General features: G+C 45.8%; 4 protein-coding genes, 1 non-coding gene and 1 pseudogene across 24 annotated transcripts; 4 read left to right on the top strand and 2 right to left on the bottom strand.

Annotated features, from left to right (window-relative positions):
- Window positions 1–12549: 12549 nt before the first annotated feature.
- Window positions 12550–29841, top strand: LPIN3 (lipin 3). 20 transcript variants are annotated; one of them, XM_032605882.1, is made up of 21 exons: window positions 12550–12719; window positions 13414–13466; window positions 16913–17100; window positions 18194–18289; window positions 19233–19498; window positions 19704–19787; window positions 20315–20435; window positions 20603–20945; window positions 21846–21945; window positions 22086–22246; window positions 22648–22741; window positions 22813–22882; window positions 24504–24596; window positions 24673–24719; window positions 25454–25592; window positions 26567–26715; window positions 26893–26979; window positions 27318–27569; window positions 27787–27901; window positions 27990–28093; window positions 28282–29841. In XM_032605882.1, the coding sequence occupies exons 3-21, from the start codon at window positions 16915–16917 to the stop codon at window positions 28424–28426; spliced, it is 2652 nt and encodes an 883-aa protein (XP_032461773.1). In that variant the 5' UTR covers window positions 12550–12719; window positions 13414–13466; window positions 16913–16914; the 3' UTR covers window positions 28427–29841. The 20 variants fall into 20 exon arrangements, with proteins under 20 accessions (XP_032461773.1, XP_032461772.1, XP_032461776.1 ...); XM_032605881.1 differs by having other exon boundaries at window positions 16908–17100; XM_032605885.1 differs by lacking the exon at window positions 13414–13466.
- A 94-nt stretch (window positions 29842–29935) lies between these two features.
- EMILIN3 (elastin microfibril interfacer 3) lies at window positions 29936–35554 on the bottom strand. Its single transcript, XM_032605895.1, has 4 exons — window positions 35236–35554; window positions 33847–33969; window positions 32444–32667; window positions 29936–32181 (listed from the first exon to the last, which is right to left on the bottom strand). Exons 1-4 carry the CDS (start codon window positions 35400–35402, stop codon window positions 30395–30397), a joined length of 2301 nt encoding a protein of 766 aa, XP_032461786.1. The 5' UTR covers window positions 35403–35554; the 3' UTR covers window positions 29936–30394.
- Window positions 35555–66967: 31413 nt separating this feature from the next.
- CHD6 (chromodomain helicase DNA binding protein 6) lies at window positions 66968–280793 on the bottom strand. Its single transcript, XM_032605037.1, is given in 38 exon segments — window positions 66968–70165; window positions 75160–75279; window positions 76236–76430; window positions 78057–78509; window positions 79521–79727; window positions 80110–80261; window positions 83046–84629; window positions 85741–85949; window positions 87515–87731; window positions 88454–88514; window positions 101412–101472; window positions 102996–103125; window positions 108593–108608; window positions 108610–108697; window positions 110977–111066; window positions 116591–116750; window positions 117679–117878; window positions 118890–119092; window positions 120725–120835; window positions 121864–122043; window positions 123310–123474; window positions 137452–137647; window positions 147787–147997; window positions 148786–149041; window positions 152308–152451; window positions 153125–153301; window positions 154495–154738; window positions 156211–156332; window positions 159977–160111; window positions 160314–160400; window positions 164369–164486; window positions 165375–165433; window positions 166251–166313; window positions 179223–179372; window positions 181173–181320; window positions 196242–196762; window positions 214624–214680; window positions 280687–280793. Coding segments are annotated over 37 exon segments (8163 nt in total). The 5' UTR covers window positions 214657–214680; window positions 280687–280793; the 3' UTR covers window positions 66968–69268.
- Window positions 71394–80424, top strand: LOC116739994. Its single transcript, XM_032605038.1, has 2 exons — window positions 71394–72756; window positions 80412–80424. Exon 1 carries the CDS (start codon window positions 71963–71965, stop codon window positions 72602–72604), a length of 642 nt encoding a protein of 213 aa, XP_032460929.1. The 5' UTR covers window positions 71394–71962; the 3' UTR covers window positions 72605–72756; window positions 80412–80424.
- On the top strand, window positions 207362–208487 carry LOC116739995 (annotated as a pseudogene).
- Window positions 256063–256169, top strand: LOC116741055. The gene has a single exon (XR_004346030.1). It is a non-coding gene; the product is annotated as a U6 spliceosomal RNA (small nuclear RNA).
- Window positions 280794–284841: the final 4048 nt, after the last annotated feature.

Genomic DNA, 284841 nt, shown 5'->3' with positions numbered 1-284841 from the left:
AAAGTCAAAGCAATCCCAGTTGATTTTCATATGGAACACGACAAGATGATTCTAATGTAAAATTTATGTGAAACTGCAGAAAGCCAAGAACAGCTAAGATACTCTTGAAGAAGTACAAGGTGGGAAGATTTACTCTATCAGCTAATAAGACTTATAATAAAGCTCTAATAGTTACAACAGTATGGTATTGGCACAAGAGTAGACAAAAACTAATGGACAGAGAGAGACACCCCCCCACAAAAAAAACCCAGGTTAATAATAAAGATAGCACTGCAGAACAGTGTGGGGTAATGATCTTTTAAACAAATAGTGTTGAGTCAGTTTAATATCCATATGGGAAAAATGACATTGGAACCCTATCTCACACCATACTCAAAAGCCAATTTCTGATGGATTGTGGACCTAAATATGAAAAGTAAAACAATAAACATGGCCTGACACACAGAAGAAACTCAGTAAATGAATGGGTGTATATAGGGGATGCGTTATTCCAATTTAACTTAATTTAGTCAATAAACAAAAAACCAATTTCTGTTGGATTATGGACTTAAATATGTAAGGTAAAACAACACAGATTTAGAAGATAACATACAATAATATTTTCATGACCTCAAGGTAGAAAAGGTTTTCTTAAGCAAGACAGAAAAAGCACTAATCACAAAGGAAAGACTGATAAATTGGACTTTTTTTTTTTACAGTTAAGAGCTTCTTTCATCAAGAAACATTATTAGCAGAGTGAAGAGGGAAGCTACAGAGGAGAAAGATTTGCAATGCATATAACTGACAAAGGGTTTATATCCAGAATATACAAAAAAAAAAAAAAAACCTACTATAAATAACTAATTAAAAGATAGCCCAATAGAAAAGTGGGCAAGAACAGGCTCTTCACTTCACATCAAGAAAATCCAAATGGCCAATAACATGAAAGGTGTTTAGCCTCTTTAGTAATCAAGAAAATGAACCACAGTGAGCAACTACTACAGACCCACCAGATGGCTAAAAGTACAAACTCTGACAGTACCAACAGCTGGTGAGAACTGTTGGTGAATGTACAAGGCGAACTCGTATATATTGCTGGGGCAGACTGTACGTGTATAATCATTTTGGAAAACAGTTTGGCATCATTTTTCAGAATTAAGCATAAGGCATACTTATAACCCAGCAATTCTGCTCCAAAGTGTATACCTAAGAGAAAAACATGCTCAGGTAGAGCAGTAGACACGTACCAAAATGGTCGCAGCAGCATTATTTATAATAGTCCCAAGTTGGAAACAACCCAAATGTCAATTAGTAGTTGACGGCATAAATAAATTATGGTATATTCACCCAATGGAATGCTATATGCTGCACTAAAAGTGAATAAACTACAGCTGCACACAACAACCTGGAAGACTCTGACAAATAATGTGGAGTGAAAGAAGCCAGACAGAAAAGAACACACACTTAATGATGGCCTTTATATAAAACCCATAATCAGACAAAACTAAATATGCCCCTGCCCCCACAGACTTCCTCCACTCCTGTACTTATGAGCTATGAGAAGAGCAGTAACAAAAGACGGATCTGAAAACAAGTTGAGGAATCATTCTTTTGTCCTCAGCCACAGTCAGCCCACTGCTGGAATACCTCCTGTTTGGAGGGGTGATAAGAGAAAATGACTGGGAGGTGAACTGAAGGAAATTATTGACACAGCTCTCTGATGTCGGGGTGGAGAATGATAAAGTCAGGTACCCTTCTGTCAGGGTCCATTGTGATGGCCTCAGTGACATTTTAATAAAGTCACTCAAAGTTAGGGGACCATAATGACAAATTTCTAGTGTGTTAAACCTTCACTGGAAACCTGGAGACCACGATATGGGCTAACAGGTATGGATAGTTTCTGAGGTGCAGGGTGCAATGGGGCCATGCAGCTTTTGCAAGATTCCCGACAACAAATACAATTTAGTTTGGTATACGTGCTTCCAGATTTTTTCAGGGTACCTAAACATTTTTTGTTATTATAACTATGGGATTATATTACACACACTGCTGAACTTTTTTTTTTTTCTAACTTAATAGGTGTTCAACATCTGTTGAACTTCATACTTTGTGGGGAGATGGATGTATTCAGTAGCTTGATAGCGGTGATGGTTTCATGGGTATCTACACACGTCAAAACTCAAATCGTATGCTTAAAATATATGGGGTTTATTGTATATCAGTCATAACTCAGTAAAACTGGAAAAGCATTGTCCTTTAAATCTTTTACTGTCTTCCCCACTTAACACCTTACGTTTCATCCATGCTGTAGGATGTACATCTAACTCATCATTTCTCAGTGCTGTATAGAATTCCAAGGTCTGCCTCCACCATGGTTTACTAACTCACTTCTGCCTCCTGCTCACCTATCTTGTCTTCTTATGTATCTGAGCAAACTTTCTTTAAAACATACTTCAAGGAGTAAGATTGCTGAATTCTCTGCCCCATGCATACTTACTTTTGCTGAAAACTGCCTGTTTATTTTGCTTATTTTATGGGAGGACTGAGCAAGTTTCCATTTCTGCCAGCCGAGCATGAGAGTTCCCAGTCTCTTCACCTGGATTTCTGACCCTTCATGCAGCAACAGGACAGAAGGCATGGATGTCATTCTTGGTGCCCGGCCCCCCGCCCCTCCCCACACTCAATTTGGTATAGACTTCATGGTTGCTGACAAATAATTGTTCAGTGTGTGACACATGGCTTTGGCCATTCCTTAGTGTTTAACAGATGGAATTTCTATTTTCACTTGTTTTTTAAATCCTGTTTTTGGGGAGAGGTGCAGGTGAGAGACGGGAGCTCTGTAGCCTGTCTTTCCAAGGCACTCCCTGGCAGCCTTCAAAGGTCCCACCTACATGAAGGAACTGGGCCCCTGTGCTTAGGCCAGTGTTTTAAGCTGCAAGGAATGTGGTGACTCAGCTGGTCGTCCAGGGACACCTCGGTGAACAAGGCAGAGGAAAGGAAGTCATTACACAGACAGCTGGGTTGTAAAAAACAAAAATACTCCACACACCAAGCTTTACAAAGCAGTGTGGCTGTGTGTCCCGTGACTTAACGGGACTGCTTCTGCCACGTGGCCCTCCAGCCCACGATATGTGGCACCCAGCTCATGACACGTGGCACCCAGCTCAGAATATGTGGCACGCAGCCCTTACTCAGTGCTGGCTGCTCCTCAAGCCGCTTGGAAAGCTGACTGGGTGGGGACCCCAGGAAAATCCGTGACTGTCTTCTCCCTTCCACCCTCTCCTACTGCTTCCTGCATCATCTCTTTTCTCCTCGCTCCTTCCTCTTGAATTCTCTTGCCCTTAAAGAAATTTAAAAACATGGAATTTAGTATTCAGTGGGAGACTTGGCAGAGATACAGCAAGATCCAAACACTGACCCCCTAGGAAGGCCCTGCTGTGTCAGGCAGATACTGGCAACAAGTCATATCACCTGCACAAGGTCCAGAGCACGGTGAGAGAGGCCAGGGGGAGACAGGCCAGAAGTACGGGATGGAGACTCCAAGGTGGAGGCAAGACCATCGAAGATGTGGACTCTCACCCAGGCTTCTTTATTGGATACCTACTATGTGCCAGACCCCATTCTTGGGATGTATCAGTGAAGACACATCCAGAGTCTTATCTTCATAGGGCCTGCATTCTCAAAGGGGGAGACAGATAAACATCAAATATCAGAAATAAGTCAATTATATAGCATGTGCATGGGTGGTTAGTGCTACTTTAAAAGGTCAGAACAGGGAAAGATGCATGGGAGTGGTCCCGGTAGAAAGGTGACATCTGAGTGCTCCTAAGCGGGTGAGGGAGTGAGTCATGTGGATATGTGGGGAAAGAGCCTTCTGAACAGAGGAAACCTCCAGGGCAAGGGGGAGTGTGCCTGTGTGCTTAAACATCCATGAGGTGGTAACCCTGGTGGCTGCAGAGTAAGTGCTTGGGGGGAGTGTAGTGGGAGGGCACAGCAGAGAGGTGGCAGGTGTGAGGGTGGGAGCCATTGGAGGGTCCTGAGCAGAGCTCTAACCCCGACTGACATCCCGCTGTCAGATGGCTTTGACCACTGAGAGTCCAACGCAAGCAGAGTGCAAAGTGAAAGTGCCAATCTTGCCGAAGATGTGGAGTTCATGAAGTTGATGCGAATGACGTTGAATGCAGGTAGAATCATACAAAGCTTTAGAAGATGACGGCCTGTCGTTGTTAACAGGGCAGGAATTTCAGAAGAATAAGTAAGGGTTATGAGAAGGCTTTGGGGAAACCAAAGGAGCCCAGAAGCAATTTTTGATAGCTGTGCTTTTTCAGCAAATGCAATGCTCCATGAAGGATGTCATACCATGTAATCTATACCCTGCTCCCAAATCATTTATTCTTCAGTCATACTAAAAATTAGGCTACAGTGGTATGCACAACCAGATCTTATTAAGTATAAGATAATAACATTTTGTTCAGCATACTTTTGAGTACATATTAATAACTGGTTTCCTTTTCTTCATATGTAACAATGCTTCCCACTTTACTAGATGGAGTAAAGATTAAATAAGAGCATTCACTCACTAACACATGCAACTAATACTTATTACGGGTCTTATTCTAAGTGACAGGCACCAAGTGAGGCTCTAGGGTACAGTGATGAACAGAAAGTACCCTCATGAAGACATAGCATTCATCAAATGGTATATATAAATAAAGTTCACATAAAAGAGTAAGATGAAAAAGCACATGATGTTATGAGAGCCTATGTAAGGGAAATTTAACCTAGCCAGAAGGTGTACTAGTTAGCTATTGCTGCAACAAATCACTACCACCTTAGGGCTTTAAACAACATACATTTATTATCTCAGTTTCTGTGAGAGTCGGGAATCTGAGCATGGCTTAGCTGAGTCTCTGCCTTAGGGACTCACAAGGCTGTAATCAAGGTGACAGCTTGGCTGCATTCTCATCTGGAGACTCGGCTGGGGAGGAGTTGCTTCCAAGCCCCCTCAGGCTGTTGGCAGGATTCATTTCCCTGTGGCTGTAGAACCGAGGACCCTGGCTTCTCGCTGACTGTCAGCTTCTAGACGCCACCCAGAGCTCCTTGACATGTTTGTTTCCTCTACATGGCTGTTTACTTCATCAAGTGAGCAAGGAGAGTCTCCAGCGCTAGTCTGCTAGCAAGACTCTTTTTTTTTTTTTAGTAAATTTATTTATTTATTTATTTTGGGCTGCACTGGGCCTTCGTTGCTGCACGTGGGCTTTCTCTAGTTGAGGCAAGCGGGGGCTATTCTTCGTTGTGGTGCATGGGCTTCTCATTGCGGTGGCTTCTCTTGTTGTGGAGCAAGGGCTCTAGGCGCATGGGCTTCAGTAGTTGTGCCACGCGGGCTTAGTTGCTCCACAGCATGTGGGATCATCCTGGACCAGGGCTCAAACCCACGTCCCCTGCATTGGCAGGTGGATTCTTAACCACTGTGCCACCAGGGAAGTCCAAGACTCTTATATGATGTAATGTACTATGGGAGGTGACATCCCATTACCTTTGCTATATTCTATTAGTTAAAAGCAAGTCACAGCATATATACACCACCAAACATAAGGTAGATAGCTAGTGGGAAGCAGCCGCATAGCACAGGGAGATCAGCTCAGTGCTTTGTGACCACCTAGAGGGGTGGGATAGGGAGGGTGGGAGGGAGGGAGACGCAACAGGGAAGAGATGTGGGAACATATGTATATATATAACTGATTCATTTTGTTGTAAAGCAGAAACTAACACACCATTGTAAAGCAATTATACTCCAGTAAAGATGTTAAAAAAAAAAAAGAAAAGCAAGTCACAGGCCCCACTCACACTCAAGAGGAAGGGGTTACACAAAGGCATGAACACCAGGAGGTGGGAATACAGGGGGTGACCTTAGAGTCTCTCTGCTACTGAAAGCTTTCCTGAGGAAGGAACAATGGAGCCAGAATCTAAAAAATGAGTTAACTATATGGACAGGAGAGGGAACCACTGCCCAGGTAGAGAGAACAATGTGGGCAGAACAGTGCATATAACACTTACAAAGGATCTAGCACAGTGGCTACCAATACTGTGTCACTCTCCTGCTCAGCGACCATCAATGGCTCCTCAATGCCGATGGTTTTGCCCCATATTCAAGGTCAGACAGGCCATCTCCTTGCACTCACTTTCATGGTTTCACTCACCGCTTCCACAGCTTCACTCACCACTTACACTAAGCCTGACCCTCCTGTACATACTCCATCTACATATAGGTCAAGGCCCAGCATCAACTGATCTCTAAACAATATTTCTGAACATCTATTATCATTCTATTTATGAACAAAATTTAAATCTTTTGAACATCCATGCTAGACCCTCCTTGAATTGAAAAGCATACCAAGACATGATTCTGGATCCCAGATGGAAGGGAATGGGGCCAGAAAGTATATCTAAATAAAAAGAGGAAAAATAAGAGGTCCCCTTGCTGAAGGTCCACCGCATGGGACAGCTGGTAAGTCCTGCAGGGATGTTAGAACACACAGAAAGCTCCACTTCATAGAATGGTTAATGATCTTTTAGTTTTCTTCCCTAGGCTGGAAATCACAAATGGATTACAAAAGAGTTCGCTCAAACTGACGTTTTTCCGGGAAGGACAGTTGGAGCGGGGAACTGCCCAGCCGCAGCCCACACTGCCAGGCAACCTGGCCAGGTCGGGCCAGTCCTCGACTGGCACCAACGGCTTGGTTGGCAGGAGTAGAGGACAGCAACGGAAGTCCCCTGCCCTCCAGCCTAGGGATCCCTGATCCAGAGCCTGTCCCTGGAGGGCCTGGGAGAAGAGGCCCCAGTAGCACCGCAGCCTTAGCCACATCAGCAGGGAAAGAGAGCAAGGAGAGGAAAAGCAACCCAGATCGCAGCCCAGAATCTGGCTTCCTCCAGCCAACAGCTGCAGGAGGGGCTGAGTCTGGGGGCGAGGCCGGCGGTGGGGGCGGACCATGGGGGGCGGGCCGGTAGTGGTGGGCGGGGTCTGGTGGGGCTGCTTCCCCAGCCCCACCCCTGAGCCCCGGAAGGAGCAGGCCTTGGTTGCTGCAACTCCACCTGCCCAAAGCTGTTATTGGGGGCTGAGTCTCTGCAGCTGCCTTGGAGGTCAGAAGCAGGCTGGATCTAGGGGCGACGGAAGGCCTGACACCCTCTGGGTCTCTCCTCGCCGCCCTCCCCTCCCGTGCTATCTTCCCTAGTGCCCGCTCCACATGGAAGCCGGAGGGCTTTTTCTCAATACCCATTAAAGCTTCTTCCTTTGCTTTGAGGGCAGAGGACCCCGCACTCCCTCCCCCAACAAACACACTATCTGATTCCTCCCCCCGCCCCCTACTCACACTGTCACAGCTTCCATCATGAACTATCAGACTTCCCTGGTGGTCCAGTGGTTAAGAATCCGCCTGCCAATGCAGGGGACACGGTTTGATCCCTGGTCCGAGAAGATCCCACATGCCGCGGAGCAACTAAGCCCGTGTGCCACAACTACTGAGCCTGCGCTCTAGAGCCCGCGAGCCACAACTACTGAGCCCATGTGCCACAACTACTGAAGCCCGTGGGCCTAGAGCCCGTGCTCTGCAACAAGAGAAGCCACCGCAATGAGAAGCCTGTGCACGGCACCAAAGAGCAGCCCCCGCTCACCGCAACTAGAGAAAGCCTACGCGCAGCAACGAAGACCCAATGCAGCCAAAAAATAAATAAATAATAATTTAAAAAAAAAGACTGAACTATCCCCAGGTAGTTCTGCCCAGCCTCTGTACAAACTAGTCAGTACACTTGTAACACCGTTCCCACCCTTCTTCATCTAACTAATTCCAATTTATTTTTCAGGCTTAGATAGATATCTACTCGGGAAAGCTTTCCTGGACCCTCCCATCCTGCTACCTTACATCACAATTGCCTGACTGCCTGTCTGTTCTTCTTCTTTCCCTTCTCCCTCCCCCCACCAAGACTGTGCCGTCACTGCAGCGTCTCCAGTGCCTCACCCAGGCACGTGGCTCAGAATGATCGTAAATGCCCTGCCTGGCAGCCCTCTACACCTCTATCCTCTATACCTCTGCCTGGATGGGAGGTTCCTGCAGTTACTACATGTCTTAGAACAACAGGTCACAAACTAGAAACCCTTTGGTGTGGGGGAAGGGAGTTTATTCAAATACAGATTGCTGGGCCCCACGCTCAGAGTTTCTGATTCAGTAGGTCTGGAGTAGGGCCTGAGAGTGTGCATTTCTAACAAGTTCCCAGGTGATGTTGCAGCTGCTGGCCCAGGGACCACACTTTAAGAATCACGTCTGGGACTTCCCTGGTGGTACCGTGGTTAAGAATCTGCTTGCCAATGCAGGGGTCACAGGTTTGAGCCCTGGTCTGGGAAGATCCCACATGCTGTGGAGCAACTAAGCCTGTGCGCTACAACTACTGAGCCTGCGCTCTAGAGCCCACGAGCCACAACTACTGAGCCTACGCACCTCAGCTACCGAGCCCACGTGCCTAGAGCCCATGCTCCGCAACAAGAGAAGCCACCACAATGAGAACCCTGCGCACTGCAACGAAGAGTAGCCCCTGCTCGCCACAACTAGAGAAAGCCCGCACGCAACAACAAACACCCAACACAGCCAGAAATAAAATAAATAAATTTATTTAAAAAAAAAGAATCATGTCTTACGACCTACAGACTAGGAGAAGGCATTTGCAAATGACACAGGGCTTAATTTCCAAAGTATAGAAACAGCTCGTACAACTCAATATCAAAAAAACAAACAACCCAATCAAAAAATGGGCCAAAGACCTAAATAGACATTTCTTCAAAGAATCATACAGATGGCCAAATAAATGCTGGTGAGGGTTGGAGAAAAGGAAACCCTCCTACACTGTTAGTGGGAATGTAAATGCATGCAGCCACTATGAAAAACAGTATAGAGGTTCCTCAAAAAACTAAAAATAGAGCTACCATATGATCCTGCAATTCCACTCCTGTGCATATATCTAGAAAAGATGAAAACTCTAATTCAAAAAGATACATGCACCCCAATGTTCACAGCAGCACTATTTACAATAGCCAAGACATGGAAGCAACCTAAATGTCCATCAACAGATGAATGGATAAAGATGTGGTATACTCAGCCATAAAAAAGAATGAAATATTGCCAATTGCAGCAACATGGATGGACCTAGAGATTATCATGCTAAGTGAGGTTAGTCAGACAGAGAAGGACAAATATTATATATCACTTATATGTGGAATCTAAAAAATAATACAAATGAAGTTATTTACAAAACAGAAACAGACTCACAGACATAGAAAACAAACTTATGATTACCAAAGGGGAAAGGGGGAGAGGGATAAATTAGGCGTATAGGATTAACAGATACACACTACTACATATAAAATAGATAAACAGCAAGGATTACTGTATAGCACATGGAACTATATTCAATATCTTGTAATAACTTGTAATGGAAAAGAATCTGAAAAATAATATATATATATATATATAAAACCAAACCACTTTGCTGTACACTTGAAACTAACACAATATTGTAAATCAACTATACTTCAACTTAAAAAATAAGAATCACATTTTAGAGCATCAGTTTCTTCACTGGCAAAAGAGGATAACTACTGTCCCTCCTGTACGAGGTTATGTGACAATCAAATGAGACAATGCAGATGAAAAACTCAGCATGTTGTCTGCACCCAGTAGGTGCTCAGTAAGTGTCTGCAATTACTGCAGGGAATGGGCAGGAGAAACGCCAGGCAGGGAAAACATGAGAAGGGGCAGAGGTGGGAAAGGGCCCAAGCAGGGCAGCTGGCCTGGCAGAAGAGCACGGCCCAGCATAGCAGCCAGGGAGTCCTAGTTGCTCTATGGAAGCAGCTGGGAGCCACACATAGTTCTGGAGCAGGGCAGTGACAGGTGGAAGCTGTATGTGGCAACATTAAGCAGGAGGCCGTTGCAAACCCCATGTGCTGAGTACTCCTTGGCTGTTTGACCAGTTATAGGGGTGCCAGATTCAACCAGTAAAAATAAAGGATATCCCATGAAATTTGAATTTCAGATGCCAATGAATATTTTTTTTAGTATAAGTATGTCCCAAATATTGCATGGGACATACTTACACTAAAAAATCTTTTGTTATTTATCTGAAATTGAAAGTTAACTGGGCATCCTTTATTTTTATTTGCTAAATTTGACCATCCTGGCCAGACCTCAACTGCCTGCCGCCCAACCTACGAGTCTGCCTCCTGCAGGGAGCCCGTGCAGGTTCCTTTGCTTCCCTTCCCACCTTCAACGGGGCCACCAGGAGTGGTTGAGGAGACACTCCTGCAGCCAATCTTGCTACCCATGACAAGTGGCCACAGCTGCAGGCCTGGGTGAATGTGTCCTCCCACTTCATGCCAGGTTCACCCAGCAAGAAAGCAGTGGGGAGCAATAAACAATCATTGGGTCTGAGACTTAAAGAACATATGGCCACCAAGTTCTATGAAGAAGGCAGTGCCCCCTACACTGATGGGTTACTCAAAAAACAAACAGTGGTGTAAGCCCCACCACCCTGCCCACAACCGGTGAGGGAGAGGAGAAAATTGGCTCTATCCTTAACACCAGAAATGGGCATACACAAGCGCTCATGCTGCTTGCACGCTCCAAGGACGCCTCGGAAATGGTGATGTAAACCGCAGGGTGGTCCCTGCCTCGTACATTCCAGTTGGGTGTTAGGACAAGACATACTAGAGGCTGCCTGTCTTCCCCACCGCCGTAAGCATCAAATCCCAGATGATTCATTGTTCTGGAAACAAGCCTGTCGGAAATCCAATTTCTGCAACAACCTTTATGTCAACTTTTTTTTTTTTCTCTAAGAAGGAACAATGAAAACAATGTGTACTCCATTTTTTTTTTTTAATGTGATAAACATTGTTGAACACCTAGTGTTTGCCCTGCGCTGTGTGCAGCGTTTTATTTAGCTCTGTAGTTCTCAGCCTTGGGTGCACATTACAATCACCTGGAGAGTCTTTTGTTTTTTTGTTTTAATTTCCACACCCCAGGCATCAGTATTTGCCAAGGGCATAGTAACTTCAGTGTGCAGCCAAGGTTGAGAACCACTGATTTACTTCATCCTGTTTAATCCCCACAATACAATCCTGCAAGGTAGATTTTGTCTCCATTTGCAGATGAGGAAATTGAGGCTCAAAGAGGTAGCATTACTGTGGCATCTGTAGCCATAACCCCTGATCTGTCCTTCCTTCCCTCCCAACCTCCCTTGAAGGATTCCTGATGTTTACAGTTTTTCATTGCTGAATATAGTAGCTATATACAATGCTTCCACAGACATGTCTGTGGCATGGCTCTGCCCTCTGGCCACCTTAAAATAGCTTTGCTCCCATCAGAGCTCTTCTGAGATACCAGCCAGACAGCCTGGTTTCAGGACTGACACCAAATGACTTTTGCTAAAGCAAGGACAACTGAGGCCAGTCACTTCCAGACAGGTCGTGTTATCTTGAGTCAGAACAATAGCGGACACTTCTCACTCCCCACCGCCCAGTACTTTCTAAGCCTGACTCTTTGCCATTGTGCCCCACCCCTCCGAGCTTTTCCTGGGTTCCCGCTCTCTTTATAGCAAACTCCCTCACCTCCTGACCTTTCTCGGAGCATCTTCTTAGCAGGGGCCATCCTCACAGGTTGTGGGAGACGTCTTTGGTACAGGACAAGCCACCAACCACAGATCCAAAGGATAAAACCATTCCCTGGCCCAAGCCTCGATCCTTCAAATCTTCGCGCAACCCGGGCTTACCTGCTTCCCTCGTGGCGCCTGCCGGCGGAGAGGATGCGCAACTGGGCGAGAAGGCTGGTCATCGCCTGTCCTCTGCTGGCCAGTGGAGGTATTGACCCTGCTTCCGCTCCACCAGAGCATCAACTGGATGGAATGGAGAGTGGGCATTTATTGAGCTCCTGCTGTATGTCAGGACTGAACTGGACACTGGGGTGTAAGGATGAACGAGACCTGTTCTCACGGAATTCAAATTCAGAGAGGCTGACAATAATCAAATAGTTATTCAAGCGAATATGAAATTACAGCTGTGGGCTCTGTGAGTGTATAATACGAGGGTCCGGTCCAGCCTTGGGGGTGGGAGTCAAAGCTGCCCCCGAGAGGGGACTTTCGAGCGCCAGGTGCCTCACAAAGTCATTTCAGGTAATCTCGAAAATCCTGCAAGGTGGCTACCCCCTTTGACAAAGTAGAAAAGTGGGATCAGATTGGGGAAAGAATTTACCAAAGTCACACAGCGAGCTAGGAGCAAAGCCAGGAAGGTTTAGGTCGGCTCGATTGGAAAGTCTATGCTTTTCCGCCGCTCCTGGAGGTGGGGCTGGTGGCGGGCAACTGGGACTTTCCTTCGAGGAACGCTAGAGCGCGGGGCAGGACGGGCTGGAGCTGGAGTGGGCGGAGCCTGGAGCCTGGCCTCGCCCCGCACTCTATAAGGTGAAAGGACGCCCTTGGGCGTGGGGACTGGGCGGGGGCGGGGTCTCTTTGGGAGGTGGAGTCTAGACGGATTGGGACTTGCAGAGGCCGCCCTTGGCTCGTGGCAGGGGCGGAACCGGGATCTCACCCACTCCTAGAGGAGCCGGAAGTGCCTAGTGAGTGCGGGGCCGAAGACACCTGCTGATCTGTGCACTCAGGTAGAAGCGGCAGCTCCGGGGCCCGGAGTCCAGTGGGCAGCTCCTCAGGTAGGGCCCAACTAGAGCCAGAGATGAGGTATCCCTCCCCTGCCCCACCCTGCCCCGCCCATCTGTCCTGCCATCTGACCCTCATTCCTTCCCGTTCCCGGGCCTGAGGGGTCGGCTTCACTTCATCCCTCTCCCCGATCCAGGGGCTGCGGGGCTCCCCCGGACATCCAGAATGTGGGATCGGGAGAGAATGAGATGTAAAAACCTCTCAGGGGAAAAGTTTCACCCCAACTTCACTCCAGACTAAGTGTGTCATCTTGGGGAAGACACCCACCCTCTCTGGTACTGAGTGTCCTCAGTTGCAAAACAGGGTCTGACCCTTGCCCACCTGCCCTGAGACTGGGCAGGTCAGATGAAGTAGTTGTGAAGGCTACTGGGGATCCTGGGTGGAGCTGCCTCCCTTCCAGGGCAATAGCAGTGCTGATTCTCCTGCTGCGTCTGGTCCTACACGGAGAGCCACATCCCCACCCCTCCCTGAATCTGGGAGCCCAGAAAGGCTGAGGGCTGACAACCAGGGCAGCTTGTTCTGGCTTTCCTGTGGTGGGATTGTGTGCAGGCCTGGGAGGCATGTGGATGTTCCCAGAGTAGGCTCTGAGGCCAGGGCACCTCTTGAGGCCCTCTTGGAGCAAAGAGCGGGGCCACCATCATGCAGGGCCTTGAATGCCAAGTTAAGAAGTCTAAACTCTCAACTCAGGGCAGGGGCAGTGCATTGGAGTCTGACCTGTCGTGCCCTCAGGACCAGCCCGGGTGAGTGGGGCTGTCACGATTCCAAAAACAATGCTGCTGCTGCTAGGTGGCGTGGGTGGGCATTTACTACATGCTACTGCTTTACACGAATTATGTCATGAATTCCTCATGCATCCCCTATGTTATCCCCATTCCAGAGGCCGAAAATGAGGCTCAGAGAGGTGAAGTGATTTGCACAGGGTCACAACTAGTAAGTGTCAGGGAGGGGATTAGAATCCAGACAGTCTCATGCCTTAACCACAGTGCCTGCTATCACCCAGGATCTGGGCATTGGTCAGAAAGCCTTGACCTAGGCACCTGGAGGAGAAAGGAGGGGCCTGATGAGCAGGAAATTGGGGAATAGGACTCAGAGGGCTTGGGAGGGAGGGGTACCCATGAGTCCTGAGAGGAATTCAGCTGACCAGGTTCCCCAGGGGAAGATGAAGTGTTTGATTTTAGCCGTGTTAGTTTGGGGGTGAAGGGTGGTATAGGGGAGCCAAGAGGAGCTCTCCTCCATCGCGAGCCGACCAAGGAGGCAGAGCTGGTCCTGGGGGCAGGAGATGCCTTCAGGGATGGGTGCAGGTAGCGGAGAGGAGGCCGGGGCCTGGCTCACAGGAGTCCCCCTCCCTTTCCACAATGCTAAGCAGGCAGAGATGGGGGCATCCACTCGTGGGGCGGGAGGAACAAGGAGAGGAATGACTTCTAGGCTCCCATGACATTAGAGCTGAGAAGGTCTAAGAAATCCAGGTCTCGTTTCATAGAAGGGCAAACTGAGGCCAGCAAGTTACTTGCCCTAGAGTACTCCATGGGTGGATCAGAGTAGGACCCAGGTGCCCCCAGGTGCCCCCTTTGCCACTCAGCTCTTTCTGCTATTTCAGTGGCTCTCAACTGCAGGCAATTTTGTCCAGCAGGGGACATTTGACAAAGTTTAGAGACAATTTGGTTGTCACAGCTGGAGGTAGGGTGCTACCTGGCATCTAGTGGGTAGACTAGGAATGCTGCTAAACATCTTACAACACTCCCGGCAGCCCTGCAACAAAGAATGATCCAGGGCTTCCCTGGTGGCGCAGTGGTCGAGAGTCTGCCTGCCGATGCAGGGGACACCGGTTCGTGCCCCGGTCCGGGAGGATCCCACATGCCGCGGAGCGGCTGGGCCCGTGAGCCATGGCCGCTGAGCCTGCGTGTCCGGAGCCTGTGCTCCGCAACGGGAGAGGCCACAGCAGTGAGAGGCCTGCGTACCACACACACAAAAAAGAATGATCCAGTCCCAAGCAGCAGGGGTGGCGAAGTTGAGAAGCTCAGTAGTAGGTGGAGCCGAGCCTGTTTCCTCTGCCCCCTCCCCATCCACCCACCCACTGCCTGCTCTTTGGCTCTCCGCAGAGCAGATAGCTCAGACTTGGGCTGCCAGCTGGGCAGAACTTTGCCCCCACTCCCGGTGTGCCCCTCCCATGCGTGCTTCTTCATATTCCTGGAAGCTTCTGGAGTCTTCTCTGCTTTTCCTGGGCACAGTGGTCTAGAGCCCTGCCTACCACATGTCTCTCCTTGTCAGTCGGTCTGTCTCCCCAGACCCATATTCAGACTTTGGTGTTAGGGACAGAGAAACCAAAGTGGGAGTTTTCACCTATCACATAGCAGGTGCCTTGCAGATAAAAGATGTATTCAATTTGAGTGACGTTTTCGGGGTCCAAAGAGTTTCATTTTTTATCCCAAATTTTCACTTTAGCAAATCTCACAGGACCTTATGTTTGTGAAGCTCTCCGTTTCTAACCAGCTCCCAGGTGATGCTGGGCCCTGGACCACATTTTGAGTGGCGAGGCATTACAGAGCTGTGCAGAAGTGGGCTGGGGGCTGGGCAGCCCTCTCTGCAGACAATGGTGGTGTGGTTTGGGGACCATGGAGGGGAAGGAACCATGGTATGGAATCAGGAAACCAGGATATGAGTCATCACTCCCTCCCTCCATCTATGGCCTATTAGCTTCATAAGGTTTGGACAAGTCACTTGACTTTCGGACGCGCAGGCTCAGCGGCCATGGCTCACGGGCCCAGCCGCTCCGCGGCATGTGGGATCTTCCCGGACCGGGGCACGAACCCGTGTCCCCTGCATGGGCAGGCGGACTCTCAACCACTGCGCCACCAGGGGAGCCCCCACTTGACTTTTTTGAAGGGTGATCTTGCATGGCAGGCGGAGCTCCAGGGGTTCTGATGCAAGGTCAGAGGGAAGTGCCCCGTGGAGCTGGGATGGTTTGGGGTCCTGGCAGCCAGAAGGGCCTAGGCCACTGGCGAGGCCAGCAGGGAAGGGGCGACGAGCTGAAGCTGGCAGGGCGGGCACCATGCCAGGGTAGAGGTGGCTCTCATTATGTCCCTGGCTCTTCTCTGCGGCTGCTAAAGCTCCTGCCTCTGGCTCACCCAGCTCTACCTGTTGTGGGAGAGCTGGAGGGACCGGTCTGGCTGGGGGAAGAAGGAACAGCTTTGGTGGGCCAGGAGCCAGCCCAAGGCCTGAATGTGGGTCTGAGGAGTAGGGGTCGGGGGCTGAGAACTATGTCCTAGAGACACTGGGGTCAGGTTGTGGCCATGGACGGGCTTCCCACATATCCCAGGGAGACTAAGAAGAATTTTGGAGTTTGAGCCTTAAATTCTGTAGTTTGGGCCCAGCTATAGGGGGTGCCCTACTGCAAGCATCTGAGAACTGGGCAGAACCTTAGGTACCTGAGGTACCCCCACCCCTGGCCCCCCACAAATTAGCCACAATAGCCCAGCAAGGTCCCTTCCAACTTCTAGGACCAGGAGGCAGCAAGACAGCTGAACCCATTTCTCAGATGGAAAAACTGAGGCTCCCTCCTCCCCACTTCCTGGAAAGAGATCAGCCTTCAGGACTGTCACCTGTTACCCAGCAGGGCCCTGGTCCTGATCTATCATGAGGCTGCCCCTTACTGCACCTCAGGGAGGGGTGCCTGTCCCCACAGTTGGGCCATCCCAGTGGTTCACACCAAGGGCTCTGCAATCACACAGGCCTGTATGTGAACCCTGGCTCCTGACTAGTGGCCGTGGGCAAGTCACTCCACCTCTCTGAGCCTGGGCTGGCTTGTCTGTAAACAGGCATAATGAAACCTGCTCGGCCAGCCTGGCAGGTTGTTGTAAAGATGAAAGGAGCTGCGGTCATTTTCATTACTCGTGGCATTTAGAGGCTCACAGTGCCCCGGATGGCCTTACCCGGTGCCCTGATTTGACAGATGTGGGCAGCAGCCCTTGGAGAAGGGAGATGGCCGTCCAAGAGCCCCACGGCCGGTGGGGATTAGAGCCCACGTCTTCAGGCGCACCTCCCACCCCATCACTGCTGCCCATCTGCAGAGGTGCCCCGAGGGCCACACGCTGTAAGCCTGGGGTCCCAGGGGTCAGGCTGCGGAGCCCCGTACGGAGGCCGGTGGGCCAGGCCTTGGTCCCAGCACCACCTCCCTTTACCAGCACAGCCATGAACTACGTGGGGCAGCTGGCAGAGACTGTGTTTGGGAAGGGGCTGTACCGGGGCCTGAACCCGGCCACGCTGAGCGGGGGCATCGATGTGCTGGTGGTGAGACAGGCGGACGGCTCCTTCCGGTGCTCGCCCTTCCACGTGCGCTTCGGCAAGCTGGGCGTCCTGTGCTCGCGGGAGAAGGTGGTGAGTGATGGCGGTAGAGGGACCTCTGCAGGGCACACTCAGGAAGCCGGGGTAGTCACTACAGTCCAAGGACACGAACCAAACCTCCCTGGGGCAGGGATGTGTCCTCTGGACAGGCTTCCCTTCTTTTGTATTTTCTTGGAAGGTTTTGGGTTGGTTTGGGGGTTTGGGTCCAGGAGGGCCCTTATTTTCCCCTGGAAGCAGCACAGCGGGGCAGCCTTCTGTACTGGGGCCATCAGACCTGGCTCCAGCTTCCTGAGACCTTACCTGTGTATTCCTGGTAAGTCACCTCACCTGAACAAATTGATACACTCTCATTACCTGGTGATTAAATAAGAGGTGATCACGCTGTCCCAGGGTGAGGCATGGGGCTGATACTCAAAAATTACCTCCTCACTCTTCGGAAACCGGCACCGTCTTCATGGGGCTCAGGTGAACGTGACAGATTTTTGTTAGCACTGAGTTCTGGTTCTGGTTTGGTGGGCCCAAACCCCCTTCACACTGGGGCGACTGTGAATCTTCCAGAATCCTAATGGGAGAGTGTAACCTTGCGGGAGACAGTATAGCTAAGTGGTTAAGAGCTTGCGTTGTGGATTCAGACCTTCTGGGTTCATAGTAATTCCCAGAGAATTACTTAACCCCTCTGAGCCTCAGTTTCCTCATCTATAGAGTGGGGATAATGATGGGAGGTACTGCCAGGGGTTGCTGTGAAGATTAAATAAGATGGTCTGTGTAACACACTGGACGAAGTGCCCAGGAAAGGGTCATTCTTACTGTTGTTCATGTTACCCACAAATGTTCGGACACTCTTCTGCGGGTTGGGGACACACAGTGACAAGATTGGATCGTGTTCTTGTTCTTATGGGCTGTGGGAGAGAGAGGAACACAGAAACCAAGGCATAAACAAGAATACTGAGATGGTGAGCAGAGACCCTCAGAGTGGGGAGCAGGGGGCTCCCCGAGTTCCAGAAAGTGCAGTGCTCTGGGGCAGCAGGGAGCCTGTGTCTCCGGGACCCGCTGGGAGTCCAGAGGACTGAAGCATGGGAGTAAGATCCGACGGTGGGGAGCCCCATCCCACCACGCCCCATTACAGGTAGACATCGAGATCAATGGGGAGCCAGTAGACTTGCACATGAAGCTGGGGGACAGCGGGGAGGCCTTCTTCATCCAGGAGCTGGAGAGCGATGTGGTAAGTGCCTCTGGGCCTGCCTGGCCCTGTCTCTTCACTAGTGTTCCCTCCCGGCGGGGCCTGGGGATTTGTCACCGTCCCCACCGTGGGGAGGACCCCATCGGCGAGGGTCTGAGGCAGGGGCATCAGGATGTGCTGGTGGACCCTGGGGAGGGATGGGGGCAGGAAGGGCTGGCGCTTCTTTGGGGGAAGTTTTCTCAGAAGAGGACACTTGAGCTGGGCCCCTGAAAGGGGAAAAGGAGGCCCTCCCTGGGCAGCTTGGAGAGGAGGAGGGTGCCGAGCAATGGCCGGGACTGGAAAGCATAAGATGGCTTGTTGTAGATCTGGTGCCGGCTCGGGGCAGCTGGAACATGGAAGTGTGGGAGCGGGGGAGGACCAGAGGGGTGTTTGCAGAAGGGAGGCAGGGCCCAGCAGAAGCCAGTAGAGGTGTTTAAAGTTTTGACAAACTTAATAATTGAGCCCCTACTCTACTGTAGGCCAGAAACAGCAGTAGACCTGGATGAGGGGTGACCCCTGCCAAAAAAGAAGGTTCCCAGACTAACCTGGGAGACAGACCTGTAAACAACAGATGAAAGAACTATTTGGTTATTGCAGCGAAGGGGGTTGGAACTGAGGCTGAAGAAAGTCAGGGCAAGCTTCCTGGAGGAGGTGACACCTGGCTGAGTCTTAAAAGGGGAAGTAGGTGTCTGCTGTGGTAGGTGTGGGCAGGGGAGATGAGAGGCTGATGCCCAGGTTTCTGTCTGGACTGTGTGGTTGCCGTGGGCTGCCAGAGGTGTAGGCACCCCTGGGATTGGGGCCGCTTTATCTCTGTTAGGGAACGTTGAGGCCAGCAACAGTTACAAGGCCATGCTACCACTGGCTCTGTCCAGCGTCCAGGCCTGTTTTCCTGCCCCCTGCCCCCAAGCTGCAGACCCCTCAGCCCTGCCCCCGATCTGCTCCACAGGAAGACATGCCTCCCCACCTGTGCACATCACCCATCCCTTGGGGGGGCCTGTCTGGGTTACCTTCGGACTCCCACCTGGGCACAGCCAGAGAGCCTGAGGCCAGCATCGCGGGCACAGCCTCCACGGGGTGGAAGAAGAAGCGTCGCAGGAGGAAACCCAGGCGGAAGGAGGACACGGTGGCAGCCGATTCTAGTTCGGAGGAGCTGGAGGCAGGCACTGGGAGTGAGCTATCCCTGCTGGAAAAGCCAAGGCCGGAGCCCCCGGGGTATGTAGGGGGTTGAGGGTGTAGGAATGCCACTTGGGGTTCAAGCACAGTGTCCTCTGCTGATGCTGTGTGACCCTGGGCTAGGTCCTTGACCTCTCTGGCCTTTAGTTGCTTTGCTTCATCAAGCCCCTGATATCCAGGCTTCCATGCCCTGCCCAGGTTGCCTGTCCTATCACTGACCATTTATTTCCCTGTGGTCCCGCAGCAGTGTCCAGCCAGAAGGAGAGGCCTCACCACAGGCGAAAGACATCTACCCCTACTCCGATGGGGAGCAGCCCTCCCAGGCCAGGTGAGAGTCCAGGTGGGCTACAGGCAGAGACTCAAAGCCAAGGTCTCAGAGGGCTCTCCATTTACATTTTTCTGATGAATAATGACATAGAACATATTTATTGTGTTTACCAGCCATTTGTGCGTCTTTTCAGTAAAGTGTTGACATTCAAGTCTTTTGCCCATTTTTTTTGTTGTGGTAGAACACACACAACATAAAGTTTACCATTTGAAAGGGCATAATTCAGTGGCATTTAGTATATTCACAATGTTGTACAACCATCACCCCTTATCCAATTCCACAACTTCTTCATCACCCTTAGTGGACACCCTACACCCGTTGAGAAGTCACAGCCTTGCCCATTGTTTCGTTTTGTTTTGGTTTTTCTACTGGATTGCCTTCTTATTGTTGATTTATAGGAGTTCCTTATACATTCTGGATCCAACACAGGCATAAATACGTGTTGCAGAAAAAATCTTCCCAGGCCAAGGAGGGCAGCAGGGGGTGGCAGGCTGGCTTGGGGGCCTCTGAGTTCTTGCTTCCTGCAGCCTCTCAACGGGTGGGCTAACATCCCCCAAGAGTGACTCGGAGCTGGAGCTGCGGACCCCCGAACCCATTCCCCTGAGAGCTGAGTCCCACATGCAGTGGGCCTGGGGGAGGCTGCCTAAGGTGAGTTCCCCTGTGTCAACCCTCCATCCTTACCTTTCAGCGGCTCCGTGGCCCCTGCGGGTCAGGACTGGAGTGACTTGAGACTCGGGCCACCTCCCTGAGGCCTTTTGGGGTGTGGGGGGCAGGCCCTGCACCGCCTCTGTCTTCCCCCATTTGTTTGATCGAAGGTGGGCAAAGCTGAGTGGCCCGCGTCCTCAGTGGTCCCTGATGGCAGCTCCAAGACAGCCTCTCCACCTCAGGGGGCGCCCAGCACCCCTTCTGCCTCTGTGGTTGGCGTGGACCCTTCGGGAATTCCAATCCTGCAAACAGGGCCTGGCACCCACCTTCTTCACCCTGACACGGAGGTGCCTGCTCTGGTGGGTCCCCCTCTCCAGCCCCCTGAGAGAGAGGAAACCAAGACTCAGAGTTCCGGGGATGTGGGCCTCCCTCCTCCCTCTAAGTCATGGAGCTGGGCTGCTTTGGAGGCCCCCGCTTGCACAGGGCAGCCGGAGGGGATCTCCAGGAGGAAAGGTGAGTGATAGCTGGACCCCTCCCACTGCTTCCCCCGCCTCACGTTATCCCCTGGGTGGACTCTGGAATTTCAAGCATGTTTGAGCACCTACTGTGTTCCGAGCACTGTTTCTGGCCCCGGCCCTCATGGGACTCACAGTCCAGAGGGGCAGACAGATGACAGACGCATAACAGGAGAAGCATGATGTGGGGGGGGGGCGGGACGCAGGACAGAATCATTGGTTGGGACGGGGGCTATTTAAATCACGTGGCCAGGGATGGCCTCTCTGCGCGGGTGATGCCTGGGCTGAGACGTGGGCCGTAAAGATCCAGCCGAGTGAGGACCAGGGGAAGAGAATTCTAGGCAGAGAGAACATCAAGGCCATGAGGAGGGAGAGAGGTTTCATGTCTAGGAACTGAGGCAGCTGGTGTGTCCTGAGCGAGGCCAGGGAGAGGGTTGGGAGGGGAAGGTGGCACCTGTGCTATCCAGATGGGTAGTTACTGGCTATATGTGGCTATTTAAAATTAAATTTAAATTAATTAAAATTAAATAACACTTGCAGGACTTCCCTGGCGGTCCACTGGTTAAGACTCCGTACCTCCACCGCAAGGGGTGCCGTGCGATCCCTTGCTGGGGAACGAAGATCCCATGTGCCACACGGCATGGCGAAAAGAAAAAAAAGAATTAAATAACACTTAAAATTCTATTTTTCCATCACACCATATTTTAAGTATGCCCAGTAGCCTTCTGTGGCCAGCAGCTACCCTACTGGACAGTGCAGACATAGGACTTTTCTAGCATTGCAGAAAGTTCTACTGGACAGTGCCACCTTAAGGCGTTCAAAGGTAGGGGGACGCACACTGATCACAGTAGTAGTCCTCACGGGTTAGGTCTACAGATGTCCCCTCCTCTGCTCTCAGGCTCCCTGAAGAGAAGCCAGCACCTGGGCCCCAGTGAAATCTACCTGGATGACTTGCCCTCCCTGGACTCTGAGAACGCAGCCCTTTACTTCCCCCAGAGGTGCCTGGGTTCTGGACGCCAGGGTGTCCTGGGATTGGGGCCTGTGGGGCTAGGAGTCGGCTATCAGGGGCCTGGGAGGGCTCCAGCCCCTCCTCCCAGCCTCCTTGTATTCATGTCACCATTGGCCCCTTTGTCCCCAGCGACTGTGGGCTGGGGGCCAGGAAGTGGAGTGAAGCCGGAAGCCAAAAGTCTCTGGGGGACTGCAACCCTGAGCGGGAGCCAGAGCCCACTCGGGACACAGCGGACACAGTAGTGCTGTCCCTCTCGGGGGGGCTGGCTGACAGCGGAGACGTCTCTGTGGGTATGCTCAACTGTGGCCCCCCCACCCCTCCAAGGACTGTCACTGAGCCCAGGGGTCGGGAGAAGAGAGGGAAGACCCCGGGGTGGGGGCGTAGCAGAGGTGTGCATGACTCGGGTTTGTGGAGCCCACCCTCGGCCAGCAAGCGCTGGGCATCTCCAAGACCCCGTGAAGCAAATGCTAAGTCATGCTAGGCTGTGACTTATCCTGTGAATCCAGGATGGCAAGTGCCTGGGGCGGGACCATCAGGTGCCAAAACCCCAGGTAGCAAGGAGCCCTGCTAGGTCGAAGACCCAAGTTGCAGGAGGCCAGAGCAGCAGAGGTGGGGCAGCCGGGAGGGGCGGGGGCAACGGGTCACGTGGGGTGTGCTGGCCTCACCCCTCGCTCTCTGCCTCTGTGCCTAGAGAAGTTCAACCAGCACATCGTCTCCTACCAGGACCTCGCCCAAAACCCCGGCCTCCTGGACGACCCGAACCTGGTGGTGAAGATCAACGAGAAGTGGGTATCCGGGACTGGGCCGCTGGATCGCCCCGCCCTCCACGGTCCTAACACCCTATCTGTCTCTCCAGGCATTATAACTGGGCTGTAGCTGCCTCTATGATCCTCTCCCTGCAAGCTTTCCAGAAAAACTTGCCCAAGGTAATGGTTATAGCATCCCTGGGCCTCCTGGGGGACGTGGCCATAGCCTTGGGGTCAGGGGCCCTTGGCAAGGAAGTGGAGGGTGGGCAGAGATGGGCCTGGGGCTGCAGGACCCACTCTGAGAGAAGAGACCCAGGTCCTCTGAAGCCTTGCCCCAGGCTGTGTGGATGAAGAACCCCCCGCTGCCCTGGTTTCCTGGCATGGCTGAATCCATTTGGATTGGATTTAGGCTTGACTTCAAAGGAATTCAGGACAAACCAGAGGCGACAGGGACATGCCTTCAACGGGAGGTTTCGGGATCTGCGAGACAGTCTCGGGAGATGGAGGTCCTACCCCTCACTTTCCTCTGAGACCCTCTCCAGGCTGGGCTGCAGGGGCTTGCTTTATCAGCACACAGTTGTTGAGTACCTACTGTGTGCCGGGCCCAGGCTGGGGACAGTCATGCCCTCATAGGAAGACAGTTAATCAAAGACTCAGCCAAATGAATATAAAATTCAACTGTGAGTACTGGGAAGGAGAGGTCTGGGGTGCTTTGAGAGCCTCCAACAGGGCGTTTGCTGGGCAAGTGCCCACCGGGTAGAGGTCTGAAGGATGAGTAGGCAAGGGGTGGGGAACAGCATGTGCAGTTGCTCAGAGGTGGGAAGGACCAGCCTCTACAGTCCCTCCCAGAACCTCTATCCTGTGCAGGGCTGGCCTGCACCTGCCCCTTCTGCCCCTCTGGGAGCCATCCAGTGCCCCACCCTGGTCTGGCCCATCATTACTGGCTTGGCTTGCCCAAAGAACCTCACTCACCTGATGTTGACAGCTGGTGCCTCCCTTTGGTGAAGCTCAGCTCTATCCTCTGGCTGGTTCTGGGTTTGAGCAAGGACCCAGAGCTTGTGGGAAGAGAGAGGGTCCCCCCATGCTTGGCTTTCCTCACCTTACCCAGAGAGACCCACCACCTAGGGGAAATCTCCCAGCCTGTTCCCAGCCCCAGTGGACACCCTGGCTGTTTTCCTCGACTTGGGTTCTCCATTCTGTGTTTGCAGGAAGCTGATATGTCTCCTAGGTGGGCCTGGGCCCTCCCTGGATTTATCTAGCACAAATCTAATCAGAATTTTTCGCAGGGTCATGTTGTCCCCACCAGACAATGACGGTAACAAGCAGAGAGGGAGGCTGTTCACGGGATAGATCACTGACCTTAGGAATTACCCATGTTGGTCTTGGAGGTTGAGGGTGGTACTGACTAGAGACTGTCCCTGCCACCAGTTGGTGGCATCATGCAGGGAGACCCAGATCTTGAGAATCTCCCAAAGCGCTGCCTTTAGCTACTGGAATAGGGAGACTGAGCCACAAGGTCTGGAGGCCAGGCCAAGGCTGGGCTAGAGCTGGGGGCGGGGGGGTCAGGGCTGGGGTGGAGTGGAGGCGGGCAGAAGTGGCCCTTGTTCTCCCATGCTTATCTCCTTGAACCAGTGCTCAGAATCCCAAGATGGGGGTGAGTATACTTCTTTAGCCTCCAGATGTTGGTAGCACCTTGCTGTAGGGTCAGCCCCAGACTCTGGGCCCATGGGGGCCCCAAGGGCAACGTAAGGTGGGTTTTTGTGGTACAGGAAAAAATGCCATGGCCTTCATCTGCCCGCAGAGCACCGTGGACAAGCTGAAGAAGGAAAAGATGCCCCGGAAGGGAGGGCGGTGGTGGTTTTCCTGGCGATGCAGGGACCTTCCGGCCAAGGAGGTGGGTGGTCATGTCCACAAGGCGGGGCCGGCACAGGCATGAGGCGGGGTTCACTAGATGGATATTCTCCCCACAGTGCAGAGGCCGGAGGGAGAAAACCACAGCGCGGCAGCAGCAGCTGGGGTGAGCTGGATCTCCTGCCTGGGGCTCTGCAGCTGGAGCTCAGCCTGGGAAAGATCACTGTGGGAGCGGCAGTGGAGCCAGAACCCCTCCCCTGCCGTGGCATGTCTTTGTCACTCTGCAATCACTTCTACACCTCTTCTTTCTCCTGGGACATGTCCCCGTGTCACAGATGGGAAAGCCTAGATACACCAAAGTTCTCGCAGCCGGGAAGCGGCAGGGCTGGAATGGGTACCCAGACTCCCGGCCCAGACAAAGGGCTACCATACGAAGGCGGAGAAGGGCTTCCTCTCTCCACCAGGGGCCAGCTGGCCCCAGCTGACCTTGCTTCCTTTTTTCATGTCTGAAGTGACCCAGAATGTCCAAGGCTGGGTGGGAGGTGATCAAGGACGGGCTGACTGCCTCCCACAGCAGGTGGGATTGGCCACGATGCAATTCTAGATTTTTCTGGTGCACATCCCCAAAGCAGGTACCAGCATCCTAGCTATGGAGAGCGGCCTGGGGCCTGGGCGCCCCGGGTCTCTGCTCCAGCTCTGCAGTCACCGTTCTGGGTGTAGACTACTGGCCTGTATCCTGATGTCTGCTGCCACCCCCAAAACGGGTGGCACCTAAAGGGAGGGGTCCTTAGAGGGACAGAGACCAGCGGCAGGCTCCTTGCGGCCTGGGTGAGGGGTGGGCATCTCCAGGAGTGAAGGCCTTGGCTGGGGGAAGTGGCTCAAGCACCGGGCGGCCCGCAGGGAGAAGACCGAAGCCCCGAGCAGTGAGGACGATGCCCCCGACAGCCCCATCCTTCTGGAGGCCCCCTCCCCGCCCCTCTCGCCTCCAGCCCACACTCCTACCTACAAGAAGTCCCTCCGCCTCTCCTCCAATCAGATTGTAAGTGTGTGCAGGTGTGGGAGTGGCGGGCCTGAGAAGACAGTGTTCCCTGAGGCCCTCAGGGCCCAGCTGAGGAACGGCTGGTGTTCCGCAAAGCCCAGAATCCATCCCTGTGGCAGCCGCCTGCCGGCCTCTGCTTGCATCATCCAGGGACAGCTTTCTGTGCCGCTTCTTCACGTGCCAGCCCATTCTCTGTTGGATGTTCTCGCTAGAAAAGCCCCCTCTTATGTCATCTTAAAATACCTACCTGCGGTGGGTTGGCTGGCTCTGGGCCTGCCTTTGGGAGCTACAGGAACCAAACGGCCCATGACAGCCTCTCAGATCCTGGCAACCCTAGGCTCCCAACTCACACCTCGGAGTAACTGTGGCTCCTGTCATGTCTTCTTCCTGAGTGGAACTCTGTGGTCAGAGAGGTGCCCAAGAGAGTCTGGTGCACCTGGTACAGAGTGGCTGCCCTGTGTGGTTCCCTGGGGCTCACACCCAACTCGGGGTCAGCCAGGTCACAGGCTGTGGCTAAGAGCTGCCCTGATCCTTATCTTTGGACCAAGGACAGGGCTAGGTCTCTCTTTGGCGGGGATGTCCCAGGTACCCTAGCCCCAGGCAGGAGGCTGCCTGTGAAGATCCCCACAGGGGCCCCTCTGTGGAGTGGGGTGTCCCTCTGCCCAGAGCAGTGCTGGCCCCAAGGCTGACCTGAGAAACCTGGACGGGGTCATGGGCCAGGCTTGGCCCGTGAGCCTCATCTCAAAGCTCCTGTACCTGGAGCTTTGCAGGCCCCCCAGCACCCCTCACTTCCTCCTTGAGCCACCTTCTGTCTACATGGCTGTCTCTGATGATCTCAGCAAGGTTCTTGAGTTGGGAGGAACAGGAGGAAGAGAGGCCCATGGAGATGGAAGGCCACAGTTCTGGGGGGGTTGGCGGTGGGCGGACAGCGTCCAGCTGCGGCAGCCACAGTTCCCCCCCTTGCCTGGCCTCAGCGGCGCCTGAACCTGCAAGAAGTTGCCAACAAGGTGGTCTTCAGCGTGACCACCCAGTACCAGGGCACCTGCCGCTGTAGGGCCACCATCTACCTGTGGAAATGGGACGACAGGGTGATCATCTCAGACATTGATGGCACCATCACCAAGTGAGACCCGGTCGGCTGTAGAGGGGGAGACTCGCCTCCCTCTGTGCTGGGGGAGGGGGGACAGGGAGAGAGGCCCTCCCCTCCCGATGGGCCATCCTGGGATGGGGGCGGGGCCACACCCACAGAGCAGGAGGGCCACGTGGGGCTGCCTTGGCCTGACCATCACTCTGGGCCTAGGTCGGATGTCCTGGGCCACATTCTGCCCCAGCTGGGGAAAGACTGGACACATCAGGGCATCACTAGTCTCTACCACAAAATCCACCTGTGAGTGCCTGGACTGGGCTGGGGTGGGACCCCAGGGAGGGAGGAATGGCCTGGCCTCAGCCCCGGGAAGCCAGGCTTGGGGACCCACAGGGAAGGAGGCCAGGGCAGGTCCCTGGAGTGCTGAGACCTACTGGTCCTCAGTTCTCCTGTGAAAGACTTGTCTCTTGGGGCTGCGGTCGGGCTCTGAGTCTAGCTGCTGGCCTTCCTGCCGTAAGCAAAGCCTACAGACTTGCCCAAGTCCTCACCTATCCTGGTCCACCTGGGCCTCAGGACTCTGTGCACGCTTCTTCTACCTCTCAGCCCTGGCTCAGCTCTTCTCTTAAGTCCCCTCCTTGCAGAGGCTCCAGGGTTGGACTGAGCTGGCCGAAGCCCAGAAGGCGAGATGGGGATGGCTGGTCTCTTGACGGCTCTGTGCTACCCCTTTGTCCCGCCCCCAGAAATGGGTACAAGTTCCTGTACTGCTCGGCACGGGCCATCGGCATGGCTGACCTCACCAAGGGGTACCTGCAGTGGGTGAGCGAGCGGGGCTGTGGCCTCCCTGAGGGCCCCATCCTGCTGTCTCCCAACAGGCTCTTCTCTGCCCTGCACAGGTAACCACCCTGCACAGGTAACCTCCCCATGGGACGTGAGCCCACAGCCCAGCAGGGGGTTGCACAGGCCCACTGCCAGCCCTGCACAGCCCAGGCCGGGCCAGCATCAGACCTCGCTCAGGTGTCCACTGGGTCAGACCGTCACCAGCACTGTCACCTCACCCTGCCATCCTCTGGTCGCTAACCCCTTCCCTGCCCATGGCCCCGACTGCCGCAGGGAGGTGATTGAGAAGAAGCCGGAGGTGTTCAAGATTGCCTGCCTGAGTGACATCCAGCAGCTCTTTCTGCCCCAGAAACAGCCCTTCTATGCCGCCTTTGGGAACAGGCCCAATGTGAGTGTCCCCTCCACGGTGGGGGCGGGGGGCCTGAGCCACTTTCTCCACACCTCTCAGCCCACCGACCCCTCCTTGTCTCCTGTAGGATGTCACTGCCTACCGGCAGGTCGGCCTGCCTACATCCCGCATCTTCACAGTCAACCCCCGAGGAGAGCTCAGCCAGGAGCTCATGAAGAATCACAAGTCCACGTGAGGCCAAACCCTGCCACGTGCCTCCACAGCCCAGCCTCTCCCTGGGACCCAGTGCCACGCCACCCCGCCCCCGCCAGGGACCCCCTCCCCGGTCCAGGGCTCCCGGGAAGGACCCCCTCCACCTGCTGTGATGGGGCTGAAGCCCGGCAGTGGCTGAGGCTCACTCCAGCGCCTCCTGCCCGTAGGTACGAACGGCTCGGTGAGGTGGCTGAACTCTTCTTCCCACCTGTGGCCCGTGGCCCCAGCACAGACTTGGCCAGCCCCGAATACAGCAACTTCTGCTACTGGCGGGAGCCACTGGCCCCTGTGGACCTCGACACCTTGGCCTGAACGAGCCCTGGCTGCTCCCCAGGACTGTGTGTCCCAGGGCATGGGGGTTGGAAGTTGGATGCTGCAGGGCCAACCCACTGAAGGGGAGGAGGGGGCTGCGGGCTAGTTGTGGCCTCTCCTGTCCCCTGCCTTTGCCAGCTGAGCCATGCTACAGGCCTCAGCATGGCCCTGCCCTGTAGCCATTAAGTGACTGGGTCCTTGCAGCGTTCTCCATACCCTTTGATATCTGTCCCTGTCACCCTGGGACCCTGCCTCAACTCCTGATAGGACAGAGACAAGAAGGAAGCCCCTATGAGGTTTGAGACCTGTAAGCCCAGGAAAGGGTTGGTGGCAGCCAACAATCAGGGAAGAAATTTTCCCCCGACCCACTTTGGGGAGTCTGGACCATACCCTCTGAAGCTAGACCCTACATAGCCCTGGCCCCTTCCCATAGCTCTGGAGCCAGACATCACTGCTCTCCCACGCTGGTGCCCTGATTATCTCAGCACATCCCAACCCCAGATACTCTAGGGCCCCTCCAACATCTGGGAAGGGGGGATCCCAGGGCAGTGCCAGGGCTGAGGGGGTGTGGCTCCCACTTGGCTTAGTACATACCCAGCTGCCATCCCTGCCCCTCCCCACACCTCTGCTGAGGACACAGCCCCAAACCCTGCCAGGGCAGGTGCCTGGCCTCCCCCAGCCTTTGCCAGTCATTTCACTGCCCGCACAGCTGCTGAGTGAGCTTCTGCCCAAGGAGCAGGGCTGACACCCCACTGCAGCCTTCCCGCCTACTGCCTTTGGGGAAGAAATTTCCTTTAGACAGGCTAAAAGCTTTAATCCAGGCCTGCCCTCCCCCAACGGCACCAAAGTGGGGGGCAGAACACCAAATGTCAGGAACCCAGAAGGTGGGGCTGCAGGGACCTGCAAAACACCATGGAAGGGCCCGAGCTGCTGTGGGGAAACTGAGGCTGGGAACCTCAGCAGGGATGGGCCTCTGGGGCGTATGCAGGCCAGACGAACGCTTGTGTCCTCATATTTTCATACCTGAATTTCTCACCACCTTGTGAACATCCGGGCAGGGCTGGGGTTTTCCAAGGATGTTGGAAACTAGGCCTGGAGCCCTTTTCCTCCAGCTGTGGCCTCCTGCCCAGGGTCTGGCCTCATTCAGGCCATGATGTACATGAGGGCCGCCCTTTGGAGAGAGGCCCTAACCTGGGGTGGAGGGAGATCCTCCTCCAAGTGGGAAGGAGAGGCTCAGATGGGGACCAGAGTACCCCAAAAACATCTTTGGGGAGGGGAACGAAAAGGATAAATTACAGTGGGAGGCGTCTCCAAACAGATCACTTGGACCCCATCCTTTCCTCCGGAAATCCATGGCTGCCTAAGCCCTCGCCTTGGGAGAGAATCAAAAGGAATAAAGAGAACTCTCCACTGAGTCCTTGTGTTTCCGTTCTGTCCTGAAGGACCTGTAGGGTGGTGGAAACCTCTGGCCCTTGGTTCAGGAACAGCATCCTTGAAGCTGCCAGGTGGGAGGACAGTGCCAGTGGGCACGACCTTCCTGAAGAAACCAAGCCCAGGTGGCTGAGAAGCCTCTAAGGGCTTGGAGCTGCTGTCCACGGGCGAAGGGAGATGCGGAGAGACTGCTGTCTGAGAACGGACCTGAAGGTCTGCGCAGATGCTAACTGGTGTGTCTGCGGAAGAGCGATTTGCAGACCGTGGATGGTGCGGTCTCTTGGGGCCACCCCGGCCTTCAGGCATGACGTACTGGCCTGGACCGCAGTCCCGAATTGCCCAGCTGGTGCAGCACCAAGCGTGGATGTTGGTGCCTGGGCAGTCAGGTGGAGCCGGACCCACACTGTTCCTTCAAGGCCCTCTGAAATGGCATGCGCGCTGGCCGGGGGAGGCTGGGAGGCACTGCTAGGCAAGGCTGGGCTCTGGGGGAGGGTCCCCAGGGTTGGCGGGATCTGGGGGTTGGCCTGTCCAGCCCACCTAGTCGGCCTGCCCTGCCCGGACCTGCTCGGCCAGCTGGGCCCGGCAGTCCAGCAGGTCATCCCGGAGGCGGGTAATGTCCTTTGCGTGCTGGGCCAGCGTGCGGTTCAGCTGGTCCACGTGGTCCCACAGGCCCTCCCTGGGCCCAAGGGACTCAGCCGCCAAGCTGTCCAGGCCCGCAGCCAGCAGGCCCAGCCTCCCACAGGTACCTTCCACTTGCGCCACCCTCTGGTCAAAGTGACCCACCGCAAGCTGCAGTTCCTGGGCTGTGTCCTGGCAGCGGCTCAGCCTGCCAGCCACACTGGCCACGCTGGCCTTGAGTTGCTCCAGCTGCCCCCGCAGGCTCAGGACCTGCCTGTGTCCGGCCCGAAGCCACGAGCCTTGGCTGCTGACCTGCTCCTGGATGGCGTGGACCTCAGCCTCCACCTTGCGTTCCCGCTCATCCAGGGATGTGTTGGCGGCCAAGAGGGCATCAGAATACTGGCTGACAGAGTCACTGAGGCCCGTGAGCGACTTGCTCACAGAGTTCAGATTGACCTTGAGCAGGGTGATCTCGCCTTGGAGGGAGCTGCCCGCTGCTTCTGCCAGCTGCCCCTGGACCTCAGCCACGGTGCCATTGAGCTTCTGGAGCAGGGCCGCATGGCTGGCCACCTGGCGTAGGAGGGCCTCGCTCCGGCTCTGCCAGGCCTTCACTTCGGCCACGAGATTGTCCAGGATGGCTAGGGTGGTCCTAGGGGTACACGAGGCCTCCAGTGAAACCAGCCGTTGTTCCAGCACTGCCAGCTCCGTCTGCACGAGGGGCCGAGCCGATCTGCCTGCAGGAGCGCTATCGTGGCTCGGCTCCCCAGCCAGCGTCAGCAGGCGTTCCTCCAGCCTCTGCACGCGCTCTTCCAGCGTGGTGTGGAAGCCACGCACACCCCAGCCCCCCTCCTGCATCCCCAGACAGCAGCCCCTGGCTCCACCCTCTGTGCTGTTGACGGTCTCCAAGCCCTCCAGCAGCCCATCCACGCCCCCCTCGAGCATGGCAGCAGAGAGCCGTGTGAGGTCATTCCCGTCGGGGGGGCTGTGGCCCCTTTGGGCCTCGGTCACTGCCTGCAGCTTCCTCTCGAGGCTGTCCACGCGGGTACTGATCAAGGCCAGCTGGCCACAGCAGCTGCCCCTGCCAGCCACGCCCAAGCCCTGCAGCCGGGTACCCAGCTGTGAGAGCTCCCGGCGCAGGGCCAGCTCCCGGCCATCCAGGCTCTGGTGCAGCCTCCGGCTGGCCGCCTGGCCCTCCTCGAACTGCTGCCGCACCTCCTGCACCTGTAGGTCGCACGCATTCTGGACACCCTGCAGCTTCTGCTCGAAGCCATCCAGCAGGTTCCCCCAGAGTCGGTGCAGCCGTCGGTCCACATACTCGTCCAGCAGCGCCAGGGAGGTGAGCGGAGATGGGGGGCTCTCCCGCAGCCGCTGCAGGTGAGCCTCATGGCCGAGGGCCAGTCCATGCACCTCGTCCAGCAGTTGCACCTTGGTCCGGAGTGTGTTGCTCACCTCTGTCACCTTGCTCAGGATCTCATCCAGAGGAGGAGTGAGTGGTCCTCCAGCTCTGTCTCTGGGGTTCACAAACCCCTCGGGGATGACCCCAAAGCCCACAGGGGCAGCAGGAGCGTTGGGGCCACCAGTCACCCTGTTGGGGTCTTCGTGGCTGGCCACCAGGCCACTGAGGGTACCATATGCTTGTGCCAGGCGCTGGACATCACCCTCCAGGCGTTCCAGCCGTTCACCAAACAGCCCTGGGCCTTTCCTTCCTGGGAAAGAGGAGGAGAGAACCCCAGGGTCATCACTGGCCTGGCTCTCTCAGCTTGTCCTGTTGCCGGGCCACCCGAGAGGTTTTCTGGTCTGAGCCAACCTTGCTGGGTATGGTCCCCCCAGCTGTGGGAGGGGGCTCTAGGGGCTCACCCTCACGTCCAACACGAGATGCACCCTCCCCAGCCCTGATCGGGCTCAGCCAGCTTGTGTCAGTCCCCAGAAACCGATCACCTTGGCGAGGGTCTCCATGGGCAGACTCACCGTGGGGGCTGGAGGCTGCTCTGCTAGAAGGAAGGGGCCTGGGGCCTGGGCCCACCTGCCCCGAGGGAACCTGGGGCTCAGGCTCCGGCTGAGGTGGGGTGGCCGCGTGGTCCGTGAGATGCTCGGGGCAGCCTTCTCCAGCGAGGCCAGGGCAGCAGCGCCAGGCGAGGTCAGTCACTGTCTTGTAGCCCACCTTGTATTTGGGTCTGAGCACTGTGCGGTACCTGGGCCAGGGGCGGGCAGAGGGCAGGGCTCTGTACCTGTGGGCTGAGGCTCCTGCCTCCTGGCGAGTGACCTTGCCCCCTGGCTGGGGTCCAGGGCCACTCCAGACACTGGCAGAAGGTCTAGATGTCTCCCAGCTTCACTACACCACCAGCATTTTTCCTTCTTCTGTGCTTAAGGCGACAGGCGGTGGGGTGGAAGCAGGCCTTGCAGAGGCTCAGAGATGCGTTAGGGGAGGGGGCAGGTAGAAGCCCTACCCCATCTTGTTTGCTTGGGGAAAGGCTAGTGGGAATTTAGCCTCAAGACTCCCAAGACCACTTGGACGCCCTGTGGCTCATACTGCCATCAGAAATTCCACTCTGGCTTTGGGGGTACCTTGAAAACTTTTGACAAAACCCCAGCCCCTCCCTCTGGGTGGATGAGGGGTACAGCACTGGAGCTGGGGCAGGCAGCCCTTCACACTGCCTGGGGGCCACTCCCTACCTGGGGGCCACTTAGTTCTTTCCCCTCCTTCCTGGCCTACTCTGGGAATTCAGCTCTGGTCCTGGAAGCTGGCGGAATGGCACCTCTGATTTTGAGCACAGCGGGGAAGGCCCAGGGGTGCAGGGCAGAGCTCACCATGTGTACTCTCCCCTGTTCAGCCGTGTACCTGTTTACCCACTGACACATGGGAATAAACAGGTCTGTTTTCAGACACATGTTTGAACATCTCCAAGTACATCACACCTGCATGCAACACATCCTCACAGCCCACCTGTCTGGCTGAAGCCCCAGAAGTCTGGCTTCCCTCCTCTCACCCTTGGCCTGCCTTCTCCACGGTCACCACAACCCTCCCTGGGTCTACCCAGGGATCAACCATTGCTGGTGTTGATCCTCTGCTCTCCCCTGTCCCCAGCCCTCCCCCCCCCCCGCCCCCCCCCCACCCGTGCCTCTGCTGCTTCTTCCTTGCCTTGCACTGCTTCTCCCCTGGGAGCCCTCCCCTGGGTCCCCTTGGGGGCTCCAACCAAGCCTGACCTGGCCCCCCGCCGGCCCCCTCCAAATGGCCTGTGTTGGGGCAGGGGTAGGCTCTTTGGAGTCCAAGGAGTTATAACTCTTGTGGAGCTGGCTGCTACCCTCAGCTGAAGGCAGGCCTGGGGCTTATGCCCATGGATCCTGAGTCGGTGGGATGGGGGTGCACTCACGTGACTGTCCCGGGGCACTTGGGCCCCCATCCACACTGCCGGTATTCAGCCTTTATGTAGTTATCCGCTCCCTCCTGTAGGACACAGGTCACATTCCTGTGTACAATGTAGGCACAGAGGGCCCTGCAGGGGGAAATGGCATCCTTGGAATATCTGGCCTGTGCCAGGCCCACTGAGGCTTCTACTCTTCCCCTCCCCCAGCTGTGGGCCTAGGAAGGAGACCAGACTCCCATCTCTCCTCTGCCCCTTATTCTTGTTCCTGGGATCCAGGGCCCTTGGCCTGGGGTCCTGCCCCACTGCTGGTCTCTCCAATCCCAGCCACGCCAGTGGGCTGGTCACTGGGCTAAGTAAGTGCTGTACTGAACCGGGCGCCCAGTGCAGCTGCCTCCCTGCCTGGGGAAGAGGCCCACCCTGGATCCCCCTCAAGAGCCTTGCCACACTCCCCACCCTCCTCCAACTCCTTCACTGGCTCTCAACTCCTCATCTCGGCATTGAAGCTTCTGAGATCCCAACATACTGCCTTTGAGACCACACTTCTCATCTTTCCTCCCGACTGACTCCCACCCTGTAGTTTTCCCACTCCTGCCTTTGCTTCTGGTTCCTCCCTCTCAGATCACTTTTTATACCACCTCCTCCAGGAAGCCTGCTCTGATGTGCCCAGGCCTACTAAGTGTCAGCCATGGGCTGGGTACACTCCTCCTATAATACCTCTCAAACTCAGCTAGAGCTCACATTCAGCTAGCACCCCAGGCAGAGGCCCTAACTCACCTGAAGCTACTAAAGACCAGAAGCTGAGGCAGGGGAGGACACAAGGGCTAGGGAGGCTGCTGCCTGGCATAAGCTGACCACCTGTGGACTGCTATTGGGCTCTGGAGCCACAACACGGGCCCAGGACCCAGGAGCCCCCACCAGCTCTGCCGCCCAGCCACGTTGGGCCTCCCAAAGGGTCGCAGGGGTCCAGGCTGAGCACGGGAGGGGTCGAGCCGCCGGATGCACGGCCTCCATCTCCTACCTGGCGGGGCAGGGGAGAGATGAGAGGCCCTGGCACGGGATGGGGGTGGCCCCGCGTGCTCCGCGTCGCGGACCGCCCGCCCTCCCTCCTCTCCCTCCACCTGGTCCACTGCGCCCGGAGTCTGCACACAGAGCAGCTGGAAAATGTTACTTCGCTGGAAAGGTTTCCGCGGGCACTGCCAGTACCCCAGCCGCCGCGCCAGGCCCCCTCGGCTTCTTTTCCTTCGCCAGCCTCGCAGGCCCCCGGAGCGTGGGGCGCCCGCCCGGGCGGGGGCTCGTCCTGGTGTGCCCGGGGCCCCCGCGCGCACCCGGGGCAGGTGGGAGCCTCGCCCGGGCCCATCCCTCCTGCTTCCCGCCCGCGGAGCGGCCCGCTCTTACTTGTGCGGCCCCGGGCGCAGCCGCGGGCGCCATCCCGTCGTGTAGAGGCTGTAGCGGGAGGCACCGGGCGGCGCGGGCCGCGCGAGGAGCGGGGTGCCCTTGGCCTGCGCCCCCGAGAGAAGCGCCGCGACGGCGCACAGCCAGACCGGCAGGCGGCGGCGACCCATCGCGGCCCCCGGGTCTCCACCTGGCCCCGCGCGGGTGCCCGCCGGGTGTGCGCCCGCCGCCCCGCCGCTCGCCCGCCCGGGTCCCGCCGCCGGTCGCGGCCCCCGGAGCTCGCTGGCCCGGCCGCCTGGCGCTTCGCGGCGGCTGCGTCCCGCCGAGTGGCCGGCGCTGCTCGCGCCTGGGGCCGCCGAGGGGAGGCGGGAGGCGGGCTCTGCGCTGATTAGCATAAACTTGGGGCCGCGTCGCTCTCCTCCGCCGGCCCCCTCTCCGCCGCCGGCCCCCCGCCCCAGCTCGGAGCTGACGCCCGAGGGGCCGCCCGCGAGCGAGAGGTTAAGAAGAGAGCAACCCCGAAGTGGCAGGGGCGCAGGCTGTCGCACCCCGGGAGGCCCCCCAAACACACCCATCACCCATCCGCCACTGTCTCCCGCGTGCACCCGGGCGAGAAGCAGAGCCAGAACCCTGGGGCCGGCCTGGACGCGGGGCCGTCTAAGAACGCCCACCCACTGGACACACTGCTCTTAAAAACCCGTGTGCTCCCGGGAACCGCGGTCCAGGGCTCTGAAGCTGAGATGACCGTGTTTGGGGACGGGCCAGCAACACCTTCGCAGCCACTTCCTTGGAATAGGCCCCAGATCATCCCTGTTGGCTAGCTCTGCCTCCCCGCAGCGTCATTGTCCCAGGGTGCCCAGGACATCTGATAACTCTGCCTACCCCTCCCCGGACAACTTAACCCCTCTGTGCTCGAGAACCCTCCACAATCCGTCTGGTGGCCAGGCTGTCCTTCTGGTTTCCTGGTGGAGTGCATCTTATCTCTGTCTCTCTCAGGTCTCTGGCTGCACGGAGTCCTGAACGCCTGTCACCCCTCCAGCCCCGCCAAAGGTGCTCTGCTTCTCCTTGTGCAACTAAAGCTCTTAGCAGGCTGGACTGCAGCACTGGCCCATTTTCAGCGTCTGGTCAAAGAAAACCTTTAGGTCTTTCTCACAAGGAGTTGCTGTTAAGTCAGGCTTCCTCCATATTTCCCTTGTGAAACTGACTCTTGGAACCCAAGAGTTGACCTTTACAGCCATCCTCATTCAATGTCATCTTGTTGGCTTTCTAAGCTGCAAAAAGCCTTTCGAATCCTGCTTCTGTCCTCCAACAGACTGCCGCTTCTTCCTGGCTTGATCTTATCCACACAGATGATCACAGCCACCTGGGTCTTTCCCCAAGTAAAGACAGGTGTGCAGAAAGCACAGATCTCTGAGGCACACCTGGAGAGGCCTCTCTCCAACCGGACTTTGAGATGTGAATTCACACCCTTTGGGGAAAGCGATGCTATCAGGGGTGCTGGACTAGGGCCGGTGTGAAGCCCACATCTGCACTCCTGCCCTCTCCCAGCCATGCTGGCTTGCGGGTCTTGGAGCAGGGGTGAGGCCGGCGCACACCTGAGCCAAGCAGGCCAATTGTTCTCTCTCCTGGGTTTTGAAATTGAAACGCAGAGGCTGAGGGCGATCCGGCTTCCAGGTGGAGACTCTATTTGTTTCCTAGGGCTGCTGTAACAAATTACTACAAATATAGTGGCTTCAAACAACAGAAATTTATTCTTCCACAATCCTAGAGGCTAGAAGTCTGAAATCAAGGTGTCAGCAGGGCCACAGGGAAGATTCCTTCCTGGTCTCTTGTAGCTTCTGGTGGTTTCTGGCATCCTTGGCACTCTTTGGCTTGTAGCTGCATCTCCCAATATCTGTTTCTGTCTTTACGTGGCCTTCTCTCTTGTCTCCGCATGGCCTTCTTCACAAGGCCCTCGTCTCTCTGTGTCTCTGGGTCCTCTCCTCCTACGAGGTCACCTGTCATTGAATTTAGGTCCCAGTCTAATCCAGTCTGACCTCATCTTAAGTAATTACATCTTCAGAGACCCTATTTCCAAATAAGGTCCTATTCTAAGGTTCTAGGTGGACATGAATTTTGCGGGAACGCCATTCAACCCACTACAGGGTCCCTGAAGGGTAGTGAGAGGACAGGCCAGGGCACCCTGTAGCCATAGCTCCGCGGGAGTTATGGGGAAGCTGAGGAAGAGAGCTTGCAGGAGGAGAATGGGGCAGAGTGGAGGGGCTATGTACTCAGGGAGAAGTACGGTGAGTTGCCATTTGGTGACTGGCTTCCTCTGTCTGCCTCCAATAACCCACTTCACTTGAGCTCCAGTGGGTTTCTGATCCCAGCAAATGATGCCTAAGACAGTCTTCATCCTCCACCACAAATCCACCACCCAATGTGCTCCAGACTTTAACAAAGACGTCCATCTCACTGGGCAAGATACACAGGATGCATAACATGATCTTGATCTTGGAGCCACTGAATTTCTGCTTCTCAGAAAGTGAGAGACATCTGAGTGGAAGATGAGCGGAGCCCGGCTCTTCCCCCTAGGCTGGGTTCTGACCGCCTGGCAGCACTGCCCATCCGGCTCTGGAAAAAACTCCCCACCTCCCTGCCCCAGAGCTCTGATCCTTTTCCAAGGGGTCCCACCCCTTCCTCTCACTCCCTTCCTCAACCCAGATGTGGGACCCACAACTCAGAGGGAGGAGGCTGGGCCTTGTCTGAACTTGGAAAAGCCCACATAACAAAGGGCCGAAAGGACAGATGGACCCCCTCTTCCCCCTTCCCCAGGTGGTTGACATCAAACACCATGCTCCCTCTCTAATTGGAACAGTTTCGGGAGCCAGCACTGGGGCCACATCCTGGTAGGGGAGGAGGACATGGGTGGAGGAGATGCTTGGGTTCTTGGCTGTATCCAGCCAGCGGCTGAGGTTCCCCCCCTCCTCCCCCCGCAGATGATGAGGCTACTTTGCATCTGCCAGACAGGAAGCCTAGGGAGGCCAGAGGCAAGGGAGGAAGACAGATGGTCGTGTCCTCCCCCCGCTCGGGCTGGAGTTTCCACACCTGGATGGAGGTGGGCTGAGGGGCCACACACAGGATCAGGCTTTCTGTTCCCAGGGACGTGCACAGCCATATCCAGACACATCCTGTCTACCCCAGTCCACTTCCAGACACGTGCAGAAGCAGATTTTCCCAACTTTCATTAGCCACTGGTGACAGATGTGCCACCTCTCTCTTCAGGAAAAAAATGGAGGATGCCATCAGGATGACAAGATAAACCTGGACAGGAATGAGTGTAGTCTTGCATTGAGGGTTCAGGGGGGCGAGCGTAAGTGGGCACCTCTGCCAGACTCTGGAGCTTCCTTCCTTCTTCCACAGCCTCCCTGGGGCAGAAGGAAGAACTGTGTCCTAAGGGCAGAGAAGACGAGAGACTGGATCCCAGGAAGCTGCAGTGAGACAGATGGTGAGTTCACACATAGCTCCTGTGGAGCCTGGCATCCCATTGCCTGCCTCCATGCACTTCTCAGAATCCGAGGCGGTTCCTCTCCCCTCTCCGGGCTCCATCCACCTGCCTCAGGATGTGCTCTCCTTTTTCATTGAGGCCCCACCACATAAGATCACTGAGAGCCTCACAAAATTTTCTGGAATGTAGCTCCCCTGAAAGAGACAGAAATAGCACTGAAACTGCTGACTTTCTGGCACAAGCCCTTCCCATCGCAGATGAGCCCCTGCCACTGGGAGAAGCACGCCTCCCCCTTCCCCAAGCCACCTGTGCAGCTCAGCCTTCCTGCACGTGAGGCACCTTTGGAAGTGCTGTGTAGCAAGGCTCTACCCGGGCCCACTCTCTCCTCAACATAAACATTAGCATGCTCAAAGCCCAGCTGCCATTTTGATTACACCCACACCTTCAAAAGAGGTCACTGTCAAATAAATCCACATGCGTTTCAGAGCAGGAGTTTGGAGTGACCCCTTCCAGCTGGGCAGAAGCATGGCCTCTCTGGGACCTGGAGTGGGTAGTTATGCAGCCCCAAGGTGAGGGCCTGAGAGAGAGTCCAGAAATCAGGGAAATTGGACTCAGTAACGCCCGGGTGATGGACTTATTAGAGTTGCTTAGAAGCAACTTAAAAATTGTGCAGCTGGGCTTCCCTGGTGGTGCAGTGGTTGAGAATCTGCCTGCTAATGCAGGGGACACGGGTTCGAGCCCTGGTCTGGGAGGATCCCATATGCCGCGGAGCAACTAGGCCCGTGAGCCACAACTACTGAGCCTGTGTGTCTGGAGCCTGTGCTCCGCAACAAGAGAGGCCGCGATAGTCAGAGGCCCGCGCACGGCGATGAAGAGCGGTCCCCGCTTGCCACAACAAGAGAAAGCCCTCGCACAGAAACGAAGGCCCAACACAGCAAAAATAAATAAATAAATGACTAAATTCCTACCCCCAACATCTTCTTTTAAAAAAAAATTGTGCAGTGCTGACGGGTCTTCAGCATGGACACATGCAAACCAGATGCGATCATTATGCAAATAATATGCAAAATACATGTGTGGGCCTCCCGACCATTGCAAATGCCAGATGTGGCCCTTGGGGATCCTGGGTTTAGCTGAGCCAGGCTGTGGGGCTGAGAGATGACCCGGGACTAGCCTCTGTGGTGGGCAGGAGGGGCTCAGCTCTGAGGCCTTTCACACACTGATGGAAGGAACCAGACGGGGAGTCAATCAGACCTCCAATCACAAGTCCCGTGACCTTCATGGAGGCACTTCACCCCTCTGAGCCTCTGTCTTCTCATCTGTAAAATGGTCGACTACGGGGACTAATTGAGAACATTGGCTAAAGGCCCCATCGGCACAGCCAGGCACATAAGAGACACCTTTCACTCACTGAAATGCAGGACCTCCAAGGACAACATCACAGCTGTGGGCTTGGGGAAGGTCAGGGTTGGATGGGTCAAGAATCCACATACTCCTCGTTCATTCAGAATCTGTGAGAGGTCCCACTTGACAGGGGGTGTGGTGGATGCTGGTGGTACCCTGCCAGACCCCCTGTCCCTGGCCATAGCACTCACAATCCCCACCCCCCACGCCCATTGCTAATGCCTAATGCCCACAGCTGCCCCTCCTGCAGATTGCTATTGGCTAATGAGCACCGCCTCCCCTGGGAAGTTCCAAACCCTCCCATCCCACAGCCAGTGACTGTCTGATACAGGGATATGACGGGCTGGCCTCCTCACCTCAAGGGGACAGTCCAGCCGTGTGGTTATATCCCAGAGCACCCCTGCCCCCCCAATCAGGCCACATCTAGACTCCACCTGGGATCCCCTTCTTGCTCTGCCCCTTCCCTCTCCTGCTTCCCTCCCTCCCTCCCTCCCTCCCATATGCATTTCTCCTGGGAGGCCTCCCTTCATAAATCTCATGTTCCTGAATCCCTATTTCCAGCTGTGCTTCTGGGAAACCCAACCCAACACAGGGAGACAGCCCTGCAATCAGAGAGGGATAGGAATGTGATACTCATTATGTCAAGCACCACAGGGAGGTATGGGATCGCAGAGGAAGAAGTGACCAGAGTTGGGAGAAAGGATCAGAGACATCTCCACAGACAACCACCACCAGAGATCAACTGTGGGGAGAAAGCATCCAGGTGGCGGGCGCAGCATGTGCAAGGCCTGGGGGCAGGAGACGGCCTGTGGGTTTGGGGAGCCCAGCAGAGCTCCAGTGGGGGGCCCGGCCCCAAGAGAGACTGGCAGGCGCCAGAAAAGAGGGGCCTTGAATCCCCCCCAAAGAGTCTGGACTTTACGGCAGGGGAACGACACATACAGAACTGCCTCCAAAAATGTCCCTTGGCTACCACTGCTCTGAGCAGGCAGGGTGCCAGGGAGGCAGCGCCTGCAACATTCAACCACCAGGCTGACAGGGATGGGGAGGGGGATTGGGTGGGGGGAGTGGGGGGAACGGGGTGAATCCCAAAGGCTTTCAGGACAGAGAGCTGACAGGCCTTGTTGCAGTCTGCGGGTGTGGGGAGGATTCTGGAAGGCGCCAGGCAGACCAAACGTCAGACGGCACGTTAGGGTGGGGCTGGGTGACCACGTGTGGTCAAGCGTGGGGAGAGAGGAGGGTGTCATGAGCCGTACGGGGCAGGGGTCTGCATTCCGCGTGCGGCCACAGGGCAGCCACAGCCAGGCTGTCCTGAGCAGGAGGCCTCGGTGAAGGTGGGCGCCAATGGGAGTGGATGGCAAGCTGGCCTGCTTCCAGCAGGCGGCCCGGGAGCTGCTCCCGCTGGCGGGGCGGATGCAAGGCCCTGAGAAGACTGGCCTGCTTTCCTCTCTCTCCTATTCATGGACACCAGAGTAAAAACCACATGGGATTACCACTGCGTACAGAGGAGGCAGGCATGGGATGGGCGGGTGCAGAGCAGCTGAGCCAGGCCGGGGGAGGAAGGGGTGGTCGTTGCCATGGAAAACTCACGCTTGGGTAGGCAGAACCTGACCTCTACCCAGACACTGCCCTGACCTCAGACCTGCTCTGTCTTAATTCCTAACGCAGGGACCTCTGCTGTGCACCGGCTCCCTGCTGCAAGCACAGACAGGTGGGCCCCAGGCTCTGTGCTCAAGGCACCTGGGACTGGGAGGCAGAGGTGGCTGAGAGTCGGGAGAAGCCTGGGGTTGGTGGGGAGGTCAGGAGAGGGACCTGGGGAGGGGGAGGGGCAAGAGAATCCCTGGTGGGGCGTGAGCTCCAATGAGAGTGGGGCTCTCTGGAGGGGATGTTTCTGGGATGGGGAGGGCCGTTTTCAGGCTGAGGACTTGGGGGTGGTGCACAGAGATGCTTGGTCTTCACCCCGTGAATCCAACTCACCTGCCACTTCCCATGTGCCACGGTCATTGTCTTTCTGCATCAAGCTGCCCTCCCAAGAGATAGTCCGTGATGCAGGCGCCACCTCCTGCCTGTGTTTGCTGAGTGGATGAACTGTGGGTCCCTCTGTAGCCATAAGGGTACAGTGGGGAAGGTGGTGGTCCAGGCAAGAGATGCTGAGGATAAGAGAGGACAGGCATTTGGAGGGAGAGTTACCAGGCTTCCAAGAGCTGGGTCAGGGCCAAGGTCAGAGTCATGGGCCAGCACCACTGTGAGGTCCCAGGCTCTGTCTCCCTGCCCGTTTCATACTTAGTGCTAGACAGTACATCTGGCAACCATTCAAAGGGCTTCCAGCCAGGGTCTGACCTCTCTGACCCCCAGCCAGAGCGGCCCACACACCTGCTCTTGCCACCCACCATGTGACCAATGGGGCCTTCCCCAGGTTGAGCCTCCGCAGCCAGGGGCTCCCACATTCCTGGCTGCACTGATGTTGGCCGGCAGCCCCAGTTCCTTTGGGAAAGGCCAGGCAGAAGGCTCCCACGGTGGGACTTTATCCCTCCCTCCCCTCCGCCGTCCGGGGGCTGTGCTGGGATTAGGGCACCCTCCTCCCCTGCTGCGTCTCATCACTGCCCATGTGGTCCAACCACGACTGAGTGCGTCTGCAATTGCAGGCCCCTTCCCTCACACCTCCTCCTCCCATGCCTCCCTCTGTCCCCCTCAGCTGCCGGCCATGGAGTCCCCGGGTGGGTGATGGAAGGGGGACAGGGCAGCAGGCTGTGCTGGCACCAAGGGCGCAGAGGCCAGAACCGCTGCATGCAGTCAAGGTGGAAGGGAGGGACCTCCCTGGTGGCGCAGTGGTTGAGAGTCCGCCTGCCGATGCAGGGGATGTGGGTTCGTGCCACGGTCCAGGAAGATCCCACATGCCGCGGAGCAGCTGGGCCCATGAGCCATGGCCGCTGAGCCTGCGCGTCCGGAGCCTGTGCTCCGCAACGGGAGAGGCCACAACAGTGAGAGGCTCGCGTACCGCAAAAAAAAAAAAGAATCCGCCTGCCAATGCAGGGGACACGGGTTCAATCCTTGGTCCGGGAATATCCCACATGCCGCGGAGCAACTAAGCCCGTGAGCCACAACTACTGAGCCCGCGTGCCTAAAGCCCGTGCTCTGTAAGGAGAAGCCACTGCAATGAGAAGCCCGCGCACCTCAATGAAGAGTCGCCCCCGCTCGCCACAACTAGAGAAAGCCCGCGCGCAGCAATGAAGACCCAACGCAGACAAAAATAAATTTTAAAATAAATGGATGGAAGAGCGTGGAAAGCGTCCGGGAGGGTTAGGAGAACAGGGAGCCTCAGTGACTTTTGAGGGGCTCCAGGAGGACTCCAGTTTTCTGGCTTGGGGGTCTTTTTTGCTGTGACAAGGGCAGAGAGGAGACAAAAGTGTGGAGGGCAGTCACCTTGACTTGGAGGTGCCTGCAGGTGCCCTGGAGGAGTTAGGTGTCCTGTTTGTCCATTGCTCCTTCCCAGCTGAGGTGGGGGGCTGTGTGCCCCTAGGGCAAGATCAGAGCCCCCCCATACACACCATCCCACATGGATGGTGGCCAATTAGTGGTCCTGGGGACCTCACTCCTCCCAGATACTGGGGGGGAGGGCACCAGGTCAGAGGTCGTGAGGGTTCCTTCTACCTGGGCAGCTGGCTGAGGCCCCGAGCCGCCCTTTGTTCCACAGAGCTGGCACCTCCCAGGCAAGTGCTCTACCACCACCCACCCTTTCTGCTTCGGGTCACTGTGTCCCCATCCTTTCCCCTCTCCCCACTCTCCCCCCGAGTCTCTCCCTCCCTCTCTCCTCCCCAGACTTCCTTCTCCTTTTCCCATAATAAGGAAGAGCCATGATTGCCCATCATATCCAGAACCCAAATCGTCAGCAACAGAAAAAGTGGTTTCCCCCACCTGGAGGGCTCTGACTTTAGACACCCAAGGTCCAGGCGGGTGGCATTCCCAGGAGGAGGTAGGAGATGGCTACACTCTGTCCTGGGGAGGGGCACCCTCCCCGGAAGGGGCTGATGGCTCCTAATACAGGGGGAAATGAAGACTTCCCTCCAACCCCCACAAAAAAGTTTTCATAACAAAAACAAATTGAAGGTTCATAACCTGCCTGATCTGGTTGGTCCAAAATTGGAGAAAAGTTAACTATTGGCAAAAGTTAAGACCATGGGAATGAAGAGATCCCTCTCCAAAGGAGTCTGTGTGGTGTGAAAAGAAAGCTGGGACGTTTAAGGTAAAAACCGAGGAACAAGAGTCAGTGAAGGAGATAAGAAAGATGAGGTCAGGGCTTCCCTGGTGGCGCAGTGGTTGACAGTCCGCCTGCCGATGCGGGGGACACGGGTTCGTGCCCTGGTCCGGGAAGATCCCACATGCCGCGGAGCAGCTGGGCCCGTGAGCCACGGCCCCTGAGCCTGCGCGTCCGGAGCCTGTGCTCCGCAACGGGAGGGGCCACAACAGTGAGAGGCCTGCGTACCACAAAAAAAAAAAAAAAAAAAAAAAGGAAAGATGAGGTCAGAGGAGCAGAAGGAACTTGAAAGTGGGGAGTGGGGAGAGATGCCAGCTGAGACCAGGAGGGGAGACATTTTCAGAAGGAGACTCAGAATAGCAACAAGTGAGGGCTTGGATTTCCTGACCAAACGAGAGGGCAGTGGGGCCCTTGGCCTGGACCAAGCTGGGCTGAAACAGGATGAAGGGGTGAGGAGTGGAGACGGTGCCTGTGGGGGAAGGAGCCAGGTAGAGGGAGAGGTTGGAGGCCCAGAGGAAGGGGAGCGAGGCCCCCAAAGGGACAGGACCCAGGCCCAAGGAAGAGGATGGAAGAGGAGGGCCAGGGGGGTGCGGGAAGCAGGGCACCTGCAGGTGCAGCGGGGAGAGGCGGAGGGGCTCCCTGTGCTAAATGGCAGCTGAGGTTCTCCCCCTGGATTTGGGGTGAGGATGGAGGAATGTTTAGGCAGGGCCAACGAGAAGTGCAGGTTTGAGGAAGGGTGGCAAAGAAAGGGCCCTGGAGAGTCTGGATCACAGGGTGTGCAGTGGCCGCCAGGCCCCAGTGACTTTCCACCGATCTCAGCCCTCCACAGCTGGAGGGCGGGGCCCAAACCGAGGCTCATAGGGCTTATCCCGGGCTGTGAGTGCAGATCTGGGGAGGAGGGACCTGAGGGCCTAAAGGTTGGGTGCTCCCTCACCCAGGTTCCCAGAGGAAAACAAATTTAGAATCAGCAGAAACATGACAGGGCCTTCAAAAAGTACCTGAAACCAGGTGTGTAAATTAGTAAACACGGCTTTGCTATATGTTTTGTGGCAATGTTAAAAAAAACCCCAAAAAACCCCACAGGTTTTCAACTTGAAAGAAAAGAAAAAACAAAGGAAAATAGGAATGTTTGGGAACAACCCAACTGGTGCTGGCATTTCCGGGGCCCTTCCTACCTGGCTGGTGTCATCAGCCTGCCCACCCGCCTGGCCTGCCTAGCTCTGTGCTTGCAAACATTTTTCATTCTTCTTCACTTTTTGACAGCTTAACCAACGTTGGCTGTGGTTTCTTTCTTGGTAATTGTGATTATTTTAAGTGCAGTCTGTTGTCATTTTCCACCAAGGATCTAGAGGCTATCCAGGGAGTTAAGTGATGGTACAGAGTTTTCCAGAATCCTGAACACCTAGCACCCAAATCGAGTGATTGATACCATTCCAAGCTAAGTGTCACTTACTTAGTGAAGGTAAACACGGGTTAATATAGCCTGTCAAAAAAATCCACAAGTTTTGTGCAAACTTCAGGATTTTTAAATCTTGGAAATCGGAAAGATTTAGCATTTTGTGTTTGCCAGTTTTCTGTCATAAAAAAGTCAATCTTGAAGAAGCTAAAATATTTACCAGGAAAAGACCGTGCCTTGTCTTTTTCTGACGGTGTACTTTTGGAGTTCTTGGAGATCAGAATAAGAACTAAAGGAGAAGAAATGTTTTGATCATTGAGGAGGAGTGCCAGTTTCTACAAAAGTGTGTAAATTCTAAATAAACTGCTGGGAAAACTAAAAACTGAAATGGTACAGGGTTTGTGATAATCAAATTTCCCCAGCTTAAAAAAAAATGAGTATTGAACCCTGGAGTGGGTCCATGGAGAGTCCTTGTCTTATTCTCTCTCTTGTAGTGTGTGTTTAGAAGTTTCCATAATAAAATATATTTTTTTTAATTAAAAAAAAAGGAACAACTGACAATAGATGCGGGTCTTTCCTCTTTTGCTTTCTCATTTTGGAAGCTTTACTGTATGTTGCCTTCCACGGTCCTGACCTTTCCTTTTCTGGTTTTCATAAAATACAAACCAACCAACCAACAAAAAAACCCACTTTCTATTATATGTCAACAAAGCACCAATCAATTCCTCCCACCCAGGGTCTCTTTTTTCCTTCTTCCTTCTCCCCCACCCAATAAGAAATATTTTAAATGCTTTTGCTGGCCCTTTCCCGCCTCCTCAACTCCTACCTTTTGCCAAGGTAATCCAGCACTTTCAGTTGTAGGTTAGCAATGGGTCTTATTGCATCTCTCTTCTGTTTTGTTTTGTTTCGTTTTTTAACTTATTTAGTGCTTATATTACAAAGTCCATCTCATCTGTCATTATCCATTTGGAGCTAGCTATACATAAATTGGTAGCTTCTCAGCTACCATGGATGGCTTCCTCTTTTCTTCACCTCATCTCCAAACTGACTCTTTTATTACCTGATTAGATTCCTTTGTCAGGCATTTTCCGCGGGGTCCAGGGAGAGTCTCTGGACCTTTGAGCATCTTCCATCCCAGGTATGTAAAGGGCACCTTGGCTGGTGCAGGATGCTTTTCTCTTTTCTAACTTTAAAAATGTGTGGTTCCAGGGCGATTCTCTTAACTTGTCCTCTCATTCGGGAAGCTCATAGAGTTTTCCCTTTAATCATGGAATTCAGGAATCTTCCCAGGCTATGCCTAGATGTCTGATTTTTTCCATCATTCCTGCCTGGAACTCCACGAGCCCTTTCAAACCCAAGTCTGTCTTCAAACCACGGAAAAATTTCTTCCTCGTTTTAAAATTATGGTTTCTCCTCCATGTGTTGCTTTTTTCCTTCTAGGCTTTGTATTATTCCCATATGATGTCTCTTGGGTCTCTCTCCTCCTAGGCTCTGGGTTTTTCCCTGCATGCTTTCTGTTTGCTATTTTTGCTTTGTGTTTTGCATTCTCTCTTCCACTTGGTTTCCCAGGTCTTCATCCTCTCCTCCAACTTGTTTTAAATTTAAAATCATGTTTCCTACTTCAAGAAAGTATTTTCTTTCACATCTGATTTTTTTTTAATGCTCTTATTGTTTTTTCTTTTCCATGTTGCTGTGCAGGTTGTGGTTTGACTCCTGTGATTCTGAGCAAATTGCAGGCTCTTACTCCCGGCTGTTGGTTTCCTTCGGGTGCCTATTTTCCCTTTGTCTTTGTTTTTCTCCCCAAACTTCAATATAAAATTTATTAAGTTCCACATTTTCCCCAGCTTTACTGAGATAGAATTGACAGATAGAAACTGTATATACTTAAGGTATACAGCGTGACGTTTTGATGTATGTATACACTGTAAAATGATTACCACAGTCAAGCTAATTAATCCATCCATCACCTCACACAGTTTTTTTGGTGGTGGTGAGAACACTTACGAGCAACTCTCTTAGTGAATTTCAAGTACGGAATACAGTATTATTCATTATAGTCATACACTGTCATTCGATCTCCAGAACTGATTCATCCTGTGTAACCGAAACTTTGCACCCCTCCACCAACATCTCCCCCCTACCCCCCAGCCCATGGCAACCACCATTCTATTCTCTGCTTTACTGAGTTCAATATTTTTAGATTCCACATGTAAGTGAGATCACACTGTATTTGTCCTTCTCTGTCTGGCTCGTGTCACTTAGCGTCATACCCACCAGGTTCAGCCAAGTCTCAAACGGCAGGATTTCCTTCTTCTTAAAGGCTGAGTAATATTCCATGGTATGAACAGACCTCATTTTCTTTATCCATTCATCTGAAATGATCCCAAGCATCTTTTCTGACCATAATGGAATGAAACTAGAAATCAGTAACAGTAAGACAACAAAAATTCACTTATACGTGGAAACTGAACAACACACTCTTGAACAACTATTGGGTCAAGCAGGGAATTTTAAAAAAATATCCTGAGACAAACAAAACTGAAAACACAACATACCAAAACGTACGAGACGCTGCAAATGCAGTACCAAGAGGGAAGTTTATCCCCTTGCCTTGTTGCAGCTCTAATCACCCCCAGGGCTCAGGTCCAACAGACAGGCTGGCTGTGCCTTGTGATGCCCCAGAAGGGACTGCTCTGTGTCCCCAGGGACAGGGAGGGATTCCGCAGGTCCTCCCAGGAGCACCCAAAGCTGCCGGCCCTGGCTCTCTGGTGGATCCAAGCCCTCTCCCGGAACCAAGCAGACCTGATTCTCACCCAAGGCTGTCTCTGCTGTGGGTCCCTACTGTCCAGCCCGCAGGGAGCCAGCCCTCTTGGCCAGGCCTGGCTGCTGACTGACCTTGAGCTCTGCTGTAGTAGCACTTTTGGAGTTGGGAAGGAGGGCGGTCCTAATCCAGGAGGTTTAATTAAAGAGAGGTTCTCAAAAAAAAAAAAAAAGAGAGGTTCTCGGGTTTCATGGCTGTTGAAGAGATGACTGGGATCAATCATCTCGTGCAGCGTTATAAAAATATATCAGAAAAAGAAAAAGCAACCAAATGGAATTGACTTGAATAAAATGCACTACTAGGTCTATGAGAGGACATCTGAATGTGTGGATACTGAGTGGTATGGAAATGCGACAGGCTGGGACCTGGGACCCTTTGCTGGGACGTGGGCCCCTTTGCAGCAGTGCTTGCACCTGGACACACCTCTCCTCCAGCAACAAAATACAAAGAAGCTGTTCGGGACTAAAAATAACTGCGTGCATGAGCAGTTGGGGCAAATTCTGGACCTAAAAGATACAAAGAGACCAAAAAACCCAACTGCCAATTTTGAAGAGCCCGGGAGCAAAAACAGCATGTCAGGAGCAAAAGCAGGGTACTGCGCATGCCCTCTGCACACACCACCCTCTAAGGGGTGGGCAAAACACCTAAGCCACCCCTCTGGCCCGACCCCTGGATACACCCCTACCCTCACCCCGTATAAGAAATAAGCTTGCCTCCCCTCAGGAGGAGAACAAGCAAGGGAACCTGTTGATTGCTCTCCCATCTGCTGCAGCAGGGGCCCCAACAAAGCCTTGCATGAATTTCTTGTCTGGCCTCTAGTCAATTTCTATCGATTGGGGAAGGCCAAGAAACCTGGCTGGTAGCAGAAAGTCTGTGGGGTTTCTGTACATCTTTGGGGTCTGGTGATAGTGAAGTTTTGTGAGGAAAGGAAAGGCTGTCAGATGCTCTCAGTTCTGTTTTTGGCATAGCATGATGTACCTACCAAAAGAGTTTTGCAAACCTTTGGAAGCAGGGTGCTCATGAAACGTGCAGGAGGAATGGGATTTCTTAAACACACCTGCAGCGGTGATGGGTGACGGACAACGCTGAGATCCCATGAGGACGTAGGAAGTTGTAGTAAATGATCTTTCTCATCCTGCAGGTAATCGGTGGGTCCAATTGACAGCCCTGTTTCCAAATCCGAATGTATCTTTTTTATTTTAAATTCCTTTACCACATGGTAAGCTCCCAGGAATTTTTTCTCAAGAGCTTCAAAGTGAAACTATAGATATTTTCTTTGTCTTTAAAAGCCAGAAAAGATCATCTGAGAGGAATTACGAACATTTCAAAACCACTTGGGGCAGAGTGGATAAATTACACCAAAAAAATAATTCCTAAGGACTTTAAAGTTGAAAAATAAATTTTTTTTCAGGAGGAAAAAGAACTTCAGAAATAAAATAAAATGACAGCCATTTGGATTATGTATTTCTCCTGCTGGGTCAGAAGGAAAATATTCAATTAAAATCTATTATAAAAGATGGGTTTCTAGATTATCAGATTTAAACTTGCACTTCCCTAGAAAAAATCATGACCAAGTGAAACAAATTTTTGAACTGCCCCATTCAGACAGAACAAAATAAGAAATAGAAATGGCCAAACATGTGTAAGACTTGCGCATACTGGAAGCACTTTTTGGATCCCAGAATTCAGAGTGCGTTTTATGAAACTCTGAAAGCTTCACTTCTGTGGTGATTGCATCAGCCTAATCGACCTCAGCAGCTTGTTGATTTGACATTGATATGGTCTTCACCACCCTGCTCCTGGGTCTCAGCTATTATATGTGTCAGTGCAGGAAGCTCATTGTCTACCCTTTGTGGCCCAGAAATCTACTTTTGCTGCCCTATCACGAGAGAGTTCTGGCTCTGACGGCTGCTGAGTGGGACAAATCACAACAGGGAAACACTTCCTAAGTCCTTAGTCTTTCCAGCCACTGGGAACACCCTGAACTCATTAGTTCATTCAGTCTTCAAGCAACCCTTAGGGATGGGATCATTGGCCTCTTTTCTTGGGTGAGTAAAATGAGGCTCAGTGATTTGCCCAAGGTCACACAGCAAGTAAGACTCAAACCCGAAGCTCCCGACACCAAAACCAGTGTCATTAACCAAACAGGTAAACTGCATTCTGGATGGGCTCATCCGCACTCACTGAGATAAAAATGATGCACTACTTCTTTAATCTCATCTCTAAGAACTTTTCACTTCAGGAAGTATAATGTGTTTTATATACATTTCAGGATGATTAGACTTTAGAACTATTCTAAAGCTCCCTTCTGAGTAGGGCTAGCTGTGGAACGTCTTCTCTGTTGCTGGGATGACATAAAGAACATACAATAGGGCTTCCCTGGTGGTTGAGAGTCCGCCTGCCGATGCAGGGGACACGGGTTCGTGCCCCGGTCCGGGAAGATCCCACATGCCGCAGAGCGGCTGGGCCCGTGAGCCATGGCCGCTGAGCCTGCGCGTCCGGAGCCTGTGCTCTGCAACGGGAGAGGCCACAATAGTGGGAGGCCTGCGTACAGCAAAACAAAACAAAAAAACATACAATAGAGAGAAACGTTATAAAACAATTCTTCTGTCATTAAAAAATAAATTGCCCTGGCTAAACGAACTAGAATGTTTATATAATGGAATACTACTCAGCAACGAAAAGGAAAACAGTACTTACTCATGTAGCAACATAGATGAATCCCAAAGGCCTTATGCTGGGTAAAATGAGGCAGACACAAAAGAATACATAGTGCATGAAATTCTAGAAAAGGCAAAGCTGATGTATTAGCTTGCTAGGACTGCCACAGGCTAGGAGGCTTAAACAACAGAAATTTATTTTCTTACAGTTCTGGAGGCTAGAAGTCCAAGATCAAGGTTTGGGCAGGGTTGGTTCCCTCTGAGGCCTCTCTCCTTGGCTTGTAGATGGCCATCTTCTCCCTGTGTCCTCATGTGGTCTTTCTTCCGTTCATGTGCATACGTGTGTCTTGATATCTTCTTCTAAGGACACCAGTTATACTGGATCAGGGCCCACCCATATGACCTCATTTTACCTTCATCACCTCTTTAAAGGTCCTACCTCCAAATACAGCCACATTCTGAGGTCCTGAGGCTAGGGCTTCAACATATGAATTTTGGGAAAACACAGTTCAGCCCACAACACCTAATCTACGGTGAGAATAACCTGCACAGTGGTTGTCTCTGGGAGGAGTGACGCATGGGGCTTGACTGGGCAGGGCCATGGTGAACGTTCTGGGGCTGATGGTGAATTATCTATGGTAATAGGGGTTTGGGTCACACAGGTATTTGCGTTTGTCAGACTTGCTGGAATCTTACACTTCAGACTTGTTCATTTCATTGAATGTCAGTTTCACCTCAAAGAAAACCAAAAACAAATATTGATTTCTAGTTAATGATATGCAAGCATAGTGTTTAGAGGAATAGTATAGTGGTACCTGTAGATTGCTTTTGAATTGACTGATGAGTAAATAGATGGAAAGATACAGCAGTGTGTTAACAACTGCAGGATCTAGGTGGTGGTTTCATGTGGGTGTTCATGTACAGTTCTTTCAACTTTTCTGTATGTTTGAAATTTTTCATCACAAAATATTGGGGAAAAAATATTAAAAGAATAAAATTTCCACTTGAAAATATTAGCCAGACGTTTCTCATAAAGCATCCTCATTGCTAGATCAAGGTCCACTCATAGAGGGACCTACCACAGCCCCATGCCATCATTTGTGGATGAATGCCCCCTCAATATTTTAGCCCCAGCCCACCTGGTCCAAGGAGGAAGGGGAGGACGACAATCCAGGGAGAGGCCTGAGGGTGCTCGGGAGTTCCGGAGACTAGCTTAGGTGTTCAGGCTCCGTGTCCAAGGAAACAGAGGTGCAGAGTTGTTAAAGCATGGCTGTTTAGCACCCAGGGCAGTCCATGATCTGTTTTCTTGAGCCATCATGGAGAAATCAGGCTTGGGGCGGGGTGTTAGGGTGGGCATGTGAATGATACGGAGTTAGCAGCACATAGTAGGTACACAAGTGCTGAATAAATATTTGAATGAAATTGGAAAGAAGCATTCCAAGGCCGCAGCCCTCAGGAGATGGTGAAGCTGCCGGGCCGGTGGGGCGGAGTCTGTCCCCGCCTCTTCCCCGGGCCCACCCCTGGCCTGGCCTGAGATACCTTGAGAAACGGGCCCAGGAGGAGCCGCCTGGCCGGTAGGTTCCTGGACAGCCAGGGTGAGGGCTCCTTGCCACATTCTTAGGAGAGAGCACATCCAAAACAATTTCTTTTTCTAAAAGCTCGGCGTTAACGGGTTCCAGATGTCTGTTTGTTATATAATGGGGTTTGTTTTAATAGCATCAACTTCCAGATGTGCAGCCTGGAATCAAGAAGCCCATTGGCCCCCGGAGGACACTGAGAGCCAAGCGGAGAGCTGCCCGGGGGAGAGAGGCAGACGTACGTGCAGGACCAGGCATGGGAGAGGAGCTGGCGGTGCCTCCCGCTGCCCACTGGGCCACTCACCTGCCCGGCAGCTGTGCCCCGACTGAGGGTGGGGTGGGGAGCATGATCCAGCCTCCTACTGGTCAGCCCTGACTCTGAAGAGGGGCCCCCGGGGAACAGTCACAGAAAGGCGGCCTGTGGGAGCATGTGCTCGGGAATCCGAGTCACACCAGTGCTGCCGGGTGACCTTGGTTATGTCTCTTGGCCTTGCTTAGCCTCACTGTCCGCGGAGGTGAAGTTGATTAACACCATCCCATCATGAGGGGTCACTGTGGAGACTGAAGCAAGGTGAGGGGCACAGAGGGGGTGCTGGGAAGCCTTGGACCTTCCTGCTTGGTCAGCGTGGAAGGGCTGGGCCCTGTGACCCAGCGCCCCTCCCCCCCCACTCCCCCCACCCAACCAGCAAGCCCTTGGGCAGCACAGGAGACATTTTCCCTGGAACACTGGAAAAGTGCCATCCGTGAAGCGCTCCCCACTTCCCCTGGTGGCTTGTTCCTCGTTCCGTGGCCCTGCAGCTCCAACAGACAGAACATTCTTCCTTTCGTGGAGCCAAAGGCAGTCTCTGTGTGACCCCCAGAGGTCCAAGGTCCATCCCTGGAGCCCTGCCGAGCATGTCTACTCCCTCTTCTACCTGAGGGCCCTCGGGTGCCAGAGGACAGTGACCAAGCCCCCCAAGTCCTCTTGCTCTCAGGGGGCGGCAGCTATAGCATCCCGTGGATGAAGATTAAGGTGCCCTGAGGAGGGATGTTCAAGATCCTGAACAAGAAATATCAGGGAACCTGAATGTAGTCCCAGGAGACAGTCATGCCCTTACTCACGACAGGAACATTCAGTCCCTCAAAGAAGATAACCAGCCCCAGATTAACCCATAAAAATAATGCAAGTCCAACAAATTTTCAATCAAATGGGGGAGGTTTACAATATAAAGTTGACATGGAAAATAAGAGTAGAATAGCTATTGTTATGGACTGAATGTCGGTGTCTCCTCATCCCAAATTCATGTATTGAAATCCTACCCCCAATGTAATGGCATGAGGAGGCGGGGACTTTGGGAGATAATTGTAACAGAAGTTAGAGCCCTCATGAATGGGATCAGTGCCCTCACGGAAGGGACCCCAGAGAGCTCCTTTGCCCCTTTTCTGCATCATGAGGACATAGTGAGAAGTTGGCAGACTGCCTGCCCAGAAGAGGGGCCTCACCAGAACCCGATCATGCTACCACCCTGATCTCAGACTTCCGGCATCCAGATCCATGAGAAATAAATGTCTGCTGTTTGAGCCACCCCGTCTACGGTACTTCGTTAGAGCAGCCAGAACGGACCAAGACAATCATGATGTCCCTGTATATGAAGATCAGTAAGGGAGGCCTTACCCTCCCAGCTGTTAAAACATATGGTGAAACTCTAATACCTTAAACAGTATGGTACCAGCACCAGAATAGCAAAGAGATAAACGGCAGGGAAAATTGGAAGTCCAGAAATAGACCCATCCACAAATGAACACAGAGTGTGGTAAAGAAATGCATTTCAAACTAAAGCAAATAGGAAATGTAGCTGGTTACCTTTGGGGCAAGGGACTTGGTGTGGGAGGATAGTGAGTGAGAGAGGTGCTGGGTTTTTTTTTTTTTGGCCATGCTGTGAGGCTTGCGGGATCTTAGTTCCCCACCAGGGATTGAACCCGGGCCCTCGGCAGTGAAAGCACAGAGTCCTAACCACTGGACCGCCAGGGAATTCCCTGATTTTTCATTTTGTATCTTTCAGGATGGCTTGACTTTTCCAACCCTATTATGTATTATTCTTTTTTTTTAATGTCAGTATAATTTTATGTCAGTATATGTTATCTAGAGATTTTGATTCCTCTTGGGTTTTCTCCTTTGTACTTCTCTGTTTAAAGGGAAATCTAATAAGTGTTATCAAACTAATAATAAAATGATACATAACAAACTGTTGAGCCCAGGGGAGGGCTCTCACCTTTTATGTCATACATTTCCATGACATTTGGACTACTCTGCTTCATCCTACTCCTCTTTTTTTAAAATTACAAAAAAAATTTTTTTTAATTTTTAGACTACAAGTATGACTTTCAAAATCAAGAAGAGAGGAAATGAATTTTGAACAAAATAAACAAACCAGTGCAGAAGTGATGGATTACTCACTAAACAGGACTGGACAACTGGCTCACAATTTGGAAAAAATAAAGTTAGATTCCTACCTTACACCAAAATAAACCTCAGATGGCTTAAAGATTTAAATGTTGGAAGTTAAACCAGAAAAGAATCCTAATCCATATACAATTTTAGGATAGGCAATAATTTTCTAAGACAATGTCAAATGAACAGATTGATGAATATGACAACAAAAATATGTCAGGTTTCTTTCCATCAAAACAAAATAAAGGTCAAACTGCTGCAAAAACAAAAACAAACAAACAAAAAAAACCAAGATAGCTATGTAACAAAGAATCAAGGGTTTCAATATATAAAGAGCTCTTACAAAAATTCCCACCCATAATTTTTTTTTTTTTTTTTTTTTTTAACCTAAGCCAAGAATAGAGGGAATCTGACCACAGCGAAACCTGAGTTTCCTAGGGCAGGTTGGAGGTGGGGACGGCAAGGCTGAGCCAGAGGGCTCCTTCTGATGGGAACAGGGAGAGCTCAGTGGAGCAGCTCTGGGGCCAGGTTGGGTGCCCTCCATGTGGCAGGGGTTCCCTGCGCTCCCTGGCATCCACAGTCCTATCTGGTGCCAGCTTCTTCTCCAGCCCAGCCTGCCACACACCTGCCCCGCCCAGCACATCTAACATTTCCCCATTCCTTCACACACATCAGGCACTTCCCATTTCCATGACTTTTGCAAATGCTGGCGCCTTTGTCTGGATCATCCCTCTCTCATCTGTATCGGAAAAATACACCCAACGGCTCTCTGAAGTCTCAACTCAATGTCCCCGGTCCTGCATAATTATCTTTGATCCACCCAGCCTCCCAGGGGTCTCGCTTCAGGCTCCTGCAGCACCAGCCCATCGTTCCATCCACCTAATTGCACTTTTCTGCTTACCTGTCCTGGTCCCCTGCTAGATGACAGGGGTCTCCCTGGGCTCCCGCTCCGCGACTCCGGGTCTGCCGTGGGGCAGGTGTTCAGCTAACACTGCATGAACAGATGAATCATACCACGGGTACAGAGCAGAGCACTTGACCTGACACGCCCCCACGCTAGGTTAGCTGAGCTTCAGGGTAAGTCATTTCCTAAAACAGAACAACTTTATTAACAATAGGGACACAGATCCTTTGACTATTATGTAATTATACACAATTACATAACACATTAAAAATACATTGAAAGAGAGGTGCCTAGTTACAGTCAGAGCAAAAGAAAGACACCCACCAAGGGGCAGTGGTAGCTGAATGCACTTGAACTACTGAAAACCATTGCCGAGTCCAACAATCATGGCTTCATACCAGATCTGTGCCAGGCTCCCCCTTCCCCTTGAGATACCCATGGTCTCGGGGCAGGGTGGCCGAGGGGAGAGAAAGAGCTATGATAGCGACATGCCCACGTTTTGTGGCATCACAGGAAGGAAGTGCTGTCTGTGCGCCTAGGATGATCACAGCTCTCAGGGTAGACGTGGGGACCGTGTGACGCTCAAGGCCCCCAACAGTGTGCGTTATGGAAGTGGTACTGGGACGTGAGCCCACAAGGGCGGAGGTTTTTGTCTATTTGTCCACTGCTGAATGTCTAGCATCTGGAACACCATCTGGCGCAGACTAGACCTTCAGTAAATACCTGTTGACTGAATGACTGGAGGTAGTCCCGGCACAGTGTCTGGAGATGGTGCCGAAGTCACCTCCGGGTCTCCCTCTGCTGAAACCTACTGCGCTAGATCACAGGGCTGTTTTTGCTGGAGGCTCAGCCTGCAGAGAACCCAGCTCGGAGGGAGCAGGGGGCAGGCTGGATCTGGGGCGGGGGAGCAGGGAGGAGGCGGAGGCACCTTCAGAGTTTGACAAGGAGGCTCACAGGAGGCCCGGGTGTCTGCAGCTGGGGGCAAGGACCACAAAGGCAGGAGGGCAAAGGGAAGAAGGAGTTCAGAGGGGGCAGCTCCAGGGACTGGGCCTGGGCTCTGCCCTCCTCCCTGGGCCTGGGCAACAGAAGCTGGCAGGACGCTCTACCAGCCCGATGGCCCGGGCCCGGAGAGGATGTGCCTCCAGGCTCTGAGCACGGTAACAAGAACTTGAACTTAGGGCTCACAAAAATCAGGTTCATCCTATTGGCGAGCAACAGAGCCAGGACTCAACCTCACGTCTTTATAATTCAAGAGCCTGACCTTTTTTCACTCTGCTAAAAAAAAAAAAGCAAGGCCACTGGCACAAGGCGAGCGTGGAGCCTGAGGCCAGAGCCAGCCTTTGGTCTGGGTCAGCATCGCACCAGACCTGGGGGCAGAGCCACGGGGTGTTCTGGGGACAGGGCCAGACCAGGGCTGGGGGTCGGAGTGGCTTTCTGGGCTCTGAGACAGTAACCCAGGGTTGGTGCAGGGCCTGCTGGCACTCCCACTCCGCCCTCCATCCCTGGCCCCGCCTGACCTTCCTCCCCTGGGGTGAGGAACAGAACGGAGTGGGTCTGGCCCTTATCCTGGAAGAGCTGCAGCTGCTCCTGCCGCCCCATCCCAGCACACAAAGGCGCCTTCTTTCCCAGCATGAGGTCTTGATTGCATGTTGCCCTGAGTCCAAAAGCTCCTCTGAAGGAAGTGGTTCCCTCCCAAGGGGTGTGTATGTGTGCGCGCGCGCATGTGTGTGTGTGTGCGTGTGTGTGCGCGTGCGTGTGTGTGTGTGTGCTGGGTGTGAGGGAGCTGGGTCATCAGGGTGGTCAGACCCTCTCCCTCCTCCTAGGTGTGGCCTGGAACTTCTCAATCTGCATCCTTTGTGTGTATGCCCGTGCATGTGTGTGTGTGCGGGTCTGTATGTGTGAACACGTTTGAGCACGTCTCTGCAGTGTCTGTACATGTGCCTGTGCATATTTCTGTATACACAGCACATGCCTGTCCATGTCTGCATGCCTATGGAGCTGTGTAACCAAGTCCGTAACCAAGTACTTTTGGGTGTGTGTGTGTGTGTTTCATGTGTGTCTACACAAGACACCTGGGAGCAGGCCCCCATCTCTGCTGCCCCTGGCCATGCCTCCCCACCCTCACCTCCGCCCTGAACGTGTGCAAGCCTCCTCCCCACCCGCAGCCCGCCTCTGCATTTGTCTGGGAACCACCTGGCCCCTTTCAGCTCCAGGAGGAAGACAGGTTAGTACAGCTTGGCTTGTCCCATACATACTTTCCCAAAGTTCCCTGGATCCCAGCCGAACTCTATAAAAAGGCTCTTGGGGAATAGCTGAACAGGAAGGTAGAGACCCTGCCGAGGGGGCTCAGGACCCCTGCTCCAAGCTCCAGGAGGAAATGGAAGCATCAGTTAACGGAGCTTCAGCCAGAGAGAGGGCCTCGAGTCCTGAGGCTGAGCCTAGACTGAGGACCCTCCATCCGCAGGGAGGGGGACACATCATCTCAGGGCAGCAGAGCTGGCAGGGACCCCAGGAACCCCACTGAGCACAGGGAAGGAGAGACCCAGAGAGGTGCCCTGGGCCATTCAGAAACTGAGTCCCTTCCGAGAATCCTGCTGCCCCCGGAGACCCTTCTGTGGATAAACTCTGGGCCCTCCCACCCTCAGGGAGGTGGGCACTGCTCCCGCTCTCTCTCGGCCTTGCAGGGAGGCTCTGAGGCCTGGCTGTGCTCTCTGCTCTTGGCCTGCAGAGAGCTCACAGCTGCCGGGCTCCAAGTCGGTTAGTGGGCGTTCGAGCAGCCCCCGCATCACAGGGCGGGGTTTACTCAGCACCCACTTGACTTGGGGTGCAGGGCCCTTGGGCTGCTTCCTCCCAGCCCCTCAGAGCACAGTGGGCGGGTGGGCTTTCTGCACTGCTCTCCCCCAACTGATACCCGGGCCCCATCCTCTATCGGCGCAGGGCTCCGGCTGGTGTCCTGGATGTTGGGAGGAGGGGTGTCCAATGGGAGCAAGAAGGTCTGACCCCAAGTGAAGCCCGGGGCACAGGCGACAACCACTCTCACTGTCAGTGCATGGGGACGTGTTGCTGCTGCTGGGGGTGCCACAGCCACGCGGGAAGGGCAGCCCCACGGGCCCCCAGGGAGGAGGCCAGAGGTCTGCGGGGCTGACATCGCGTCCTGCTGCAGAGAGCCAGCTGGGCTCCAGGAGCTTCCCCGCCGGTCCCCACTGACAGACCCTCCTCTTGCCCTCAGGAGTCTTTTTCTAGATGGGGCAAGGGGCGGTATGGGATGCTTTGCTCTTACCTGTCCCATTGTGTCCAGGCCAGGGGCTGCTTTTGAAAGTCAAAAGACAAGAGGAGATTCTTTTCTTTCCTTTCCTTTTCTTTTTCTTTTTTTTTCTTTCCTTTCCTTTTTTCTTTTTTCTTTTTCTTTTCTTTCTTTTCTTTTCTTTTTCTGCTCATTGTCATATCAAATCCCTGAGAAATGAGCACAGACCCGCTGACTGACTTAGCACGAAAGGGAGGGGAGCCAGAGGGCGCAAAGAATCATCGAGAACCCAAAATCACAAGGTCAGATTTGAAGAACATTGCACCCCCATAGTCGAATGGGCAGAGACAGTGCCACTTTGGATGGATGTCTTCTCTCTCAACTCCTGCTGCTTACGAGGCTGGGGTGCCGGGGCCAGCGGGGCCAGGGGGCGGGCAGTGGACCATGGCTGCTCCCTGGGCCTGTTCGGGATGGTGGGTCGTGTACTGAGAGCGCAGCTCCAAACCCTCCCATACCCCAGTCCACGGTAGGGGGCTGCGTCTGCATCCCCACCCTGAATGGAGGCTAATCATCTCCAACTTGTCTAGGGAAAGGAAGGAAGTGGCCACAGGAGCTCAGCTGGCGGGAACTCCTCACCAGGCCCCCCGCCCTCCAGCTCTGTCTCTCAGATGCACAGCACGCCAGGAGTACAAGTTGATGGCCCTTTCCCTACGGACACACAGCTTGCTTGCAGATGGGGAGATTTGACAAGGGACCGCGGTGAGAGTTGGAGGGTCTCCCAACTGTGGGCCTGGGGACTGGGGTTGGGGGCTTTCCTCAGGCCCCTATGATCCACCTGAGAGGCCTGCACATCCCCCCACCCCACTCCCCCCGAAGGCATTCACTGGGGATTTGGCAGCCCCCCTGGCTCTTTGCCAGCCTGGAACGTTTGAGATCTGTGAACGGAAAAGCCTGGATCAGAGCTGGAGTGGGGATGGGGGAAGGGGTGGGCCGTGGGACCGGGATCTTGCTCTCCTGGTCGGGCCTCCTCTCGGTCAGAGCCAGGACTGAGGCTTAACACCTCTCCAGTCTCCTCTCATCACTGCCTGCAAGCTCGGCTTGGACCCCTCCCCCATCCTGCTCTCCTCCCCCACTCACACCTTCAAGGTGGCCGCAGGTGAGATCACTCACTCTTTCTAAGACCCTGAGGATTCTCAGGAACCTGCATGCGCTGGGGGACGGAGAAGGGTGAGGCCCAAGTATCAACACGACAGGCACACGCACCCAGCCAGGACCCCTAGCTCCAGGGGCCCAGTGATGAGATTGAGGAGATTTCGCATGGCTGCTTCAGTCCAGGGGGTGGGGAGTGGGTCCCATCAGATGTTGGCAGGTCCCCAGGGTCGCCCCCATGTGCGACTGCAGTGCCTTCCTGGACATTCGGGGTGGGGGGAGCTCAGTCCTCCGGGGGCTGCTAGCTGCCAGCACTGCACCGACGTGAACTCCGGAGCCTCTCCTCGTGTCCTGCTTCTGAGAGCCAGCTGAACACCCCAGTGGGGGACAGGATAGTCACCTCCCTTAAAACACATCCTGATTCTGCTTTCTCATATGTCACCTGGGGGCTGTATCGGAAGCCTGACAACGCCCATGGCTCTGCCATCGCTCAAGTAGCAGACTTGTTCCCAGTGCCCTGGATCCAGCCCATCAACAGACATTTGTCTGCCCCTGGAGTTTCTGAAAATCTGAACTTATTGCATACACTTAAAAATCTGGGGATTCTATACAAATATCTGAATTTCCATCCTCTGTTGAAAAACAATCACGGTATCGGGCAACACAGAGCCCAGATTCCTCTATGGCACCAACTGGCTGCAGCTGGTAGCCGCTGCCCCTTAGTCAGGGCAAGGTTTCCAGTTGCCATCGGTCTTACGTTTAAGTCTTAAATCTTAAATTTATTGCCTTAACTCTGGCCTGTGTCACTCACGTATGTCACCTGCCTCACCCGGGAGGCATGCGAGCTTACGAACACTGCAATATATTGAATAAAAGGGCCCATGAGCCACTGAGGTCTCCCCAGAGGGACACATACCTGTTTCTTAGTTCTCCTTGGGCATGGCCATTCAGGTCGGGACACATACATGCCTGCCCACAGCTCTCTGTTTTTTCCATCACTGTGAAAAACACCCAGCACGGCTCTCTTCACCCAAGAGTCATCCCCCCAAAAAAGGATGGAGGTGGATGGGGCTTGATTTATTCTAGGTAAACCCTTGGCACAGATTTAAAACTCCTTTCTACACTTTTGCCCACTTGCGTTGATGTCAAATTTACTAGGAAGTCATTCGCCGAATCGCCCATCTTCCTCCCCTGAAAACTGCGGCACTTCCTCCCTCCCGAGCCCTCCCCCTTGTCATCGCCCACGTCTGCGCCCCGGCAGATGCTCCCCATGCACAATCCATGCTGGCCGGCAGGAGCCTTGGATCCATTCAGTGTCTCACGTCCCTCTGCCTGGTGCTGAGTCAGGAGACGGCAACGTCCGGCAGATTCGGTAGTTCTGTGGGTCAGTCCTGTCCCCCAACCAGACTCTGAGGCCCCCAGCAGCAGGGTGGTGCCTGATCTGATCTGTGTCCGGAGCACAGCCCAGCCTGCTGCACGGCAGGACGGGCCGGAAGTCCCCAGGCAGTGTCCTAGGGCCCCATGCCTTTGGGAGGCCAGTTCATCAGCTCTCTGTCACAAGAGGGTCGAGCTGGCCACGGGCTGGGGCCCTTTGAGGTGTGCTGGCTGCCCTTAGTCACAATGTGGGAGGGTGTGTGACGGGAACTCACTTGTCCCTGCAGAGACTTGGTCCCAGCTGCTCTTTCCTGTTTCCTCTGAACTCGGCTTCCAGGATGTGGCTGCCAGTAAGCCTTGGCTAGGGCACCTGCCAGTGGCTCCCAGCCACTGCTGCCTTGCACTCAGCTCCCCGCATCTGGCCTTCCTGTTGCCTGAGCTCCAGGTGGGACCACGACCCAAGCTGGCTCGTCTGCCAGGCCCATCTTCAGCCCACACTGCAGATAGTCAGCCCACAGCCCCTGACGGAGGACCGTCTTGGGGGCCCCTTCCCACGGCGTGGGTGGTTTTGCATTCTGGTCCTTAACCCATGTCATGTGTCTCCCTCTGCCTGTGTCCTCCGAACACACGTCTTCCTGCCCTTGTTGGGTCCTTTCTCTAAAAATTGCTTCTCTATCGCTGGCAGCTTCACATCTGTCCTCTGGCTTCCTTCTTCTTCGCCCCAAATAGGGCATGGCGTGGAGGAGAGAGAGGGCAGGACAGGCGGTTCTGAATTTTCCTCTGAAGTGAAAGGATGCCCTGGGGGTTTGGAGGCGGAAACTCGAGACAGGCCCAAAGTCCAGCACTTCTTTGAAGTCTGTTTTATCTCAGAAGTAGATGTCACTCTTCCATACTAGTGTATGGTTCATATTTATACAAAACCACATTTGAATTAATATAAAAATACTTTAAATGACTTAGTTTTTGCACTGAATCTGTGAATACAATGGATGCTCTAGAACAGGAGTCTGCAAGCTTTTTCTGTAAAGGGCCACAGAGCAAATATTTTCAGCTTTACAGGCCATGTGGCTCTGGAACAGCCACTCAAGCCCGCTGTGCGGGGTGGAGCCAGCCCTGGACAGTACGTAAAGGAACGTGGCTGTGCTCTAAGAAAACCTCGTGGTCTCTGAAACCTGAATTTGGTATGTTTTTCATGGGTCGTGAAATAGTATTCTTTCGACTTTTCCATTATTAAAAAACATAAAAGCCCATTCTTGGCGTGTGGGCTGTACCAAACCAGGCGATGGGCTGTGTGCTCTAGGAAGACTGGGAGGGGCCTGCGCTTTTGGATTCAGACGCCCCTCTAGGCTGCTGTCCTTTCACTCACGGTGCCACTGGAGGAGGTGACAACCACCTGGGCCTCGTCCTCATCTGGGGAACACGTTTCGGATGAGATCATGGGCGTCGAGGCCTGGCACAGTGGGCCGCAGAGCAGGCAGCGGGAGGTGGTGCTGGGGACCCTTAGCGGACGTGAGGCTGGGCCTTGCGGGGGAGGGGAAGAAGGTCACCAGGGCCTGGTGGGTGCAGACGGCACCCTAGGGCGAGAAGCGACCAGTTTTCACACTAAAAAGCCAGACCGAAGCTCTCGCAGTTGGGGTTTCTGGTCCTGCTTTCCAGGTCCTTACTCAAAGCTTGGGCTGAAATGAGGCTCTGGCCTTTGGAGATGGTCTGTTTGCAAGTTGCCTCAGCAAAAAAAAAAAAAAAAAAAAAAAAAATACAGTTTGGGAATTCCCTGGCGGTCCAGTGGTCAGGACTCCTCGCTTTCACTGCCGAGGGCATGGGTTCAATCCCTGGTTGCGGAACTACCCGCAAGCCAAGTTGCCTCTCTCCTCTTAGCCTCAGAGGACTCCTCCCCTCCCCCCAGGCCCTTCTGGCCGAGCAGTTACACAACACCCTGCCAGCCTTCTTTTCCACCTTCTAAGGCTGGATGCCTCCCCTTGGACCCAGGCTGGGAAGTCCAAGCACCCAGACGCCATGACCGCCCCCAGGCTCGCACAGCAGGAGGGGAAGGAAATGCCTTCTTTCCTGGGTGACATGGCTCCTCTGGCCTCAGGGCTGGCCACTGTAGCCAGGGGGCCGCACGGGCCAGATCAGCCCCTCTCCCCTTGCTCATCATCCCTGTGTACTGCTGTTTTACAAAGTTGCACTGAGGGTTAGCCTCCTCCACGCCTCAGACCAGATGCCCAACCTGACTCCATTATTGGCCAGTTTATGGCTCTGGAATTGGTTTCTCTGTGTCCCCAAATCCCTTGCCATTTATCAGCTGGGTGATTGGGTGTTACTTAGCCTCTCTGGACCTCAGTTCTCTCATCTGTAAAATGGGTGTAACCTCAGTGTTACTGTGGGGATTGGGAATATGTCCATAAAGCACAAGCCCCACTCAAAGAAGTTCCTAGTAAATGTGCGTCATTACATTAAGGGACCGGAGAAAACAGGATGCCTGGTCCCTTAATGGTTTGAAATCTAGATAAACCAAAAACACCTTAGCATAATTACCTACCAGATATTGCATGGGATATACGTGTACCAAGAATACTAGTTTATCTGAAATTAAAATGTAACTGGGTGTCTTTTTTCCCCTAAATCTGGCAACCCTACCCCAACGGAGGCTACACAGACCCGGGAGCTGCCCTGTCCCCCAGCCCCACAATAGTCTCCTCACCCCTTTAGTTCACTCTGATCAACGGGCTTGCGTGAAAAGGCCCCTTCTTGGGCTTCCCTGGTGGTGCAGTGGTTGAGAGTCCGCCTGCCGATGCAGGGGACACGGGTTCGTGTCCTGGTCCGGGAAGATCCCATGTGCCGCGGAGCGGCTGGGCCCGTGAGCCATGGCCGCTGAGCCTGCGTGTCCGGAGCCTGTGCTCTGCAACGGGAGAGGCCACAACAGTGAGAGGCCCGCGTACCACACACACACACAAAAAAAGGCCACTTCTTTCCTGTGTGTAGGGACAGAGACAGTCAGAAAACCTGTTTCCTACAGGTGCTTTGAGTCCAACCACAGATCTACTCTGTACTTGCCTCGGGGCTTGGAGCAAGATTCTCCTCACCCTTGATTCCCCTGCTACACCCCTAATTTAACTATCTTATCATTCCGGGACTGGCAATCCTCACCTCCCCAGCTATTTAAAAGGAGTAAAGGTACACGACTCAAATGTAACAAGCAGTTGTACGCACTTGACATTTATCATTTCCATCAACCCCATCAACAACCCCATAGGTTCAAGTTATAATTAGCCCTGTTCTACAGAGGAAACTGAAGCTTAGAGAAGGTGGGAATGCTGCTCCTGCCTCCGCCAGGGGAACCACAGCTCTTCCAGGGCCTCCACTCTCCTCCCCCCGCCCCCATCCTAGTTGCTCCCTTTGTCCTTTTGACCTTGGGAGCTCGGGACACCAGGATGCGCTTCCACAGCACCAACTTCAGTCATTTCCAAACACATCGCGGGGAACACCTTCCTCATAGGAGCCGGTACTTTATTCATCCCTTTCCCTTATTTCCTATCTTACCCCACGGATACCCCGCTGAGCGTGGATTATGAGGGTGGTCATGATGCCGGCCACTTGGTAGCACAAGCCGTGTGTCCTGAGGACCTGCCCTCACGCTCCTGTCCCTCGGAGACTGGGTTTTGAGTAGCCACGGTCCAGAACCAAGGTGATAGTCACTGAGCTGGGTGAACCCCACTGCTGACCTGAGAAAGAGGTCCATTTGTGGTTTCTAGACCCGGCAAATGAATCAGTAATTCTTGCAAGAAACCATTTTAAGATATAAATGAATAGAGCATAAGGTTTTCCAGAGGGTATGACACAACTGTTCCATGTTTCCCGGTGCCAATTTTCCCAAGCGTAATTCAGTCAGAGCTGGTCTCTGAGGCTGAGGGGTCCCAGACTAAGTATCACAAAGGTTGGAGCGTCCTGGCCTCAGGCTGGTGGGGTTGGGGGGTTGTCTATCCCAGCTCTGTTCTCTGTGGTTGAGATAGCTTTGCAGCCTCTCCGTTGGCTTTCGTGAGGCAGACTGGACGCCAGCATCCCTCTACCCAGCAACCAAGATGCTCTGAGGACAAATGAGGTCACTTATGGTAAACACGCACGAAACATTAAAACACTAGCCCAACGTACATGACTAGTTGTACTCCCCCGCCCTCAGACGAGGAGGTAGAATCTACTGGGGCAGGCTTGGAGGTCAAGAGTGAAACCAAGACTCTTGACAACTTCTACCCAGGAGGGCTCCACAAATCTAAAGATCTACAAAGCAGACTGTAGCAGAGGTCCGTCAGGCCTTCTGGAACCATGGCCCACCCATGCTCCAGGCTGTCCATCCACCACCTGTTGGTACCAGCAAGAGACCCAGCAAGGGTGAGGCTGGTGGGGCTCCTCAGGCTCAGCCTCACCGAGACTTTGGCACTTCCCTGCCAGCCTCACTGATAACTTCTGACACAGCTACCCAACGCTAAGGATCACGAAGTTCTTAACAAGCCGCAAGAACTTCAGCTACTGAGAGGCATTTCTGTGTTTTGGGGCCTGTTCCAGCCCACAGAGGTTCCCTCTTGAAGCCCCAGGTGTGTGACCTGAGGTGGGGCCCATGAAATGGGGCTTAAGAGAGTGGAGGCATCAGCTGCGAGCGTTCAGGCCCCAAGTCTGGGTAGCAGGTGCGGTGCTGCACCCCCTTCTACGGCATCTGTTTTAACTGGGTGTTCTGGTAGCTCAAGAGATAAATCAAGCCAACCCTCATGAATGATATTTAACAAGCCCCCAACAGGGTGCCCGGCATAAACTGGCACCTAGGAAAGACAGTGGATTCCTGTGTGCATACGATGCATTCATAAAAATGCCCAGGCAGCAAGAGACATCCAAGTGCCACTGAAGTCCTCAAATACAAATTTGACTTTTAAACTTTTTTTTTTTAAATCCAGGATCAAGACCACAGACAATTTATTATGTAAGACATGGGGTGAAGAATGATCCAGGAAGGTTATGGCTGTGAGTGACATGGAATTAGATGAAAAGGCTCAAGTTTGCTGAAGAGAGTTTAAATTTGGCTTTTGCTCTTGGAAACGTCAAAATAATCATAAGAAGCACTTATGCCTTACAGAGCAAATAATCCACAGAGTGTCATTTTCATTTTGCAAACAGGGACACAATAACAGTCAAAGAGAAGCCTAAACACCCAGAGAGTTAACATACAGGTTCAATAAGATATAACACGGGATTTAGCATGCTGGTGGGTTTTTAAATCAAATCCATATTGAACCCTGTGACCTACTGTAGGCTCTAAGTGGAACCTGGGGAAAGCAGCTTTTCCATACAAAACAACGACAACAAAGAAAACCCAGGCTCTGCTGGATGTCTATAATACTCATTTGCAGTAAGGCTTTCAAGATACATGAATTTTTATAGCATTTGTATTTTAAGGATTTAGGGCAAATACAGTTTTTTTTCTACTTGATAAAAAGAAAATTAGTACTTAAAAGGTTCAAAAAATATATCAATTGAGTGATTTTTTTTTTACATAAATAAATTATATTGATTTTCAGGATTTAACAGCTGAAAAAACCTCTTCTGCTTCCACTGGAGGCAAAACTGAACAAAATGTTAGTTAAATAGAGAGAGCAGCATTTCTAAGAAATCTGTTGTCAGCATTAGAGATCATCTATGCTACAAAGATGTCATTAAATAGAATTTGTTCAATTACTGGATTCTTCTTATATGATCAGTTTATAGAATTTCTGATTTATAACTCTGATTCATAAAACTGGGACTCCAATTTTTGAAAATACAGCTGATTGATTTTTTTTTTTTTCCGGCCGCGATTTAACAGACTTCTTTGAGATGCTCATTTTGACATTTACATAATTTATAATCCCAAATGTATAAAAGACAATGACAAAAGCATCATAAATAAATAATGCAAACTGAAATAGTTATGTCAAATTTTTGGACCTTCTGATAAATTATAGCAAAACTGTAACAGAAAAAGTAAAAAATACAGTAAATTGTGACAACAAAAGGTGAAACTGGTACTAGTAACACTTCCAACATTTCTGACGGTCCTGCACAGCCCTGTGCCCCTGGGGATTGAACCATGAGCTTCTTTCAAGTCTCAAGAGTGTGAACTGTGGGTGAAAAGTGACACCATCAGAAGGGAGGGACCACGTGGGAGGGCGAAGGAAAGCAGGTGAGGGTTGCTGGGGCCGGCGGGTTCTTCCGGGCCTGGCCTGGGCAGCTGAGGAAGAAGGGGGAATAATGTTAATTTGCAACACGGTCTCCACTGAATTGATGCTTTGGGATCTGGGTCCGACTGTAAAATATAAACCGAGTAGAGAAAAATCTGGAGAGAAGAAAAAAACTTTTCACAGTCGCATTCCAAGAGGTGGTACAAACCTCAAACCCTGGCGAGTCTAAGAGTGTTGAGGGACTGTTTGCTTTGCAGGCTCCAGAAAGAGCCTGATTCTTGGCGAAGGGGAGCGTGAAGTTAGGAGCCAGGAGGCCTGGCAGTGGCCAGAGCAGTCCCTAAGAGGCCTCGGCGGGGTCACAGCCAGTCGTGCAGTCCTCCACCCCCATCGTCGCCGGCAACGGCTCAAGGTGTGTACAGCTCTCTCGTACTGAGAACCCCCTGTTAACTTGGGAGAGGGGGGATGCGTGTGTATCAAGTAATGCCCCATCGGTATTTCTTCTTGCTGCAGGTGCCTGAAAACCCACAAAGGTGTTACTACCAGTAAGGTTTCTGTTTTAGAAAGAAATGAACATACGTGGTTTCAACCATTAATTATATACTTCTGCCTATCCTACTCGTTTAGTAATCATGATAAAACTGGGAAATATTTTAACTAAAAAATATGCACCAGCACTTCTTCCTCTGTGCTTTTTGGTTCCCCAACACATTCTTCCCATTCAGCACAGCTCATGGAAAAAAGAGCTGCTCTCTGCCTCTCCTTCGGCCCTTCTTCACTGGTAAATCCCTAGACGGTTTTCCTTTGCCATTTTTCCTCCTCAAATAAGTGGGAAACTTGGAAGAGAAGGGGGCAGGGCGTGTCCCCACGTCTGCACTAACTACGATTGCTGGAATGAACGACTGGGTAACGGAGTGAGGATTCTGCGCCTCCTACACTAGGTCAACGACACTTAGCTGATGACGTGGCAAGACCCTGTGACTATTAACATCTGTTACCATACTTCTCAGACAGGAAATCAGGTAGGTAATAGTACTTATGGAAACACAGGTTCTTATGACAGTGAAGTGTGAGGGAAGTAACAAACCTTGATGGGATAAGAAACTTACAAGTCATAAGAATTTCTTCAATGAAAAAGTTCTAATTGGTGACACTGTTAGAGTCTTGGGGGCCCCCTTCGCCGGCCTGTGCTACGTGTCCTCTCTCTGGAGGCGCGGGGGCCCTGGATTCGGGGCAGCTCTGGGCACCGCCCGGCTCCCTCTCCAACCCGGGTGCAGGCTCTGGGCTGGGGTCCGGGTTGTCCCCTTTTGTTTTCTTCCTCATCCTCTTCTGGCTCTCCAGACCTACTATTTCTGAGTGTCTGGCCTGCTGCATGGCCGGCAGAGCCATGCCCATGCCGGGGGAGACAAACATGGATGGGTAAATGAGTCCGGGGGACACTCCTGGGATGAGAAACGGGTTAAAAGCCACAGGACTACTCGTAGTTATTGGAGGTTCGGCCTGATTGGAAAATGGACTAGGACCGGGCTTGTCTTCGGCTGACGTGTCCGTTTTGACATCACGGCCGCTGGGCTGGTCTTCTGCAGTCTTTTCAGCCGCCGACGTGCCACTCTTCGTTGTGCTTGACAAAGGCGCTGGCACAGCCGAGGCGCAGGTGGTGGTCATGGGGGCATTGAGGAGCCCCCCGACCCCAAACATCTGGGGCACGGCGGCCATCCCCGGCAGCACCATGGGCAGCATGCTCAACGTGCTCTTGACCTCTTCGCCCGTGGGCATTGCTGCAAAGCTGGCCGGGAACCCCACCAGCCCCGTGAGGGGGATGCTGGGCATGTTTCTCATGTTCTGAAGTCCGACCAGGTCCATCCCGGCGATCAGGCCGTTCATGAAGAGAGGCCCCATCCCGGAGGGGGAGTCCGCCACGAGGGCGGGAGCCTTCAGGAGCTCGCTCCGGGGCCGCCTGCCCCTCCGGCGGGGGCCTGAGTCTCGGAGAACAGGCTCAGGAAGGGTGTGATTGAACTTGTTTTCCGGGAGAAACCCCTGAAAAAGGACGAAGAGACACAAGACGCTGAAGGTTACTGGATGGCGGGTGAGCAGCTGGGGGCTCCTCACCAGCCTTTCCTGTCCGCCTGCCCACCCTGAGCTGCACAGCTCTGTGCCTCCCTTGAGGCTGAGAGCCTGAAACCACCGAGCCGCTTCCACTGTGCTCACGGTAGAGGGGCACCCGCCCTGCGGAGTGGCTGCCGGAGCACTGGGAGCTGGAACCAGCCAGGGACCTCAAGTTTTAGTCGAGACTTTTTTTTTATCGAGGGATAACTGACATAATATTACAGTAGTTTCATGTGTAAAATACAAAAAAGGACAACTTCATGAGTTTCCGTGTCATCCTTGCACAGGGCTGTGCCAGTCTTCTCTGCTTCACCCTGATCTGAGCGTGTGTGCTGCCGAGGCTGGCAGTCGGGACCTGCGGCTGAGACCCCTCGGCCAGACCCCACATTCGGCTCCCTCCTGACACAGGGCGGTTTTTAACTGAAGCCACAAAGCAGGGCAGGAGGATGGGGCTTGGGAGCAGGAAGATCTCAGTCCTGACCTAAGCCCCCAGCTGTGGGGGGAGAGAGGACAATGGCACCTAAGTCAGATCCTCAGAAGACGCCACAGGTCTCTGCTTAAAAGGCAGTCACAGCAGTGAGGGAAACTGGCCGTCGGAGGTGCTAACGAAGGGGGTGGTGATACGGAAGAGCGGCAGGGCTCTCGGCTCTCTGCTCTTTTTGGCGGTAACACGAAACAAGCATCTGCCCTGGGGCTCTGTGTGTAGGATCTCAATTCATCACCATGCCCACCCTACGAGCCGCTACTACTGTTACAGCCATTTTATAGGGAGTTCAGAGGTTCATACACACGTGAAAAATGTGCACTTGAATGTTCCCAAGTCCCCAGGAAAAATGCTGTTTTTGAGGTCTTGTATTTGTCCTTCGAAGAATTTCCCAAAGAATATTAAAGAAAAACCAGGTCATCATGGACAAAAAGCTTTATGATGGTTTGTTTGAGGAGAAAAGTCTTCTCAAAAGGCCTTGGTTTAGAAAAGCAGAAGAGGGAATTCCCTGGCAATCCAGTGGTTGGGACTCTGCACTTTCACTGCCGAGGGCCTGGGTTTGATCCCTGGTTGAGAAGGAATGAAGATTCCACAAGCCGCACAGCGTGGCCAAAAAAAAAAAAAAGAAAAGTAGAAGAGGGAGAAACCTCTGGAACCGCTGTGTTCAGTCACCTTTCTTTCTCACAAATCAAGAAGGGCAGGATTTGCCCCCAGGGCACAGTTGGTGAGTGACAGAGGCAGCAAGAACCCAGGCCCTGTGGCCCTAGCCCACCTGATTCTCACACGTGACCAGCCACCGGCACTTTGAAAGCTGGTTTGTCCTCAGCTGCTGCTTGGGTCTGGGGATGATGCCTGGGGAGCTATTCCTGCTGGTTCCTGTCTCTAAAGAGAGACGGTTGGATGTGATGGACGGAGCCAGGCTAAAAGTATCATTTCTCACTGGTCTATCTTGAGCCCATCAGTGCAGATTGCCTCATTCTGGAGAGACCACAGCCTCAGGCCCCTGCTGGGAAGCCCATCTCAGCCCAGGGCCTGGCCACAGTAACCACCACTCGACTAACAGGCTTTCCAAGACCTGTTCCCTGTAGCCCAGCCACAGCCGAGAGACAGGGGAAAGTCCCAGCTGTGTCTTTTCCCTTTATACTCCCAAATGCTCATCCTCACCCTCCTCATTACTCTCCAGTGGGAGGGCCTGTTCAATCTTAGAAGCCTTTCTGTTGGGAAGAAAAGGAACCTCGAACTTGATGAATAACGCTCCCACCTTCTTTTCAAACAATCTGCTGTATGTAAAGCAGACGTTCTTCAACATGCTTTACTTTGAGCTCATCAGGGCATCTGGGGCTGGAGAGCTCACTTCGGGCGACCTGCATCCTGCAGGACCTTTGGACCCCGTGGCCTTGCTCACCAAGTTCAAGTCGCACTCCTCAGGTACCAGGATGTCCCCACCCTTGCTGGGAACCACTGGTATAGACAACGCTGGGCCCTTTCAGAACCGGGAACCTGCCCAGAAGGCCCAGGCTGGCTGCCTGCCCACCTTCAGAGCGGGGGAGCAGCCGCAGGGGGAGCAGCCGCAGGAAGGCCCGGCTGAGGAGGACAATGCTTCATCCCCTGCACGGCGAGGCGAGCCGGCAGAGGGAGTCGGCCCCGCCTCTTCCTGCGGTGCAAGCATCACCCTAGCCAGCCCGTGGCTGCCCACCCAGGGCCGACACCCCTCCCAACAGCTTGGCGACCACACACCGTGGGCAAGGCGGGCTTTGGCAGCTCTCCTTCTTGGTAATTACAGCCTGGGAACTGACCTGCTTCCTCTTCCTGGGGAGGCTGTGGGGAGGGCAAGGAGAGGCAGACAAGAAGGGGCAGACGCTCAGCAACGCTGCAGGCGTGGATGACCGCACAGGCGCTCCGACCCTAGAACATCTTTCTTCACCAATACACAGCAGCATTTATTCCAAAGCCTGCGTGTTCCAGCTCTATAACTTAACTCCTGGGCGGAGGCAGAGAAGGGGGTGGTGACCAAAACCTACTTACTCCTCCCAGGAAGGTGAGTAGGCTCGGCCGACAGACATTCCCTGAGTGGAAAGAGGCCTAACAACCAAACGCAGTATGAGGACCCTGGTTTAAAAGTCCTAAAAACAAAACAAAGCAAAACAGAAACTAGCCCTGAAAGACATTTCTGGGACAAGTGGGGTAATCAGAATATGGGCTAGCTACAACATATTACTAATAATAACGTGTGTGATGGTGGTAATAGTGATGGGGGAAAACATTCTCAGGAGACACATGCTTAAGTATTTAGGGGTGACACGGCATCTCTGCAATTTACTGTCAAATGGCTCAGCGAGAAACAAGCAAAAAGAACCCCCACTACACACACGTATGTCAAACAAACACAGCTTCACATATAAAAGAAGAGGCATGTGCGTGTGCGCACACATTTAATGATGAGCGACCACTATGTGCCGGGCGGGCATCCTGTTTTTTTTTTGGCTGTATCGGATCTTTAGTTGCAGCACGTGAGATCTTCGTTGCGGTGCTCGGGTTTCTCCCTAGTTGCAGCGCTCGGGCTTCTCTCTAGTTGTGGCATGTGGGTTTTCTCTAATTGTGGTGCATGGGCTCCAGGGCACATGGGTTCTATAGTTTGAGGCACGTGGCCTCAGTAGTTGTAGCGCATGGGCTTAGTTGCCCTGTGGCACGTGGGATCTTAGTTCCCCGACCAGGGATCGAACCCGGTCCCCTGCATTGCAGGACAGATTCTTTACCACTGGGCCACCACGGAAGTCCCCCAGGGGGCATTCTTAAAGCTGAGTTCCGCGGCCTGACCGCAGCCTGTGTGATGCTGTCTGTGGGGCTTGGCTGCACACTCGGCAGAAAAGGCTAAAGGCAGGAAGAAGTTCCTTGCAGGATCTGAATGTGTTTCTAGGAGAAATGGTAAGGTGTCTAGGGGACGGACACAGAGTGCAGCATACCCCAGAGGCTCCGGTCCCGAGGACCAGGCAGACGCGTGCTTTCTGTTCAGGCCTTACTGCAGGCAAAGGACCCCGAGGCAGGGCCTGAGTTCATTTAACAAAGGAGGGAAAGCACACCTCTGGTAAGAGGCTGGCTCCTAAAGACAGCTCAGAAATGAGTTTTCTGGCAGGGGGTCAGCGCCTGCAGGGGGAATGATGAACGTTAATTTCCAGAGAACGTGAGGGAAATTGTTAGACATGTAGAAAGAAATGAGAAAGTCAAGGGGGAAACCACGTCCTTAAACCAAGAGGTCAGAGACTCCACCAAGTAAGGACTGGGGTTGTCTCCTGACAAAAGGAGAGCGAGGGGCCGAGCGAGACAGAGGGATGAGAACCGATGTGGAATCAGTCTGTACAGCACGAGCGGGTCTAAGGTGTGGGTTCCCCAGGATAAAGCAAGAGAGGGGAGCAAAGGGCAGCTTTTCCAACGCGACAAACCTTCTAACAAGCAGTGGGCCCCAGCCTTCCTCCCCGGTGGCCACGGCAGCCTGTGGGGATGAGCGAGGGCAGTGTTTGTCGGGCTGCTGGAGGAGTGACCCTCCAGGCGACCAAATCAGGAACAAGCTCCTTGGGAACATTAACGAGCAGGAAATGACTAGGGTGGGTGGTCTCTTGGAATTAAAAAAAGAAACGGCATCCAGGAAATCCCCCTAAGAAGGGAATTCATACCCAGGAAAGCCGTAGCTGGCAGAGCACTAAGGAAGGCGTTCAGGAGAGCCTGCCAGTTCAGAGGACAACCCAGGGAGGGCAGAGCCCCACGAGGAGGTTAAAAGCACATTTGTGTATCATTTGCCCAAGCTCAACACATTTTCAGGTTGAAATGTTATCGCCCCCTGGAGGTTACGAGTTTTCTATTCCAAATTTGTACTCATCTGTAAACGATAATTAACTCAGACTCATTCCACTACAAGCATCTGCAGATGGCTTTGAAGTCGCTTCCAGGCTCATGATTCTATAATAGGAAGAGGGCAATGCTTGGAGTCAGCTGTTTTTCATTGCCAGCCAGGACGGAATAGGAGGAAATGTCTTAAATGGTAGCCAGAAAAACTTTGATTGGAAAATGAAAATTTCCAGTAATGAAGTTCGTTAAACACTGGAAACAGACTCCTGATAAGGGTTAACAGGTATTTTTCCCTGAACTGTCTAAAATGGGGGTGGTGGGGGGAGCACGGGACAGGGGGAGCGGGTTGGGAATCAGGCTTTGGGAATGGTTTAAGTACAGACTTAAGCCAAAAGTTTCGGAGGTCAAGGTTGAAAACAAACGACCACGGAGGCCATGCTGCTGGTGAAAACACCCCAACACCACTTATCACTGCTTAGCAACCTCCCGTGGAGCTCCTGGTCCCCTGGTAAGGTCGCCTGGCTACCGCCTTCCGCTGCTGGAGCTTTCTCTCTGAGTCTGTAAGGCCGGGCTCCACCGCGAGGTCCGTATTCCTTACCCTCAGGCCTGGCTCCTTGGGGACGGCAGGAACCCTCTCTTCCCCACTCAGGGAGTTGATGTCTAATTTTCCAGTATCCTTACAGCGTGGCCTCCTCTGCTTGGGTTTGTCTGAAAAATTCTAGGAGGTAAATGGAAACCAACATTACAAAACATTCTGCCACAGATTCTTCTGATGAGGGTGGTGCCTCTCAGCTGGTTTTGCTATTTTCTCGCTCATGGCCCTCTGCACAGGACCCGTCAGGTTAGGCTGAAGGAACAGCCCCTTGGCCCTCAGCCAGGCTCTGTCCTCGAAGCCACAGTGTTCCTGCAGCAAAGCCGGAAGACAAGTCTCCTGTGGGCGCCTCCTGGCCCTCCAGACCAGAGCACCTGGCTGACCCACCAGTTTCCCAGGGCTCCGCTTTCCCCCTGATCACTGTCTCGGATTCTCTCTTCACTGCTCCCTACTTGGCGGGCTTTGTCTGTCTCTGGAGGGTGTGCATCTGTGAATGCATCCTTCTCCTTTCCTTGGGAGCTTTCTCCTGCCGCGTCTTACTAATGAGATGTACCCAGGACAAAGGTGGTGGTGGGGTTGACGAGCAAATGAGAAACAGAAAAACCAAGAGAAGATTCCGGCACTCAGGAGCCCTCTCCTCCAGATTCTTAGTGTGGAGGACTGAGGGCAGAGGCAGTAAGAGGAACTGAGGAAAAGTTCCCGAGCAGTAACTGCAACTAACCCATCACCTCAAAGTGGCGATGCAGTAACTTGAAAAGAATACACAGGAACATTTCCACAAAGTGGCAGCGCTTATGCAACCGAAAGGATTCTCTGTGAGCTCATGAATGTGATCATTTGGGGGAAGGGAGGGCTGAGCTTGGGCAAGTTCTGTCCTCGTAAGATTTTCACGTCTACTTTCCGGCATGGCATTCTGATCTGGGCTGTAATTTCTGTTACTGGAAAACGTAACCAGAATTTAAACTGTTTTTCTCCACTTTACAATGATGTCCTCAGTGGACACCGACTTCTCTCAGGCTTCCTGGTCCTCCTGGCCCCCCCCCAGCATCTTCGCGTCAGAGACGGCACCGACACACACTCACCGCGCCAAAGCCAGGGACCTCGAGGGGGCAGTCTGCCTGCTGCCGCAGCCAGTCCAGCAGGCTCTTGCTGGGAATGGCTTTCTCGGGCTGGCTGCCGGCTACCGGGGCCGGCTCCGGGGTCGAAGTGGCAGGCACTGGCCCTTCAGAAGGGTGTGAGGTGCTCAGGGGGGCCGGCCCTGGGTCTTCGTGGACCTCCTGGACAAAGGGAAGACAAGTACGTGCAGTTCATCACGACAGAATGAAAACTAGTTTCTCAAAGGAAAACACATATGGTGCTGTTTGCATCTTCCCACCAGAACATGACTCTGCCTGTGCCTGACTACGAAGCCCCCACAGAAGCTCTGACGTGTTGGGCGTTCCCTCCACCCGACAGCTCCTCTCCCCTCTCGTCTCCGCGGTAGACTTCCGTACCGTCCTGTCTGCTCAGGTTCCCTCTTGCCGCCTTTGTCACCATCACTGACAGTCCCGGCGACACTGGCCACCCCGCTCCTCTCCCCCGTAGCACTCGTCACAGGTTTTCCCACAACGGAAAGTACCACGCTGCAGCTGCCTTACCTAGTTCTCTCTCAGCACTGCCAAAGCCTGTCTTACTCATCTCTGTATCCCCAATGCCTATGTGGGGTCTGCTGATAAAGTACAATGTCAGTGCTGAATAAATATCTGCATAATAAATTTTTCAAAATACTCTGAGGCCAAGGAAAAAGGTTTCACTTCTTCCATTGGAATTCTACAATCATTATAGGAAAACTGGCTTTGCACCTCTAAAAAATGAGACAACCTTCTGATAGACTTGGAGGATTGGACAGGGCGAGAACCTGCCATTTCAGCTTCCCAAATTACATAGAAAGTCTAAGAGGGAAACATATACCAAGCGATACAGCGGAGCTCTCTGGCTCTAGAGAACCAAGTCCTTGGTTTGGTTCCCTGATCTGCCATTTACCACCTGGATAATCTTGGGCAAATTATTTAACGCTTGTAAGCCTCAGTTTGCTCATCTCCAAAATGGGAATAGTAACGACACCTTCACAGGGTTTTTGTGAAAATCACACAGAACAATCATGTAAAACCCTGAATGCAGTGCCTGGCAAAGGCACTCAATAAGTACTGTTCATTATTACTCCTTTTCAAGTAAGAAAACATGAAACGTGATTCCTGTTTCGGAGCTCAAAATTCAATAAATGGGAAAAATCAGAATACAAAGAGAGAAGTCAGTGGTCTTCAACACACTAAACAAAGTCTGAGGGGACTCCTCTGGACCAGGTGTGCAGTTTCTGCCCTCTTCTGTTGTTTACAAGGATCTCTGAGCTGAGAACACCTTAGTGTGACCTCAGGAAGCCTCACAGCGACCCTCTGTGGTAGAAGCTGCAGCCCCCTCTTTACAGAGGAGCAAAGGGGGGAGGCTCAAGGTGGCCAGCAGGTCAAGCAGCAGAGCCAGGATTAATGTTCAGGACGTCCTGACTCCCAAACCCCAGCTCCTGGAAAGCCCACTGACCTGGAACAACGTTGTTGCAAACACAGCCCTGCTTCTGCTTTACTCTTTGGATCACCAGTGGCTCCGAGACACTGGAGGCTGGGCTGTTACTGTGTGAAATGGTGAGACCTCCTGGTTCGTTTTTCCAGGTTGCATGCAGGTTAAGGGCCCTCGATGGACTAATACCTATTTCTAAAAGAGACTGGGAGCAACTGATGACGAGAAGATAAGCAGGACAATTGAAATAGGGATAAAAGATCCATAATCAAAAAGTGTTGTGTCTGAGGAAGAAGGGTTTGTTGCTCAGTGTACAGAGGTCAATGTTTGTACTTAGTGGCTCATATACCCACCAAGATCCCCGCCTGGAGTGTCGGCTCCTTCAGAAAGATGAGGTCCACGCCTCCGTCTACATGCTTCCGCCTCCCTCTCCGCCTCCTGGTGGCAGCGTCATCTCTCCTGAGGCTTCCGTTGACGATCTGTCCAGTCACTGGATGGATCAGGCCGGCTTGCAGAATCCCAGACAAGTCCATGCCAAGGGCTCCTTGAAGTGAACCGATAGCCCCAATCTTAGGGGTGCTGGCGCTCACTGGGAAAGGGGATGTGGCCCCCGGGGACCCCTCCGATGGGCAGGAGAGGTCTATCGCTGACTCTCCATGCCAGCCGTTGAGGACGATAGGGGGGTGCCCGTGGGTGGCGGGGAACTGCTCCAGGCCCCGGGTCTTTGCGTCCCTCTCCACCTCGAACTCATAAGGACGCCTGTGCTTCTGTTCCTCCTTTGTGAATACCGAAGCCAAGAAGCTCTCCTGCGAACACACACATGTGGCAAGAGAGGTTTGAACGCCACCTCTGTGGCTGAATGCCAGCTCTTTCTAGGCCCCATTTCCTTGGGGCTAGTAATCACCTTCTCAGAACTACTTCTAACTCAAACCTTCTCAAACTTTACTACTAAATCACCTGGACAGCTTGTTAGAATGCCGATTCAACCTCAGCGGGCCTGAGATTCTCTGCATTTCTAACAAGTTCCCAGATGCTGTGAAAGCTGCTAGTCCATGAACTATACACCTGGAATTGCAAGATCATAGTTTAGGGAATCTCAGCCTCAGCTGTACATCAGAATCAACTGGGAAGTAAAAAAAAAAAAAAAAAAAAAAAAAAAAAGCCAATATCGAGTCTACACCCCGGACCAATTCAGTCAGAATCTGGAGCTTCTCAAGGTCCCCAGCGGAGTCCAGTGTGCAGCTGAGTGAGAGCTAGTGTGCTAATAACCACGTGTCCTTAAACTTGACCTCTGAGTTTATAAACCACAAATAAAACTCATGCCTGCTTTGACTCCCCTCCTTTCTACCTGCTGCCACCGTTCTCAGTCCTCAAGTGTTGAATATCCCGATCTGTTCACGCCTCCCCTTCCTCATATAGTCATCAGTCATCACGACCTGCCAGCCAACTCCCCCCCTTTCTTCGGAGCCACTCTGCCACTAAGCTGGTCTAGAACTTATCTCTTCCTCAGATGCCCACCTGCCTCCCAGCCCTGGAGGCACAGCCCCTCCCTGACCCCCATCTCCCATGAAGCTGCACACCACTCCCGTTGAGCCTCAAACACACTTTCCTCACGCACTTCCCGGCTCCAAAACTACAGCCTCTGCTGCCTACAGGATAAAATCCAGATTCCTCAATGAACACTAATGGCTTGACCCCCAAAAAAAGAAAGAAAAAAATTCCTATCCACTCAGTATTTGTTGAATAAATGACTCAATTAAGAAGTGCAAAGCGTCCTCCTCCTTTGTTTCAAGGTCAAGGACATTCTTACAGCTCACCTTCTGCATCTGGGCCACCAACGCTGCGCCACTGCTGAAGACATGTTCTGATGCCTCTGGCTCTGAAAGGCTGCTGCGGGGACCAGCGCCGCTGGTTAACACGGGGGTGGGCAGCGCGGCCGAGGGCTCATACTGCTGGTTGGAGGGCCACTTCCCCTTTAACACCACATGGCAGATGTTATCCAGGCGGTTAATTATCACGCGATCCTATAAAAAAGAACAAAAGCTCTGAGGAATAAGTACCAAGTTACCCAAATTCACAGAATCCCCTGAAATCAAGTGGCAAGTTTTTTAACCAGAAGGAACTGATTAGAAAAGGGCACACACAAATGGACTCACAAGTCTTAAAAGAAATGGTATCGTCCAGACAACAAAGATCAAAAGCCACAGCGCTGTAAATACGAAGATAAGCTGACACTTCTGTCTTATGGTCTAATTAGGTGCATGTATCTTTAATGTCACATAACTAGTATCTTTTAAAGATACTAAACATTTGTCTGAGTCTGTTTCTCAGAAATATTCTAAAAGGTTTAAAGGAAAGGAGTCAAAGCTGAGGATGCTCTGGGTGGAGTGTGCAAGCTCTGGGTACCTTTGGCCACTCGGAGAAGGAATAGAGGGTTTTCTCCTGGAGCAGCTGTGCAATGGTGGGAGCCCGTGCCTCCTGCAGGTTGTCCCTGAGGTCCCCTACGATGCCCGAGGTCGAGTTCTTGCTCTCCTCCTCAGAGTATTTCCCTGGATAATCTAGGAAGGAAGGTTAAAAAAATGAATTAGACGCTTGGGAGATACTAGTGATCTGAAAGATGAGGAAGTCTGATCTTGTTTTTTAATTAGCCCAGTGTGTGCTCATTTATTTTTAATTGAATTATTAATTACCATACTTTCTATTTCCAGAAGCACTCTATCGGATAAGCCATAAAGGCACGACCTGCTCTAGGGCTACCCATGCAAGTCACCCAATAAGAGTTTGCATCCACAACCAAACAACGACGACGATGAAGGACCGTAAAAGAGGCTTTCCCATTTGGTGCAGTGGATGAGAGGAAAGTGAACGTTATGCTCTGATACAGAAGTGGGGATAGTGTAGGAAATGTAACACAGCAAGAGACTGGTATTTATGATGAAGGAAGAAAAGTCCTGAAACTTACAACAAAGGTAAAATAGACCTGATTTATATAAAAAATGATGCAAAGAAACCTAGAACGTTTAAAGTACTTCACTGATGGAAAGGAATGGAAATGCCACTCATTCTTTCAGTCTTCAGTGGTGAATGTTTACTATCACGTTTGAAATGGATCTTCAAAGATCCACTTAATGGAGATGACAGGGAATGAACTGTGTGTAGCATAACGTCCAGGAAAAGTTGTGAACCTCTTTCGTGGTGAAATGACACGGAACGTCTATCCTCTGAAACGTGATGGACTCACTTCTGACTGTGCAACAAGTCTCCCAGGGGGCCGTAGAGACCCCCCCCACCCCCACCACCAGGAGCAGGGCCTTGCTAGGCCAGGGGATTCAAGGATAAACAAGACAGATGTGACCCTGGCTTTCTAGGCTCTTACAGCTCCATGAGGGAAAGACAGTTGGGAAAATGCACTAATTCTAAACGAATAGTTACAATTATAAACCAGGGTGAGGGCCATAAAGGGAAAGAGACAAGGTGTCATGATAGGGAATAAGAGGGAAAACCGACTGGGAGGAGGGAAGGCTGGCAGAGAGGACCTGTCAAAGAAGAGACCACCAGGAAGATGAGGAGGCAGTGGGGAAAAGTACAAAGATGAGGCGGAGGGGCAGGATCATCGGGAACATGCTGGGCTCTGCAGGCCAGGATGGAAAATTTGAATTTTATTCTAGATCCAATGGGGAGCACCGCTGAAAGGCTTTAAGCAGAAAAGCTGAACTTAAATTTTAAGAAAAAAGCGGAATGCTGTGTGAGGGAAAACCCTGGAGAAGGAGCCACGAGCCCGGGCGCTGGCCCTGACAGCTGTGCCAGTTACTGCTCCTTCAGCGGCCGAGCTCCATCCTCAGAAATAGGGCAACCCCCTCTGCCTCACCTCTCCCACATCTCGTGTGGAGGAGACCCCTGGGGTCTGTCAAAGCGTCTCTAAAAGCACTGGTGCTAGGGACACCCCCCCCCCCCCCGGCCGAGTGTGCGCGATGCTCACCAAAGCCTATCAAGTTCACTGCTGTCTCCCAGCCCAGCCCAGCCCAGCCCAGCCCAGCCCAGCCGGAAGCCACGGCCACCAGAGGAAGTCCAGGCCAGCACAGCTCTCCTCTAGCCCATCCTCACTGGACTGTCTACATTGCCCAGGACTCGCTGATTTCCCCCACAACAGAGTTCCAAGAGCAATGTATACATGTCATTCCACACGTGGCAGGGACCCTTCATGGCCTGGGGCAAGGTCTGGGCTGGCTCCTTCTCGGTTGGCTGGGGCCACAGGCCGATGAAGCTCCTTTCAGTTCAGTTTCTATGTCCTCAGCTTGGCTGGTGTGTACATTTTAATTTGGGTTCAAAACCTTTCCCAAGTTATCACGAGGCTAAAACCAAAGGTGGGAGTTCAGAAATAAAAAGGAAGTGGGACAACCCAGGGCAGGGTTTCCCTCTTCAGATGAAGTCACTGTCCTGGGGGGAGGGGCCGGCCTGCCTGAATCCCTGAACATCACTCGGCCCCTGGCACCAGGCCAGGCACCTACAGGGTATTTTTTGTTTTTCTGACAAGGATAAACAGAACCATCTTTTGTTCACCTAATATGTCCTCTTGGGTCTGATGACATAAAGACAACAGTGACAAAGTTAAGACCCATTTGTTGTTGCTCAGGATCTCTAATCACTGTATTCACGTCCCTGCAAAGCATATACAAATCTCAGGGTCACCTAGATTAACACTTTAAAATCCCTTCAGTACCTAAGACTTCCCTAGTTAAAAAGATCAAATATATCTGCATTTTTTATTGAGTGGCATGTAATTTGGCTATTCTTATTTCTGTTGAGTTACTTAAAGGAATCTCAACCCAATGCACCGACATTACAACACAGGGTTTTGACATACACGTGAACAAACGGCACAGTCTTTGCTCACCTTAATAAAGATCATGGTTATTTGTATTTTTGTGGCGTTCCTGAAAAATTACCTGCACCTCCGTTAAACTGCAGGTTCTTGGCGTTCCCTGGCTGTTCTACTTTAACCCAGTTTGTAGCACTTTACCTGGTGGAAGAATGAATTCCTTTCCCTCAACACTGTGTCTGGCATCTATCATATAACAGCACACAGCCCCTGCCCAAATCACACAGCTGACACAGCCAAGGTGCTACGATTATCTACAATCATCCTCAGTTTCCTGGAATGATCAGAGTTAAGCTACTCCGCCTCATTTTCAGACCAAGGCCTGTGACCTTCGCTTTTAAACAACACGGTGAGTGTGAGCAGGTCCCTTCCAGAAGCTGTAAAACCCTTAACACCCCCCCACGCGCCCTTCCTGCCTTGCGAGAACTGGCTTATCCAAAATACAAGATCCCACACACTGTACCTTGACTCTGGCAGTTCCCGTCTCTATCATAATCATCTTTACTCTCAAAATCCACGTCTTCTGCCTTGAGTTCACTCCCTTCCAGATATGTAGGGAAACCTTGTTTCCCTTCTGCACTTTCTTTCCAGGGTTCTTTCAAAAGTTCATGCTTCACCTGAAACAGCTCTGGCGGAACAGCAGTGAGCTCGCCCCCCATTGTGACATTATTGGCTTTGCTTTTGTACGGGTCTGGGTTGTAACCCTGGGGTTTCTCCACTTCAAACTGGTCATTCTCGAGGCCGTGCGTCCACCTCTCCATGTGTTTGCAGTGACACTGACAGGCTGCGGGAAGAAAAGCGCCCTGCGGTCCAGGATGCTGGCTTCTGGCCGCCAGGCTTCCTTTCTTGGCTTCGTCCACAAGAAAGCCGCTGCGGCTCTTCTCCCCTGCCATACGAGCAGTGGGCTCGGTAAGAGGCGACACCTCTGGCCTTTCCCGCGTGCCTGCGGCCAGGTCTAGGTTTTCCTCCTCATTTTCCTCCTCTTCGTCCTCCTCATCACTGTGGTTCTGACCCAAAATCAATTTACTTTCTAAACTTTTGCATTCTAATAAATCAATTAACTGCTGATCTGATGACAGGTTTCTTTTGGAGTCATAGACACTCAGATTGCACATGTCAACAAACCCGCTCTCATTTCCTTGGTCCAAGGAAGGGGAGGCTATGCATTTGGTTTCCAGCTGCCCAAGGCTTTCAGGTCTCTGCCCTGCCTCGCTGCAGCAGAGTTCCCCTTCCTGTGAAAGAGACACCAGCAAATGTTTTCCATTTTTAATGTTCATTTGAGCTACTCCTGCTTCTAATGTATCCATAAAAGAGGGGCCTGAGGCTATTTCTGCCTCGTGGCCACCAGGCTGGAAGCTGCCATCTCTGCTTGTTGCGAGAGCCACGGCATCTTGTCTGGACTTGGTATTGGTACCTGGGCTCTCCTGAAAAGAGACTGGCTCCTGGCTTAGTGCTTTCTTACCATACATCATGCTCTCCAAGGACTCAGGCAGCAGACTCTCATCATGCGTGATGGAAATGACATCCTGCACTTTAGAAATAAAGTTTTCACAAGTCATGTCAGATAAGCTGCCCCGAGGTGGACCAAGATGATCATCCCTACCTTCTATTTTCACTAGATTCTCAGGTTCATTTTCAAGGGACTCGGAAGTCCTGCTCATCTGAGTGTATGCAAGAGACTCATACAGTTTGGAGTTGGTCTGGTAAAGGCAACAGAGACTCCCTGGAGCCTGGGGGTCGGTTCTTTTGTGTTGGGCATAGTTTCTGTAGGCGTCCAGGAAGGACAGCTGGGGGTCGGTCATGATGTAGTAGTCGGTGCGGTTCAGCCCGTGCTTGGCAGTGCCGACCAACAGGTCCCGATCGTGCTTTCCACACTCCCACCAGACGGGGAGGGAGAGGCTGGGCCTGCAGAGCTGAAGGCGCTCGTGCAGCTGAGGACACTGCAGCACTTGCTCCCGGACCTTCCGCAACAGTTCAATGCGGTACAGGGTTCTCGCGGCCCGCTCTTCAGTGATGGGTTCAACGCAGATGCTGGGATCTGGGGGGCCTGCAAAGGGGAACACAGAGCCTGTCACTTAAGGTGGCCCTTGGACACTTCCTGCCCACCTGAGCACCTGCATCTTTGATCTTATAATTTGAGTCCCTGGGTCCTCAGCAAGGCAGGGCCTTAGTGGCCCCACTAAACTGAAAAGCTGAAAGAGAAGGGAAGGTTTTTATGAAACACGGACAGACCACTGAAGGTGAAAGAAGAGCCTGAAAACTCCAGTTCGGGAAATATTAGTTCCCGGTCAATAAGGAGGACTAGGTACCTTCTAACTAGGTACTTTATGGCTGTTATTTAGTTCTTCCAAGAACTCTATGCTATACCATCGTTATCCTCATGTAAGGATGAGGAAGGAGGCTCAGATAAGCTAACTTGCTCAAGGTGGCAGAACCAGGACTCCAGTCCAAGTCTTATCAGCATGACTCCAAGGTCCAGATCCTTCCGATCTGTGCAGCTCCCTGGCTTTAAAGAAAACAGCCTAAGTGTGCCACACGCGGGCAGAACGTGGGGTGTCTGTACATGCTGCCGCCAGCCCAGAACCCACACTGAATAGGCTCAACATTTGTTTCAGTTTTCCCAGAATACAGTCATACGGTCCAGAGCAAGTTAATCTATGAGTACGAGACTGCAGAGGGACAAGGAGGAAGCTGCTGCAAATTCCAACCAGGAAGAAATTTCTTAGAAAAGGTCTCTAGTGGAGCCTAGGGAGTTTAAATGACGGCCACTAGTTTTCCACAGCTACAAGTCAACGCATGAGAAAACATTTAAGATTTAATCTAAGGAAAGTGCAAAGCTCATAGTAGGATAATTCTCTATGAGACTTGAAAAAAAAAGCATACTTTGGAAAAGGTAATTAATAGTAGTTTCTTAATATTTCTGTGACATTTTAATCCGAATTTCAATTTTCGTTGGAATCACATCATTTTGGGAGAGAGATTTTATTTTATGAGGGTGGACCCGATTAGAAGTCCATGGATTTGTGAAAACCCACTGGTCTTTACCTGAATTCTTCACGTCGGCTCTGCGTCTATAGTTATACCTAACTCTGTACCTTGAAAATAAGCACGTTCTCTCCTTGTCCCACCTGGGATATAGTGACAGAGAGTGTCCTCACCACCATCCTTCCAGGCTGGCAGACGACAGACGTGGCGGCACATGGCCACGAAGCTATGGAAATAGTGCTCCAGGCTCTCGTCCGACTTCTTGTCCAAACGGGAAATGATGCGAAACTGCGTCCAGTCAAAGGTTTTCTTTTCTTGATCATAAACGACACCAAAGGAAGACACTGTTCTGTAGAAGTCGGCTTGCTCTCTCCTAGTCCACCTAGAGAGGGAATCAGAAGGAGAGTAAGCTGTTTTCTTTCTTGGTTTTTTTTTTTCAGTTAAAAAAGGCCAACAACTATTTACTGAGCACCTACTTGGGAGAGCCCAGGAAGTCAAGAGAGCAGGCAGAGCGGGTCTATTTTACTGTTTATTTTTATTCAGGTTGACTTGGGTGGAGGGGCTTATAACACAGCAGCCCCTCAGCCTCTACCACCACCTTCAAATCATGTGTGCGTACTTGAGATCTTACTTCACCAATTTTATTTTATTCTCATTATTATTTTTGGCCGTACTGCACAGCATTTTTGGCCATCCTGAGCAGCGGGATCTTAGTTCCCTGACCAGGGATTGAACCTGAGCCCCCTGCAGTGGAAGCATGGAGTCCTAACCACTGGACCACCAGGGAAGTCCCCTTGATTCATTAATTTTACAAACTACCTAGTTCATTTCCTCTTGTGGGAGATAAAGATTTTAATTTAAAAGCACTCTATATGCTTAAACATTCTGCCGTACGACAACAGAGAATCACAGAATCCTAGAGGGACCTTTCAAGCCCTTAAATTCACTTCCTTCATTTTACAGAGGGAGAAACTGGTCCACAGCAGGGAGGAGACTCCCTCAGCCACCCACCTCCCTGACTCCCATCTCACACTGGCTTCCTTCCTGGTCTTACGTAGGCAGGTTGCCCACAACGATAATCTTTCCTAGGACACGAAGGTTCTCTAGATTTTATATCCTGCAGGATTAAGATAATGACTTAAGGAAAATGGATTATTATATACCACTGTAGTCTTCACCAGGGGCTCTTGGGCACGGTACGCAGCTAGGAGAGGGGTGAGAGGGTCAGTGGAAGAGTGAGAAGCAGGGAAGAAGGGGCTCTGGTTCTCTCTTAGGAGCTAGATGGGAGAAATCTACTCCCTGAATTACCAAATTTCATAAAGCCAGGAGTATACAGAAGTATCAATAATTGAATTCACTATGTGGCATTCTTTCAATTCACTGGATGTTACATCAAAAGGACGGAGAGATATAAAGACTCAAAGAACAGCAGCTCTGTTGATTTGCTCTCCTGGCATCGTTCTTAGCCTGTGCTGGCCTTGGGCAGCCATTTTTACCTTAATTCTCAGATGGGCAAGTAACTCCTTCCTTCTGGGCTGGCATTTTATGGTACTTATTGTTCTCAAAGGCTTGATAAGGACTGTTGGCTACAATAAGACAACTTCAGTGCACACTATTCACTTTGCTGCTGAACGAATATCATCTGATACATGCTAGTGTGGTGTTTAAATCACATCCCCAGAGACCGGGGTCCAACTTAGGGAAGAGGGTAAGGTTGGAAAATCACACAAGTCTGGGAACTGTGAACAGAGGGTGTCCTAGATATCACCAGACTCCCCAGTCAGCACGAAAACACCACTGCAGTTGGAGGCTGGATTTAATTCACTCTAGAGACAACCTGACTCCATATGAGAACACTGGACACACCTGCCCTCCAGCTGTTGGGTTCCCTTTGTCACCTTTACCCATTGGGCAGCTCAGTACGCCCTTTTGGCCACTGGCTTTTACCTCTTTTGGGCTTCCTTGTTGATGAGATCCATCTCTGAGGACCTCCGGAACATCTCTTCCTGGACCCAGTATCCCTGGTTTCCTGGTCCCAGGATTTCAGGTCGGCAGAGCTCCTTGCGGTTACAGCGCTGGTAAATGGTGACCAGGCGTCGGAGACGAGCTGTGAGTGCAGACGAAACTGGCCAGGGTGATTTGTCTGGGTCGGAGCCATCCTGGGCTTCAAACATCAGTGAGGATATTAGTATTTACAAACAGAACTAAAACAAAGGCCACTGGGTTTTTTGGTGGTTGTCCTTCCCTTTCGTTTAAAGAAAACTAAAGCTGACTTAGTAACTTAGTGGAAGTAGCTGCTGTTCAGCAGTCAGCTCGGGAGCTAGGCACAGTGGGAAGGGCTGCAACTGCACTTCAGAAGCAGCTTTAGGTACGGTGGGTTCTGCTCTCTCTTCAGTACAAACGTGCCTGTCTGTGGGGGCAGAACCGACTCAAGGGCCTTGCTCTAAGGCATTGGCTTAAGAGGATGCTCTGTGGCCGTCTCCATTTAGAACTAAGGGCTTCTGTGTAGCTGGGCCTTCCAAACATCAAAGCCTCCGTTAAGTTTGAATTCAGAAAAACAAACAAAAGAACAAACCAAATACCCCTAACTTTTCTCAAAAGAAAAAAAAAAAAAATCACTGAAACCACGATTCCTTTTTATCTCTCAGACTCCACCCTGACTTCATTTCACTGCTGAATTCAGTGCCAGGTGGAGAAAGCTGGCCAGAACCACATTAACGCTCCCTGTGTGACTCCCGCAGAGTTTGACGAAGGTCAACTTAATTGGCTTTTAAAAAGAGCCTCCTTAAAAAACAGCATTTTTTTCCTTTTTATTACACATGAACTCCAGGATAACTACAAACAGGGACCTTACTTTTCTTTGCCTTCAGAAGGACACAGTCTCACCTGCCCGGCTGTCATCCTTCTTTTCACCAAAAATGCCATCACCTCCATCACTGGAACTCTCCTAGGGATAAATGAAGTCATGCCGTCAGCACAACTGCAGCTCTGAAGAGACCAACTCAGAAACCCAGTCCCTACACAGAAGGAGTAAAGATGCACAAGAGACATCCCCTGCCCAAGAGCATCTCAAAGATCAAGGTGGTCCCTGATGAATGAAGCTTACTTATGCACAGAGTCTTAAAAGAGCCAGAAAGCAGTTTATTTAAAATAAGCATTTTCCCCCCTGGAATTGTGTGGAATGATTCTGCCCGTAGAGAATTAGCTTTAAGAATGATGAACTGGCATGCTCCCCTGGCAACTACATTTTACACGCACTCTTTTAGTTGAGAATTAAATATTTGCTTTAGTATCATCACTTGCAGTCTAATACTGTCATTTCACAAAGCATGTGCCTGCATTTTTGGATTTCTGCTGTGAAAAACTGTCATGCTCATGTTCATTATGCTTCATTTACTTCACAGCAATAGACGCTATTTTCCTAAAACATGACTGCTCCAGACAGGAGACCTGATGGCACAAACCTCCAGGAATTTAAAATTAAAATCATGATCTGAGGCTCAGAATCTGAAGTAATATCACAGGCACAGAGCTTATCCAAGTTGGAGTATATGTCAACCTGGCTCTAATGGATTCCTTTACGAAGCCTTTCTTGGTCCCAGGAATGGAACTTCAGAGGCTCCTTATACACAAAGCATGTGGGAGTTTGGGTGTGGGCGAAGAGACAGTGCGAGTCTTCAACTTACTCCATTTTTAACACAAAAACTTACTTTTTTTTTTTTTTTAACTGAAGTAAAGTTGACTTGCGACATCATATTAGTTTCAGGTGTAAAACAGTGATTCGGTATCTTTATACAGTAAGAAATGATCACCACCATGGGTGTACTTTCTGTCACCACACAAAGTTATCCTAATATTATTGACTACATTCCCGATGCAGTACATCACATCCCTGTGACTTATTTATTTTGTAACTGGAAGTCTGTACTTCTTAATCCCCTTCACCCATTTTCCCACCTATCTTATTGTTTTTCTTTTATTTTTTTTAAAAACTAACTTTACTTTTTTATTTATTTTTTTTTACAAACTTATGTATTTTATTTATTTATTTTTGGCTGCTTTGGTTCTTCGTTGCTGTGCATGGCTTTCTCTAGTTGCGGTGAGCAGGGGCTACTTTTTGTTGCCGTGAGTGGAATTCTCATTGTGGTGGCTTCTCTTGTTGCGAAGCACGGGTTCTAGGCACGCGGGCTTCAGGAGTTGCGGCACATGGGCTCAGTAGTTGTGGCGCACGGGCTTAGTTGCTCCGCAGCACGTGGGACCTTCCCGGACCAGGGCTCGAACCCGTGTCCCCTGCATTGGCAGGCAGACTCTCAACCACTGTGCCACCAGGGAAGCCCTCTTACTGTTTTTCTGACTTGCGTCTTTTGACGTGAATGACAGGCGAGAATAACCCCAGGATTCATGACTTCGGCCATGGTGGAGCACAGGGTCAGATTCTGTCAGAATAAGGGTCAGCAATCTGCAGCCTGTAGATTGTTTTTGTGTGGCCCTTAAGCTAAGAATGGTTTTTAAGGGAAGAAGAAGAGGAGGAGGAGGAAGGAAGGGAGGGGCAGGAGGGGGAGAAAGAGAAGGAGGTGAAGAAGATGTGACTCTACTGGCCCCCAGGCCTAAGATATTTACTGTCTGGTCCTTTACAGAAAACAGGGACACAGCCCAGGAGAGCAGCACCTCGGTTCAGGAGGGATGGACACACACCTATGACTGGCAATAGTTAAAATTCAAACCGCTCTCTTAGGCCCCTAATACCGGGGAAGGACCTGAGAAAGGCAGAGGGGCAGGGGTTCATTTCCTGAATGCATTTCTTTCTTACTAGAGTAGTGGTAATAGCTGACGTTCCGAGAACTACGTGTTACTGTGCAAAACCCTTTCCACGGCTTATCTCCTTTGGTCATCAGCACTGCTTCCCCAGGTAGAAAGTATTACTATCCTTATTTTACAGAGGCAGAAAACAAGCCCTAGAAAGTTCTTTAAGTTGCCAAGGGGCAGAGCTGGGTTTCAAACACGGTAGTCTGATGAGAACCTATACTGTAACCAATGAGCTGCCCAAAACAGAACAAAGAGAGAGTCCCGGCTGAAAATCTGATTTAGAGAGTGCAACATATTGAGAATTGGAGAACACTAGTTTAATCTCTCTTCTTTGCACCTGTAATACCAGTGAAGAGAAGGAACTTCAAGCTGATCTACTGCACCATTCTGGAGTGACACTTAAATATGCCAAAGCAGCCTTTCCCACTAGTTAGGTAGTTAAAAAGCAAGCAAAAACCAACAACCAGGCCTTCCATCCTTCCTGCCATAGAGAACATTTTTGGGTATTCTTAGAGCACCCGTGAAGACCCTTAGAATGCTGAAAGTTGTAATTATAGACACTTCTAGACTGAGAAGTGCCGTACAGACTATGAGATGTGGGGTCAGGCGCCAGGGCTACCACGCTCCTTATTACGACGGATGTGTGGCTGCCGTGGGCACCAACTCCACAGGGGTAGCTCCGGGCTTGGTGTGAGGCAGGCACACCTGCCATGCAGGCTTCCTTTCCACCCTCCCTAACAGTTTCTGTTGGCCTTAGGCAAACCCTCAAGTAAGGAAAGATTCTGGAAGCCGTAAGTGCCTTTCTGTCTCCTGCCCTCTCTTGATGGCAGGTCCCCTCCCTATCACTGACAGAAAGGAGAAGACCTGGCTTAGCAGCAGCCGAAGTGAAAAAGATGTCATAATCTTGTGGTCACATAACCAATTTAATGTGAGTGTGACAGACCGGTATCGCAGGGAGCACATGGAAAGCCCTGCCTCTGAAGTCTGCATGTGAACATGTAGTATCCTAGTTTCTGCCTCTGTGAATCAATCTGAAAGAAATATTCATCTCAGAAAAAGTATGAATCAATCATTTCCAGGGGCAGGGTCCCAGAGAGTGCTGACAAGTAAGACTGTCAAAGTAAGGGCAACAGGTTAGTTCCAACCTGCAGTTTCTCCATCTCGAGCACGCCTGCGTTTGGAGTCCGACAGTCCACTGCTCTCTGGCCTTGGGCAAGGTGTTTCGACCTCTCTCAACCTCATTTCTTCATTTGCAAAATGGAGACAACAGTACTTTACGGGTGATCGTGGGGCACATATGAGTTGATTATGCAAAGCGTTTAACCAAATGCTGGCACAAAGCAAATGCCCGACGTACGGCAGCCGGCACCGAGGAGATACCCACGTACAGGCCCAACTGCTAGAGGATCCTTCAGCGTTTCTATCTTTCAGTTGAAGTGTGCTCTCTAAGGATAGCTTCATGACACAGTGGCAAACAGCAGCAATAACAACAGCAGTCTACAGGTAAGTAAATGGCCAGATACTATACTGAGTACTTCATGTGCGTTTTTCATTTATTCATTCTAAATGACTAAATGACCCTTTTTAGACAGAAGGAAATTGTAGAATGAGAGGTTGATAATCTTATCTAATACTACATATAGTTATTAAGTGGTGAAGATGGAATTCAAACCTAGAAGGCCTGACCCCAGACGAGGAGCTCTAACCGCTCGGGTGTATTGCCTCCGGTGGCTGAAGACACACCTGGTTGAATCAAATGCACTGTCAGTCACTAAGAGTAACTTAGTTTCCCGCGTGACACTTCTCCGCCGAGGATGCAGGGCTGTTTCCTGATCTGAGAACAGCAGATCCCCCTTGCCTGTGGCTGCTCCTCCAGGCCCGGCTGCGTCCCCTCTTTGGTCTGGGTGTGGGTGCAGGCAGTGGCGCGGCAGCACAGACCTGCAGACCCAGGGAATTTCCTCTAAGCCCTTACAAAACTCCAGGGCCAAAAGAGCGGCGATGAGCTGCCTTCCTACATTTGTTTGCCAGGAACTGCGCTGGGTTCAGGAGCTCTGACAGTGGGAAGGATGCAGTCCTTATCCTTCTAGAGCCCACATTCTGGCCATTACAAGAGACATAAAATACTGGCCATGTAGTGTGATGAGTGCTCCTAAACACAGTGGGAAAACCAGAAAGGGTCACCAACTCTGCATGGCCCAAATCAGGTAAGGGAAGGACATCTGAGAGGTGACTTTTGAGCACAGGAGTTCGCCAGGAGAATATAAGAACTCTTTGTGTCGAGGTAACAGGATGCGTGAAGGCGCAGTTAAAAAAAAATCCCACAACAGTTTTCATTTTGCAGAAAAATCAAGCATCCTACTACCTTCATAAATTTCATGTAGAAAGTAGATACACATCAAATGTCATTAACACAAAATTCAAGGATTTTATAATGGAAAGACTGCAGGATTTAGAAAAAGATGTGAGCAGGCAGACACTGCTCTTGAGGAGTATGACTTTTTTTTGCAGCTCATTAAAACTATTTGAGCTTCCCCCGTCTAGAATGGGGATAAGAACAACGCCTAACTGAAGGGGAAACGTGCTTTGTAAGCGTGGAAGTAAGTGTGGAAGTACTCCATCTACATTCAAATATCTCTATTTGAGTTCAGAGACCCCTCGAACTCTCAACTCATAAGAATAGAGTCATTGTTCAGTTCCTCATTGAACTTTTCTTATAGTGGGATTTGACCATTTTAGGCATTAAGTTTCCCTGCAGGAGTTTCTTCCTAGTTCACTGCGCATATGAACTCACCCTCCTTTTACAGAGAGCACCTGCTGTAGGAAGTGCTGCAGAGCGAGGACAAGACTGCTGGTTAGAACACAAGGGCTACACCAGGTAGAGCTGGGCCGCTACTTATTACTATCTCAGTTAAAGGAGATGGTAACCTCCCTGCATACTAGGTTTGATAGAGAACGATTTCCTTTACCATTCTAGGCTCTAGACCATCCCAAACACAAGTAAACTTTTTGACTCAGTGCTTTAGAAGGCATGTCCACTGACTCTAGCTGCAACTGTTTACCAATCAAAAGCTCTACTGGTATTAAAGAGAAAGGGTGGGGGAAGGGAGTAGACTAATCATCTCACATGTCCCTCTAACATTCTGTGGTTCTCCAACTGCCACGTTTGAAGAGGACAACAGCACAGTGAGCTCTGGAAGGCACAAGAGTAGCGAGGGGTCTGGAGACATCATGATAAGAAGAAAGAGGAATTAAGGATACTTCACCTGAAAAGAGACTTAAAGAGATTACGGTAGCTAGGTTGGTCTCAAAATTTTTTAGTCTTATCAGAGAGGAAAGTAAGAACAGTTTTGCTCTTTGCAGGACCAGAAGAAAACTAGACAGAGTCCATGGAACCAACTGGGAGTCAGATTTCTGGGTCAGAATAAGGAAATACCACCCAACAATGAAATGGGCTTCCTTGGAAGATAGCACATTCCCCCGTTCCCTTCACGGATTCCTGGAAGCACCTACACCTGCCTGGTATGACCCCACAGCGATGTCGTAGAAGGGATGGAACACTGAGACCATGCAGACATGCGTTAGGGTCCTTGCAATGCTGAGATTCTCCCATCTACCAACCAGGCCCCCTCCTATGCCCAGGTCTGTTTAATTCAGATGAATTAACTTAGTGATGGATGATACGCTCTTTGGGCTTCCTTAACCTGCTGATCTGCCTGAGAACAGAACTGGGAGAAGGAAACACCCAACCAGTGTCTTCAGTACAAGGGCCGGGGTGTGGGGAGCAGGCTTGGTTCAGATGTTGGCTGTTCCTCTACGTTTGTCATTCTAGCACATGGACTAGAAGTCAATCTTAATCTGTTTATAATCTGTTCACCTCAAAATCTGGGAAAGGCACTTCCCATTCCTTCTGCTTTTGGTTATATTCTATAGCCCAGGTTTTAGGGATCTGAAGAGCAAAATAAATAATACAGGCATTACTTTCATAAATGAATTAAAAAAAAAGGAGTCCCAGAGGAGTTTAACCATACTATAAGGAAACTTGAGTTATTTTACCAATTCTGCCACAACTCCCACGTCAGTGCCCAGATCTCTCCAAGACTGAAGTAAGCATGAGTTAAGCATAATTCACTTTACCATGAACAGCTTTCAGAGCTGGGTCTGGCCTGCGGTTGGTCTGGGGGCTGCCTCTTCATAGAGGATGCTGCTGGGAGAAGGGGTGTGTACGTACAGCTAAAACACTTCCTACTCTCTTGACTATGAAAAGAATATTTGATCAGAAAAAAAAAAAAGCCAGAATATCTAGAGAATATCTAGTTTGAACGCTATCATCTAGTAGCTGTGAGAATCTGGCAACGTCCTTTAACTTCCTGAGCCTGAATTTCCCCAGCTCTCACATGAGGGCAACAACACCTGAAGCTCTTACTTCACATGGCTGAGGTGAGGATCAACTGAAACAGATGGGAAAAGTGCTTTGGAAAGAGTAAACTTCCATATGAATTTAAGGTACTATTTTCATTTCTTTGGTACTCAAGTTATTTCCATGGGAAAACACATCCTACATTCCAGACAAAGGAAGTAACTGTAGAAGCTAGGCAGAGCTTCTACCAGAATGGCAGAGCTCAGATTTTAATTGTCAAGACCAAACCCAACTTCCTTCAGGTCCAGGGTCTGAAGCTTCATGCTGATTTGCTTCAATCTACTGCTTCGCAAACCTCAAGGAGATATGGAAACATATCTTCAAAAAATAATTATTTCTTACTTTGGGAAAGTGATGTCATTGTTACTCTTACAGTAATCAGAGCTGATGGAAACCAAGGTAAATACCATTCTCCAAACTAGAACCAAAAGAAGAGAATTGAAAACTTTTGGTTGGTGATCAGGAGGAGAAGAAAGATTATTCTGGTAATGGAGTCAGGCGAGGACGATGCTACAGTAACCTCTGGGATACGGAACCCATGAAATTCTAACAGATTTATTTGCTCCACTGAAAGCCAGAGAAAATGTGATCAAATAGTGCTGAGGCCCTAGTAAGGTTTTGGTCTGCTTATGCAAAGCCCTAGAAACTCATCTGTAAAATGCAATATAGACTTCTGCTTCTGGGAATATGCATATTTCCCTATTCCACACAATATTTACAACTAAAACCCCTGGACATTATATATGAAACAAACCTAAGAAAACTCTGAAAAGGGAAGAGAAGGCAGACCAACCAGGGACTTTGGGACACATGGGATGACACAGTGGTGAGTTTCCTGGGTTTTCTTTTTTGCCTTATATATCCTAGATCTGGAGGTAAAGAAGCTGGCTATCTGGAAATGACAAAGGGTACAGACAAAAAAAGCCCCAACAAAAGCCTGCTCTCTCTAGTGAAGGACTAGGAAAAGGGCAAGCTAGGAATGGACAAAATGTTAAGACAAGATGTGCTACACTTCAGCTCAGCATCACAGAAAACACTTCTGCTCACCACATCCATGCCGGCAAAGGCTGAGTGGGCCTCTAGAGTCTAAAGGTGGACTCTAGACTTCCACCTTTGCCAGGCTGTAACAGAGCTCCCCATTCCCCTGCTGGGTGGTGTCAAAAAGCCAAGAAGGGAGCTGGGACTTTTATCCCTGTTAGGTGGTAATAAGGTCCTCAACACCCATGGTGTCAGCAAAGACCATGTGGAGATCTAAACTTCCATTCCTGCCCAACAGTAATGAGAAACACCCCTGCCTTGGGTATCTTCAGGGGCTGACTGGGAACATTAACTTCTACTCCCACCAAGCAGTAAAAAGGTGGTGTACTCTGCTACCCACCCCGCCCCGTTCCCCTGCAAAGAGGTGTCAGAGGCAATCAGTTACAACAGAAATTTTAAATAAGATCCCGAGTTTCACAATGTAATACCCCAAATGTTCAGGTTTCAATCAAAAATCACTTATCACATCAAGAACCAGGAAGATCTCCAACTGAATGGGAAAAGACAATCAACAGACGCTAACACTGAAATGACAGATATCTTAGAATTATCTGACATAATAATTTAAAGTAGTCCTCAATGAGGAATTCTGAACATACTTGCCACAAATGATAACGCAAAATCTCAGCAAAGAAAAAGAAGATCTCAGCAAAGAAAGAGAGATCCAAAGAAGAACCAAAGGGAAATTTTGGATTTGAAAAATACAATAATAAAATGAACCAGACCAAACAAAAACAAAAACACAATGGACAGGCTCAACAGCGAATGGAGGAGAAAGAGAAAAGAATCAGTGAGCTCTAAGAGAGAAAAATATAAAGTACCCAGTGTGACCAACAGAGAGAAACAGATTAAAAAAAAAACATTAAACAGGGAATTCCCTGGTGGTCCAGTGGTTAGGACTTGGTGCTTCCACTGCTGTGGCCCAGGTCCGATCCCCAGGTGGGGAACTAGGATCCTGCAAGCCATGAGGCACAGCCAAAATAAAACAAAACAAAACAAAACAAAAACAGAACCTCAGGGACCAGTGGGACTATAACAAAAGATTTAACATTCATACCATCAGAGTTCCAGAAGGGGAGGAAAAAGGAATTCAAGAAATAATGGTTGAAAACTCCCCAAATCTGGTGAAAGACACAAACCTACAGATTCAAGAAGATGATAAACACCAAACAGGATAAACTCAAAGAAATCCACACACACAAAAATCACAGTTAAGCTTCTGAAAACTAAAGAAAGAAAAAAAAAATCCTGAAAGTAGCAACAGAGAAAAGACACCTTACCTAAGGGGAAAAACAACTTGAGTGACAGAAGATTTCTCATCAGAAACCAGGGAGGCCAGAAGGAAGTGGCACAACATTTTTCAAGAGCTGAAAGAAAAGAACTGTCAACCCAGAATCCTATATCCAGTGAAAATATCCTTCAGGAATGAAGGGGATATTAAGATATTCTCAGATGAAGGAAAAATAAAAGAACTGTCAACAGTAGACCTATCCTAAAAGAACAGCTAATGGAATTTCTCTCAACAGAAAGAAGAAATCTTGGGACACCAGGAAGAACAAAGTAAATAAAAATACAGTAGATGTTCCTTATCCTCTTTTATCTTCTCAATTATATTTCAGAATTGCAGCAAAAATTATAACATTGTCTGATATGATTCTAAATGTATGTAGAAGAAATATTTAAGACAATTATATTATAAAGGGACAAAACTAGAAGTAAGGACACTATACTTCACTTGAACTGGTAAAATGATGATACCAGTGGACTGTGATATATTATGTATATGTAATGAAATATCTAGAATAACCACTAAGAAACTTAAAAAAAAAACACAACAAAACATACCCAACATAGATAAATCAAAAAAGGGATCAGAAAAAAGTTTCAAATAACCCACAAGAAGTCAGGAAAAAGAAAACAGAGAATAAAAAAACAGAGAAAACAAAATGTCAGACTTAAGGCTTAATGCATCAATAATTACATTAAATGTAAGTGGCTGAATACACCAACTATAAGACAGGGTGCATTAAAAAATATAACCCGACTAAATACTGTCTACAGAAAACTCATTTCACATAGGCAGGTTGAAAGTAAAAGGATGGAAAAAGTTATATCATGCAAACGTTTATCAAAGGAAACCAGGAGTGGCTATATTAATATCAGATAAAGTACACTTCAGAGCAAAAAAAAACTATCAGACACAAGCAGGTACATTATATATTGACAGCAGAGTCAACCCACCAAGAAGACATATCCTAAACGTGTATACACCAGACAACAGAGTTGCAAAACACGTGAGGCAAAAACTGATAGAATTGAAAGGAGAAATACACAAATCCATAGTTATAGTTGGAGACTTCAATACTCCTCTCTCAACAACTAGACAGAAAATCAGCAAGAATACAGAAGAACTCAACACTATCAACTAACAGTACTGCGTTGACATTTATGCAGCGCTCTGCCCAACAAGAGCACAATACACATATTTTTCAAGTGCCCATACAACACATACCAAGAGAGACCATATCCTGGGTCACAAAAATAACTTAACAAATTTAAAACCACTGAAATAATAGAGTGTATTCTCTGAGCACAATGGAATCAAACTAGAAATAAAAACCAGAAAGATTATAGGACAATCTCCAAATACTTGGAAATTAAATAACACACGTCTGATAATCCATGGGCCAAAGAAAAAGTCTCAAGGGGAAAAAAATTAATTGAATGAAAATGAAAATACAACAAATTTTACTATTTATAATAAATAGTAAAAATCGTGGGGCCTAGCTAAAGTAATGCTGAGAGGGAAATTTATAGCACTGAATGCATACATTAAATAAGCCCAAAAGTCTCAAATCAGTAATCTAAGCTCCCACCCCAAATATCCAGAAAAAGAGGAAAATAGAGGGGCTTCCCTGGTGGCACAGTGGTTAAGAATCCGCCTGCCAATGCGGGGGACACAGGTTCGAGCCCTGGTCTGGGAAGATCCCACATGCCGCGGAGCAACTAAGCCTGTGTGCCACAACTACTGGGCCCGTATGCCACAACTACTGAAGCCTGTGTGCCTAGAGTCTGTGCTCTGCAACAAGAGAAGCCACCACAATAAGAAGCCACACACCGCAACAAAGAGTAGCCCCCGCTCACTGCAACTAGAGAAAGCCCGTGTGCAGCAACGAAGACCCAACGCAGCCAAAAAAAACCACAACACAAAACCGGAAGGAAAAGAATAATAAGGAGCAGAAATCAATGAAATTTAAAATAGAAAAGAGAAAAATCAATGAAACAAAGTTCCAATTCTTTAAAAAGATAAAGCAGACAAATTTCTAGCAAGAATAATAAGAAAAAAAGAAGACACAAATTATTAATATAAGGAATGAAACAGGGAATAGCATTATAAATTCTGCAGACATCAAAAGGATAACAAGATGATACCTCACTGTAGTTTTGATTTGCTTTTCTCTAATAATTAGTGATGTTGAGCATCTCACACCAGTCAGAATGGCCATCATCAAAAAATCTACAAACAGTAAATGCTGGAGAGGGTGTGGTGAAAGGGAACCCTCCTAAACTGTTGCTGGGAATGTAAATTGATACAGCCACTATGGAGAACAGTATGGAGATTCCTCAAAAAACTAAAAACAGAACTACCATATGACCCAGAAATCCCACACCTGGGCATATACCCAGAGAAAATTATAATTAAAAAAGATACACGCACCCCAATGTTCCTTGCAACACTATTTAAAACAGCCAGGACATGGAAGCAACCTAAATGTCCATCTACAGAGGAATGGATAAAGAAGATGTGGTACATATATACAATGGAATATTACTCAGCCATAAAAAGGAATGAAATAGTGCCATTTGCAGAGGTGTGGATAGACCTAGAGACTGTCATACAAAAGGAAGTAAGTCAGAAAGAGAAAAACAAACATTGTATATTAATGCTTATATGCGGAATCTAGAAAAATGGTACAGATTAACTTATCTGCAAAGCAGAAATAGAGACACACATGTAGAGAACAAACTTATGGATACCAAGGGTGGAGAAGGGAGGGGTAGGATGAATTGGGAGGTTGGGATTGACACATATACACTACTATGTATATAACAGATAACTAATGAGAACGAACTGTATAACACAGGGAACTCTACTCATTGCTCTGTGGTGACCTAAATGTGAAGGAAATCTAAATAAGAGGGGATACATGTATATGTATGAATTTTTCATAGTTTTCCTCCGTTCCATATTTGACTGAATCATGTCAAAAGAACTCAGAAGCCAACTTGAGGAGTTTTCCATAGGCCATATTTTAGCAGCATTAAGAAACAGGGACTTCCCTGGCAGCGCAGTGGTTTAGAATCTGCCTGCCAATGCAGGGGACATGGGTTTGAGCCCTGGTCCGGGACGATCCCACATGCTGTGGAGCAACTAAGCCTGTGCACCACAACTACTGAGCCTGCGCTCTAGAGCCCACGAGCCACAACTACTGAGCCTGTGTGCCACAACTACTTAAGCCCACGTGCCTAGAGCCCGTGCTCTGCAACAAAGAGAAGCTACCACAACGAGAAGCCCGTGCACTGCAACGAAGAGTAGCCCCCGCTCGCCGCAACTAGAGAAAGCCCGCGCACAGCGATGAAGACCTAATGCAGCCAATAAATAATAAATAAATAAATAAAAATTAGTGACAACACCAAAAGCCAGTGAAGATGAGGAGAAAGTGGATCATTCATACCTCACTGGTGGGAATGTAAAATGGTACAGCCACTGTAGAAAACAGTTTGTCAGTTTCTTGAAAATACTAAACATATAACTACTACATGACTCAGCAATTATATTCTTGGACATTTACCCCAGAGAAATGGAAATGTAAGTTCACACAAAATCTGTATGCAGATGTTTACAGAGGTACTTGCAATAGTGAAAAACTGGAAACAACCCAGATGTTTTCAATGGATGAAGGGAGAAATACTACTCGGTGATAAAAAGGAATGAATTATCATTACACACAACAATCTGGATCAATCTACAGGGAATTATGTTGAGTGACAAAAGCCAAGCCCCAAAGGTTACATACTGTATGACTCCATTTATATAATATTCTTAACATGACAGAACTACAAAAGTGGAGAATAGGTTAGTGGTTGCTAGGGATTAAAAAGGAGGTGAAGGTAGGAGGGATGCAGATGTGGCTATAAAAGGGCAACATGATGGATCTCTGTGGTGGTGGAAATGTCCTGTATCTTGATTCTGTCAATGTCAGCATCCTGCCTGTGATATTGTATCATAGTTTTGCAAGATGTCCCCCTGATGGGAAACTGGATAAAAGGTACATGGGATCACCCTATATTGTATCTTACAATTCCATCTAAAATCTACAGTCACCTCAAAAGCAAAAGTTTCATCAGAATAAAAGGGCAACGTAGTCTGTGAGTTGACAATTTTTACAATAAACTGTTGGGGAAAATGCAATGCAACTGCAGCAATGCAATCAAGTTCCCAAAGACCAATATAAAAAGATGGGGATTTCTCTCTTGATATTAAAGATAGTGTGGATTACAAACACAGCACATTTGACTCACCATTTGTTTCTGGAGGCCATCTACTTTGTCTTCCGTATTGTCTTCTTTATCTGTGTTGCCTCTAAATAAAATTTAAAAAAAAATAAAAAGCATCACACACCATCTAGAAGCTATTTTGCAACTAGGATGCTTGCATGAAAATCCCCCAGAATCACTGACCAAAGAGAATATTAGTAGATCCCTTTCCCCACAGGCCACAAAATCTCAGTTTGTCCAGTGTTACAACTTCTACGAGCAATGACTTCCACTCAAATGAGACAGCCATGCAAACTAAGAGTCCTGATGTGCTGACCCCTAGATCCCACAGTAGGATGCCATGGATGCAGAATCGCTCCTCACATTTAGCGGCCGTCACTTCCTTGAAAGGGAGCTCTGCTGCGCCTGCTGAGGAAGGACACTGCCCTCCGGACCATCAGCTGCTCGTCCCTAGATTAGCTGCCTAACATCTTCTCCCTTGTGAGCTTAACTACTGCTGATGCCTACCTGTTTTTCACGATCCCTGGTAAAATCAACTTTGAAGGATTCCTGTCTCAAATATTCTTCTCTCTGTTGTTCAGGCCCTGGGGGCAGAAGGAGCCTCCTACCTTCATTGCTTAACCACAGAAAGAACAGCCACCCCCAAAGATACCAGCTGTAAGCCACATTCGGGTACCTCCCCCAGGTGGTGTTTTCCCTGACCCCGTGTGCCCAACATTAACACCACTGGTCCTTCGGGCATTTGTTAGTATCCCTCTGAATGCGTCTTTATTATCCTCGGGGCAGAGAACGTTACGATAGCTAGGGCGTTCACCAGGAGCTAAGGACGGATGGAAAATGCATTTCATCCTTTTCTCAGCCTTAGCACATGGTTAGGGGGCCTGGCGTTGTGCACCCTCATGTCCAGGCTTGCCCATGGCCCCAGGAAATGCTACTTTTGGGGGGAAGATCAGGCCAAAAGCTTACCAAACACAAGCTAAGAGATATATGCGATGTTTTCCAAATATATACATATATGAAAACCACAGCTTTTCGCTATTTAGCTTTCCTATGAAGTTACACATTTTGGAGTTATGCCCAAAGTAATTAAAACTCGACAAAGGGGATGCTTCCATACTTTTTTGCGCACAACCCAGTGACAAGACCTGAATGCCATGGCCATCAAGCAGTGGCTCCTAAGTCCACCTTACTCATGGACCATGAAATCTTTAAATAACACTGGAATTTCATCTGAGGCACTTCAAGGTCAGGAAGCCTGAACTTGCTGTACCGCTTCTTTCTGCCAAGTATGAGAAGTTATGAGGGGTCTGAATTCTTCCTTGAGAATCCTCTGACCAGACGAGCCTGATTAAGGAGTAGGCAGGATGGTGGGCAGCTTGGGGAACTCAGGAAGGACAGGAACTGGTATTTGGTTCAAAGTGTTTGGGATTCAAGGGAAAAGCCTGAGGCATCGTAGGATGTAACCAAAGCAGCAATCCTGGAAGGCAGTTCAGGTTTAAGGGAGATGTCAGACCGTGAAGAAGAGACTATTATAGAGTGCTGGATGTATGCGGTCAGAGATTCGTGGCGCGACAAGTCACACTGTGGTTGGCCCATGAAGCGTCTCACCTTTCGGGAATGTCTGAGGTTCCATCTGTAACACCCTGCTCTGCAGAAAGGGACTTCTCGTCTGGCATCCCAACCTTCTCCAGGAAGCAAAGTGCTGGGTCTGCTCTCATGGCATTGTACCTCTCGTAACCTGATCGGGGGTAATGAGGAACAAGGAGGTCATGTCAGAACTCACAAGATCTGCCTTGCGCCCTAGACAGTCATTTTGTTTCCCTTATTAAATAAAACAAACCAAAAAAATACTGATTTAAAAATGACCGGATCCTGTAAGATTTCCTGTCAGGGGAAGATCCTTGCGCTAAAGTGGACACCTTTGAGGAAGTAGTGCTTGCCCCAAAATGAAAGCTGATGTAAATATTCTGTGCCCGTGAAGACACACAAGATACAGATACAATTCCCACTTGTTTGCATCTTTTGGAACAGCAAGGGAATCAGGCAAGCTGGTTTTGCAATGTCTTCCCCTCACCAACCCCCCAACTCTGGACACCCTATTATCTTGTCATCTCATGAACAGGCCTAGTTTTCTTATGGTCCAATTTTGTCCCATGTGTTAGAAAGGGAAGCTGAGCAAAGTAATGGATGCAAAGGATGAAATATAAAGAGGACTACTGTGATTGTCGATTGGATTAAAACAGACCCGTTCCCTCTATATTCACGAACTCAGTATGAAATCCTAATCTACTGGCCAGGGCTTTGGAACTGCCTCTCACCATATCCCCAGAGTCAAAAACAGATGGAGGATTTCTGATCCAGAACAGAGACCTCAGACAGAAGGCAAAATGATGAAAATATATCCCTTTTAATTTGATGATGCCATGCACGACAATTTGTTATTTTATTGAATCTAATGTAATCCTATAATGAGACAGGAATATTTGGTCACAGCTATTGTCATATTGAACTATTTTGGGGGAAAACTCCTTCATGATCATCAAAACCCTTTCCATGTTGCCCCTAACTAAGTCAATTTCTAACTCTGTAGTAGGTACAGAGAGACCCCATCACAGGTGATGTAAGGTGCTGTACCTAAAATGAGTACCGGCTTGGCTGCTAGTAACAGACTTGATTTTACTCTGTTGGGTATTTCCCTTCTATATTGGTTTTTGTTCTGGTATCACTGTTGATGCTATTCTAGCCCTCATGTGTAGGCAGCACCTGGTACTTTTTATCTGAGGAGCTGCAGGTGCTTTATCTTTTAATTCAAAGTGACATTTCTGCCATCTCCATGACAGGTGCTGCCTGCACGAGGCATATGGCAGGAGAAACTGGTGCCTTGTGTTCTTCTTTATTCACTTATTCCTTAGGGCAATTGTTTGATTACTGTCAGCCTCTCTCATGAGACTGCGGGCTCCCCAGCAACAGAATCTGTATCTGTTTTTACTCATCATTATACATTCAGTACCCAGCACAGGGCCTGGCACTGTACACACTCAACAAACCGCTGACTGGATGTGTCAGTTTGGCCCAGACTCTCTTCCAATAATCACTGTAGGAAGAACCATTCTCACCCTCTCCCCATGGTCTGCCTCAGCTCACATCACAACAGAAATGCCCACCATGCTCCTGCTGTCTTGAGGACGTGCCTGCCATCGTCTCTACCTGCCCCCTCCCCAGGAAAAGAGGGATGCTTTATCTCATGGCTGAGATGGTGAAACCTTCCTCCTCTGACCCTTTATCATGGAGGGAGGTTAACTGTCCATGAGGGTCCTGCCCGCACGCATGCTGTGCTGGACAGGGCCTGAAGCAGGCCGGTCCCTCCAGGTGCCTACTACCTGGGTGAGCCTCTGCTCTGCAGACTTCTTGTCATGTGCAGGCCTGAAGTCTAGACAAATTCGGCATTTCTATTTCTCAACCAGCTATGAAGCTGGAGGCGAGGAAGAGTGATTGACCCAGTTCCCTAGAAAACCCTAACAACTGTCCTGAACAGACAGTAGTAGGAGCTGTAATAGCAACATAAAGACATAAATAGAGCAACAGGTGGCGTAGGCTGCTTGCCTCTCTCCACTTAGTCTAGAAGTTCCTCTATAAGAATATGAACAGAAACACTGAAATCCATAGCTTGGCGAGTATTTCATAAATCCAGGCTGCCCGAGAGGGGCGGCCGCCATTTCTTAACGTGATCAAGAGCGGTCAACAGCATCATTCAGCACAGATTTGCTGCAGGGTCCTTCTTGCTGTAAGTGGAAGCTCCAGCCAGTTCTTCCACGGTGGTCAGCTCGGGGGTGGAACCGGGGCTTTGGTCTTCCGATCTAAGCAGGGTCGTAGCAGGCTATGTCTGGGATGGAGTAGAAGATCCACAAAACCTTGGACGATGAACAGCTGTGTATTTCTTAACAAAGAAAATGGCTGCAGCTCTACAGCTCATACTATGTCTCCAGGGCATGGAGGCAAGGCAGAGAGAGCTCCTGATAGAACCCTGAAAAGTAAACGCCAGACAGCTTGGCTCTCTGAAAATATCACATCTCCATCGGCTGCTGGGTATCTGGGAGTTTGTCACCTGGTAAGACACGCTGTGTGGGTTTGGTTATCCTGTGGAGAGGGCTGTTTCGTGGGGTGATGAGGTGTGTTACCCAGGTGAGGACAGGTCTAAGCCTAGGCGCACAGAATGTCTGCTGGGTGCTGAGCAGCCCCCCGCCAGGAGCAGGATCTGATCTGGACTACGCAAGACACCAAGGAGGATGGGCCCACGGAGCCAAGCATCGGCATTGGTCCAACCCAGCCTAGGTTTGACTCCAGTGTCACTGTCCAACTACACGGGTCTGGTCCCATCCAAGAGTGAGCCAGTCTGCATGTGTGGCTTAACACCGGTCCCCCAGCATTGGGTACAGAGGCTAAGTCTTCCCCATGTTTACAGCGTGTCTGCTAAGCTCATCACATTACACCAGGTACTTCAGGCACTGCATGCATCACCTCCCCGGCACCTGCCCCCAAGCTCTGACCCTGAATATCAGAGCTCACTCAACTGCGAGAACCTGAACGGAGTGGCTGATGCACCAACTTCAAGTCTCACAGGCGTGCTCGGGAAACACTTAGGGATTATTAACTTGCAACCCTGCGAGCTGCTTCACTGAGCAGAAGAATTTTAGATGTGGAAGTAACCTTAGATATCATCAGATTGACTCTACCATTTCTGATAAGAGACTGGTTCGTTGTGCTTCATGGAGAGGTCACATGGTTCCTCTTCTCATTTCAGAGCTGAGTTCTAGCCCTGCACTGTCCAGCAGAGGAGCCACACATGGCTAATTAAATGTGAACTAATTAAAATTACATAAAATTAAAAATACAGCTGCTCAGTTGCATTAGTGACATTTCAAGTGCTCAGCAGCCACACGCGGCGAGCGGCATCCGTAGAGGACGGCGCAGAAACGGGACACTTCCGTCACCAGTAGTAGTTCTAGTGGATAGCACTGCTTTAGCCTAACCTCAGTGATTTGAAGATTTTTCATTGAATTATAGCTGATGTACAATATTATGTTAGTTTCAGGTGTACAACAGAATAACTGGACATTTAAATACATTATGAAATGATCATCACATTTAAATACATTATGAAATGATCATCACTAAGTCTAGTAACTATCTGTCCCCACACACAAAGCTAATACAGGATTACTGACCATATTCTTTGTGACTTATTTTATAAATAGAAGTTTGTATCTCTTAATCCCCTTTACCTATTTTGCCCACCAACCCACCTCCCTCCCTTCTGGCAACCACCATGTTGCTCTCCGTATCTGTAAGCACCTGTTTTGTTTGTTCATTTGTTTTGATTTTTAGTTTCCACATATAAAGTGAGGTCATGTAGCATTTGGCTTTCTCTGCCTGACTTATTTTACTTGGCATATTACTCTCTAGGTCCATCCGTGTTGTTGCATATGGTGAGATTTCATTCTTTTTTATGCTCAAATAATATTTCATTGTATATATACACCACATCTTCTTTATCCATTCATCCATTGATGGACACTTAGGCTGCTTCCATATCTTGCCTACTGTAAATAATGATGCAATGAACATATCTTTTTGGATTAGTGTATTTGTTTTCTTTGGGTAAGTATACAGAAGTGGAGTTGCTGGACCGGATGGTAATTCCATTTTTAATTTTTTGAGGAACCTCCATACTGTTTTCATAGTGGCTGCACAATTTACAATCCTGTCAAAGTACTCAAAGGTTCCTTTTCTCCACATCCCCGTCCACACTCGTTCTTTGTTGTCCTCTGATGCTTGTGGGTCACCAACCCGGGGGTGTGGGTCCCAGGCTAGACTGCACCTCCGCCTCTCCTACGAATCTTGTTGTGGCTCCTTCTTTACGTCTCCATTTGGGGAACGTCTTTCCTGCTAGTCCTCAGGTCATTCTCAGAGACAGCTACTCTGTGAGCAGGTGTAATTTCCACGTGCCCGTGGGAGGACGTGAGCTCAGGACGTTCCTACTCTGCCATCTTGATTCTGACTCCCTTACCCCAGTGGTTTGATAAAGGGCTCTCAACAGCACCAGACCCTCCCAAAGCCTGCATCTGTAACACCAGAATCTACGTTTTGAAGGGATTCTTCATTAAAATAGGTACACGCGTGGTTGTTACCTGTAAATATTGCAGGTTGGCCTGCAAATGTTGAAGAATTCTACTCACAGGGCATGTGTTAGAAAGAGAGTTAACCTTCCAAAGGCAGAGGAATACATGACAGTGGATAGCACCAAGCACCGGTTATGCACTAAGCACTGTTCTAGGCCGCCCACATATACTGTCTCATTTAATCTTCAAACAGCTCTCCAGGTAGGTTGTCTTGATACTCTCCTCAGTGTACAGGTGAGGAACTAGGTCAGAGAAGTTTATGACTTGCCCAAGGTCACACATTTAGTCATTGGCAGAGCTGGCAGTGAAAGCCAAGTACACCTAACTCTTCCCACTTTAACCCCTGCTCTCCAGTTCAAAATTTGGCTAATTCACCTGGCAGGGAAGGTGTGTATTAGGCACACTACAGTGGACTTTCATTATTCATTTTAACAGTTGGCTGAAAGCAAGGGCAGGTAGTTAGAACAAAGCCAGAAATGAAGAAACAGGACATTTATTTGTTTTTCCAAGCTATTCAAAAACCTATCTCAGTCCCCTTTAGTCTCTAGGTTACCACATTAAAAAAGGAAAGATGTCTATGCCATCTACTATTCTTGAATTTTTATACCAATAGGGCAAAAATACATACTAGGAATATGTAGATTAGCTAGAGCGACCTTAGAATTCTGCATACATGTGACATGCTAAAACCTAACATTTCCCCATTTATTTACTGCTTTACTCAAGAAAACCCTGGGGCCTACCACGTGACAGGCACTAGGCCGGAGGCTGGGACTGTAAGAGTGAACAATCCCCACGTACAATGGTGCGGTGAGGCTGGTGAGGAAGATACACACTGAACAAAGCCTTGTGGCCACCCTTTCAAAGTGCCTCACTGATACTTGTATTTGCTATATTTTCATGACTCACACATTCATCTGGCCAAATTTCTGAGAGGACAGAGGTGAGGCTCTACTTTCTAAGAGAGACATGCAATAGGCCTATGGAATTTTTCAGGAAAGAGAAACCGTTCACTGAAATATTCACCATGTTTGAACACGCCCAATCAGAAGTGACTTGTCGGCCTCGGCATCCCACCAATCCACTGGGATCTCCACGCAGTCGATGTCGGGCAGAGGCACGTCCAGCTCCCTGTGGAAGGAAGGGCGTGGACTCAGAGTGCCGTCAACACAGACAGAAAACACACAAGAGCTCCCGGCCTGAACCCTCATAGTAAGCCACATCCCGGGCTGCATGCTTAGAAGCTGAAGTAACAACAAATGAGAGGATTCAGATAGCTGGGGGCCAAGACATCTAAACCAGGGCTCTGCCCCTGGTTTACAGAGGGAGCTACATCAGCAGATGTCCTTGGTGTTTCAGGCTCCACTCAGACTGAATGACGCAGAATCTGAAAGCACCTCGTGGAGAACGCACAGTCAGCCAGCCTGAGGGCTCTACCCGTGTCAGGTGGCTCTAATGTGCCTCTTCGGCTGACAGCCACGGCAGAAGCCAGCAATACGTTGGTTATGTCAAGGCAGAATACCCCTTCTGACTTCATACATGATACATGCATTCAGGTGTCTGAATTCATACAGGATCAAATGCTGCAAAGTGCCCAAATCATCTGGATTCAACTTTGGAGACCCCAAGCACCATTCGAGAACAAGCTAGTCTGCACTGCTACACGCGGGTATGAAGAGAGCCTTTCAGAGGCTAGCAGCCACAGTAGGAGGCACTTCCTGGTAAGGGTCTGCTAACGGTCTGCTGGGTAAAACTTCTGGCCAAAGGGATGAACACAGCTCACCCCAGGGAGCTGACATGGAGCGATCAGCCCCTCTCTGAGTTTCTGTCCATGTTCTGAGAGCCCACACGGACCCTTAGCTGATTGGCTTTATTTGTCTGAGCACCGTCCTACTCTTTTGAAGGCCTCTGGGGTTTTCGGGAGAACATCCATCTGGATGGCTCTTCCCTCCCACCTCCCCAGCTGCCTGGGATGGTGCCTCTTGCAATGCTGAAGCTTCTTCTTCCATCAGGTTCTTCTTGCTGTGACACAGGGCTGCCTGCCCCTTGCCAGGCCCAGCTCTCCTTGTGGGGACGGGGCTCCCTGGCCCCCACCTCTCCAGGCAGTGCTCCCTAGCTGGCTCCACTTCAGGGTCCACTGCTCTGCCTGCGTGGTGCCATGGGCTGAACAAATTTTGGGGGATGAGCTGTGATTCATTCCTCATGGCCCTTTCTGCACAATAAGGCATTTAACCTGCACGGGACCAGTGAGAGCTAAGACTGAGGAAAGCAGAGGGAAGGAGGGAAGGGGGGCGGGGGATGGGGGGGGCAATGGACCTACTCGTTTCACGTTTCTACTAACTTCCCTCCATCTACGCATCTAAGAAAGCACATGACGGGGAGGAGTAAGTCAGATACATTACTTCTGCCGGTTAACACTGGATATAAATAAGCAAGTTGAATTCTGCGGCATATACATGACTGACAAATGAACTTTTTAGCAACACACCCAACCTCCCTATCCTTACTAGAAATGCCCATAGTAACTACCAAGTAGTAACAGTCAATGAGATGACTGGTCCTGATTATAAAATGCCTCAGGGGTAGGACTGTCATTGCCTTTCACCTCTCTCCTTCTTTAGTGCTCCTGTGACCACTGAAGTCATTAGCACTGCCCAGTGGAAAGTAGAAGAAACCAGGGCCCCAGGGAATCTCAAAGCACAGTTCAAATACCAAACACTTGCTATGTCCCCTGGGAACAAGCGGCGTTGTGGGGGCCAGGGCAAACTGCCAATCTGGGAAGGTGAAGGAGGCCCGTCCTGGGGATCCCACTTATACACTGTGACTTCTGACAGTCCAATCAAGTAGTAGGCTGGGGGCTCAGCAGCCTCATTCCCCCAAATCCTGGGATATTCCCACAGGATTCTACGGCTTTGGAAACACTAGCTTACAAAACTAAGGCACAACACATCAAATGGTGACAAAGTATTAGTAATACGACTAGCAAATAAAGGAGAACCACTCAAAGGTAGAAGAGGACTAAGGCCAAGAGTGGGATTCCAAGTAGAGCTTTTAGTCTACACCTGTTGGATCAAATATCAAAGTCACTAATATCTAATCGAACAATGATTAGTTAAGGTAGAGAAATGACTGCTTTAAAAGCAATTTTACAAACACTACTGGGAGAAAAAAAACCCAACTAAGAACCTCACCAAGAGCTGTGTTTTTTAAGCAGCTGTTTTCTCCTTTATTTCACTCGTGGATGACCTGGCTGAATCATCCCTCATTCTGCCTGCCTGCTTCTACCAGAACTGGTCCTGGGTTGGGAGGGAACACGGGCCTCTTGAAACACAGGCAGGTTTGTCCATTTCCATCAACAGGCACTTTATGGCAATTCTTTAATACTGGGAGCTAAGGTTGACCTGTTTTACCTGGCCGGAGTTCTTCAAATGCTTATCCGCTGCTTTCTCCCAGTATTTCAGCTTTTTAGGTAGTACAGCATCCGGACTCGCAATAGTACCCTATGATACGTGAACACAGTAATGAAAACAATTAGAAACCATAAGTGCCTGTGAACTGCCATCCCCAAGCTGACCTGGGGGAATCCAGGCGCTCCCAGGTTGTTAGGGCTATGAAGTTATATATGAGAAAGGACTAGAAAAAGAAAACACTAGGTATCAATGGCAGAAATTATGGTGATATCTCCATTTCACTCAAGAAAACGTATCTCATCAGTCATCTGTTAAGGTCATCCTGTGGGCGTGGGAGGTGAGGGAGGGGAGGTGAGGGCAGCAGAAACAGCATCCCACCTGGTCCTTAACAGCAGCGGTCCCCAACTTTTTAAAAAAAAAAAACAATAAATTTATTTATTTTTTGGCTGTGTTGGGTCCTCATTGCTGCGGCGGGCTTTCTCTAGTTGTGGCGAGCAGGGGCTACTCTTCATTGTGGTGTGCGGGCTTCTCATTGCGGTGGCTTCTCTTGTAGCGGAGCACGGGCTCTAGGCGGGTGGGCTTCAGCAGTTATGGCACACGGGCTCAGTAGTTGTGGCTCACAGGCTTAGTTGCTCTGCGGCATGTGGGATCTTCCTGGACCAGGGATCGAACCCGCGTCCCCTGCATTGGCAGGCAGATTTTTAACCACTGCACCACCAGGGAAGCCCAGTCCCCAACCGATCCCTGGCACCGGGACCGGTTTCGTGGAAGACAATTTTTCCATGGACCCGGGGGCTGGGGGGTGGGATGGTTCAGGCGGTAATGCGAGCGATGGGGAGTAGCAGATGAAGCTTCCCTTGCTCGCTCGCCCGCCGCTCACCTCCTGCTGTGCGGCCTGGACCACTACCAGTCCATGGCCTGGGCGTTGGGGACCCCTGCTTAAGAGGTCTCACCCTGTCCACGGCCACAATGATCTCTCAGGCAAAGCTGCCTTCCAAGAGGCTCGTTATTAGTTTCCTAGTTTAGTGGCGGGTGAGGTTACGTCGAATGGTGCTGTTCTCAAATAGTTTCACTTGCACATAGTTACACGTTACATGAATATTTTAAAGTCTTTTTCATGGCGATACTGCCAGAAAGCAATCCCGTCTTCTCTCCTGTGATTCGGCATGGACCACACTCAGGCTTCATGCAACTGCCCCAGCATGTTTGAGATGAGGCAATTAAGTATTTGTTGGGCAACTGGTGTGTCCTGCACCGTGCTGGTACCGTGAGTACGTAACACAAGTAAACGTTAGTTTAACCTTGTTCTTGAGGAGCCTACAACAGTCCAGTTGTGAAATAAGGCCAGCCACAAGAGAATCAGAGCACAGCAGACGGCCGTGGGGGTTAGGGGCGGGCAGCTGAAGGTATGCAAAACACAGAGTGAAAGCCAAGGACAGGCACAGAGAAGCCCACCACATCTGAGGAGATGCTGCAGTGAGGGTTACAAGAGTACGTGCCGCTGTGTCGACACCAGGCAAGAGCGAAGGCGAGCTACTAAATCAGAAGCCCGTTTACACGTACTTCTGTGGAACTGATCTCCATGTAAGTTGTTTAAAAAGAGCAACGAGGGCTTCCCTGGTGGCGCAGTGGTTGAGAGTCTGCCTGCCGATGCAGGGGACATGGGTTCGTGCCCCGGTCCAGGAGGATCCCACATGCCGCGGAGCGGCTGGGCCCGTGAGCCATGGCCGCTGAGCCTGCGCTCCGCAACGGGAGAGGCCACAGCAGTGAGAGGCCTGTGTGCCGCCAAAAAAAAAAAAAAGAAAAGAGCGAGGAGAACACAAACAGCATGTAAAGTAAATACTACTTTAGAGAAGGTAAGAGGAGGCTGTGTGTTCCCACTGCTGGGCCCTGCACAGAGCATCTCTGGAAGAACCCAGTTAACAGTGGTCGCCTCTGGAGAGGGAAACAGGGGCGCTGGAGTGGGAGGAAAACTTACTTTTGACAAAAAATATTGGTTAACACGTGTATGTATTACCTATTCAAAAGGTGTTTAAATAACGAGGGGTTGAGGCCTCTAAAAAAACACAGTTTCTTAGATCTGGGTTGCAAGTGCCACTGTGGGCTTAAGTTGTAGGTGGCAACATAAAAGCTCAAACTTTTAGATGGGAAAGAACCCTTACTTTTCTGCCATACCATTCCTTACCTCAGCTGTCAATCAACTCAATTTTGAGATGTTTTTTCAAAGCTCAGAGAATGAGAACTCTAAGAACTGGCAATCGTCCCTGATCCTTCTGCCTAGCTGGCAGCAGCTGACGGCCTCCTTAGCAAGAACTGGAAAGAGGCTGTCTTAGGTATAGGATTCCTGCCTGCTTGGATCTACCTCAATCAGAGGAAGGCTTCCAGAAGATGTAAGATACAGCTGTTTTTATATCGCCAAAAAGAGGCAAAGGTGCTACCATCGGGCAGTATCTGCAGCACAGGAGAACAGAACTGAAAGCCAGCAGTATTCACCTATACTGCAAATGAGAAGTAAATCAACTCAGAGGACAGACAGACAACTCCTCTTAGACAGCCACTTCCTCGCGGGCTGAGATGATAACCCCAGGTGGCATCTGACCTCACAGGGAAGGAGAGCTGGAGCTGGTCTGTGACACCCTTCACTTCAGCCAAACAAAACCTATTAAAACTTTTGGCTGGCGGTATTCCCTTTTCTTTCATTTCTTTCTTCTTCTAGAAAACTATTCTCTTGGTATGAAATATACTTCCAGAAAGTGCATTTTGCATAAATGTACAGCTCGATGAATTTCCACATACCAAACGCACATGTGTATCCAATATCCAGATCAGGAAGCAGAACATTTCCCCGGAAGGCCCCCTGGTCGTCCCTTCTGGTCACTATACCCACTCTGAACACACAGTCACTGTCCTGACTTCTTAGAGCTTAGATTCGAAGCAGCAGCTGTTTAACCTTTTGAAGTTCTTTTGATAACAACTTCACGCCCCTAAGTACTACATGGATTACTAATTACGCAAATGCTTTGAGTACTCACTATCTGACAGCATGTATTAGCTCACTTAATCTTCATAACGATGCTGAGGTAGGAACTATTATCCTCATTTTAAAAATAATTCACCTGCAGGTAAGTAATGGGGCCAGGATTCAAATCCAGGCAGTCCTGACCCCAGAGCCTTTCTTTTTTTTTTTTTTTTTTTTTTTTGCGGTATGCGGGCCTCTCACTGTTGTGGCCTCTCCCGTTGCGGAGCGCAGGCTCAGCGGCCATGGCTCACGGGCCCATCCGCTCCGTGGCATGTGGGATCTTCCCGGACCGGGGCAGGAACCAGTGTCCCCTGCATTGGCAGGCGGACTCTCAACCACTGCGCCACCAGGGAAGCCCCCCAGAGCCTTTCTTGACCCACATCTGATATTGGGGTGGCAGTAGATTTGCTAATTAACAGAGCCCACAATTCTAGAAGCTCACAGTCCAGTTATGCTAAAGAAACTCTGCCTGTTCTCTGGTGCACCTCAGGACAGAACCAGGACCCAAGATCAAAGGGTGGAAGATTCAAGGAAGCGGATTTTAGATTCAATATACAGAAGGACAATTAGTTAGAATCATCTGGTAATTAAATGAGTATTGCTGAGAAGTGGTAAACTCCCATCACTAGGAAGGCTCGAGCAGAGGCTGGAGGAGTCCCTGTTGGGACACTGCCCACAGCATTCCCACGCTGCGGGAGGAGAGCTGCAAGGCCCCTGCCGGCTCTGAATCTCTTGGTCGCTGAGCCAGAACTAAAGAGGACAATACTCTCCATCAGATTCAGATGAATAAACAGCAGTCAGCTTCTTCAAACCCAGAGAAGTGCTTTACTGCATTATTCTTTGATTCTCGGGGTAAGGCCCGCACTCAGGAAAGATCTTGGGGCTGGTGGTTAGAAATGTTAAGGAATTCCTCAAAGGTCACAATTAGTTCGGCTCAACATCTGTGATCTGTGCGGGTGTCAAGCGAAGTTCTATGTTAATCTCTCCAGCTGGGGACGGGAGAGCCAAATGTTGCTGCTATGACTTAATGAGGCAAAACCTGAGTCCTTCATGCTGCTCTTCAACGTTTACTGAATATAACAATTCTGATTCTGTCATGGCTGCAAGCACCGCCATTCTCCAGCCTATGAGGCTAACGGCCACAGACTTACATGCTTTCTGTATTCCTCGTCACACACGATGGATTCTTCTTTAGCCACAGCTCTCGTATTTGACCCTTTCTCCCCAATTCTACAGTCAGCACCCTAATCTAGGTCATCACGATCAATACTTAGTATTATGACAGAACTCTCCTAGTTGGCCATTCAGCTCCAGGTAAACACCTACTCCATCTTGCAAGTTGTTACCGGATTAATTTTTTCCCCCAGTATCACTCTTTATCATGTCTCACTTGTTCAAGAAATATGGTTGCTTAGTACTTAAAACAGACTCCTCGGTGAGCCTGCCATACCAGGTCTCCCATCAAGGAGCCCTTGTCCCTGCCAGCTTCCTTTCTGCTCCCTCACAGTGACTCTGATCCAGTCAGTGAACATGCCGTCGGGTCGTGCCCCAGCCAGGCTCTGCTATCAACAGCGAGTGCCCTTTAAGTCTTGGCTTGAGATCTACTGCCCCAGAGAGCTTGTACCTTTGTGTGCGGTAGTTTTTATTACAGTATTGGGCATGAGACCTACCTTCAAATATTTGGAGGGATCAAAGGACAGGGTTAGACTTCAGCAGTAAAGGAAAAATAACCACAACCCAACAACTACAGAACCATTAGGTTGATGCTACAGGGAGGAAGAAAAGACCTGGCAAAACATCTTGATTTACAGGATAATAAACTCTTTATAACCAGAGGTATGCAAGCTGAGGCCTTCTCACTGCCTACCAGGAATGCTGAGGAGGTAAGTCTTGCCTGGCCTAGGAAGCTGGGCTGCTGGGCTAGATGGTTGCCAAGGGTCCTTTTACTTCTAACAGATACACTGTACAGCGATGCAAGTACCCACATGCAAACCTGTCATTGTTTCGTGGCTGGGTGCCCTAACTCCCCCAAACTAAACTTCACAAGAACAGTTTCATTTTCTCACTTTTTCCTTTATTTCCCCCTGCCCCACCCCAGCTCTTAGCCTCGGGATATAAAGAATACTATCTCAAATGAATGTCCACCAAACACCGGGAGGCCATGAATGTCAAAGCAAATCTGAAGAGGAAGCAACCTGGCAATCGGGTATGGCTGAGAGCAGTGGCCACCAAGGCCAGTCTTCTGCTCTCCCTGATGTGCCCTCAGGGGTGGAGGGAGGGAAAGGAAAAGGAGAGTGAGCAGTGAAATCACCAGCGTCCTTCGTGGATTTTGAGAGTCAGGTCAGAAGATCCTGTACGAACTGCTCTGGTAAGAGAGGCCGGGTTGCGGGGGAGAAGAGGGATGATTAAAGGAGGTAGAGAGGCTTCAATGCGACTGAACCCTGACCCAGTTTCGAGCACACAGCCTATCCGCCTTTCCAGACCTTGCACGGTGGTACAGGGGCATCAAGTGGCCTCCTACAGCCCCGTGGGGGGTCCCAGGAAGCCGCGCTGTCAGAGCGGAGCTGCCACCAGGGGTGAGGGGGGCACACTCACTTGTTGCAGTGCTGTTTGAGGTGCTTCTTGTAGCCATCATCGTGCAAGACCACCTCGGGGTTGCAGGTGGCCAGCCAGTCTGCGTTCTTTAACTCTGGGAGCAGCAGCTGGTTCTTCGTTTTCTTCCCCTTCCTCCCTCTGGGGACTGGAGCGGACAACCCTGAGACAGAAAGGTACGGAACATGAGCCGAGACGGCTTAAACACAGCTGTCGGAACAGAGCTGGGCTAGGGTGGCAAAGAGGCAGCCGGGCTACGCACGGTGGCCCTGGACGACAGGCCCCACTCCTCTGTCCCCCAGGCAGGGATGGCGAGGAGACAGCCGGTCCCCTACTTAGTAACCCCCAGGACCATTCAGTCGGGCAGCAAGAATCTACCGAGTGCCCTGCAGGATCAAGAAAGGTGTAGCAGGGCTTCCCTGGTGGCGCAGTGGTTGAGAGTCCGCCTGCTGATGCAGGGGACGCGGGTTCGTGCCCCGGTCTGGGAAGATCCCACATGCTGCGGAGAGGCTGGGCCCGTGAGCCATGGCCGCTGAGCCTGAGCGTCTGGAGCCTGTGCTCCGCAGCGGGAGAGGCCACAACAGTGACAGGCCCGCGTACCGCAAAAAAACAAACAAAAAAAAAAACAAAAAAAGAAAGGTGTAGCAGAACCTGTGCCCGTGGGGACCTCACAGGCTAGCCGGGGAAAAGGAATGCTCGGTCTGAGACGTGAAGGTGAGCTGTGTCTCAGCACAGGGAAGGAGCAGTACAACAAAACGCACAGACAGAGGTGGAACTGAGGCAGGGCACGCTGTGTGAGTCCCCATATCAGAGAAGGAACCCCTGTGACACCCAGGTTAGTGGGCAGGGCCAGCACGTGGGGAACTTCAAGAGGGCATACCTGCACTTAAACGAAACATCACAGCTAACACTGGATGATTCTGAGGGAGAATGCACATGGAAAACACCAGCATCCTTTCCCACAGGGAGCCTTCTGGAAATACACCTGAGGAAGCGATGTGCCCAAAGCACGGCAACATGGGCCCACATGGGAGGAGAGAGGGAACCACAGGGGTTTGCGCTTCTCGGCTACGGCCCGTGCCACCCCTCACCTGAGTGGTTCTGGAGGGTCTGGGCCTGCCCATCTTTGGTAGGCGTGATCAGTTCCCAAATGAAACTCTTGATCTTCTCGTCCCCCTTGTAGTGCTTGACACAGTACACCAGCAGGGCCCGGCAAATCATCTCCATGTCCTTCTCGTTCAGATGCCACTTGAATCGTCCATGGGTCAGAATGTCCTTCCACCGGCCCCAGCTGAGAGTGGAAATACAGAATGGTGTTAGAGGGCAGAAGGGCCACGCACGCCTTCAACACTGCAGGACAAACAGAAGCCAAGTGCTTCTCAGCCCCTGCTGGGCTTACTGATCACCCTGAGGGCTTTGTCCTGAAAGACCTTAGAGGATCGCATACTGTAGCACACCAAATGTCACTGAGGTGACCTGGACACTGGACACAGAGAGCTTCATACGGCCACTAGAATGTTAAGAAGGGAGGGATGAAAATATCTGGAGCGAGGAGTAAGTCTGGAATTAAAACAGAGTCCAGGACTTCCCTGGTGGCACAGTGGTTAAGAATCCACCTGCCAATGCAGGGGACATGGGTTCAATCCCCGGTCCCGGAAGATCCCACATGCTGCGGAGCAACTAAACGCGTGCGCCACAACTACAGAGCCTGCGCTCTAGAGCCCGCAAGCCACAACTACTGAGCCCACGTGCCACACTACTGAAGTCCGTGCGCCTACAGCCCGCGCTCCACAACAAGAGAAGCCACCGCAATGAGAAGCCCGCGCACGGCAAGGAAGACCCAATGCAGCCAAAAACAAATAAAAATAAATAAATCTATAAAAAAAATTATTAAAAAACCCAACTGACTCCAGCTGCAGTATTTGAAAGCAATGGTGAGCTCCCAGAAGCTAAACCCTCTACTTCTACCAGAGCCAGAGCCCTGCATGAATCATGCCTTAACTCTAACATCTGCTACACTGATTCCTTATATGTCCTTGGGGGAAAGAGGCAGGAAATCAGTACCAGGCAGAGATCTGCCGCGACAAGCATATGAGAAAATCACGGCCCGCCCACAACATGGCAGCAGAGTGCAGTGACTGAGGGGGCTGCGGGCAGAAGGCACAGCTCCCTCTTCTGCCAACAGACCCTCCATCAGCCCAGACCCCAGAGGTGAGTGGAGAGACACACTGGACAAATCTCAGGGACTGAACCAAAGAGGGGAAAACAACAACAAGAACAAACAGGTGAAGCCAATACCCACCCAAAGATGAGCAGGTTCTTCTCCACCCGGAAGCACTCGGCTCGGAGGTAGCGTCTGGTTTTGTCATTGAGGCGCCTGGACCTCGTGGGCCTCTCATCAGAGTCACTGTCCAACTCTGAAAACTCCATGAGCTCATCCTCCTCAAAAGAGTTGTAGTGTTTGGTCTGCTTCCTCACGCGTGGGCGGTCAATCACTAAGCTTTCCTGGAAACAAGAGAGGACTGCTGGGGAGAAAGTCCCCTTCACTCTCCCTGCATCACAATGCAGATCCTGCTGCTGTTCCTCAGGACACATTTGGAAAAGAACCAGCCCCATCTCGTCCTCCAGCAGGAAAGCCTCTTCCCAGCACACCTGCCGTGTCCACGACAAGCAGAGGGGACACTCTGGGACTTGATGAAGTTGGTGTGTCCCTCCGCCCCCAGTGCCGGCCGCCCCCATCTACTGGTTTTGCAGTCTAACAGGGGCCTGGGCAGGCGAGTCCCCCCAGCGCCAGAATGGCCTCCTGTTCTTGCCAAGAAGGATGGGAGTGGTGCACCCCAGCTGTTGTGCCTGGCATGCGGAGGCCGCCTGTGCTCTGGAGACAGGAGGAGTCAGAGAATTCCATCTGCTCAGCAACTTTTGGAAGACGAACACAAGTTACTGCCACTTCATTTGGCCTTCCACTGGTGCCACTAACCTTTTGTCTTTCATGGAAAAGATAACCTCTAGCTCAGGAAACTCACCCATTCTGGCGGCTCCCTTGGCCAAGACCATCACTTCTCTGGTCTCCATCACTTTATGCTTCTCGCCCCTCCCCCCATGCCTCTTCCCAAAGCTCAGCTAAGCTCCTGCCTACTGTCTCAGGGCAAGAGCTTTTTCTTCCCCCTCTTGCCCACTGTCCTGCACACAGAGTAACTCCCTGACTGTGACATTGTTAAACACTAGAAACAGGTTATTAAGGGGACTGCAGAATCCTCCTACCAGGAGAAAAGAGGTTGGATTAAGCAACCTCTGGCGATCCTACGGAAGAATAGTTAAGGCTGGACGCTGGTTACTGAATCAGCTAGATGTAAGCAGGGACAGTCTCCTGGGTCTGTGAGTCCATGAGAGTTCAACACTCACCCAAGAAGACAGGCAGAAAGTGATGTGTGCTCATCCCTGAGGAAGGTAACTGGGTCAGAGATGGAGGGAGGGGAAACTAACACGTATGGGCTGCCTCACATGGGCTGGGCAGCCACCTTCACAATGTTATCTCTAACTCTGCCAAGTGGGCGTCACCACCTCCTTTGTTCACATGTCTTTTTTCACTCTCTCAGTGAGGTCAGCTCCCTTGCCCAAAGACATACAGCTAGTCAGTGGCAGAGCCAGTATCCAAACTCTGGTTTTATTCCAAGGCCATTCTCTTTCTCATGTTCAGAAATAGGAAAATTCAAGATACTGAAAAGAATGGAGGTGAACCCAACAAACTTTTCTTCACCACGCTTTTTTCCTCTAATGTTCGTCAGAGGTAAAGTTCCTTGCATACGAAGTGTCGAAATAGAGGAAAACGGTCACATGCCAAGGATAGGATTTTGGCTTGGGTCAGAGGGCTGATCTTGACCTGTCTGGCCAGTTCCAGTTCTAATTGTTTTTATCGAATCTCCTGGACACCCAGCAGACTGTATGCCCCATTAGGTCACTTTAAAGATAACATTTCTCAAGCTCTATGTGCCAGGCATGTTTTAAGTGGGTTACATACAGCACCTTACTTAAGAACTAAGGCTTAGGAGTAAATAATGATTTGAGCTGGTAGGAATTTACGGTCCCATAAGACACCAGTGAAATGTTCAATGAAATAAAATATTCTCAGTGCTGTACCTTCTCACTCTTTGCTTCAGTGTCCAGTTCAGCTATTTTAGCCCATTTCTGCCAAAAGTTTGGGTCATCTAAGGAAATATCCGTTCTGTTTCCTGAAGCCACAAAGCTAGCCTGTGAAGAAGAAAGAGCCAATAAACTATACTTGAACACCAATTGTAAAACACCTGTGTGATCTCAAATGCACCAGAGACTCAAGAATATTCTCCATCCGCATTCAAAATCAAAACCCCTAACAGAGCTGCCAAAATGAAAGTGAAAATCTTGAAGCTATTGTTTTAAAATTTTATTTTAAAGGTGGGGTGAGGATATTACAATTTCAACCTACAGGATCATTTTTTATAACTTAAACTTGGAAGCAGGAGGACAACCCCTGGGAGATGATGGCAACGTATGTCCAGTTGCCCGTGAAACGGCTGATTCTTAAAACTTCCCTGGATATAGATTTTCTTTCAGGTCACCAATCCCCAAGTTTCCACTCTGGGAAAGGCCCTGGCTGGGCCATATGAGGTGTACAGAGATGAGCTATGCCTCTAAAGCACAAAATGTCCCCGAAAAAGCCCTTCCCCCATAAGCCATCAAACAGGTGATTTGATCACACAGGTCATGAAGCTCACAGAACCTATGGCGAGAGAACCTTAGAGTGATCTAACAAGTGGTCTGGTTAGTTGAATTCTAAATCCAGCGACCTGACGGGCAGAGGAAAAAGGCACCTAGACTAGAAGCTGGGAATCTTGAATAAAATCTCTTGTCTCATGAAATGAACAAAATACGTGTTCACTGGAATTTCAACTCCCTGATCAAGGAGTGCTCTCCAAGGGACTCGGGATGACCATTCGAGGGTTTTGGAGCAGTCTCCGTGAATAGTGAAGGCGGCAAACTGCAAACCCAACTGTCTATCCTGCCCACGGAAGATCAGCTCCAAGGATTCAGCGTGATTTTTTTTCTAGCTTGTGACCCATTATTCAAAGCCTCTCTAAGAACCTGCATCTCCAGGGTGGCACACAGAACAGCTGTGTAGCCAGAGACCATTTCAACGGTTTGCATTTAGACAAATAGCAGCCGGGCTAATGAGGGTCAAAGAATAAAGACTTTTCTTTCCACTGCCACCCCACGTGGACTCTGCGGAGAGGGCCTTATACCTTGGCAAAAGTGGATCCTTTCCCTTCAGACTGGATGGTGATGGTGTGGGTTCTCCTCTGCAGAATCTGGTCTATGTCTTCTTCACAGAACTTGGAGCCTTCGTCTTCCTCATCCATTAAGGCACCATAAGCACCTTTCCGGAGCAAGTCCTCTACCTCCATTTTTGAAAGCTGCTGTACCTGGACAGGTCACCAAAGGCTACTCACAAAGTGGGAAATGCACAGGAGAAAAACAGCCTCAAATCTGACCTTCATGATTCAGTACCCAGTTCCTCCACTGACTGCACATGTCAGAAGACTAAAGACACAAGATTTAGAAAATGAAAACCCAGATAGACACTCAAGAGAATGATGGGGAGGGCAGGCAGACAATCCTCCAGGGAGCTCTGGAATAAAACCCAGCACACGACCCAGTGGCCCTAACATTCCTCAGGATGCTGGTTATTATCAAGTGTCACAAACCATTAAAACTATGCACCACTGAAGAGAATATATTTAATGTTTATTTTATGTTTCAGTTTGAGTCTGTATCTTTAAAAACCTCCAGATGTACCAAATGAGCTAAAGAATAATGAGTTATTCATTATTAAATAAATACAACAGTATTGGAAATGATGTCATTTCTTAACTAAAGAAAGGATCCCATGCCAAGTGTTATCTTCTCAACTGCTTGTTGAAAACAGGAAATGGGAGTTCAAAACACCCTTTCCTGGTTCTAATTAAGAATCTGGTTCTCTTTATATCAATCACAGGAGGGAATTCCATGACTCCCAGCACTGGTAACTTGAAGTATTAAACTTAGCAACATACGCATAGCTAAGAGGATGTAGAACATCTGGACTAAAGACAACTCAGAAGGGCCAGAGATTAAGGAGATATTCTGCTTTGTTTGCCTAGACTTTAATACAATTCAAGAATCTTAGCAGCAATTTTTATCCCCTCTAGAGGGGGAAAAGAAGATTGTATTAACTGCCATATTTCAAGCTGACCGTTCATTCATTCATTTTTTCGTTGATCATCACGCACTGCATGTCTTTAACGTGCCAAGTACTGTTAGGGGTGCCGGGTGAGATAAAATAGCTCACCTTCAGGGAGCTCGAAGTCTGTAGTATGAGATAAAAAGCATGGTGATAATTTAGAGTTAAGTGTTAAGATCTACTGATTTCCAACAGGCAATGTGTAAAACTCTATTTACTGAAATGTTACTGCATGTTGGGCAATCCTACCACCCAACTGCTCCTACGGATTCCTTTACTCATCTATAAAATGCAGAGACCTGAACCTGAACTACCCTCTACTGCAGGGAATTACCCATTAAAGATGTGCGGCCTGGCTCAATTTAGTGAAAGGGAACCTTAAAACGGCTGTAGGAAGAAAGAATTCAGAGGCCCTGGGCCGCATGATAAGTTCTTCTCTAGGTTCGAAAGCAGGTACCGGCATACTCACTCCATTCGTGCTGCCCTTTCGGTTGATGTCCTGAAGGACAGCTTTGTCCAGACCCAGCTTCAGGCTGGCCTTGTCAAACATTTCCCGCTCGTAGGAGTTCCGTGTAATGAGGCGATACACCTTCACGGCTTTACTCTGGCCTATCCGGTGACATCGGGCCTGAGCCTGGGAAGGAAGGAGGGTCACACACATTGTGTCACCAGACAGAACGGAAGCAGCCCAAGGAACGGGGAAATGCTTATATTCCACGTGGGGCGAGTGGCTGGCTCTCACAGTTACGAGTCATGGGACTGATTCTGGAATAGAATTCACCCAAATGCCAGCTACCCCTTCAAGAGCACCCATTTCATTGCCCGTTATTTACTGAGTGACTGCTGTATGCTGGGACAAAGTGATGAGAAGGACCTGGCTTCCTACCCTCCCTAGCCTGTGGTCTGAGTGCAGGCACTCATTCCCAGGATGCTGTCTCGCTCTCTGGGGAAATGTCTCACCCAGAGCAAGCAGCACCACTTTTTAAGTTTTCTCATTTTAATACAGAAATTTTCATAGACGAAAGTAGAGAAAAGTATAAGGACCTCTTATGGTCAACTCTTGCTTCATCTCTGCTATGCCTCTACCCTCCAAGATTACTATGAAGCAAACCCTTGGCATCGTACTGATTCATCCTCACATGTTCCAATATGTATTTCTAAACGTTAAGGACTCTAGGAAAATGTATTACCATCGCTATGCTTCAAAAAATTAATACTAAGTACTAACTATCTAGTGTTCCAATTTCCCTGCTCATCTCATAATATTTCTTTAAGTTTGATTGTTTGGATCAGGATCCCAGTAAAGCCCATGCACTGTAACTGGTTGATATATCTCTGCCTTTGATCTCTCCTTTTCTTCCAAATGCCAATTACTTGTTGAAGAGACCAGGTATCTGTCCTACAGTTTCTCACAGTCTATATTCTGCCGTCTGCACTTTGGCTGTGTCACTGAATGGATTCCTCCGTCCCCTTTATTTCCTCTAAACTGGAGTTATACCTTGAGACTTGATCAGGTTAAGATTTTACCTTTGGCAAGTGTAATCTATAGTTGGTGTATAAATTTCCATCAAAAGGTACATGATGTCTGGTTGTCTTTCTTTTGAATTGATGATCATTGCCTAGAGCCATGATTTCATTAGCGGTTACAATTCCCCTCAGCAATTTTTTGGTTACCCTGATGTACAGTTCATATAGGAGAGACAAGCTAAATGTCTGATTCTTTCTCTTTATTTAATCAGCTTCCAAATGAACACCCTCCAAAAGTGACTAATGAAGATTTTTATAATTAGTTTCTTAAGGAATACAATGCAAGTATGCATTTAAGTAATATCTGTGCTACTTTTTACTGCATTGCTGTTTTATTTTTTTTAAATAAAATTTATTTGTTTGTTTATTTATTTATTTATGGCTGCGTTGGGTCTTAGTTGCTGTGTGCAGGCTTTCTCTAGTTGCGGCGAGCGGGGCTACTCTTCATTGCAGTGTGGAGGCTTCTCATTGTGGTGGCTTCTCTTTGTTGCAGAGCACGGGCTCTAGGCACACAGGCTTCAGTAGTCGTGGCATGCAGGCTCAGTAGTTGTGGCTCTCGGGCTCTAGAGCACAGGCTCAGTAGCTGTGGCGCACGGGTTTAGTTGCTCCACGGCATGTGGTATCTTCCCAGACCAGGGCTCAAACCCATGTCTCCTGCATTGGCAGGTGGATTCTTAACCACTGCACAACCAGGGAAGTCCCAGTTTCTTAATGCTATTCAAATATGGCCTATGGAAAACTCCTCAAGTTGGCTCCTGAGTTCTTTTTTTTTGTGGTACGCGGGCCTCTCACTGTTGTGGCCTCTCCCGTTGTGGAGCGCAGGCTCAGCAGCCATGGCTCACGGGCCCAGCCGCTTCGCGGCATGTGGGATCTTCCTGGACTGGGGCACGAACCTGTGTCCCCTGCATCGGCAGGTGGACTCTCAACCACTGTGCCACCAGGGAAGCCTGCTCCTGAGTTCTTTTGACATGATTCAGTCAAATATGGAAAGGAGGAAAACTATAAAAAATTCTGGTATTATATTTGGAGGTGTCAGTATGAACTCACAGGGGGGTGTGTGTGTGTGTGTGTGTGTGTGTGTGTGTGTGTGAATATACACATAGATAAAGAAAAAGATATGGATATGTCTGTATTTATGTTTGTATGTTATATCAAAGACCAGCAGTATCTAACAGCTCCCTTGCTTTCTGGTATGACATGTTCCATGCTCCCATTATATTTCCTGCCCAAACCTGGATTCAGCCATTTTTTCAAGTAGTCCAAGAGCTTCTTTCAGTGGGAAGTGGCAGTAGAGACAACAGTCTGGATGCTCTAGGGATGCTCCCTGCCACTAGGTTGGTCATTGTTCCTGGGCCTACTCAGTGGGTAAAAGCAGAAGCGTTTGTGTGTGTGTAGTGTATACGATCATGGGCACACATAAGACAAATTACATCGTGAAATCATACTGATATTTTAATTCAAATTTGGGACTATGGGGTTTTAACTTCATTAACTATACATCTGTATTGCTTTTTAACCATGTTGAAAAGCTCAGTTCTTAACCATGCCAATATCATTACTCATCTGATTTATCCCGCAAATACAGGAAATATCAGAAAAACAGTATCATCATGATCACCACCGAAACATAACTACTGAAAACAATGTAAGGTTTACTGCCCTCCCACCCTGGGATATATCCCACCAAGAATGTACGAACTCCAGTGTTTTAAATTTTAAATACACACTGGGGCTTCCCTGGTGGCAAAGTGGATAAGAATCTGCCTGCCAATGCAGGAGACACAGGTTCGATCCCTGGTCCGGGAAGATCCCACATGCTGCGGAGCAACTAAGCCCGTGCAACACAACTACTGAGCCTGCGCTCTAGAGCCTGTGAGCCACAACTACTGAAGCCCGTGTACTTAGAGCCCGTGCACCGCAATGAAGAGAAGCCCCCGCTCGCCACAACTAGAGAAAGCCCATGCACAGCAACTAAGAACCAACACAGCCAAAAATAAATAAATTTATTAAAAAAATAAAAAATAAATACACACTGGCAGATAAGTTTCTTTTTCACAGTGGCAGGATCAGCAATTCTAGCACACTTTCTGTGTAATCTAGGATTGAGCAAATGTGTAAATATACTGAGGGTAACAGGAGCCAGGGTTTTCACTGCTGAGGAAAGAAGTTACAAATATGGAAAGAAGAAAAACTAGAACAACTCTGTGGCATCAGAATGGATTTGGAGGTATCAGTATTAATTCATGGTTAGATGTGCACGTATGTGTATAAAACCACACGAAGACATGAATGCGTGTGCATGTTTATGTAGACACATGCATGTATATACACATATACATATGAATGCATGTTATGTATATATATTCCCTGTGTGTGTATGTATGTAGTCTAGCTGTGTCCACTGAGAGGGCCTAGAAGAAATGGCATCCCACTAGCAAAGAACATAACGAACCCTCAGATCTTGGTTTCTAAACTCCATTCTCCATAACAAGAGAGAACAAGGCATGTTAGAGAAATGATTAATTCCAGGGCCAGGGTAGTCAAAGTACAGGATGAGCCTGAAACATGTAAGGAAGTACTCAAAGAATGATGGAGACGCATCAAAATAACACCTGAAACCTAAGAGGCTTCCGCTGGTTAGGTCCAGGACTATCTGAACATCAAAATAAATACCGTATGGAATATAACCCACTGAATAAAAGAAGAACCCATGAGTACATACTGACATAAATACACTAATGGGAGAAAAGGGAAAACTCTTCCTCAGAGTAGAAAGTAACTAAAAAATGTAGAATGACTGCTAGAAAATCACCACTTTGCAACCGTAACAGTCATGACTGATCCAGGCAAAAATAATCAAAGGAAACTAAAACCAGTGGGTGAAACTTTGATGAGGAACAGGATATTTACATAGTCTCAAAGCTTCTCTCCAAAGCTACTTAGTAATTTCAAAGGGAAAAATAGCAACTTTATAGTAGAGAAATCCGGCAGATGCCACTAACTAAGCTCAAAGTACTTATTATCAACAAATGGACATCATGTTCCTCTCAACATGACACACTGAGAAGACATATCACTTCGAGGTATCACTAAACCTGAACTCAATCCTGAGGAAACACAGACACAAAATAAGGGCCTATCTATAAAATATCTAGCCTGTACCCTTCAAAGACATCAAGGTCGTGAAAGGAAAAGAAAGATCAAGGCACTGACCCATTAAAGGAGACGTGAGAACTAAACGAAGTGGGTGATCCTAGTTTGGATCCTGGGGGAATAACAACTATAAAGAATGTTGAAAGAAATGATAAAATTTGAACATGGACTATGGATTAGAGATACTATTCTCATTTCTTTATTCTGAGAACTGAACCCTGGTTATATAAGAGAATGTCCTTGCACTTAGGAAACACACACTAAAGCACTCAGGGGACAACTTACTCTCAGATGGTTCAGACAAAAAGTGGTGTGTGTGTGCGTGCACACATGTGTGTAGGTCTCTGTATGTACTCAGAGAGACAGGAGAGAGGGCAGAAATGATAAAGTAAATGAGGCAAAATGTTAGCAGTTGGTGAATCTGGATAAAGGGTATATTGGAGTTGCAAACTGAAATTATAACACAATGAAGATACTGAAAAATGAAATACAAACATTTGAGCATAACTCTTGGGGTTATGCTGTCCACATCATATAGAGCTAGGTTCAACTGTTTCATTTCGCTTTTGAATTTTGGGGATTGATTTTTCCCACATTAATTTAACCACAATGAAGGGGGTGGGAAAGAAAAAAACTAAACCAAGTAACCTTGGAAATTGGTATTTTGATTATATACTTTAAGACCAATGACCTAAAAAACACTTTAGTCCAATATTACGCACAAGTAAATTTTTTTGTAGAATATGGGTTAGTAATTCTGAAACTACTTTAGGCATATACGAAGATTGAACAAATGAGTAAAGATGTACTGTGTTATGACAATGAGACCAGGCTTCTCACAGCCAGAGAAAGGAGTTACGAATTCGGAAGAGTGCAGAAGGCTAGAAGGAATCCTGTGATGTTGGACTGGAATCAGAAATCTCACTACAGATGGACAGACAGGGAATGAATACAGAGGTGTGGTACCAGTGCTCGTGTCAGTACGCACATCTGTTATTTCCTAGCTCTGTCTGCTCAGAGTCTAGAACCAGTAACACTCCGGTGGCAATGGGCATACCTAGTAGCCAGACCTTGGTTTCTAAATGCCATTCTCAACTAAAAGGAACCAGGGAGCCTTGGAGGAACAGTCAGTTCCATGGATATGGCACGAAAAATGTAACATGAACCCGAGTGTCTTGTGGTGCCAGAAAATAAGAAGTGCTCACAAACTGACAGGAGCATGTCTAAAGGACAGAGGAGCCAACCTGAAGGGCCTCCTAATGGCCAAATCCGAACGTCAAAATAAACAATGCGAGTAGTGGATTATAACCTATAACATAAAATAGATATCCAGGAATCCATACCAATACCAATACATAAAGAAACGGGGGACAAAGGACAGCTGTTCTTTACAGTAGGATTCCAATTCCTACTGTAGAAGGAATGACTGAAATAGAAAATTACCGTTTGCCAAACATCATCGTAATAATTACTGAAGGCAAGAACCACTGATGAATGCTAAAATTAACAGGCAAAAGTATGATAGGAAACAGGATATTTATAGCATCTCAAAATATCTCCTCCCAACATACTGACTACGTTTCAAGATAAAAATAGTAACTTTACAGTGGAGAGACCTGGCAGACACCACCTCAACCAAGTAATCAAGGTTAACAACACAAGTAATAGGACATATCAACATCATGTACCCCCTGAGAAGGATATAACATCACTTCTATGATATTCTTGCCAAAAATACATAACCTCAAATCTGGTCATGAGAGAAACATCAGGCAAACACAAAGTGAGAAACAATTCTACAAAGCAGCTGGTCAGTATCCTTCCGAAGTGTCAAGGTCACGAAAGCTAAGGAAAGACAGGAGATGTCACAGATTGGAGGCGGCTGAGGAGTTCTAACTTCTAAAGGAGATGTGAAATCCTGAATTGGATCCCAGACCAGAAAAAAGAACACCGATAGAAAAATGAAGGAATTTGAACAGGGTCTGCAGATCAGAGCACTGTACTGATGTTAATTTCCTGGTTCGATAATTACACTACGGTTATACAGAGTGTTAACATTAAGGGAAGCGGGGCAAAGGATCCTAGAACTCTGCACTAGTTTGCACCTTTTTTAAAGTTTAAAATGATTTCAGAATAAAAAGTTCTTAAAGATTTTGTTTTATAACGCTATAAAATACTTCGGATGGTTCCACAGTCAAATACACAAAAAGGCATATTCAGAAAAACTAGTTTCTATTCGTCACTTCCCTGTTCCCTCACCGCCTCCCCCCAGGAGGTAACCATTTAAAATCTTTCCATGGCGGGGAGACATGACAGACAGACAGGCAGATAGACAGCCTTTTTAGATAAATGCTAGCACACTATACATACTTTTTCCACCTTTTTTTTTTTCACCCAACAATATATCCAGATGACTCCATAGCGGTATGTAGAGATATTCCTCATTCTTTTATCAAAGCTGAACATACTGTTTTAGGCAGTAAGTCTCCTACTGATGGACAACTAAGTTCTTTTGTTTTTGGCTATTACAACTAGTTGCCACACCTTCTTTTACTATCTTTAGTGACTGTAAATCTTCATTATTAGGAGAAAATCTGATGGATAGCTCTGGTAAATAAAGGAAGTGATCAAGGTAAATAATATGGTTTGTGGAAACTATAAGGCAGTAATAATATGTGCTCATTAAGTACTGACACTGATTTTCTTTGTTTTGGCTTACCTGGTGTTAGAGCAAATTACAAGAGGGAGCTTAAGAAATATTCTGAGCAAAGGTCTAATAGAGGAGAGCTACAGACATCACTAATTTATTACCTTCTTGGAATCCATATCCCCATTTGTCCTCAATACCAGAACCCTGACTCTTATAGAAGGGCAGCGATGTATTCAACTGAAACCATTTCCAGCCTCCCAGGGCTGGCGAGGTAATACAGTTCTGGACAATGAGACATAACAGCAGTCTATCAGGGATATCTGGAAAAGTTCTGCTCTCTTGAAAAAAGTGTCACACCTTCCTTCCTTATTTTTCCTACCTGGGGTTTGAAGTATCCATCTTGGAAGCAAGAGCGTGTGAACCACACTCACTGAGGATGGTGGAGCAGAGAGACAGAAGGGACCTGGACTCTCATGTCACCATGAAGCCACCTCACTAGTCCTGGGATACCCATGTCTGGAAAACAAACCTCTGCTGGGGCTGGGGGTGGGCAGGGGGCACTGTCACGAGCAGCAAGATGGTACCAGGAGATAAACACATTCTCTACCAAGATGACTTACCTGAAGGATAGCAGGATGAGTCCTGCCACATTTAAGAGACTTGCCATTTGACAGTCAAATCTCATATATTCCTTATTTTCCTTTTCAGAACTCACACACACAAAAATGTGGTAAAGAGAAACATTGAGAACTAAGTCAACAACTGAGGTGAAGCGCAAACAAAACACACCAGCAAACGTATAAACATAGAACCCTTGGAGCTAGACCACCAGTAGGAGGCAGTGGTGCTACCCCTTGCCCCCGCTGCCCTCCACCCCAGGGGAAATTACAGAGCTCCAATGCTCTCCTTCATGATTTGTAGGCACCTAGTTCGTTCTGTCCTTTTTAACACATTTGAGGTGAACAAAAGCCTACAAGAAACAAGTAGTCAGGTTCAGAAAAATTTTAAACAGACACAGATCCCAATGACTGTGATGGGTAGAAAGGCGGAGTCTCCAAACAGTGACAGATTTCCAACTGATTCAATTCACTGTTGTCAGGTGCAAGTCCAGAACCTTACACCACGTCTCTACAATCACGCGAAAATTAAATAGCTGGTACAAAGAACCACACATAATGTTGATTCCTCTCTTGATCCTTATATTACTCTTTCAAATTATTAGTTCTATTACATTTTAAAGGTACATTTTCTTTAATACTTTGAAATACTGTTTGTACCTGAATGAAAATCTACATCATCAGAGAGGTTAAAAAAATCACCTATAGTCCCACAAGAACCCAGCCACGTCTAGCATGCTGGGACACTTCCCCAGTTCATTTTCTACACATGAGTATTTTATTTCACGTCCAGCAATTTTACATTTCTCCTGGCACACAGGAAGTCTGTATCCGCTGGCCACCTACTCATCAGAAGAGGAATCAGGGGCTCTCAGTGCAGTATGGATCAGCGGGCACCGACTGGGAAGCTGCCCTCCCTCAACTATCTCCTTTGCAGGCCCACTTTGGAATCTGAAATTTCCAGCTCCAGATCCATCCTTTGGGGAGAGGTATCAACCCCTCTGACAATGTAAACATCTCTGGAAAAGACCGCCGATACCTGCTCATTGCACTGTTATTTCCACTGCGTGTTTCAAAAGCCCTGAGCACTTTTCTTTCCCCAGGGCCTGGCCTGGTGTGTAGGGCTCAATAAATGTGTCGTAAGTCAGTCAAGACCTGGCTGAGAATAGGAAGCAAGGAGAGGCAAGTTAACGGCATGGGAAAAGGGAGCTTTTGGGCAGCAGAAAAAAGGAGCAGGGAGTGAGAAAGAGAGGACACTGAAAAAAGAGGCAGGAGAGTACTTAAAAGAAACTTGACTCACTTTATTTGGGACTGACACTGTACCGTAAGCACCTGTCCCACCTGCTTCAGGTGCACCACCGACGCTCACCCCACTCTAAGTCGTCACACTTCTTGTTCCCTCTGTCTGGAACATTCTTCCTACTGATTTTATAACTTAAGATCCCCACCCCCATCATTTAGGTCTCTGCTCAGATGTCACCTTTTTGAAGAAGCCTTCCTACACCACCCTCTACATCAGGGCGTCCAATCCCCATTATTCTTATCCTGTTTCATTTCTTCGTAATAAGTATCGCTATCTGGGACTATCTTACTTATTTTTCCTTGTTTTTTGCCTGCCTGCTCCACTAAAATGAAAGCTCCATGAGAGCACACACCATGGGTCTCGGTCACTGCTGTGTCTCCAACACTTTAAACGGTGCCCGGCACATTCCAGTGTTCAACAAACATAACAAACATTCACTGAACGCCTGGACCATGTAATGAAGCACTCACAAAGCCTTACTTTCTCCTAGCGAGGAAAAGTAAACTCAATAGAGTTTAGACGTCCAAGTGCAGGCATACATTCTACCAAGCAAGAGGCGGTGCCAGCAATGATGGCGGCAGAGGAAGTGGCAAAGGGAACCAGCACCTCTCCTTTCCTGGAGCGGAGTGTCAAGCCCCTGGCTCCTCAGGCTGGATTCCCTCCTCCCTTCCACAACTCTCGGCACAGGCAGGAGCTGCATTACCCTGTGGTTGTGCTCTCGGCTAGGACACCTGCGCCCAGGCTTCCTGAGTTCTCCCTTTGGGGACAACCTTATCCACAGGAAGGACGGGACCTGTGCCGTGCTACCACTGTCACCTTGTGGCCTCTGCAAGGGTGGCACGGTACCTTGCTTTCCCCACAGGCCCACTCAGCCCTCAGAGCTGGCAGCAGTGAGAAGAGGTAAAGAGAAGAAGTAAAGAAACCAGTTTTTCACTGCTCTTTTCCCTTCTCAGGCTACGGTAAGCACCCTTTGCCATTTTTTGAACTCAGGGGTTACAGGTGCCATAGAAAACCTACACAAAACCTGCTGCAGCTGACGTACCAGGACTGAAGCACAGCCGTCCCTCCTGGGGGAAGGCACAGCTTGATTTTTCACACACACTGATGCTAACACAGACGTGTTCAAGGTTTGAGAGAGGATGGGGCATTTACTTGATCCTCTAGATAAGACCTCCCTAATAAAGGGACCTAAAAATTGATTTACTAGAACCTACTGTCCTGGAAGCTAAGGACCCTGTGCCTTCACTTGTCTGGAAAGGGGAGCAGAAGGATTTGGGAAGGGCTGATGGAGTAGACACGAGAGCAGGAGCCCTAGTTCTCTGTCCTCGTATTTCCGGGAGGGAATGTCGGCTCCCAGGTAGGAACACAACAGTCTCTTTCGCCTCCTTCCTCTCTACTCCAAAGGAATGACTGATCTCATCAGTGAAACGGGAGATCCGGTCCAAGCTCCTATAGACTCACCACCCCCATCCCCTGCGGAGGGCAGAGTCCCCCCTCTGTCACTGCAGGCTTCCGCGGACAGCCTCTCCTCTGCAGGTGGCTGCCAGCAGTTCTCAGTGGGCAAGGTTAACTGTGGGAAGAGGGTGCACGAGTGCAGGAGTCCTCGGAAGTCTAAGTCTGGCTACAGGTCAAGCTATACCATCTACTGCACCATCACCATTTATTAAAGCTGATGCTTTGATCCTTTGCACTCCTGGGTCTATTTCTTAACTGGTTCTTTTGGAGGCAAAAGGGAGAGAAATACAATTTACTGGACTCCTCAGACTCTAATGAGACCAAAGGAAACAGGATGACATCCAATGTCCTCTGATTTATGAACACCTAGGTTTTAAAAACATACATATTTCTCTAGCAAGTCTTAAGCCTCTAATTCTACCCCCAAAGCACAGGAAACCCCAGCAAAAAGACCAGAAGGCTGAATGAATGAACTTTTAATAATAACAAAAAAGCACCAGAAAAGGTAACTCTGCTCTTTGACTTCTAGCTGAGTTTTCAGACAGTGCAGCTCCGTTCCACAGCCATGGAAGCTGGCTTGGCTGCAGGCCTGCCTCAGGGACTCGGCTGAGCCCAGCCTCCCCCTAAGCGGGTTGGCTTCCCTATCAAGGCTCGGAGGGGGTCTGCCTAGGGGTCAAGAAGCAGTGTCCCGGCACTGTCACTGCTTCCTCATGTTGTCCCGACTCCGGATAAGCACGGACTGCACCACATCTGTCCAGGCTGTTTGAGACCAGAGTGAACACTTACATGTTCTACCATCTGAACTCGACCTCCGGAGCTATGCTAAAATTCCACTAGGGTAGAGGGTAAGACCACGCTCATAATGGGACTCTCTTTTCGTGGCCCTGATGTTTATATCAGGTAGCATGTGCTTCAATCCACTCACAGATGAATGTTCTATGCCAAGCCCATTTCTAAAGGAAATACGATCATCTTATATCAGAGGAGGAATTGTGGTTCTTCAATAACCATGAAGAACTAAAGATGACTGAAAGCTTTCACTCATTTACAAAAAGTATCAGAATACATGCATATGTGTGAACGACTGACCTAACTTCCGAGCAAGGACAGCACCAGGGAGCCGCCTGGTTGAGTGTTCTGCTCCGTTAGGGATAGGAATGCATTTCGCTGATTTTCACAGCTGATTCAGCTGCAGTCCTGTGAACCACACGATGGTCTCAGCACCCTGCTCTCCAGACTCTGCCTTCTACATCACATTCACCGCACGTGGGTGAAGGGCAAATGCCAGGGAGAGTGTGCTGAGTGCGCACCATTCGGGGGGTAGTCTCCAGCTCTCGTGCTCTCCTCCCCATGCCAAGCAAGCCGAGAACCTAGCTCCGTCTCTGGGGGCAACTCAGAACAGCCCACCAACCCCACTCCCCAATAACCACAGACCCAATTCCCTGCCCGAAAATTACTCTATTCTTGCCAATTCTTTCATTCCTACCTAGTCTGGTCAGACATCTCGAAAATAAAGGAGGGTTTCCTCTTGGTTACCAAGCTGTGAATAAAAATAACCAAAAAAGCAGCCAGTCTGGAAGACCACAAGTTGAGGAATTCTAACTCTAACGTGGACCCGGGGCTGTTCATTGACACCGTCACTCATTTACCTTCTGCTATGTTCTTCCACAAGTGTTCTCCACTCCTAAGTCGCCCGAATGTTCACGGTCTTTGTTTCTCCACTGAGGTTGAGTGTTAGAAGTTCAGAAACTGACCTGGCATACAGAACTCTCACACTATCCAATTTCAGTTTGGACTTTACTGCTATTCCTTTATTCATCTCCTGCTACTCCCCCAGCAGGGGCCATTAAAAACGGCCATTCCAAAGTTGCTCCCTTCTCCCCAGACCCTAATTCTGGACAGCGCCACCCACCCCATCTGGCTGGTACACAGACAAATCAATCACCTTAGAGGACTTTACCTTGTCCTTCAGGACTGGACATTCTCGTTCTTGCTTTTTCCATTTCTTGGCATTTCACCTTCAATGTCTAGACTTCACTAGGTGGAGCACGATGACTGCAAAATCTCTGCCTCTGACAATGACCTGTCTCTAAACGCCAGCCCTACGCTTCCAGTTTCTCTCCTGAAAGTCCTTCAGGCGTGCCCAGCTAACATGGCCTCCAAATGGCCACCCGTTTCTCATACTGTCACTGGCCCAGGTTCCGAGCCTCACAGTCAGGTGAGCGCTGCAAAGGAGCACAGAACTTTACAGGGGTCAAGAACTTACTACCTAAGGAACCATCTGTCTCAGGGCTGGCAAACATCTTCTATAATAGTAAATATTTTAGACGTTGTGGGCTATGAGGTCTCTGTTGCAATACTCAACCCTGCCACTGTAACATGAAAGCACCCAGAGATAACAGGTATACAAACGGGTGTGGTTATATCCCAATGAGACTATTTTAAAAGCAGGCGGCTAGCCCGCCGGCAATAGTTTCCCACCCCCGATCTACATCACTATCCTAATTAGGTTCTTGCTGGTGACCTGATCAAACAGTTCCTACTGATTAGTATCACTTTGGCATTGACTATGTTAACTCCTTTAAAAATTGGTTATTCGTCATATCTAGCAAGTCATCTTTGACCGAAATATCCCGTCACCAGCAGAAAGGCCTGATGGTGAGCTGGTCATAGCCATTCATGTTTGAAGCTGGATGTTGAACACAGTGCCCCAGAATTTGTTTTACGATGATTTTTTTCCTGCGTTTTACCCAGCTGTCACCAACATAATAATTTAGAGCACCGGTTTTTCAACTAGTAGATTGTTTTCTTCAAACAAAATGTTATTTTGAAACTCGTTAAATGAAAAAGACAAAGCAGAATGACTCTGTGTGACATGGTAGGTAGAGAAGAAGCCCGGATACCCATCACCTTAGCTCCTTTTCTCTGCATCCCTTCCCGGTAGTATCCCCTAGGGCACCTCCTCAGTTTTGTGAAACAGCAGCCTTCAAACTTCTCTTATCAACCACCTGTATCATGAAAAAGGTTTTGCGGTCCCCACCACTCTCTGAGCCACACACTCACACTCTGAGTAGCAGCAGATGTCCCAAGATCCAATACGCACTCAGGATGAAGTTTGTTGTTAATGATAATGGATGTAAAACTGTCATCTAAAATAGCCTTCTTGACAAGTCAGAATCTTTTGGACTGACTTATTGTGCAATCTGGCTAGAATGTCATTGTTTTTACTTTCACACGGGGTTGATGAGGAATTCTGAACCAGAAGTGTTAGCTCTGTCATTGGCTTGTTTACACTTGCTTTTAAAATGTATTAGCTCCAATCTTTGCCATAATCTTTTTAAGCCACCATTATTCAGTTTGGTTAAAACGAGCAAATTTAATCTGCAAATACCCTTAACTGGGCCCACATCATCCCTACTATGCTGCACTCACTGGAGAGCAAATGAGCTACTGGGGAAGCCTCAGGCACCCCTGACACACCAGGGAAGTTTCCTAGCCCTCTGGGTCATCTCATGTACTGTATACGACATATGACTGCCTAACAAACAAAGTGAGTGAAAACGCCAGAATCAATCCGTATGTCAAGAACTAGAGAATTAGGCAAGCTTCGTATCTTTCTTTACGTCTGATGATAAATAGTAGTTCCAATCTACATTTGGAGGCTACCACTGTGATATACCATTTGATTTGTAGTAAAAGGAAAGAACCACTTGGATTCGTGGGAAGGGTCGACATTTACTTTTTATTCAATTGTACCCTGACCGAGGCCCTAAGCCTGCCATCTGGCCGAAGCCATAGCAATAGCATGGAGCATGGCAGACACTCTCTATAGCTAAGCCGGGCCCTGTCATGATGTTCTTGGATTCAGGGACAGCTAAGGCAAACAGCAATCATCCTAACGGTTACCTGCAAGTCATTTTGTGGGTTCCAGTCTGAATCAAATATGATGCAGGTATCGGCAGCTGTGAGATTGATCCCCAGGCCTCCCGCTCGGGTGCACAGAAGAAAGACAAAGCGGTCTGAGTCTGGCTTACAGAACCGGTCGATGGCTGCCTGGCGCAGGTTTCCCCGTACTCGCCCATCAATTCGCTCATAGGTGTATCTGAGGGGACCCAAACGAACGAAAGCCCAGGTGTTAATCATGACTTCAGTGGAGAACAAGAAACAACGCAGGAAGCTGTTGACTAACGGCCTTAAACCCGTCACTTCTAAATATGGACCTAATGTCAGAGGTCTAAAAGGAATCCCCCCTCTACATATGCAGCAGGGCAGACACCTAAAACTGCACTGCAATATATCCCCCTCTCTCAAAACAAACGAAAACCAAATCAAAACAAAAAACCAGCCAAACTACGGAGGACTAGAGGAACTGTAAACATAAAATATCAATCCCACTGCCCAGGCAAACTTACTCTCACGTGTTTCCCAATTTTCTTGCACCGAATCTAATCAGAAGACCAGGAAAAGCAAATAAAAGCCTCAACCATCTACTTTCAGTAGAACTCGTAAAACGGAATCAGAGCTCGAATCAGGCTCCATCTGCTTTTGGATGGACTGAAAATGGGAAGCAGACTGGAGGGACAGGCAGTCTTTTTATGTCTGGGTTGGTCATTTCTATCCTAACAGTTCCTCAAAGCTTCAGAGGTAGAAAGCAAAACCTCCAGGTTTGTAGCTGAAACCAAGGTCTTCTGGGCAGCATATTGCCAAGCAAGTAGGAAGAAATCACGGGAAAGGTTTCTGAGCTGTGTCAGGTTGGAAAGAAGCCAGGAGAATTTTTAGAGGAAAATAAAGTGAGGAAGCAAAGCTGAATATCATTAAGAAGGCATATACCTGTGTAGAAAGTAAAGAATTAAGGGTGGAAAGAATGGTGAGGAGAAGGTAAAAGGAAAGAGAGTAGGAAATTAAACTGCTATGGGAGCCTATTAGCATCTGTCCATCCAATTAGAAAACAAAGAAGGTTTGTTTATGATGGAGATCATGTAATCAGCACAGAATTAAAACATAGTACCAATCTGGATAGCTGCTTAGTCTTATTTATTTCTTATTTACCCCTTGACAATGAACAAATTAATATGGGGATGCCACCCTGGGCCCAATTTTGACCAACAAGCAAGAACTGGTTGGTAAAGTATATGTAATAGGAACCATGTGAGAAAAGGATGACATCCTAGACCCCAGGATAGTCAAGAACATGAATCCTGACAAAAACCTTCTCAGCAGCCCAGAATCTGGGTAATCAGATCTCTAAAAATTCAGATAAACAATTGGTAAGAGACTAAGGATAGATCCTCTAGGGGTAGATGACACTGGCGGGGAGTGGCTCTAAATAACTAAATTGGGCAACATAATCCTGACTTCCTTGAGTAAAAGGAAAATCCACGTGAGAAATCACCCAAGGAAATACAGGTAGAGAAAGCAGACCAATTCAGGCTCAGAAGGGACACGTACAAAGCAAAGACCCAAGTCCAAAAAGACTGTCTTCTTTTTACAAAGCTAGAGTGCAGCCATATCTGGAATTGCAGGTGCAGATTTTTCCTTTCTTCTTCTTTTTTAATGCAATAAACTTAAGAATAATACATGAGACTACAGTAGCAAATAAAAGCAGTGGTGGTTACAGGATTGTCATGAAGGCAGACTAAGAAGATTATGTCCTAAGCTAAAAGCTAAGGGTCATAGGTTGAATTCTATACAACTATGAAGCAGTCAGATAAAATTATCATCTTTATTAATACCAGCCACAGCAACAATATTAGCAGTAAGCTCCTAAGTGCCAGGCTCTGTGCCAGGCACTGCGATATGTGATACATGCTTTATATGCATCATCACATTTACTTCTGGCAATAATCCTGTGAGGTAGTTCCCTATTTTACACTTGAGAAAACACCAAGAACAAAAACCACCACCACCACCACCACCAGCCTCACAAGCGAAATAACTTGCTTAGTCACCTAGCTGGTAAGTGAGATCCATTTGACTCAAAAGTCCACACTCTTAACCAGTTTGCTGTACGGCCTTCACATGGTACCCTATATTTCAATGCAGTAGGGAGATTTCCCTAAAAACTTAAAAGAGAAAAATAAAGGTAAGTAAGAGACTCTGGTGAACTTAGAAGACCTGTAACTCTATCGGAAGGTTAAGAAGAGAAACTACAGATATCCAAAATGACTGCGATGAATCAATGCACCTAGGAACTGAACCGAGTTACTCGTACGTTTGGCCACATATGTGATGCAGTGGAAGAGGCACAGGATTTGGAGTCATAAGACAGGGTTCAGATTCAATTAAATGATAGCTGCCACTACCCCACCATCACACATGTGAAGAATTAGTGCTGCAGGCACACAGGACTCAATGTTCTTTGACAAGACACCCCTAAACCATCAGAGAGGAGCCAGATGCCCCACGGATCTGAGTGAGGCGGGGAATGAGCATACTGTTAAGGAGGAGGAGAAACCAATAAATAGAGATGATATAGCTCGGCAATCACCTAGGGAAAGAAATTCCCATAAAACTGGATAGTGTTTGGCCATCTATGATAGAACACAGTTTTAGAAATTGGGCAGGATGATTGGAACGTTAATTCTCATTTCTATCACTCAGTTTTGAGGGACTGCTCTCGAAGAACACAAAACTAAAATAAGAAGCCAGTGATTTGAGAGTTCAATTAAATTGTTCCTCACTCCCCTCACTCCTGAGCCAGATCCTTTGGCCATGTCCTCACCCCTGTATGAGCACGGCATGAAATTAAATGGGAACAAAACCAAACTGACAGCTGGCGTGACAACGAGGCTCCAGAACAAAGGAAATCTTGAGGGCTAGTAAATCTGAATAAGGAAATCAGACATCATTAAATTTTCGCACCAGACATCAGTGCAGCAATTAACCCTTTGTGTCAACTGCATTCTGAACAAAATCCCTAGGAGCTGATGTGGTCGATCAAACTGTAATTCTGAGTCGCTGTCAGATATCAACAAGAAGCAGGTGGCACTCTGGAAAACCTCTGGGTACTCGGGGGGTGGAAGTGGGGGTGGTGGTGGTGGTGGTGGTGGTGGTGGTGGAAATGACACGTTTTTGGCACAACAGGAAATGTTTACCTCAGAAGGCCTGAAGGGAAATGAACAACCTCATCTCCCAGCAATAACCAGCTGGGGAACATAAAGAGTGAAAAAAACACACAAAAACCTGCCGTTCGTGACTGCCATAAACATATACTTACAATTAACCTTAATAAGAAATAAGCAGGAGTTGGCAATAGGGGTCATGTCGGTTTGGTCACCATGTCCCTAACACCTATAGAGGTCTCATCACAAGGTTGGTACCTTATAAATATTTACCAAATCAACGGTGTATACAGAAGACCTGAGTAAGTGCAGTGAATATCACGTTCTTCAATTTTGCAAAGACGTCAATTCTACCCTACTACGTGTGTAAAAGCCAATCAAAATCCCAACAAATGGATATAGGTACACATAGAGAAATACAGATATGTAAATATATAATTTTTTTTTTCTGTAGTGAGGACTGGAATAGTCAGGGATATATTAAAAAATAATAATTCTGGGGACTTCCCTGGTGGCGCAGTGGTTAAGAATCTGCCTGCCAAGGCAGGGGACACGGGTTCAAGCCCTGGTCTGGAAAGATCCCACATGCCACGGAGCAACTAAGCCCGTGTGCCACAACTACTGAGCCTGCGCCCTAGAACCTGCGAGCCATAGCTACTGAAGCCCACGCACCACAACTACTGAAGCCGGCGCACCTAGAGCCTGTGCTCTGCAACAAGAGAAGCCACCGCAATGAGAAGCCCGCACACCACAACGAAGAGTAGCCCTCGCTCATCACAATTAGAGAAAGCCTGCACACAGCAACGAAGATCCAATGCAGCCAAAAATAAATAAATAAATATATAAAAAAAGAAAAGAATAATTCTGAACAATTCTGAAGTTCATCTGTAATAATATATGAGCAAAGGAATAGAAATATTGATCAAAAGATAGAAAGGGGGCTTCCCTGGTGGCACAGCGGTTGAGAGTCTGCCTGCCGATGCAGGGGACATGGGTTCGTGCCCCAGTCTGGGAAGATCCCACGTGCTGCGGAGCAGCTGGGCCCGTGAGCCCAGAGCCTGTACTCCGCAACAGGAGAGGCCACAACAGTGAGAGGCCCGTGTACAGCAAAAAAAAAAAAGAATAGAAAGGTTACATACACACCCAGCAAACATCTCAATATATTTTATGCATACTGTCTTATATGAATGGGGGAAAAGATGGACTATTTAATAAACAAATAATCAAAAATATTTGGGAATAAATTAGATTAGACCCCCATTATATGCCCTCTACCAAAATTGTAGAAGGACTGAAGACTGAAATATAAAAAATAAAATAAATCAAAGAAGTCCAATTAAAATTATGAGTTATCATGTACATTTAATTCTTTTATCTCCTCAAATGTCTAGAAAAATGATAGGGAAAGGGATTTTTTAAAAAATGCATAATAATGCCTTCCCCCCAAAAAAACCTACAAACAGAACAGGAGAAAATTCTGGGACTTGGAAAGTAAACCAAGTGATAATTGATTTGAAGAAAGCAGAATCCCAGGTGAGAAATAACCTAATTCAATATGGCAGAATATCCAAAGGGATCAGGCATTGGTGGCACCAGGTATCCCTGAAAGTGGAGATACAGAAAGTCTAAAAACAAGGGAACTAACTGGTTGAATATCTGTTGAAGTATCTGTTAGCCTATCCATCACCCACCCCAGTGGTGAGAGGATAAAAAAGATCTATACCTCCCTCTACCTTAGGAGACACCACACAGTTAAAGGCAGAGGTACCATACTAAAAAAGGGAAGAGAAGCAGAGATCTTGAGACCTCCCTACCTCTCTCCACCCCTTCCCCACAGTCAGCTCCCAGTTCAATCAAGTTCCCACCCTCTGGGCAGGAGAGAGGAAGAAAAACATCCCAAAGCACTGACACTGGAGGCTCCCTGATGAAATGGTCCAGCTAGACGGACAGTGTTCACAGATGGAGAATAAGGTAGCCAACAAGCTGGCCCACATGCCCAGAGCTTCTAATCTCTGGATAGTGCCTACCATCTGGCAGCCAAAACCAGACATCTGAGGAAAGCATCTGACCTTTGAGGCTTTGCTTCTGGTGTGGAGGGTCAAGGTCTTAACACATCAATCCTCCAGTAAACAACAACCACAAAATCTGGGCAAAATACAAAAACAAAACAAATGAACAGAAAAACCTATCTGAGGGCACCAGAGGGTTAAGGAAAGCAGGCAGATTTTGGAGAGAAACAGGAAATTGTGGTTTTGGCCAGACAGAAGCCGGAGTTATGGCAAAGGTGCAGGGCAGCTGTAAATCTTGATGAGAAGCCACTATCTTTCTGACCAGAGGCAGCAAGAGAAGGAGTCTGGGGCAACCAGGACTGCCAGAGGGTGAGAAGGGATTGCCAGAAAGTAAAGAGACAGAGATGGTGAACCCCACACACCGGGTATAAACTCTTTCTAAGTCTCTGGTGGACCTCTGACCCACACATGCTTGGGGCAGACTGAAAGTAGTCTGAGCTGAGATTGGAGCTGCTACCTACCAGAGACGCTGACAGCATTTGCATTTTGAGACTCACCTACTTAACTGCCGCCAAATAAAAACTATCAACATCATCATAGCAATATAACAGAATCCTGAATCTCCACAACACAATATTCACAATGTCCAGGGGAAACATGACCCATTCTTAAAGGGAAAGACAAGAGATATCAAACCTAAGATGTTTTATTAACAGACAAGAACTTTAAAAGCAGCTCTTATAATTATGTTCAGTGAAGTAAAGAAATGTACATATAATGAATGAAAAGATAGGAAATTGCAGCAATGAAACAAAACATCACACTAAGAAACAAATAGAAATCTTAGAACTAAAATAGAATCTCTAAAATAAAGAAAGCAATGGATGGGCTTAATAAGCATGATGGAAATGACAGACAAAAGAGTCAGTGAAAAAAAAAAAAAAAGAGTCAGTGAACTTGAAGACAGACAAAACAAGAGAGAGAAAAAGGACTAAAAAAAACAAACAAACAAACAGAACAGAGCCTATGGACCTGTGAGACAATATCTAAAGGTCAAACATACAGGTAATTGGAGTCACACAGCAACAAGAAAATAGGGCAAAAGGAAAAAAGAGAAATCAAAGAACTACTGACCTAAAGCTTTCCAAACTTGATGAAAGATCTACATTATAAATTTAAGAAGGTCAGTGAACTCTGCACAGGATGAATTTCACACATCAGTCAAACTGCTGCAAATCGAAAATTAAAAGAAAATCTTAGTCGTCAGGGTGAAACAATACATTATATACAGGGGAACAGCCACTTAAATGACTATAAAACTTCTCATCAGAAATCATGGGGGTGAGAACACAATAGAGTAACTTCGAAGTGCTGAAAGGAGGGGGAAAAAAGCTAACCCAGAATTCTACTATGGAAGACAGAGAAATAAAAAGAAAAATTTGACTTGAGAAAACAGACACTGTAGGAAGATTGTAAAAAATCTATCATCATTAATCTCAGAATGACAAAACACTGCACCTGTGTGATAACCAGCTGAGTGCTATAAAGACTGAAAAATTACAGAAGAAAACTAGGAAATTAAAAATATAATTACACAGTGAAAATCTAGGGATTAAAGTTGGAAGACAGAATAAAGGTATTCTACCAGAGGTACAGCAAAACATAATGAGATGGAAAGTAGAGAAAAGAGAAAATTAGGTGATCAGACCAGAAGGTCTGACATGAATAACAGGAGTTTCACAAAGAGGAAACAAAACAGAAAGAAATAATGAAAGATAAAATACAAGAAAATCCCCCAGAACTGAAGGAACATAATTTCAAATGGGAAAGACCTACAAAGCATCCAGTTCAACAGACACCATACAAAACCCAGTTCATTGTCAGATTTCACAGGACTGGGACAAAGAGGGTATATCAAAGCTTCTAAACAGAAAAAACATGTCACATACACAGACCAGGAATTGGAAGGGCTGTGAACCTCTCAACAATCCTGGAAGCTAGAAGACAGTGAACTAACATCTTCAAAATTCTGTGGGAAAGTGATTTCTGACCTAGTACCTCAAACTCAACCAAACTACTGCTCAAGAATGAGAGTAAACTGAAAACATTCTGACAAAGTCTCAAATTCACTTATCATTCACCCTTTCTCAGAAGCTCCCAAAAGAGGTACATGGGATCCACCAACAAGATTTGACTCAAGAGGGAAGGAAAGAAACTTGTCAGTGTGATAAAGGAAGAGAGATCACAGATGGCAACTGTGCACTAGGCAGGAAGGGTAACTGCCCAGAGAGGAGAAGACAGAAGGTCCTGGGAGAGACAGCTCACACACGAAACTGATGTGCTTGAACGTAACAAGAGGAGATGTAGACAACCAGAGTAAATTTTGGAGCTGAATTATAATAAGTATATTTAAAAATATGCACCGAATAAAAAATAATTTTTAGCTTCAGGGAAAAATAAAAATTGTGCAAGAAAGAAACAGTAAACAGCATACTACATGGCTGAGCTATAACTCAGCATTTACATAAATCATAATAAACACTGAATATTAATTTAACCCAAAGTATTGCATGGCAGGTTGGGAAGATGACAGGACAGGAGTTGCACATGTGGTAATTACGAGGGGCGGTGAAAGAAGGGAAATATTCATCTTCTATAGGGAGAACAGATAACACTTAAAACGGAAAAAAAAAAATTACAACTACTAACATTACTTAGAGATATAGCTATAAATACCAAAAGAAATAGCATAAGGAGTTTAAAGTAAATGCTTCAGGCGGGGGGAAACTGGGGGTATGTGGTGGTATCAGGAAATGCTATTTTTCATAGGTCTAATAGAATAATTTGGCTCTTTAAATTATGTGCATGTATAACTTTGAAGAAAATTTTAAAACTAAATCAAAAAGAGAAAAGTAATGATGATACTAAAGTCAGAAGACCCTGTTGGGTGCAGAGCTGGGGTAAAGAAGCCATAAGAGAGTGAAAAGAACATACTTCAGAATACTGCATAGTTGAGAGGTGGGGGAAGCCTTTTTAAGCATATTAATTAAGCATAAATAAGTACTTAAGTTTATTTAAAGCTGTTTTAAGACTGAGAGATTTGACTATTATAAAATTCAAAACTTCTAAGAATAAAATAAACAAACAAAAACCCATAGCCATAAAGAAAAAGTCAAGAACAACACTGGGGAAGTATTTGCACCATATTCTTAAGTAAACAAGCCATTCTTAAAATTAATAAACAAAAAGGTAAAGAGTAACAAAAAAATGGAGAAAGAACATGAATAAAGCAATGCACAAAAAGAGAAATATAAACAGCTAATAAATATGAAACTGTCATTAATAATCAGAAATACAAATTAAAACAAGAGACCATAATTTTGGCTTACTGAATCAGCGAAGACTAAAATGCAAAAACAGTACTGATCAGAGTATGAAAAAAAAGTCATTCTCATACACCATTAAAAGACACAGTAAAGATGTCTTTCTAGAGGGTGTTTTGGAAATATGTATTAAATGCTTTTTAAAATATACATCATAATGTATTCTAAGGAAATAACTGGAAACGTTCACAATGAATGCAAAACGATATTCACAGAGTTCCTTAAAATGCTGAAAAATTGAAAACAACCTATAAGACAGAGTATCATGCAGATCATCAAAACTATGTTGTAGAAGAAGAATTAAAGAAAAAAGTTCATAATATGTTAAATAAAAAGGTGAGTTACAAAGCAGAATGTAAAATACGATCCCAATTCAAACAAATCAACAACAATAAATATATGTATGCACAAAGGAAAAAAAGATAAACGCCCAAGTGTGAATGGAAACTTCGAGCAGGTGGTGGTATTATAACATGTCCCTATTTTCAAGAAAAACTGTAATTTTTAGACAATTTGAAAACAAAAATAACCAATAAATGATAAGGAAAAATAGCATATAAGGGAGCTAAATAAAGACATCTGAACTTAGCAAAAGTCTGTTCATTACACTATTACTCATTTTGGGGGATATTTAATAAAAACTGCAAACTAGTAGTTGCATACATTCTGAAGAGTGAGATAATATATTTACATAAGAAGCAAGTGTTCTGGTAATTCATATATAGTGAATTTATAAAATACGAAACTGCTTTCTAGTTTCGATATATTCTTCAAAGAAAAAAACAATGTAAGTCTCAAGAATTCCTAACCTAAAGATCTCCACTACAGGGCTCTGAGAAATTCTTTTATTGCCTAATCCGATTTTGGAGAATTATTTATGTAATATTAAATGTCAGCATAACCCATAGTTAAATTGGTCGTTTCCTTTAATATTTTTCTATAAATTACATGTCATAAGGACAAACAGACTCTTTAAGGAGCAGAACATTTAACACAACAGAGATTTGCTATGATGACTATATAAAAATAAGGATGTCCTTTAAACCTAGCAATGCCTTGGCTAATAGTTTCTAAGATCTGGAGAAGTCTTTATGATTAAGAGTAAATTTTAAAAATCCATTTGCCATTCGGATGATTGATGTATCCCAATGACTGGAAATGGAAGGCACAGTGTATAATGTAACAAATGTAGTACCCATATAGACTCCAAACAACCCACATAACACCCCAGGCTTTTCACCTGCATGAGTAATGGAACTTAGGTTCAAGGAATTACAGGAGTATGAACAAAAAAATACGTTGGGATGCCATAGTGAGTGTATCATAAAACTTTAGAGCGTTTGCTAAGACATAAAACACCCCCAAGTTCTTTTTCTGGCAGTTGTCAGCTTGTGCCCTCCTTTCAGCAACTTGATATAGTGACGCTGTCCAGGGTGTACTTTTCTCATCATTATTAAGGGAAAAAAACAACAACATTATTTTCTTAACCTTCTGTAATGCTAACTGAATTGTTTCTTCCAACTAAAGAGAATATAAATAAACATGTAAAATTTACTTTTTAAGCAAAGCAAGGGCTCCACATCATAGGCTAGGAAATTCACTCTAGACAGTTAAAACTGGTCATAACATTCTACTCTGAATTTTAGTCAATCTTTATGAGAAGATTTCTTATGTCTCTTTTTTAATGCTTTTTTCTTGTTAAAACATAATTTTTGAATGAATCAAAAAGACACCAAAGAAAAGGAACTGCTTGCAGTGCTTGATGCACAGCTTTGACACAAGGCTCACCTTCTCTGGATGAGATAATCTTCCAGGATGTCGAGACAGCGCACCATCTGGGAGAAGATGAGTACTTTGTGGCCGCCAGCAATCAGCTTAGGGAGCAGTTTATCGATCAGCACCAGCTTCCCTGCTGCCTGAATCATGGCCTGCAGCTGAAAGTCGGGGGCATCAGGGCTGTGGGTTTTCCGGAAGTCCTCCAGAATTTTCTCCTCTGCCCCTAAAAAAGAATGGAACAAAACTATTCTCTGAACAAACTGTAAGAGTAATAGCTACCCTCTGCTTGACAGAGCCTAGAAAAAAATGAAATGAATCCTTAGGTCCCAAACCAACAGTCCAGTGAGGCAATGCTCTGTGTCCATCCCATGCCCTCAGCAGGGGGCTCTACAGGCAGCAGGGCTGTCCTGCAGAGAACATAGGTGCTCTGCTTTCCTCGGAAGTCTGACCAAGGAGAGGAAGGATCTGAAATACCAAGCTGACTTAGGCAAGTGAAGAAACCTTCAGAGAAAGCTGACAAAAAGACATACCTCTTGTACCATAAAAGCTTGGGATCAGTAAATCCAAGCCATATTTTGATTTAAAATTTTATAAAAAGTTTTATTGTAAAATAAAAAAAAAAAACTTCCAACACGTTCTCTACTCAGTACAGTTAACTGTTAAATTACCTGCAGAGAGTTTTAATCTCATTGCACCATGATCATTTTTTCAATGAAGTAACACATCTCCTTGCACCAAAGTGGCAAGTGTAGACTAGACCGCAGGTACACAAAGGACAGCAGGCTGACAACTGATATCCACCTTCTGATGGGCAGAGAACTGGGAGAGGTAGGCTCAAAACAGGGCTCTGTACACTCACTGGCCAGACTGCTTAGGCAGACCCATCAACCTCTTTGAACCTCAGTTTAATACTCTGTAAAAAGGTCAGAATACACACCCTGGCATTCCATGGGAACTTGATAACATTAGACTGTTGGCGATCAAGATGCCTGCCCCATGTCCCCCACTCACCGTTGATCAGGTAGGGGTGGTTACAGCACTTCCTCAGCTCCATCATGGTGTTGATGAGATTGGGCATGTTGTGCTGATTGGCCCCCTTGGTCAGGAAGGAAAAGTTCTTCTCCAGGATGGCGCGGTAGTACTTCTTCTGGATATTGGTCAGCTCTACTTCGATGATTGTCTCTTGTTTGGGAGCAAGGTTCTTTTCCACGTCATCTTTCAGCCGCCGAAGCATCATTGGTTTGAGGATAGACTGCAGTTTCTTCACCTGTCCAGGAAAATGAGACCTGTTCACCTGCCCCAATCCCGACTCAATAACCGTTACTGGGGTATTCCAACATTCACTACAATCTCTTGAGCATCTAATCATAGTACTGTGGCAGCAGATTAAATGAAAGATCATGCCTGATCCCTGAACATGACGAGCTTATAATAGGACTGTAGGGAAAAAAGGGATCTGGTTTTAATTCCCAAGTAATTACTGGGAACCTCTGTTGCAACCTTACAAGATACAAAGGGAGAAAGATACAAAGACAGGACCTCTTCTGGATGGAGAAAACAAACCTCTCTCTCTCACACGCACACTTGTGCAGCAATTACCTGAGGAATATTTTAAGCCACATTAGAAGGTACAAGTGATACTTTACAAAGGGAAGATGCTGAAAGAACAAAGTGAGAGGCAGACGGAATCTGGGGGTGGGCAACATGGATGAAGGTGGTCAAAACATACAAACTTCCAGTTATAAAATAAATAAGTCCTGGGGATGTAACGTACAGCAAGGTGACTCTAGTTAGTAATACTATATTGTATATTTGAAAGTTGCTAAGAGAATAGACCTTAAGACCTCTCATCACTAGAAAAAAGAATTTACGTATGTATGGTGATGGATGTTAACTCGATTTATTGTGGTGATCACTTTATAATATATACTACATATACTGAATCATCATGCCATACATCCGAAACTAATATAATGTTGTTGTCATTTACATCAAATTAAAAAAAGAAAAAGAAGCAGAGGCAATCTGGAAATGGATTCCTCCTACATCTAAATAACGACAGCAGCAAACAAGTTTGGGGGTAGCAACATGTAGAGCATTAACGTGGTAAGGTGACACCTCCCACTCCATCACGCAAGCTGTCATCTCAGGGGCACTTTGAGCCTGATCATATGCTTTGCTATGATTTGTCTGTTCTTCTCCTAACGGTCCAGGCCTGGACAGCAGATCTGTGCGCACTCGACCGCACTGGCACGGGGACTTGCTCACTCTCCCAAGAAGAGGGCAGAGAAGGGATTCAAAGTCAAGGCACCTGAGTTCACCCTGAGCTAAAACATGATACCAATAAGATTAATCCTGGTGGGAAAATAAGAGAAAAGGCAAGTGCAAAAGATCAAGTTTCAAGTCATAAAGAGCTGTTCAAAAATTTCAGAAGGGGTAGATTCTGCAGAAATAAATTGTGGACTGTACCAATGCTTCCCGATGAAATACAAAGTGATTTACAGAGAGTGATTTAGAAGAGTTACTTCCTGGAGCAGGTTTTAAACAATGATGAATATGCCTTACTTTTTAACCAGATATACAGACAGTTAGTGTCGTTTTTGTGGTTTGCTCCTAACTAACCCCAATCTTAAATCTAATCCATTTAATGAATGCTTTGTTTTAGCAATCATGGTACTTAGGAATGTAATCCCCCAAATGGATAAGGAATTACTATGTAAGAACCCAAAGAGGAGAGACACAGCTAGGTAATCGTTAAAGACAGGGACAAATGCCAATCTGCCACATGCTGGATTCAGCTTTTGCCCTTCACTTGGTTCATACCTTGAATCATTTAGAGTATACTACATGCCAGACACTGTGCTGGTCAATACAACAAACACAACTTTGCAGAAGATGTGGGCCTTGTCCTCAAGGAGGTCATTGTCTAGGAAGAAGAAAAAATGCATACCACAAAATAAGTGCAATGGGAGAAGAGGATGCATTCTAATGGTCCAAAAATGGAGAGAGAGGGTTGGAGCTGGCTTTTGAAAGATCAATAGATACTGCAATGTCGAGAAGTGGAATTAAGTTTGATTATTCACTGCTCTCAAAGTCTGACTTGCCACAGAAGTAGAAACAAACAGACTGGGACTACAGAGTGTACTCTTGATTTCTCTGTTAATGAAATTCCCAAACCTTCTCAGTTCCCAAATTCTCGGCCCCAACCCACTCTCACACCATTGCTAGATTAATTTAGCAGAACTAATTATTCCTGCAATCAAAGCCCTACACTGCTTCTCTAATGCTTACCAAACCTTCAACCTGTCTTTCAAGATCTTCCCACAATATATCGCTAAACTCCTCCGGCTTCATACTCCTCAATTCATCCATCCTGTTTCCAGCTCAACCCCAGATGATTCCCAACTACTGAATAAATTCCATGGCTGATTATGATTATTTTTTTCCTATGCAAAGCAGTCATCATCTCTCTCTCTCTCTGCCTACTGAAAACTTACTCACCCTTAAAAGTCTATTCTCAAATTATACTTTCTCCATGAAGTCGTTCCTAATTTCCAAACAGATGTGACCTTTCTCGCCTTTAAAAGTCCTCAGCTCTATTAACTGTTCCTCTTGCGGCATTTAAACTTGTCTGCCTTATTTCTGCAATGTCCAGTTGAGATTTCTACCCATAGTAGATAGACTGGTTTTTTTTTTTTTTAAATTTTATTTATTTATTTTATATTTATTTTTGGCAGTGTTGGGTCTTCGTTTCTGTGCGAGGGTTTTCTCCAGCTGCAGCGAGCGGGGGCCACTCTTCATCGCGGTGCACGGGCCTCTCACTGTCGTGGCCTCTCCCGTTGCAGAGCACAGGCTCCAGACGCGCAGGCTGAGTAGTTGTGGCTCACGGGCCTAGCCGCTCTGCAGCATGTGGGATCTTCCCGGACCGGGGCATGAACCCATGTCCCCTGCATTGGCAGCCGGACTCTTAACCACTGCGCCACCAGGGAAGCCCAGACTGGTTTGTTTTGAAACAGCTTTGAGTCTAATAAGCTAGACGCAGGACCAGATCTTTGAAAACAGGACATTTAGTTGATTTGGACAAAACTGGACTTGCCCACTACTCTAGTGTACACACCTGCCTTCTTTTCCTCACTACCTGTGTATTTTGTTGCACTCAAGAAAATAAGCCTGGAAACATGTTGCAGGTGATGGAGGAGGGATGAAGGATGAAGAAGGCAGAGGAGGAGGGAAGCAAGCCCCTGAGGCCAGAGCTATGAACAAAATCACTGAACTTACATATGAGATCAGTGAAGGCAGGAGGCCGGATATAAGGCATTTTGGATGTTGATTCATTTATCCTTTGGAGTAATAAGAACTGCTAATAATCAGTTTATCCTCTTCAACATAAACAAATGAAATAAAGGAGGCAATGCTCATTTTACGAGGGATGTGAGAACTTGCTAACTCCTGTCCCCATGGTGACTTGTTTTTGCCTTGATGGTGAAGGTCATTACCACATTGTCTCCTCAAATCCTTCAGGCTCCTATTTACCTGCTCCTCTGTTTTCAGATCTCCAAACTCCTCCAAGAAAGCAGTCTCTGAAGGAAACTGTGACGGCTCCAGGAAGTTGAGCAGACTGAAGAGCTCCTCCACCGAGTTCTGCAAGGGCGTCCCTGTGAGCAGTACCTTGTGTTCCTGCATGAATTCACAGCACGGGATGAACAGGGTCTGAACCACCGAAACAGCGGGTTTTGGTGAGAAAATGATGCCAGGGCATTCTGGGCTTTACTGGTGGCAATTCTGTTTTGCCAGATGATGATATTTCATCATCAATATAGGAAAGAGGCAGAGGTTGGTTATAACACATGTGACTCGACAGAATAAGTGTGACAACATCAATAAACAGATCAACCTTCCTTTCACATCCCTGAGCCCAGGAGCAATTTCACGTTAGTTAAAGCACCCATTCATTCATCCATTCATTCATTTGATATTATGGAGTGCCTGCCTGCCACAGACTGGGCACTGTGCCAAGGAGTAATGTTGAAGGCCATCACCTTTGGTACCAGATCATTCAGGGACCTGGAAACAAGCCAAAACACCTTACATTTCCAGGTCACAAATTTCATGGTATTTAAGATTTCCCTGGGTCCCTCTGGGAATCAGTCTGTGGCAAAGGCCAAATTGTTGACCCAGTTCGTAACAAAAACATTTTGCTTCCTGCATCATCAGAGCCATAGTGGGCAAAAAGAAAATCTAGGGTGAGCAGACTGTGCACAAGTAAGCTGCATGCAGATGGCTAAAGAATGCTTCCTCTACTGTGAACAGAAGGGGCCTGTGTTTATGCAAAGAGCTTGCCAACTCTCACCAGGGCCATGAGCTTCAGGCCCTCCAGAAGTTTGCAGTTCCTATTCTTCAATCTGTGGGCTTCATCAATGATCACACAGCTCCAGTGAATCTTCTTCAGCTCTGGGCAGTCTGCCAGGATCATCTCAAACGTTGTAATGACGACATGGAACTTGAAGACTCCTGACAGCGGGTTTCCCTAAGGATGACAGAACCAAAGACAAAGCTTTACGCAGAGCCAGAGAATCCAGCTACTGGGTTACCAGCTGGGTTAGAGGAGGCAACACTATAAATGCTAGGACCCAGGTGAGAGCCAATAAGCGCTTCTTCCTCAGTTGAGAAGAGAGAGAATACGACAATGAACCAGCTATTTAGACAAGAGAGAGACCCCATTACATCAATGAAACAAAAGCAAGAGAGCACGTACCCTCACAAAAGTGAGACAGAGGAGCCATGCGGAAGGCCGAAAAGGAAGCTTTTTATTTATTTACTTGTCATGATAAGGAAAGCAGATGAGTGCTGATTCACACATTCCCAGCCAGACACTGGTCTATGCATAGCTGGAATGCCCAAGGAAACCCTCTTTGCTACTTTTTAGGTAAAATTAATTTCACCTTGTAACTTGGGTTCTAGAACAGATTAGACATCATGATCCTGATTCACCCAGGACAAGTGCTACCAGGCAGGACACACCTTTGTCTTTCAGCCTGTCTTAGTGCTACCATCGCTTTAAAAAGCAGAGCTTCATCACGTTACAGCACGTCTTAAATTTCTTCTCAGTGTCTCCTCCTGCTGTCTGTGAAACCTCTGGGGTGAGCGCTGCCTTTCCTCTGAGTTCATTTAATTTTCACCTTATTTATAAAAACCAGTGCTCCGAACAAACATACAAGGATACTCAGCAAAGTGAGATGTTCAAAAACAAAAATGTCTTAAAAAATTCTATTGTGCCTTTAACCATTTGTTTTCTCTTCATCCTTCCACGTCAGATCTGTTAACCTTCTCTCTCTCTCCAAACTCCCTGGCTGAGAATCCTTCCTTTGTACACGAATTCCTCCGCTCACTTTCTTCACTGAGCACGTAACAACTCAGATAAAACCTTCTGCAGGTAAAAGCAACTTCGTGAGCCAACCAAGAAGCCAAGCTTTCCGTGTCCTAAAGAGACTCTGGTATATGTCAGAGTGGAAAGCATGCCCTCCAGTTCTGTGTTTTGTCACAAATTAAATTACCAGGAAGGAGTAAGAAGTCCACCGCAATAAACATGTGACTACAGAGTAAGCCAACAGTAACCCAATGCAGGGCATTAAACTCTGGAAGACAAGGGACAGAAAGGCTGTTTTGAACCATGACATCAGAAAGCTGTCCCCAGGTCTCTGTAACTGGTGGAGGGCTCACCTGTGCATCTCGGTACACCATCTCATACTGCTGAATCATCTGCCTGCTGATCTGGCTGCCGTGGTACACGATGGCATTCATCTCTGTCCACGTCCGGAACTCCCGCTCCCAGTTAGTGATGGTGGAGAGCGGGGCAATGATGAGGAAAGGGCCGTGGATTCCCCTGAGGAATATTTCTGAAAGGAATGTGATGGACTGGATGGTTTTCCCTAGGCCCATCTCATCGGCCAAAATGCAGTTTTTTCTGCAGAGTAAGAAACACAGATACTTCATCATCAATATAGGAAGGAGGCAGAGGTTGGTTATAAATAAAAAGATACTTCAGAAGCGTACCTTGACCTGTAAGGTCATCAGTGAAGGTTTTATCAGCATTTTCCAGAGATACAACGGAAGCAAGTTTCTATTATCATTGTTCACACCCTGCCTACTTCCAAAAAGGAACTATTGCAACTTGTGAGAAAATACGTGAAATAGGTCCATTTAAATATAAACTAAAAATACCAAAAATTAAAATAATACTGAAACAAGGAGAAAAAAAAAATGCCTCTAATCTAAGCCAGTTTCTCTACCTGACAAACTTCATGGAAGCCAAGGCAAAAACAGAAACATACGTTGCATGATTCTCATTGTCTATTACTTGCGTTATCAAAGGACAAACTTTTAACCCACATACTAAGTTCCGTATCAAGAGTTAAAAACGTTGGTCTCTTGTGGTGATCCAGAATCATGGACTGCACACAGCTGTGACCCTGGAAGAGTGTGACCCCTGTCCGGTCTTGCTCCTGACTGTACAGGTGGGCAACCCCAGACCTGGAGTGTCTGAGTGAGCTGTGCCCTGACTCACACTGTGAACAGGTAGCAGAGACAAGGCTAGAACACAGGTCTCCAGAGTTTCAGCTTGGTGTGTTGTTCCACTACATATTGTCTTTAAAAATCAACACCAGGGGTACACTCTAGAATGTTAAGAAAATCTCAACTCATCTTTCCCGAATTCCATCTGTTTCATTTAGATTCTGATAGGAACTAAAGCACAGAGTTGAAAACTGAGTATTACAAGTCTAGGCCACCCATGGCTCATAAACAAGTAGCAGAGTCAGGGCTAGAATCCAGATCCATTCCCCTTTAGAGCCAACTTTTGCTGAAGACTGGGAGATAAAAAACAGTTTTGTTTTTTTTTTTTTGCGGTACGCGGGCCTCTCACTGCTGTGGCCTCTCCAGTCGCGGAGCACAGGCTCCGGACGCGCAGGCCCAGCGGCCATGGCTCACGGGCCCTGCCGCTCCACGCCATGCGGGATCTTCCCGGACCGGGGCACAAACCCGTGTCCCCTGCATCGGCAGGCGGACTCCCAACCACTGCACCACCAAGGAAGCCCTAAAAAACAGTTTTAAAGGATCTTTTGGGTTTTGTTTCATCGAGGTTGGGCCCAACATTTTGGTTAGACTGGCAAAGAAAAAAAAAAGGACAAAGTCAGTGATGTCTAAAGATCACTCCTCTTGGTTGGAGAAACCAAACCAAACCAAACCAAATCTGACATAAAAAATAAAGTCCTGGTATGCCTGATGTGCAAAGATCACCACTAAACCAGTGGCTCCGACGCACTCCCTTGCCGCTCTGCTATTGCTACTCCACGCGGGCTAAGCCCACAATCTCCTTCCAGGCACAAACATCTGGTAGAAACATCATCCCTGAAGACAGGACCGGTTCTGGTTCCGCACCTGTTATACCAGTTAAAAAGAAGCCAGTTCATCCCCTCCAGCTGGTACTCCCGGAGCTGGTTACTGTTCTTATACTCTCGAGACTTCTCAAGTTTCTGCCAGGAGTCTGAGGCAGGTCGCTCCTAGGGAAGGAGAGCAGAGAGCACAAGACACAGAGGATGATGCTTCAGGAGCAAAATGTGCAGAGGGACACAGGGCAATGATGGGGAAGGTGGTAAATCTCAAACGTTGTCCTACAGCTGGCTGCAAACTGCAGCTACTATCTTCTGACTAATGAGCCAGTCCTGTATTTTCTAGATTTCAGCAGATTAAACTAAGAACACCTCTATAAAATTTGCAAGCAATTAATGAAGAAGAGAAACAGACCCACCTAAAATCTTGATAAGTATTATATTGCATTATTGAGACTCTCAGAAATCACTCCCACTTACATTGTAATTTCCCTACAAGCCAGTATTAGTCAGGTTTTTTAGTTTTCTATAGACAGAATTTTGTTTGTTTGTTTGTCCTTGTGGTATCAGCTCAGGAAAGTACACTGGGTCAAATATTTTGTTGATTAGTTTCTAGAGTAAAGCCCAAAGCCTATATAATCAAAACTGTAAATTCCTTAAATTCACCATGAACATAATAGCAATCTTATTATTTTATTTTCCCATATGAAACACCAATTTCTAAATGTAATTGACCTTTATTGATATGAAATGCCATTTTTACCATATAAGTTCTAATATATCCAGGGAGCTTTATCTAGAGTCTTCATTCTGTCCTACTGCACTGTCTCTTATTGCAATAAAACCACACTTTTGAATTACTGCAGGTTTATATCTGATGGGGAATTATTTTTCAAAAATGTCTTGGCTATTCTGTCTTATTTAGTATTCTGTATAACTGTAGAATCAATTTCAAATTCCCTTAAAATTCTTTTGGAATTTTGATTAATCTGGGGAAAATTTTAATTTTAATTTTTAGGTATTAAGTATTCCCACCTAAAAATTTTGTTTATTTATATTATTTGGACATAGACTTGATTATTTTGCCTCTAGACAAATTGAGCCCCTAAGTTGACACTTCAAGGTCTTAAAAATAAAATTTTTTAGCTATGCCTATAGTTATATAAATGAGAATTTTGAGATTTAGCTTTTCTAACAGCAATTGTAGTCTTTGGTAGTTCTACTTTGGAGTATTACAATAAAGTTTATTCCTGAAATATGCCATTAACTGAAACGAAGCCTTCCGCTTGTGAAATTTAATAAAATATCCCCAATCATTTCATATCACTGATATTTGGAGATAAGTGTAATCTGTCCAATCTGTGCAGACCACTGAAAGTGTGGTCTTTCAGAAACTTACATACCACAACTTACCTACAAAATTACTATAGCTGTAGTTAGGCTAAGCCCCTTGAAATGGAACTCTGTTGAATATTACTATCAGCACATAGGCCACAGGTGTTTTTAGAAATAAAGGGGAAATAATTTATTATGCCAAAAATTAATTTTAAAGAGAAAGCTCTTAAGCAAAGATATTCCTATAGAAACTCTCTTGCTCTGTTCCCTTAAAGAAATTACATTCTTCTCAACCTACAGGAATCTTTCAGCCTGGATTCCCGAAGTCCATGTAACTCATTTTAATGGCACTCTACTCTACTAGATACTATGGGGAGACTTCCTGGAATGTTCCTCATCTCTAGCGACTGAAGTGGCTCACTCCTAGCACTGCAGATTTCTACTCTGCTGCTTTGGTAGTGCTCCTGATGTAGAGGCATCACGCTCTAACCCAGTCACTCCTCTGGGTTTTCCCTCTTTCTCCAGTGCTAAAGGTTTTAGTTTTACATCACCATTGACATGACCAGCCATCTAAGGATAAGGCTTGAAATCAGCTGAAATTCCCGATGCCTAGTCTGGTTGGCTCCTAAGTGGTACAGACTACAGCAAGTAACTTACCCCAAGGCCCCACAACCTTTAGTGGCTACTATTAAATTCAGAAGAGAACTGATTCTTGGAGTCTCCAAGGTGGGTCTTGACTATTAAATGACTGCTACTCTCTTTGCACAATCGTTACTGACACTCATTTCTTGCTCTCCCAAAATTCCGTATCTGACCTACATGTGACCAATTTTTTACCAAAAAGCTTTTAGTGATGGAATGTCCTACTCATCAAGACTGGTAGGGTTATCTCTAAACTTCAAAGCCCAGGGTAAGATCCCTTAAAAAAAAAAAAAATTATTCAGTTAAAGTATCATTTGGAGCCAGCCCTTCTCTTAAAACATAAAAAGACAACTTTAATTATATTTTGAGCTACCATTCCAATTTAGGATGAGAAAAATTTCAAAACATACCTTCTAAATGAGAGAACAAATAAATTAGAAACCAAAAGAGACAGGTGTGAAATGATCTCATAGTTCATTGAGAGATGAGGAGGACAGGAGCATCACAACAGCAAAGAAGGAAAGAAAAAGGGAAACTGACTGAAAACACTTGAATTCATATTCTCGCCAAGCGCATGTAGTCAGTCTGAAGAAATAAGTGGGATTCAGGCTGAGAGAGTAAGAATCTTGATTACTTCTAGATGATAACTTAGAATTAGCTTCACAATGAAATTCTCTCTACTCTCTGCTCCCCCACTGGTTTGCTTCTGCTTTGGGCCACGTGCCCCAATTAGCCTGGTGCCATATTTGTCCTGCACACACATGCTTCTTCCGTCAGCCTGTGAGCTCCTGGGGCAGGGCCTGGACCTACTTTCTTACTCTGTCCCACACAAGAATCAACCTACAGCAGGTGCTTAGTAAATGACTAACAAATTGAATTTTAAATGGACAACTGTTATAGGAGAGGGTTGAGAGAAAAATTCATTAATCAATAATGTAGACAAACACTGTAAAATACACAGGTTTCTAATCACAGTTCCACATCTCAAGATACCTCTATACCCTTCAGAGCCAAGAAACAAAAGCAAAACTGCTTTTGGATGGACTCCGACAGGGATCTAAGTTCAGTGTCAAAGTCTTGCCTTTGAAGTCCCAACTTTCCCGGTGATATATATAAAAACAACAATAAGGAACTGCATAAGAGTTTTTCATATAAAAATAGTGATTTAAAAAAAATAGAAAATGATCATTCCAGTCTATAGTTATATTCTTTCACAGCTCTGATTCTTTTCCCAAGTTAGTCACATCTTAACTGGGCTCTATCCCAATTCTGCCTCCTCTGACATTTTTGCAGCTTGGTGGTAATAATCCAGAATCAGAAAAACAAACCAATTCAACAAAAACGTACTGAAAACCTATGTTTTCTTTGCAAAGTCCCAGCGATCTATGAGAAAGGACAGTTCTTCTCTGTAAGAATATTCCACTTGAGTAAAGGCAAAGGATAAAACTGAAGAAAAGAGATCACCAGTGGAGCAAGGGATAAGAAACAGGAACAAGAAAGATGCTAACAACTTACTGAGCTTCTTTCCCAAGCCAGGCATTTCTTACCTTCTATCTTACTGACTCCATCTGACAGCCATACACCAAGAAATCAAAGCTCATAGCCAAGCTTCTGAAATGTGACATACATCAAAGTAGAGCCGGATGTAAAGCTGACCTGAGTGCTAGCAAAGTGTGATGTGGGAGAAACATACCCTGAACCGCAGTTTCAATGGGAGTGACCAATGATAAGACACCACAGAAACCACTCAGGAGAACAGCCCAGGGGACACCCAGGATTGCCAAGCTCCTAAAATCACATGTTACAAGAGGCGCCGAACAGTGACATGGGTACATTACCACATGCTTAACTTCAGGGAGAACTTGCAGAGATTCGAATTCTTTAACTTTCGCAGGATCCACATCTTCCTCCAGTTCCCATGTACTTTCTTCGTAAGGCAGTGAGCACCACTTCACCAGGTAATGCGTCACTTCCTAGTGCGAAATGGGAGAGACACTTACGTTCTTTCTACTACATTACAGGAATCAGTCCTACACTGACAGACCTATGAAAACCTCCCTACAACACAGCACGCGAATGCCATGAGAACAAGGACCACATGCTAACGAAACGTGCAAAATATCTTCGGCAAGCAGCAAAGACACTTTGTAAGAGTCGAAACAGCAAAATACCCACCTCTCCGGTTTCTGCATCCTTGGTGTGGGCCACCTCCAAGATGCGATCAACCTCCACGTAGTCTGGATTGAACAAGTCTTCGTCAGGCTAAGGCAAACAAAAAAGAAGAGCTAAGAAGTGTCCCCCATCCCTCCAACCCATCATCCAGTGTTTTAAGTGACCCCCCCCCCCGCAACCCTGGCCCCTATTGGGCGGGAAACACAGAATGAAAAGGTTTGCTTGAAAATAGAAGTCACCTCACTGACATTTCTTTACTGTCCCCAAATCCTCCTCTTCAAGACTGAATTTAAAGAAACGACCCCACCTTACAGGTTGCCCCACCAGGGTGAGATTTTCCTGTCGGTCATTACAGTACTGAGCAAAAATCAGCACAAGGAGGATTTCCAGAGATATCCCTCGGAAATCCAGAATTACAGTTTGATTTTCTTCTTAATACCAATAATAATAACAGTTAATACTGGAAGGAGGCATGGAAGGAGCTTCAGGGGTACTGATAATGTTTTATTTCCTGATCTAGGTGCTGGTTACACAGGAGTGTTTATTTTGCAAAAATTCACTGAGCTGTACCCTTAGGACTGCTTACTGTTAAACACACTACGCTTCAAAAAAAAAAAAAAAAAAGCGTACTTACAAAATAATAAGATTTAGAAATATTTAATGTGTGTCCAGCGCTTTCATTTTAGCCTATAAGCTACTTTATGGAGTAGCAGGTGTCGTAATTATCTTTACAGATGAGAAAACTGATTCAGAGAGGTTAAATAAGTACCGTGAACAAGGTTGCAAAGCCAGGTGAATCAGAACATTTACCCGGGTCTTTCTTGCCCAGAAGCCCTCCTCCTGAAGTGCAGGAATGTTCTTATTACCCCTTAAGCTAGAAGGCACTTTAGGAGCTGTCTAGTTTCATCTTCCAATCAACGCAGGAACACTTTTTTTTTACAGCATCCCTGCAAATCCACCCTCGGATTCAATTATCCTCGTGTTCAGGAATTTACTGCCCTCTGAGACCTGACCCACTGCCAAGACAGCTTTACTTCTGCCTGTTCAGTAGTAGCATCATGATCTTTATCATTATTACTATTAAATTACAGCCTAATGTTCCTCCTGTAACTGACTCATTGGTGTGAACTGCTTCCTCTAGAGCAGCAGTAACCAAGTTGATTCGTCCCTATCGGAACACCTCCCTAACCCCAGGTGTTCAATGTTCTTCAGATGCCACATTTCTAGATCCCTTGGTGATGCAGAGCTAACCTTTGTGGAATAGTGACTATGGGTCGGGCACCATGCTTAGCACTGCTATCAACACTGTGTCATTTAATCCTCCCAGGTAGTCTGTGAGGGTGATAGTATTAGTACTGATTTACATAAACGGAGGATACTGAGTCTGAAGGAGCTACTGCAATTTGCCCAAGGCAAACTGCTATCAGGTCATTTTCCCCACTCCAAAGTTGTAAAGATCTTTAAAATACCAATGTGTGACATTACATTTACTTATTGCCATTTTCATTATTTCATTCATCCTCGCCTGTCCAGGTAAACCTGAACTTTGATTCTGTCACTTATTCTCCCAGCACTGGGTCTGGTGTTGAGGAGTCAGGGTCTCATAGGCCTCCAGCCCTGTGGGGCGTGGGAACTCACAGCCTTTCCAACCCCACTGTCCTTCACACGCGCCCCTGGCTACCTCATAAAGCGGCTGGAAATAATGGGTATGAGGAAGCTCTATTCAAAACTAGGTTATTATTTATTTCATAAGAATATCACTTACGCAAGTTATTAACAAAAATGTTGACGAGGTCAAGACTGAAGGTAGCGTTACAGCAACTACTCTCCACTCTCACTCCTCGTTCCTTTCATGACGGCCTCCAATCTTCTCAAAAGCCTTTCCTTCCCCAAGGGTATGAATTCCCATTACAGTATTTCTACACATCCTAACACAATTTTCTATTCCCAACCAAGGGGGAAAAAATCATTCCCTTGGGAATAAATCAGAAACCAGATTCATGGGGCTTTGTAGGCTACATTAAGTAGTTTGGACTTTATTCCAAGACAACAGGAAGTGCTGAAGGGTCTGGAGCAGGAGTGGCATAGAAAACCCTCCTCCCTTACCTGGGCACAAACACGTGGTGACTGAGCACTGACCCTGCGCCTAGTACCACAGATAGGAAGTACCACGAGGAAGGCGTGGCCCTGTCTGTCTCACAGGGCTCAAAATGGAAGACACAGACACGTAAACAAGTCACTACACTGCAAATGCTCGCTAAAATAGAGGCGTGAATAAGAAGTTCCAGGAACCGAGGGAGAGTATCCAACAGGGCTTCAGGATGGTTTTTCCAATTCTAGTCCTTCCTTTCCGATTCTCTACAGAGGAACAATGCCATAAAACACCATTCTCAAAGGCTTTACAACAATCCTGGAGAGGCCTGGGGCCAAACGTTAAGGCTAAAGAAAAAGGACTCCATATTAGGACAAAAATAACACTTATTGACATTATCCTAAAGTAGTTTTTCGTCATTTGCAGAAAAGGAGTACAGCATGAACAATGAATTGGTAAGAATATGCAGCAATCTGCTAAAATTTGACGGCATCTCAGTGCACTCTTAAGGTCTAGTATTTGTGACTACATTTAAAAAAATAATTGTTTTCTTCATAAGTTATCTGTATAAAATCTGTTAAAGAAAATAGAAATCACCACAATCCCATCAAATGGAGGAAATTACGTCATCATTTTCACATACACTCAGACATTTTCTATGCATTATTATGGTGATTCTTCTCTCTTGTACCCCCCAAAAATGGAACTGTCTCATATAAGAGCTTGACATTTTCAACTAACAATAGTTAACATCACTAAGCCTCTTCCTATGACGTTAATAATTGTCCTCCAATATCATTTTTACTAGCTGCACAGTACTGCATTCTGTGGGATGTATCATAATTTAACAAGTGTCTATTAACTAACATTTTGTTTGTTTTCAATTTTTCACCAATACAAACAACTGTTTATCATAGCTAAGTCTTTGCACAAAGACTTGATAGCTTCCTTAAAATAAATGGTGGAAACAGAACTGCTGGGACAAAGGATGGGCAAATATTGAGACGTGATGTCTGTTGTCATCCTGCGTTCCTGATAGGTCATCCTAAGTTATGCTCCCAACCAGTGACGACGACAGCGTCTCTTCCCTACACCTTCACCAGCAGTGGAAAATACTTATGTTTAAAACCTTCAAATATTTGATAAGTGAAAACTAGAAGATTCACATTTTAATTTGCATTTCTTTGACTGCTAGTGAAACTGACTACATTTTTGTATGGTTGATAAGTAATTTTCCCCTCTTTTCTGAATTCCCCATTAATTTGTCCATTTTTTTCTATTTGGGATTTTGTATTTTTCTTTTTGAACTATAATAGCATTTCTTATCATTAAAGCTATTTGTATGTGTATCATGCATGTGTGTATGCAAATATAAAGAAGGTTTCCATACTGGAATAAGAAGAATGTATGCCTTGTATGTATGTGTGCATGTACGTAATTAGGGAATACGTCTATGTACATTATGTACTTACTTAAAGATTTATTTGTGGTATTTTCTAACTTACAGGCACTACAGATGTTTTGATATCCAAACCCATCAATCCTTCCTCTTGCTGTAGGTACCACACTTAGAAATACCCAAGTTTATATATTTATTTACTTATTTTCTAACATTTTAGCTTTGTTTTTATTTTTTACACCCAAACTTTAAGTCTTCTTGGAATTGCCCTTTTGGGGAGGGGAGAGGAGGAAATGAAAAGAACTGTGTGCACATTCCTTCTGTGTGTACATTCTGCCCTAGAACGTGACCTAGATGCACGTTCTTATGAGTTATCAGTTTATAAGGTTTGATCCTTATTCCTTGGTGGATAATTTGTTTTCTTTGGCTTAAATCTGGACAAATCTTGCCACAAATCAGCAGGCACCTGAGCAATACATCTACACGGGACTTAAACTTTAAGAAACTTAAACCTGGTATTTAATACTGCAAGAAAAGCAGTGATCAAATTAGTAAACATTGCTTCACCTCAGTAAAAATGTGCTTCATCTGGGCTTGTTTATTCCTAAATCGCTTGATCTTCTGTGCGATGCGAGGATCCTTTTCGAGTTCTTCCATTGTGGCCCATTTACAGTGTAAGTAGGAGCTATCCAAAGACACACAAATTGTGAGACAAGCATAGAACCACAAACCATCAAGCGTTAAAGTGTTTCAATAACCAGGTGACCGTCTAACACAGCAGCAGTGGAGTGACTTGCTGTGGAACTGCTGTAGACTGGGCTTAGAAAGGCCTTGCCCTTCAGGACAAAAACAGAATACAAAACAATGCAGCAATTCCAAGCAATTCTGTGGCTTCTAGAGAAACTGGCTCAGAGCAGAGGGAGGGCAGGTGTAAGCAGGCCATCGTTAATGCACATTAGTGAAAGTGGGCACACAGCAGAGAAAGAAAGAAAAACCCAAGTGGGTAGAAAAGTATAGGCTATAGGACCGTGGTTCTCCACTCTGGGTGCAAATGGGAACTGCAGAGGGAGTTTCTAAAACACACCAATCCTGGGCTTCCCTGGTGGCGCAGTGGTTGAGAGCCCGCCTGCCGATGCAGGGGACACCGGTTCGTGCCCCGGTCCGGGACGATCCCACATGCCGCGGAGCGGCCGGGCCTGTGAGCCATGGTCGCTGAGCCGGCGCGTCTGGAGCCTGTGCTCCGCAATGGGAGAGGCCACAACAGTGAGAGGCCCACGTACCACACACAAAAATATATATTAAAACACACCAATCCTTGAGAACTACTCTCAGAGTATGAGCCAATGGGTCTCGAGTGCAGCAAGGACTTCAGTAGTTTTAAAAAGCTCTCCAGGTGATTCTATACGCAGCCAAAGTAAAGCACTGCCGACTAAGGTGAACTTGAGCCAGTCAAGGTCTGTGGGTCATGCCTTAGGGGCCGTTCTTGGAAAATATAAAAGATAATGGTGTGATGAAAGAAGAAAGTTCTATTCATTTAAAATACACATACAAATAATACATTAAATAGACGTACAAATTCCTGTACTTGACGTAGAACAGTTCCAAGTCGAATGGGGGTTCTCCCGGGTGAACCTGTAACCAAAAGCAAGTAGTTATCAGCCCAGATCCCCATGGATCACCCTTATGTGTCAAACGAAAAAGGTAAATCAATACTTCTTCCTGGTTTTAGAACATATTTCTCAAGGACATTTTCATTTTCCCAGGTCTTTTTCTGACAGGTCTGGAGCAGGCTTTCTAAAGGCTGAACACACAGTAAGCTATAAGGTTAGAAAAAAACAAAAATGATCCTCCTGGTGTCATTCTTAGGTCCAGGCTGGGAGAGCGTTCAGCTGATAAAGCCAAACTGGCCCAGGGCTCTGAGAGCTGCTGCAGAAGTGAGAACATGCATTTCCGGCGTCCTCCCAACCGTCCCCCACAAACTCCAGTGATGTTCACTCTCAAAGTAAGGAAGTGTACTTTCATAAACACTTGAGGTAAAGATGAAACTATGCCTTCACTGGCACCGGCATACTCTTTCATGCCAGAAATTTTCTCTAGAGGTTCTCTACACAGCCCTGAGATATTGAAAGGAAAAGATGTTTTCATTGGGAGTCTTTTCCCATGTCTTCTTCTTGGCCCTCTGATGACTTTCAGTGGGCTATGGCAACTAAAGGATCAATACCTTTTGCTAGGATCATAAGGAAAAAAAACATCGGTTTGGGCCATACTCAAATATTTCAGAATTTTATGTCTTAAAATCTTTCATGGAGGTGAAAGTAAGTGTCAACTAGCCAAATAGTGCTCTTGCCTAGCTCTCAGTCCAGCCAAGAATGACCACTCCAGAAACATCTCTCCACAGAGGGTGGAAACTGCACTAGTGATATACAAGCCAGAAACATCAGCCACGAACCTCCTGGACAGTCTTAGATGCCAGGATCTTCTCAATGATGTTTGCGTCATCTTCTGGAGGCTCCTGGAGATGGAGGTTAAAGAGAGAGACAATTACGGCACCACAGGAGCCATGAAATAATTCTAGAAGAAATACTGTAATAGGCACTACTTTCTCCAAAAGTTCACCTTTGAGTACTGAGGTCTCCCTCCTATCAGCCCACAGAGTGATCAAAAGATCACACACATTCTAACCTCTGGGCATAACACTCTATCACCTTCCCCTCCCAAGTGAGCAAGGAAGTTATTCTGCTTCTTGATTTGCTTCAGATTCTTCATTTCAGATCTGCCTTTAGCATCATTAAAATTGACCCTAAGACTTCCCTTCTCTGCCAAAACTGCTTACATGTTGCTGCATAAATTTTCAGAAAGGCCTAACACAGAAGAGTCTGGGGGCTTTAGAATCAGAGGGTCCCAATTCTGACACAGTCCAGCTACTGACTTTGGGCTAGTCAATTAACACCTCTTAGCTCCAAGTCTATTAAAACAGGAGTTAAAAACACGTATCTCACTGGGTTACTGGGAGGATAAAACGGCATGTGAAAACATTTTTTGGACAGTAAGCGCTATGCAAACGCAAAGTATAACTATTCTTTACTAAATTGTACCATCTTTCCCCTCTGTACCTGGAAATGGCTTTCTGTTTCACTGATCATCCACTGACTACAAATCCCAACCGGAAACAAATTAATTCCTTCCTTTCTGCCCTAGATACACATCAACGTTTCCTAATCGCCATGAAATCTCTTTCTACAGAGTATTTGACTTAAACAAAAAAATCTGCACTTAAAAAAGGATGCACTGGATCTACAAATATTTCTTTAAAATTTTATTTTGTTTTAACTTTATATAAAGGGTGTCATGGTGGATGCAATCTTCTTTAACGTAATATGATATTGCCAATATTCATCCATGTTGTTCATGTTGCTTTAGCCATTCAATTTTAATGCTGTATAATATTCTATTGTATTAATAAACCAGAGTCTATTTGTCTTCTTCCTTTGATGGACATAAAAAAAAGGATGCATTGGGTCACAACTCTCCTGTTAAATGTTCTTCCTCGGACTTTATTTGAGCAGTTTTATTTCCATCGTTTCATATGCACTACATAACCTTACCAGATCCAGTATTTATCACAATATGAGATTTAGAACAGTATATGAAAAGACCATTCATCACAACAACCCTAACTCTCAAAATAACTATTTGGGTTCCTTATCAGAACTTTCCAAAAGGATGGTTAATGCTGCATCTCACTGCCCATTCAGGGCTCAACTGTCCCAAAGTCATACCATTACAGAAAACATATTTTCTAAGAACTTAAATGAAGCTTCTCCCAGAAAGGTGATGGTAAAAAAAGATGAGTAGGGCGGATGGCAGAAAAGAAGTATGGGAATCAGCAGGCACTGACAGATGCTCCCAAAGGCTACAAATATTTATTACGTCCCCGTGGACACATGGCATTGTGAAGTTAATCCAAAATGACAAGTCTTTTCCCACTGCTCAACCAGAAGACAAGTGAACTGGGCCTACCATACAATAGAAGGATGGTGCGGGATACAGACTAAGCTTTTGTTTTCCTGTCAGTATGTTTCTTCTGCTTGATTCTTCTGCACAAGTAAGAAAAGGAGGGGGAGGCAGTTTACTGTGGATTGCCCGTCTTCTCCCACCACAATATAAGCCTTGTGAGGGCAGGGATCTTTATTTCTTTTACTCACAAATGTAGCTAGATACCTTGAAAAAGCCAGGCAACAGTGGGTGATCAGTGAATACTGGTTGAATGCTAAACAACAAGGAAGAGGAAAAGAGACACAAATGGAAATACACAAGGAAAGATAAAGCATTATTCTTAATCTACATCATGTGATTAAAAAGTCTCCCCCTTCTCCATATACCTGGACTTATCTTCTACTGTACAGACGGGTAACAGCAAAGGGCCCAAGCTAGATGTACTTTCCTGAGCAGTAAAATCACTACCCCAACCTTGCAGCCAAACAGAGCTCTGACTATGACAGGTAGACGGCGAACAAAGGAACAGGGGCTGGGTGACAAGAAACTAGATTAATGAACCAACTTCCTTCCTAACTTCCTACTTCATTTCCTTCCTAAATTTCTCCCACATGATTTATTGAGTGCCTTGTGTTTATGCACTGGTCTTATAGAAATAAATGAGCTACAGTCCTCATCATCAAGGAACTGCCAGACATGCTAACACAATGCTTTAAGTGAGGTATGGCATACATACAGCATGCAGAGATCTCAAGTGTACAGTTGTTGAAGTTTAAGTCCCACTAAGATCAAGTTATATAACATTTCCAACATCCTGGAAGACCCTCTTGCCCCTACTGGAAGTAACCACTATTCAGACTTCTACCACCATTGATTAGTTCTGCCTATTATTGTTTCATGTAAATGGAATCATATTGTGTGTGGTCCATTCTCCTGTATTACTGTGTAGTATTTTATTGTATAAATACACCACCTTTTATTTATCCAATCTATTGCTGAAGAATATTTGGGTTGCTTTCAATGTTCACATAAATGCACTCATTTACCTTGGATATAACACAGGAGTGGAATTGCTAGGTTATGAGGTTGGTTATATGTTTAGCTTTTTTAAAAAAAATTAATTATTTTTGGCTGCGCTGGGTCTTCCTTGCTGTGCGTGGGCTTTCTCTAGTTGCGGTGAGCGGGGACTACTCTTTGTTGTGGCGTGTGGGCTTCTCATTGAGGTGGCTTCTCTTGCTGCGGAGCACAGGCTCTAGGCATGTGGGCTCAGTAGTTGTGGCTCGCGGGCTCTAGAGCGCAGACTCAGTAGTTGTGGTGCATGGACTTAGTTGCTCCAAGGCATCTGGGATCTTCCCGGATCAGGGCTCAAACCCGTGTCCCCTGCATTGGCAGGTGGATGCTTAACCACTGCGCCACCAGGGAAGCCCGTGTTTAGTTTTAATGGATATTGTCAGAACTCTTCCCAAAGTGGCTGTAACAATTTTTACATCCAACAGCAGTGTATGGGAGTTGCAACTGACTTGATACTGTCAGTCTTGAAAATTTTAGCCATTCCCAGTGGATGTGCATTATCATCTCTTTGATTCACATTTCCCTGATAACTAAGGATGCTGAGCATCTTTTCATATGCTTACTGGCCATATGGAGATCCTCACTGTGAAGCTCCTGTTCAAGTCATTTGCCTATTTAAAAAATTGTCCTTTTTTCTGATTGGCAAGAGTTCTTTATATTTGTGAGAGTTTAATATATATCTTTATTTCTCAATAAGAGTCCTCTGTCACAACCCATACAAACATTTTCTACCAATCTATGGTTTGCATTTTCAACCTGTAAATGTATCTTCTGATGAACAGAAGTTCTATATATTCCACCTTATCAATCTTTTATGTATTTTTGTGTTCTGTTTAAGGAAGCTTTGCTGCCACCAATGTCATTCACTAAGCCATATATGTGGTTGTAAATCTTCTTGTAGCCACATTAAAAAACAGATGAACTTGACTTTAACGATATTTTATTTAAACTAATATACCCCCAATATTATCATTTCAATATGTAATCAATGTAAAATTATTAATGGAATAGTTTACATTATTTTTCTCACACTAACTCTTTAAAAATCTACTGTGCATTTCATACTTACAGCACATCTCAATTCAGACTAGGTATATTTCAAGTGCTTAATAGCCACGCACAGCTAAGTACAAGCCATGCTGGGCAGTACATACCACTCTATTTTGTTCCCTTGGTCTATTTGTTCTTATGGCAACACTACCCTGTCTTCATTGTGGCTTGATTACAAAGTCTGGATTATGGTAAGTATTCCAATTTCTTGGAAAAGTTCTTCCTTTTCAAGACTGCCTTGGCTAATCTAGGTCTTTTGTACTTCCATCATCAATTTCTATCAGAAAAACACCCTGCTTAGATTTTGACTGGGACTGAACTATATAGACATCTTCACAATATTGAATATATGTATGTCATATATTGCTCTATTTATTTAGGTCTTCTTTAATTTCTTTCAGCAATGTTTTTCATATAGAAGGCTTGTATCCTCTGAGAGTTATTACAGGGTATCTAATACCTTTATACTATTATAAATGGTATTTTACAGTTTTCCTTTCCTGATTTGATGTTGCTTGTTTATATAAATAGTTTTGTTTTGTTTTTTTTACTATATTGTAAATGGTGCCAATACATTTGCTCGACACAAGGTTACCACAAACCTTCAATTTGTTAAAAAAAAAGTGCAATATCTGTGAAATGCAGTAAAGCAAACAGCAATAAAATGAGGCACGCCTGTATTTTTTCTTTCATTAATTAATTAATTAATTTTTGGCTGCATTGGGTCTTCGTTGCTGCACGTGGGCTCTCTCTCTAGTTGCAGCGAGCAGGGGCTACTCTTCGTTGCGGTGCACGGGCTTCTCATTGAGGTGGCTTCTCTTTGTTGTGGAGCTCAGGCTCTAGGTGAATGGGCTTCAGTAGTTGTGGCATGCAGGCTCAGTAGTTGTGGCGCACAGGCTTAGTTACTCCAAGGCATGGGGGATCGTCCCAGACCAGGGCTCAAACCTGTGACCCCTGCATTGGCAGGCGGATTCTTAACCACTGTGCCACCAGGGAAGTCCTGTATTTTTTCTTTTTCCTTAGTTCAGTAGCCAGGACCTCCAGTGTATTTCTGAATATAAATGAGAATAATAGAATCTTTTTCTTACTCCCAAATTCAGAGGGAAAGTATTCAATACTGCACCATTTAATATAATATTAGCTGTCAGTTTTTATCTACTGACTTTTAAGATGTTCTTTCAGTATTTGGTTTTCTACAGTTTAAGATATGCTTAGTATGGTTTTCTTTTTTACATTATTCCTGCTTGGGGGTTACCTGACATTGAATGTACTGGCGGATATATTCATCAGTTTATGGGAATTTCTCGCCATTCATTTTATCTTCAAACACTCCTCTGATTCACTCTCTCCTCCATGTCTAGGACTCTAATCAGATATGTATGTGTTAGTCCTTTTCACTGCACCCCAATTGTCTCTTTATCTGTTTATGCTTTGCTCTGTTCTTTCCATTCTTTTTTCTGTGTGTCAGTTTAGAAACTTTCTGTTGATCTGTCTTCAAAGTCACCAATCTTATCTTCTACTGTATCTAATCTGCTTTTAAACTCATCCACTGTGTTCTGAATTTTATAAATTGAAAATTTCAGTTTTACAGTGTTGATCTGATTCTCTTTATAGATTCAATTCTCTGTTGGAATTCTTTACTTTAGAACTTATTTTGTCCACCTTTTCCTCTAATTTCTTTAACATATTAATCATGGTTATTTAAAAGTTCTTTTCTGCCAACTCTGTTATCTGGATCACCTGGGGTCTGCTTCTATTAACATATTTATTTTCTTGGTTTTCAGTCAATTTCCCGGCCTTTTCGAATGCCTAATAATTTTTTACTGTATGATGAGTACTGTGAATAGTGTGAATAAAAGAATCTTAGCAGCTCCAAACAGTATCTTCTACTACAAGTGTTTCCTATTTTCTCTTATACAAACAGGGAGAAGGAGTGGGTCCCATTGGTCCAATCAGGGACTGTTGGGTCAGGACTGGGTTACTGTTAAGATTCAGTCCATCTCTTGTTTTACCTGCTCCTTGAGTATGAATGTCCAAGGTCATTGACTGTAAGTCCAGCAGGTCTTTTTACTCCTGAGCCCTGAAGTCTCCAATTCCAAGCAGGTTAAAAATCTCTCTTAAAGGAGAGTCAGTTTTTTTGCAGTAGACCCATCCTTTTTTAGTGAGATTTTATCTCCTAAAAGTAACGTGACACTGTGAGATTTCAATCTGCCTTCTGGCTGAGCCACTAACTTCTTGGGCTACCCCAGAATTCATCAAATGCCTCCAGGCGAAAGCTCCCTGTTTTGGGAATTCCTTTAGCTTCCAATCATTTCACCAGCCCTGCATAATCAATCACCAGCAGGGTCAGATGGTTTCTCTTCAACCCAGAATAGTCTCTGTTTGGGCCCAGCCTGATCCTCAGCCCCTGCCCAGAATTGCAGAGTGCCTCCAGAGGAGAAACAGTCAGCAACTGTCAGCTCATCTAGGAATAGCTCTTCTCTGTCTGGAATTTTAGTTCATCTGATTCTTCTTGCTTCCACAGCTATCTGATGTCTTTAAAAATATGTCCTTTGCAATTTATCTTTTTTCCCCCCTTGCAGCAAGTGTTGGCCTGCCATGCCCTACTACATACCCTTATCTGAGAATAGAATCCTCCAACACTAACTCTTATTTTTGGAGTTCCCTAGGGCCTAGTTTTTGGGCTTTCTTTTCTTTTTTATCTATACTCATTCTCTTGGTGATCTCATCTGGTCTCATGGTTTTAAATACTGGCTACGTTGTGTTGGCTGCCATATTTATTTATCCTCTCCTATGATTACAGACTCTTGTATCTAATTGTTACTTGTCATCTCCACTTGAATATCTCAGAGATATTTCACACCCAAGGTGTCCACAAACTAAACTCCTAGTCTCTTAGCCAACCCCCCACCGCCACCCCTTCTACCTACAGTTTTCCCCAGCTGAGTTAAGAGGAACTCTATCCCTCTGGATGTTCAAACCAAAAATCCTGCTGTAATCCTGACTCTGTTCTTTCCTCTCCACACACCCTGTCTCATCAGCCAAGAAATCCGGTTGAGTTTACCTTTGAAGTACACCAGGAATCCAGCCGTTTCTCACCCCCTCCTCTGCTTCTACCCTGTTCTAAACCACCTTCATCTCTTACCCAGATTATTCCCAACTGCCTCCTAAGTAGTCTCCCTGTGTCCACTCCTGTCCCACTGATCCATTCTCAACACGACGTTCAGAATGGCCCTTTTTATTAAGTCACTCTTTTGCTTAAACTGCTTAAAATGTTTTTCTTTTAATTTGGAGTAAAACCAAAAGGCTCCCAAAGGTCTACAGAAGCCCACAGGATGTGTACCCAGCCTCTCATCTCCTCTGTCACCTTTCAGGTCTCCTTGTCTGTCCCTCATACACACCAGGCATGTTTCCACCTCCGGGACTCTGCTATTCCCTCTGCCTGAAACAGTCTTCACCCTACACGACTCCCTCACCCCTTTACTTCCTTCACTTCTTGGATCAGATATTACCTTTGTGAGGCCAACACTGACCACCCTACTTAAAACTGCAGGCTTCATTGCTGAATTCTGTATCACGCCTATTCTGATTCTTTTTTTCCCATACCACTTACCACCATTGACATACTACACAATTTTATTATTTTCAGATTGATTATCAGCCTCTCCTTAGTTATTTCTACCCTTTGGAGGTTCTGGGCTTCGCCCTTTGGCTTTCCATCCCACGTAGGTTCAAAATCTGGCAAATATCTGGAGGAGGAGATCAGTTGTGTGTATGCTGCAGGCCTCCTCTCCATTTGCTGTAGGCTCCCTCCACGAGGGCAGGGATTTCTGTCTCTTTTGTTCCTTGATGTTATCTCCAGCACTTAGAACAGTCCTTGGCGCTCAACAGTGGTAGGTGCTCAATAAATATTTTTGAATAAATAATGTTAAGAGATTTTGCAATATAACATGGGAATAGTAGTATAAAGCAAGTGCTATGGGAACACAGAGCCAGAGTACCTGGACAAATGAGGAGAGGCTTTGGAAATGAGTTGGCTGTCTATTAGCATTAAACTTTGATAATTGCTGAGCACCTTTCCTACCTACTCCCAGTTCTGTATAACCCAGACTAGCAAGCAAGCATCCATACGTGTACACCCATGCTAAAAGAACAACTGTCTCTCCTCACCAGCAGGTTGCTTCAAATAGGCTCTTACTCTTACCTACCATGAGGAGCAGAAAAAGATGGTTTCCGATGATAGGACTTTGATTGCTCTCAGAGTTTTTAACTAGGACCAAATCCAAGGAAATGTTAACATGTGGATGAAGAAAGCACAGGACTCTACTCTGAGGATTAAAAGGATGGTGGGTTTAAAGCATTCTTCATTATAGAAAATTTTCAAGTAAAAATTAAGTATTTGAAATAAAATTTCAATTTATTTTTTTGGCACTAGTTAAAGAATAGGGGGAAACACACTAGTATTAAAAAAAAAATCAATGGTTATCATCAAAATACTGACAGCAGGTTTTTATCCTATCCTAATAAAAGGGAAAAAAGAGAGTAGCGTTTCCAAAATACACATCAAAGTAGGAAGAAAACTGGAAAATCAGGATTTTTTTTTCCCCTAAACAGAGATTGTGCATAAGCATGACCATGTGTGTATAAACACTCAGTGTATACAGATACACACAGATATAAACCAAATCTGCTTGCCAAACATACTTCCATGACAGCCATCTGTTCTCAACTGCTTGGAGTTTTCTCAAATTATCCTTCAAAGCAGACCATTTTAGCTCATTCACTTTCATGTCAGAACCTCATGAAATAAAAAATTTATTTTCTTAGGGAAAATTTCAAAATTTTTCAACCCACATACCCCCGACCCTCAACCAACCACCTGATTCACTTCTATTCAGCAAGCCGTAAGGAAAGGCTCTAGCAAGAAGCAGCAACTCCAAAACACAAGCATTTACCAAGTGCCATGGAAGGTCCAAAGTAGCATCCAACAGGGTGCCCAGTCTCAGGGGCTTACACTCAGTGAAAGCAAGATAAAACATATTTTTCTTAGAAATGTACCAGTGGTAAATTCTAATCAGTGTGACAGTAACTCTAAGTCCAGCAGCAAGAGTGCAGAAAGCAAGAATAGCTTGGATTTCACAGAACAGTAATGTTTTAGTTGGGCCCTAAAGAATGGTGGCTCATAAGAGGACTGCAAACAGGAAGGAAACTCGAAATGCACCGAAAGGATAAAAGCACCAGGATATGGGAAGCAGGATGCAGACTTCGAACACTAAGGAACCAGTCTTAGTAGAAAAAAGCATGACACAGAATGAGGAGTGGGGATAAATGAGGGTAGACAGGTAGTATGCAGCCACATTCCTTAAAAAATCAGGCCAGAGTTTTGATCTACAACAGGAGTTAAGAGGTAACCACCTTAGATTCTTGAGTGGGACACTGAAAAAAGCCAAAAACTTCTCTGGTATTATGGTTAAATGAGTCTAGTAATGGATTGGGAAGGACAGGGACCTGGGGCAGGGAACGACAAAAGAGCAAACTGTGGTCATTTGAACACTGGCCTCAGCACAATGGGTGGCAGCAGAAGCCAAGAGGAAACAAAGGCAGGAGACAATCTGAGGAAAGACGCGGGGTGGGGAACAGTGGTGTGGCCAGCTGAGAAATGGGAAGAATGAAAACCATCCTCTCGGGCCGAGTGCATAGGAGCCTAAGCAGTGAATCACGCGGGCTGGTACAGAGCTAGAGCCATACAGAGCTAGAGCCATGCCAGCTAGAAGCCGCTCTGCCAAGGGGCCTGCCCACGGTTGTCGGTGTCAGAGTTAGACGTGGATGAACACCAGTGGGGAAACTATGCCAGTATGAAGAACTGGAGAAAACAAGAGCCCGAGAAAAGAGAAAAACACTTCACTCTTGTCTTTCTAATCCAGGAGTTAAGAATCACACCTGTTTCTGTAATAAGTTTTAAGCATATTTACTCATTATTCACATATTAAATAAATACATGACAAGTACAACTGAATGCAAGTCTTTATGTTAGTTACTACCCAACATAAAGTACTACCTATGTTAGGTGAAAACTGTGATAAATTAAAAAGTGAGGCTTGTTTTGTAAAAGTTTACAATCTAATGGCGGGAACAATCAGGAGTGACATTCAGAACAGAATGGCAGAGGCACTGATGCATCAGAACAGTCACAGGCTGCCAACAAGTGGTGGGAGGATTCTGGGGGACATCAGGCTTAATATTATAAATACTCCACAAAACAGAAGAGGGAAAGTGTCATACTTTCATCTGAATAGTTCCTGGGGGTTAATGTAAATTTGACTTTATTGAAGCTCTTTCATGCCAGAGAGATACATAAAAAAAAAAAAAAAAGATTATAAGCCCTACCCTAACGTAGCTCATGGCTTAGATGAAGGAAACAAAAACTGGCAGGTGTTTAAAGGACAGTGATGAAGTTAAACATAGTTAGACAGAGGAAGGAAGGGCACTTATCCCCAGCTCAGGGGGGTACAGGGAGCTTCCTGAGGGAGGCAACAACTGCGGTCAGCTCGCCAGGCACGGGAAAAGACCAGACAAAGCAGAGGGTACTGTCTGCAAAGCAGCAGGAGGCAGCACAGAACACCAGGAGTGGATGCTTCATTCACATTCAAGTCCTTCTGTCTCAAAGGCGAAATCATACAAACCACACAAACTGTAGGAGGCAAAAACTGAGACAGCCTTGGAAAAATCTATATACTAAATGTACCACAACTGTGAAAGTCTGTCTCTGTTCCAGGCACTGACATCAGTTTGACAAAGAATAAGAAGGCAAAGAGTCACAGTCAGGCTGGAAACATACTTCCAGCCCTAATCCCATATACCAGCCAGGGGACGGGCCTCTAGACTCCAAAGCAGGGCTGTGCTAATCTGCCAGTCCTGAGTTAGACTGAATCATGCGTAAAGATGTTTTTAGCAACTCACCACTAGGTAAGCACTGCTGAGGTTGCAATTTGGGGCTGGGACAGGGGCCAGCAGCCACAAAAGTGGGCTGAGCATGCTGATAAGACACTACAAAGAAAGCAAGGAGGTAGCAGTGGGGCCTTTTTGGTGCTGACTGCACACCCTTCTCTGCCCCAAGCTAAAGCCAGCAAGCAGGCAGACACCCTTTCAAAGGGCCTTGGGAGAAGGATGAAGGAAAAGCCTCATCTTCTCCCACCGATTTTCTGTGCCACAGGGCACTTTGAGGATTGCTTGGAATCCCAGATGAGATCCCTGATTTCGGGGCTTTGTGTTGGCCTGGGAAATCTCTGTTCAGACCCCACCCCCCGCCAGGAAGCCCACTATGTAAAACAGGTGCAAGTGGAGGGCTCCACAGAGCACTGACCGTGCAATCCGCTCGACCCCACGCAGGCTGTCCAGGCAGCCACATAGCTGCCTTGCTAAACATCAATGCCAAAACCTCGTATCAGGCCTCTTTCTTGTTTAAATTTAGTCACAATTTTTGAGGCGTAATTAATGCAAATTCAGATTCCAGCTTATGTTTCACCACTATAAACTTTCTCTTTGCTGTACCCTTAAGAGGACAGAAAGAGCCTTGTTAGGATATATATAAATTTCCTGAACTATTTCTGTCTGATCAGCTAATGCTGCGCTTCAGGCACCAGGGGAGAAGACAGAACAACAACTGAAATATGGTTAATGACTTGGGCTAAATGGCTACTAGGAGAAAATAAAATCCTTTAGAGTGTTTTAACTACCAAACCAACCATAAAATCTCCAAGGAAGGGAAACCCACTGTAAAACAATGTAATCCTATCACTTCACAGCGGTCTTGCAAGGGCTATTCTTAACTATGTGCTTGAAAAGTAGTATTATGTGAAAATGCATTACTCTGGAGGCAAGGTGGTTTACACAGATAAAGCATCAAGAGCTCCAGTAGCCAGCCACACAGTGTCCAGGAGGAAGGACAGGTATCTGTGCTATTGCTGCACACGCAGAACATGAATCCTGCCAAGTCAGCAACAGCGACTCCATAACAAAAGACAGCCTGTGTCTCAGAACGTGCTGCCGGCAACGAGGCGCCTCCTACATGCACAGCCTGTTTCTTCTCTTGCTTCTGATTCCTCCTCCGTAAGCTCCTTGGCACAGACCTCCTCCTTCTCCACATTTACCCTCTGCCTTTCTAGCATCGGGGGTACCAGGTCCTAACGCTATCCTTTTCCTGCCTGATCCTGCTGCCAATGGAAATTCCTAAACTGCATATACGGGCATACTGCTTCTCTGCTCGAACCCATCGATGCCTCCTGCCCCTCATTCAATCCACAGTATGAAGGAAGGCCAAATACCTTAGCTGACAGCCAAAGCCTGCATAACATGACTCTTCCTACCACTCCAGGCTCGTCTCCCACCACTCCTCAAATCAGACCCCACCACCTGGCCGAGCTCATCAAGCTGCCATACCACATCCTCTGGGACCATCAGGCTGTGAGGCTGTGGTCCACATCAGAAACGCCTCCCCTGAAACCCTGACCTCCCTCTCCTGTCCACTCTTCCTTCTGTGTAGCCACTGTAACCAGCAGCACAGACTTCTAAGACTGCATTTATCACCATATCAGCACAGCCATATGCCTCTTCTCCCAGATAAAACTCCCTGGAGGCAGGGACCATGCCTTGATACTCATCCTCGTATCCTAGGACCTGGCCCTGCAGTGGACTCTCAATACACATTTGTAATCCAACTCCCAACTGTAAATTACTAGTTCATGTGATTCCATTCATGGAACAGCTATTTACTCTGTATCAGACTTTTACATTCTCACGGAGAGATAAAGAAATAAAATGAAATCAGAACACAATTATAAGCCGTAATAAGAGCTATGAAAGAAACAAACAGGAGTGAAATAAACATTAGGATGAGGGGCAGGGATCTACTTTAAATGAAAGAGTCATGTAAAGCATATGGTAAAGAGCATTCCAGGCAAAAGGGACCCTACAGGCAAAGGCCAGTAGGTGGGAAAGAACTGCTAATTCACGGCATTAAAAGAGGCAAGTCTTTTAGCTGGAGAGTAATGAGAGAGATGGCGAAAAGCCATGTATCTGAAAAATGAATCTGGTGAATTAGGGGAGAGTGTGATGACAGAGGGGCCTGCTAGGCACAGTGAGGAGTCTAAACTTTATTCTAAGTGCAACAGAAAGCCACCTAAAGGATAGAACCAGCAGCTAAGGTGATCTAACTTACGCTTAAAAAAAGAGCCACAGTACAGCTCCATCAAGTAGTCAAAATGACTGTCCAGCCGAGGCCAGCAGCCCAATCTTAAGGCCGTACCTCCGCCTGCCAAGCCAGTGTAGAAGCTGAGAGGGCAGATGTCCGGCCGGCTCCAAGGACAGCGATGGTTTCCCCATCATCATCCACCACTTTGAAGTCCAGGTCCTCGTTGTATTTTCTGCGCTTCACTTGCCGTCCTGAGCGTCGTTTCTACAGGACAAACACACCCGCCAGAGAGACTATCTGTGAGTCAGAGGGAAAAGCTTGCACAAGGACACGCTCACCTACACTCACAGTTGAAGGAGACCTCTCTAACTTCGCAAAAAGAATCTTCCCTAAACATAACTCTTTTCAGGACTAAATTCACTCAAAATGGGACCCAGGTGAGGGAGGGGAGCTAAATCACCAGGATCCAGTGAGAAGAAGGTGTAGCCTCAGAATCCAAGGAAACGTGTTTTATGCATCATTGCTTCCCCCACCCCGCTTTCTGGAATCGGTTTCTATTCCAGTAAAACAGGGATGGGAAGTAACTTCATCATCTTTGAGGTCCCTTCCAGCATAGCTGGAAGCTCAGGGTTTATGACAGTGATTTAATAGTTTTTTTGGTTTTGATTTTTTTTTTTTTTTGGCCGAATTCACCATACTTACCATGTACTTCTAAACAACTAAATAATACCAATTTTATTAGGACTTATTTTGAGAATCTCCTAACACCCTTTGAAATGCAAGCAGACATCTTAAGTGCGACAAAATAAGATTCGTGACTCACCATGAAAGGACTCATCTATAATTAAGTAGCTTGTGACCTTTTAGAGAGAGAACATTCTACAACAAAGCAACCCAGTGGCTTTCCTCAAACAGAAAAACACATCATCTCTACATACCCATCACATCCAAGCAGTAGGAACCCTTCTGGGAACCATTCACCAGCTAGCTTACTCTTAGATACTTAAACCTTACAAGACAAAACGAAAAGCCAGACCTCACCGCCCCCTTATCATCTAAAAGATACCTCCTGGGGCTCTCTCTGTGTTCCCATCATTTCTTCACTGTGTCACCTCTATGACATTTAATTCTACATGAGGGATTCCACATAAAAAGCTCTCCCCCCAATCCCACGTACAAATCACCATCCTAGAAACACTGAACCCCCTGCCAACTCCCATCAACCTAATGTACTTGCTGCTCTGCCCGTCAGGACACTTAAGAGCCACTAACCCAAGTTTACAGGCAGTGAAAGGGGGTCTCTGATCTGACACTCCAGACACTACTACTTATTTACCACTACGACCTTAGGAGCTGACACCTTACTACAACGAAGATCACCTAGGAATCTATGAGGGTCCAGATGATTCTTAAGGAGCAGTAAGTTGGTCTTACCCTAAATGGCCCCCATGCAGTAGCACAGCCCAGATAAACTGCTGTGGATGTCAGAGGAAACAGCACTCTCAAATATTAGAACTCACGTCCAAGAGAGGCAGCCTCAACTCAGACAGAAAACTCCTACCAATGTCCTGGGCACACTTTGGCATGTTTTCAGAAATCTCACTTAGGTGGGCAACTCCTTGTTTCCATGTTTCCTTACCATCTTGGCAAAATGAATCCATCCCTGGCTTTTCCAGCATCTGGGATTATGAAAGTGTCCTTGTGTAGACTGTCCCAGCACGCTGAGCCCTGAATGTATTACCTACACAGCAAAACAGGCCCTCTGAGCCTTACCTAGTTTGGATCACAACTCCACTTTCCACATTCACTCTTACTGCGGCCTAATATCATGCTACTTTGCAAGAAGGAAGCAAACACCACTAAAACACTGGGAGATTATTAGTATAAGGACCAGAATGCTAAAGAAAAACCTGTGGTCACCCACTAAAACACTGAAAGCCCAGCCCAGGTCTGTGTGCGAGAGATGCAGGCTGGAGACAGGGAGAGAGGACCAACAGGATCAGTGTCAGCAAGACGCTGCCCGGCAGCCAGAACGCCCACCAGGGCTTCCGGGCATAGCTATACCTGGCTGTCTGCAGACTCAGTGGACTCCTCGGGACTCCGCAGGGATGGGTTCGGCAGGCCCTGATCCAGCTCTAAACTCTCCACTGTGGTTTCACTTTTCCTTTTTCCTTTCTTCTTTTTCTCCACTGGGGTTGGTCCTTGCTCCTTGCTACAAGGAGAAATTCAGAATTAAAACTGTTGGGCAGTTTTTAAAACTAAGATTTCTCGTGTGATTACAGTTACAATAGCACATCCTGGAATTCCTGGGCCAGGATAGGCTTTAATGGAAAATCTACAAGAGTTTCTTCCCAGAAATTTGCAGAAATATGGGAAGAAATATCTACACAGGTTGATGCAAAATTCACTTTTTTTTATACCCCCTATCATGACTACTATAGATATGATTAATGTGATAAGAAATAAAATAATATGAATATCTCAAAAAAACCTCACTTTCAGTTTCACATAAATGTCTTCTCTAGGAAGTTTAATTGCTTCAGACATTGAGAATCATCCACTTCCAATCTCCCTTTAAGTTACATGTGAAGAGACATCTCCCTAATCTGTCATCACCCTCTATTGAGAACGGTCTATGCATACGAACTTGGAGTACTAGGAGCTCAAAACTGAAGACAACACTGCCCACCCGCTGAGGAGGTTGTAATGACAGAATTCCTACAGACCACCTAGGGCTATAGCCCAATGCAGCAGATGGATGCTTCTTGAGAGGTGGAAATGGGCAAAGTCCATCCACCCTGAAAGGCCCTACTAAGATGACAACATCTCTAATAAGCCTTTTCGGGCCCTGCTGGCTGATAAAATCTCTTTTCTACACTCCCTAGCACCTCAACTGTGCTTTGCATAAGGTATTCAAACTTTAATCTTTCACCAAAGTTAGTCATTACACGTGACACCAGGCTCAGAACCATAGAGGACCTGGGATCCTCTGCAGTGGCTCGATCAACATTTGCTGAATGGATGAATATTTGACACTTCTCTGAGCTGTCCTATCAGACTCTAAGTTCCCAGAGGACAGAGAGTATGCACTTGATTAAGTTTTGTATTCCTCACAGTGAGTAGTCTTATACCTAAAACATACTAAGTATTCAATATTTACTGGATAGATAGATGGATTCATCAATGGATAGATACGATTTCGTGTCATCGGGGAGATCTGGGAAAACACATTTGAGCAGAGATATACACAGAATTTTGACAGACAGAATAACAGGAATAATAACAATTACAGCTAATTCGTATATAACACCTACTACACGCAGGCACCGTTCTCTAATCCTTTACACGGATTATCTCCTTTACTCTTCACAACAACCTTTTAACGCAGATAGTATTATCATCTTAATTTTATCAAGACGCACAGTGAGTTAAGATTTCCAGGGTAACATGGCTAGTAAATGGTAGAGAAAGTATTTAAACCAGGCATGCTCGTAACCACCATGGCATTCTTGGGGAATGGAAGAGTGTTAAAGGCACATTTAGTAAAAGACAGCCTGTGTGGCTGGATGACAGGGCAAGTGAACAGAAGCACCAAGTGATGGAGCTGGAAAGAAACCAGGAGTACACGAGGATAGAGAGCTGAGACTCACTGTGTGAAAAGGGCATGATGGCAAGCCCGGGAAAAAGGGAATGAAGACCTAGGCGAGATATGCTCAATGAAAACTCATCGGTGAAAGGGATTTGAAAGATCCAGCAGAAGTAGTACCAGTAAGTCTTAGCAGAATGTGGAGAATGAGGAAGAGCCACGATTACTGGTATTTCCCATCAGGTGAGTTACTGGAAAGTGTGGGGGAAGACAGGGACACCACCGGCCTTGTTCAGAGAAGGGAGATCCAATGGGATGAACCCGTAGCGGGATAGCACCCAGCGACAACAGAGAGCACCCATCACATGAGTGCAGACCCAGCCCACCCTCGATTCCCTAGGCTGAAGGCTGGCTTCCCTACCAGCAAAGTTCTTTATGAAAATTTTTTTGAGGAAATGAAACTCAACGGATCCTGCCATTTTAGAGAACTGTACATTTTAACAAGAGACCTGTGCTCTCAAGCCAGGGGAAAAAGTACTTATCAGTTTCAGGACAGGAGACTCAGGTGAAACAGTTTAAAAAGATGCCAAATTTTCACAGGAATATTTATCTCATGTTACGTGGCTTCTCACTAAGAAAATTACATAGCAATTTATATTCTACAAAGCACTTATGTGCTTCTGTCTCACTGAACTGTTACAACCACGGTTCCGTGAGGGAGCCAGGGCAGATGAGCTTCATATTCCACAGAAAGAAACAGGTTTAAAAGCAACAAAGGCCCCAAAGTTAGCAGCGGAGCAGAGGCCTGCGCTCAGCTCATGTGACTCAGCCTGTCACTGTTTATACCATATCATGTTTCCTGGCTCCTTTTTTTTTTTAACCCCTTTCAATAAATGCAAAAACTTCAAATCTCCTTTAATCTTATTTGAATCTCAAAATTATGACCAAAAGAATTGTTAACAAAACATTCCAGTGACCCAAATATACAGAAAAATTCATAAATCCATAGTTGGTTCTCTTAACAAAAGAAGGTTTGTGCTTAATTTTTTGGACACACATTTAAAGACAGCTAATATACCGAAAGTCACCATGACCACGTGCTCAGAACCCCATTTAATCTTCTGTAAAATCCTAAATCCTTCTCCCAACATCTGAAATCAATTTTATCTATCTACTAAATATAACTTCATATTGGAAAACTTTGTCTGTATATGTTTAATCTTCATTTTAAATATTTGTATATAGATGGGCTAGAAACATGCTTCATTGTGAAATATCCCACTGAAAACTAAACCAAGCTCAAGACACAATTAAGGAATAGAACCTCGTCAAAATATTTTTTTAAAGGAATTTATTTATTTATTTTTATTTTTTGGCTGTGTTGGGTCTTGGTTGTGGCATGCGGGATCTTTTGTTGCAGTGTGCAGGCTCCTCTCTAGTTGTGGCCTGCAGGTTTTCTCTTCTCTACTTGTGGCACGCGGGCTCCAGTGCGTGGGCTCTGAGGTTTATGGTGCGCGGGCTCAGTGGTTGTGGCATGTGGGCTTACTTGCCCCACGGCCAGTGGGATCTTAGTTCCCTGACCAGGGATCAAACCCGCATCCCCTGCACTGGAAGGCGGATTCTTTACCATTGGACCACCAGGGAAGTCACAGAACCTCCTCAAAATGTTAAACCTTACAACAAAGCTTGTATATATTTGCCTTCCATGCTTTCAGAAACAAATTAAATGATGAAAGTAAGGAGGAACTGTAGTCAGGCACCTCCGAAGTCCAGCCTGGGGCACCACGAGATTTCCTAGCCAGAAGCTGAGGGTGGGGTGGAGTGGAGGGAAACTTCTTAAATATATGTCAGTAAAACTGGAAAATGTCTGGAGACACCTGCTTACCTATCTGGGGGTAAACAAGAAGATACTCTACCTGGGATATCTTCAAAGTGATTTTCTGGAGGTTACCTTTGACAACAGAATCGATTTTGAGTTTAAAAAATTCTTCCTGGAGCTCTTCTGATAAAGACAAAGATCAGGAAGAAAAGATTTCTTATAAGCCTATAAATGGGATTTTCAAATAGGACATCAAGAAAGTATCACCTGAATTCATCCTCCAGGAAGACTAGGTGAAATGTGTTTTTCCTGTCTTTGGAGTGAGCTTTGAAAACGTTATACTTGAGTGTTATCAAATGAAGGACATCTTAACCTCCACATTGCTATTTTAACCTCCTCCTACAGATGCATTTGGTCCATGAATGTTTTGTTTGCTCCTCGAAGTTCTACGTTCTTCAAAAATAGTGGTCAAATAACATGTAACAAAACTATGTATGTATGTATGTATGTATGCACCCTTTGATCCAACAATTCCATCTATAGGAATATACAGATACACCTCCAACAATATGAAAATATATATGCACGTGGTTATTCAGCATTATCTGGTAATTTCAAAATAACAAAAAAGACTTAAATGTCCAAACATTAGTGCTGAATAAATGAGGATACATACAAAGAAGTACTATGTAGCTGTAAAAACAATTAAGAAAGAATTCTGTAAACTAATATGGAATGATTTCTAAGATACATTGTTAAGTGAAAAAAGCAACGTGCAAAGGAGTATAGTAATACGCTACTTTTTGTGAAAGAATAAGGAAGAAGTAAGAAAACTTGCATATATCTACTTACTTTACAGAAAGAACCAAAAAACAATGATTATCCACAAGGGATAAGTGGAGGGAATGGGGTGGAAGGAGTGACATTTCTCTATCTTTTTATATAAAATCTGACTTTTGGAAGCATGTTACATATCAAAAAATTTAAAAATGAAAGATGAAAACAAGCTGAAATAAATGAATCTAAGTATTTCAAGTGAATAACATAACCATACGGAACAGATGGAAAAAAAATCTCATAAATTTATAAACACAATATTTGACTATATACTTTCAGCTTTGGGGAGAAATAGGGAGAACAGCAAACATATCCTGAACTCTCTCTGGTAGGTGTATAGGTGAAGCAATTCTGAAACTATTTTAGTTGTGGTATAGGATTAAACAAATGAGTAAATGTGTTGGTGTTAGGAGCTGTGGTTCTCACCCAAGAAGTGGGAAGACATGAATATGAAATGGTGTAAGGCAAGGAAGATATTGTGGGATGAATCTAAACTGGAGGCCTCAGTGTAATCACATGTTTTCTAAAATAAGTATCTGTATGAACACATGCATATAAATGGGTACATATGCATTATGAATATATTGTGTGCACGCAGGTGTGTACATATGTGCATGAACGTATATGTCCACGTGTATGTCTTGTGTATTTTTTCCCTAGCTTTGACAACTGAAAGAGCTGAAAAGCGAAGATGCTCCAAAAGCAATGTGCACACATAGCACTCAGATTTTGGTTTCTAATACCAAAGTTCCTCACAAAAATGGCTGATTCCAAGACAGGGTGGTTATAAGATCAGCCTGAAACATCTTGTTTTGTCAGAGAGTAAAGGGAGTGCTCAACAAAATTAAGGCAGCACGTCAAAAAGGCACAGGAGTCAGCTTAAAGAGCTCACAGTCACAACTGGGGCCATTTGAGCACCAAAGTAATCAAGGTCAGTAATGAATTATAAGCCATTGAAAACAACAGGAATCCATTCCAATGACAGATAGACAGATAAATAATGAAAAAATGAGGGAGAAAGGAAAGCTCTTGCTTATAGAATACAAACAGTACATGGAGAGGAATCGGTGGAGTTGGAAAATCATTTTGTAACCACTGTCGTAAAGATATGTACAGTCCAGAATCATCGAGGAATGCTAAATCTGGGGGGAGGACAATTTGAAGAGGAACAGGATATTTGCATGATCTTACAGTGTCTTTCCACAGATTGCGTATTAGTTGTACATAAATAAAAGCAGTAACTAGACAAATGGCTACACATAAGAAAATGGTCTTACTCCTAGAAAAGATATACTGGAGTATTTAGGGATAAAAAGGCATGTTTGCAACTCACTCTCAAATGGTGGAGGAAAAAAACATATAAATATATATAAATATAAATTATTCTGATATATATCTATTCCACAGCTGAGGTGGATACTGTTCGCTCAGCATCTTTTTGCTAATAATCAGTACCAAACCACGACGGTGAACAGAAGGTCAGGATGGGCTATGGTATCCTAGTTCTTTTACCACAGTGATGGACACATGACCAAGAGAGGAGAACCTGGGACTCTTTCCCTTAAAAAAAAAAAAAAAATTTAATTTTTGGTAGGAGTGGGCAGGAAAATGAATCTCTTTCCTCCTAGGGTACAAGGCTGTTAAGCTATGAGCCCACACTTACAGGCAGGCACAGTTCGACCTTGAGAAGGAAAGCAGTTGTCAAGGATGGAGCTGACACTCAAAGAGATGCAGAAAAGCTCGAGACAAAGATCTCTGTGGAATCCTCAATGGTATAGCCCCTGGTTCTGATTCCTTAAAACCACTGAACTCACTTGTTATTATTTTTTCTTTAACTTAATTCAAGTTGGGTTTATGTCACTTGTAACCAAAAGAGTTGTAAATAATACAAAGGCCGAATAATCTCACCATTCAATGGCACTTAAGGCTGGATCGAAGCAGTGTAATTTTTATAATCCTCGTTTTTCCAGCTTTCAGAGTTAGAACAAACTAACTTAGAGGACGGAAAAAAATGGCAGACAAGATTTTAGAGGCTCAAAGTCCCTTTTTCAGTAACAAAACCCAAATTGATTTTATAATAAAACATATATCCGCTTTAAAGAAGCACCTATCAAGTATTTATGATATGCAAGAAATTTCCAACATATAAACTATACCATTCATGCAGGACAACTGTTGGGAATAACCAATTAACAGTTTATTAGTAGGCCTCGGCCCCAGAGCCCTCTCACCCTGTCTTCTACACAACTTCATTAGCCAAGATTTTATACATCTTTACTTTCCGCAGTTGCATTAGGAAAATAAATACCTTTTTTGCCTTCCATATACGGAACTGTACTATTAAATCACTAGACAGACAGACTTCCTCAACTTTCCTCCCAGCTCTATCTCCAGTTCCCAACCTCCAGCTTTCTTTGCTAGAACTGAGAGTTAGAAACGGAGTGCTGGATCTGAGCATGAGTAGGAAAGTCTGCGTATGCGTCACAACACTGTACGAGACTCACCGCTATGAGTCTTTTATTACTTTGCCCCCATGGATTCCAGCTATTGAAAAAATTTAATCTACCAAACCAAGTGCATTATTTCAAAATGACTCACCTTCCTATTTTAAAATTAAATCTTATAAAATGTCCATTGAAGTCTTCGCAGGAAACAATCAGTTACTGCCACAGTGAGTTGCCTTTACCCCCAAATTCAGGATGACTGAAAACAGCTCAGAATGCCAATTACTGCCTCCGCAGATGTGCACGCACCTGGGGAGTCCAGCCCGGGATCCACTGCCCCACTCGAGGAACAACTCTCCAGAAAAGCTCCCGACCCAGGCCTTGCCACGGGCTCTGATCCTCTTCCCAGAAGTACAGCACTGAAAACGTGGACATTACCCCAGAGAGCTCATTTGCACACTTAATCCAACTTTTACTTAATGCCCATATTCGTCCAGCCTATACAGAGAGAGCCGAGTTGCGCATAGGTTTTTTAAGATATTGGTTAAGAGGCTTCCCTGGTAGTCCAGTGGGTAAGACGCCGCGCTCCCAATGCAGAGGGCCCTGATTCGATCCCTGGTCGGGGACTAAGAGTTTGTGTGCTGCAACTAAGAAGGCTGCATGCCGCAACTAAGAAGTCCACATGCTGCCACTAAAAGATCCCGCATGCTGCAACGAAGATCCCGTGTGCTGCAACTAAGACCCGGCACAGCCAAAATAAATAAATAAATATTTTAAAAAATAGATATTGGTTAAAAGAAAAACACATACCCAAAACAAATGGTTTGGGTGCAGATATAGTCATCTGTAGACAAAATGTGAACCATATCTCCTTGTCCTCAATCCCTTTAACCGTATCATTCGCACCATCAAAACAAAGATTATACAAGTCTGTGACATTATCATAGTAAAAAATGAAACAAAAACATTACATACTTTTAAGATGAAAAAAGCAGAGTTTTAACAGATAATCTTATTAAAAGTGATTAAAAGCAAATGAAAATAATTTTTTTTAATGTAGAAGGGCTTCTAACGAAACATACAATCACCAAATCCCACTTTCCAGGGAGATTTGCTTTTGACTGATACCTCTCTAACTCCAAATATGTTCATGCCTCTAGTTCTTTATTTATCAACACTAAGCAATAGCTACTCACATCCTGATACAAAAGTTGATGAATTTACACCTCATATTATCTCCCCTATTACTCTACTCAAGTTTTTTGATGAATTCTTTTAGCTTAGGCTACTGTGCTTTAAATTTGTATTAGTCCTTTCTTGTTTTCTGACTGTTCCTTTTTCGTGATAACCCATTCCTGTTTGCAGACAAGACATCATCTTGAATCTGAGGATACTAACTTAAAATCTTTACAAGTCCTTTTCCTTGAATTGTTTCTTCTGAGGACAGTTGTCCTGGTCATTCCTCTTTTTCCTGCTCCTTTGCTGCTTTTCCTCTATGGTCTCGGGATCTTTGGTGGACTATTCCTATTTAAAATGAACGAGATTGATAATGCAGGTGGCGGATGAGGCTCTCTGCTGCTGAGTAAGTCACCTTCTCCAACAAGACTCAACCCTGAATGGGAGGCCTGGCCTGGGACTCTGCACACACAGGTGGCTGCCCCTTTCTCCCCCTTTTAGGGGTATGGGCAGGGAAAGGCAGAGAAGCCTGGGCTCCTGTGCCCCCTTGTTGTGGATGTCAGTCTCCACTTGGAGCCTAGACCCTCTTCCAGAGCAAACTGCTCAATATCTTTCGAGTAACTTTCTGACTTCAGCCTGGAGCTGAATAATCATGCAGCTACTCTGCCGATAGTCCCTTGATCAGCCACCTCCAGTTCTGGCCCTTCTCCAGGGCTGCCAGGGCCATTGTGAGGAGGAAGCACTTCTACCTCTGCTACAGACATAGCTCCTGCATGTGCTCTCAGCTGGGACTCCCTCCACAGTATTCACCCATCAGTATGATACTATGGGCCTCCCTCATCCAGAAATTCATAACATCTCTTATCTTCGAAGAATTTATTCCCTTCTGTTCTTCCTGTCATTTCATTAAAGATCTGACGAAGAAGGGAAAATAAATGTATGCTCGGCCTACCATTTTAAAACTGGAAATCCCGCAAAGAACATTTATTTAAATACCATTTTGCTTTAAGTCTTTTCTCATCTATTAATTCCTTTAACAACTAGCTCAATACTCACCTCTTTTAAGGGACTCCCTAGACCAGAACTGAAAGACTCTATTTTTTGTTTTTTTCTTCTCTTGGCCGCACCAGGTGGCTTGTGGGAGCTCAGTTCCCTGATCAGGGCTAGAACCTAGGCCACGGCAGTGAAAGCCCAGAATCCTAACCACTAAGCCACCAGGGAACTCCCTAAATACTCTTAATCCTCTAAATCCTTTCAGCTAATTCTATATACAGTTATACTAGGTTCTTTCATTTATTTATATTTTTGCCTGTTTTTGGAACACTTGCAAGGCTGTTTCTCTAACTTGAGAAAGTTCCCCAATGACAAGGCTCATAGATGATACCCCTGTGATACCTTCCTTCCTCCACTATCCCATTCCCAACAAAAGTACTTATAAACAAAACAAGGCACACAGGAGGCAATAAATACATACTAGATAAATAAATGAGAAGGTATCCATCAAGCATTTTTGTTTAAGTAACTGTTTCCTTACAGCCTGAGTAAAGGTCTACTATACACCAGACCCTAATTCAGAAAGCCCTGGGAATTACAGAGTAAGCACTCCAGGAGCTCTTAGAAAAACAGGAATGGTGACTTAGTCCAAAGCTTTAGAGGTGGGTCTCTGACATTATCATTTAGATTTCTTCCCTACTTAACATAACGCCCAGTGGGTTCCAAGCAGAGGGTCTCTACTCAGAACTCACTCATGTCTTTATATTTGTCTTCTTTCTTCTAATAAATGATCAGAATATAAAAAGTCTCCCAACAGAAAGAAACTTGTCAACGGACACTCTTGGGCCTCCATAAAGATCTGCACGCTGAACAAAGACAGGTGATTGACCTTCGAACAGTGAGGCACAGCTCAACTGGTTGAATTTTATTACCCCTCCTGCAAGCCAGTTATCAGCTGACTCACCGCTCAAACAGTGATACAATCAGGTTTGGAGCTTACCTTTCTAGAAGCAACCATCAAAGACAAAAATCAGAAAAAGTAAAACCTTCCTACCAGGATGTTATCAAACCTACCGAATTTGGGAGGAAGATCTGCTCTGGGTTGACAAACCCAAACAAATGGGGGTAAAAAGCTGAGGCACAGAAGCTGGGGCTAATGAGACCATTCATTTCTTTTCATCGTTTTGGTTTTTTCATTCCTAGCAGATGTTAGATAGCCCTCCACTTGGGCCAGCACACTGATTCACTTCTTGACTTTGAGAGAGAACATAAACCATTCTGACATGTGGAAATTCCAAAACTTATGCTCTGCCCTCAACCAACAACATGGACACCAACACTCAAGACCCTGACTTACAAAGGCAACCTCCAGCGCAGTCAGAGTGCCTGGCTCCTGGTTTGAGGGCAACCCAAAGGGCCACTGACCTACCTCCTGACGCCCTCACGCACACTGGAATGGCCCATCTTTCCTGCTCACCAAGCCGTGCTTTAATGCCATGAAGCTGACTTTTACTAAAGGCCATTTCAAAAAAGAAATATGAAATTCACAGGCACGTAGAAGCATATGACGTAAAAAACTGCTGAGGACAGTATCCACTACGTCACATAATGTTCTCAACTGGTAAAAATTTGACTTCCCTGAGGAACTGGCCCAGTGCTTTTCTAATCTCAAAGCATTTTCCCAAAGCCCTTATCAACATTACCTGACCTCGCAAACCTGAGGCCTGCCTTCCTCTCTGAGCCCCTCGCTGCAGCTATGCGGGCCATGGGTGTCCATGTATGTACAGGTCTGCGTATGTGTTTGTAGGTGTACGTGTATTTGTGTATATCTTCTTATGCCAGCGGCACCATCCTCTTCGGGAAATGGTACTATAATTAAAAAAGAGTAAAAGCAAATAAACTATACTTGTGAATTTTAAATTTCAGAGTCAGGGAAATGAGAGCGAGCCTAACTTGGCTTCCTGGAGGAGCCTTCTTGCTTTTTATATAATAAAGGAGTGAACTAGGCTCAAACTCCAAGATAGTTTGGAGGGAAAGGCAGAGAGGGTAGTTTTTTTTTTTTTAACATCTTTATTGGAGTATAATTGCTTTACAATGGTGTGTTAGTTTCTGCTTTATAACAAAGTAAATCAGCTATACGTATATATATATCCCCATAAGAGAGGGTAGTTTTTGTTTTTGTTTTTTTAAAGGCTTCTCCTACTTGAGTGTTTTTATCCGCTAAGCAGTAAGTAGATATTCGTCACTACTAATATCATCCTTGAAAAGGAACATCTGCTAGACTCTGTCATCTGTTTACGAGGGGAACTGTGTTCAATTATCTATCTGCTGCCTCAAATGCAAAGAGAAACAGCATAGGAAAAAGCTGGGGCCATCTTAGTCCTTGAGAGGATCCTACGGAGTGTGCAAACTAAAATCCTGTAGAAGAGGGGCCGTTTCCTAAAAATGAAAAACCAATTTCTCTGACACTGGAATCGTCCCACTGTTATCCATTCCTGACCTTCCCTAGCAAAGTGAAAAGAGGCGCAAAGCTGTGGAGAAAAAAGTGGGTTTTACAGGCAGGTGAGCCTAGAGCCAAATCCTGACAGCGCTGCTCATTAGCTTGGTGCCTTGGACAAGTTACCTTGAAGTTTTCATTTCTAAAATTATAAAATTTATAAGAATAAAATATTTCATTATAACCCCCTACTGTTATTTAACAATGGGATCTTATATGGATCTCATTTTCAGGGAGAAGAGCTCTATCCATTTGTTCTAAGAAAACAAATTATATATATAAAATATTTTAAAATAATATATAAACCCCCCCCCACACACACACACACACTCACACACACCCCTTCTATGTGTCCAACAACCAACAAACCTCTCTGCTGACCAACCCCAGGGACATAAAAGACACAAAGCATGGTGGTCCTGACCTCAGGCACTTCACTTTTGTTGAGGAGACAGGTCATACATACAAGAAAATACTGGTTTATGATTGAGAGACAGCTTATTGCAGAGGTTAGTGTATAAGACTGGGAATCAGGAGGTCTGCGTTTATGACACACCCTTGCAAACAAGTCACTTCTTTGTGGGTCTGTTTCCCTGGCTGCATGCAGCAGGGCTGGACTAGATCTCTTTTATTCTTCAAGGTCTAAAAGTCTTTGATTTGTGATACAAGTGAGGCCCCAAGGGCTGTGGAAATTCAGAGGGGACATGCTAGCACAGGGTGTAGGAGCTCTGTGGAGGAAGTGGGTGGGACTTGCACTCAGAGCTGAAGAACGGGAAGGGCTTGGGAGTCTGAGAGGAGGACAAAGGGCATCACATGCTGGAGAAGAGTGATCCAGAGAAGGGGGAGCCAAGTACCTCATTTAAGGCCTGAGGAGATGCACCTAGCCGGCCAGGTCTGCTGCCAGAGACCAGGAGGCAGGGAGAGGTCAGACCCCAAAGGGTTTGGATAACAGAGAAAAGAAGGAGTCTGGATTTTGTCCTGGAGGCAGGAGGAACAATCAGAAGTGTCTAAGCAGGTATAATTGTTAGAGGGAATCCCATCTCCCTGCCCTCCATGTTTTCATGCTTCCCTACTCCCAAGGAGGGAACAATACCGGACACATATTTTTGGCCCTTCTTAGAATTCCTCTCACTTCCCTGACCTTCTCTCACTGGGGACCTATGGGACTGTTGAGACTTGGGAAAAGGAATAAAGCACCCAGGGCCCAGGGTCCTCCCTCTGCTTCAGGGACATGCCTGCAGTTCTGGTGGATAAACTCAACTGAGTGAGTAACAGGAAGCCCGATTCTGGCCACAAGCCAGTGCAAGTCCTTCAATCTGGTCCATCAATAATAAAGCTGATAACTCCTATCTCCATCTCTGTTGACTATTTCCCAGCTGATCTGGAAAGGAGAGAGGGAAGAGGGGGTTTGACTGACCACCACTACCAGCTACAAACATAAGTAAGATAACAGCAGGGCCTCAGAAAGATTAGCCAGGTGGCAGCTGGCAAGATGGACTGAAGCAGGAAAAGACCAGAAGCCCTTAAATCAGCTGTGAAGCTCCTCCAATAATCCAAGCATCCAGCGAATCATCTGTAACCACGGAGTGTTATCCAGGGACTAATCAATAAAGGCTCAAATCAAAACATGTACTTAAGCCAATCTGCAAGAGAGTAAATCAAAGAGCACAAAAAATAAGACTTAATTACCAACATATTTTTTATCAACTAATGTCCTTTCAGAACTAGAACTGCTTTTGCTGCCTAGTGGGATCATAAATTAAAGGAGCCAAAGCAATTTTATAAATATATAAAAGACAAGAAAGGCTCACCAGTCCAGAACCCTATCTGGGCTACATGGAAGAATTCCACGATGTTAACAGGTCAGTCTTACACAGCTCCCAAATCAAGGAAGGTTGAGAGCCTCGTGAAACTTGTCGACATTCCCAAAGAGATAACCAGCCCTATCTGTTAGCATCCTCTCTGAGTGTTTCTCCTGGATTTCTAAACCTCAAGAGGTTCTGCTGTCTTCTAAGTTGGCAGACTCAGAAGCACTTCTCCAACACACTTATATTTTATACAACCTAACTAGATCAAAATCATTTCCCTTAATATTGCTATGCATACATTTGACATCCAACCTTGGTTTGTGAAATGCCTCCTCCTCATTGCCCCCAAATGGAATCTACGGCAATGTCTGTATACCCGTCACCTTGTTTCATATCCCACACGAAGTAAATATGAATTCTTTTAAGAAGAAGTTGATAAAATTGTAAGCACCAGAGACCAGTGGCTAAAGTGAGCCCTGATACCTATGACTTTCTACCAAACTCCTTATTAGAGCTGTCAGACCCTCCTGTAACGGCCCTAATTCTAAAACACCATCCTTGAGGATTCTTCTTTGTTTCTTGTAATAACCAAAGTAAGCCACTCCATTAGCTCATGTCTGAATCTCCTTCTTCACACATGCTGCCACACTGAAGAACCTCTTCAGCTTCTCCAAAATCATTTGGAAAGCTTTTGGCAGAAGAAAGAAACTCCACTCCACCCACATCAGACATCAGTGTGTGCGCACAAGGTTCACCCGGAAACAGGGCCCATACGTTGCTCGTTAGTCAGACTCCTGATTTTACCTACTTCTTTTGACCTTCCGGTGAGGTTATTTTATGTCCATTCACTGTGAACTACATTCCTGGGATCCCACCCAAGCCTCTATGATAAACAAAAGGTAAAATCCCCTGCCAGGCAGAAGGGAGTGAATATTATAAGGCGGTTTTAACTTGGATTAGAAAATTATCCATCTGGTCCCAACAAACTGTCCTTCTGAAAATGAACCGAACCATAAAATAATTTCTGAGTAGCAGCACACGCCACCTCAAATGCTTTCTTTCTTTAAAATGTACTTCCTTTATGCCTGACCCTGTACAGGTCTGATGGCCCCATTACTTTACATTCTGTTAGCAATTGCATCAACCCCTGCATCTTTATGGGTGCTCCTGGTCTATACTCTGCCTCTGCACTTACATTTTAGAAACTTAAATTCCTTAAATTCCCCTTAAATATACTGAGGTTATATATTTTTTATTTTGTACATCCGCAAAAAGTTTAAATATTCTCCACCAAGAATTTAAAAAGAGATGAAACGAAGAACATTACATTTGTATACAGATGACAAATATTTAACTCCCCGAATAAAGTGTACGGTTGGATCCTGATAGGATCTACAGCCAGGGCCCCCGACATCACCCCGGCAGCCAATCCGTCCCCATGCCCTCTGCTCTCTCTACAGGTCACTACGGTCTGTCTCCTCTGGTCTCAATGACTCACCGTTTCCTGAGCACCTGCTGACATGTCAGGCACCGTGTTAGATACCGAATGAGAGAAACAGACCAGGCGTGGGCCTGCACTAGAGAGCTCACAGCCCAGGGGAGCCAGGCAGCCCTTTTCTGCCTGGAACTCTGCGCACACCCACGGCTCTCCCAGATCCCAGCACTGTGCGCCCTCCTGACAGCTGCTCCTCTGCCAGCCTACACTGCGGCCGTTCCCCAAACCGCTGCCCTCCCCGTATCACACCTGTGACGCCCCTTCCCTGACACCCTGTGTGTGCTAACATACTTCACTTCTCCTTAATCCAAAGGGAATGGCAAGAAATTGCAGGCACAGTATTAATTAAGGAGGTGAGAAGGTGGTTTACTTTGGCTGAAAGTGGGGAAGACATGTCCAGGGGGGCTGGAGTAAGGCCAAGGACAGCCTCTCTGTGGAGGCAGAGCCCAGGGCTCGGGACGGGAAGAAAGGGACACACCTGGCCTTCTTGGACTTCGTCCTGGCTGCAGAGTCAGGGCCGCTCCTCTTCTCTTTGGCCTCCTTGGGGCCCGAGGCCTCCCGGGGCTTCCGCACCTTCTTGGCCCCGTCCTTCTGCTTGGGCTCCTTGGGCTCCTTGGCCTTCCTGGGCTCCTTGGCCTTCCTGGGCTCCTTTGGCTCTCTAGGTTCACGCTTCCTCTTTGGCTTGGGCTCCCTGTCCTTGCTTCCCTTTGCTGCCCCTTCTTGCTCTCCTGGATCCTTTTTCTTCCGTTTCTTCTTCACGCCAGTGCCGCCTCCTCCACTGTCCTCCGTCCCGTTATGGGATGTCGTTTTCCTGGGGAAAAGGGTCTCAGCATCCTCTCCAGCAGTGTGCAGGTCCTTCTGGGGCAGACAGGGACGGGCAACATCTTCAGTTTTGTCCTCCTGATCAGTGCTGTGGTCAAACGGGGAGGGGGATTTGTAGTCAAAATTGACGGAGGCATCAGACATTGGGGAGTGATTCAGAACTTTTAAATTTGACAACTGCAAAAGAGAGAGAGACAAGCATATTACTCTTCCACTGCAAGCTTCACACAAATAGTGGTATTAATTTTGAATGCATGGACTTGTTCAACATCTCCTGAGTGCCTGCGATGTGGTAGTTCCTCCCATGCTAGGTCATGGGCACAGAGTGGCAAACAGGACACACATTATGTTTGCTTTAGCCCTTGTGGAACAAGGCCCTTGTGAACTAAGTTGTTAGTAATATTATGTAGGTAATTTGTATGTAAAAACCTGGAAGGATTTCCATGTTACGTGCAGAAATCTGAAACACCTTTTTAAGCTCCATTTCTAGAACTGGCAACAACAGTCTCCCACAAAATACCTTTAGATTCTGCTAGCAGACACGAATCCTAGGCACACTGTTCTGACCCCGAGTGGCGTTTATCATGCTGATATACAAGTTACTGTTCAAATGTATTCATGAATAAAGGTGATGTCACCAGGGTGATAAGGATGTGGGGTCAACCTCAACGTGTTGCTTTATTTCCCCAAATCTCTGCTCTCACATATATCACCAAGCAGCATTCACATTCACCTGGTTTGACTGTCAATGAGAACATCTGGATCATTCAAAACTATACCTTTTATTTTTAACTAGAAATAGTGTTCTTCTGTATGATCATCTAACTCTGTCACCAGACTCAGCAGCAGATAACCTTTGACCACTTGCAAAAACCAACTAACGTACGGGAGGACGCTTTACTGTGATACGTGCCTTTAGAAAGAAAGTGTCATAGGTGCTGAAGGCAACGCAAAAGAACATTTCCAAGCTGTCTTGGAGCACCACCAAATAAAAGTGAAGCCTCCTGGGGCTTCCCTGGTGGCGCAGTGGTTGAGAATCCACCTGCCGATGCAGGGGACACGGGTTCGTGCCCTGGACCGGGAAGATCCCACGTGCCCCGGAGCAGCTGGGCCCGTGAGCCATGCCCGCTGGGCCTGAGCGTCCTAAGCCTGTGCTCCTTAACGGAAGAGGCCACAGCAGTGAGAGGCCCGTGTACCACAAAAAAAAAAAAAAAAACACACACACACAAAAAAAAGTGAAGCCTCCTAACATGACAACTTTTAAGGAAACAGCCCTTTGGAAGCAGAAGGTATAGCTCATGTGTTCAGGCCTGGTGTCACAAAGTACATTTGTCATTTCATAACAAGGCTGGGGTTGCCAATAATCTGATAATAACGTGGGTGCTAGTTTCAGGGAACAAAGAAATAACTTAGGGAGAGACAAGCAGGCTTTCCAGGAAGATGGTTACAATCATCTTTGGATGATGGCTTAGGACCAGCCCCATTTGTGAGTAGCTTGCTCTCTTACCAAGGGGCCTGGCCTGTGCTGAAGGGCACAGACACTTGCCAGATGGTGTGGTTTCTCTCTGGCGTTCTGGGTACCAATCTCTGCTCAGACTTCCTGGCCCACCCTGGAACTGACGGGGAGTGCAAAACTCAGCTGCGTATTTCCCTGCTGTTCTTCCCAGTTCCCTTTCATAGTCTGATACTCCCAAACATAACACTGAGTATCCCAGGAGAAAATGATGAAAGAAAAGGAGGATTCTTTTGGATTTTTTATCATAAATAAAGTCCAGTGTCATAAACAGCCTAAATCCAGAGGGAACTGGTCATTCTGGCAGGACTTACTGCTTGGGGGCGGGGGAACAAAAGGGAAAACAATTCAGTTTGACTCCCTCATTGCTGATTCAGTGCTTAAGGCTTAGGAAAAAGAGGAACTAAGTAAACTTAAAAGAAATTTAAATCAATAAAATACAAGAAGATGGTTTAGATGGCAAATTTTATAATTATGTGTTTTCTACCACAATAAAAAGACAAAAAAAGAAGGGAGGAAGGGAGGAAGGGAGGGAGCAAGGAAGAGAGGAAGAGAGAGAGAAAGAGAGAGAGAGAGAGAGAGAGAGAGAGAGAAAGAAAGAAAGAAAGAAAGGAAGGAAGGAAGGAAGAAAGGAAGGAAGGAAGAAGGAAAGAAAGAAAGGAAGGAAGGAAGGAAGGAAGAAAGAAAGAAAAAGAAAGAGAAAGAAAGAAAAGACAGCAAGAAACTCAACAGTATTGTAACAGGTACCCGGTTAAAGCTGGGATCCTATGACCACATAACCATCCCTGGGATGTTACTTAATTATGTGCCAGGGACACTTGGCCCTCAAGGAATAAGTTTTTGCTTATAATGCAGGGGTGGACACACTAAAAAAGCAAGAGACACAGGTTTGTTTATTTAAAAGGCTTTAAAAGACAATACACTGAAGACCTAATTCCATCAAGGCAGCACTCTGTAGGTCAAAGTGAGACTCTCTCCTCAACTCATACCTCATGTCAAGGTCTCTCTTTTTGGGGCTCTCCAAAAAGCTGAGCAGGTACCTTAGGCAGGCGTGGTGGTAACTGGATATTCAATCATTAGGCAATAACAGTAACAGCAGCTAGCAGCTACTGGACAGACATCAAATGGATATGCTCAGAATTATGCAAAGCATGTTTCATGACATCTCTAATCTTTTCAACAAGCCTACAAACTTAGCATCATGTTGCCTATTTTGTATATGGAGAAATTAATGATTATTGATGCTAAGTGATGTGCCCAAGGCCATACAACTAGTGAGCCGAGAAGCCTGGATCTGAATCCTCTGGCCAAATGCTTGTTTCGCTGAGTATTTCACGACATGTCAGGGAACCAGGCCACCAGACCAGCATGATGACATTTGGTTAGAAACGTTAAATGTGACGGTGTGCACAACCGCTTTAGGAAAAGGTCAGGTAGTTCTTTATAAAACTGAACACATACCTGACGTCCCAGCAATTCTATTCCCAGGAATCCTAGAGAGTTGTCTAGTCCACTTCTCATTTTACAGATAAGATAATCTGTTTAGAGATTTAGAGGTTTAGAGAGAGAAAGCAGTTTGTCAAGATGTATTCCTAGGAAGTTGGTAGAGCTGGGACAAGACGTCAATCAGCCCGTGTTAAAAAGGAGGAAGTGTGGGCTTCCCTGGTGGCGCAGTGGTTGAGAATCTGCCTGCTAATGCAGGGGACACGGGTTCAAGCCCTGGTCTGGGAGGATCTCACATGCCGCAGAGCAACTAGGCCTGTGAGCCACAACTACTGAGCCTGCGCATCTGGAGCCTGTGCTCCACAACAAGAGAGGCTGCGATAGTGAGAGGCCCACGCACTGCGATGAAGAGTGGCCCCCACTTGCCAAAACTAGAGAAAGCCCTTGCACAGAAACGAAGACCCAACACAGAAAAATAAATTAATTAATTAAACTCCTACCCCCAACACCTTCTTTAAAAAAAAAAAAGGAGGAAGTGTTCCAAAAGGCAGATATTAGTAACCAAAAATATGAAATTATAATCTCGAAAGTCAATAATCCACCAGAAATGCTTTTATTTTTAAGGCAGCTTGTTGGGAGCCTGGAAAAGATATCTGCTGAGGATTAAAAATATAAGACAAAACGTATTTCTTCCATGTTTCTCAAGGTCAGTGGGGGAAAAGGTAAAGAGCCTAAATAAAGTCTTTGTTTCAACTTCTACCAAGAAGGGCATTAAATCACCTTTTTTTTTTTTTGCGGTACGTGGGCCTCTCACTGTTGTGGCCTCTCCCGTTGCGGAGCACAGGCTCCGGACGCGCAGGCTCAGCGGCCATGGCTCATGGGCCTAGCCGCTCCACGGCATGTGGGATCTTCCCGGACCGGGGCACGAACCCGTGTCCCCTGCATCGGCAGGCGGACTCTCAACCACTGCGCTACCAGGGAAGCCCTAAATTACCATTTTGAAAATGGCCCTAAAAGGAACAGACTTCAGATGATGGACCACAGTAACAACATTTTACATTACATTGACAATTTAAAGAGACTAGCATCTAGGCACACAAGGATAAAACTGAGAGAGACTGACTGATGAAACATGCAACAATGACAACTCATAAACTGCACTGATAGTAATAAAACACATTTCTTTGATCGAAGTCCATCAACCTACAATATTCCTAGAAAAGACACTTAAAAATGTGAATCTAGATAAACAGGTTCTGGGTCAGTTGTAAAGGATTTAAGAACTAATGGAAAGATTACAGCCTAGGTCAATGCTTCCCAAACAGAGGTCCAAGGACAAACCTGGGTTATCCCCCTAAGAATCACTCAAGTACTTGAAAGTCAAATTAGAATCTAAGAAAATCACCCAGGCTACAAAATGGATAGACCCTGAAAGAATTATGCTAAGTGAAAGGAGCCAAGCACAGAAGACCACATATTGTATAATTCCATTTATATGAAATACCCCAAACTGGCAAATCCATAGAGACAAAAAGTAGAGTAGAGGTTGCCAGGGGTTGAGGGAAAAAACAGAGTGACTGGTGAGGGCATAAGGTTCTTTGGGGGATGATGAAATGTTCTAGAATCAGATAGTGGTGATCTTTACACAATCTTGTGAATATACTAAAACCACTGAATTGCATGTTTTAAAAGTGTGGATTTTACAGCATGTGAATTGTATCTCAATTTTTAAAAATTCAATGTAAGAATATACTGAAAAGGGTCCTCTCATATGTTGCTGGCAGGAGCATCAACTATTAAAAGATTTTTTTTGTAGGGGACAGTAGCAATAATACTAAAATTTTAATTTTGGATATGCTTTTAAAGTGAGCAATTTCTCTTTGAGAACATAAACTAAGGAAACATTTAGATACTCCAAAGGTTTATGTATAAGAATATCTGATACAGAATTATTTTTAATAGAGTAAAAAACTGTAAATACTCTATTTGTCGACCTTTAGGAAAATGCTTAAATTAATAGCACATCCATCATATAGAATACTACAACACAGCCAGTTACACAAAGTTTTAGTTGACATTTAAAAAGTGTCCACAACATGTGGGAAAGTAAAAAAAGAAAACCTATGATCTAATCCCATTTTTGTTTTTTTAAGAAGGCTATATCAACATTAGCTTTTTTTTTTTTTTTTTTTTTTGCAGTACGCGTGCCTCTCACCGCTGTGGCCTCTCCCATTGCGGAGCACAGGCTCCGGACGCGCAGGCTCAGCGGCCATGGCTCACGGGCCCAGCCGCTCCACGGCATGTGGGATCTTCCCGGACTGGGGCACGAACCCGCGTCCCCTGCATCGGCAGGCAGACTCTCAACCACTGCACCACCAGGGAAGCCCAACATTAGCTTTTTAAAATAAATTTAGGACACATACCATCATTATGTCTGGGAGATAACATTGTGGGCAACTTTCACTTCTTTTTTCAAAACTTTCTCTAAGTTATTATTTGTTTGCCTTTACCTGTTTCCCATGATTAGAAGGTAAGCTTCATGAGACAGTGACTTTGTGGTGTTCCCCAAGATGTTTGTGGCTTACAGTAAAACTCAATCATATGATTATTGGATGAAATGAATATTTTCAATTTGAAAAAAGAGAAAAAAGACATCTACAAAATTGTACGTGTAAACAAAGATGACAACAAATACCTGTGTACAGAAGAAAGAATGGGAGAAAATAAACAAAATGTTAATCGTTTGAGGCTGTGCAAATTTGGGTTTTTAAAATTTTTTTTATTAAACAGACATCTAAATTTTCAATAATGAGAATATTGCTTTCAATATACTTATAATAGAAAAATTTTCACATAGATGTAATAGACTGTAATAATGAAGGAAAAATTGTTTGCCAGACAATTCACACTCCTCCAAATCATCAGTATTCAGGAATCAAAGGGAGAATATGAGAAGCACCAGCACTATGATTACATCTGACTGAGGGCAGGGCAGAGTGTACTTTGCACTCGGGCTGCAAAGGCCCCTGCACACCCTTCACCCAGAAGCGCTTCCTCCAATTTCGACCCAGCGGTGAGCGGCCCAGGGAGCCCCTGCTGCCCATCGCTTCAGGGTCTTCCACCTTCCCCAGGGAGAGGAAAGTGTTTTCTGTGTAGACTTACTTAATATCAAGAAATCAACTAAATATAAAAATAAGCAGACAAGAGCCTTCCCTGGTGGCGCAGTGGTTGAGAGTCCGCCTGCCGATGCAGGGGACACGGGTTCGTGCCCCGGTCCGGGAAGATCCCACATGCCGCGGAGCAGCTAGGCCCGTGAGCCATGGCCGCTGAGCCTGCGCGTCCGGAGCCTGTGCTCCGCAATGGGAGAGGCCATGGCAGTGAGAGGCCCGCATACCACACACACATACACACAAAAAAGCAGACAAGCTTAACTAAGTTTGAGATCTGTCTTTTTTTTAAAGTCCAAATAATAAAATGAAAATACAAAATAAGAAGTAGTTACTACTACTAACGAGTTGGTCTGTGGACATTCCAGGTGGCAAAGCTACTTTCCAGCTGGAATTAGAATTGTCTTCTTGTTTCACCTTCTCTTTCTCCTTATAGTTACCGCCTGCCTGTGGAATACAGTAAAGACAGAAAACCCCACATATCCTTGCCTTTATCACACTGCAATTGCACTGGGACTCATTCATTTGGCAAATACATTTGTGCTGAGGCTGAGTGAGCAAGACCCATCTGAGGAGGGACAGGGACAATGTCAGTGTGTGCATGTGTCTGTGTGTCCCCTCTGTGTGTGTGAGTTTTTTCCCTGTATTCAGCATATTCAATCCTTACACACCCAGGAGTTCTGTGCTTTGGGTGATGAAGCAGGTATTTCAATCCTACATGGCTCCTCACATGGTCACAGCTGGTTCGCACCAGGAGGAGAAGAGTTCAGTTTCAGGCAGAGGTGTCCAGGACGCTCTTGGATACACTTTCCAAGGGAAATGTCTTTGAGAATAAATTAGATGAATGGATAAAGAGAGAAGAGGAAACAGGACCTAACCTGCGGAACACTAATACTTAAGGTCCCCAGAGGGGGAAGAACCTACAGGCAGGGCGAAGGAGCAGTCAGGCCAGTGATGTAGGAGGGAAAAAGAGTAAGAAAGTGTTGCTTCACAGAAACCGGAGGATGAGAGCATTTTAAGACAGAATGATCACAGGTGCCAAATGCTGCTGAGGAGCAGGTAAGCTAAGGACTGAAGAGTGATCAACAGATTTGACGATCTAATTTCTGCAAAGCTCCTCTACCCCAAAGTCCTTGAACCTGTCAGTCAAGTCTCCACCTCTATCTTCATATTTTTGCTTTTAAAACAGGATGGGGTGGTGGTGGCTTTTTCTCTTACGATGTTTCAAGACTCTTTGACTACACTAAATCTTTAGGCAAAGTCAACCTAAACCTTGTTAATTCCACGTGGTGACAAAAGCTGGGCGCAGGTAGATTATTAAATTTAGATGCTGACAGGAAAGAGTTAGGAAGAGAGAAGGAAAATACTTAATAAGTGCCTGTTTGTTAACAAGTGTTGTTTCTAGAAACCACGAGTTTTTTTTCCAAACAACTATGGCTTTTATGAGTAAACCAAAGGCTCAAAGTGATTCAGTTATCTAATCTGTCAAAGTGCAATGATGTTTGTTTCAGCCAACCAAGGCTAAGAGAGACCTCTTCTAAAATGTTTTTGTGACATCTTCTAAGCCAAGTAGATCAACAAATACAGAGAGAATAAGACTATTTTCCTACCTCTTCCTTCCTGGCCCACCTGTAATTTCACTGTAGTCCTGGGTTACTAGAGCCCCTGAGCCCAGAACTTAAGCAAACCCTGGCCAATACCATTTCCACGTACCAAGGCACAGCAAGACCATTGCCTGGAGTTAGGAATACTATGTGTGGGCAGGGAACGGTGCTTTTCATATATCTCGACCTTTAGTCACAGCTACTCTGAGTACTCAGAATTGTTTTGATATTTGAAAGATAAAATAGATGTCAGCAATGATCATTAATAATACCTGATTTTATTAAGGAATGAGTATTAGGCAATATACTAAGTTTCTTAAACAGATTATGTCTCAAAACAACTCTAAGAGGAAGTATATTATCGTCCCAAATATGACTCTGTTTTATAGAGTAGAAGTTCAGAGAGGTTAAATAACTCACCCAAAGTCACACAGCTAGTGAGTACTAGAGCTAAGATTTGAACCCGGGTTTGACTCTTGGTTTTAAGAGCCACTGCTCTTGACTACTTCACAATACTGCCTCATGTTCTGCATACACCAAATTCAGAATAAGAATTAGCAAGACTCTCTAACCGCCTCTACTTTATTTCCATCATCCACTCCCCAGCACCAAGGGTATCTCCCTAACCTTTCCCCCAGAAAACCGTTAACTCATTAACTTTCCTCTTCTATCCATTTCTTTATAAATCCATTTGTTCCCCAGACCAGAATGGGATAATACATGAAGAATCAAACAATCCAGCAGAACATTTAAGATTAAATAAGTGATCTCTTTTCAACTCTACCCAGAAGGATCCCAAGATGAGGGTTAAAGAACATCAAATGTGGGCTTGGCAGCTACCAGAAGACCTACAACCACCATCCTAAGAACACATTTTGTTAGCAGTGGGTACTATATTTCCGTTTTCATCCCAAAATAAGAACTTTTGATCCTTGGTCACTACATGTTACGTAGTTTCCCAAAACTGGCAAAATTTATCCAAAACCATATCAATAGTAAAGGGACGGGCTAACTGAGGCAAAAGACAGTGAGTTAATGAGAAAACCATAAACCATATCAAAAGTGGAAAGAAGTTCACTGCTGTTACTCCTGCTTTTTTCCCACAATACTCAGAATACTAGCTTTGGGCTACTTTTCCCTAGAGTGAATCCAAGTTAGATGGAGGGAGGCAATTCTCTACAGTCACAGCGACACTTGTCAAATGTCACGGATCCTAGATCTTTTGTTGCCACTTTGATGTTGGCCCAAGGTCTCGTTACCAGAGATTCCCAGAACCCTCTGGGTCAGGACAGGAGATGAGGCAATTCTATTCACTGTTTAAAAGTGGTTGTGTTTATTCCAATGTTTTCTGCATGTAGATGGACTCAAAGCCACTTTATTCATAGAATTTAACACTCAGCCGCTTATTTCTATTTTTTAAAAATTGTTTCGTGTTTGTTTCACCTAGTGATATATTGAGTAATATCAGTAACATGAGCTGAAAGAACCACTATGTAATATATAACTATTATGTAATATTTTAATTAAAACTTGTATCCACTTAGACTACTATTTATGTTGATACCACAGATAAATACCATACATAAATGCCCTGGTAAACCCTAGGATTCTAGTCAGGATGTACCACTAAGGTCATCCAGCCCAAACGCCCACTTCGTGGCCTCTGACACACAAGCAAACAGCTTTCCAGTCTCTCCCAGGAGTGGGGAGCTTAGTGCCCACAAGGTGCAGGCCACAGCTGGGCAGCTCAACTTCTCAGGACGGTCTTCTTCAGATGGAGCTAAAGCCTGTCCACCTATAACTCTCCATTTTCACCTACAGGTCCAGCAACAGACACAGTCAACCTCTTTTCCAAGAGATACTTTTAAATATTCCCTTCTTCAGGTTATGTAATCTTAGTTTCATCTATCATACCTCATGTTGAATGAGTCAACATTCTTTTATCATCCTGATCATTTTGCTCTGGCCTCTCAAGTATATGTTTCAGAGCACAAAATGAATTAGAACAAGAAAAACAAAAATATGTTAAGGTATGTCAAAAGATAGGTTTTAGAGCCCGTGGATTGCTTTAGCATGCTCAGCAACGTCTTGCAGTTCAGTCGTCGGTATGGCCCGTCACCAGTACCTATAAGAGAAGCAGGATCAACTCCTCCACTTCATTAACTTGCCCCTCCACCTATCTAATATTAACTTTTAAATTAAAAACTCTGCCCTGTTCGTCAACATATACTATGAGGTGTAAATGAAAACCGTCTAACTGATGCTACATAATAACTGGCTAACATACTAAAGGTCTCAACATGAACTTTCAAAAGAAAAGAACCTAAATTCATGTTGGGATAATTTTGGTAATGAATGTTTTTATTGAAATGAAAGCTTACCTTAAATAATTTTTTAAAAATTAAATATGCAGATTATTTTAAGAAATAAAAATCTGCCCGTGTATCACAAATGACAGTAGTTTTGAGGGCTTGGGATTCTCTTCAGTAATGTGTTCTTTTTAACAGCAGCAAAATATTCCACTAGGTAGATGTGCTATGATGTATATACAGGCCTACCTCACAGATGTTGCAGGTTCAGCTCCAGACCACCACAATAAAGTACATACCGTAGTAAAGTGAGTCACACAAATTTTTTGGTTTACAGGTACATACAAAAGTTATGTTTATACTATACTGTAGTCTATTAAGTGTGCACTAGCACTACGTCTAAAAAAAAAACTACATACCTTAATTTAAAAATATCTTATTGCTTGGCACTGTACTCCGATTTAAAAAAATTAAATTACAGGAGGTCCAAAGTGCAAGATTCTTCTGCACCTGCGCGGTCCGGGTCACTTCCCGGGCTGCTCTAAGGTGCCCGGCTCACCGCCATCTTGACCTGAGGCTTTGTTGTTCGCGCTGGGCTGGGCGGTTTAGTGTAACTGCCGCTTTAGAAGGGGGCGCAGTAACCTCTAGATGGCCGAGAAACTCCGCCATTTCGCAGCCATGGCCGCTCAAAAGATCTGTGAGGTAGTAAAGGGTAGAGAGCTGGACCCGGAGGCGCCACCGCGACAGCAGCAGCCATGGAGGACGAAATGCCTAAGACTATATGTCGGTAAGCTTTCCTGAGATGTGACAGAAGCTTTAATTCTCCATAATGATTATGGATACAGCTGGAAATGATCCACATTGTTTTGCAGAGTTTTATGAGCGTCGTCATGCAGCTGTAGCACTAGCTGCTATGAATGGGTGGAAGATAATGGGTAAGGAAGTCAAAGTGAAGTGGGCAACAACCCACAGCAGTCAAAAGGAGGACACAAGCAGTAGTACCGTTGTCAGCACACAGCGTTCACAAGGTCATTTCCATGTCTTTGTTGGTGATCTCAGTCCAGAAATTACAACTGAAGATACAAAAGCTGCTTTTGCACCATTTGGAAGAATATCAGATGCCCAAGTGGTAAAAGACATGGCAACAGGAAAGTCTAAGGGATATGGCTTTGTCTCCTTTTTCAACAGATGGGATGCTAAAAACTCCATTCAACAGATGGGTGGCCAGTGGCTTGGTGGAAGACAAATCAGAACTAACTGGGCAACCCGAAAGCCTCCAGTTCCAAAGAGTACATATGAGCCAAACACCAAACAGCTATCATATGATGAGGTCGTAAATCAGTCTAGTCCAAGCAACTGTACTGTATATGATGGAGGTGTCACTTCTGGGCTAACAGAACAACTAATGCGTCAGACTTTTTCACCATTTGGACAAATAATGGAACTTCGAGTCTTTGCAGATAAAGGATATTCTTTTGTTCGGTTCAATTCCCATGAAAGTGCAGCACATGCAGTTGTTTCTGTTAATGGAACTACCATTGAAGGCCATGCTGTGAAATGCTACTGGGGCAAAGAAACCCTTGATATGATAAATCCCATGCAACAGCAGAATCAAATTGGATATCCACAAGCTTACGGCCACTGGGGCCAGTGGTATGGGAACACACAACAAATTGGCCAGTATATGCCTAATGGTTGGCAAGTACCTGCATATGGCATGTATGGCCAGCTGTGGAACCAGCAGGGATTTAAACAGTCTTCTGCACCATGGATGGGACCAAATGATGGAGTGCAGCCGCCTCCAGGACCGAACGGCAGCATGATGCCTCATCAGCCTGCAGAGTCGCAGTGTATGAAACCCAGTGAAAAAGGACTCCAGAACCTAAAGCCAGTGGCTTAAGGTTACAGGGAGTGTAGTAAAGCCCTTGTTTAAAGATTTATCAAATCAGTCAGTGCAAATGTCAGATACAATGTATTTATTTAAAAGATTCATTTTTTAATCATGAAATTACCATCCACATTGTCTTAAAAAGAAACAATATGCTGGATGTCTGCCAATTTTTGCCTTCATTACCTTTTTTGATAAAGTTTCTCAAATCCTTGTTTCATATACAAATGCAGGGATTGCTGCCACTTTTTAAAAATAGAGGCAGAAAACTGCACAATGTTGAACTTTTTTCCACTGAAGTAGTGGGCAGTTCTAGTTTGCATTCCCGATATGATTTAAAACATGTAATATAAAGACTAAAAAAAAAAAAAGAAAAAAGGAAAACCCAAACTGTGCCGAGTCTAGAAGTTCTTTGTAATCTTCAGCTTATGCACAATTCTATTTTAGGTTTTTCTGAAATAGGCATTGTTTGAGCTGTCCCATCTCCAGTTTTCCCTTTGGGGTTTTTTAATATAAGATATTAGTTTACATCATTTTTGTATCTACATTTTTTCACAAATTTGTCTTGCCTTATCAAAGTTCTATAAAATATACTTAAATGGAAAAAAAATGATCTTTAGATTGAAAACTTTTCTCAGATGGATTGATAATTGCATTCATCTTGTGTTTTATATGAGAAGGTGCCTCAAGAATTCCCTGTTGAATTCGTTTAAAAGGGTTATCTTCTGTGATAAACTTTGCTGTGTACAGGAAATATAAAAACAAAAACTTGTTACTAAAGAAAATCTCTGAAATGTGATAAGTTCTTATGAACCCATGTTAATTTCATGTGTCAACTACATTTACATGTATCAGTTCATTATGTAAAATGTTTTAGCAATTTAACATTTTGCACAGTTAGCAACTTTGTATGTAATTTCCTCCTTAAAGGCATCATGCAGAATTGACAGGAGATTCATAAGGTTTTGTCTGCATATAAATATCAAATGCACACTTTGGTAGTCTTTGAATACAAAGTTACCTGTTCTTGTTTTTCAAGAACTTTGAGACACAAAGTTGTATGTAAAGAAATATATTAATTTGCCATATTCTAGTTATACTTACTCAAAAAGAGTAAATCAACTTGATTTTAATATGTACAAATGATAGCTGTGAAACTGTAGAATATCCTTATGTCAGTATTAGGGTTTCTTGTGAACTCCAAAATTAGCCTAAATGACAAGCCGGGCAAAGCATTTTTTAAATGTTCAGAGGCCAAAAGATAAACAAACAAAAACCCGTGAAACCCTACCTCCTTAAACAGCCTTCAAAGAGGGGAATCCTCAGTGTATTCATTACTTTGATTCTTTTGGTACCTGTTTTCCTGGAGGTCCCAATTTTATTATTTTGGGGTGGCATTCAAAGGTTTAATCTTTGATGGCATTGTTCTAGTTTTGAAATTTCTAGTACATTTCAGTCTCTTAGAAGAATTGTGGGAGATTTTGTTTTGTTTTGTTTTGTTTTCAGCGAAAGTCACAAACTCTCCTCTTCTTTGACTCACAAAGGGGAAGGGTCCCCAGTGTACATATTTGGATGCTCGGGTTGTTTTTAAGACCAGAGAGCTCCTGGTGTTTTATTTAGGAACAGAAAAGGCCCATATAATCCTAAGAGTTTCCTGGCCTGTATCCTCCAGGTAGGAGCAGATGGCTCTAAGCTGGTCTCTAAGCCAATACTCCTGTAAACCAGAGCCCAGGAAAGACAGCTCATAAATGTATAATTCTCTGGAGCTCAATTCTATGCAGTTGTACTGATGTTTCATCAAGTCACTGTGTATTTTTTAAGTGTTGACACATTAAAACTTGCTTTATAGAAGATGAGCAAATTTTTTAAACACTTGGAAATTTTATTTCCTTGTTAATTAACCTTCTACAGATCAGGGCATGCAACCAAAAGCAGCTTAAATACTCAAAAAATAAAATAACAGGATGCTGTTTTTAGATTCTTCTGGTTTATGTTCCTATTTTAGGACCCTCGCTTTTCTCTTATTCAAAAATATTTTATGCCCTATACATCTGTGGACTGCAGGGTAAATTATTTGGGCATAAATAATCCAAGCAAAAGTATAGTTTTTCTTTCATTTTGACTATCTCAAGTAATACCACTTTTTATTAGCCAATATTTTCTTACTGCACAATTGTAAAATGTACACTGACTACTTTTTGAGAAGAAAGTACTATTACTCAAAGGCTTACTACTGAACAAATCTGTAATTCAGGAACATTGCTAACTTTGCTTTAAATCTTATTCTCAGTGTTAAAACAAATCATTTAAAAAATTTACAGTCTAAAAATCATACTGGTATTAGTAGCAGGTAAGGAAATTATAAAGTTTTTTAAATGGATTCATTCTCTGCAATATGCATTCAAAGTTTACTTTAAAATACATTTGTTACTGTGAAGAACCTAAAGTGGTTCACACTTAATGGGTCATTAAATCCAGTATTCTTTGCCCTGACTGGATATTAAAGTTCCTTTATGCTTTCTATTTTGAAAAATTAAAATAAAAATACTTTGTTGCTAAAAAAAATGCTAACCATCATCTGAACCATCAGCAAGTCACAGTCCTTTTGCTGGTGGAGGGTCCTGCCTTGGTGTTGACAGCTGCTGACTGATCAGGGTGGTGGATGCTGAAGCTGGGGTGTCTGTGGCAATTTCTTAAAATACGACAACAATGAAGTTTACCACATCAACTGACTCTTCCTTGCACAGTTTTCTGTAGCATGCAGTGCTGTTTGACAGCATTCTACCCACAGTAGAACTTCTTTCAAAATTGGAATCAATCCTCTCAAACCCTGCTGCTGCTTTATCAACTAAGTTTATGTAATATTCTAAATCCTTTGTTGTCATTTCAACACTCTTCACAGCATCTTTACCAGGAGTAGACTCCATCTCAAGGAACCACTTTCTATGCACATCCATAAGAAGCAACTCCTCAACTGTTCAAGTTTTATCATGAGATGGCAGCAATTCAGTCCCATCTTCAGGCTCCACTACTAATTCTGGTTCTCTTGTCTTTTCCACCACATCTGAAGTTATTTCCTCCACTGAAGTCCTGAACCCCTCAAAGTCACCCATAAGGGTCGGAATCAACTTCTCCCAAACTCCTGTTAATGTTGACATTTTGACCTCTTCCCATGAATCACAAATGTTCTTCATGGCATCTAGTATGGTGAATCCTTTCCAGAAGGTTTTCAACTTACTTTGCCCAGATCCATCAGAGAAATCACCATCTATGGCAGCTACAACCTTACAAAATGTATGTCCTAAATAATAAGATATGAAAGTCAAAATTACTCCTTGATCCATGGGCTGCAGAATGGATGCTGTGTGAGCAGGCATGAAAACATCATTCATCTCGCTGTACAACTCCATCAAAGCTCTTGGGTGACCATGTGCATTGTCAATGAGCCGTAATGTTTTGAAAGAAAATCTTTTTTTCTGAGCAGTAGGCCTCAACAGTGGACTTACACATACAGTAAGCCATGTTGTAAACACATATGCTATCATCCAGGCTTTGTAATTTCCATTTAGAGAGTATAGGCAGAGTAGATTTAGCATAATTCTCATGGGCCCTAGTATTTTCAGGATGGTACATGAGCACTGGCTTCAACCTAAAAGTCAACAGCTGCATTAGCCCCTAACAAGAGAGTCAGCCTGTCTTTTGAAACTCTGAAGACAGGCACTGACTTGCCCTCTCTAGCTATCAAGTTCCTAAATGGCATCTTCTTCCAATAGGAGACTGTTTTGTCTAAACTGAAAATCTGTTGTTTAGTGTAGCCACCTTCATTAATTATCTCAGCTAGATCCTCTGGATAACTTGCTACAGCTTCTACATCAGTACTTGCTGCTTCACCTTGTACTTTTAGGTTATGGAGACAGCTCCTCTCCTTAAACCTCATGAACCAACCTCTGTTAGCTTTAAACTTTTCTTCTACACTTTCCTCACCTCTCTCAGCCTTCATAGAATTGAAGAGAGTTAGGGCCTTGCTCTGCATTAGGCTTTGACTTAAAGAGAATGGTGTGATTTGTCTGATCTTCTATCCAGACCACTCAAACTATCTCCATATCAGCAATAAGGCTGTTGTGCTTTCTTATTTGCGTGTTCACTGGAACGGCACTTTTAATTTCCTTCAAGAATTCTTCCTTTGCATCCACAACTTGGCTAAACTGTTTAGCACAAGAGGCCTCGCTTGCAGCCTCTCTCTGCTTTCCATGTGCCTTTTTCACTAAACTTAATCACCTTTAGCTTTTTTTTTTTTTTTTTTTTTTTTTTTTTTTTTTTTTATGCGTTACGCGGGCCTCTCACTGTTGTGGCCTCTCCCGTTGCGGAGGACAGGCTCCGGACGCGCAGGCTCAGCGGCCATGGCTCACGGGCCCAGCCGCTCCGCGGCATGTGGGATCCTCCCAGACCGGGGCACGAACCCGTGTCCCCTGCATCGGCAGGCGGACTCTCAACCACTGCGCCACCAGGGAAGCCCTCACCTTTAGCTTTTGATCGAAAGTGAGAGCCGAGCAACTGGTTCTTTCACTTGAACACCTAGAGGCCACTGTAGGGTTATTAAGTGGCCTAACTTCCATATTGTTGTGTCTCACGGAATGGTTGTTTCCTGGGCTCAGAAACCGGAGGAGAAGGTGAAAGATGGAGGAACAGCCAGTCAGTTGGTGGAGCAGTCACAGACATTTATCAGTGAAGTTCACCCCAAAACAATTACAATAGTAACACCAAAGATCACAGATCACCACAGCAAATATAATAATAATGAAAAGTTCCAAAATACTGAGAGAATTACCAAAATGTTGACACCGAGACACGAAGTGAGCAAATGCTGTTGGAAAAATGGTGCTGATAGACCTACTCAAGGCAGAGCTGCCACAAGCCTTCAATTTGTAAAAAAATGTAATACCTGCACAGTAAAATGAGGCACGCCTGTAGTCTCCTTTTTGACGGACATTTAAGTTCATTTCCATTTTCGCTATAATAAACAAAGTTGCAATGAAACCTACACACCCGTCTGAGTATATCCATAGGATAAAATCCTGGCAGATGGAACTGCATTCTCTACAGTGTTTGTGTACTAACTTTTGACTCTACAGAGCCAGGACAGGAGGAAATCAGCGTGTAGATAGTGTTTAGGCACTGCTCTTCCTATTAAAATTAGCAGCAGGTGACTCAATTCTTTCTCAAAACAGGGCGTTTTGTTTTGGTTTCACAAGCACCTATCCACTGGGAACAGAACAGAGGGTAGTCCTTGTAACCATATCCCTAGGTCACCCTGTATCCGACTACTCAGTGCTCTACAAGCAGAGAGGAAAGTGGCTGGTCCCACCCAACCTCTCTGCATAGGGTCCCAGCTGAAGGGCAGGGATTCAGATCTCCCCAGTTACCAGGTTGTCATTCAATTCTGTAAAAGGAAAACCAGCCCATCAGAGACAGCCTGTTTCTAAGAGACAGAGGCAGGTCCCCTCATCTCACCTCCCTGAGCCACACTGGTTTAGGTCTCTAGGATCCTCTGAAAATGTAATCACCTGGAACACATAAGTACCAACTAAGGAAAAAGATCTTAGCAGGATGTGTCACAAGGGCCAAATGTTTTTATCAACTCCCCTCCAGGAAACCAAATGCCAAACGGTTAATGTTCACTATTTTCTGCAGGGACAAACTTCCAATTAGTTCACTATTTTCTGCAGGAGAAAACTTCAGCACATCATGATAAATAAGAATTCTGTAAGTGAATGCTTTTAGTTTAACCAAACATCGAAAATAATAAATATGTAAACTATAAAGAAGCGATCACTTCTCCCTTTATAAAAACTTGGTAAGCTACTTCTCTTTTGCATAGCTAATTTTGAATAATAATCTGATCTACAATCTTCATTACATTTACTCCTATATAGAGCTGACCTGTGCATAGTAAAAACCTATATATTAAGTCATTCAGAACAGAGCTCTCAGTTACCACGTGGAGAATGGGAAACAGGCAGCTAAGAGATAAGCCCAAAGTGCCAGCATCTCCTCTTGTAAAAAAGCACCAGTGTTTGCTGGATGCATTCCCTTAGAAGATATGTGACCACTTACCTGCTTCTCTTTCTTCTGTATTTTCATTATCATCTATTAAAGGCAATTATTTTATTTCTGTAAAACATAAAAAAGGCAAAGATTATGCTAAAATCCAAAATGAAACATTTTAGATTATCTCAAGATTAAGCTGCGACACGTGAGGAAAACAAAGAATAGAGGATTACTTCTCCAGAACACTTACAATTAGTGGTCTTCTAGCCCAGCACCCCCCAGAGGCCTACATACAGGCCTAAACCTACCTTCTCCCATCCTGAACCCTAGTTTTTTGCTCCAGATGGAGTCAAAAAGATACTGTCTTTGTAGATAAAACAAGTTATAAAAGATGCTGCCATATTAAATTACAAAGGAAATTAAAAGAGGAGCCAAAAATAATGACATGACTATATTGAGGGGGGTGGAGAGGGGGTAGAACTAAGCAAAGACCTCATTTCTTTTGGAAGAAAATCAGTAAGTAGTATCTACAATTGGAAATCAAGAAATAGAAATATACACAATATGGGCCTCCCTCATGGTGCAGTGGTTAAAAATCTGCCTGGCAATGCAGGGGACACAGGTTCGAGCCCTGGTCGGGGAAGATCCCACATGCTGCAGAGCAACTAAGCCCGTACACCACAACTACTGAGCCCGTGCTCTAGAGCCCACGAGCCACAACTGCTGAGCCCACGTGCCACAACTACTGAAGCCCACATGCCTAGAGCCGGTGCTTCGCAACAAGAGAAGCCACTGCAGTGAGAAGCCCCCACAGAAGCCCCTGCTCACAGCAACTAGAGAAAGCCCGCATGCAGCAATGAAGACCCAACGCAGCCAAAAATAAATAAATAAATAAAAAGAAATGTACACAATAAAATAGAGCTAAAAGAGTTAAAAGTCGTTGTCTTGAAGGAGAGAGGAGCTGGTGTGAGACAGGACAGGGCACCCTTGCATTTCATCATAAGCTCTCTTACATTACTTGATGTTTTAAACCATGTGCACTTTAAACTGACAAAATAAGTTCCATTCCAATATTTCACATGATCTTTTTTTAAAAAAATAAATTTATTTATTTTATTTTTGGCTGTGCTGGGTCTTCGTTGCTGCGCATGGGCTTTCTTTAGTGGCAGCAAGCGGGGGGATACTCTATGTTGAGGTGCGCATGCTTCTCATTGCAGTGGCTTCTCTTGTCGCGGAGAACGGGCTCTAGGCATGCAGGCTCAGTAGTTGTGGCTCGTGGGCTCCAGAATGCATGCTCAGTAGTTGTGGTGCACGGGCTTAGTTGCTCAGCAGCATGTGGGATCTTCCCGGACCAGGGCTCGAACCCGTGTCCCCTGCACTGGCAGGCGGATTCTCAACCACTGCACTACCAGGGAAGCCCTCATATGATCTTTTTAAATGATGTTACTGTAGCCAGGACTTAAGCCCCATCCCCACTCCAACCGTAATGCCCATGATGACACCTGAACTTTTTCTCATAAATGACTTTTCAGCACCATAGCAACAAGAGCCCAGCAAGTGGCTTGAGAGGTCACGGAAGTGCACTAAGGGCATCCCAGGGAACAGAAAGAATGCTATTTTAGGAAACCCAGAATTTGGGGCTGCCTGAATCACTCACTCTCACCTTCCCCACAGACAAACCATGGAAGGATCATAGTATCCCGGCTTCTGGTTCTAGTCTGGATGTAGACACCACCTCATATTTATTGTTTACTTTGACTTCCTGGACATCCCAGAGAGCTAGGAAAACATCCCAGAGGCACACAATCATCCTTATGTTATAATTATTTCTCATATCCAAATGAATGTGATGTGCAAGCATCAAGGAGAACTTTAAAGTGAGACAGTCCCACCTTCTAAGTGGGCTCATGGTGTGTATGATGCAACTGAGAAAAATGAAAGAGTTCAATCATCCCTGGGGCCACAATTACAGTTTACCAGTTTAAAGTCTGGTAACTTTAGGGTTTTTTTTCCTCCAAGAGTCGGAAGCATTTTCTATTAAAAGGACCATAAAATGCTACCAGGATATTGCTGCTTGCAAAGAGCATAGCATCCAAGGAGGTAACAAGCTGCAAAGTGGGCGCAGGCAGGGCCTAGACCAAGGGGGAAGGAGAGGAGGACAGAGAAGAACTGGCCAAATCAAGAAAAGGGGAAGTCAGCAAACAGTGCTTCTAAGGATCAGTGTGAGGACTAGCATGTGATCGAGCAATTACCTCAAGAAAACCAGAGATTCCTGAGAAATGGCAAGGGGAGGGCTCTGAATCAGGGCAGTTCAAAGAATTTTACCACCTAAACTCCATTACAGTGGAGTCGGCACTAGGTAAACTATGTCAGTACAAGTTTATCTTCTTTATCTCTCAATTTCAAATTATCAGACCCCAGAAAACCAACACTCTCAACTATCACAAACTGCCACAAATTCTGAAATGAAGAAAGAAGTTTGGAAAATAAATTCTGGCGAATAAAAAGGGATATTATAAATAACCAGACACATATACTCAAATAAAATTCTACCCGACAAAATGAAATCAGTCATTTACAAAATACAGAAAAAGTCCAGTGCCAATAAAAATTACTTTTTAATTTATAAAAAAATCAAGTATAATGCAATAGAGACATCAAAAAACACAATTTCTGATCAAGTACCACAAACTAGCATGCAAATAAAACAGGGCCCCAACACCGCCAGGAACGTGGGGAAAACTGTGGACCCACTGATCCTTGCTGATGGCACCTTTCATTGTTTCAGGCTTTCTGAAAGCACTCAGGCAACGTGCCACTAGATCTATGAACTGCCACAGTCCATTGATCTGCCAGTTCCGCTTTCAGGGATCCATCCCAAGGAAATAAGCCAGCAGGAAATAAAGCTGAGAGGAAGCTCAGCAGTGAGGTAGGGCACAACGTGAAAATGCCTGTCACAGCAGAGCTCCGGCACTGCAGAGGGCCATGGAGGTCACACGGGCCCACCATTCCCTGGGCCCGTGTCATCACAGGGCCTGGGAAGATCAGAGACGGCAGATGAGCACAAGCTGGAAAGACTGGGAAGAGGCTGACGCAAGTGTGGCTTGAATGTGGTTACTCAGCAGAGAGAAGGGTTGGAGGAAAAGAGCTGGGTGAAAGATTCTAAACCAAATCTTACCGCCCCCCACCATCTGTTCACATGCAAGATACTGCCACCTGCACCCTCAGGGATATTCACGCTGCACAGATAACCCCCACCCCATTCTCTGAGAGAGACAGTGTGTGTGAAATCCAAGTGCATCCCAGTGATGATGCTGTAAGAATAACTGCTCTAGTTCACTGGAAGCAGCCTTTGGCCAACCTCACATTGTTACTGTGAAACCATCTCTAGCACCTGGATGGACAGCTACACACCAGCTCACAGCCACTCCACAAGATAACAGATACAAACAACATCAATAGGGACTTCCCTGGTGGCGCAGTGGTTAAGACTCTGAGCTCCCAATGCAGGAGGCCTGGGTTCAATCCCTGGTCAGGGAACTAGATGCCACATGCATGCTGCAAACTAAGGAGCCTGAGAGCCGCAACTAATGAGCCTGCCAGCCACAACTAATGAATGCACGTGTGTAACTAAGGAGCAGGCAAGCCACAACTAAGGGGCCCACCTGCCGCAACAAAGACCCAGCGCAACCAAATAAATAAAATATTTTTAAAAAAATCAATAGGTGTTCAATATCCATTCTGTTGACTTTTATTTCTCCAAATAGCACCTAGTAGTTTACAATGCACTCTCTCTTCAGTTACCTCTACTTTTTTTTTTTTTTACCTCTTTGATGACACATGTTTAAAAAATACAAAACCACCTAGTCTTTTCGTGAAGCTAAATGTTATGTAGCAGGAATGGAGGACCAGATATACCCTAAAGCAGGTACTTGTGCACACCACTGGACATGGAGCCTCTGCTGCTGTGCTGCCGTCACCCAAAAGTTGTGATTAGACAGATCTTTTGGGCTCGATAAAGTAAAAATTAAAACAGTAATTTCAGAGTCTCACAACTTAATTAGAAGCATAATACAAATATATTCTGAAACTCCTAACTGTGTGGACAAACCAGGAAATTTGTTAAGAGGAAAAAGTGTACGTAAAAAAAAGAAAAGTGTGTAACTTCTGAATTACATGAAAACTGGGAGGACTCCTCACTGACTTTCAATGCTTATGTATGAAAGTAGCATTTAATTACCTTCACAAGAAGGTTAGCTGCTAATAATATAAAAAGCAAACAATATAAAAATTCCCATTCCTTCTTACACTCACCTACCTCACGCTGCTTCAATTAAGAAAAATGGGTGCCAGGTTTCAATAATAATATTTTGAAATTTATTACTTTTTCTCTTTCCAGTTCAAAAATTCTGCCCCAGTGCCTGCGCCATTTCCAAGTTCCTCAGTGCTGTGTTATGGACACTTAAAAAATAATAAAACATCAGGTACACACCATTTTACCATTCATTTACGGAAATTATTTAAATTTACTCTATCTGGAGAATTCTGCCACCTGGGGTCTATTTCATTACAAGAGTGTGTGTTTACGGAAACATGGACAAGTGCACACACAGCAGACCCTGCCATGGTCCTTATATCCACAGGGACAGCAGAAGACACAGCTGACGGCAGGAGGGATGGGGACCTTCGCTGTTAACAGGCCACCAAATCCCTTCCACGCTATCAGGCACTTTGGGACACAGAGTAAGTGGGAAGCTACTTCAAAAATCAGATCTACCTCCAATTTTCCACAATGACCATGTACTTTTATCATCGATTCATGCCCCCCTTACGGCAGCAGGCACAAATGAGGCAATCCCACAGTGCTGGCGGGGGGGTGTGGGGATGTGAGAAGGGAGCAGGCACAGGACATGGGGAATAACAACCCACCTGAGAAAAGCGAATCAAGAAGGCAGCGAGGAGGTCCTAGGGGCCACCTCTTACCGAGACTCGGGACAGACATCCTGGACCACAGAGGGTCCGATGGACAGGGTATCCCTCAACTTCTCACTTCCCACCTCCCCACCCAACCTGCACAAACTGGACAGATTTATCTCCGTCCTTTGCTAGGCCAGAAGCAGCCCATGGGAGGGTAACAGCGAGGGTCTGAAGTGCCAAAAAGCAGAGGAGATCCCGGCTCTAAGAACGATGAGCCAGAGCTGGTAAAACCTCTTCCAGACTTTGTTTCCTCACCTATAAAAAAGGGTGACAACACCCACACCTCAGAGAGCATCAGGAGAATGTAAAGGGCTCAGAATCCAGTGTCTGTCGCACGGTGCACGTGAGCTGTTTGGCAGCCTCTAGTGTCGCCTGTCCTGTGGGCTTCCTGCCAGGGTCAGAGGAGAGAAGGTGGCCCCCTCTCCTGAGGACAGCTACCCTTCCATCAGTACTGGGGGTCCGCCCTCTCCCACTTCTCAGCCACCCCAGCCTCTGGATCACTTTGTAGTCAGTCTCTCCTCGTTTCGTTTAGGCTGCCCCTCAGCCGTCACCCAACCCCTGAAGTCTTCCCCAGCCACGCTACTCCCCCCACCCCCGCCCGCACTCTCTTATCTTCTCAGCCCAATTTAGCTGAAGAATCCTGGCACTTGTTGCTACCTGACATTATATCATGTCTAGCTGACGATAAATTTATTACCTGTGAGATGCACACACACGAGTGTAAGCTTTGTTTTGTTCGTGCTGTACTTCCTGAGTCTGGACCAGCACTGGGCTCATAACAGGTGCTCCATAAACATCTGTTCCATGAAGAATCACTTCCTTAAATCGTCACTAAGCCTCTCTCTTTCTACAGCTCTTCTCTCAACAAAGAAACAGGCTCAACTCTATCTCAGAACAGTAACTATACCAACAAATCCCACACCTGCATTTTCACTTCCTCCCATATTACTTCCCTAAAGCTGCTCTTAGCAATGACTCCCTAGCTGCCAAATCCAAGGCTTTAGCCTGACTTCCTTGCAGTACTTTAAACTATGGACCATTTCCTCCTTTTAAAATTCTCGTCTCACTGGTTTCTCGGAAGCCATTCTCTCCTGCCCTGCCTCTGACTGCAAGCCTCCAAAGCTCAGCTTCCTCCATAGGCTCCTCCTATTATAAGGCCTAACCCTTAAATGTCAGTGCCCCCAGGGCTAAACACGCTTAATACCACAAGGGCTCCCTGAGTTCTCCACTCAACTCCCAGACTTCAACTCTACACCAGGACCACTGCACATTTCCAAATCCAAGTCCTCCTTCTGACCTCCAGGTAGGCATGTCCATCCACATCCTGGCCAGTTCCAATTAGGTATTCCACAGATGCCACAAAAAAAACCCACAACTCAGTGCTGCCTTTACACACACACACCTGCTCCTATGTCCCCCACTAGAGGCTAGAGTCCCACGACCTGCCACCCAGCCCAGAGTTCAGTCATCCTTAACTACTTCCCTTTCCCTTAACTCCTTCCTGATTCCTGAATCCTTTGGTTCCTCCCCAGTCTACCTCTTTAGTTTATTACCAATTTTTTGGCAGGGGGATTTTTTTTTTTTAACCAGCTCTAGCCTCCTAAGTGTCTCTACTCTAAGTACCTTCTACTCTCATGCCATTACCCTCATTGGACCAAGAGTATGTTTTCCTAAAGTATAAACAAAATCAGATCATATCTCTGCAGTGTCTTCAAAAAGGAAAACAAATTCCTCATGGCACAGAGCCCTGCGTAAGCGATCTGGCCTCTATTCCGAGTCTGCTGCTCTGACGTTACCTTCCACCATTCACCCAACTGTACTGAATACTTGAGGTTCAAGCTATGCCTCACCAGGGAAATCCTTCCACTGTCCTTCCACTCCTGTCTCTTATCCTTCGAAACTCAACTCTGGTGTCACGTTCTCCGGGATGTCTTACCCGACTTACCTAAACCCTGACAGCAACTCGTGAGAAGCACCAAGCCACAGCAGCTATATCACCATGGCATCTTTTCCCTGTCTGTGCATGCCATCGGCTAAGGGCCTAAGCACCCTCTGGGGAAGGGACTCTGTCCTGCAGCATCAGGCTCAGTGCCTGACATTTGGACTCATAAATGACTATCTGTGGAATGAGTGAGTGAATAAATGGGAAAGCTATGTTTACAGAAAAGGCTTTGAGCTCCTACTTTCTTCATCATAATTGGTGGCCTCTATCTTTTTTCCTTTCCTGTTTATTCTGTTCTTTTAGTCCTATTTCTCAGCATTCATCATTCATACCTTTTCAAAGTAAAAATGTACTTAGCTTAAGAATTCAATAATATAAAGCTTAAAGCAAAAAATATTCCCCTGACTCTACTCCCCGCCATTCCTGACTCACTCTTCCCAGAGGCAGATCTGTAGTTATTCTTTCTACTACTTTCCAAAATATTTCTAAAAAACAGTGATATACCACATTAACAAAATGAAGGATAAAAATCATAGGATAATCTCAATAGATACAAAGAAAGCTTTTGACAAGATTCAACATCCACTCATGATAAAAACTCTCAACAAAGTGAGCACAGAAGGAACATACCTCAACATAATAGAGGTCATATATGACAAACCCACAGCTAATATCATACTCAACAGTGAAAAGCTAAAAGCATTTCTTCTTAGATCAGGAACAAGACAAGGATGTCCACTCTCGCCACTTTTATTCAGTATAGTATTGGAAGTCCTAGCCATAGCAATCAGACTAGAAAAAGAAATAAAAGGCATCCAAATTGGAAAGGAGCTTCCCTGATGGCAAAGTGGTTAAGAGTACACCTGCCAATGCAGGGGACACATTGGTTCGAGCCCTGGTCCGGGAAGATCCCACATGCCGCGCAGCAACTAAGCCCATGAGCCACAACTACTGAGCCTGTGCTCTAGAGCCCGCGAGCCACAACTACTGAGCCCACACGCCACAACTACTGAAGCCCGCGCGCCTAGAGCCCGTGCTCCGCAACAGAAGCCACAGCAATGAGAAGCCCACGCACCACAACAAACAATAGTCCTCACTGGCTACAACTAGAGAAAGCCAGAGCACAGCAACAAAGACCCAACTCAGCCAAAAATAAATAAATTTATTAAAAAAAAAAAAAAAAAAAAAAAGAACATATGACCCAAGCTGGCCCAACGTGAGCCTTGCCTGAATCTTCAGTAGGAACTTTTAAAAAACAAACTGGAAAGTAAAACTATCACTATTTGCAGATGACATGATACTACATATAGAAAACCCTGCAGATTCCAACAAAAAACCATTAGAACTAGTAAATGAATTCAGTGAAGTTGCAGGATATAAAATTAATAATAGAAATCTACAGCATTCCTATCCACTAATAATGATCTATCAGATCATTATTAAGAAAACACAATCGCATCAAAAAGAGTAAAATAGGGTTTCCCTGGTGGTGCAGTGGTTGAGAGTCCGCCTGCCAATGCAGGGGACACGGGTTTGTGCCCCGGTCCGGGAGGATCCCACATGCTGCGGAGCATCTGGGCCCGTGAGCCATGGCCGCTGAGCCTGCGCCATGGCCGCTGAGCCTGCGCGTCCGGAGCCTGTGCTCCGCAACGGGAGAGGCCACAACAGTGAGAGGCCCGCATACCGCAAAAAAAAAAAAAAAAAAAAAAAGTAAAATACCTAGGAATAAATTGAACAAAGAAGCTGAAAGACCTGTACTCTGAGGCTATAACACACTGATGAAACAAACTGAAAACAACACAAATAAATGGAAAGATATACTGTGCTCACAGGTCGGAAGAAACATACTGTTAAAATGACCATACTACCCAAAGCAATCTGCAGATTCAATGCAATCCCTATCAAAACCAATGGCATTTTTCACAGAACTAGAACAAATAATCCTAAAATTTGTATGGGACCACAGAAGACCACAAATATCCAAAGCTATCTTGAGAAAGAAGAAGAAAGCTGAAGGTATCACACTCCCTGATTTTGAAGCATACTCCTGAAACTAACAAAATATGTCCATCAACTATACTTCAAAATAAATAAATAAATAAAATTTCTAAAAAACACGCTAATAGTGCTAATATCCTTTTTCCAATTTTAAACATTATTCTATCAGCTTCTCCCTATAAAATAGGAGTTGGCAAATGTTTTTATAAAAGGTCAGGAAATAAATATTTTAGGCTTTGCAGGCCACATGGTCTCTGTTGCAACTAATCAATTTTGCCACTGTAGTATGAAAACAGCCACAGACAGTATGCTAACATATGGGTTGGTCTGTGTTCCAAAGAAACTACAAAACAGGTAGCCCCCTGCTATGGAAGATGAAGCATACCTTCCCAGTATAGTTATTATTACCATTGTTATTAAATCAATATTCAATTCACAGCTAAGACATGAGCTATATACTATGCTAAAATTTTCTTTTTTGTGTAATTTTTTCCCTAAAGATAGTAAGTACCTTTAAATTTAAAAATTTAGAAATTTGCTTTGTTTTCTATGAATCACTAACTTATCTAAAAATGCTTCTCCGAAGCCTTGAAATTAAAATTCCTCTCAATCTAAGTTCATTTTTTCCCCCTTGGATCATTATATCTGGAGTGTTACAACTCTCTTCAATCTGTTTCAAAGGCACATTTCCTAGGACTTCTCATCACCATCCTCCTGGGGGATTCATTCCCTTTGTCCCTCTCGAGTGAACTCCCCAGTTTCTTTCTTCTCTGACTAGGAAATATATGAACGAGAGGTAGGTTTCTGAGACCTTCATGCCTCACTATGTTTATAGTCCACCTTGATGGCTTGGTGGGTAGCAAATCACAGGTTGGAGACGGATATCGCCTCAGAATTTTGAGAGCATTTCCCCACTGTCCTGTTCCTTCCACCGCGTTAAGGAATCTGAACCACGGTGATCCCTAATCCCTTATCTGTAACCTCTCTTCCTCCATAGAAAGCTTTAGCCCCAGAGAACATCTTTTCACAATGATGTACTGTGGGGCTGTTTTAATCCATGAGTTTGGGCACCTGGTGAATTCTTTCACAAACTAGAAACACCTGTCTCTGAGGTGTTTCTGAGAAATCCTCTTGTATTGTTTCCTCATAATTTCCTCCCTAATTGTTTTCTTGTAGTGGAACTCCTATTATTGTATATGAAAGACAGACCTTCAGGGCTGTACTTCTAATTTTCACATTAAAAAATGTTTTTAAATCTTGTGTTCTGCTTTCTGGGAGGTTTCCTCAACCTTATCTTCCAACCCTTCTTCTTTTTTTTTTTTTTTGTACGGCCAACATGTTCACCATTCAATAATTCTTTTTTTGGGACTCTGATGTTTTACTCTTGTCATTTCCTAAGGTTGTGCCAAGTAACCAACAATAGACGGGCGTTCAAACGACACGCGGTGGCGCTTTCCTTTCAAAGACGATGCTGTGATCTAGTAGAAACACTTCTACTCAACCAAAACAGTCCAACTGGCATGAGAAAACACCTCTGTAACAATTTTAAGGATTTTTCTATGTTTCCAAGGCTCTGAATGAGTTTTATATTTCTATCAAAGGTGGCACAGCAACAAAAAATGAGGATTTTGGTTCAGATACATGAAATTTTTCATGCCTGAAAGTTTTTTTGGAATGTAGAGAATTTTTAGATGAGATCTATTTCTCTGAAAAGTTATCTTTTGTGTATAATTTAGGCTAGAGCTAATCTGTATAGGGTGAGCTATGATGCTCTCTGCAACAGGCTAGAGACAACACACCACCTTAATTTCATGACTACAAGTCAAAAGCATTCACATCTCTCAAGATGAAAAGAGGGCCATGAGGACAAGGACATCTATTTTGAATACTACTATATATCTAATTCGTAGGACAGTATTTTGTGAATGAATAAATATATTAATATTACACATGGATTTATCAATGGTGGGTCAAAAGAGAAGGATCATACTGGTATATATACCAGGTTTAGTCTAAAAACCCTTCTCTCCAAAAATGTAGGTGCCTAATTCGAAATACCTGCCGACATAACTAGGGAGAAGACACCAGTACCATCGCGACTTCCAAACTGATGCAGTGCTTTGTTTTGCCAGCTTGAAAGTACAATTACCGTCTCAAACATTAACTTAAGATGCTTCCCTCCTCAAAAGAAAAGTGTTTTAAACATTCGAAGTGTTACACTAAAAGCTTTGTTACCCTGTACATGGGTAATGCAAGCCAAAAAGCAAATCAAGAGTAGTGACTTTAATCCCTGTCTATGAGAGAAGGCATAATTAGCAGTAAGAGCAATAACCTTCTAGAAAACTCTTGTTACTGGATTAAGAGTATTAGAAATGTCCATTTTAAGAGGCTTCCTATTGGTCAACTGCAAAATAACAGGACTTTAAACTCATTGCTACTGACTTCAACCAATGTCTAGCACTGCCATAACTCCTCACAATAATCTGTTTTACCTAGATGGTGTAAAGGTGTAAACTAAGGAAGCTCTCTAGAATCGACTAGCAACATTTCAATAGTGCTGCACTCACAGAGTCAGACTGAATGGGACCTTTGGGATCACACAGCCAAACACTTTGATCTTAATGATGAATGAGACACATCTGCATAATACCAAAGGAAAAAAATCAACTCCAAACCCCAGTTCATCTCTTCAATCAGAGAAAATCATTTCAACTCCTAACCTGGTGATGAAAATCAACTTGCTCGATAAGAATCACTATTAACAGTAGTAGAAGCAAATGGCCAGGCATTATCAGAGCTTATCAAATAACACATTGTAGAGTAAAACCTGACTGCACTTTTTTTCTGTCATTAGACCCTACACCATAATGTCAACTGACCCAGATCAGGAATGATCCCATCTGTGAACACAGGACTGAAGAAACCAATCTTCTGACAGCCAAGCCCACTCAAAGTTCAGAGCCCTGAAAATCCAAGCTATAACCTTATGTAGGAAGACAGAGGGTTTTACAAATGACACTCACATTCAGTCTCAAGAGACCTCTCCAGTATTGCAACATCTTTTTGAATCGTTACACTTTAATGCTTTTTGTAGAGGAAGAGTAATACCTGTAGGCTTGAGTGAAGATATCTAGGTTCTGAACATAAGGGTAGTATGATTTGTACAATTTATTCAATATCTCTGGGTCTTAGTTTCTCATTTACAGAATAGGGACAAAAACTATCTTTTGGGAGAGGAGATGGATGAGTTCTACTTTGGACAGGCTAAGTTTGAAGGAACAGTAAAGGCTGAAGCAAAGTGAAGGGGTGGGGAACTTAAAAGCTCCGGAAATGCAATCCTTTTATCTTAAGAATGATGAAACAGGATCAGAGCAGTCTGATTGCCCAAAGACTCACAGTTACGCAAAAAGTACAAGAATCAGGGCTTCCCTGGTGGCGCAGTGGTTGACAGTCCGCCTGCCGATGCAGGGGACACGGGTTCGTGCCCCGTTCCGGGAACATCCCGCATGCCGCGGAGCAGCTGGGCCTGTGCGCCATGGCCGCTGAGCCTGTGCGTCCAGAGCCTGTGCTCCGCAATGGGAGAGGCCACAACAGTGAGAGGCCCACGTACCGCAAAAAAAAAAAAAAAAAAGTACAAGAATCAGATTTCCTGGGTTCCAATTCAGCCCTCTGAGCACTATATCAAGCTGTCTTGTAGGCAAATGAAAACGGCGGGAGAGGTCAGGGCTGGAGATGTTCTGTTTGGGGCACGTGGAGACTGGGCAGAGATTAGAAAGATATTGTACAGACAAATTACTACAGTCTAGGGGAAGGGAGGAAGGGAAGGTGCGAGGGAGGGAGGGAGGAAAGAAAAAAAGCAGGCCGTAGCAGAGGATGGTTTCGATCCATCCTTGGGGTGAAGAGGAAGCAATTAAAAGTCTGATAAAACTATCATTCAAGAAGACCTTTTAAGCACATTTTAGACAAGAAGGATGGACCCTTCAGATAATATTACATACAAGTGAAAAAAAATATTTCATACAAATAATTCATACGATAAACACAGATAAAAATCTTTAGGGATATAACTGCCAAGTAATTCAGTTTAAGTTCTTTATCTACTTTCATAAAGCCTGCCATTTGAATCCTGAATTGATACAATTGTTTTGGAGCAATTTACAGTAAGGAAAAAACTCTATCTGATGGCTAGCCAAGACAGCAGGAAACGAAGTAAACACATTAACAAAATCATAACACAGACAACACAGCAGAGTTTTTACTTTGGGGTAAATAATAGAAGAAAAATCACATATTTATGGTCATTCGGGCGCAGTACTCTTTATTCTACAGGATACAGGAGAGCCAGCCCAAGTGCAAACCAATATACAGTCTGAAAACATCTTATCAAATAAATTTGTGGAATTCCTAGTACTACAAAGACGGGCTTTTCCCCTACTTCTACAATTCTGCTGTGTTAAGAGTAAAATAAAAACCCAGGATTTTTCCAAAGTGGTTTTTTTCCTATTGTTCAAAAATGAGACAAATAACGGATTCTGAACCTGACACAAATTCCCTACTATTCCAGTTTTAAGGTGCAATCCTGAAACTGAACTTCCACATCTTACGTTAAATCACCTGCCACAAACCCAGGAGGATGCTGCACCCTGATGGATTCCACGGTCGTTTGTCTCCTAAAAGCTGTACAACTCTGGCACCTCCTGCTCTTTCCTTAGCATCTATGAATTTTTCTTTAACAGAATCTGAGAAGGATTTTTTTTAAGCTCTGGATTTTTAAAAGATTAAGTAGCTCTTCATCCTCTCCCACCCTCAACTCCCCCCTTCCCTGAAATCTAAAAGGAAGAGAGCACTGTGATAAACACAGAACCAGGCTGTGGGTGGGTATGTAAAACAAAACTCTGCATGATGTGACGGACTAGGGAAAAAGCTCCCCTGCGAAAGCATGCACAGACAAGCACTGGCTGAATGGTGAGGCGGGTGGCTGGCAACCAGAATCTCCTGCCAACAAAATGCCCTGGTTCTCCAAATCTGCTTGTGCTATGCTAAGAGCAGAAACTGCAGGCAATAAGAAGAATACTCAAGAGGCCGCCTAAGGCAAATTTAAGCCAGCTGACTAAAGTCTGCTAATACCATGTATGTTATGTGTGGTCCATCTAATCTGCCTAAATATTGGTATAGATGTATAGATGTAGTCACCTATTTTAAATTAATGTATTAGCAAACAACGTATTGTTAAAACTACTGACTTCTAACACCTAAATAATCACTTAACTAGAAGTAAAACTCAGCACATTTTCAGATTGGTATGTGGTACTATTTAAGGAGGACTGGTCTGGGAGATGACAGAATTCACGTCCAGAATGAGCAAGAGAACCACAGAGAAGGGCCAGTTAGTTTACTTGGTAAATAGTACCAATTCCCAGATCAAAAGACAATCATTTTGAAATATAAATTCAACTTCGGCGAGCGGGGGCTACTCTTCGTTGCAGTACGCAGGCTTCTCATTGCGGTGGCTTCTCTTGCTGCAGAGAATGGGCTCTAGGCACGTGGGCTTCAGTAGTTGTGGCCCACAGGCTCAGTAGTTGTGGCCCACAGGCTTAGTTGCTCTGCAGCATGTAGGATCTTCCCGGACCAGGGATCGAACCCATGTCCCCTGCATTGGCAGGCGGCTTCTTAACCACTGTGCCACCAGAGAAGTCCCTAAATTTAACTTCTTAATACCCATAATCTCCCACTCATATTACACTATATTTATATTTCCTGTTCCAATGCTCCCTTCCATCATCAGCACAAGCACTGAGAACCAGATGTAGTGATGTGATTTAAAATTGTTCTAGATACAGATGAGCAGTTGTGGAGGACAGCAAATTTCCAACCTGCCACTCTGGAGTACACGTGCAGAATGAGATTCACACCTTCCATCACAGGCACCTTTTCCTTAAGATACTAAATTTGCTAATGAAGCTCTTTATTGGTAGCCTAGTACAAGCTCAGGTTAGTAATAAAATGAAATAAATAAAAGTCAGGAAACTCTCTCATTAGCCTGGATATGAAACCCAAGTAACAGTTCTTGAAGCCTCAAGAGAATCCTAAAGGAGTTGGTGACAAAGCTGCACGTCACAGACAAGTAGAATAAAAGCAGCCCTCACACAGAGGAATACAAAACAGTAACTCCCCAGAGGGCCAAGGGACTGCATCAGTCCCTGATGCCTAGGACAGCGCCTAAGATATAGTCAATACCCATATATTTGCTTGGTGAGTACGTGCATTGAATTTATAAATAAAGGCTCACTGGCTAGTTTCACCACTCACTATTTTCCTCCCTCTACCCTCAAATGACTTAAGGGCTAAAAAATATAAGGAAACAATTTTTGCAAGGGAATCACTCCAGGTTTTCAGCCTGCTGTGTTATATGTTTGTAGTAACTCTCAGCCTGGACAAAGCCTCTCTAGATATAAGAGTGCCACCAGCGATTCAAAGCACAAAAACAACCATAGCCTATATATGTGAAGATACCAAGCTCTGTACACAAAAGTAGGTAATTCCAAGTCTATTACTGTTGTTCACTTTAATTTGATTTAGCAACGATTGGGCTTTACACAGCTGACTCAAATTCACCCTAAATTCTATCCACAGTGTAATGTCAGAGTTTCTTAGCAACCTTCGCTTTCTGGAAATTTGACTCCTATCCAGATTCCATATCCATCTTGTGGATCCAAGTTCAACTCCTAACTTGGTGAATTCTACGATTCTGCACCCAGAGTTATCTACTCCTGAACAAACCACAGTACTGACCTGCTTCTGCTTGCAGCTTTTAAAAGCCACAAATTGAGACTCTCCTATCACCACAAATTCCTGAATCAAACATCTATGGTTCTCATTCCCATTAACGCTTACATGAGAGTTACCACTGTGGGCCCCCAAATTTCTTAGCCAGGTAAAAGGGGATCTGGTGATTTAACTGCTTCAAGAAGAAGGGTATATGGTGACAAAGATAAAAGCAAAGATAATGCTTACAGAGGAGAGTAGTGACATTTTATTTAAACTAAGAACAAAGAGGTATCTGAAAAGCCATAAAAAGAAAAACTTAGAAGTTCCTGTTTGAATACTTGGTAAGAAGAACGTCAACAACATAAGAAGTGTATGTTGCTCTATAGAAGACCTCAGCATTAATTATTTGATCCCAAATGGAAAAAAAAAAAAAAGGTAGTCTGGCAAATAATATATATATTTTTTTTTAATTTATTTTTTTATTTTTGGCTGCGTGGGGGTCTACGTTGCTGCGCGTGGGCTTTCTCTAGTTGTGGTGAATGGGGGCTACTCTTCATTGCGGCGCGTGGGCTCAGTAGTTGTGGCTCACAGGTTCTAGAGTGCAGGCTCAGTAGTTGTGGCGCACGGGCTTAGCTGCTCCGTGGCATGTGGGATCTTCCCGGAAAAGGGCTCGAACCTGTGTCACCTGCATTGGCAGGCGGATTCCTAACCACTGCGCCACCAGGGAAGCCCTAATATTTTTGCTGAATGAATCAGATACCTGTTTTTTGACATTAAGTTGAACAGCCCTCAAACAGGTTTTAAAAAATAAAAATAAGGTTGAGGGACTTCCCTGGTGGTCCACTGGTTAAGAATCACCTTCCAATGCAGGGGACGTGGGTACGATCCCTGGCCAGATAACTAAGATCCCACATGCCGCGGGGCAACTAAGCCCACGTGCCGCAACTACTGAGCCCGTGCGCCACAATTAGAGAGCCTGTGTGCCGCAACTACAGAGCCCGCGTGCTCTGGAGCCCATGTGCCGCAACGAGAGATCCTGCATGCTGCAACGAAAGATCTTGCATGCCACAGCTAAGACCCAACGCAGCCAAAAATAAAATAAATAATTTTAAAAAATAAAGTTGAGATACCCTGGATTATTTTGTATTTTCCCTGTTCTAGCCTGGATCTGGATCTTGTTTTTAAGTTTATACTTTTGGAATCAGACCATACCACACTTTTACTTTTATTGAAGTATAATATGCATTAAAATAAGTATAGCTCTTCACATACTGAACACCTGTGTAACCAGCATCCACATCCAGAAATAGGACACTCTTAGCAATACAAAAGCCCCATCCATGCTCCTTTTTGGTCACTACTACTTTTCTCCAAGGGTAACCACCAGCCTGACTTCAAACAGTACAGATTAGTTTTGCTTGTTTCCGTACCTTATAAAAGTGGAATTATAGAGTACATACTCTTGTATCTGGCTTCAGTGCCAGTTATCAATTTATTGCCTCTCAACTCCAAATTCACCCTTCAGTACCTGCTCTGTGATAATGCTCTGGACTCTTAAGCCTTTTCCCTTTACAGAAAGCGTGATGTTAAGCTTGTGGTCAGTAGAGGGCGATGGAGGGGCATCACAGGAGGAAGGAAGCTTGTCTTTCAGGTTCAAGGGTGCAGTGCTTTTGCCCAGTGAGAGTATGTAGGGACATCTAGTGGTGCTCTGTCCCAGTAGCATCCCCAAAGCATTAGACTGTTTTCTCATATTCAAAGATCACCTGGAAGCTTTAATTTGCCAGCAAAGGTCCTACCCATACTTGAGGATAATGAAATTATCCCATAGTTTTTTCTTCTCTAGGATAAATATCCCCATGTATTTAATACCTCACATATTTCCAGCTCTCTCCTGTTCTTTTTTCTTTTTTACATCTTTATTGGAGTATAATTGCTTTACATCTCCTGAACTTTCTATGTTGTTTCCTCCTTAATCTGCAAAATCAAAAGCTGAACTAAGACACTTTATCTAGCTAAAGTAGTATCGACTCATAAATATCCATCCAAAACCAAATCAAATCTCAGGGTGAAATGCTACAGGCACTCCTATTAAGAAGTCTGGAAAAAGACAAGGACACCATCCATCAAGCATTGCTCTGGACATTCTAGAGAATACATGGGAAAATTATGAGATGTATAAACTAGAAAAAGAGATACAAAATTATTATTTATATATGATGTGACTGTTCTTCTTGTAAGCCCTTAAGAAACAACTTCAAAACTATGAGAACCAAGAAAGAGTTTATAAGGTCAGTAAAATATATATATCTGTACAAACATCACCAACTTTGTAGGAAACAACCTCAAGTTTTCCTCAAGGATGTAGCTGCTGCTGTTCACATCATGCATACCGAGCTAGACCTACTCTACTGCTCCGGCTGTGACCACCTACTCAAAGGACTGATGCCAAGGCCCACTTACACAGGCCAGACATGAGGCCAACCTCCCACTGTAGAGTCTGGCACCATGCTAGAACTGACTCAATCAGCCACATGAGGGTAACTCACATGTAGCTTGTCTTTATTAACTCAATTCTAGCCAGAATTGTGTTAGTATGTGCCCAACACAATATTCATCTTGAATTTCTATTACACCAAATTCAACTTCTTCCTCTGGTTTTATGGTTTATCATATCTCTGAGGAGCTGGCCACCTCACTAAGCAACCAACAAGAGCAGATATACAGGACAGTCACCAATGAAGCTAAAGAATCGACTCTGGGGGCTTCCCTGGTGGCGCAGTGGTTGAGAGTCCGCCTGCCGATGCAGGGGACACGGGTTTGTGCCCCGGGTTGGGAAGATCCCACATGCCGCGGAGCGGCTGGGCCCGTGAGCCATGGCCGTTGAGCCTGCGCGTTCGGAGCCGCAACGGGAGAAGTCACAACAGTGAGAGGCCCGCGTACCGCAAAAAAAAAAAAAAAAAAAAAAAAGAATCAACTCTGTTTCTTCAACTCTAAAATGAGGGTATTTGACCTCAGATTTTAAAAACCCTTTCCTAAGGATCCTATGCCCTAAAATTGTCTAATTCTGTGACCCAGTATATATAATAACCACACACCAAGAGAAAAAAAACTATGGGAAACGAATCCTGCAAAAACACTAACATATTCCCCTTTTTACCAAGTTCTCCATTCTCCAGGTGAATAAGAAAGCTAGGTTTTTTTTTAAATATAGAAGGGTAATAATAAATTCTTTTTTTTTCTCCAAGAGAAACTTACTAAAAAGGAAAGAAACTTACTAAAAAGGAAAGAATGCATGGAAGTCAAGAGGATGATTTAGGAAATCTGCTTCTGTTAGAAGGCATGAACATCTTTAACAAAATGTGTTAAGTACTTTAAAAAATTCTATAAATTTGGGAAAAGTTAACCATGGAATGATGATTACCAAAATTACATAAAAGTGTCAATATATGAGTCTGTAAATAGAATAAATAAAATTAAGAAACATGTTGTTTTTAAATCCACCCTCGCTCTTACACCTAGAGAATCAATCCCTTGAGGCCTTTCCCGTTCAAGTTTACCACTGGTACACAACTGCTGGAAGCTTCACACACAGACTAAAAGACACTAGATAAATCCAGCTCATTCAGCTCCTGACCTGAGGAGGCTTCCTCATAGTTTTGTATTAACTCATCCCTATCAGTGATACCCAACTGCTTAAAACATCAGATTGTTACAACAGTGTTCAGATCCTTGAGGATCTAATCATTTTCTTATCCACACAGATTAACTTCTTACCAGACTAATACAAAACAAGCACCATTCGAATATAAAAGCATAGAGAAAGGCAGTGACTGTTGGTGAAAGAACATGACCGCTCAGATTATTCATTTGAACTGACACTTGGTAGAAATAATGAATTTACTTGCTCAAGTAAAAACAGAATGGGGGACGCAAAAGAGGGGAAGAAAATTATTTCACAATTTGTTGAAATATGAGACACAGTACTCCAATTTAAAAAAAATTACTTAGCAAAGAGCAGAGAAATACTTGGGACAAATAGTCTATAGTACCTCCTGACTCTTGGTTCTATAACTGAGACCTATGGCTGCTATTTATTATGATTTGCAGAATTTGAAAAATTGTTTTTATGGTATTGGATATGAGCTATATGGCTTTCTGCTCCAAAAACAACCCGAAATTGTGTAGCTAAGATCCAGGTGGCTGATTCACACAGGATACTACTCTGGCCATTGGACCCTTTTTGCTTTAAAGTTCAAGCTACTTGCTCTCTGAACAGACTGTGACCTCAGGCTGTCTGCCAAGTTTCTCTTGTGAACTTACCATCTATTCTGACTGCCTGATTCTACCCCAGATGATAATACCAGTCTGAGGGCTGTTTCCGCCACCTCCAACTAAGGTCCAGTTAAGAGATTCACAGAAGGTTTCTGAGTAAGAAGGACCTTCCTAAAGGGAAAACCCTACATACTTGCCCTTCCAAGTGGACATGTTATGTGTATATATGTGTCTCTCTATATATACAGACACAAGCAAACAAAACACGTATATATGCAGATTTATATACAAATATAGATTATCCTCCAGGGATAGTAGGACAGTGCACCTGAGCTATTTTTCTAGTAACGAAGACACTACATAATCCACTCTGTCCTTCTGCTAAGGACATAAACCCTGCAACCGAACTGTCTGCGTCCAAAATTCTAGCTCTTGCCATTTATTAGCTGCGTGACCTAGGCAAATCACTTAATCTCCCTGACTCAGTTTCCTCATATGTAAAACAGGGATGATAATCATGTGAGGATTAAATAAACTAGTACATGCAAATAACAAAGTACAGTGTCTGGCACATAGGAAGTACTATATAAGGTTAAATATTACTACTGATATTTATACAACAGCCGTCCAGGTAGAATAACAGGAAAAATATGTGACTACAGCAGTGAGAAAAAATGACCTATAAGAATTCAAGTGACCTATATGGATTCATGATCCATAATCCCCAACCACAGTAACCTTAAAACTTTCTTATCCTTGGAGCAAACCCCAACGTAGATAAAAATATTTCGCAAATGCATGATAATCCAAAAGCAGGAGTCTAGCTCAAAATCTGTTCCCATACTTCCCTGGTGGTCCAGTGGTTAAGAGTCCGCCTTCCAGCGCAGGGAACGCGGGTTCGATCCCTGGTCGGGGAACTAAGATCCCACATGCCGTGGGGCAACTAAGCCCACACACCGCAACGAAAGATCCCTCAGGCCGCAACTAAAACCCAACGCATTCAAATAAATAAATAAATGTGAAAAAAAGAATTCTGGGCTTCCCTGGTGGCTCAGTGGTTGAGAATCTGCCTGCCAATGCAGGGGACACGGGTTCGAGCCCTGGTCTGGGAGGATCCCACATACCACGGAGCAACTAGGCCCGTGAGCCACAACTACTGAGCCTGCAAGTCTGGAGCCTGTGCTCCGCAACAAGAGAGGCCGCGATAGTGAGAGGCCCACGTACCACGATGAAGAGTGGCCCCCGCTTGCCGCAACTAGAGAGAGCCCTCGCACAGAAACGGAGACCCAACACAGCCAAAAAATAAATTAAAAAAAATAAAAATCTGTTCCAGTAAAACCTGTTAAAGATAACTCATTCAAAAACAAATAAATGGAGGGGAATTTACCTAAACATACTTTTTTTTTTTTTTGGCCGTGCTGCGCAGCAGTGGAATCACGGAGTCCTAACCACTGGATCGCCAGGGAATTCCTAAACATACAACTTTTAAACATTCCTTTCTACACTTCTTTCACTAAACATAATCAGACAAAAAAGTACTTTGCATAAACGAATTTTTCAGACACCTCATTTTACTCTGTTTTTTTTAAAGTTCTTAGTCAAAACTTTTCATTTCATTTTCTACAAGTCTGTCTTCTTAAAGTGTAACAATAGTGAAATAAATGATTCAGGCAACAATCATCAGTAAGGGTTAAATTAGGGCCATTTGATGAAAGGTGGACAGACCTGGAAATCCGCAGGCTGTCAGAACGTCACCCCATGGATTTTTGTTGGCCAAACGGGGTAATACAACTTGACAACAAAAGGCTACGCCAACATGAACCCGCCAATTAATCTTAGCATACAAAGTAGGACAGTCAAACATTATGGCCTTCTAATGTGAACGGGAAGTACAATATACCACCTATGAATAATAAAAAATCTGAATGATTACAAAAATAGTTTAGCCTCCAAATCTAACTATCTGTTTACAGGTAATATGGAGAAAGAGTAACATGTTATATGATACAAGGATACAATCATCAAAATCCATAATGTGGGGAAGCGGAACAACCCAGTTTCTTCAACAAATAAATGGCATAACAGCAACAACAACAAAGAGGGGATTTATTACAGATTGAAAGAAATTTATTACGTGATTAAAAGATATCAATCAAATGCATTAGGTGGACCTTATTTGAACCTGATTCAAAGAGTTAACTGTAAAAAGCCATTTTTGAGAAAAATCAAGGCAAGAGATTCAGTATTAGGTAATGTTAAGGAATTAGGTTATAGGGAATCTGTTAATGTGTGTGATAATGTGCTTTTCTGTCCAACAGATATACACACTAAACATTTATAGGTGAAATGATAGGTTATCGGGACTTTCTTCAAAATACTCTAGGTCAAAAAGAAAGTGAGAAGGGACACATAAGAATGGCATAAGGGGCTTCCCTGGTGGCGCAGTGGTTGAGAGTCTGCCTGCCAATGCAGGGGACACAGGTTCGTGCCCCAGTCCGGGAAGATCCCACATGCCGCGGAGCGGCTTGACCCGTGAGCCATGGCCGCTGAGCCTGCACATCCGGAGCCTGTGCTCCGCAAGCGGACAGGCCACGACAGTGAGAGGCCCGCGTACTGCCAAACAAACAAAAAAAAAGACTGGCATGAGGATTCACTGTATTATTCTCTCCAGTTACGTGTATGTTTGAAATTTCCCATAATAAAAACTGTTTTTTTCAAGGTTAAAGGAAAGAAGAGACAGGAATTCATAACCAGATCTAAGTTTGGCCACCATCCACGAGGCATGAAAAACTGCAGAAAGCCTTTATGTAAAACAAACATGAAAAAAGCTGACAGTAGTGGCCCCTAAAGACTGTATGTGACATACTTTGGGCAGATTTCTTTTGTCAGCACAAATTCTCTTTACAACATTCCTCTCGAGGTGTGCTTTCCATCAGGCAATGTACTATTACCAAGGTACAAACAGGATGTCCTGACACCAAACTGAACTCTTCAAGCCTCTACACCCTGAGAAAAGTTATTTGAGGAAACTGACTACCAAAATATATATATATATATATATTTTTTTTTAATGGCGTGTATGTATTCCTAAGTCTTTAGCAGTTTATCTATACTTTTCAGTTTTTTCCAACATTTGTATAAATAAATATTTTTGTATAAGAAATACTCTTTAGTATAATGAAAAAAAATCCCTGTGGTTAAAAAAAGTCTATTTAAACTTCCCTTCTTTCAATCCCTTCTCCATTCCCATTGCTCCTAACATAGTTCGTGCTATGTTGTTATCACTTTATACTTGGTATCACAGCAGTTAAAACATCAACTGATTATACTACAGATGTGCAGGTCAAATATATCACCTGTTTCCTTCCAAAACTTAAAAAGTATATGAATAATTAACCTTATCCCACATATAATAGTAGTGTACTGAATTTAGAGAAGAGAGTACTGTTCAAGTATCATAACCAATAATTTAACAAAGGGGTTCAGTAATACAGGCACCAAGGCTATTCAAAGGAGAATTCTTTTTCAACTGTAATTGTGTGTTTTGTACCTTCTTGTTAGGTAAGGAAAACAGTGAATCCAGAAAATTGCACCTTACCAGTTTTAACAATATTTTCCCAATAGCTGTCTGCCAAATATTTTAAGTAACTCTCATCAGGCTATCGTCACCTTTCTATAATTCCGCCTGGGCTTTATTTATCTATTGAACATGATTTGGTCAATAATGGTGGTAAAAAGGAAGAGACTGTAAAAATAAACAACAATAAATAATGCCTAAAGGTAAGGATTAATATAGTTTTAAAATATGCAGTTGACCTTTGAACAATGTGGGGGTGAGGGGTGTAGACGCCCCATGTGCAGTTGAAAATTATGTATAACTTTACAGTCGACCCTCCATATCCAAGCTTCTGTACCCATGGATCATGTAGTACTGTAGCACATATTTAGCAAAAAACAAAAAAAAATCTGCATGTAAATGGACCCGTGCAGTTCAAACCTATGTTGTTCAATGGTCAACTGTAACTAAAAATGATCTGCAGGACTCCCCTGGTGGCGCAGTGGTTAAGAATCCACCTGCCAATGCAGGGGACATGGGTTCGATCCCTGGTCCAGGAAGAGCCCACATGCCGCGGAACAACTAAGCCCGTGCACCACAACTACTGAGCCTGCACTCTAGAGGCCGCGAGCCACAACTGCTGAGCCCACCTGCTACAGCTACTGAAGCCCGAGCACCTAGAGCCCATGCTCCACAACAAAGAGAAGCCACCACAAATGAGAAGCCCACGCACTGCAACGGAGAATACCCCGCTCACTGCAACCAGAGAAAGGCTGCGCACAGCAACAAAGACCCAACGCAGCCAAAAATATAAATAAATAAATAAATAAATAAATGTTTTTAAAAAAGAAAAAAAATGATCTGTAAGATGAAGTACCTTCGGTCCTAGGGAAGGCTGATCTGGGAACTCTATTTCTGTATTGATCTCTATGCCCCTGGGAATAGAGAGAAGGTACAACATTGCATTATTGCTAACAAGGTAGAAATTAATTAGCTCTGCTCCCTTTTTGTTGTTAATATTCTGAGCAAAGGTTACTTCCTTATTTAATACAGAAATAGTTATATTTATCCATCCTGAGATAGATGGTTTTCAGATAGCAAAACCCTCCTACTGAAAGAACTTAGCGTCTAAAAACTTAAAGATGCCCTTCTAACACGCACTGCTAATAATAACTGAGAAGCTAGAATGCAGCAACTAACATTTACTGCATTATTTTTCTTAATCATCGTAATAATCTTATGAGATAGGTACTGTTATTATTCCCATTGTATAGCTGAATAAACCAAAGCACAGGATGTTAAGAAACTTGCCAAAGAAAACAGAGCCAGTAAGGAATGGAAAAATATCATCCTCATCATTACTCAAAATTTTTTAGGGATAAACAGAAAAAGAAAAGCTACTGGCAACTCATTCCAAAATCCATTAGTATCATTAAATCTCAGAAATTTTTAATTTAATTATTTGCTGAGCATCTACCGTGTGCTCAACATTGTGCTACTTATTAAAAGACACTAGAGGAGAAGCAGAAGACAGCTAGTTCCTCTCTAAACCTTACTGTCAAGGTAGAGAGACAAAATATACACATAAAACTAGCAGAGGAAAAAAAAATGTAATGCAAGAGCTACCTCTTCATAAATTCATCCATGTCCAGGCCTCACTTTTCACTCCAGAGCATTTTTTAGATACATCACAGTTGACTGGAAAACCAGAGCCAATATTCCCACTAACTGGTGGCAGCAGGTGGGTGGAGGCAGTATGGATTTCTGGCTAAGGAATAAAAATCGTTTAATAAAATCAATTCAATTCTAACCAAATATATATATATATATATATTTGAAATGTAGTTAGAAGATCATAGAGATCCAAATATGAATAAGACACTCTACCTACTTCAAGAAATCATAGTCTAGTGAGAAAATACAAACCTGCTAACAAATGGCATTTGGTGTGGATGCCAACAGAACTAAGGAAGAGTTTCAGGTACAGTGGGAACAGAAACAAAGGAGAAAGTAACTATGAGGGCAAGTTCTGATAAGATAACTCCTAGGGATGCTGTAAAAAGAACAGTAAGTTATAGAAATGTAAAATTTTATAACTGGAGAAAGTAAAATTATGTTCCCAGTCCCATAACAGATCCTGAATATTTTATATGCACAAATGTGGTCTTCCTCCCCCCAAAACCTACCCTTAATGTAATCTCAATATCAATATTTAATGTCCAACTCAGTCCCTACTGTTCTATAATAATGTCCAGCAGTTGATCAAACATTACAAGGTATACAAAAAAGCTAAGTGGGTATGAAACAGAGACAAAGCTATCAAGAGAACCAGACTGAGAGATGACCCAGATAGGGAATTTAAAATAACAATGCTTAACATGTTAAAGAATTTAGTAGACAATACGCATGAATAGATGGCAAATTTCAACAGAAGGCCAGAATATGTAAGAAAGAGTCAAACAGAAAGGCTATCTTTTTTTGTAAAGGTATCAGAGATGAAAAGTTCCTTTGAGGGGCCCACCAGAACACTCAATATAATCAAGGAAGGAACCAATGAACTTGAAGACAGATCACTAGAAATCACCCAAACTAAAACACAAAGAGGGGGGAATAGGGGTGGGATAGGAAGGACACAACAGAAAGAACATTCAAGAGCTGTGATATGATCAAATGATACCACAGACATGTAGCTAGAGGTGGAGAACAAGGCAGAAATAATATTTGAAGGAAAAACGGCTGATAATTTTCCAAAAATAAAGTCATCAAACCACAGATCTAAGAAGCTCAGAGAATCCTACAGAATAAATATAAACAGTAAGCAAACAAATAAAGACAACAAAGAACACATACCTGGACACTTCACAGTTAAACTGCTAAAAATCAAAGTTAAAGAGAAAATCTGAAAAACAGCTGGAGGAAAAAGACATTACCTTCTGAGAAAAAATAAAAATTCAACAGACTACTTGCAATCCAGGAGATAACGGAGTAATACCTTTTAAGTACTGAAAGGGGAAAAAAAAAACTTCATGACCCAGAATGCTATAGTCAGCAAAAATATCTTTCAAAAATGAAGGCAAAATAATGGCTTTTCAGATGAACAAAAGATGAGGTAATTCAATGTCAGCACACCTGCCCTACAAGAAATTGTAGAGAGGTTCTTCAAGTAAAAGGTATATGATACTTGACAAAAAATGAGGATCCAGCTATTAACATAAAAGTTAATAGCTCCAGAAATGATCAAAATGTAAGTAAATATAAAAAACCCTTCCCCCATAGTTTTAATTATTCCAAAACTATCTAAAGCAAAAATAGTAACAGTGTATTGTGGAGTTTATAATATATGTAAAAGTAAAACACACGATACCAATAGTCACACAGGATGGAAGGGAAAAACTAGAAGCATACTGTATTGTTAGCATGTGAAATGTGAAATAGTATAATATTATGTGAAGGTAGACTGTGATGTATATTGTAAACCCTAGGGCTATCACTAAAAAATTTTTAAGAGGTACAACTAACATACCCATAATAGAGATAAAATGAGGGTTTAAAACCCCTCAGTCTAGAAGAAGAAATAAAGAGAAAAGGAGGAACAGATCAGATGGAACAAAGAAAAATCAACTAATATGATGATAGATTTAAATCCAACCACATCAATAATTATGTTAAATGTAAATAATCTCAACATCTCAATTAGGAGATTCCCTGGTGGTCCAGTGGTTAAGACTTTGTCTTCCAATGCAGGGGGTGCAGGTTCGATCCCTGGTCAGGGAGCTGGGATGCTACATGCCTCCCAGACAAAAAGTCAGAACATAAAGTAGAAGGAATATTGTAACAAATTCAACAAAGACTTAAAAAAAATAAACATCTCAATTAAAAGGCAGAGATTATCACAAGACCCAGTTACATACGTTCTGTAAGAAATCTACTTTCAAGACAAGTTAAAAGAGATAGAAAATGAAATTTCCAATCAAATGATGGAAAAAGATAAACCATGCAAGTATTAATCAAAAGCAAGCCAGAGGCTCCATTAATATCAAACGATGTAGACTTCAGAAGAAGGAATATTAAGAGTCATTCACATAATGACAAAGAGGTTAATTCATCAAGAAGATATAATAATCCTTAATATGTATGCACCTGACAACAGAGTGTCAAAGCACATGAAGCAAAAATTGATAGAACTCAAAGAAGAAATATATATATAAAATATATATACTATAATTTAAATCATATATAGCATATAATTATATATATTATATTTGGAGACTCAACAGTCCTCTTTCAGTAATTCAACAAGTTGACAAAGAATGGGTAAGGATATAGACGGTATGCATAACACTATCAACCAACTTGCCTAATTAACATTTACAGAACATTCCACCCTACAAAGGCAGAATATTTATTTTTATTTTTTTGGCTGCATTGGGTCTTTGTCGCTGCATGCAGGTTTTCTCTAGTTGTGGTGAGTGGGGGCTACTCTTCATTGTGGCTTGCGGCCTCTAGAGCACAGGCTCAGTAGTTGTGGTGCACGGGCTTAGTTGCTCCGCAGCATGTGGGATCTTCCCGGACCAGGGATTGAAACTGTGTCCGATCCTGCATTGGCAGGTGGATTCCCAACCACTGCACCGCCAAGCAAGTCCCAAAGGCAGAATATTTTTCTCAAGTGCATGGGGACATTTACCAATATAATCTATATTCTTGGCCACAAAACAGATCTCAACAAATTTAATTAAAAGAATTGAAATTGGGCTTCCCTGGTGGTGCAGTGGTTGAGAGTCCGCCTGCCAATGCAGGGTACACGGGTCCGTGCCCTGGTCTGGGAAGATCCCACATGGCACGGAGCAGCTGGGCCCGTGAGCCATGGCTGCTGAGCCTGTGCATCTGAAGCCTGTGCTCCACAACAGGAGAGGCCACGACAGTGAGAGGCCCGTGTACACCCCCCTCCAAAAAAGAAATAATTGAAATTATACCAGAGTATATTCTCTGCCATAAAGTAATTAAATTTGAAATCATCAAGAAGAAGGTATCTGGAAAATCCACAAGTAATGGGAAATAAAACACATTTCTAAACAACCCTGGGTCAAAACGGAAGCGACAAGGGAAATTAGAAAAACAATTTTTTTTGGCCACATCGCACGGCATGTGGGATCTTAGTTCCCTGACCAGGGATCGAACCCACACCCCAGTGGAAGCGCAGAGTCTTAACCACTGGACCGCCAGCGAAGTCCTAGAAAATATTTTTAACTGAATGAACATCAAAACACAACATATAAAAATTTATGGGATGCAGCTTAAGCAGTGCCTAAAGGAAAGTTTATAGCACTAAAAGTTTATTAAAGAAAAAAAGAAAAAAAAAAGAAAAGAAAAAAAAACGGCTTACTCGAATTACGCTTCCACCATAAGAAACTAAAAAGGGAGATCAAATTAAAGTAGAAGGGTAAGTTGCTGCAGCCACTATGGAAAACAGTGTGGAGGTTCCTCAGAAAACTAAAACTAGAATTACCATATGATCCAGCAATCCCACTTCTGGCATACATCCAGACAAAACTATAATTCAAAAAGATAGGGCTTCCCTGGTGGCGCAGTGGTTGAGAGTCTGCCTGCCAATGCAGGGGACACGGGTTCAAGCCCTGGTCTGGGAAGATCCCACGTGCCACGGAGCAGCTGGGCCCGTGAGCTACAAATACTGAGCTCTGCGCGTCTGGAGCCTGTGCTCCGCAGCAAGAGAGGCCGCGAGTGAGAGGCCTGCGCGTCTAGAGCCTGTGCTCCACAGCAAGAGAGGCCGCGACAGTGAGAGGCCCGCGCACCGCGATGAAGAGTGGCCCCCGCTTGCCACAACTAGAGAAAGCCCTCGCACAGAAACGAAGACCCAACACAGCCAAAAATAAATAAATGAATAAATAAATTTATAAAAAAAAAAAAAAAAAGATACATGCACCCCTATGTTCACAGCAGCACTATTCACAATAGCCAAAACATGGAAACAACCCAAACGTCCATCAACGGATGGATAAAGATGTGGTACATGTAAACAATGGAATATTACTCAGCCATAAAAAAAGAATGAAATAATGCCATTTGCAGAAACATGGATGCACCTAGAAATTATCATACTAAGTGAAGTAAGCCAGAAGGAGAAAGACCAATATGGCACAAATGAACCTATCTACAAAAGAGAAACAGACTCAGAGACATAGAGAACAGACTTGTGGTTGCCAAGGGGAAGGGGGGTGGAGGAGGGAAGGAGTGAGAGTTTGGGATTAGCAGATGTAAACTATTACATATAGGATGGACAAACAACAAGGTCCTACTGTATAGCACAGGAAACTATATTCAATATCCTGTGATAAACCATAATAAAAACGAATATTTTAAGAAGTCTAAAAAAATAAAGTAGAAGGAAAGAAATCATAATAAGAACAAAAATCAATGAGGTTGAGAACAGAAAAATAAGAATAGAAAAATTAATGAAACCAAAATCCAATTCTTTGAACAGATCAATAAAGTTGATAAACCTCTAGCCAGAATGATCAAGAAAAAAAGAGAAAAGACAAAAATTACCAACATAAGGACTCAAAAAGGAGGCTCTAGGAATCCTACACACAGTTAAAAGGAAAATAATATTAACTTTGTGCCTCTAAATTTGGACATCTTAGATGAAATGGATGAGTTCCTCAAAAGACACAAACTAGCCAAGCTCACTTGAAAAGAAAAGAAAAAAAACCTGAACAGCCTTCATCTATTAAAGATGGTGAATTTGTAGTTAAAAACCTTCTAACAAAGAAAACTCCAAGTCCAGACTGCTTCAGTGGTAAATTTTACCGACTAATTAAAGAAAAAATTACAGACATACCTCATTTTATTGTACTTCACTTCATGCACTTTACAGATATTACATTTTTTACAAATTGAAGGTTTGTGGCAACCCTGTGTTGCCAGATGATGGTCAGCATTTTTTAGCAATAAAGTAGTTCTTAAGTTACATACATTGTTTTTTAGACATAATGCTATTGCACACTTAACAGACCATAGTATAGTATAAATATAACTTTTATATGCACTAGGAAACCAAAAAATTTGTGTGACTCACTTTACTACAATATTTGCTTTATTGCAGTGGTCTGGAACTGAACCTGCAATATCTCCTGTATACCAATATTTTACATAGACTCTTCCAAAAAAAACAGAAGAGGGAACACTTCCCATCTAATTTTATGAGGGCAGCATTATGCTGACACCAAATCCAGCAACAGCAATACAAGAAGCCACAGGTCAAAGACAAAGATCAAAACAAAGACACTAAAATCCTTAACAAAATACTATCATATTGAATATGGCAATGTATAAAAAGGATAATACATCAAGACCAAGTGGGATTCATCCTGGGTGTGCAAGAGGGATTCAACATCAAAAACTAACTAATGTAATTCACTGTATCAACAGACTAAAGACAGAACCCACATGATCATCTCAACAGATACACAAAAAGTAACAAACTCCAACATCCATTTATGATGAAAACTCTCAGGAAGCTAGGAGTAAAAGTGAACTTCCTCAAGCTAATAAAAAGCACTGACAAAAAACCCTACTGTTAATGGGGCTGTATAATTTTCCCCTAAACTCAGGAACAAGGCAAGGTTGTCTAAACTCATCATATCACTTCAACATCATACTGGGGTCCTAGACAGTGCAATAAGACAAGAAAAAGAAATAGAAGGCATACAGATTAAACAGGAAGAAATAAAATTGTCTTCATTTGCACTCAACATAACTATCAATACAGTAAATCCCAAAGAATCTACAATAAAGTTTCTAAAATCAGTAAATTAGTTTAATAAGATCATAGGATTTAAGATCAACATACAAAAGCCAACTGTATTTCTATATACTAGCAAGGAACAATTGTAAATGAACATTTTTATAGTACCACTTATAATAGTACCCTAAAACATAAATACTTAAGAGATAAACCTAAATTAAGCACAACCATATAACTGCTATAAATCAGCTTTAACTTGACCAGTCTCTCCCCCTATACAGAAAAGCTACGGGAAAGCCTAAATAGCCTAAAACTTCAGAATAAGGCCAACTTATTTTCTTCTCAACTCTCTGGAATGTTTTGCCATGAGTCAGCTTTCCTTCCAGTAGACGGTCTCTTCTCTCACATTTTTCCTTGAAAGAGGTTCATCCTGAGAACTCATGCTGTAAGGCTGGTTATCTTGGAACTAGGAAACTGAAAAATGGAATGCAGCCCCAGAAAATTTTAAACTTGCAAAAGCCAAGTTAAAAGCTTCCCCTCTGGGGAACTGATGAGGCCAGAAACTGACAAGCTTCAATACCAGCTAAAATCCCCAGATGACATACAATACTGTGTAAAAGACTTGTCTTATCACTAAGCTTTCCACACATTCATGGCCTCCATTAGTAAGGCAGTATTAGGCACTCATGTATTTCAAGACATGTCCCTCATCCCAACACGTCCCTGACACATTTAACTGGACCAGAGGTGGGCGCCTAACCTAAGGGTGGCCAATGCCTAAACAGGCCAACAACTGAGGACATGATATTTCTGGGGTGGAAAAAAAACCTGCTGGGCAACGTCGATTTTCTCTCAGAAATCTGAAATGGAAGGTACCGAAAGAATAAGGCATAAGCAACAGGAGTAGGAGCTGAGAAGTTACGAGTGTAAGGCAAACTGGTGGAGTCATAAATGGCTTTGGACATGGAAAAGTTAGGAGAGAACATAATATATAAGTAATAAAGCTATAAAGCTATAAAGTAGAAGAGAACAATAAGGTAGAATGAGGAAAACAGTATGTGGAAAGAAAAGGGTGGGGTGGGCCAGCTGAGAATCCCGTAAATGGCCAGGTAGGAGGAGAGACCATTCAAGAAAGCCTGCTACTAAGGTCCTGGAACTGTCCTGGATGCAGCAGGGTGACTGTATTAGTCATCTATTGCCTCAATAATTCTGTACAACAACAAACTACAAAATCTCACTGGCATAAACATTTAATTTTCCCTCAGGCATCTGAGTTGCGTTGGCTCTGCTTTAAGCTACAGATGTGCTGTGGTGGCTCTGCTCTATGGTCTCACTCTGAGGCCCACACTGAAGAGGCTACAGCTACTCAGGGCTCTTCTCACGGTGATGGCAAAGGCACAAGAGGACAAGCCCACCAGCATGAGCACACTGCAGACCTCTGCTTTCATCGTGTTCACCAACAACCCACTGGCCTATAAAGCAAGTCATATAGCCAAGCCCAAAATCAAGGAGTAGGGACATAATGCCATCCACCATGACGTTATGGCAAGGGTATGAATGTAAAATACTACTAGAGAAAACTGAAGAATTGGGGTCAAAGACTCAAAGACACACTACATTGGGAGCATCCACTCCCCAATGCAATGTTACCTATGGATCCTACCTCATCCTTCTTCTCTTGAAGTAGGATATCATCTGAATTATTCTGTTGAATATTTCTAATTTAAAAAGGGCGGGCAGGGGGGACTCAAGAAAGTCAGGAGACATGTCTAGAAAATATGGCAGCAAATGCTCAAGGATTTCCACAGATGGAAGGTGCCAATAAAACATACCACTCTACCAAGTTACACTGAATCTCAAATCAGTCTGTTGTGGGCCCAATAGTCGTAGGCGCCCTTATATCCACAGCATATAAGCATCGCCAGCACCTTTGTGGTTAAAAAACACTTTTCAAGAATAGTATTATCTACCTAGTTTGTAAAAAAGAAAAAAAATCAAGGACCACCAAAAAAAAGTCAATGGAGTCAAATCTAAGAGTAGAGGAGAACGAAATGGTAGGAAACAAAGTAGGAAAATGTGGAAAGTTAAAACATTTAATTTGCTGAAGGTATGAGAAATATTGTTTACTAAACAGAGAAGAACTTTGTTAAGAGAGATACAACTGAACCAAAATGGAGTCACCTGTGGAACAAAGACTTAACACCTAATTTACAGTTGCAACCTCTCCCAGGAGTGGAATCTTAAGCCAGTCCACCTGGAATTACCTGGTTAGCCCTAGTGCTTGACAGACCCCTGCAGTCCTCTAAAGGAAAGTGACCTTGCCACAAACAATCCACTCTTTGCTAGTAACTTCCTCGTCCCACCCCCTTCTGCAAATTAGTCTTTCATTTTGTACAGCTCTTTAGAGCTCCTTTCCATCTGCTGGATGGGATGCTGCCCAATTCATGAATCGTCGAATAATGCCAATAGGATCTTTAAAATTTACTCAGTTGAATTTTGCTTTTTAACAGATTTGAAAGAGTTTTGTTTCTTCAAAAACTAAGTAAAATTCTGGGTACACTTTTGAACTATGACCCATTTCAAACAACTAACTTACTCCTTATAAAAGAATTAACATATACTCAGTAATATCTGTTCAAGGAACCTCATTCATCAGTAAACACCCAAGCAAGTCGAAGAGAACACGAATATTATATTAATATAAACAGAAATCAGAGCCACAGTGCACACTACCTTAGAATGCTGTTCAAAGATTTTTATTTTTATTTTATTTTTTTGCTGTACGTGGGCCTCTCACTGCTGTGGCCTCTCCCGTTGCGGAGGACAGGCTCCGGACGCGCAGGCTCAGCGGCCATGGCTCACGGGCCCAGCCGCTCCGCGGCATGTGGGATCTCCCCAGACCGGAGCACAAACCCGTGTCCCCTGCATCGGCAGGCAGACTCTCAACCACTGCGCCACCAGGGAAGCCCGCCCCCGAAGATTTTTAAATGCTTCTTTCTGACCCAGACCATCCTGGCAAAAATCAAACTCATGGTCAACCAGCCCACAGCTAAGCAAAAGAACAAACAGGCGACGGAACTGCACTCGCATTTACACTGATGCAACATGAAAACACTTGGGCATTTCATGACTTCCCCAAAACCCCGCTTCACATTAGGCTGGGTCTAATATGATGTGAGCTAACACATCTCATTCAACTCTGCATGAGTTCTCTTAATAGCCTAGAAGCTTTAAAGTTCTAATTCTGAAAAAGGGTCTTATCACAGCAACTCTGGGACACACACCGTTATAATAAACACTATTACACTAAAAACCAGATTCCCAGTTCCCAGGTACCTGTAACAAGCCTCATCTGCCACCATAGAATCCCAATGTGGATTAAAACAAAAGCAGCCCCTACAAAATTCATCCTAACAAGACTTCTCTCTGTCTCCAATGAAACAAGTTTAAGAGGTGACTATCTAAAAGCACCTCCTTAAGATACTTCCTTAAAAGAAAAATCCCCACTCTCCATCCTCTCAGGTGGCCATCACAACAAAAAATTCAAAATAAAATCCTCTACAGAAAACAACTTTCTGCCCACAAGGATGAGGAAGTTTAAGGTGATCTGATTTAGAAACAGCTCTTTGGTATTCAAATGTTTTGATATGGAGAATGCCAAGGCTGTTTAACTTCAGCTAATCAAAGCAAAGGGTTAAAAGGCAGGAGAGGGATATGGTTTGTTCAGCACTGGAACAGATCATTAAGAGTTATGAAATCACTTTCCTTGTGACATGCACCTGGCCTTTACAGGTTGGATTCTTTTCTTCTTAGGCCCTATTTTCAATCTCTGTTAATTGACAAAATACCAGTCTTAACCGTTTTAGACGTATTACCCAAGGCTCACAGGTTTATGTGTACACAGACAGCCACGAGGAAATCAGAGATGGCAATTTAAGAGCAAGCCCAGCCTGCACAGGGGTCACAGCAGACTCTGGTCTACAACACTGCTCCCCACTTGTCTTGACGTGGTTCTGACCCCTGAGTTTCCCAGGTGACAGCCCTCATACAGCCCAACAATGCTAGAGCAGGTTCTGAAACATGGGTATGATGAACTGAACTGTGTCCTCCCCCGTCCTAAAACTCATATGATGAAACCCTGACTCCCAGTACCTCAGAATGTGACAGTATGTGGAGAGCAGGCCTTTACAGAGATAATTATGTTAAAAATGGGGGTCACTGGAGTGGGCCCTAGTCCAATATGGCTGGTGTCCTTTTAAAAAGAGATCAGGGCTTCCCTGGTGGTGCAGTGGTTGAGAGTCCGCCTGCCAATGCAGGGGACACGGGTTTGTGCTCCGGTCTGGGAAGATCCCACATGCCATGGAGCACCTGGGCCCGTGAGCCATGGTGGCTGAGCCTGCACGGCGTCCGGAGCGCTCCGCAACAGGAGAGGCCACAGCAGGGAGAGGCCCGCGTACCGCAAAAAAAAAAAAAAAAAAAAGAAGAAGAAGAGATCAGGACACAGACAACACAGAGAAAAGACCACGTGACGACATAGTGAGAAGGAGGACTGCAAGCCAAAGAGACAGGCTTCAGAAGAGACCAAACCAGCCACCCTGATCTTGGTCTTCTAGCCTCCAGAACTGTGAGAAAATAAATTTCTGTGTAAGCCACGCAGTCGGTGGTATTTTGTTATGGTAGCCTCAGCAAACTGATAGAAGGGGGAACACACTTTGCTACAAAACCCCACAATTAAGGAGAGATGCTGCATCAAAATCCACCCTTAGGAAATTTTCGATGGCTTAACGGGACATCTCAAGTCATCTCAATTATTGAAAAAAATACCACATTCATTATAAGCATCTCTGTAGTTTTATCTAACCTCATAGAAGTCTTCCACAACATCAACAATAAAGCACTGCGGGGAGTTTTTCCTTGGCTACAGCAATCACCAAATTTGACTTCCATTCTCTGCCTTCTCCATAATGATGCATTTACAACCGCTCACTAGAGTGGTCATCTCCCACAGCTCCACCTAAAACAGAAGCCAAACTTGCACACCAAGGTTTCCCTCAAAATTTCTTCCCAAAGTGATATCTTTGGCATTCTTACACATCTTAATCAATCTAAAATCAAAGCATCACTAATGCAGGTCTCTGAAGATACCATGCTGCTTCACATCTCCACACTTGTACTTGACCACCTGGAAAAATTTTACTCCTCTGACAATCAGAAGACATTTCACCTCCTCTAGAAAATCTTTCAAAAACCATTTTCATCCATAAAAGTTGACCAATTCTTCACTTTAATTATGTGTATTATGTCTAATTATGTATGTGTCTATCTCCTTCATTAGACTGAAAGTCCTTGATGGCAGGAACTTCTTCATCTTTAATCCCAAGCCCTTGCAAAGCTCCTGGTGTATGGCACTTGTAAATGGGTACTGAATAAACAAATGCCGCCAATAAATTCATACCAACTCTCAGTGGCATAAATCACATTCTGGGTGTCTTCCTAACAGTCTTAACGGTTATCAGTGCTCTCCAGCAATTTGTATGAATCTCACAATTACAAAGCTGAGTAAGAGAAACCAGATATAAAACAGTACATTCTGTATGATTCCATTTAAATAAAGTTCATGAACAGGCAAAGCTAATTTTTGGTGACAAAGTCAGAATAGTGCTCAGGGGAGATTGTGGGGGAGTAATGGGCATTACCAGAGAAGGGGCACAAGAGAACCTTCTGGGGTGCTGGAAATGTTCTCCATCTTGATTTGAATGTGGGTGGTTACAAAGGTATACACACATGTAAAAATCCATCAAGCAGTATATTTGATATCTGTACACTTCACTGAATGCATGTTATACTTCAAAAACCCAATTTCTGTGTATGGCTCTCACCTACCCTCCATACAAAGAAGTCAGTGCTCAACAAACTTTCGTGGCTGAATGCTTAATACCTTCTCAGTAACAGCAATCAATCAACTATTTACATATAAGAGAAGAAAAATCTCACCGAGCAATTGCAATCAGTCTTGGGTTGTAGCTAGGCTGCAGGGAATACCATCATCTTCTCACACAAGTAGAAAACTCTGCTCAGAGTTGCAGTGTACCTGTAGGTGCTACATGGGTAGCAATTTTGTCCCTCCTATAACCGGCCCAAAGTATAATCCCTAGTTGTCCAACCCTACCATTGAGGCATAGGATTCCAACGGCATTTCAGGACATTAGTGAAAAAGGGGAGATTTTACCCGGAAACTCCTTCTACTACATCACTAAGAATCTAAACACACTGGCAATAATATCAGAAGGAAGCCTCTGTTCATCTCTCTAGCAATTTTCACTTAATTATTCTGCAACTACTTACCTACCAGGCAAACTCCTATTCATCCTTCAAAACAGAACTCAAATGTTAACTCTTCTGGGAAGTTCTTCCTAATCTCCCATACTCCTTAATGTTCCTTTTACTGCTCTACTTATATTGTTTCACTGCAATTTAAACATTGGTTGTGTCTATTTCCCCTACCAGATTGTGATAACATTTGTCACCCTGGCACCGGGTACATCACAGGGCACTTAGGAAGCATGCAAATGTCTGTAGAACTAACTTGAAATATGACTACCACTTAACAAGTCCTACCATTTAAGTGTCCAACTCTAAAGTCCTAAAATAAGTGGTTATTTCCCAGATAGGCACAGTCTGTACTCAAGAAGAGGGAGTGAAAAAACTATAAATATTCTCTAGAACAATGTTATTTTTAGTATTGTGGTCACCAGCCTCTAAGAGTGAACTTAAGGGTAGCAACCTGGAGACTAAGCAACTTAAATGAAGACCATGGGATCTGCCAGGTAGGCTATACTCTTCAGAAGTCTGGTGCAGCAGACATGGTCCCAGAGGCAGTGGGTTCACCACTTCAAGGCAGGGTCTCCAGTGCCCTGCATTTACATTACATGTAAGAACAAGTAACTGTGTGACTCTGAACAAGTTTCTTTACCTCCCTGTATCTCAGTTTCTTCAACATGAAATGGGGTGTTGGGGAGCACTAACATAACCTACAGTCTCACAGTTTCAAAAGATTAAATCTGAGAATATAAAATGTTTAGTTTCTAGCATGCAGTAAACACTCAATGAATATTTGCTCTTATCATTCCGCTGCTCTGGGATGGGATGCCTCAGTTTTATTTGGTCCTACCATATTCCTGCCCTGCCTGGCACTGGGGTCAAAAGTAAGCAGAGGCAGGGACTTCCCTGGTGGTCCAATGGTTAAGACTCCACACTCCACTGCAGGGGGAACAGGTTTGATTCCTGGTCGGGGAACTAAGATCCTGCATGCCTCAAGGCGCGACCAAAAAAAAAAAATAGTAAGCAGGGCCAAAATCTCCTCTCTGGACCTTTCAACCACTCACTTCCATGTCTTCACTGCTGATTCCCTCTAGCTATAGGCAAGGCCTCCCTTTGATCATGTATAGACCCCAACAAAGCACAGCTACACCTCATTCTTTAGACCCTCTCTTCTTCCATTCTCCTAATGAAAACTTAGTTTTCCTACTTCACTTCCTCAGTGCTGAATCCCATTTTAACAGATTAATGACAGCAAATTAATCAAATATACAGATCCCACTCTCTCCAATATTCTTATGGATAAACCCAATCTTCCCTCCCTCCATCTCCCCACTCACCTTCTTTCGGTGGGGAGAGGGTTATGTGTGCTGGCATCACAAAACACAGAATGAAGATGCCCATTTCACCTTCCTTGGGAGGCAAGCCCTTTGGCTGCCACCAAAGCAGTTTTTACCTGCGGGCTTAAAACACTCACTGCAGCCCTCCCCTGCCATGAGCTCTCCAGCTTTCACCCCTACCAAGGAGTAAAACAGCCAGTTTGTTCAAGTTCAAGGGCATTTATTAAAACAAAATCCAATGACTACAGGGCTTCAAGGTTAGGACTCTGCCACATCTTCCTTCTCACCTCTCTGGTAGACTGTGGGTAGTCTCTAGACCAGCTATGCCTTGGCATTGCTCTGCTGGCTGGCTGTCATGCTTTTGCAAGTCAGTGGGTCACAACCAGCATTTCTTTTTACAACAAAAAATATATAAAATAAAAACAGCTGAATTTTACAGTATGCAAATTATCTCAATAAAACTACTTTTTAAAGAATACAGAATAAAAATAGAGTACATGACAAGCAGTACGAATAAATATTGAGTATTAAAACACTTGAATTACATATACGAGTATACACTGTGCACAATATTATGTTGTTATTACTGTGAGTAAAAATCACAACCAGGGCTTCCCTGGTGGCGCAGTGGTTGAGAGTCCGCCTGCCGATGCAGGGGACACAGGTTCTTGCCCCGGTCCGGGAGGATCCCACATGCTGCGGAGCAGCTGGGCCCGTGAGCCATGGCCGCTGGGCTTGTGCATCCGGAGCCTGTGCTCCACAACGGGAGAGGCCACAACAGTGAGAGGCCCGCGCACAGCAAAAAAAAAAAAAAAAAAAAAAAAAAAAAAAAAATCACAACCACACGACGAAACCCCGGCTTCAGCACTCAGATGTGAGCCTAAGGTAAATTTTCTGTGGGTAGGCAAGACAGCAAGCAGACGTTTTGGTCTCGGTTGTTTCTAGACTTTAGACTGCCTCCAGCTTAGCTTAAAACATGCATTCTCAATGGGGCAATATTGCCCCAAGGGGGCAAAAACTGGTTCTCAGGGGTTAAAATACCTTACTTGTTCTTAAGCAAACATATATGCAGTACATAAACAGATACACTGTGTATTTGTGGTATTAAATCTTCATGGGTAGGAGGGTGACAATACTAAAAAAAAAAAGTCTAAAAAGCCTCCTTAAACAAGATGTACAGATTGCCAACAAACACATGAAAGGATGCTCAACATCACAATTCATTAGAGAAATGCAAATCAAAACTACAATGAGGTATCACCTCACACCGGTCAGAATGGCTATCATCAAAAAAATCTAGGGCTTTCCTGGTGGTGCACTGGTTAAGAATCTGCCTGCTGGGAGACTGGTTCAAGATGGCGGAGTAGAAGGACATGCTCTCACTCCATCTTGCGAGAGCACCAGAATCACAACTAACCACTGAACAATCGTCGACAGGAAGACACTGGAACTCACCAAAAAACACACCCCATGTCTAAACACAAAGGAGAAGCCACAATGAGACGGCAGGAGGGGCGCAATCACAATAAAATCAAATCCCATAACTGCTGGGTGGGTGACTCACAAACTGGAGAACACTTACACCACCGAAGTCCATCCAGTGGAGTGAAGGTTCTGAGCCCCACGTCAGGCTTCCCAACCTGGGGGTCTGGCAATGGGAGGAGGAATTCCTAGAGAATCAGACTTTGAAGGCTAGCGGGATTTGACTGCAGGACTTCAACAGGGCTGGGGGAAACAGACTCCACTCTTGGAGGGCACACACAAAGTAATGTGTGCATCGGGACCCAGGGGAAGGAGCAGTGACCCCATAGGAGACTGAACCAGATCTACCTGCTAGTGTTGGAGGGTCTCCTGCAGAGGAAGGGGGTGGCTGTGTCTCACCGTGAGGACAAGGACACTGGCAGCAGAAGTTCCGGGAAGTACTCCTTGGCGTGAGCCCTCCCAGAGTCTCCCATAAGCCCCACCAAGGCCCCCCCCCCCCCAAGGCGCCAGTGCTGGGTTGCCTCAGGCTAAACAACCAACAGGGAGGGAACCCAGCCCCACCCATCAGCAAACAAGCTGATTAAAGTTTTACTGAGCTCTGCCCACCACCAGTCCCTCCCATCAGGAAACTTGCAGAAGCCTCTTACATAGCCTCATCCACCAGACGGCAGACAGCAGAAGCAAGAACTACAATCCTGCAGCCTGTGGAACAAAAACCACATTCACGGAGAGACAAGATGAAAAGGCAGAGGGCTATGTACCACATGAAGGAACAAGATAAAACCCCAGAAAAACAACTAAATGAAGAGGAGATAGGCAACCTTCCAGAAAAAGAATTCAGAATAATGATAGTGAAGATTATCCAGGACCTCGGAAAAGCAACGGAGACAAAGATGGAGAAGATGCAAGAAATGTTTAACAAAGACCTAGAAGAATTAAAGAACAAACAGAGATGAACAATACAATAACTGAAATGAACAATACACTAGAAGGAATCAATAGCAGAATAACTGAGGCAGAAGAACGGATAAGTGACCTGGAAGACAGAATAGTGGAATTCACTGCTGCAGAACAGATTAAAGAAAAAAGAGTGCTTGCTTCGGCAGCACATATACTAAAATTGGAACGATACAGAGAAGATTAGCATGGCCCCTGCGCAAGGATGACACGCAAATTCGTGAAGCGTTCCATATTTTTTATGGCTGATTCACTTTGTTATAAATCAGAAACTAACACACCATTGTAAAGCAATTATACCCCAATAAAGATGTTAAAAAAAAAAAAAAAAAGAAAAAAGAATGAAAAGGAATGAAGACAGCCTAAGAGACCTCTGGGAAAACATTAATCACAACAACATTTGCATTATAGGGGTCCCAGAAGGAGAAGAGAGAGAGAAAGGATCCAAGAAAACATTTGAAGAGACTATAGACAAAAACTTCCCTAACATGGAAAAGGAAATAGCCACCCAAGCCCAGGAAGTGCAGAGAGTCCCATACAGGATAAACCCAAGGAGAAACAGGCCGAGACACATAGTAATCAAATTGGCAAAAATTAAAGACAAAAAAAAAATTATTGAAAGCAGCAAGGGAAAAATGAAAAATAACATATAAGGCAACTCCCATAAGGTTAACAGCTGATTTCTCAGCAGAAACTCTACAAGCCAGAAAACAGTGGTATGACATATTTAAAGTGATGAAAGAGAAGAACCTACAACCAAGATTACTCTACCCAGCAAGGATCTCATTCAGACTTGATGGAGAAATCAAAAGCTTTACAGACAAGCAAAAGCTAAGAGAATTCAGCACCACCAAACCAGCTCTACAACAAATGCTAAAAGAACTTCTCTAAGTGGGAAACACAAGAGAAGAAAAGGACCTACAAAAACAAATCCAAAACAATTAAGAAAATGGTCACAGGAACATACATATCGATAATTACCTTAAACGTGAATCAATTAAATGCTCCAACCAAAAGACACAGGCTAACTAAATGGATACAAAAACAAGACCCATCTATACACTGTCTACAAGAGACCCACTTCAGACCTAGGGACACATACAGACTGAAAGTGAGGGAATGGAAAAAGATATACCATGCAAATGGAAATCAAAAGTAAGCTGGAGTAGCAATACTCACATCAGATAAAATAGACTTTAAAATAAAGAATGTTACAAGAGATAAGGAAGGACACTACATAATGATCAAGGGATCAATCCAAGAAGAAGATATAACAATTATAAATATATATGCACCCAACACAGGAGCACCTCAATACATAAGGCAACTGCTAACAGCTATAAAAGAGGAAATCGACAGTAACACAATAATAGTGGGGGACTTCAACACTTCACTTACACCAATGGACAGATCATCCAGACAGAAAATTAATAAGGAAACACAAGCTTCAAATGACACAACAGACCAGATAGATTTAATTGATATTTAAGGACATTCCATCCAAAAACAGCAGATTACACTTTCGTCTCAAGTGCACACGGAACATTCTCCAAGATAGATCACATCTTGGGTTGCAAATCAAGCCTCAGTAAATTTAAGAAAATTGAAATCATATCAAGCATCTTTTCTGACCACAACGCTATGAGATTAGAAATCAATTACAGGGAAAGAAACGTAAAAAACACAAACACATGGAGGCTAAACAATATGATACTACATAACCAAGAGATCACTGAAGAAATCAAACAGGAAATCAAAAAATACCTAGAGACAAATGGCAATGAAAACAAGACAATCCAAAACCTACGGGATGCAGCAAAAGTGATTCTAAGAGGGAAGTTTATAGCAATACAAGCCTACCTCAAGAAACAAGAAAAATCTCAAATAAACAATCTAACTTTACAAGTAAAAGAACTAAAGAAAGAAGAACAAACAAAACCCAAAATTAGTACGAGGAAAGAAATCATAAAGATCAGAACAGAAATAAATGAAACAGAAACAAATAAAACAATAGCAAAGATCAGTAAAACTAAAAGCTGGTTCTTTGAGAAGATAAACAAAATTGATAAACCATTAGCCAGGCTCATCAAGAAAAGGGAGAGAGGACTCAAATCAATAAAATTATAAAAGAAAAAGGAGAAGTTACAACAGACACCGCAGAAATACAAAGCATCCTAAGAGACTACTACAAGCAACTCTATGCCAACCTGGAAGAAATGGACAAATTCTTAGAAAGGTATAACCTTCCAAGACTGAACCAGGAAGAAACAGAAAATATGAACAGACCACTCACAAGTAATGAAATTGAAACTGTGATTAAAAATCTTCCAACAAACAGAAGTCCAGAACCAGATGGCTTCACAGGTGAATTCTATCAAACATTTAGGGAAGAGCTAACACCCATCCAAACTCTTCCAAAAAACTGCAGAGGAAGGAACACTCCCAAACTCATTCTATGAGTCCACCATCACCCTGATACCAAAACCAGACAAAGATACTACAAATAAAGAAAATTACAAACCAATGTCACTCATGAATATAGATGTAAAAATCCTCAACAAAATACTAGCAAACAGAATCCAAGAACACACTAAAAGGATCATACAACATGATCAAGTGAGATTTATCCCAGGGATGCAAGGATTCTTCAATATACGCAAATCAATCAATGTGACACACCATATTAACAAATTGAAGAAGAAAAACCACATAATCATCTCAATAGATGCAGAAAAAGCTTCTGACAACATTCAACACCCATTTTTGATAAAAATTCTCCAGAAAGTGGGCATAGAGGGAACCTACCTCAACATAATAAAGGCCATATATGACAAACCCACAGCAAACATCATTCTCAATGGTGAAAAACTGAAAGCATTTCCTCTAAGATCAGGAACAAGACAAGGATGTCCACTCTCACCACTATTATTCAACAGAGTTTTGGAAGTCCTAGCCATGGCAATCAGAAAAGAAAAAGAAATAAAAGGAATACAAATTAGAAAAGAAGTAAAACTGTCACTGTTTGCAGATGACATGATATTATACATAGAGAATCCTAAAGATGCCACCAGAAAACTACTAAAGCTAATCAATGAATGTGGTAAAGTTGCAGGATACAAAACTAATGCACAGAAATCTCTTGCGTTCCTATACACTAATGATGAAAAATGTGAAAGAGAAATTAAGGAAACACTCCCATTTACCATTGCAACAAAAAGAATGAAATACCTAGGAATAAACCTACCTAGGGAGACAAAAGACCTGTATGCAGAAAACTGTAAGCCACTGATGAAAAAAATTAAAGATGATACAAACAGATGGAGAGATATACCATGTTCTTGGACTGGAAAAATCAATACTGTGCAAATGACTCTACTACCCAAAGCAATCTACAGATTCAATGCAAACCCTATCAAATTACCAATGCCATTTTTTACAGAACTAGAACAAAAAAATCTTAACATTTGTATGGAGACACAAAAGACCCCGCATAGCCAAAGAGGTCTTGAGGGAAAAAAAACGGAGCTGGAGGAATCAGACTCCCTGACTTCAGACTATACCACAAAGCTACAGTAATCAAGTCAATATGGTACTGGCACAAAACCAGAAATATAGATCAATGGAACAGGACAGAAAGCCCAGAGATAAACCCATGCACCTATGGTCAACTAATCTGTGACAAAGGAGGCAAGGATATACAATGGAGAAAAGACAGTCTCTTCAATGAGTGGTGCTGGGAAAACTGGACAGCTACATGTAAAAGAATGAAATTAGAACACTCCCTAACACCATACACAAAAATAAACTCAAAATGGATTAGAGGGCTTCCCTGGTGGCGCAGGGGTTGAGAGTCCGACTGCCAATGCAGGGGACATGGGTTCGTGCCCCGGTCTGGGAAGATCCCACATGCCGTGGAGCGGCTAGGCCCGTGAGCCATGGCCGCTGAGCCTGCGCGTCCGGAGCCTGTGCTCCGCAGCAGGAGAGGCCACAACAGTGACAGGCCCGCGTACCACAAAAAAAAAAAAAAAAAAGGATTAGAGACCTAAATGGAAGACCAGACACTATAAAACTCTTAGAGGAAAACATAGGAAGAACGCTCTTTGACATAAATCACAACAAGATTAAAACAAAATTACCATATGACCCAGCAATATCACTACTGGGCATATACCCAGACAAAACCATAATTCAAAGAGTCATGTACCATAATGTTTACTGCAGCACTATTTACAATAGCCAGGACATGGAATCCACCTAAGTGTCCATCGACAGATGAATGGATAGAGAAGATGTGGCACATATATACAATGGAATATTACTCAGCCATAAAAAGACATGAAATTTCTTATTTGTAGTTATTTGTAGTGATGTGGATGGACCTATATAGTTTGTCATACAGAGTGACCTAAGTCAGAAAGAGAAAAACAAATACGGTATGCTAACACATATATATGGAATCTTAAAAAAAAAAGATTCTAATGAACCTAGAGGCAGGACAGGAATAAAGAGGCAGACGTAGAGAAGGGACTTGAGGACACGGGGAGGGGGAAGGGTAAGCTGGGACGAAGTGAGAGAGTGGCATGGACATATATACACTACCAAATGTAAAACAGACAGCTAGTGGGAAGCAGCTGCATAGCACAGGGAGATCAGCTCAGTACTCTGTGACCACCTAGAGGGGTGGGATAGGGAGGGTGGGAGTGAGATGCAAGAGGGAGGGGATACGGGGATATATATAGCTGATTCATTTTGTTATATAGCAGATACTAACACAACATTGTAAAGCAACTATACTCCAATAAATGTTAAAAAAATGGACATAAAAAATTTTTTTTTAAAAAGTAAAAATAAAAAGGCTCCTTAAAGGGATAATGAAAAAAAACCATGTTGAGAAACATTTCATAAAACCTAACTTCCAAGACTCCACATTCAGACGGAAATGGTCTTGTTAGCAAAGCCTTGCCTTTGGTTGGCCTATTTCCCAGTAAGTGTGTGTGGGGGGGGGTGGGGGGGGGAGGGGGGAGGGGTAAGCGTTACGGAGGGCAGGAGCTGGTAAAGGACATGAGCCTAGTGTTCCTAGTCCCTTGGTCAAATACCCATTCTCACCCCCCACCCAATTATTCAAACCAGGGCTCAGGTTTACACAGAAAGATACCGAGTTCAGTTTTGCATGTGGAACAGAAAGGTGAAGCTGCAAAGTATGTGGTCTGAAATGAAGGTTTGGAGCTCAGAAGAGAATGGGGGCGGAAACAAAAGATCTTAGGGTCATCAAGAGCTGAAGCAAGAAAGAAGTCTGCCCAGGACGGAGTGTAAAGCAAGAAGGGTAAAGGAGCAAAAGGACACGACCAGTAGATTATTTAAAGGTGGGGTGGGGTAGGGAAGTTCTTAATAGTTAAAAAAAAATTAAAGCCCCATGAAATATGCAGAGACAAGATCATAACGATCAGTGGTCCTCAAGAAATGTCCTCAGAAGACAATTCCTAACTCCTAATGTTTCAGGTGATTTAGAGATAACTATGAAAATCTTTTCCCAAAGTCTCATCAACACTACCACATTCTCTTTATTTTCTTAACCATTTTTAAATTGAAGTATAATTTACAATTTTGTGTTAGTTTCAGGTGTACAGCAAAGTGATTCAGTTATGTATATGTGTGTGTGTGTATATATATATATATTCTTTTTCAGATTCTTTTCCATTATAGGTTATTCCAAGATATTGAATATTGTTCCCTGTGCTACACAGTAGGTCAAACGCTACCACATTCTCTTAATCAGGTACCTAGGCAACCTGAATGGCTTTAATCCTAAAATGGACAGTAACTCTTTGCTTAGGACAAAGCCTCTCCAAGCATCAGGAAGATGTGTACAAGCAGGTCTGCACTGGGTGCTAGGTTCTACTTTAGAACTTTGCTATCAGTCTAAGAAGGCCAACTCCCAGACAGTGGTGGGGGGTATGGAAGGAGGTAAACGTGGAAGCTGGGCCACAGCATGCTTTAAAGGCGGTTTTCATTCCTATTCCTGAAACCCTGTGACGACCAGAGCACACTAATCCATATTGAAAGGAAAGGACACATGACAACTTAATACAACGCACGATCCTTGACTGAATACTAGATCAGGAAAAATAAAAAAGCTAGAGAACAAGTGAATGGTAAGATTTAAATATGCACTACACGTTGGTTTTATGTCAAGTATCCCGAGTGATGCGACTTTATTATAGTTATGTACCCTTTCTCTCAGAATAAAGAAGCAAAAGTATTTAGGGGTGAAGGGTCACAGTGTCCGCAAGGAACTCTCAAAGGATATGGCTTTAAAAAGAACTATATATATAAACAGGAAAAAAGACATAAAGCAAATTTGGCAAAACGTTAATCATTGGTGAATCTAGGTAAAGGCGAGATGGTGTTATGGTACAATTCTCAGTAACTTTCTGTAGATTTGACATTTTTAAAAATACAAAATGGCAGGGGGGTATAAATGCTGTCAAATATTTTAAAAGTTCTTAATTTCTGTTATGTTCTAACTCCCCTCCATTAGAATACAGAATGAAAAGTTGACACAAAAATGCTTCACAGCATTTTAAAATACTATCCCCATGCATAAAGAAATTTATTTGGCAAAAAGAAATTATTTCAAGTGCACAAACCAAGTCAGTTTCTATACCACATCCTGAGTTACTACATAGATTAACAGAATCTGGGTATTATTTTTGAGGTTTACCTTTCACATGTTGTGGAAGGTAAACCTTAAGAATACTTTAAGAATCTAGGTACTCTATCTAGATTCTTTATTTTAAAGGGTATATTAACACTACTGGGTTTTACACAAATGCCAAGAGTTAAAGGCCAACTTAATTATCTGGGCTAATGAGAGACAGTACAGATAAACCAAGTCCATATGAAGACACTGTTTTAGTCACTGGATTTTAACTTCCTAAATCTTTAATCAGAATTACAAGGAAGTAAAACTGACCAAAAAGTCTCATCTCCATCCACTCTCATCCCTAAAGGAATTTCTATTTAATAGCAAAAAGGAAAGAAACAAATGAAATAAAAATGCCCTAAGAGCTCAACTATAGGTACTTGAACAAAAGAAAACTGACTTTAATCAAGGCAAATATTTATTGAGAACTTACTACCCACAGATCTCTATGAAGAATTCAAAGTACAAAGACTGGACCTTGCACCCAAGGGGCCACCACTTTATTGGAGAAGACATACAGCAAACTGGGGAACAATAATAATGGTTGACTCTGTCTTCCCTTATCCCTGCTCCCAATGCTTCAATTCAAAAACTTATCTCCTAGTCAGGCCACTGCAATGGCCTCCTCATTCATTAACTGGCTGTCAAGCCTCTCCAAACCACTGGTACTTAAACTTGGATGCACACTGGAATCACCTGAGAAGTTAATAAAAATCCAATGCCTGGGTGTCTCTTCTAGAGAATCTGATTTTCCTGTATGCAGCCTGGGCACTGGCATTTACTTCAAGCTTTCCAAGTGATTCTAATATGCAGCAAAGTTTGAGCACCACTGTTCTAAACCAATCGCTGCTACGAAGGGTAGAATACAACCTACTCTCCTGTGTTAAAACCTCTGACGATTCCTCATTGCCAACACAAATCTAAACTGCTTACCACGATCTCCAAAGTCTTTCGACATCTCCAACCTACTCCTCCAGTCATACTACGCACCCAACTCCACCCACAGTGAACTAACCATTTGCCTCTGTTCCGTTGCAGGACACTTCCTATGCATAAAGGGCTTTTCACATCAGACACCAATCCCAGTCTCTGATCATTAAACTCCAAATCAATTTTCAAGAACCAATTTAAAAGTTCCTTCCTTTCAAAAGCCTTCATCAACTCCCCTGGGTAGACGGTTGCTTCCTCTTCTTGCCTTCTAACAAAACTTTGGACATGGCTCTAACTTGACATTTATTATGATGTTTGTAGTAGCAGTTTACATTTCTCTTTTTTTTTTTTTTTTTAATTTTTGGCCACGTTGGGTCTTCGTTGCGGTGTGGGGCTTTCCCTAGTTGTGGAGAGCGGGAGCCACTCTTCATTGCGGTGCGCAGGCTTCTAATTTCAGTGGCTTCTCTTGTTGAGGAGCACGGGCTCTAGGTGCACAGACAGCACGCAGGCTCAATAGTTGCAGCACACAGGCTTTAGAGCGTGTGGGCTTCAGTAGTTGCAGCGCATGGGCTCTAGGGCAGTGGTCCCCAACATTTTTGGCACCAGGGACCGGTTTCATGGAAGACAAAACTGGGGGGGGGTGCAGGGGGATGGTTCAGGCAGTAATGCGAGTGATGGGGAGCGGCAGATGAAACTTCGCTTGCTTGCCCGTCGCTCACCTCCTGCTGTGCGGCCCAGTTCCTAACAGGCCTTGAGGACCCCTGCTCTAGGGCACGCAGGCTTCAATAGTTGTGGCACACGGGCTCAGCAATTATGGCTGTGGGCTCTAAAGCACAGGCTCTCAGTAGTTGTGGCACACGGGCTTAGTTGCTCTGTGGCATGTGGGATCTTCTGGGACCAGGGCTTGAACCCGTGTCCCCTGCATTGGCAGGTGGATTCTTAACCACTGCGCCACCAGGGAAGTCCCTGTCTCTTCTAACAGACTGTGCATTCCTCGAGGGCAGAGACCAAGTGCATTTATCTTCAAGTTCTAGTGCCCAGTAATGGCTGAAACAAAATGAAAGTTCAATAATTGTTTACTAAATGAATGGGCATCACATACTTGTGGAATAAATGAGTAACAGTACGAGAAAAGACAAAGGCAGTTCAATATGAAATGCCAAGTCAGTTACATAGGCAAAACCTGACTCCAGAAGTGTAGAGGGGAAAGAGGGTGCTTCTGGCACATACAGAGGGGGAAGGCCCCATGAAGACACTGGGACTTATTCTCAATCTCAAAGGAAGGAAAATATTTAGACAGGCCAGAAAACAAGGGGCAGAGAAGAGAACTAGGAGCATGGGAAACCGCAGAGATATGGCCCATTGCACAAGAAAAGCCATTCGGCTCTGCCTTGGGTTTCTTCAAGAGGTAACGTTAAAAAAATTTTTTTTTTAATTTAAAAAAGTTTTAGAAATTAATCATGCTTTTCTTAGTTATTTAAATCTATTTTCTGTCTTCTTATCCTGCTTTATTTTTCTTCCGAGTCCTTACCACCACTTGATACATTACAGTTCGGCATATTCAAATAACCACTAGAACATAAGGTCCCTAAGAGCAGGAACTTGGTTTTGTTTACTGCTGCATCCCCAGGGTTTACACCAGCGCTGGGCACAAAGTAAATGTTCAACACATATTTGCTGAATGGATGAAAGAACATATTTATTATGGCCTCTGATCTGATCTTTCCTTTCACGCAGAGATTGGCTCCCTACCTCACCCAGTCTGCACATATCCAAATCCTGTGTATCCTTCCGACCCAAATAAATGCCCAGTCTGACTCAAAGCCTTCTCTGACTTCCCATCCCTCCCCTTTCTGAACTTCCAAAGCCCTTTATCTTTCTCATCTTGGACACTTTTTATGGGCTACCTCATAATAGCACAATTCTCTGTGCACAGGTATTTATGTATATATATCTTATCGCCCCTGTAAATTCTTCAAGGGTAAGCTCTAGGCCATTTCTCCTCCAAGAGCATCGTGCCTTATAGAGTTGCTCAGTAATTCCTACTGAATAAAATGAAAAATTAAAGGTGGTATTAAACCTCTGATATCTTTTTTATTTTTTCAGTTGCCCCGGGTCTTAGTTGCGGCTCACGGACTCCTTAGTTGCGGCTCGCCAGCTCCTCAGCTGCAGCAGGTGGGCTCCTTAGTTGCGGCAGGTGGGCTCCTTAGTTGTGGCATGCGAACTCTTAGTTGCGGCATGCATGTGGGATCTAGCTCCCTGACCAGGGAGCCGGCAGGGAACCCGGGCCCCCTGCATTGGGAACACGGAGTCTTAACCACTGCGCCACCAGGGAAGTCCCAAACCTTTGACATCTTAATATTAACCTCAGAAAGATTAAAATCAGTAATGATTTACCTCCATTCATCTTGGCCCTGTGATGCCCGATTCTTTAAAATTGTAATATCTAACACTTAAATCATGCTTTCAATGTGTGAGGTATTGTTCCAAGGCATAACATAAATTAACTCATTTAATCCTCAACAAAACCATATGGGACAGGTATAATCTCCATTTTACAGATGAGGAAACTGAGGCATGGAGAGGGTCACACACCCAGTGAGTGGCAGAGCTAGGATTCAAACCCAGTGGTCTGGTTAGAGAATCCATGCACTTAACCACTATGCTGGAGTGTCTTACGACTGCTGGGCAGCCTCCTATTCATAAAGCTAAATGTGACCTTCTGAGAAATTTACTTTGAAAATATTAGAGATGCGAGGATATTGATGGCAAGGAACTGTCCTCATCACGTGAAAGATGGTATTCCAGAAGGCAGTAAAAGTAGAGAACAGATGACAGAAGAGGAATGGAGGATGTGCAGCACAACACTGGGAAGCATAAATGCTGTTAAGAGATAGACAGCCTTGGACCTAAAACTGCAGGAGCATCTGTAAGAAGGAATGGAACAGAGAGGTAAACAGAAGCTCTGGCATGAAGTTATCATGGACAGAGCCCATATTCTAGATACAGTTGGTACTGAGATGGCACAGCATAGAGAACGGCAGCAAACCGTACTGCTTAAGAATGTAGGGCTCAAACTGCCTAGGTTACTAGCTCTGAAATTACAGACAAGTAACTCCTTTGCCTGTTTCCTCAACTGTAAAATGGGCTAATATCAGCACTTAGCCACGAGGATCAAGGAGAATAATCCATGTATATTCATCAGGATGGGATTGGTTAAGCTGCAGTTAAAATTCCTGTTTAAAAAACTCAGTGGTTTACACCGCCCCTCCCGGGAGCCTGTGCAGCCCGCCATTGCCAGGGTCCCATGATCCAGGGACAACTTCCCCGGGAGAACACAAGGCGCGCCTCAGGCTACTGCAACGTCACGCTGGCCTCTGCCGCCACCGGCTCGACCCGCATCCGTACCCCTCCCACCCCACCCCCACCCCCCCCACCCCGGCCTGAGTGAGCCAGAGCCCCCAAAGCAGCTGCTCCTTTAACCCCGTCCTGTCTGAGTGAAGAACAGACGCCCTCAGGCGACCTACACGCAGAGGCGGGGCCAAATCCAAAGCTGAACCCCCGGGAGCTGCGCGAACAAAGAAGAGAAAGGGAAATTTCTCCCAGCAGCCTCAGGAGCAGCGGATTAAATCTCCACAATCAACTTGATGTACCCTGCATCTGTGGAATACCTGAATAGACAAGGAATCATCCCAAATGAAGGAGGTGGACGTTGGGAGCAAGATACATTATTTTTTCCCCTCTACCTCTTTTTGTGAGTGTGTATGTGTATGCTTCTGTGTGAGATTTTGTCTGTATAGCTTTGCTTTCACCATTTGTCCTAGGGTTCTGTCCGTCCGTTTTTTTTGTTTGTTTTACTTAAAAAATTTTTTTTCTTAATAATTTTTTATTTTAATAACTTTATTTTATTTTATCCTCTTTCTTTCTATTTTTTTCTCCCTTTTATTCTGAGCCATGTGGATGAAAGGCTCTTGGTGCTCCAGCCAGGAGTCAGTGCTGTGCCTCTGAGGTGGGAGAGCCAACTTCAGGACACTGGTCCACAAGAGACCTCCCAGCTCCACGTAATATCAAACGGCGAAAATCTCCCAGAGATTTCCATCTCAACGCCGAGACCCAGCTTCACTCAACGACCCGCAAGCTACAGTGCTAGACACCCTATGCCAAACAACTAGCAAGACAGGAACACAACCCCACCCATTAGCAGAGAGGCTGCCTAAAATCATAATAAGGCCACAGACACCCCAAAACACACCACCAGACGTGGACCTGCCCACCAGAAAGACAAGATCCAGCCTCATCCACCAGAACACAGGCACTAGTCCCCTCCAACAGGAAGCCTACACAACCCACTGAACCAACCTTAGCCACTGGGGACAGACACCAAAAACAACAGGAACTACGAACCTGCAGCCTGCAAAAAGGAGACCCCAAACACAGTAAGATAAGCAAAATGAGAAGACAGAAAAACACACAGCAGATGAAGGAGCAAGATAAAAACCCACCAGACCTAACAAATGAAGAGGAAATAGGCCATCTACCTGAAAAAGAATTCAGAATAATGATAGTAAAGATAATCCAAAATCTTGGAAATAGAATAGAGAAAATGCAAGAAACATTTAACAACAACCTAGAAGAACTAAAGAGGAAACAAGCAATGATGAACAACACAATAAATGAAATTAAAAATAGTCTAGACGGGATCAATAGCAGAATAACTGAGGCAGAAGAACGGATAAGTGACCTGGAAGATAAAATAGTGGAAATAACTACTGCAGAGCAGAATAAAGAAAAAAGAATGAAAAGAACTGAGGACAGGGCTTCCCTGGTGGCGCAGTGGTTGAGAGTCCACCTGCCGATGCAGGGGACACGGGTTCGTGCCCCAGTCCGGGATGATCCCACAGGCCGCGGAGCAGCTGGGCCCGTGAGCCATGGCCGCTGAGCCTGTGCGTCCGGAGCCTGTGCTCCACAACGGGAGAGGCCACAACAGTGAGAGGCCCACGTACCACAAAAAAAAAAAAAAAACTAAAAATAGAACTACCATACTACCCGGCAATCCCACTACTGGGCATATACCCTGAGAAAACCATAATTCAAAAAGTCATGTACCAAAATGTTCACTGCAGCTCTATTTACAATAGCCAGGACATGTAAGCTACCTAAGTGTCCATCAACGGATGAATGGATAAAGAAGATATGGCACATATATACAATGGAATATTACTCAGCCATAAAAGGAAACGAAACTGAGATATTTGTAGTGAGGTGGATGGACCCAGAGTCTGTCATACAGAGTGAAGGAAGTCAGAAAGAGAAAAACAAATACCGTATGCTAACACATATATATGGAATCTAAGAAAAAAAAAAAGATCATGAAGAACCTAGGGGTAAGACAGGACTAAAGACACAGACCTACTAGAGAATGGACTTGAGGACACGGGGAGGGGGAAGGGTAAGCTGTGACAAAGTGAGAAAGTGGCATGGACATACATACACTACCAAACGTAAAATAGATAGCTAGTGGGAAGCAGCCGCATAGCACAGGGAGATCAGCTCGGTGCTTTGTGACCACCTAGAGGGGTGGGATAGGGAGGGTGGGAGGGAGGGAGATGCAAGAGGGAAGAGATATGGGAACATATGTATATGTATAACTGATTTACTTTGTTATAAAGAAGAAACTAACACACCATTGTAAAGCAATTATATTCCAATAAAGATGTTAAAAAAAAAAAGCTCAGTGGTTTAAAGCATGGGCTTGCTTACAACATGTAACTACTGCAGATTTTTTTCAGGAAAAAAAAAAAGGTACCTGCCTAGAAGTGTCTCACATGACTTCCAGTCAAATTTCAGTATCCAAAGCAAGTCACAGAGCCATGCTCAACTTCAAGGCAATGGAGAAGTGCAATCCTACCATGTACCCAAAAGAAAGAGAAGAATATCGATGCACCACCACCACACCACGAAAGAAGCTCAGACCACACGTGGCACACAGTAAGCACCCAATGACTGGTAGCTGCTGTTATTATTATCATGACTATTGAGGGCTCTGGGAAAAACTTATTCTAATAACCCTAAGGCATAAAGCTGAATGAACATGCAGATGTGAAAACATCCTCTCATGCACGTTATTTGCAATAAAGCAAAGGTGAATTTCTAAGTATCTCACCGTGATATGATGGAGGGACATGCCAAAAAGTTTCTAGTAAGCAAAAAGTAGTAAACAAGAGTTACCAAAATAGTACCACTTATTCTGACTCCTTTAAGACATGTGAAATTTCAGTGACAATGTATTTTATTTTGGAGAATATATGAAAAAATTATGCAGCCTTTCACAAATTCACTTCTAATCTCAGAGCACTGCTTCCCCTACTCTCCCTGTAAGTTCTTAAGTGAAATCCTCCTGTGTGGGTTTTTAGGACCCTAAGCATCAGAGTTAGGGAAAGAGTCTTATTTAGTGAAATGAGAGTTGAATTCTAATCCTAACTTGACCATAAACCAGTTCTATGACCTACCAAAAATTTTGACTAGGACACAACTAGTTACTCTGTTCCATCATCCATAAGATGACAATATTGACTAAGATGGCCTCTGAAACCCCTTCCAACTCTACTCTTTTGCAATCCTGAAAAACCAAAAAGAAGCTCTGGTTTAGCAGAATCTAGTTAAGACGCTGAATCATGTAAGACTTGACAACACTTAAATCTTAAACTAGAAGTAACTGCCACAACCACAGCTATGATGGTAGCAACAGAGCTTAGTTCAAGAGTGAACAACGGAAGAAAAGTCAGGAGCACCCGGGGAGAGCCCTGATAGCATGAAATGTTGCAGGGAGAGCAGATAAGGGTGGACAGAGCATGACTATATGTGTAAATAAGGAGTCTGGTATTTGAGCATGGTTTATGAAATCAGTCTTTTAGTAACATCTCATACCACATTCCAGCCGTAGCTCTGCAAATCAGTGAAGGTGATAGGAACAAACCTGAAGCAAAGAGCCTCCAAAACTTCAAGACTTGGGATCTGTCAACTACCAGATCTCAATTCCAACAGACTGGGTTTTCCAATTCCTTAAGACGCCAAAGCAGTAGTCCAAATATGTGCCTAGGGATCAAGAACTTGAAATCCTTCGGAGAAAGTCAAACAAAAGAGCTCAAAGCTGCATGTTACAAAATGTTAAGCTCTCCCAATCAGTGATACTTGTGTCTCAGTTAAACAGTAGCCCCTGCCCATACAACCTACCATATACATTAACTCACTCTGAGAGTATAAGACTGTCCCCTACAACAGAATTTAAGGGAAAACAGTGCTGCTTTTTAATGAACACCGATGGAAAACAATACAACATTAATTCATGCCATAAACAAGAGACACTGCTGCATCAGTAATTTGCTCTTCCTGCAGCCCTATTTATGATCTTTAAGAAGCCTTCTGATTCTAACATCTGTGAGTGTATAAAGCATATGGGAACCCTCCTCACTGTCTCTCATGCTTTAAGAATCACTGCTAAATGACTAAAAATCTCCTGCTTGAAAACTTAAAACCTGGCAAATAAATTTAATAAAATTACAATATGTTTAGAAAGATCCATTTTATTATGTCTAGACAGCATTCTAAAAAGCTATAATTCTACATGTGGATCTTCATTTACTTCTATAGCCATACTTCCTTCCACTTGTCAATCACAAAATAATTTCCAGTTCTACAATGAATATTAATCAATATATTAGAATCAATGCTATTCTTGATTTTAATGAGCTTAAAATTTGAAGTACAAGTAGATGGGGCTGGAGGCAGGGAAGTATATACAGCCCTGAATGAGTAAAAGAAATCCTTTCTTTTAACAAATCAATTTTTAAGTATATTGGAAGAGGACAGAGGATAAGGCTCAATCCTTCAAGGGAGCTTTGATGAAAATTATTTAAAAAAAAGATTATACCTTTATAAACTGAAAAACCAACCTCTAAGTAAGCTGGTAAACCAAAAATACTTTACATAGGAAAAATCTCCATTAACTAGTCTAAAGTAATGAGAACCCTCAATAACCAGCGTTTTATATTGAGAATTAAGTATTACACTTAAAAGCTGCCTGTGTTAAATCTTTATATGAAAGAAAAAAGCTTCAGCAGTCATGCTGAAAGACATGCATGTTAGTCACAGCCATGAAGGGTCATAAGGCCTCGCTGGAACAGCTACCTTGGTATTTGCAAAACCTTACAGGACACAGATCTAAATTTATTTTCTGATCCTATTATTTTCTTAACATCAAATCAACTTTTAGATAAAAATAAATAGGTAAGCACAAATGGAAAAAATAGTTATATTTGTTTAGTCTCATTTTAGCCTAAAGGACAGTCTTGTCCCATATTGTATTTTCCTTTCTAAGTGAAAAGAAAAAAAAAGTCCACTATTTTTCCCAAAAAGCAGGGGGTGGGTGGGTGGCAGGGGTGTTAAAGGGTCTAGAGCTGTGCTGTCAAATGCCAGAGCCACTAGCCATATGTGGCTATTTAAACTTAAATTCACAGATATTAAATAAAAATTTAAATTCTGTTCCTCAGTCATACTAGCTACCTTTTAGGAGCTTCAAAAGCCACATGTGACTTGAAGCCCTGCATAGATATAGGACATGTTACATCGTAGTACAGAGTTCTACTGGACAATGATGATCTAGAGCAATGTTTCTCAAATTTAAAGGTACACAAAGTCATCAGGATAGTTTGTTATAACACATACTACTGGGTCTCCACCCCCCCGGGTAGTTTAGTTCAGTTGTCTGGAACGGAGCTTAAAACCTGCATTTCTAACAAGCTCCAAGATGATACTGATACTGCCTATCATCTTGAGTAGTACTCTCTATGGTAAAGGACTAGCTTTTGTTTTTTCCCAATCCACCACTGACCAATACTTTTATAAAATACTAGAAAAGTTAATTATCAGGAAAAAATACTTTAAACAAGGACTATACCATAAACTTATACTCTTTAAATTATCAGATTCAACAGACAAATCGTTTTTCTAAAAAATGTAGTAAAAGCAGCTAAATACCTTCTCTCAAGTTCTGAACTTACCTCATCACAGACAGGTAACAAACAGTTCACAGACCTGCACAGATCCAGACTAAGTGTGAGTAGCCCTTAGATCTAGAAGAACTTTTTTTTTACGATTATCTTTTTGGAGCTGATCATTAATGATCTCTTTCATATCCTCTACCATTTCCTCAAGGTATTTTTACAACTCCAGGCAAAAATGTTATTTCCATTAAGCAGAAACCTCCCCCCTGCCCAGTCCCTTAAAACAATAATACACAGGGTCTGCTCAAAGAAACAACCTGACAGGTCATCATTCATGTGATCCAAATCTGTCACATGATCAACAAAGATGATGGCTTGACTTTTTCATGCTAACCCAAGGTTGAATTTAGACTGCTAACACTGCAAAAGTTGGTAAGCCAAGATACACAATGAACATTAAGAGTCTCTGCGTTAAATCACAGAAAATTTCTTTCGGTAAATAAAATCGACGATCTGGACCTACCTTTCCAGACACAATCCTTAAAAGGATTTCTTATGAATACTGATGATTTCCCCAAACCCAGAATGAACAGTCCAGGTATGTTTCTTTACTCTTGTATACTTAGGGAAGGAACATATCAAACAGAATCCCCTTTTATGACTCAATGCCCTTCAGCAAACTACCTAAAGCTTAGGTATTTTCCTCAATCCATATACCAAACCAAATAAACTGATTTTTCTTCTACTCAACTTCTGGTCTGGCCCAACAGATGGACTTCTATGAGAAAATCTCCAGGATAACTTCAGGTCCGCCACTTGCTAGAGACTACTCTTAAGAATTTTCTTATTGCTCTATAATTTTGTTTTACCAGTTTGTTTGACTATTACTTAAATAAATTATAAAATATGGCTCTGAGAACTTTAATATGTGATCCTTTTTCCTATAGCAATATCTGGTTTAACAGAACTTCACATATATGCATGTTCTGTATAAAATAAGGTTACATGCTCAACTAGACATTATTTTAAGAAAAATACCACTTAAAATTAACAGGAAAGTTACAAGGTATATATCTCATATAACGTCTGAGGAATATAAAAACGGGGGGAGATTTTTTTTTAAATGTACCGTTTTAGCCATTTTTAAAAATAAATTTATTTATTTATTTATTTTTGGCTGCGTTGGGTCCTCGCCGCTGCACAGCAGGCCCTCCCCAGCTGTAGCAAGTTGGGGCCACTCCTCATTCCGGTGGTGAGGCGTGGGCTTCTCATTGCAGTGGCCTCTCCTGCTGCGGAGCACGGGCACGCGGGCTTCAGTAGCTGTGGCTCACAGGCTCCAGAGCACAGGCTTAGACCCACGTCCCCCGCACTGGCAGGTGGATTCCCAACCACTGTGCCACCAGGGAAGCCCCATCTTTTTAATTGTTCTGCTTACAGTGTCAGAAGGAAAACCCTTTTCCTCCTAACATATCGAATGAAGCACTAACAGAATGAGTAAGAAGTAGAATCCAAAGCAAGATAACATCAGGAGCTTCTGCCACGGCCACCCCCTCCAGTCCCATCTGCAGAGGCAGATGGCTGGGATCGAGAGGCCCAGGACCCTCTAACACTGTCTTGTCACCTGCTCCAACCTTCACTCTATCAGCATGCATGGGCAAAGGCATGGAACAGCTTCCCATGTATAACAATAAGGTAGGGAAGAATTTGGGGGTAACCCTTGCCTGGATGTCACCCTGAAGGATGCAGAAGGACTTCCCCAAGCCTAGGACAACTGATCCAGACTGAGACTGCAGGAACTACTCAAGGGCAAAAAGGATCCAAAGAAGTCAGCCTCTGGGCAAAAAACTTTTGCTCAAACAAAACAACTGTTTTGTAAGGACCTAAATCAATGACCCTTAATATTATTTTTGCATGCAGGTGGGAAGAGATGGGGGAGAGGAGAAGGTGGGAGCGGGGGGCGGGGGGGACCACAAATCCCTTTAAGAATCGTAAGAAACGATGGATTGGCTTTCCATAAACATGCACACACAAACAATATTTTGCATACTATTTTGGGCAGTTCACAGATGAGCTAAAGACTCCTTTGTGTCCATGAATCCCAAGATAAAAAGCATCAACCTAAATAGGTAGGAACCAAAGGTCAGTGCTACAATAGCTAGACCTTCATTTAACCTGAAGCTTGACCTTTTACAGAAAGACAATTTTAGAATTTAAAAATATAGATATTCCAAAAATAAAATGACTTGATCACACAGCTGTACAAGAAAATCCAAAATATATTAAAAATTTTACTGATAATATATTTGATCCATAAAATTAGATCAGTGAAAACTCCCTACAAGAATCTTTAATAGAGGAGTAAAAAAGTAGACAAACAGAAATCTCCCTTGGGAATTTCCTGGTGGTCCAGTTGTTAAGACTCCACGCTTCTGCTGCAGGGGGCACGGGTTCGATTCCTGGTGGGGAACTAAGCACCAGCATGCCGCCCCACCAAAAAAAAAAAAAGAGAGAAAAAGAAATCTCCCTTTACTCTTTCACAAAATTCAAACATGCACCCATCACTTTGTAAGTGTTTGGATTCATGTCCTGAAGTTATCTGAAAATTCTGCTTCCCAATTTTCCTGAAATTTTCAAACACTGTCTCAGTATGTTGTTCTTCTGAAATAGCTAGTGGATAAAAGCACCATGGAAGTCTATTGAAAAATCAGGTTTTTTTCTTTGCTAAAAATTGTAAGTCCTTCATTATTACTATAAAGAAAAAGGTTCATCAATTTTTAAAAACTCCTCAAAATATGAGCTATTTATGTCATATATTATCAAAGACCCTAACAGTCTCGATGGCAAATGACACAAAGAATAAAAGTAGGAGAATGTAACGAATCACTATTACAAACTAGAAAAACCAACTAATACAGGTACCACAAGCAAAACTAAACATTTTTCTCTGGATTTTATGCAAATAATCTGGTTCAGAAATTGGAAAAGAGGTGGATATTTTAAAGTAACTCCGGTTTACTACCTTCAAGACTTTTATGGAAGTAACAGAACTTCTCATGAGTCTCCACAAAAGCCTCCACAAAATGAACTAAAGAGAAGAACATTTTGGCAAGGAAAAACTGACTGCATTCTCTCTCTGCACTTCATGGTTATTACTGTACTAGGCTAACTGTGAACTCCTAAGTGCCCTAGAAAGACCTCTCCTACACCATGGAGACAAGGGGGGGGCCGGGTGCCCTCACTGTATTCCAACTTGACCCTTCAGTGACAAATTCTCGAAATGGAGAAGTAAAAATGGACGGGTGTACAGAACTCACGCAAAGTGTGCTAGTTAATCTACTACCAAAGCACGAAAGCATGACAGCACACCCCAGCTTTTTAAGAAATCTTTAGAGAGTGCTGGTGGTGAAAAGAATATGTGTTTTGGATCGAGATGATGTGGGTTCAAATTCTGACTCTAACCTGAACCAGCTTTGTGGCCTTGAACAAGTTACTTCATTTCTTTGAGCTGCAGACCACGGAGCTCACGGAGTGGCTAAGAAAACGGGGATATTTATTCTCATCTCTGTAGTCCCAGCACCTGGCTAAGTGCTGGACACAGACCAGGTATTCATTCATTCAATGCTAGTTTTTTTGCTTCCCTCACAAGTGTGTTATATTCTACTGCAAACAAAAATGTTCTCTAGGGAACAGAAATCTAAGCTGTAGCTATTTTCTATGTATTTCGAAGAGTTTTCAATATAGTAATAACCTGGTACAGGGGAATGCAGGCAGTCCCGTGGAATCCACTGTAGCTTTTCGCCTGAATTAGACTAAAGCTTTGTATGAGGGATGGAAGTATAAAGAGAAATACTAGATAATTTTTAAAAATAAAACGATTTCGGGGGAGAGGGATAAATTAGGAGTTTGGGATTAACAGACACACACTACTATATATAAAATAAACAAGGACCTACTGCATAGCACATGGAACGATATTCAATATCTTGTAATAACCTATAATGAATAAGAATCTGAAATATATGTATATATAACTGAATAATTTTGCTGTACACCTGAAACTAACACATCATAGCAAATCAACTATACTTCAATTAAAACAAAATTTTCAAGAAACTCACTAATGGAGGTATGTTTTCTCTTAAAGGTAGTTGTTATCAGTTATTACCCAAAGTTTTATTTATTTTTTCATCCTGCTGGCACCTGAGCTTATGTACATGAAATAAAATGGTATTGTTGGACAACTTAAAAAAAAAAATTTCAGGGCTTCCCTGGTGGCACAGTGGTTGAGAGTCTGACTGCCGATGCAGGGGACACGGGTTCGCGCCCCAGTCCGGGAAGATCCCACATGCCGCGGAGCGGCTGGGCCTGTGAGCCATGGCCCCTGAGCCCGCTCGTCCAGAGGCTGTGCTCCGCAACGGGAGAGGCCACAACAGTGAGAGGCCCACATACCGCAAAAAAAAAAAAAAAAAAAAAAAAATTCAAACCTTGCTATACTGGAGAGACAGAGAATAGGGTGAGAACATACTCTCCTCAGTTGATTTAGATACTGTCATTGTCCTAGATACTGTCATTGTCATATACCAAAGATATTTATGCAGGTAGAATCCTTAAATCCTAAAACCGGTTGAAAAGGGTTCAGAACATGAATCCATGTGTGACTCCACTTGGTTATTACAAAGTCTTCCCATGAAAGTTGAAAAACATAGGCACCTGCAGTGAGAATCAAGCCTGAGATTGTGGAACCCTTTTTCCTCATGGTTTAACACAGGAAGACAGAACCACAAACTCTGCTTGGGGCATTTTCCTGACCCCCAGGGCAGCATTTAGGAGAACTGGAAGAAAAGCTGGTGAGGTCAGGGAAGGCCAAGGTCAAGAAGGGGGGACAGTGGTCACAGGGCTGGATGAGGAAGGGGGGGCGGTCGTCACAGGGCTGGATGAGGGGCAGACAGGGCTGGGGTCTCAGAAGGAAGAGGAGGAGGAGGCCAGAGCTCTGATTCTGAGGAGTTTAAGCTGCACTCTTCCCCCACTGGTCACCACGTGGCCGCCTCTGGGGACAGTAACTTGGGAGGCAGCATTTGTGGTGATGTCCCATCAGCACCTCACACACAGCACGTCCTTCTGCCGGCCCTGCTCCTCTCCAGGGCCCCCCAAGCCAGGACACCCCCAGTCTGCCCATTTCTCCCCACTGCGGCCCCTCCCGTCCTGGCCACCAACATCTTGCCCGACCACTGGTCACTCTCCCTCGGCTCCCTCCTGCCCTCTGGCCACCATAGTCCACCCCTCCCCAGCAGCCAAGGGATCTTTCTAGAAAGCCAGTTGGACAAGCCCTTCCTTGCTTGGCCTCTGCAGCACTCTGAATGAAGTCCCGGCCTCTTATCACATCTCCAGCTGCTCTCTGGCTCCACCCTCTCGACACCCGCCCTGCCCTGCCCCCGCTGACCTCAGAGTCTCTGCCCCCAGCCATACATCCATCCAAGAAAACTGAAAAACGTCTTCGAAACTTCTCTAAATCAGAGATCCCCAAGACACAGTAGCCCAAGGGCCTGTTGTTTCTGATAGATTTTCTGTAATATAATAGCAAAACTCACAAATGAGATGTAGTTTCTAAAGAGATAAGATTCTGCTTCAGATTTTCTTTGGTATTTGAAATAGTTATGAGAAAAGTAAATCAATAAATACAAAAAACGAACTGCCAAAGGATCTTCCAGAAATGTAGTAACGTCACTTGTGGCCTCCCACTTCACTTTCAACTGGCCATTCAATTTCTCCCGTGATTTGCCTGAAGTAATATACTGATGAGTTCAGAGAACTTCGGACTATACTAATAATAAATTATAAAAATATTTAGGGCTTCCCTGGTGGCGCAGTGGTTGAGAGTCCGCCTGCCGATGCAGGGGACACAGGTTCGTGCCCCGGTCCGGGAAGATCCCACATGCCGCAGAGCGGCTGGGCCCGTGAGCCGTGGCCGGAGCCTGTGCTCCACAACGGGAGAGGCCACAACAGTGAGAGGCCTGCGTACCGCAAAAAAAAAAAAAAAAAAAAATTTAGAAAGCTATAGAGCATTAAAAAGTTGTGGGGAAAGTGATCATATTCCAAGACTTTGCAGTGCTATAACAGAAGAGCTAAATGTAAAAAGCAAAAATATAACTGCAGTATAAAAGATGAGACTCCAGGCAGACTGTAATACTGCGATGAGACACAGCTAATTTCACAACAGATCTAGATTTACTTTGCCCATGGCCACACTACAGCAAGAACAGTATCATAGTCTGGTTACTATATGGGAGAGTCCAAAGTTAGCAAAAAAAAAAAAAAAAAGGGCGGGGGGGATTGTAAAGGTTAGCTTTTAATAGTCCATTAATCAAGAAAAAAGCTTAAATAATTCATCTAGGAAATCTGCCCTGGGACAGAAAAGAAGTCCAAAATTAACCTTTTTACAACTCCACATTTTCCCAGGCCTTTTGTTACAGTCATGCATTGCTTATATGAAACCACTTGTTCTGGTTGGCATAAACCCTTTTACTTGACATTTCACGCCTAATCATTTTATCACACATGGATCTCAAACCTTCTCTCTATTCCCAGAGAGCCACAAAGTTTAGAAAAACTATCTCCCTGAGGTTGCCAACCTGATCTTCCAATTTGGAATACCAACAGATTCTCCTGTGCCATGCACAGTCGACGGGTACAAATCCCCAGTAAGAAAGAGAGCTCATAATTAGCCCTGGGAACACAACACTGTGGCCCTTGTCTGGACTCTTCTAGGGGTCACAAGCATATCCCCTTAAAGTACGTCGAAATTTGGAGCCTACTGGGATGGTATTCCTATAAGCCATTTGCGAAACAATAGTCGAATCTCAGGCAATACTGCAGACACTCTAAAAATTGTAAAAAATGTTAAATGGGTATTTTCTCCGTTCATGGATCTGCTACACCAGAAATGAGCAGTGTGGAGAATAACGTGCACACACATTCCCAAAGATGCCTGGAGATGCCAAGGATTCACTAGAAACCTTGGCCGGACTACTAATGGTCCATAAACCCTAATTTGGAGATCACGGGCCTACAGGTTCAAAATTGAATTATACTGCCTTATTAGATCACACACTACCGAAACCACAGTCACATCAATCATAACTGGAACTAGGAACACTTTAGGTACACAAATATGAGTCTGCTTATGCATTTTTAATTGGATCAAATAAAACAAGCTGCAAACAAACTCAAATTTCAATTATCTCACTAGTGAGGGGATTTCCTAACAGCGTCTTTTTAAAAACCAAGTAGCTGCCAACCCTCTACACATCTGACAGGCATAGCTCTGGAAATTTGGGGAAGACTCCGTTACTTCTCAACAGCGAAGGAAATAAATACCCTGAAGGGGACAGATTCCGTTTTTGTTTTTGTTTTTTAAAGCTCAAACATGCAATCTAATAATGCACAAAACTTGGCTGCGGGGTTGCTGGACATCTCCAGGGTTCCAATTCTCGGGGCGAGTGCGCGCTAGTGCGTAAGAAGGGGGCGGAGGGGGTGCGCGCTCAGAGGACGCGCCGGGGCCCCCGCCCCCTCCCGGAGCAGCAGCCTGGCACCAGCCCACCCTCCTCCACCCCTGCAAAGAGACGCAGGACGCCAATAGAGCAACTTCTCCGCGGGGGCGGCGGCGCGAATAGCGGTCACCCCCGCCCCGCCGCTGCACGGCCGGGGGTCTCTCCTCGGCCGGGCCCCGGGGAGGCGGGAGGGAAGGGGGAGCCCTCCGCACGCCCCGCCCCCGCACGCCTGGCCCGGGGCCGGGGGCTGCCCGGACCCCCAACCCTCCGCGCGGCCCGCAACGGCGCACTCCCAAGGACGGCCGCCTGGCCTGAGCGCGAGGCGGAGCGGAGCGCGGCGGAGGCCGGCCCCTCGCTTCAGGCCTCAGGCCGCCGCCTGCCCTCCGCCAGGCCGCCCGCCGCCGGCCCCACTCGGACCCCGGCCCGGCCGGGCCTCGGCACCGCCGCATCCCCTCATCCTGGCTTCATTCATAGGGGCACCGCAGCCCGGCCGGCGGTGCGGGGCCGGAGACCCGCGGACAAGACCGACCCGCCGAGGCCGGGAAGGAAAATAAAAAGTTAAGAGAAGAACTTACCTAAAATGGCTCCTGCAGCAGCCAAAATACAAACAGCTATTATTTGGTGAAGTTTAGCTCAGACACCCTGCAAGGACACCCTAACCCGTCTCGGGCCCGCCTTCCCTGCCATGCCATTGGGCTTCGCCGGCCCAAAACACAGAGTCATTGGTCAGCCTGGCTGCCGCTCAGACAGAAGCCCATTTCAAGCTTGCTTGCAGGGGCGAGTGATGGGCTCGCTCCATTGTGCTCGTATTTGCATGGATGTGATAGCGGCGCTGATTGGCCGGCGCCGGGGCCGCCCCGCCCCCTGCCTCGCGCCCCCCGCCTTAGAGACGCCGCTGCGCGCGGCCCCGCCCCCCGGGACAGAGCGGCGGGGCCACGGGGGCGGGGCGGGGCCGGGGTCCTGCGGGCCGAGGGGGCGGGGCGGGGTCCTGCAGCCGCAGACAGCGGGCAGGGGGCGGGGACCTGGAGCACGCGCGCGCGGGGCGGGGCGGGGGTTCAGCCAGCAGGTGGAGGTCTCTTAGGTAGCGGGCTAGCCGTATGGAACACCCTGGGTTGGTGTCTCCGGGGCTGGGAGAGGTTGTGACTGGGGTGCCGCGACAGACAGATTCCGCTGGGGCCGAGGTCCCGTTGGTCAGGAAAAGAAGATTCCGAGAAGCCAGGCGAAGAGCCAAGGAGCCCCGAGCTCTGTCTCCAGCCGCATCCCTGCCGCTCCTCCTGGCTCCCGGGCACTCCTGGCACACGGGCTTCTTCCCAAGGACCCCCCGCACACCCGGGGAGTTTTTAGCCCCGGGGGTCTTGCGGCGCCTTGGATATACCTCCGTAAAATCAGGTGTCGAGCTATGGTGTGTTTATGTTCAGGCCTGTCTCCCTCACCATCCTTGTAGCATCCTCAAGGACAGGGCCCAGCATATGGCAGTGATTCAACTAATTGTTTAATATTCTTTAATTCGTTCGTTAGTAGCTAAGTTTTGAATGCCTACTAAATGCCAGGCATTGATCTAAGACAGGAGATACAGCGGTCAATAAGACAAAGACCTTGCTCTCGTGGAATGGACCTGCTAAGGAGAAAGAAAGACAATAAACAAATACAGGGGGAGAGGTAGTGATAAATGTTATAAAGAAAATAGATGCAGGCAGAAAGGAATGGGGAGTTGGGCCTGTCTGGCTGAATACTCTGTATGGCATCCATTACTGCCCCCCTCCCAGATGTGGCAGTCACCTCACCACCTTACCCCCTGCTTGCCTCCATCACAGGTGTTTCCTTAACACCCACAAAAAATAAAATGGTTGGCTTCTGACTGTGGAGGCTCATTATACCTTAATTAAAGTAGGAATGATCTGAGTCCTGATGATTCCAAGAGCTGTTTGTCTGATACTTTTAAGATGAACATGGTTTGACTTTGTCAGATGTAGCTGTAATGATTTAGCAGAGCCTTACTGCACCCCCAGAGAGAGGATATTTTTAGTGTCTTTGAAACCCCAGCATTCCTATGATTTTCATCCCATGGCCCAACTCTCTTCCGAGGACCACTTCTTCACTTCTCGGCAGACACCAGAGATTTCTCCAGTTTGAAAATACAAAGATAGCAGCCCCCCGCCCCCTGCCACCTGTCTACCTCACCTGTGCACATTTCTTTCATTTGACTCAAGATTGGCCAAGATGTATCACGGTCCTTCCCTCCTCCCTCCTCTTTCTTCCTTCCTTACACAAATATTTATTAAGCACCACCTATGTTCCAGGTATTGTTCTAGATATTAAACAAGGCAGACGGCATCTCTGACCTCAGGGAGCTTATAGTCTAGCTGAGGACAAGGCAGAGTTTGACACATGGATCCTGAAGAACTCCAGTCCTGCCGAGCTGCTGGTGAGTGAGTATGCAGAGAGCTGCTTGTCCCCGCTGACTCTCCCAATGCAGAGCGGACTTGCTCTCCTGAACCAGCGGCTGCAGGGGCTGAAGCAGGACCAGACAGCTGGTAGCTACAGCCTCCTCAGTCTGACAGCAGGATCAAGGGTCTAAAACTGCTCATGGGACTTGGGTTTGTGAACATTAGCTTCTGGAAAGGGGCTGGGAGCTGAGTTATATCAGAGGCAGACTTGGTGAGTCCAACATGGGAGTCGAGTGGCCCTCCTTTCACACAGTCAAATCCTGTGCCCACAAAAGATGACATAGCACAAATGAGGTGGGGGAGGAATGGGACTCCAGGCAGAGGGAGGAGAGTGTGCATGCCAAAGCATAAAAGCAAGGACACTGTTGTGAGGTGTGGGAGGGGGAGGGGGGAGGGAGGTAGATTTGTCAGTAATTCCTGTTCTTAAACTTGAGAAAAGTCAGTAGCACATAAGAAATTAAACACACGCAAAGACACAAATGTTATATCACTAAACAAGAAATCAATAGGAATGCATGATTGATTCACAAATGAATGGTACAGGTACAAGCAAAGGAAAGATTTGGTAGCTATACTCAGGAGAGGTAGCAGGCTTGACCTTCAAAGAGTCAAGTCTGTAGAACCGACCAAGGGTAGTGGAATCTGACCCTTAAAACACTTCCGCGGTATCCAGGGGCTGGAGGGGAAACACAGACAGCTAAGTGTCTTTTAGCTGTACCCATCCATGGAGACGTATTAGCCTGGGTTCTCCACAATACAGAGGCTGATTCTGTAGGGCAGGAGTGAGAGGCAAAAGGAGTAAAGTAGGGGACTTTCTCCTTCTGCCAGTCCAGTGGGTAAGACTCTGTGCTCCCAATGCAGGAGCCTGGGTTTGATCACTGGTCAGGGAACTAGATCCCACATGCTGCAACTAAAAAGAGCCCCATGCCACAACATAGATCTCATACATGGCAACGAAGATCCCACGTGCCACAACTAAGACCTGGCGCAGCCAAATAAATAAATAATTTTTTTTTAAAAGAGTAAAGTAGGGAAGAGGGAAGAGCCATTGCCAGGATGATTATTCATGTGGCCTCCACTAAGTGTGGCTGATTGCTCCCACTCAAGGGATTATCCTCTGAGAAGCCACATAAAATGAGTCTCAGTACAGCCTGTGGGAGAGGGAAGGGAAGGAAATTTATCCACCAGCTCATCTTGACTGAATTCTTATTCATTCCAGTTTTTCACGCATAGGTGCCAAGTGGGGTTCTGTGGTGTCCCAAACTTCAGTGTTAAGGAGTGTGCAGCAGGGCCATGGGGCAAAGGATTATCAGGATGCAGCTTTGTGGAACTGGAGCCCATGCAGAGCTGGATGCCACAGCAGCGGCTGGGACAGAGATGGCTGACACTAAGAGGCCCTGAAGTTCTGACGTGGGGGTGACATCGGTGATGCATGACTTTCTGTACCACATAGTACATCCATGTTTACAAAGGGCCCCAGAAGAGCAATCCTTAGGCGCTCTGAAGGGGAGACATGAGAGGGCTGCCAACAGTTCTGGAACTTTGTGACAGTAACTCTAAAAACACAAGTTGCGTCCTGCCTGAACATGTTCTCTCTTGCCTTCCTGCCTCTGTTCACTTGTCTGTTTCCTCCATTTGACCGTGAGCTTCTATATTGTTCTTGTTTATATATCTCTGGCAGAGGAAAGGCTACTTTCCTCCGCCTATTTCATTTTCCTCCTAGGCTCATAGCAAAACTACATTTCTCAGTAATCAGATAGGTCCTTGTGACTGAACTCTAACGGAATCTGGACAGAAGTGACACAAATATATCCCATGTCTAAGCATCCCCTAAAACTTCCTGTGTGATCCTCCAAACTCTTCTCCTATCCTCATCTGCTGGCCAGATGCAAAACTATCCAGTGGAGGAATCAAGAGGCCCCAGAAAATGGCAATGGCATGAGTCTGCGTCACCAACTGACCGCATGGAGCAGAACCCGTGTGCTTTCCTGCACTGGGCTGTGCTATGAGGGAGAAATAAACTGTCAAAATGTCAAGTCACTGAAATGTGAAGGTTGTTTGTTACGGCCATTAGTACACTCTGACTAATGCAGTTCTTATCTACATTCATTTGATTCTTTGTCCCTCCAGGGCAAGGACTATTTATTTGGCTTTGTAACTCAAGTACTAGTACAATGTCTGGCTACATAGTAGGAATTGCTCAAAGTATGAATGGATATGAATGAGCTGATACCTGAGCCTGGTCTAAAAGCATCAAAGTTAGAATGGCAGGTAAGGTGGCAG

This window comes from Phocoena sinus, chromosome 15 (genome assembly GCF_008692025.1).
Source record: "Phocoena sinus isolate mPhoSin1 chromosome 15, mPhoSin1.pri, whole genome shotgun sequence".
In the NCBI taxonomy this organism is placed as follows: Eukaryota; Metazoa; Chordata; class Mammalia; order Artiodactyla; family Phocoenidae; genus Phocoena; species Phocoena sinus.
Note: the sequence above shows the minus strand (reverse complement) of the source record. Positions and strands in the feature narration are given on the sequence as shown.

Bases quoted from the DNA above. Each gene is read 5' to 3' on its own strand.
- LPIN3 (XM_032605873.1), top strand. From the start codon at position 16,705: ATGGCCGTCCAAGAGCCCCACGGCCGGTGGGGATTAGAGCCCACGTCT. The intron at 21,946-22,085 runs GTGCCTGGGTTC...CTTTGTCCCCAG, and splicing joins GCCCTTTACTTCCCCCAGAG to CGACTGTGGGCTGGGGGCCA. The intron at 28,094-28,281 runs GTGAGGCCAAAC...TCCTGCCCGTAG, and splicing joins ATGAAGAATCACAAGTCCAC to GTACGAACGGCTCGGTGAGG.
- EMILIN3 (XM_032605895.1), bottom strand. From the start codon at position 35,402: ATGGGTCGCCGCCGCCTGCCGGTCTGGCTGTGCGCCGTCGCGGCGCTT. The intron at 33,970-35,235 runs GTAAGAGCGGGC...TTCCCCCTGCAG, and splicing joins CTGCGCCCGGGGCCGCACAA to GGCCCTCTGTGCCTACATTG. The intron at 32,182-32,443 runs GTGAGTCTGCCC...CCTCTTTCCCAG, and splicing joins AGCAGCCTCCAGCCCCCACG to GAAGGAAAGGCCCAGGGCTG.
- LOC116739994 (XM_032605038.1), top strand. From the start codon at position 71,963: ATGAATAACGCTCCCACCTTCTTTTCAAACAATCTGCTGTATGTAAAG.